Source organism: Falco biarmicus, chromosome 15, assembly GCF_023638135.1.
Source record: "Falco biarmicus isolate bFalBia1 chromosome 15, bFalBia1.pri, whole genome shotgun sequence".
NCBI classification, from domain to species: Eukaryota; Metazoa; Chordata; class Aves; order Falconiformes; family Falconidae; genus Falco; species Falco biarmicus.
Window position 1 is genome coordinate 11919249 of NC_079302.1, and position 208322 is coordinate 12127570.

General features: G+C 40.4%; 1 protein-coding gene across 2 annotated transcripts; it reads right to left on the minus strand.

Moving 5' to 3' along the window:
* Positions 1-1651: 1651 nt before the first annotated feature.
* CHST8 (carbohydrate sulfotransferase 8) lies at positions 1652-187444 on the minus strand. 2 transcript variants are annotated; one of them, XM_056361199.1, is made up of 4 exons: positions 187107-187444; positions 144654-144877; positions 5477-5514; positions 1652-3051 (listed from the first exon to the last, which is right to left on the minus strand). In XM_056361199.1, the coding sequence occupies exons 2-4, from the start codon at positions 144760-144762 to the stop codon at positions 1906-1908; spliced, it is 1293 nt and encodes a 430-aa protein (XP_056217174.1). In that variant the 5' UTR covers positions 144763-144877; positions 187107-187444; the 3' UTR covers positions 1652-1905. The 2 variants fall into 2 exon arrangements, with proteins under 2 accessions (XP_056217174.1, XP_056217173.1); XM_056361198.1 differs by lacking the exon at positions 187107-187444 and adding an exon at positions 186865-187062.
* Positions 187445-208322: the final 20878 nt, after the last annotated feature.

The following is a 208322-nucleotide window of genomic DNA, read 5'->3' on the forward strand; positions in this document are numbered from 1 at the left end:
TTTCTGTTAATGGATACCTTAGTATGTCTAATGCTATTTGCACAGATTTTTTTCTATGTAAGTCGGTAATTACACATGGCTTTGATAGGTGTGCTCTTTACTGTCAGCAATGGTGTTACCCAAATGGGAGAAAGAGCACAAAGGAACTGAGGATTAATGTGCCGTATAGTACATACGATTCTTGTATATGTATTGCTGCTACTCTGTGGATATCCATCTCTCTCAAAAAAACCCCAAACCTGTTTGATCACCCAAAGACTGGACTTTCTCAGTAAGTAGCTCAAATGAAGCTGGGAGGGCAAGTAGAATGGGACCGCTATAATTCAGTACCTGTGTTTTAAAATTTCTAAAAACTACTTCAATCACCATGAAGATAAGCTGTAAACCAAATTGTGTCCAACTTCCTAATGCAAACAATTTTTCTCTGAACAGAATATGAAAGTCTGATGTCAGACATGTGTGAAGTATTTCAGTAAAGCTTTCAATGCAAGGTACTGTAAAACATTTTTTTTCCCTATTAAAATGTAAAAAAAAAATACCAAGAAAGATATTGGATGTTTCTGGGGAAACAGTGCTGCCAATACTTGTGATGCATGAAACTATCTGTATGAGGATCTGAACCTGTAAATGTGAAACTGTTTGAAACAAATGTTTCTTCTTAGGTGTTTGTACAGTGCCAGTTGTGGTGGAATTCTTGGTTGCAAAATACAAACTCTGGAAATACTGGGGAGTTAAAATTTGGTAGTGTGGTAGAGTTTCAGACTTGTTCCAATATGGCCAATTTAAATGTCATTGTTTCAAGGGGTTAAATGGCATGTGAACAAGGATACGGTATATGGAATTAGCGTGAAGATTTACAAAACCAGTGGAAGGTTGAGTATTGGATTCTCACAAGAGATTTCTGCTAGAGATGAAAGAAAGCCTTCTCTTTAAGTACAGAAAATGAACAACTGAAGTAAAACACCTGGAATGTTATTTGTGTGTTAGGTCAGATGTAATTGCTACTGAAATAAACAAGTGCAAATTGTCTGCAGCAAGGAAAAGAACTATCCTGTTGGGCAGGAAGTTGCATTTATTATTCCTTGTTATTATGAAGGAAAGATTTTTTTTTTTTTATATTCCTGGTGACTATGAAGATTAAACCAGAGATTTATGTTAATGCAAAGGATTAAAAGAATCTTAACATTTATAAAGATGCAAATGTTCGCCTGCATTTTATCTTTTTTCAGATGAATGTGCCATAAGGGAAATATTGAGGGGGGAGAACACATCCTCGCTCTGAATTGCAACATCTGGTTTAATACTCCACTCACATGGTCCCTATTAGTTGTTTTCATCAGTGTGGTTTTGAACAGTGTATGATAGACTTTTTCTCCCTAACTATTTTAAGACTCTCGGGGTATAGCCATCTATGACCAACTTCAAATATATAGTGCCTGTTTAGTGTATGGCTTCATGCATTGCAGATTTCAATGAACTGTAAATATTACTCAGTGTATTCTTTTTTTTCTTGCTACTTTGTCACTTTCAGATTTATTTTCTAAGCAGGACTGAGCTTGAAATACTGGCTCCACTGTAGAATGTCCCCAGTTTCAAACTGTTCTCTCAGTGCAAACACAGGCCACACCAGCATGGAAAATTATGTGATTTATTTGGGAGCCCTGACATATTATACATATATGTACATACATTTCATATGGAGAAACTATAGAAAAAAATATGCTTTGAAAAAGGAGGCAATTAAGGTGAAGGTGTAAACATCGCTAGCCATTTATGTTCTGTTTTGGGTTTTTTCCTGCTCTTTGACCAATTGTTTACTAACAGATGAGTATTTATAAACAGAAGCCACCTGGATTTCTTAGGCAAGTCAACTGATATGACCGTGGAAATGTCACAGCTCTCAAATCAATATAAATCTTCAAAAGGTTTTGAGTAGTTAAACATCAAGTAATCCATATAGTAAAAGTCATAGCTTCGTTGCCGTTGAGAAGGAGAAAGCTGTGCAAAATACTGTTGTGTAATTTTAGTGGTAGTTCTTTCTTCATTGGAGTGTCTATCTTTAAACTTGGGGAAAGTTAAATTTTGTGGTGCACCAATTAAGTGCAAGAAAAAGTTTGCATCTTCTTCCATACTTTCAAATTTCCCAACAAAGTCGTAGTCTATTAAACATGGGCTGCAAAGCCTATTGACATGATCCCAGTGGATATCCATACCCACTGGCCTATGTACATCCAGGAGATACTGAATGAACTCTTTAAATTTGACTCCAGAGCCTGTCCTTAATGCTTCTTTGGTGGCATTGACACGGTATCTGGAAATGATGGCTTTTCCAAAAACCGGGTGGTAGTAGTTATTTGGATGTTCAAACTTGTCCCGAAATGCAGATACCAGCTTTTCAAAGGGTTCACGAATAAAAAGCATCTTTGTGTAAGTGTTGAGCCTATGGTAAATTCCTTTGTGATCAAACCCATCCAGTCTTTTTAAATAGTTTCCGTAGTGCACTGTGTTGTGCTGTATATCTTTTGTGGAAGAAGCCAGCCCGTTAAGAACCATAAGCACCCGTTTCCAGTTAGAGCAGCCAGCTTTTGGTACTTCACAGTATAAAACTCTGTATTTGTCTTCTACAAATATTCTAGAAACATGATAAGGAGTGATTATTCTTCTATTATTACTCTTGTATTTAGAACATGTTTCCCTCATAATCCTCTTTCTTTCTCTTTGGATCTGATAGAGACTCTTCCACTTGTTGCTTCTATCCTCAGATTTAAGCGTGGGCAGGTTGAGAATGGAGCTGTTTATGGAGATCAGGATTGGGCTCTTTTTAATTATAAATCTCCTCCTCCGTTTATGGAGCCCAATAGAATTAATTTCTTCACCTTTCTGTTGATCTTTCATTGCAAATGTTATGCTGCTTTGCTTTTTGTCTGTGCTTTGAAGCTTAGTGGGCACACTTTCAGATAGGTGTAATGAATCGCTCTGCTTTACTGTTGCTACTCTGTCTGCAGTATTTTTTCTTAATCTTCTATCCTGGTTATTGCTGGAAACACAGTCCTGATGGGGGGGAAAAATAGATTAAAGGTGTTAGTAAATGAGAGAGTGTCAATCTTAACAGCTTGTACAATTTAGTGGGGATCTTTCATACGCTCTGAGTTCAGCAGATTTGTACAGCAAAATGCATTGCTCCAGGTCCTCAGCACTGTGCCTATGTTGTGGTATGGACTTTTCTCTTGTCATCTGGTTCTGTGCTTACATGAAATTCAAAGGCTGAGATGAGCCTGAACTGGTAAATTCCTGTTCAGATTTGGTTTTAACTGTATTTTAGGTGGTGACTGTACCCAGACTTTGATAGAATAACTTTGTCTGAGATATGTTGTCTTTGAAATTTCCCTAAAATGTATCTGAGTATTTTGAGGACTTCAATTATTCCAGGCTGCTTGTTGTCACATGAATCAGTTTGCCACCCCCACCCCCCAGTAACTTTATCTTTGCAGTGAGGGTAGTTGTGTGGAGAGTGAAGGCTGTCAGGGAAGGGAAGGTTATAATGTTTGCAAAGTGGAGTGAGGGTGTAGAGGGAGCAAGAGTGGAAAGAGGGAAGCAGAAAGGACTGCAGTGAGAAAATGGAGGCTTTGCAGAGAAGTGGGTTTGGTGAGGGCTGTGTGAATGGAGACTCCAAAGGGAGGCTTGAGTGAGGTGAGCCTGGGACCAAAGTAACTGGGACTTGATGGGAAGCAGTAAGGGGTGGGAGTGAAGCAGTGGCAGGGGTTAGGCAAGTGAAAACAGAGTAAGAAAGGTGGGTCTATGGGTAAGGGGTGTCTGGGACCTGCTCTTTCTCATTAGGCAGATCTCACTGGTTAATACTTCTTCTGGCACACAGCCCTGATGTGCTCCATTACTTCCTGCTGAATTAAATCCCAGTCCACATGTCTGTGCCTCTTGGACTACAATTAGGTTTTGAACACTGTTTAACTACAGGTCATCCCTGTTTTGGGAACTCACCTGGGAGCCAAGTGCCATATGAACCACAAGGGAGTATTTCAACAGAGGAGGCAGATGTAGACGCAGTGTGTTTATTGCTTACCCAAAATATTTAATGTTTGTTTAGAGGTTTTACAAATTGTGAGTTTCTGATTTTTCAGTCTTAATTTGCTCCTTACTAGTATTTAAAACTTATTTAAAAATAAGATAGTGGATGAATTTTAAGGTGTACAGTATGAGGATTAGTAGGGTCATGCTCTTTCAAGGTGGCAAATCAAATCTTAATTGTAATGGTGATTTTAAAAGTGTCTGTTGGCTGAAAAAAGTGATGCTCTAAGTAACTTGTACTGTTATGGAGGTTATATCTTGCTACATCCTTTTAAGGGTGAGAGACTTAAAAAGTCTTAAAGAGACTCAGTAGTCATTATGAAAAGCATTGGTGATAAAAGAAGAAAAAAACCAAATTGTATTATTTTGTAGTTGACTTGCTTAAATTGTTAACTTCTATACAAAAGTCCGAACAGATCAGTATTAAGTAGGATTTTTAGAGTACTATGCAAGTTGTTGCAGAACTTTAGGCTTCTAAAATGTTTTGTTCGCTATGGTGGTAGTGGAGGTGGTATGTGATGTGCAGACTGGGAAAACAACTGATAATTTGTCATACAAGACAGTGTGTATTAAGTTGCTGGGAGTGATTGTTGTACTCTGCCCTTACCTAAAGAGGTTGTTTCCAGTAGTCGAAGGTGTATTAAAGTTTTTGTCTATGTAAAATACTAGAAATACTTACCTATATTACCCTTTACAGAGTGGCTGAAATTCAATTGAATAAGAGTAACTAGACTCATGATGTGGCTGACATTTCAAGGTTATCAAATTCAAACTTCCTAGATATGCACACATTTAGTGATAACGATGATAATGAACCTATAGTTTTTGGGAAACTCAAATGCCATGATTTCAATGTCTTCTGTCAGTCTAACTCTTCATCCAGAAGGTCAAGCTGGAGCTGTAGAGATGGAGTGATGTCAATTACATCGCACTGATTTCACCAGGCAATGGCATTTGGGTAACAGCTGTCAGCTGCACAGTTGTTCCTTTGTGTATCTTGCACTTGTCCTTTAACTATGAAAGCACTGCTATTTTGAGTGTGCTAACAGCCACTAGATGGAGGAATTTCACCAGTATTTTTCTTTTAGCCCATTTTTAAGTACCACCGAAGACATTTGTTTGATCGGTATGGTTGCATACAGAATATTAATATATGCAAAGTTTACAGTATCTTTTAGCAATATCCAGTCTAGGAAAAAACTCATAAAACTAAAGTTGCATAGCTTATCAAATTCATATTTTAAAAGGAAAATTTGTACTTCATGGCAAAGCTTTGATGCATCTTTCCTTTTCAGTGCTTCATTTCCAGTCTAGTGGCCTTATCTGAGCCATCTCTATCCATACTGCATACTCAGGATTTGGTACGTTTTCTTTATGTACTGCTGAAACTTACTTTTTTTGATTGCTGGAATCCCATGTTATATTTTATCCCTAAACAAAGAAAGAAATTAAAGTAATTATTTAGAAAAAATAAAAACATTAATTTTTGCTGGACTGGTTAACAGTATGTCCTCTCGGTAACTAAAAAGAAAAGAGGAACAAGTTCAGTTAATGCAACAAGTAGACCAATGATGAATCATACATAATTCATGTATATTTCATAGTTAACAATATCCTAGAAAGGCTTTGTTTAATTTATAGATGTCATAGCAGTTGTAGAATGGTGTGAATGTCTCTACATTCCTTTTACAGATGGGGAAACGGTGATGGAGAAAAGTGATTGCTTAACCTCGGCCAAAAGGCCAGTAGCAGAATAAGAAGCGGCTGGAATTAGTGATCCTAGGTTAGAGCTCTCAAAAAAGGCTGTTCTTTGTGTACTTACCAAAAGCTGTGTCGTTCCTCCCCCCTGCAACTGTGGATAGTATGGTACTTAATCGTAGTAATAGCTTGCATTGAGTACTGCTGTAAAATCACAGCAACACACAGTGGAGTTGCATGTAAGTGAGGTACAGTTTGCAGAGTTATAGAGAGACAGCACAGAACTGTGTTTTGTCAGATCTTCTGACTTCTACAGTGATTTCTGCTTGAAAACATAATAATAAAGATGTGAAAATCCTAGAAGGCAGCTTTAGCACATGTGTAGGATCTCATTACTGTTTCTAACCTCCGCTGAGTATAAGTTAATAATAGAGGAATGTATAATGGAAAACACTTCCTAATGATGAAATTAGTTTGGGGCTTTTCAACTTATAAGACTGCTATCTGTCATCACTGTCACTGTTGCTTGAAAACTTCAGTTGCCTAAGACTTCAGTTTAATAAGTCTGCATTGCATTACAAATCCACAGCCTTTTTGACAAGGACAATTACAGATAAAGGTATTGCAAAGCATTATAAGTGAAAGCGTCGCTGGGATAGCTCAGTCCCATCAGACTAATTTTCATGGTGCTATGAAAGCTCTCAGAAGTACTGTGTGCACATAGTTCATATTGTACTTTATTGCAGTTAAAGTAGACTTACAAGATCAATCATGTTTTGTTGTGTTTTTTTTAAATCGGATCTACAAACTGGTGTTTATAGTCGAATCTAGGTAAAATTGCTATGGTTATTTCTATGCTGTTAGAGCTCATCTAGCAGTGCTCATTACTCTTTTGGCTCATGTTTGAGCTTTAATTCCACTGCAGCAATTTGTAAGCAATAAACAAACTTGAGTTAAGTTGGATAGGGATATTGTGATTCTGTGCCTATTAAAAGCAAAGGGCATATTATTTTTACTTCTTCAGAAGTAAGTTCCAGACATCTCACGGAAGGACTCTTCAGCCTTTTCCTAGCAGCTTCTCAAAAATGTTTAGCTGTAAAATAAACTCAGAAGGTGTATTCTAAAGAGAAACGGAGCTAATCTATAGCATCCTTCTGTGAGTTCTGGAGGATTAAAACTGATACTGTTGCACCAGGCTTTAGGAGATGTTAATTGAGCTGTTGTGCAGTTCTTGGTGGGATCAGTTAAAGAACCACATTTATTCTACGGCTATGTAATATGTTACAGACCAATGAATGTATGGAAACTGCTGTCCATAAAGAACAGCAAAAACTGAGCACCAGTGCTTTGAAAGAATTGGTACTAGAGCATGGGTGATCTGTTTAAACCATGAAAATGTTCTGTTTGTCAGCAGACGTAACCTTCTTTTTTGCTAACCCTAAAGGTATAACTCTAAGCCACTTGAGCTAGATTTGTATTGGCTGCTTGGCCTTTGCTCAAAGGCATCGTTAATACAGCGAGTTGGAGTAGTTGCTTAACTTTCACTTTAGGCTTTCTTGTAGCAAAGCTTGAAATTGAATGTTATTTTCCTTATAAATTCAGAATATTGTTATACTCTTCTTTCTTACAGGCAGAAATCATGTGTGTCAGGTACAGCTTTGAGAAGTTAACGCTGTTAAGAAATTTAGTCTGGTATTGTGGGTTGGTCAATTCTGCTCATTTTATATGGATAACTTTTGGTTCTTGTGTATATGTAATGCAATGCACTTAATTCTTGTAATAATGTTATTACAGACATAGCCACTATTCTGTTCAGTACCTATTTATTATTCTAGAGTATTTTATTTTTGGTCAGTCTTTAAATTGTCTTTAAACTTTAAATTGAGCAGTTCAAGTCACACTTCATCCTCTGTCACAGATCTTGCAGGCTTACTTTGGCTGTCGATACTATCAACATGGATAGGTGAGAATTTATGTATTTGAGTATTGCTCCTACTGTGAGCTAGTTATGCCTACCAGTGTAAGATAGGAGAATGGTTGTGCAGTCCTCCCCAAAAGATATCATGTAATGTTGACAAATCTGCTGCCTTTCTGTGAAAGCGTTTTGAGCTTTCCACAATTGAAAACATAAATAGGTGAGAAAAGACTTGGTCACCTATTGGAAAACTGAGCAAGTATTTTGGACAGAATCGGATGCAAATAGGCATTTGCTGTGTCCAAATTAGAATGTAAAACTTAGGGTTAATTTTCTTTTTTTAGCTGTGGTCTCTTGTCCTGACTTCGATGGGAGCAGTGATAGCTTGTAGCAAAAACACACTCTTTGTGTAATTACCTGTTTAAGTTGCTATGTTTCTGCCAGGAGCAATAATTATTAAAAAAACCCACAAAATTGCAAAAAGCAGCTATGAAACCTGTCTTGTGGTTAATTATGACTAATCATGTTTTTGCAGTAGTGTTTCATAAAGGTAACTTACTTTAGAGATTAATACTTTGCACTGATATGCTGTGCTTTAAAAAAAGATTTAAAATAAATGCTAGTAGGAGATGAGTAACTGTTTAAAAATTATTCTTAATTTACTGGCTTTAAGATGTAATCAGAACAACAATTCATGTTTAATGTAAATGTTTGGTGAAGTGCTTGCCAATCTCTTCAATGTTTTCTGAATTTGTGATTTCTAAAGTTGGCTTTTTAGCTGTCTTTCTCATGATACAGTCTGTCACTTGAGATTTAAAGCTACATAAAAACAAACCCCTCTTAAGTGCAATTAACTCAGCAAAGTTGTATTGCACAGATCTACTATACTAATCAAAATCTAATTGTAATGTCATGCTACATCTTTACTATCAGTGTTACTTACCAGTTCTCAGATGTTATTGCCAAAAAGTAATTTTTTTCCCCCATAAATAAACCACTAGTGTCTGCTGCACCCAGGTGAACTTAGTGATCGTTAAACATTTGGTGCCAGACACAATGATGACCAACATCTCACTACAGTTCAAACAGAGAGAATAGCTGCACGACAGAATCATTCTATCAATTGTACATTATGTCAGTTTTCGTGTTCTTTTCTCTTCCCCTTGTACAACCGTGATTTTTCCAGACCTGAGCTTGGCCTGTGTTTTAGGTCTGCTTTTGTTGTCTTTCATGAAATACTAGCCTTATGCTTCATCTAGTCCCACCATATACTTAAACCCATTGTGAGCTTTTTTTTTAAGTGCTACTAGCAACACAATAAAATGACCTTAATCTTCTCTGTGTAATGCTATCTAGCTTTGCCCCTGCCTTCTCCTCTGTCTCTGCTTCAAGACCTATTTGGTTTGCCTCTGGTGTTTTCCTCTGTTCTGAGACTACACTACAGCTGAATATTTTAAAATAGAAATGATAACTTCAAGTCTGCATCTGTGACTCCACCCTTTAATGGGTTTTTCTGAATGGTGTATACTTGTTTGCATCACCCTAACTGATTTGTGAAATATACTCTGGAAGGGCTGTCGCTTTTATTGCGTGAACATCTGTGTCAAGTGTCCTATTTGTATGCGCTCCAGTCTTAGGTCTTTACTCGATGACAACAACATGTACTTAATAGAGAATGAATAATAGACTAGTAATCAGAATTCTGGTTAGCATTAAACATTTTCAGTTTGAAAAGGATTTTCCCCACTGTACTGGGGTTAACGGTCTTTTTCTGGTGGGGTTTTTTTTATCATTTAAAATGAAGAACTGCCCATTTCTGATCAACTTACTCTGGTGTCTAATTGTTTATGTATTTGAATTATATTACTCATTAAAGAAATGTTTTTAAGATTGCTACCATACCATTGTAAATAATTTTTTTACGCATATAAAAAATGTAGTGTATAAACCTTTTCTTAGAATGTGCTTTTATTTTGAAATTGAGGCCTAATTAATGGATTAAGCTTTTTATGTCTGTATGCTTATTGTATGCTATGTGTATATGCTGCTTGTATCTAAAATATATAGCTTATTTTATTATGGACCCCCCCCCCTCAGAAGTCCCCACCTACCTCATTTTAGTACGGATGAAATTAATGAGGCAGAATAAAGAAGCCTTAGCAAGACTGTAGCACATCTTAAATTGTGCTTCAGGAAAGAAGCAAACCTATACAGTGACTACATAACCGAACCTCTTTGAGTCCCTGGTGAAGCTGCAAGTATGCAGTGTCATATCTCACAGATGAGTAAACTTTTACAGTGAATTTCTTGGTTAAATGATACACTGCTGAGCCCTTGTCAAAGCTAAATGCTCAGTGACAGGACACGCATCATAGTGTTTTACAGACTTGTGAAGTCATATATTTCTGAGATACAGAATGTCTATTTTCACATCTGTTTCACGCTAATTGTTGCAGTGGTAAAGACAGCACAAACAGTTTTTACTCTGTTCTCTGTGAATGAGGGGTTGCATGCAGGCAAACTATAGCCTCTTGCAATTTGACCAAAGAACTTGTCTGTCACTCTTGAAATGAAAGCAGTCAAACGCAGCTTCCATAGCATTTCTCACTTTTGTGGCAGAATAATTATATATATAATGACAAAAATAAATTTATGTATGAATTTTAAGAGTGAATTATTGGGGAACTCATTTGTAATGCAGCTTTTCTGGAAAAAAAATAAATAGGTGTTACTGTAAATATTTTATTCTCATCTCTATTGCTACAGTATGTACCATGTAGTGGGTACATTTTTCCACTTTACATGGCAAAGTGTAGCATGTTATTTGTTACTATTCCAGCTTTTTGCATGTCAGAAGCAGAAGCTGATAACTGCATTTGCCAAACTGACCTGTTTTTTAGGTTGTCACGTGTTGAATTACAAACTCAAATATTGATTGTCTGAAATGCCAATGTTACCCCTCGTCGTGTGAAAAAATTAAATCCAGACTCATACAGTGAGTCTTTAGTAACGTCTAGATTAGAATGTATGTATCCAATTTCTAATTGTGATGTTCAGTTCACCAGATTGCTCAAGTAGTGAGATGTGGTTTATCCACTGAAGACTAAGGTTCTATGGCCCAGATTCTGCTGTACATCTCTGGGTGTATCGGATTCTCACTTACATGCTATCTAGGTAGTTGCATGTGTGTATCCTTAACACACCATGTGTCAGTGGACTGTGGGCTGTAGAAACACTTCCAGCTGGTGTGAAGCTGTCCCAGCAGAGCCTGGGGGCTGAGCTGCTAAGAGAAGGATCCTCCAGCAGGCTTCATTGTAGGGCACATGGGCTGCATGCAATAAAGCTGCAACTCCTTGAAGAACCTCACTGTGAGAGTGACATAATTTTGCCCCTGGTAGGTGGTGTGTGTTCCAGGGGAATCTTGATTTTTATAGCTATGATGGAGAATAAGGACTGTTAACTTGAGAGTAGTTCTTCTATGGTGCTATGTTAGTATTTCTCCAGATGCAATTATTGGCTCCTCTTCAGTGCTTTCTACAATCTCTATTTTTGGCTAACACTTACAGCCTTTTTCTTTTGTGCTTTTCCTGCTCTTAATATTCATGCTTTGTTCTTTCCAATAACTTCTTTCCCTTCACTTTTCTTTCCCTGTATAAAGAATTCTCAGGCTCTGCTCTGACACTGTGATCCAGCACTTCTGAGGGTGTAACAAAAGTTAAGCTTGTAATATTTCCAGAAACAAGAATGTCTGCATTTGATTAACTCCATTTTAATTGATCCTTCTCAATTTGAAACTTACTTGTATTCTATTGCTTTACTGTTGTCTTGCCAGCAATGTTGATGCTGAAAAAAACAAACCACAAAACTCTCATAGGGAAAATCTAGCTGGGATATTTCATACCCTTCAGAGGGATGTTCATTAACAACATCATCTGACAGGATTGCATTTTTATTCTAATAAAAATATACTGCATTTAAAGCAAGATTTATAGAAAAAAAATTATGTATTTCCTCTTTTGAGTGCAGTTAAATAAAATGATGTTTATTTATTTGCTGTGTGAACATTAAACCTTCTTATGTTCTCATGCCTTCCATGGTTCTGGTATCCAGCATCGATCTCCTATTACTCTTTGTCACAAAGAAAATGATTCTGAAGTCCATCTTGCTGATTTAAAGGAGATGGAAACTTAACAGACAGTTTTGATGGTTGTTTCCTTTGAACAGAGGGGGATGGATGGAATGTTTCTGTGGCTATTTCACAGTCTCCAGAGCAGCCCTTTGGAGCTCCAAGTAGTTAAGTATGGCTCTGAGCAAAGAGCTTCTCTTTTCCCTATTTTGAGAAGGCATAAGAAGTTTGCCAGCTACCAAGGGTTAGGGTTTTTAAAATCTCTTTGAGCTGCCTTTCATGTGTGAGTTCTTTTGTAAATCAGATAACTCTGATTTTTTTATTATTTTTTTTTATTCCTGAGTGTTTAGGGTTTTTGTTTCAATCCTACCATTGCCAAGCATGCAGTTCTTAATAGTTTAAATGTAATCTATTCGAGAACTTTGAACTCTGACTTGCGGCTTATTCTTAAGGAGTTGTGGTGAAGTAGAACACTAGCCAAAAGACAGCCATTCACTCTCCTTTTCCCCTCTCCTGTGCTAGTATTGTGCACAAAGTGAATTACTTTGTATTGCTCTTGAGCTTTTCAATCCGAGTCAGTTTCAGAGAGGTGGACATTGAGTCTTAGCGCAACCATTAGCTTCATATTTCTAAACCAGGCAAATCTGCAGTTTCCCCATCCTGTAGGCAATGCAGTACTGTGCTGGATTTGTGTCATGGGGTACTTACAATGGTAGCTGCCTGTGTGCTCTTCAGTTGATTAAAACACTATTACTCTGGCTTTTTGTGGCTGAAATGACTTTCCATCTTAATGAAGCAAGGGAGTCTCTGGACAGAAGTATTGTATATGGGGAAAGCAATGCAGTTCTGAAGGGCATACCCTGGAAATAATTAAAACCATTAGGTTCATCCATCAGTTTGAACAAGAACAAAAAAAAAAAATTAAAATGGGGGAACTGAAGTAGAGATCAGTACACACGTTAAGTGACTTGTAATTTTTGCCCCTTGAGGACTTTAATACTGTCAAAGAACTTGGTGTTCCTGGTCTGTTTGTGGTACTGGTAGCCAATACTGTACATCTAAATCGAGCAAAACTGCAAAAAGTCATCATTCAGAATCACTGCACTTGCTAAATTGTGGCTGCTGCTGTGTTGTCATTGCTTCCTTCTTGATTTCCTGATTAACTGCCTTGTATCCAATACTCTTGACATAATGTCCCTCCTAACATTTTAACTTAGGCCATCCTTCATGCACAGCTTTCTCTGCTTTTTTGGGTAAGGGATTCTTGGAATAAAAGATCACAGATTGGAGCCGGTACCTACCGTTTCTAGACGTGGGTGCCACCTGAGTACAGTGTTCATGTCTACACAGTGTTTCTCAGACAGAATACCCAGGCTATTCTCCTGCTGTTGTTTCCCCCCCACAAAAGCTTTATGCCTCTTGGACAACTTGCCTTACATCTGTTTTCGTGTATGTATTTGTGTGTTGTGTGCTAGTAAGAAATACTAGCTCTTGAAAATTTCATTTATTTTCCATTATCTGAAATGCAACTTCATGTGAGAAATAATTGGTTTTATATGGTTTGCTTTGCAAATTCTTTAATTCATTGGGGTCAAAGCAAGAGAGAAGCAGAAACAGAAATAGCAGCATTTTAGGGGAATAATTTTCTTTTGAATCAAAACCCAATTAAAGTGTTGCTGTGACTTCCTGGTAAGTCCCACCACCTGCGTATCTGCAGTGACTTTGTTTGCTGAGTATTGTTCAAAACTGTGGTGTTAGTCTTGTCCAGAAAGTTGTTAATTTACATTCAGACTTTGTAATGAGGCTTTCTTTCATCTGTCTTCTACTCCATTGTTGAGATCATAAGTTGTTTGAAGAGAAGATTCTTGTATTATTTGGAATCTGGAAACGCTGATACTTCCCTGAATTGCAACATGCTAATAGAACAGGTATATGAACCTTTAAAGAAAGATCACATACTACAGTGTTTTTTCATATGTTCTTATGTTCCAAAATATACCAAATCAATCTCCTTGACTACATACATAATCATGTAACTTACACTTGGTCTGTTTCCTTGATAGCTAATAAAGGAAAGTGAAATGCATGGTACCTTTATCTTGCAAGCTGAATTAAATGAATACAAGAAGCTGTTTGTGAATTTATGAGGAAGGTATCACTACTTGTTTGTTTTGTCTTCTCTTTGGTATTTAGCCATGTTAATTAGAGAGTGCCGTTTTCTGTCTTAATTTGTATTCAATAAGAATTCTATGAGGAAAGCAGAAAAGTCAAGCTTGTGCTATTGCATTCACTATTCTTTTTGTGGATGTATCCCTAGGAATATTGTTAATTAACTTCATCAGCTTTCAGGCACTGTCAGCAGTTACTTGCAATTTCTACCTATTACCCTCAGTTATTCTCCATTCTTATATTTAATATTTGCATATTGCCTTCATAGCATGACTTTGACAAAGACATTACACTTTATTCAAGATTATTAAAAAGTAAAAGTTAAGGTTTAAAATATAGCACTGCATTTATATTTAGTAGCCTGGAGAACTGTTCAGGTAACCAGAAGAGTTTGAATGAATCTCGGGCAAGCACTTGATGTAACTTGTGGCCGTAGTGGAGCATGGGATAGCTAGGCAGAATAGCTCACCTAGAACTCCAGAATGTTTCAAGAAATTGTGGAAGTGGGACACTAAAGCTTCAATGGTCTTTCTGTTGAAGCGAGGACAAAGTAATACAGGTGGAATTCTGGACTGCTTTTGTGTCACTCTGTAGCGGTATTTCTTTGGGAGAGGAAGCACAAATGGAAAGAGAGAAGGCTGCAGGCAAAACTTGAAAGGCAGATCTACGGAGACATGCCTCTGAGTGATAAAGTTCAATGATGTGATAGATTGACCATGTATCAAATGCCACAGATGTGCATCCAAGTGCTGTACATTATAATGTTACAATTGGCTGGAACTGATAGTTCTCATAGTTAATTACTGACAGGTCTTCCTAGTATAAGAGAAATATGTAGCATTAGAAAAAAAAGTTAACACCTGCAACTTGGCTACAAAAACATAGTGCAAAAAGGGTGATAATTGGACAAACTTTGATTCATGACCTGTAAGAAACAAGCAGGAGATAGCAGTTCTGGGAAAGGTGTGAGGAGTTGAGCTCTTTGCCAGGCCTTTTATTCCTGACTAATGAGCAACTGAAGGACAGTGGTGATTTTCTGTTAGCTGTTTCTCACTGGTCTTGTTCTTGTCCTTCGTGGAGGACTTCCTATTTCTTGTTAAGGAGCTCACTTACTCTCTTCCGCCAGCCAGATTTTAGCGACTATTTGGTAGAACAATTTGCTTGCATAAGAATAGCGTCTTGGATTATTTACTTTTGTATCAGTAAGAATGAGGGGGAAATTATTCTTCTCAGGGAAACCTAGTGATAACTGTTTCTGCTAGCCATGTAACACAGTGTGGTACCCAGGATTTGTCCTGAGCTGGAAACCCAGGTGGGAAGAGTCAAGGTGCTAGTCTTGAGTTCTAGCAAGACTGAAACTTTTTAAGGGTAATTGCAGGCCATTTTAAGATATTCTGAAACTTTTGGAAGTCACGAGTTAACTTTTGTGTAAAGCTAGGAAAAATCCATGTAAAGCTAAAAAAAATGGCCATTATGTTTTTTAAATTTATGACGTTTTTTGGAGAACTGTCCTACTTGACTAAATACAGTGAACCTAAGATGCTAGCCAGGAAGATAAATGATGGAATAATCACTGTTAATTCAAGAAATAGCCATGAAGTTGAAAGTGGCAAGGAAGTTATATATCCTGAAATGGCCTGGGAGTAGTACAGATATCTGCACTCTCAAGAGATCATGCTGTGTTACCTTATTTAGTGATCCAGACCTTTGTCTGTTTTTCCAAGTGAACACTGAACTTGATAACAGTCTTTATCTTGGTTCTTCCCAGTTGCTGTATAGTCAGTGGGGATACAGATATTTTTAGGGGTGGACTTGCAATCAAAAGTAAGGGGAAGACAGTCTTCAGTGGTATTTGGTTTGGGAGTTCTGCTGTACTCACGTCATACTTTGCATGGCTTGCATGTAACGAGTGTTCCAAAATAGTGCACTTCTCCTTTTCCAGGCAGAAAGGTTTTAATTTCCCTCCACCAAGCTACTACTGTATTTTTCTACTTTGGACCCCATATTGAGGGTTTTGTCTTTAGCAGTGTGTTGCAGCAAGTGTGTTGTATGGCAGCTGCTCACCTTTACATCCTTGAAAATAGTAACTGTGCTGTATTGGGTCTGGCCAAGCTCCCCAGCAGCGCTCGCAGTGCTGTGCTCACATTGGTAGCTAGGCAGGGGGTGATAACACACCAGTGTTGTGGCTACTGCTGAGCACTGCCCGCACGGCACCAAGGCTGTCTCGCCAACCCCCCCTCACCTGCAGGCTGGGGGTGGGCAAGATCTTGGGAGGGGACACAGCCAGGACAGCTGACCCAGAGTGACCAAAGGCGTATTCCATACCATGCAACATCTGCTTAGATATAAAAACTATAAGAAAGGAAGAGGGGGGCATTTATTGTTTATGATGATTGTCTTCAGGAGTAACCGCTATGTGTACTGAAGCCCTGCTTCCCAGGAAGTGGCTGAACATTGCCTGCTGATGGGAAGTAGATAATAACATCTTTTGTTTTCCTTCACTTCCATGTGCCTGATTTGCTATTGCTTCATTAAACTGCTTTTACCTTGACCCAGAAGTGGGTTTTTTTCCCCCATCTTATTTTTTCCTCCCCTGTTCTGCTGAGGGGGGGAGTAATAGAGTGGCATGGTTGGGCACTTGGCATCCAGCAGAGGTCAACCCACCGCAAGTGCTTTCTCCAAGAAACTGGAGACATGCTCCAAGATGGCTCTAAAATGTACTTAAAACAGAGGGGAGTGAAGCAGACTTACCTCATCCAGAGGTCTCTAGTTTTAATACTGTGGGGTCTCCAGATGTTATAATGTTGTCTCAGGAAACTTAAGAAATAAAAGGTAACCAAGCCAAGTCACAAATTAAGTGAATTGTTCTCAACTCCAGTTTGTAAAAAACCAACATACTGCCGTGTCAAAGCACTTCAAGGCTATGGTGGCAGATGACATGAAACTACATCAACAATCAGACACAGGGAGAGAGGTGCCTATGCCTGACAAGATAATGCCAGCAGGTCAAAGAGGCAGTCAGATTGTCCATGGAGGCCACCAGGTCAATAGGCAACCTCCATCAATAAAGTGGCAGTTTGGTGCTTGTGTTTTCTCCTTGGCTATGTAAATGGCCATGAAAAGTAGTAGTAAGACACCTGGAAAGCTGGACTTAATGTCTGTACAAGTTGTCAAATATCTCCTTACCGTAGTGGAAGGCACACTGCTTGAGGACAACAGGGTTTTTTAAAATGGGAGAGAAGTTCTTTTGTTCCAGTTGAAGGGATGAAGAAACTTTGTTATGAAGAAACTTTGTTAAGGTAGAGTGATGTTTCTTGCTGCCTGAGAAATCTGACTCATTAACCCTAGGCAACAGGAGAAGAAATTCATAGTAACTTGACAAAAGAGTACTAAACAGGAAAAGAGACTGAAAGGTGTTAGACTTCTCCCAGGGAGATTTGAAATGAACAGAGAAACCTATTCAGGATGGAAATGGGAAGAACTCCACATAAACGTGCTTGTGTATTAGATAAGGACTGGTGGTTCTTTTAAGTTGCAGTAGGTCTAAACTGTTTTGTGCAAGACTGTGCTGAAATGGACATGCATTGCTGAGGGAACTAATGCTTCACATGATGTGTGTCTTGCAGGTTCAGGTGCTTATAGAACATGGTTAAGCTTTGGTGAAGCATTGTATCATGTGGGTATTATATGGCAGTTCAGCAGGAGTGAGATTTGGAGGACATTTGCTCTGTTAACTACTGCTCACAACTCTTAACATTAGGAAGTGGGTATCTCAGGATCTGATCCATTTATTTACAGCTTGGTATTGGCATTGGAGGGAGGCCTTTGGTGCCTCTCTCCCTACACATTTCCCAGAAGGACTCTACATTTCCATTCTAGCATTATTTGTCTACCCAAAGTTGACTGCAAATGATTTAGATGGGATGCACAGAGAGCTGCTGCTGAGGTAAATGGCTTTCCCCTATCCACGTGGCTCTTGTGTTAACTTTAGTAGTCACTGCCTCTGCCAGGTCCCTGCATTTTCTTTCCTCTCCCCTGCACAACTTAGAAACATGGGAGCTGACACAGAAGTAAAAGAGAAGCTGCAGCAGTGGTGTGGTGGTATTCCTCAGGTATGTGAATGAGAGAAATAGCTTTCTGTAGGAACTGGTGAATGTTCTCTTCATCTGCACACCTGGATAAGCTACACTGGTCTTCTAAAGGAGTCATTTCTGCTATGGCAGGGGGAAAAGGCAGGCGTTCTCTGGTCACTCTTCCCTGTTTCCTACAGGTACTACTACTTGCTGTGCAGCCCACTGCCTGGGCTGCAAGAACAGAAAGTACTCTTAACATATTTGCCTGCCGCTGACACTCTGATCCATCAGTGGTACCTGAAGAACCCCTCTGCCACTGCTATTTTATGGCCACATCTGCATTTTTCATTCATGCATAATACTTTCTAGTATCCTAATGTAGAATGGTGCATCAGCCCAAGAAGGGGCCATATGAACTGAGAGACTGAATTGTTTGCATTTACCTTGACAACCCAAATTTGGGATACCGTTGCTATGACAATTGAATAATCTGATTTTGTAAGTCAGTGCATACAGTGAATAGGAAATTGGTTGCTGAATATGGTTAGCCAAGATTGTGACTCTTAGCTGATGAAAAGTGTGTGAATGTGTCTGACTTTCATTGAAAGCTTTTCTACGATGATCATTGTTCAGAGCATTTCAATACATATTCGTGGTTCACTCAGTGCATTGCATACAATTATATACAATTCATTCTTTCCATTATGCATTGGCTAAAGGATCTCTGAAGTAATCTGCCACTCTGAATTCAGTCTTCTGAGACAATTATCTTGCATATGGAACTATTTTCTGACAATGAAACACATGACTGACTGGTTGTGTGGCTTACACGTAACACTTTTTTGATGATCTGCTCTAGTGCTGATTAAACCCCAGGATTATAGCAGGAAATTATACACATACAGGACTTTATCTGGCTATTTGTTTCATCTGAAATGCAACTCTTTCACTTCAGATGGAGACGTTTTACGGAGCTACTGAATATCTTGTTGAGTTGTTGTTGAGTATGCATGTGGGTTGTACTCTTGTGTGGGAACACTTAGGTAAGACCTACTTTTGAATCTTGGAGTAGTATATGCAACTCTGCTAGGTAGCCTCTAAGTCTCAATCTTTTGTGTGTTACCTCAGTTTTTTATTAATAAGTATTTTTACCTTTGACAAGTCATTTCCTTTCAGTCCTTATTTCCACTTTTGATGTTATGTTAAACACATTCAGAGTTGTGATTTCATTGTAACTGCTGGTGATTCTTACATTTAAAATGAACAGTGTCCATCAGAAACAGCCTTTTACTATTTACAAATCTGATTTGGTGGTCTTCTCAATGTCTTACAGTCAATCTGTTGGGGGGGGGGGAAATAAAATAATTTCTATTTTTACTCCAGTGGCTTAGTTCTCTACAACTTTATTGCTCATTGTTCAGAAATGAAACACCTAAAACCTCTGAACTCCACTGTCTGAAGATTTGCTAATCAGAGAATCTGAATTGGAAGCGTGGGTTTAAAAAAAAAACAAACAAACCCACAAACCCAACTTTGTTATAACAGGTCCTGTTTAAGCAATAGTTACTTATGACTGTATAGCACTGTCTTTTCAACTATGAAAAATTTGGCATTTACTTCAGTAGGTACAGGATGAGTTTCTCAGTGAGTGAGTAGTAATGCATTATTGATTTTTTTTTTTTTTTTTTTTTTGCATGTGACTGTAAACCACTCTCCTAATCTTTGTACTCATATTGTGTCTTCTTGCTGTTCTTGGTTCCTAAGAAGAATTGGGAAGTTAGTGCTTTTCCACTGAAACCATGTATTTTGGAAAACTACAGTGAGCTTGCAAAAACCCAAGTTTCTTCCTGTTAAATTTTGTTAAAGAAAAAAATATTGGATAAAATTGCCAGTGACATTTTTGGATTCCACAAGAACTTTAATGTAGGCGAATAAATGTTTAAATATACTCACAAAGTTTTGGTCACATTTTTCATCTCATTGTTAGCGTGCCTCAAAAAAAATGAAAACCACCAGGAAGATGTATAGAAAAGAACATCAGTATTTCACACACTCGCTGTTTTCCAACCTTTTCTCCTTGCATAAGAAGGGACAGAATTTTTAAAACTGTCATAATGTCATGTAGGAGAAGTTTTAATTATCCAAAAAGTGAAGATGTCAGAAATGGTAACACATAAGGACTAAGTCAGAAATAAAATTTTGCAGCATCATTTAGAATGGATTTAAATGTCTTATCTATGTTTCCTGATGCAAATCTAGCTTTGCCTTTTGTGGTGTAGTGGATTTTTTTTCTGTTTGTTTGTGGGTTGTTGGTTTTTTTACTGCTTTTATATTTTCTTTTTCATCTTAAAGTATCTAAGTCCTTCTGGCAGGAATCGGTTTTATGCTTTTCATGCAATCTCAGATTCTGTTTTCACAGATGCTCTAAACTTTCTTTGGTGGAGCTGAAATGAACCGAGACTTGCAAAGGCACAGCACATGCAATTTCAGATAGCTTTTCTAGACCTTCTGCTTTACAGGACATAAAGATTCTGTTTATTTTGAGAAAATGCATAGTAGCATGGCCTTGAGTCCCTTCCCATAACTGCTTGTGCATTTGGTTTGTTTGCACAAAAGTGCAGTTCTTCAGTGTATATTCCTTGGAGAATTTGCCATGCCCAGTATGCAGAGGAACTTGACAAACCTGCTTTTTCGTTTGTATGTGGTGCAGGGCTGATAATCTTATAAAAGAAGAGAATATTTTACACTAATAAAAAATCATTAAAATTATAGGAGGCTTGATCTGATTGCAGTTTAATACCTCTTAAATTTGAATCCATAGTTCTATTTTGCTTGTAAACAAATAAGACTCCAGACTATCAGCTGACATAACTGTCCTTCCCCCCCATTAAGGAAGGTGGTAATTACCGAGCTGTTGACAGCAAGTCCTAGAAGAAGCAATGTGAGTGATTTCCTTGGTGACTGTCAAACTCTTTCAGACAAGGCTTTCAAATTACATTCGTAATAACAGAAGTACACTGTGGGAAAGATAGGCAATGTGGTCTTTAGCGAGCTTGTTTCTTGCCGATATACTGAAATGAGCTACCAGCCATTCCAGCTCCATACTGGCATATTAGCTTGGGGAACTCACTGAAAGACTAAGTGATTCATTGCAATCTTTATTTTTACAGAGAAGCAACAATATCCTTAAAGTTTAGATGCAGAACCTCCAGTATAAAGTCTGAACATATTTTTGCAACACTGTGTCCTCAAGAGATCTTTTCTGCAGTGACTGATTTTTGTATTTCATAATGCTGTGTTTCTTAAAAAGAAAATAGATACTGTCTTGAAGAGAATTAATAGAACAAAAATTGTTAAGTAATCTGCTATGAGTAAATAAGCTAAGTACAGGTCAGGCATTTTCAGAGTTTGTTGCTGTGCTAGTTTTGGCTGGGATAGAGGTAATTTTCTCTGCAGTGGCTGGTAAGGGGCTGTGTTTTGGATTTGTGCTGATAATATAGAGATGTCGTCGTGATTGCTGAGCAGTGCTTACGCAGAGCCAAGGCCTTTTCTGCTCCTCACCCCCTCCCCCACCAGCGAGTGGGCTGGGGGTGCATGAGAAGCTGGGAGGGGACACAGCTGGGATGGCTGGCCCCAGCTGACCCAAGGGGTGTCCCACACCGTATGACATTGTGCTGCTCAGCATATGAAGCTGGGGGAAGGAGGCGGCAGGGGGGAACATTTGGAGTGATGGAACCTTGTCTCACCAAGTAACTGTTAAGGTGTGATGGAGCCCTGCTTTGCTGGAGATGGCCGAGCACCTCTCTGCCTGCCGATGATGGGGCGGTAGTGAATGAATTCCTTGTTTGGCTTTGCTTGAGTGTGTGGCTTTTGCTTTACCTGTTAAACTGTCTTTATCTCAACCTGTGAGATTTCTGCCTTTTACTCTTCTGATTCTTTCTCCCATCCTGACGGGGGGGAGTGAGCAAGCGAGCGGATGCATGGTGCTTAATATCACTGGCTGGGGTTAAACCACTACAGTTACTTAATATACACAATACTAATTTTGTGTTTTGCTGATGACGTTTTAAACGGGCTCAATTTTCAACAGTTTGCAAGATGGTAGGTTTCAAAGCTGAGGTTACATAAAATTATGAGTTTAGCATGTTTGACTTGGTCTGTAGGCTTGGATTCATCACTAAACTTCTCTGCCTCGGTCTCCACAGCTGTAAGATAGGAAGAATGTGCCTTCCTCAAGAGGAGTGCATTGCATATTAACTGACCAAATACAAGCAGTTGGTGCTCTGCAAACTTTATAATGGTGATCTCCTCTAATTAAGGATTATATTGCTGATCACAAGCAGTGCTTTTCAACAAAGACTGACACTTTGTTTTTAAACTTCTGCCCAAAAGGTTTCCTTGTCCTATTCTATGCTACCTTCTTTGTCTTCGAATTTCTTCCAAGTTCGATCTGTGTTTATATGTTAATGTTGATGGACATAATCACTGTTGATGCAGACATTTTCCTAATGCTCTTACCATGTGTGCTCCTTTGATGGGATAGATTTTCAAATACCGTTCATTATCCAGTTGCTTGGCCTCACATCCTGTCTCGCATAAATTGTGACAGTGGACTAACTGGTATAGAGAATAGAAATATCCCTTACAAAAGCTATTTGTGTATAAATGAACCACTTGTGTGATTTTTATTGTGGGAGCTTGTAAACTTTATTTTGTTCTATAGAATGTTTCAAACCAATTCAGATGTAGATAAGATACGTAGCTATTAAATCAAAAGGTTTTAATGTTTAGGTTTTTTTAAATACTACTTTCTGGTCACATTCTGAAAATCTGTTTAATACTGTTTAAAATAAGCCTGTTCTGTTAATTTTTAGGGATGATTTCACCTTTGTCAATAAAGTAATGCAAATAAAGTCTTCCCTGTTATGTTAAAGGCTACAGAGATCTAAAAGTAGCTATGTTATCTTTGCTTAAACCATACTCCTCTGTGAGTCCTCCAAAAGGAATTAGTCTGTTTTATTGCTGTACACCAATTTTCCCCATAGAACTGTGCCGCCTCCTTGTTCTCTTTCTTCTCTTTCAACACCCTAAAGGCATCACAATAACCAAAATGAGTATACGCAAACATCTTGAGAGAAGAAGTGTCTATTAGGATTTCTAATGTTTTGAACGTTTTTCTGCCTTCCCTTATCTGCATGTGGCTTTGTTTAAGCAATAAACTTGCAAATAATTAGAAATCCATACAGGGATTTCTCTTGCCTTAAAACTACATGGAGACTGAGGAACCCTAATTCACTTGCTATTGAATTAGAGAATTACTGAATACTAAATTAATACAGGAACCCAGAGTCAAGTGAAGAATCTCATTTGTTTCAATGGGATTTGATTATATTTATCTGTATTTAATGTTTCCTTCAACACAAATGAATGTCCAGCTATTTGTGACATGTAAAATACTGCTACTAGCTCAAAACTATTGAGTACCGATTCCCTTCTTCTATGCATCACTCCTATTGAAATTGAGACAGATAGTAATGAACACATTATATATTTTTATAAGAATATTGCTGTTTTCATTTGAAGTAAAAGTTATTTTAAATAAAAATAATTGTGGTGTTTTAGACAGTAAGTTACAGCGCTAAGAATGCAAATCTTGTTAAACACAATTTAATAAGATCAGAAAATATTTCTAGTTGATTTTCATTGTCCAAATTTGGTGAAAAAAATAGATAAGGTATACCTACTGCAAAAAGCAGAATGTAGGAAATCTGTAATGATTTTCTTCTTTTTTTTTTTAATAGCCAAAGCTGCTATTTGTAGTGTACATGAAAGCCTTTGTTTTTGCTATGTAGTGAAAGCTAAAAACTTCTGTTTTATGTGGCTCACTTCCTAAAAGTAAGGTTGTACAGTAGTACCACCATCTCTCATCAGATTAAGGTGAAACTGCATAACAGCATGGGCATGAAGATGTCAGGCTTGTATTACTTCTGCTCATGGTCCGTTATTTTTCCATTGATCTTTACAAGAATTGCAGAATCTTTTAGGTTGGAAAAGACCTTTAAGACCTGTTAACACAGCAATGTCAAGTCCACCACTAAACCGTCTGCATAAATGCCACGTCTACATGTCTTTTATATACTTTCTATACTTTTTCAAGCCTATAACTCTTCTAAAAAGCATGTCATTAGATAGATATTGAAAAGAGAATGCTGATGATGGCTCTACAAAGCCAATAAAGCTACCTTTATTAGCTTTTATAAAAGTAGTTATTGCTCATAGGGTCTTAGTCTCCGCAGGCAGTGAACCACATTTAGATGTTTAAAATCTATTTCTCACAGGCATCTCCAGAAGCCTTCACCCCTGCACTTACAGTGCTCCACCATTGTGAACATACTACTTCTTGAAGTTTCTGCCCAGTGAAGTCAAAATACAAAGTGTTAAACTTATTTACTTGTTAGGTGTTGCTAGCTAGTAGAAGAGGTCACTGGTAGCTCCTGGGAAAGGAACAAGTTTCTTTCCATTTCCAGTCTTAGAATAGCTAAGACAGTAAACATTAATTTTCATTAAGCACTTTGCTATAAATCTCAGTTTAATATCCATTTCAGATGTTCTAGATAAATCCTTAACCTTTCATTTGTTCCCTCTTGTAATCCTGTATCACTGATGAATCTTGGCAGTGACAAATGGCATTGTTAGACCCTGCAACTACTTCTGTTCATGTTCTTCCCCAGTGTGTTTTCTTTAGAGGGAGGAAGAGGGGAAAGGGACAGGCTGGGAAAGACTGTTGGAATACTAATGCCCATAAATGGCATCCGACTTTTCTTTCTTTTTCTCCTGTTCCTCAAACTCTGAGCCTGTCTGCAAAAACTAGAAGCTGCCCTCTTACTATTTTTTTTTTTTACTGTTTTTATTTTTAACTGGACTGATATAAACTATTTGGTTGTCTTGGTAGTAAATTAAGTAATGTTAGATGATCACTTAGAGATCCACAGCCTTCCAGATCATTTAGTTCCAACAATTATGCATATAAACATGTGAAGTAGGTTGTTTCCTCAGGTAGGAACTACCTTATGTCATTGAGATCACTTGCAACAAGTTTATAGTATTTCTGCAATAATTTGTCTGGTAGCCGGTATGATTGAAAAAGTGACGCACACTTTGTTACAGTAACCAGAAAGTCCAAAAATATGCTCCTTTTTAAAGTTTCTAGACTTCTGTGGCAAAAAAAGCTACTGATTGTCCTACTGAAGAGAGAACTATTGTCCTACCACAAGTGAGATGTCACATAAATAGCTGATTTGTGTTGGACTAGAATGAACTTGAACTCTGAAACCTTTGGATCTGCCCCAACTTTAGCACCACCTGATGGGAAGACTCGCAGACAGGTACAGTAACAGCTCAGATTTATGAATAGTGTTATTCCAGGTGTCAAAGTGTGAAGATAGATGTAATTAAGCAATAACCCTGTCTTCCCAAGGACAAATTAAAAAAAACTTTCTGTACTGCTTTTTCCAGTTAAGATCAAGGTGAAAAAAAGGATTTTGACTCAAGGTTAGAATATAACTTCTAGTGAAATGAAGACACCAGATTAATTTAGGAAGCTTTCGTTTTGGGGAACATTCAGTTTCTCTTATAATGGGATTTCCTGAAATACATATTTTATGACTATCAGAAGTATTAATGCGTAATATGTTTAAAAAATCCCAAACCAACCAGGTCCCACCCACCCCAATCTACTGATGCGATATGAGGTGCTTTAATTTTCTTTGTGTATTTTCTGTTTTGAAGAAAACAGTACAGAAAATTTTAAGAAATGAAGTTAACTGTACACGTCAGCTTGTATGTAATATAACAACTTTGTAGTTAACGCTACTATTAAGCGGTCATGAAACAGTGTAAAACTGTTTTAAAAAATATTTATCTGATAGGAAAACTTTTGTTTGGGATAATGGGAGATACATTTCAAACCCCGAGTTTCATATGGAAAATATGCTTTGTGACTAGTGAGGATCTGTACTGGTAAGGTTTTCTGGCCTGAGCAAGCTGAACACAGCTGTTGGGTTGCACGCTTGCTTGCTGTGTAGTACAACCGGTGGAGCTTAAGACATTGCATCAAACTGTCCTGTGCTAGAGGCTGCAGGGACTCCCAGCTGTTAACGCTTCTGCTGACCTGTAGTAGACCAGCACAGTGACCTTTTTGGTAGCTGTATAACCCCAAGTTAACCTGGGGGTTATGTTAACCCCGTAAGTTTTGAAATGAATGAGAAAGTTGCTCAGGAAAACGGCTGCAGTATCCCAGAACAGGGCAAAGAACAGGCTCAGTCTTCTGAAGAGATCCATGTCTACAGCTCCTGGCACATTGAAAAAAGTTAAGTACATTCAGTACCTTCTAAGACCTGGCTCAGACCCTATATTTTCATGATACTGCCAGCTCAATCTCGTTTCCTGTTATTGGTTTAGTGGGAATAATCTTTGCTTAATATTAATAAAGTTTTGGGGCACCCTTGAGAGCTTGTTAAGAAAGAGCTTGGATTCTCCATCACTATGTGGAATGTAACAATAAGGATAATGCTTTAATTGCATGGTTTTGTTTGTCACAAGAAATAATTAATTCTGTCCTGTCTTTTTGAACAACCGCGAGGATTTTTGTGCTACTTGTTAATATATTTAGATTAGATGCTAAAGTGAAAGCTTAAACATGCTGTCATCTTCAGACGCACTCAGGCAATTAGGGTGCAGCTTGTGTTATTGTTTTATAATTCAAGCCTAGTGAAGTCATAAATTAAGAAGCTCGTTAAATTTTCAATTGCATTAATAGGAAAATTCAACTTACTAAATTCTTTGGTAAGGCCTAATAACAAAACATTGGAAATACATCTTTATTTTTTTCTCTATCTTTGTTAATCCTTGTTGCCCAGACAGCCTTCTCTACTCTTAATATAGGAAAAATAAAGTAATAGGAACAGAAGTTGTAGAAAACAATGTCTCCTACATGGATTTTAACATTGATCCTCCTTGTCACATTTTAAAGCATTTTTTTTAAACTAATTCTTATGGTTGACAGCCTGCCCCATAAATAGCAGCAGGAATCTCAAATAAAGACTGATAACGCTATTTTTTACTTGCCAATGCATGACACAACTTGATGCTCTAGGTTGAGATATTTTTACTGTTTCCTTTTCTAAATAGCTCAGTTTACCCTGCAATTGGAAATTGTAAGTGTGTGTATTTAATGGAGCATGCAAATATGAAACTGCTCGGTGAGCTGTCTGTACTGGTAGGAATGGTTTCATATCCATTAAAATAATAATGACTAGATTCACAGTTGTGATGAATTTCCTTATTTTTTTTTGAGTACCAGCTAACGGTTCAAGCCCAAATTATTTGAAAATTAATGTAGTTAAACCCAGTTATGCTGCAGCTGTTTTTTATTATTATCATTATTCACTGTATGGTAGGATGCTCACTTTGTAACAGTACGAGTACTAGAGAAATTCTTCATTCATCTTGATAGGTGTTGTTTATTTAGTGGTTATCTCAATTACTGCCAAATTGTAGTGAGACAGAGCAATGAAATAACGATGAGGGGACATGAAATGATTTGCACATAGTACCAACTCACTCTACATAAGTATATACACAGAAAGAAAAATATATGGCTCGATAATTTGAAGACTTCATTGTAAATGTGAGTTTTTTCCAAACAGTAGACTAATAAACTTTCTGATGCCTGCTGCCATTCAAAAGAAAATTTTTGAGTGAAAAAGCTATCTTCTAGATCTAGTCATACCTACCAAAATTGTATCTATTGCCTGTTTGCTCAATTAACTGTTCAATCTGGACAAACAAATGACATAGGGCAAAAAGAATCTGCGTTTCATCAGGCAATTTTAGGGCATCTGTTCCTGAACTATGTTCCCCCAGGTGCACAGGTCCAACCTAGTGCTCGTGAATCCAGTGAACTCCTGTGGACTGCAAGGTTTGAAATCACGGACCTATTCAAATTCTCCAGTTGCATCTTGCAGCAGGACATTCAGTAAATGATCTTTTGCCTCAAAAAGATATTTGGTATTTGAAATATTAGCTCTTTTTGCAAGACACCTATCTAACTGCAAGGTCAATTACATTTCTCTTCTTACTTCTGTGAAACCTAGTACTTTCTTTTTGCAGGTGTCGGGGGTGGAAATTGGTACCGGAGCTAAGTGCAGTCTGGCTTGGATGCTGCTGCTCTTGTAACTTTCTTATAATAAGATTTCATGCTAATAATGGTGTAGGGCCAAGTCATAATCTGATGTGTTCCAGAACAGGGGAACGCAAAATATTGCAGGTTGTTGGGAAGGGTGGTACTTCTAGTCATGCTTTTATGAGGTGATTTTCCTCTGTTCTTATGTTACTGTCACTGTCAGTAATGAAGTGAGTTGCCAGGAAAACAGGACCTAAATACCCTCTGAAAACATAGCAAACTAAAATTAATCAGGTTTTTAGGTTTGATACTTCAGGTCTCTAATTTATTAAGCTAAAACTAATGGTACTTTTGGGCCTGATTCATGATGTTTAATTGCTCAAGCTTGTCAATATAGGACATACAGCATTCCTCTTTTTTTATATATATATATTTTTTTTTCCTCTTTTTCTTCCCCCTGCCTCAACATCAAGTCTAGCAGGCTCAGGTCTGTGCCAGTGCACTACAGTCATGCATTGCCTCTAGTCAGGGGTCATGACAGAACCAAAATGCTGGCTCTGGGGAGGCTACCATGTCTTCCTTACCCATTTCAAATATTTTATACAAAGTCAGAAAAACAAAACAAAAAACCTTCAAACCAAAAGCCAAACCACAAACAAAAAGGAACAGGCAACTCATAGCTCCAGTAACGTACGGCCTACTGGAGTACCCAGTTAGATTTCTTTTCCTTGTGTTCTTGTCCAGTTACAAAACCACGGGCCCACAATGGTGTGGATTGCTCTTTGACCTGTGACATTCCTTATTTTCCCTGTTCTTATTGCTGTTTACTTGTGACCTCATCTCTGCTGAGCTCAGCCAGAAGGTAGGTAATAACTCTTCCCTTTCTCTTGTCACCAGATGTTAATTAGTGAATGTGCTAGTTTTGGCTGGGATAGAGGTAATTTTCTCTGCAGTGGCTGGTAAGGGGCTGTGTTTTGGATTTGTGCTGATAATATAGAGATGTCGTCGTGATTGCTGAGCAGTGCGTACGCAGAGCCAAGGCCTTTTCTGCTCCTCACCCCCTCCCCCACCAGTGAGTGGGCTAGGGGTGCATGAGAAGCTGGGAGGGGACACAGCTGGGACGGCTGGCCCCAGCTGACCCAAGGGGTGTCCCACACTGTATGACATTGTGCTGCTCAGCATATGAAGCTGGGGGAAGGAGGCGGCAGGGGGGAACATTTGGAGTGATGGAACCTTGTCTCACCAAGTAACTGTTAAGGTGTGATGGAGCCCTGCTTTGCTGGAGATGGCCGAGCACCTCTCTGCCTGCCGATGTTGGGGAGGTAGTGAATGAATTCCTTGTTTGGCTTTGCTTGAGTGTGTGGCTTTTGCTTTACCTGTTAAACTGTCTTTATCTCAACCTGTGAGATTTCTGCCTTTTACTCTTCTGATTCTTTCTCCCATCCTGACGGGGGGGAGTGAGCAAGCGAGCGGCTGCATGGTGCTTAATCACTGGCTGGGGTTTAAACCACTTCAGTGAAGTTTCCGTTTACTGACTTCCTGATCTTCAGAGGGATGAGAAAGGACTTTTCAAATAGATTCTGACTGGGCTCTAAGGTATTTATTTCCATAGCTAAAGGTTGTTGCACCCTCAGTATAGAGAAGCGTGTCAAATTTAAAATTTACAGTCACGATAATGAAGATATTCACAGTAAGGAAATACTGGTTGGTGAAACTTCAGTAGTTATTCCCCTCTTCCTGAAATGTGGAAGTTTACAAGCAAGTTTCTGTGTAAGGAGGTAATTTGTCGAGTAGATGATACCAGCAATGAAGGGGCTCATTTTTGTTTTGTCTTGAACCAGTATAATTCAGTCTTAGGTGAATTGTCCTTCCTCTTGGCAGCTACAATCCTGTTTGCAGTTCTAGGCTTACAAGTATCACTTATGTTCGCTGTATTTGGAGGTGTATAATAAAGAGCTGAGATACAATGAAGGGTGCCAGGCTCATGCTCACAGGAATAGGATTTCCTATAGAAATGTAAAATTTCTTGTAGAAATGTGATCTGCATTGAAGATTGTTTTCCCGAATCGGTGTCATAATGAAAACAGTTTTGTTTGGTTTGGTTTAAGCATCTATCTTTAAAATTTGTAGCTATAACTGAACAATTTGGTTGAACTACTGGCTCTGTGCAATGGTTTCTTAAAGACTGTTTGTTAGAGCAATGTGTTCTGGCTTTTTGGATTTTTCCTATTGTTAATCAATAATAAGTTTTAATGTACTTTTCCATTTATTTCTTTGAACAACACTGCTGCAATAACGCATATTAGATAATTTCATTAACCTTGGCTTTAGACTTGCACTAAGAATCTCCTTAATTGGGCAAGTGTAGCACAGATGTGAGGCCTATGATTACTGTAGCTATGCCAATCTACTGGCAATGTGTCATTTTTAATGTGACAGCTGTATTCCAGCAATCAAGGGTTACAGCTTCTGGCAGTGTGATGTTCTCATTATGCCATTTCTGCTCTGCAGTAAAATAATTATTTCAAAGCAATCTGCTTCCTTCTCATCCCTAACCTGAGATCAGAAGTCTTCCTGTTTATTGTTTTGTGACTTCTCATCTAACTGTTATCTGCAGCAGCTGGGTTCATGTTTAAAAGTTAGTGTTCTAAGACTGACCTAAAGTGTATTATTTAAAATAAAAAGTGTGTGTGTGTACTTATATGTGTGTGTGTGTATATATATATAAATAAAACTAGCAAATTAAAATCTGTCCCAAAGTACATTTCTCCTTTGAGTAAATGAACTGGGAATACCTAAAAACTGTGGGAGGTTTTTTTTATACTTATGTCATATGCACAAATTATTTTATGAAATTGTCTTTCAGTAATCTATGACATACTAAAATGAATACTTTCTATAGTGACTTCATCTCAGGAATTTTAAAATAAAGGCCGTGCAGTGTCTATCTTGAGAAGTTGCCACAGCACAGGCTTGAACCAATTTGACTGATTTCACTTGAGATATTTTTAAGAGGGATATTTCCGTTGGTTTTTTTTTGTCCTGAAACAGTGAATGTTCTTTGAAGTCCAAGTGGCAAACAATGTGAAAGTGAGTTAAGAGGTGTTATGTTACCACAAAAAATAGGCTCACATTTGCAGAGAGGTCAAAGGCTATCCCTCCATCCCCTTTCCCCCCTTCCCATTTCTGAAATTGCTCTGGGCATCTGAGCAACTGGTAAAGGAGGATGGGTTTTTTTTAGTGTCATAGACCAAAAGATCAAGCTAAATTAAATGGGAAAGTACCATTAAAGAAGCCTGAAACAATTCTGAATTATAACTGTGTGACCAAAAATAGAACCAGCTTTTCTGGGATCTAATGACTGCAGTGGTGATAGCAATTGCAATGGAAATTAGAAAAGCATCTTGTAAAGAGAATCACTTTTCATCAGCACCTTATTTTTAATAAATCAGTGCTGAATTTTAATTTGTAATTCAATTTCCTTAATGCATTCACCTTGTGTAACTGAGAAATCAATATTATTGGATGGATGTATTGTTTTTTGTCTCTCTACTTTAAAGGTCACAACCTGATTCAAGCAACTATAAAAATTAACATTTTTTCAGTAATCTTAGGATAGATAAGATTTCCCTGTAGCCTTAAGAAAAGTATACTAAATGTGCTTTTGGCAGCAGAATAGTTTGATATGTTATTGCTATGTGACAAATCCAATACAGAATCCTTATTAATAATCCTGTTAATGTTTCATCTAATGTGAGGGAAATGGTAAATAAATTGTGGCTTCAACCCACTGCTGAGCTTCCAATTACTATTTTTCTCCCTATCTGCTTGCAATATGTCATTTTTTTAATATGACTGAAACGTTCTAACAATCAAGGGTTAGGATCCTAACAGCATGAAGTCCTCATTACGTGATTTCTGCACTACAGCAAAATAATGATTGTGAAGCAAGCTGTTCTCCATGTAACACTTATAGAATAACTCATAAGACTACCCATTTACCAGCTTCTGGTTATGGATTCAATTACTTTATGCCTCGGGTTTGTGGATGTTGGAATCATGTCATGCATCTGTCTTGAGCTGTGCCATAAAAAGCATTCAAAGTGAATAAATTACAGGTGATGTTCCCCAGAAGCACTCTGAGGTTTTTGCTTTTTCCCATGCCACTGAAGGCCGTGTCTTCTAAAAGTTTAATGAAGGTTTCATAAACCATAAAAAAGCCCACTAGAATGTCATGACCTTCTTTCATTTTCTGATACTGTGCAAAAATCTGTGTTTTCCACAATTAAAAGGGAGAAGAGTATTACACTTGAGAGACAGCATTTAAATGATACGTTATAGTCCCAAATGCATATTACACAGAACTGAAGAGGTAAATAAACAGTATTTCAGATGGCTATGCAGATCTTGTAAAGAGACATTTTATTTTTCCAAACAATACGTCTTTGCCTCCTTCAGTATGCAGTATAAAACTGGCAATGAAGTATTTATGATTTCATCTTCTTATTAGCAAGTGACTCTAGGTACAGCTGCTGTATATAGTTTCTTACGTTAAGCATATATAGCAGGGGAAAGTTCAGGGTGCCTGACTGTACTGCATCTGATCTATAGCCAATTCTTTTTCTTTCTATTACTATACGATAAAATTAAGGCATAATGTAAGGCTGACCAAATGTTTTTTAGAAAAGCTTATTTTTTTAAGAGGAAGGGATCCTTCTGTGTTGACAGTAGAAGAGAACTTGTAAATGGTGAGCAATGGTTGATGGGTGATCTAAAATGATTACCAAGTTTGAAACTCAAACAGCGTACAAACCATACCGCAGTTATAGCTCAATTATTGATTGTGCTTTTATGAGAAATTCAGCATTAGCTATTGTTTGTTTGCTCTCTGGTGCCCTGGAGAATGCAGCGAGATGCTTGCTTGAAAATGGAAATAATGAATTCACTCGAAGCAGGGTCTTGCTCCCTTTCCTCTTTCTTTTTTTTTTTTTTTTTTTTTGTGTCATCCTCCCACCTCCACACACACCCCCCACCCCCCATCTTTCTCAGCTTTACCCAGTAGAATTCCACAGAGAACGAGGTAGTAAGGCTACCAATACTGTCCTAACTCTCCTTAATATCTGGTAGAGCCCTACACGCTGTGTAGCCATACGTTGTGCTCCCAGCTCACACTTTGCCTTGCAGTCCACAGAGCTGATAAACAGTGCTGAGGCAACTATGGTGTCAAATATTTTTCTCTCTCACAAGTACTCTGAAGCAACCTGAGGGAAAATTTTAAGATTATGCTGACATGATGAGAGAGGTTATACGTGGTAAATTCTTCACTGTTTCAGGAATTTGGCAGACTAGCAGGCTGGCAAGTATTCCCTCATGACAGACAGGGAAGCCCTGTGATTCAGGACCGTGCTTGTTGCATGCAGACATGGAGTGCCAAGGTTAGACCACATACATGGACTGCCTTTTGCCCTATAAAATTAGGTTTCCGTACCTCAGAAAATGTTGGGTTTTGCCCAGAGGATGAAATGTATGAACAATTTTTGGATGTAGATACACTGTTCTGATGCATTTTCTGTGTGTGAAATGCGTGCCTGGTGGGTATGAAGTGGGAAATACTACAACACCTGAGGAATTTGTAATCAATATGCACAGCTCTCTTGCTTTTAAGGTTGGCATGAAAAGAACTTGAGTAATGTTAACGGCTTGCTCAGCTCCAGATAGCAAACTACATCTAGGGAGACAGGTGCTCAGGTGTTACACTTGTGATTAGATATTTAGGTGTGGGGTTTTACTAGATATGATAGTGACATTTTTATGATTGTTTTGTTTTCCCTAACTGCTCTATTTTTGTAGTTTTTGAAGTGTTACTTTTCTGACCTTTGTTTGATATCCCTCATTTGCAGGATCACTCAGAGAGCAAAAAGATGCCATTTTATGTATCATTAATTCCTTATAAACATCTCATCCCTTGTTACTGTTCCTTTCAGTGTTTGATTAACAAAAGATTAAGGATTTCAAGTCACATTTCTCTTAAGCCTCCAAAACTTATGGGTGTTAAATAATTTTCTAGCCACGTGGCTAACATCATACATCAGCTGCATGGCTTCTGGCAGCATTAGGGAGGAATATAACGATCATATTATCATTTCATTATGCTAACGATTAATAGACAAACATATATACATGTGTGAGCTAATGGGCAACCTACTCTAGAGGCAATGCCTGCAAAATCATTACCTTCCAATATACTGAAAGTGCCAGTTGTCCACCATGTATTGGTCTAGAGAATGTTTATTACATTAAACATACTGGGTATTCCTATTAATATAAGCTACTTGATTCAGTAGATACCACAGATATCCAGAAGAAGAATATTTAGTGGATGATGCACACGGAGAAACAAGAATCAAAGGGTTCTGAGTGCAAACACTACAGACTGGATGGAATGGGAGAGAAATAGAAGAGGCTGTGTATGAGGCAGTTGGATTTTTTGTGATTAAAGGAATTGGGAGGTACCAAGCTCAGCAGAATGAGTCAGAGAAAGCGTTTAACATCATTTTAACATAACTTCTCATAGGAGAAAGGCTTTAATGTCATCTCTTTTCAAAAGCTTATGGTGTACCATTGTTATAGACATATGCAAGATATATGTTGGAGACTGGATCACTGCACTCCTTTTTTTACCTGCCAAGTCTATCAACTGAATTCTGAATTACTGCGGTGTCTGTACATGTTTCTGAAAGCCCTGCAGTGGCAGGAGGCAAGATTCTTTTTGAGTCAGTGAGGAGTAATTTTCCAAGCAACAAACTCAAATGGTTTCCCTGATAGATGATGGAGTGGCAACGAGTGTTGGCTGCCTGTAGATGCCTGGGGGACCTTGCAGTTGGAAAGGCTGAGATGTGTCTTCTGGCACAAGAATGAGGAATATGGGTGTATAGGTATACAGATGTGGAGAATGTGGCAGAAGTGGAAATTCTCTGAGGAGGTTTGCTGAGGCCTGGGGAACTTAAGGGCATGTTACAGTTGTGGTGACTGTGGAGAATTTTTAGCTAGATCCAATTTTGGGGGCAGAAATGCATGCGTGGGATTGGCCACCCATAACCATCCCAAGAGATTACTTTCCCCTGCTTTTCCTATACTGCTTCCTTGTTGTTACTGCTAGAAACACGACAAAGCAGTTGCTCCCCTTCAACTATGTTTTGCCTTACTAAAGATCTCCTTTGACTCCTAGGTTATTTAAATTCCATTATGAGAAAAAAAAAAGGCAAACAAACCACCACCTACCACTGTTTGTCACTCTCCTGTCATTCCTGCCTATATACTTCTGCAAGAGCATTCTCCAGGCTCAATTGATCTGCACTGCAGATTTGAATCCTACCCTGGGGTGACACTGGCAATGGTGGGGCTTCTTAGTTACTGCTCTGCAACATCTTTTTGGAGGCAGGCTGTTCTTTTGCATAGTGTAGCAGGTGTCTGTAGGAGACTTCCAAGTTGGCAGAGGGAGTTTAGGCTCTGCTTCCTTGACTGGATGGTCAAACACCATCTAACACAGTGCTTTTGTCTTGTAGGGCAAGGGGTTATCAAGCTGAGATGCTTTTCAGCTCTACCATTAGGACTCAAGGGACTCATGGTGGGTTGCTGTGGCTTTTTTCCTTTGTCATTATTGAGGTTGATCTTTTCCCATCCTTTCGCTGTGGTAGCCCCTCACTACTGGAAGGTAAAAGCACAACTTATGTGATATGTTGGATAGTTGTGTAAATGAGTGCAGATGTTAATTTAATAAAGAAAAGTTACTATTTCAGTCGTGGTCCTCAGTCTCTCTTCTGTATCCAAGTCAGTGATTTCCTGTAGGTTTTTACAGTCATCCTATGAAGCTGATACAGAAAAATAACCTTTGCTGTAGAAACCTACAAGCGGGTTTGGGAAAGGATAGCATTCCCTTAAAACTTGATAGGATAGCAATTAATTGCTTTTATTCTTCATTGAGATACTTTTAGTTTCTTACTACAGGAATACAATTCCAAAATATAGGGTATAATATTTGTTTTACTGAAGCCATGATGCTTACTTCATTGGGACCAGATTTTTATATGTAATGTTTAAAACTGGCTGATGTAATAGAACTGGCTATTGTTCTACTGACATAACTAAATGTGAAGAAGACTGACTATATGAGGTACGCCTTGTTGCTGAGCTGAGAATTACAGGTCAAACTACATTGTGCACCTAACTAATAAGTGGAAAAGAAACCAAAAAGTTCAAATAAATGGGCCATTTATCGCAAGATGATCAAAATGCAGAATCGTGAAGCCTAACGTTTACAAAATCCCAGCTTGCTTTAGTAATTCTACATCTTCTAGAAAGAAACCTTGGGATTTCCATTCATACACTTCACTAGAGGTTGGCTCTTCTTATATGTGAAATAGGAAAGGCATTATTAGCAAATAAATCCTGGATGTACTTAAATGGGTGCTTCCTGGATTGACTGTTAAGGACTCTGTTATCTATCATACCCCTAAACTAAATTCTAGCTACCTATGTTACATATCTTTCATGTTGTTGTGTAACACCATGTAGTGTGAAGCATGTGAAGTTTCACAGTGAATATTGCATTTTTGTTGTCATATACTACTAGCTGTTCAACAGTCTCTTTGCATCTTGTAAATACTTATTCACAGTAATTTTTGTTTAAAAAATAATCTTACATTTGGATGCTCATAAGGCTTTAAATTGCATAAAGCTCAAGAGTACTTTGTAGAGCTGTTAGCATAAATATGCAGAAACATTTTTTTGTCAGTAAAGAAATCCAGTGGGCATGTATAGATGTGAGTTTTCTAACTGCAGAAACATTACATGTACCTGCAGAGTAGAAAAGGACTGATCAAGACTTTTGAACTGTTGCCCTTGTGTGTTTTATTCTACAGCTGAACATGTTATTAAACCAATCCAGGCATACCAGGCAACAAGATTTGATGAGACCTATTGAATGCAGAATTTTCACAATGGAACTGCACAAATTTATTTGGCACAAGTATCTCTTTAACTATTAAACTCTGAATAAACGTGTGGCCTCTGTAACATTTGCACCTACATAATGTGATTGATAAACTCGGGAATATTAACCCGAATGCAAAATACAAGAGTGATGTCTCCGCCTGAATCCGGTCTTGGCTTCAGCTTTCATGAATGCTTTGGTGGCAGAATGCAGTTAGTTGCTTCTCAGTGAAGAAGGGTATGTTAATGCTGTACAGGGATCCTGGAGAAGGCGGCTGTCTCGGGTGTAAGCCACAGCTGAGTCACTTTGGGCTTACTGTTAGTTGTAGAAAGGGTTGATAAAGTTCTTACGAAATGGCTACAGCGGAGTAATCCTTTCTGTGATGTTTTGTTCAGAATGGCAAGGGGAAGAAAAAGCACCCCTATTTTTGGAACTTCTTATGTTATATTGTCAGGGAGACTTTTAATTGTTTTTTTGTCATATGGTGCCCTGAATGAAGGCAGAGGGTCAAGCAGTGTTGTGCTGCTTAGAGGATGGAGAAGTGAAGCCTTTGCCTGCTCCACAGATGGGGCAGGCATGTGTCCTAGCAGACAAATATATTTTCCAAATATTTTCCAGGTGGTATTTCTGGTGGTGGCTGGGTTTGTTTTGCCCCTGGGGAAGGGGGGCATGGGATTTTCCAGCTGCCTGCGGTTGATGCCCGCATGGAGATGCAGATGATAGCTGCAGCACCCCAAACAAGATGACAATCCAGCAGCAGTCAGATGCTCAGGCGGGATGAACGTCTCATCTTTGTATGGTTCAGATAATCTTTAGATATGGAATAAATAAAGTAAATTGGGGCAGTGCCCTGGGATTTGGCTGCTGCCTTGTAAGACTGAGGAGTCGCTTTAGGTCTGTGGGTCCCTGAGCTCAGCCAGATCCTTATGGGGCATGTGGCTTCTTGAAAGGAGGAAGGCTTGGCAGGGGGGAGTATTCATTAGGAATAAAATAACCGGGCAGCAGAGGATGCAAAATTGGCCTCAGCTTCCAAGAGGAAGCTTCCAAGAGACTTCTCTGGGTTATCTATATGCATGAAGCAATTTGTGTATCTATAAGCAAAGATGGTTACAGTTCCAATAAATGGGAGATGATTCTGCCTGCCTGCTCTGATGAGACCCCACCTGGAGTACCCAGTGCAGGAAAGATGCGGACCTGTTGGATTCGGTCCAGAGAGGGCCACAAAAGTGACTGGAGGGATGAAACACCTCTCCTATGAGGAAAGGTGGAGGGAGTTGGGGTGGTTCAGCCTGGAGAAGAGAAGGCTGCAGGAAGACCTTATAGCAGCCTTTCAATACTTGAAGGGAAGTGGCTTATAAGGAAATGGGGACAGACTTTTTAGTAGGGCCTGTAGCAATAGAACAAGGGGTAATGGTTTTAAAGGGGGTAGATTCAGCCTAGACAGACTTTCTTCAGATAGAAGGAAGATTTTTTTTTTTTTTTTTTATGGTGAGGGTGGTGAAACACTGGAACAAGTTGCCCAGAGAAGTGGTAGATGCCTCATCCCTGGAAACATTCAAGGTCAGTTCGGATGGGGCTCTGAGCAACCTGACCTAGCTGAAGATGCCCCTGCTCATTGCAGGGGTGTTAGACTAGATGGCCTTTAAAGGGCCCTTCCAACCCAAGCCAGTCTGTGAAAAACAAAAACATCTAAGCCTGAGACAGGCAATGTGAACATTGCAGCAAGTCACATAGGTCCTGAAGAGCCATCCAGTTATCACAGTTCCTGACTGTTCAGTATGAGCAGGCAGGTATATAGAAAGTCTCTTTCAGGTATGTTGTAGACACAAATCTAATCACTAGCGGTGGTCTCTATGTTCTGATGTTAAAGTCGCTCTGTAGTAGCATTTGCTAAAATTTCTCTTGAAATTTTACAGATTCCACCCACCCACCCCAGTTCTCTGGAAAATGTGAAGGTTTTAGTTAAAAATACTTTGTGTTTTAATGTTTGAGCCAAATGCAATGTACATGAACAGTGGAAGGCTGTGGTTTGGATGCGTCACACTGTTAATTTTTGTACCTGGACACACTGCGATGGCTGGAGACAGCAGGATGGCAGATACAGTCTGAGCTGCTATGGAATCGTGGGGGGAAGTGTGTGAGATGTCTGAGGTTTGGCTCTGGTTAGGTATCACAGCTGCACTTGCGACTGGGATTTGTAGCTTTATTTAGATACACTTGTTTTATGGTTTTGTTTCCCTGAAAATTGTTGCGGATTTCCTCAGAAGAATTTTCTCCTTCCCTGGCCTTTGAAGATGCTGCAATGTTGCACCTCGCAGTATTAGTGTAAATTACTTTTCAAGAAAAGTCAGTTTTAGAAGACTTCGATGTTCTGATCTGCAGCATGGGGAAAGGCAAAGAAAACTATCATAAGAGGCTAAATAAAACTAAAATAATGATAAAAATGGAAAAAAACCCAAGTCTTCAAGTTTATGATAAATTTTCTTGGTAAAATAAGCATTACAGTACTTATTTCAGTGACTCCATTTTGTTTCTGGGAATGTAGAAAAATGCCAAAAGCTACCACATCACGGATGACTGTGCAGCTCTGCTAATTGCAACAATACTTTTTCTGCTGTGAGTGCCTGTATGAATCTGAAGCCATTTAAATGATTTCTTTTAGGCCACTGAACCTCCATTTGGCGGTAATAACTTCTTGGTTGCTACAACCCTGTGCTGGATTTGGAGCAGTGACCTGTAGATGAAAGGCTCCGTTTCCTATTTCCAGTCCCCTGAGTTAACCAGTCTTGGCCCGTTTTTCTTCCCTTCTGCAAGCAGCCACTTCTGCCTCTGGAGTTCCTGACTGAAACAGGCAGCAAAGGAATCATTCGGTGGCTCATATTTCCACTTGGGTTCAGTGATCAGGATCACAACAGAATTAAGTGTGTCGAACTGAAAGGGTCTTTTGGCTTTTCTTAAATGTTCTCTGTGATATAAATGTAACAAAAGTAGCCTGTATTCCAATTAAACTTAAACAGCAGTTGTAGCAGGGAGCAACTGCTGTGCACTCACAGGATAAACCAGCTTTCCTACTGGGATCCACAGCACAGTTAAAAAAGGAAAATCTATTTCAGCAACCTCCCATAAAAAGCATATGCATTTCCTTTCTATCTTGCTTAGTTCTTATTATGTAGTTCTTATTTTTCATGGATACTGAATACCTATGACTCCATGTGGGGTCAAAATCCTTATAATTTCGGAGAATCTTAAACAGTAACATCATGTCTGCACCACCTTTTGCAGGCAGATGATGGATAAGCTGGGCTTATCAGCTTTGTTTTAGTTCTATTCCAGATCTCCTGTGGGATGTTGTGTAAGTCATTCCTCCCTGCAAATGGGAATAATGATTCTTTTCCTGTTTGGCTCTTTTTCTGCCTCAGGTGGAAAATCTTTGGGCCAGAGATGGTTTTTTGAGCTGTTTGACCCGTACCTACCACACTGAGTCTTGAACTGGATTCTAGTTGGGAGGACTATCATGGAGCTGGACCAAATCCAGTTCGTTGTCACCATTTTTGTTTCTATTCAAGCCACAGCTGCATCTGAGCCCATGGAATACGACTCATTAATGAATAGAGAATGATCCATTTTGAGTATTTGAGTACATAGAAAAGTCTACAGAGATAAGCCCTCAGTGGAAGACTCACTGTCTACCCACTGGTGGTAGCTCTGTTAGCCGTGTTTTAAGACAAAAGATGTTTTTCACACTTGGCAGAGCAATCCAGAACTGCTATTTCTCCAGAGGTGCATCAACAAAATTCACTTTTCACTGGCCAGCTATGATTACGTGTTACCCTTAATTATGTTTCTTTTTGCCTCTTGCTACTGTACTGTGGGTAGAAATGACCTTAGAAAGGCATATTAAAAACTGACACTGGCTTGTGCGAGGCTTTGACCATTAGTATTGTGGTAGCCAAAAGGCTCAGACAGCCAAATGTACCCTTCTGTGGACTCCAACCGGACCAAAAAGAGAACAGATTTAATTAAAGCTATTATGGAAGTAGCGCTGCATAATGATTTACCCGGAGTGAAAGCCAAAGTCACATTTGTTGGAGATTAATATAACTTCATATGTTTGAAAGTTCCCTATGTTAAATGTAATAACTGAAATTTCATATCTGCAAGCCTAGTTGTTCCAGGCATAAAATGAAAACCAACTCTGTATTTACTCAGGCCATTTCTGTTGTTTGAATCACTTTTATGGATACATGAAAGAAAGTCTGATGAAATGAATTATAGATATAAAAACCAGCAAGAGTACACAATATAAAAAATCTGAAAGGCATGTTAAAGGTAGTCTTGGGAGTTCAGCTTGACAAAAAAAAAAAAAAAAAGTATTTTCTTCTTCTCCCTCCTCTTTTTTCCTGCCTTTTTTTTTTTTTTATTGCCTATTAAATTGAGATGAGGACGAAGAAAGATATTAAAAACTAGTTTTTCTGAATTGGAATAGGAAGGATTGTGAGGCAGCAGGAAGCCCTGTGCATTGCAGAAAGTGGATGGCAATCAATAATAATGCAATTGTAAAGGTACATCATTTTACAAAATACATCAGTGGGACGGTAACCTGGAGGATGTGTATGAAGCTTTGCAATAGGAAGAAAAGTTCTGAAGTATTCATTAGCTAACCCTAATTGCCAGATTATTTTTCCTGAGGCACATGAGTATCACAAGAAATCCACAGAGTTGCAACAGATTAAGAGGAAGCTGCTTAAGTGCCACCTGAGAGAGTGGAATAGTGTAACACACTTTGGAAAATGGACATCTTCTGGTATATATTTTTTTCAGATGTATCATATTTATTAGCTTTACAGGTGGTCTTGTTGGCTGTACCTGAAGTAGTAATGACTCAGAAAATTCTGCCTTCCTGAGAAACGTAGGAAAATAAATGGACATAAAAGCTTTCTAAAGTCTATTTAGAGGAAGAGTCAGTATTATACAATGAAAAACATTTTCATTTGCTGTTGTTACATGTGATGAAGTAAGAAGCAGCAATATCTTTGAATTGTTGATTAAGTTTTGTGCATCTCAAGGTGATTTCTGTTAACTAAGTTTTTCCTCCAAATTTCACATTCTCTTGATAAAATGGCCCATTGTTTAAAAAAACGGATAATTTACATCATCCTTAAACAGAAGGAAAAGGTACCTGAAGATTTTGTATAAGTGTAATTAGGCAGTTATTCTTAATGGAGAATTACTTTATTGATATGTAGCTATGAGTCTCTGTGTTGTATTTTCTGCAAGTAACAGAGAAAAGGGAACAAAGCCAAGATGAGACAAAAAATCTGAAAGCAAACAAGCACTGTAGTATGATTAATGTTTAAAGGAGAGCTGTTGGATAATGGTGTTGAGCTTATTATAAGCACGTCTAAAGAAGTAATTTTTCTCTTTAAAGTATGTATCACCTTGGATTTGAAATTTAATTTGTTTTATTTTTCACTGATATCTTGCTTATTAAACAGAGTGCTCTTTTGAAGGGGAGAAATGCTTGAAACAATATTTTAAGAGTTGATTTATTGAAATACATTTAAATACTGCTGAAAGATACTTATTTTTTTTATTAGAAATGTGTGAATGTTTAGTCAAAAATCCCAAGCTACGTTTCAGATTTAAATTCCCAAAGTAAACTCTTCCTGGTTTGACTGGAAAGAATATAGCCTCCAAAACCAGCTCGTTCTGTCTTTCAGACATGCTGATGCTCATCTTTGAGCAGACGTAAGGATTTCCTAGCAATTTGTCTCAAGTCTGATACTGAGTCCTTTCGTTCCCATAGTTCTTAGTAGTAGTTCTTCAGGTGGCTGTTTTAAAGACCTATTGGATATAGCTGCAGATGTGCTTTGTTATTTCTGGCGTTTGAAGAGGTGAGCTGTTGTACAGAACTTTGTTATACTTGTTTTGACGTAAGCAATTCCTTTAAACACTGTCAGTTATTGATATTTCTAGAGTACTAGGACTTCAAGACCCAATCAGAATGGGAGGAGCCATTCTTTCAGATCTTACTCTCCAAGAGGAAACTTGGAGGCAATGGAAACAACAAAAGTCTGGAAAACATTCACTGTATTACTTTTTGTTCCCAAACTAAAAGAGAAATTAATACATGATAAAGCTTGACAGTGTTTCCAAAGCTTATGTTATTTTGTTTAAGGCTTATATTTTTCGTTGTCTTCTACCGTAACATCTCCAGAAATATTCTGTGAAATAGGAACAGTCAGCTTGCAAATACGTTGTCAGTCCAGTTTCATGGATAGCTATCTGTATAGCGAGAGGTCACAATGGGGTGGAATCAAAAAAGACGTCCCAAGCTGGTTTCCTGTTTCCTTTGAAGTGTAACACATCCTGCAGCTGTCAAAATTACACAATACGTTTTCAGAAAGCAGAGATGATAAGACTGAAATGCTTCTGTTTTTGAGAATTAAAAAACTGTGGATGTCTGGTCACAGGTCACATGTTACTGACTACCTATACTCTTGTTGGGTTCATTTATTAGTAGGAAAAAGTAAACATTTTTTTCAGGTTCAAGTATTAGATTATTTTCATTTGAGGAGTTCATTGCATCTTTTCTAATTATGAATTAAAATGTGCTGGATGTAAAAATGGGATAAAATGCCTTTTGTAAAAGTAACAATACTAGTTTTAATTAATCCAATTTAACATAAGATTTTCTTAGGGATTAGATAGCGTTTTTTTAATAATTTGAGTAATAACAATTGGTTTTACTAAATAAAGTATGATTATTGGTATGCCTTATCTTTCTTTAAACAAATGCTGTATTTCCCTGGTTTAGGAAAAATTACAAGAACAAGGATTACAAAGTCACAAAATTCAAGTGCAAAATTTGGATGCTTCTGGATGTTTGAAATAATTAGAGCTGAAGAGAGGCCTTCGTTCTCAGCGAGTCTGTCATTTTTACAAAATTATGTAAATATTGTATTGGTATAAGCAAGATATTGTTGTAAACTCAGAATGTTTCCTTCCTTAAACTTTTGTACAATTCATCATTTCAGGTTTTTGAAAAGAATAATTATTTTTATTGGGGAGAATCAGAATGTTTTGTTTAAGGCAGAGAAAAACATTTTGAGGTGTACTGATTTTATCTGAAAATTTTCTGGCAAAACAGTAGCAATTTTGCAAAGCATGTGATTTTTCACTAGGTATTATTTTTCCAATGCTTTAGTGAATAATTCATATTGAAATAGGGGGGATGAGCTAGAAAAAGTTTGTATGGCCAGTCTCTGTTGTAGTGACAGTAATTGTGGCGGAATAATTGATGAAATATCATTTAAGTTTCATTCCCCTGCTTCTGCTAGTTGTAAATACATTGTGCTGTAGGCACCACATTCACACTTAATTAAACTGATTAAAAACAAAAATCACTTTGCCTTTATCTTTTCTTTTTTTAAAAAAAAGAATTAAAATACAAACTATATACCTCAGTGTCTTAACATTAAAATAAACTAAAATGTCAGCATTAGCTGTTCAATTCGTTACACAGCTTACGACCTCAGCTCTGTTAAGCGTCTCACAAGCCATCAGTATTTACTGTTCAGTCATTGCTGACTTGCAGCGTTCAGAGTTATGGGTAATATTAACGATTACTAAATTGCAAATTACTTTTCATAGCTAAAACACTATATGTTTTACCTATAAATGTGTAGCCTGTTGTAGAGATTTCAGAGCAGATGAAAGGTTTTCTTAACCTTGTAGCAGATGTGCAAGTGCTTCTAATAACTATTCACAGTGCAAAATAGCTTTGCATAAGATTTATCTTTTACTACCTTTCTTTGCCCGTAGTATAGCAGACTGTATAACTGCATGGGATCATGTTAATGGGCTGGCTGCTGCATACCTGCTCTAACTTTTGTTAGATTTTTAGGTGGAGCAACTTAGACATGAACTTCAATTGATGCCTTCCATTGAAGCTGCTAAGAACTTTAGTTCAGAGGTTATATTTAACCCCCTATCGGATAAGGCTATACCCAGACAAATTCAGTGTATAAAAACAAAGTGCAGATTCAGCAATTCATTTAAGCTGTTAACTTCTAATTGGCTCTAGTTTTCTACTATTTTCTTACCTTTTGTAAGTTTTTGAATTTGTAGGGCTGTGTCAGTACCATCTACCAACAAGCATGCTGAGCTGCATAAAAGTTCAAGTAGTCAAAAGTCAAAAATAGTGGGACTTTCTGTGCAGTTGCCATGCATGGTGCTTGTTGTGACTGCTGAGTCTTGGGTTTCCTATGTTGAGACAACTCTTGAAGATAGGCTCTGTTTTTTTGAATTTAAAAACTTTTTAGTTTTGATAACTGTAAAGCAGTATTTCTGTTCTCTCTTCCCAAGTTATTCCTTTCAAGGAATTTTCCATAGTTCTTTGACATTAAGTCATTTATAATTTTCCTATTCACCAGAGCACTGTAATCTTTACTGTCTATTAACATATAGTCACTGCAAGACAACCCTAGCATATTAGGTCTCCAAAAAAAAAAAAAAAAAAGCCTGCTATTAAATATCTATTACAAGGGTAGACGTCCTTTAATTAAAGCACAGAGGAAAAAGTATTTTGCTAGTATTTAGAAAAATACTCATCATAGTTGACATGTTCTGGTTTTGGAGTCAACAAGAAATGAAAAGAATCCTATTTATTCAAGGTTGCAGAAGAGAGCTTGTTAAAAATCACTGTCTCTGAAGTGCAATGCCAAATGGTTTATACTTTTTAAATGTGTGAAGTTTGAAAGGTAGAATGGGCTGATGTGTTTTGCAGTTCCTCATTAATATGCATTATCATTGAAAAAATAGTTTAGCTTATTCTCTTTTTTATTAGTAAAGCTATAACTGGGTGATCCTTGGGAGGCTGAAAATACCACTTCTGAAACGAATGTCAGAAAATCATACAAATTTAAACTTTTGAGTATCTCTTCTGAGACTGTGTGCTAGTTCTTGCTTTTCTGACACTTAGGCCCCTGTCCCTGTAGTTAATCTTGCAGAAATGTTGGGAATTTTAATGTGCTATGGGTCACGTAAGATTCAAAGTCCATTAATGCAGTTAGAATACAGGCCAGCAGCTGGATTTGGAGACTTCTATTTTACGTTTGTATCTCTTGATTTGTATGGTTTCATGACTGAATCTTCAGACTTGTTAGATGCTAAAACAGCATAGGCAAAGTGTTAGTGCTGGACTAGCTTATCAGTGAACTTGACTGGGAATAATTAGTTCTGGAAGAAGACAATGGAATATCTTGGGAAGATAAAAGGCAAAGGGAGGAGAATTAATAAAGTTATTTTTGAAATTAAGCCTGCTAGATAAAGGCATAATTGTCAGCTAGATACTGCTGAGTAGTTTTGACTGGTGTGATGCTATTGGCATTGGTAGTTGGGTACGCTGGTATTACTGGGGGTTCTAAACGCCTGTAAATTAAAGGCAGCATATCACTGTGGCAGCTTTCCCCTTGCTAGGGCCTTGTTATTGTAATTGTCCCTGGGGGATGCAGCAGTGAACCCAGTCTGTACTGGGGCATTTCTTTTGTAGTGCTGACCTGAGGTAGCTGGAGCCTGTGGTGTCGAGCAGGTGGCAGTGTCCACCGGCAGTGCTGCCTGCCCTTCCCGTCCATGGCCCTGCCAGGGAGGAGGGCAAGGGACCAGGTCAGAGTATGCAAGGAGGGTGCTGTTGGGTGCAGGGCAGAAGCAGAACCTTTGATCTCTGTAAGTATTTTCTATTAAGGATACTGCTGCCAGCTCTCTAGATTCGCATGGACTTGGGCAGCATCAAATACAGACGTGTTCTTTCTTGAAACTATCACTTCCTTGGCACTGACAGGAGACCAGCAAGCATCTCAATGATGGCTGTAGGGCTGTGAAGGAAATCCAATATGTGTTTTTATAACATTTTTATTATTCCGCAGTAGACAGCCACCGCCTTTTACATAAACAGTGGGTGGCAAATTCAGGAGCTGAAGTTCAGCAGTGATGAGATAGCTCATGTAAATTTATTTTGTGTAACTGTTTCCACATTTGTTTGGAAAAATAAGATGTATGTATATTTGAGGTACATGTATAATTTTTTATCCTTCACGCTGTTACTTTGTCATCTTTCATTCTATGTTGGGCAAGGATTTTGTGCTTTTACTTCTAATCAAAACTGCATTATAAATAACTCCACCTACTTAATCTGTCCAGGAGTGAATAAGCAGCATTCTGACATCATTAGACCAACATCATTTGGATTTTAGTGGGAAATACAGATTTTGAAGGTCAGTGATGGAAAAATTAATGTTGGGTTATCTAAAAACTGACAGTACTTTGCAAGTCTGCTTAGAGATCAGAAGTGATGTAATTTCAGCAGGATGGATTAGTTGTCAAAGCTTTGAAAGTATGCAAAAATGTAATTCATCATCGGGTTTTTCAGCTCTGTATATTGCCAGTAGAATTTTGTGAGTGTGTGTGGTATGAATAATTTGCCACCATTCAAATGTATAGGAGGTAAAGAGAATCAAGATTTTGTGTCATGGTACTTCCTTCCATTGTGATCTGACCTACCTGGCCAGTTTCAGTTGCATGTTAGTCCTGTTCTGTCTTTAAAAAAAAAATAAAATCACATTGTTTTTCTTTACCTACCCTATTCCAGGCCTTCCTCTTAAAATATATCCTTGACAACTGTCCCATTTCTCATTGATTGAAAAGAAGGTGGTCATGACTTTCCAACCATACTCTGTCAATTTGGAAATAAAAGATACTGCTCTGTCAAATGTTGAGAGAAATTCTCCTTTTGAAAAAGAAGAAGAAATTGTCTAGCTAGCATTAAACAAAGGCAGGAAGTGAAGCGTTTGTTCATTTTATGAAGTCTGGTGAATTCTGATAATGAATCCTTTTACATATATGATATTGAAGCTTTTCTAATTCCAGGCAGATAAGAAATAAAAGTTACATATTTCAGCTTCAAAGACAAAAGTAACCTTTTATCACCTAATTTAACAATCTTCTTAGTAAAATGTCTTAGAAGAATGCGAAATGTTATTTAAATAATAAAAAAGCACCATCTTTGAATAGCAGGGTTTTTTTAATTGCCATAATCAAAGAAAAAACATTTCCTTGCTTGCTTTAAATAGATCCTCTTAATGACAGGTTTTTCCTTAATGAGGAGGAGAACAAAGGAACAACTCTGTGCATGTTGGTGTGACTTCAGTATGACAAAAGTTCTGACTTTTGACAGCCTGCACTAGGAAAATAGGAAAACTGGAAGTGGTTTAGTTAATGTGTAACTATGAATAGCTAGTTTGCATTTTAAAACATAAACTTCTTTATATTAGCATTTGAAAATATGTTTTAAGTAGAAAAAAAGCCAAAGATATTTTACACTGCAGGTCACATAGTGTCTTAATTCACACTTTTTTTTTGATAAATAATACCAAGTATCTTTTAAAATTGGGCATTCTTGTTTAATAATCTTCTGTGAATTTTGTGAGTGATAAATAGCTTAGAATAATTATACAAGTCAAGGAGTTTTTGGAAAGAACTTGTTCTAATACTAAAACTAGAAGGGGAGACCTCTAACATACCGATTAGTAAATAACAGCAGTTAGTGCTACTTAAATTCATGTGGTCAAGTTAACTGATGTGTGATAATACCTAATAGCAAAGGAGAAGATAATCCTATACTTAATGGTGATCAGAGTTTCTGCAGTTGACTAAACCTCAAAAGAATGTTCTACGTGTGGTTCTTTGCAGAGAGCATTGTTGGTTTTAATAGAAGAGATTAATTTGGTCTTAACATCTAAGCAGTAAGTCAGGTAAAATATGAAAATGTACAGGAGGGGTAGAAATCTGTTTTTAATATTGGATCTTAAAGCGACTTAGTGAGTCCCATTTATTTTCTAAGGAATCGTATTCGTTTTCAGAAATTGCTGGGTTCTGTAAAACTTAGGAGGAGTGAATCCTTCTGCTACGAAGAAAATTGTGGATGCCTTTCTGGTGTGATAATACAGCATAGTTACCCTGCTGCAATGTCTCCCATACCTTAGTGGGGAGTTGCACCTCTGCCAGAGGTGGCTGCTGTGTGCTGGTGGGTGTCTTGGGCTTGAGCCATTGCCAGAACATCTGCCTGTGCCTGCAGACAGCCAGGAAGGGTAACAGGGTAACCCTGGGAGGTGCAGCGGGCTTTCCCAGCTTAATATCACTATTCCTGTTGTGTCTTTCCCCTAAATTTCTTAAATTTAGCCTAAAAGTACACAGATGTTGGATGAGACAAGAAAGGGCACCAAGGTGGAGCTGGCAATGACGGGGCAGCAAGAGGAACTGGGGGGCAAAGCTTGGCTGCTCTGCAGCAATGAATTCAGAAATTGTTGCCCTGCTGAGGAGGTGGGGCACTGGTGTTTTCAGGCAGGAGGGAATGTTTGCACCGCTATAAGCTTTTTGCTATTCTGTCAAATTGTACTTATTTTACAGCCACAGGCTGCTCCAAGAATAATTATAGTTTTTGATTGTGTACTAAGACTGATAATTGTTTGATACCAGTTTAATTGGAGAGGAAATGGCCACTAGCTTTTGAATGGCAGGAATGCATGTAGTTTCTTTTGCTGTCCGTAAAACTATGAATCGCAGAAACATATGGGTAGAATTATGGCTGTTATCTGAAATGTATATGAGATAGAGGGCTGGGGAACGCCTCCCTCCAGTCCACCCCTCCAGTGGCGTCTGCTGGAAAGGTTACTGTACAGAAGCAGTTTTGTAAGAATTTCCTCCCTTCTGCTCACTTTTCTCTCAGAAGCATCTGGTGCAAAAATGAACTAGAATATGAAACTGGATTCATTATTAAAATAAGAGATTATAATTTCCACGTCATTCTCTCTATTACCCACCCCCTACTCTTTGATAGTAATCTAGTCTCATAATGAAATTCATGAGGCTGCAACAACAAAGGAGCTCATAGAACAGGAGCTTGTCAGATGGTATAGATTTGCATACTAATGAAGATTATGATGTTATTAATATTACAAAAAACAAAGTAGTATCCAAATGAGGAATGATAGATCACAATTAAACTCCAAAAATAAATTAAGGAATGTATTCTGCAATACAGCTACATCTTGCAACTGCTGAAGACAGAAGTAAACCCAGTTCTTGTAACTGAATTATTTTGATTTGTGTGTTATTTCAAGAAGGTTAGTAAATGTAGACTTGTAATATGTTTTATGTTCTGTACTTTATTGGAAAAAAGGACTCAAAACTTCAATTATTTTCAAGCTACAAAGGCTGTTCACAAAAAGTACAATGGATGGGAGTTCATAGGACTGAGGTTCAGAAGAACATCATGCCTTTGACTTCCAAGTGTGAAGTTAAGACAGGAGGCTTATCCACCATTGGGTTTTTATTCCTGTCTTTGCTAAAGGATTCTTGACTTAACTTTGGACAACCTTATGACAGTTCCCTTTGCTTGTTTGTTCAGTAATACAGGCTCATAGACTGCACTGAGATCAGGAAAAGAAGGGCAAAGTGAAACTAAAGCTTCAACAACTCACATAGTAGGCTTTCCATCTTCCATGTCTTCTGAACAGTTAAAGGTCTTGGTTTGCTCCAAAAAGAACACTTGGCGTTTGCTAAGTCTTATGTCAAATGACAATTTGAGCAGCAGTTTTCTGGGCTTGATTCCCCTTTATTTCTGCTTTGCATGATAATGATGCCTGTGCAGAGACACACGTGATGCTCTCAGAGCAAGGTAGTGGTGTTTTTAGATCTACTAGAAAGGAATCCTAAAGTGCAGGAGAGTAGACACGCTCACTTCCAGTGGATTTGCTTTTCAGTTAAAATATGGAACTGTGAGGGTTACCTGTGTGCATGCAGCACTATGATTTTCCAGATTATTATTTGCTACAGTTCAGCAAATTGAATGTGTGTGTTTGTGAGGAAGATGAGGAGGGTCAGGTTCTCACAGTATTTGGCTGCCATGAGAAGCTTATTCTGTAGCTCCAAAAACACAAGGAATTAATTCAGCCTCTGTCAGTCAACGGGAGAATTATAAAAAAGCTGGAGTGTCTCATTGCATGGGTGTGATTGAAGATGGTGATGTGTTTGTGAAGATTTCAGCGACTCTTAGGGATCATGATAGAGTTGAGTGAAATTTAGTGTTTGTCCGTGTTTGTGAGCCTAACAAAGCAATTCTTGCTTTTCTGTTACACTGTAACTTATCAGGGTAGTTTTGCCCAAGTTAAAGTAGTCCAAGCCTTAAATCTAAGGCGAGAATGATGCTTTGACAATGAAGCTTGATAAGGACAAATTGCACCCTGCAGACAGTCAGATTGGTGCAGTTTTGACGCAGTCATTGTGGGAGCAGGACTCAGTAGTGTGCACCTAGGAGGCCTGCAAATCACAGGTGCTAAAAAATCCCAGTGTCACACCTTTGCTGCTCTAAAGGGTTTCTGTATGTTTGTGATGTTTCTGAAGGAAAGGTGAGAGACAGGCAGCCGTTTGGTACTCCAGTGCTGGTCAGCCTCTTGCAGAGCTGTAGAATGGAAATACAGGAGCCAAGGAGGGGAGGTGGCAGATGCTGAACATCAGCAGAGGACTCTGCTGTCCAGCTCCACAGCCTGGGGGAACACCCCAGCCCACAGCCAGCTTCCTCAGGCTCTGTGCAGGAAACAAGAATGGGTCCATTATGCAAATATTTCTGTAAAGAGAGCCATGGATTCATGTTCAAATATTTTTAAGTGTCTTTGTTTATAAAATTTTGCCTTAGGCAGATATTTCTTTCACATTTAATTTTAAATAATGGGTTTAATGTGTTTCACATTAGAAGCAGCTTAATTCTTTTTAGGGATTGTGAAATAAGTGGTTTCATAATAGTGTCCTATGTTTAGTAGCCTCTTTAGAGCTTGATAGATTTCCAGTATCTCTTTCCTTTTTCTCATGATAACAAAAGGTTCTCACTTCACTGTTAATGTGGATTAATAAATCTACATTAAATAAAACATGTAGGAAAGTGACAGTTCTGACAGCCAGAATTGTACTCATTTGTGATGTCTTCTTTCAGAGGCATTGATGAGTGAGCAACAGTTCCTCGTAGTACTGCTTTATCTGATCAAAAACATTTTAAATTTGAGAGAACTAATACAGTACAGTGGCCTGGGAAGAGTACTGCTTGTTTAGTCTCTTCCCTGTCAGTGCAGAAGTCTTCTCTAGTGGCTGTTTGTTGGCGTCTGCCTCATCGCAGACAGCAAGATGGATGATGGTACCTGCAGGATAAGCTATGCATGGCAGACACTGGGATATGTACTTCCTGATGAACAACTGCAATTAGGAATTATGTGGATCTTTTAGCAGGGCCTCTGACAGACCCACTCTGCTCTCTTTGGTTGCAAGGAATGCGCATCTCTAAACCTCCTTGCTTTAGCTGTTCTCTTTCCTCAGGCTCCCAGTGTACTTCTCCTTCACAATTTTGCATTAGTGTCTTTGACTGATGAGAGGAACCCCTTGTGAGGTTGTCACAACCTGCATGTTCAATTACTGTGTATCTGAACACAGAGCTGTCAGCTTCCTCCCTAAGCCAGAGTTTACTGTGGAAGCCAGATTGAGCTGATCTGAGCTGGTGGAAGTGAGAAATTACTTCTTATCACAGGCTAAGGCTATTGGGTGGCTCAGTTGTACTGGCCTTGATAGATATTGCAGAGAGGCTGTGCTAACTCCTGGGTTAAGGCACAAAGACACAGGTCAGAGGACTGGGACTAGAACAACGAACTCTAATGGCAGAGGGACCAATCTGTGTAAAAACGTCGTTGCAAGTTTGAGATGGGTTTGTACTTTGTACTTCTCTATTAAACAGTGCTAATCCCTTGATGTGAAACAAATTCAGAGAAATTTCGGGGTTCCTCTTAGCAACCCTTAAACCCTAATTCTTCAGACTTACTCATAAAATACCACTTTGGACTGTCATATATTCTGACTATGAGGTAGAAGACTGTACTTCCATTTCTGACTTTTATTGCTTATGAAGACAATGATAAATAGAAGTTTAATACAGTTTTGACTAAGACTGTAGTTTTCTCTTTGCCTTCCTCAACATTGACAATGATCTAGTGCCTATTTGCCAGTATATGCATTAGTGGCCTTTAGACAAAGCACAGCGGTAGCCTGGTATTTAACAGTGCAATAATTGCATGACAGCATCGTTTAATGGAAGTCTTTGTAAAACTGGAGGCAAAAGAGCTCTTACAGCTTTTACTGTGTTCAATAAGACTTATTTTTAACATCTTTCTCAAGGAACTAGGGACTGTTTTGCAAATGTTATACTTTATTGTTTGTTTTTCTTCAGTGGAGCACAGTGACTATTTAGTATGGGGAGCTAGGGTGTTTAGCAAAGCCACCATGCTCCTTCCTTCCTTCCCTCCTTCAGGTATGGTAACAGCTGTCTGTGCTGTTTCTGTGAGTCTGGTGCTGGGCTGAAATGTTGCTTCGCAGTGTGTTGGTACGGCTCGCTAGTACATTCAGGTACCAAGGGCAGTCTTAGTTGTGGTTTGTGTAGCCCATTAACATTGCTGGGATTTTGATGGTACTGGGGCCGAAGCTTCCTTTCCTTCCCCTCTGTTCCTCCCCTGAAATCATGTTAGTTATGAGGATATTGCTTTATGCAACAGAAATGAATCCATTATCTGGCAGAGAATCAGTTTCTACAAAATATAACTGTTGAGGTCAGAAGCACTTCACTTTCTTCTTCCAAACAGAAATGTCAATACAATGCAATTTTCAGTTCTCTTGAACTGGTGCATAGCTCTGAATGAGTTCATAGCAGGAAGTGCTATAATAGCCTCCATTCACTGTTGTTGCAGCCCACACTGTTTTTCATCCAAGAGACATATGCCATTGACCAGATCAAGGCTCTTGCTTCATCCGTATGAAGTATCTACTCAGAATGAATGCATTTGCCCCGCTAACAGTGAAGTCTGATTTTTCTCTGATGTGTGAGCCTGCTTTGCAGAATTCAGAGACCATTGTTTCTGATTTGACAGAGACAATGAAGAAAACGGATTTCTAGAAATTTCTGCATATCCTTAATTTTTGTGGTAATCTCTAATGAAGGTACTATAGGCCAGGGCAACCTCATTTAACTTGCAGCCTGCTCTACTTTGGGCAAGAGGTTGCACTGGAGACCTCCAGAGGTGCCCTACAACCTGAATTTTTCTGTGATTCTGTGACACTCTTGCATTTTAGCAGGTCATCACATTTCTACTGTGTTCATATTTTGTACTGGTTAATGCTACCTTTCGCAGCTCCACATGTAAGAAACTTTCCTTTCCTTTGGAAGCATTAAGGTCTCTGTTGCACTTTCAGTGATTCCCAAAAGAATTAGAAACAGATTGTATGAATTCTATTTATGAGTATTTTTGAACAGAGCTGTGAGACACGGCTGGGCTTAGGGAGTTGGTGGGTCTTGGTAGGAGCAGGTGAATACAGGAGAGTGTTCTGAAGAAAAATGTAAGTTGAATCCTAGTACTTAAGAGGTGATTGCTCTGAAGCTGTGCTTCCTTACTCATTTCAGTGTGATCATGATTTAAATTACCTGTCTGCTGTTTCTTTTCTGCAAGAATTTTGCCTGTAAGTGGTGCCTAAAGCCATGTTCTGCAGAGCCAAAATTTTGCTATTTGAGGTTCAATTGATTTTTCCCCTTCAGTTTAAAGGGAAAGCTTCAGGACACCAAACATCAATACTGTGACATTGCAGATATGCTGGGCAGCTGATGTTAAATGCATTGCACGTTTGGATCTTTTCCTGTGGCTTTCCCTTTGCTCAGATGCCTTTTGCAATTTCTGAATTCTTTTTCCCATCACAGCCTCATTCCCCTTTTAGTTCTTCTTATTGTATAAAGTCTCTTTTAAAAGAGAGAAAAAAAATTTTTTTTCGAAGGATTTTCTGTACTCGGTATCATTGTTGTGTGTCTGTTTTATGTCTCTCTTGCTTCCTAAAACAATTACCTCATCATTTCAGATCTACTTGTATATTAACAGCTAATCAGCTTTTTACCCTCTGGTCTTCGTGCCCTTCTTCACACAGTTTCTGACACTGTTATCAGCGCGCCTCCCCTATTTTGTTCACTATTTAATTTTTGTATCACTCTGTCCTCTTTCATCTCTCTGTGCCATGCATATTTCAGTGTAGTTTCTCTTCTACCCAATTAATTTTGTTCTATTTCCTCTGCCATTTGAAGAAGCTTCACTGGTGAAATAGTTCACATAATAGAATTCCCTTTCCATGCGCTCAGTCTGTAGCAGTATATAGGCCCGATCACCCACAGAAGTCACTGGCATAACTTAACTGGCAGCAGTGCTGCAGACATTATCCCTAGATAAGGTACAGTGGTGCTGCTTTTGTGCCACTTTCAAACAAGCTCTTTGGGGTAATAACGAGCCGTGTCATCTATTGCCAGCATGGTTAGAGATGAGAAATGAACGGCGTACCCGCTAGCATTTCCTTAAACACCACAGACAGCCTCACAGGGGAAATCTTCAAAGCAGTAACAATATTAAGAAACTGAAGCACGCAACTAACAATATTTTGATAAGAATTTTCCTTTAAAAAGCCTTTGCTTTACTCATGGAAGACTTAATGTGTCTGAAGTATTTGGCTCCATGAAAGAAAAAAGAAGTAACCTCAAGTTTACATGCAAGTTGGCAGAATTTTAACAAATGAGCCTTCAGGTTAGTGCTGGCAGGATAATGCTTTAGTGCTGATAGTCTTCCAACACTTTCTGCAATTTTTATCATCGGTCTGGAGAGGATGGGCAAGTTCTCCTATAATTTACTACAAAGAGATCATAAAACAGAGAAGTCCTGAAGAAAGATCCCCAGTGGTCTTTTAATGTCCTGTACAGCTAAATCCTCTTTTTGAACCTTAACTGAATTTGTCCCTTAACAAAAAGATGGCTAGTTAAAACAGATTAATATCTTCACTGTTTGCATTGCTTTAACTCACAGTTTAAAATACAAACAGTGTAGGCAAGCACAAAAGCCCTGTTTCCGATAGTGATTGTGATTTTTAAGAAGGTTCATTCACAATCAAAATAAGTCACAGGAGCCAATTTTTCTCTTGGGCCTCATGAAAACCAGTAATGAATGACACTAATTTCAGTAAGGGAGACATCATATGTGGATGTTACTCGTAACATTTATCAGTGTTTTTCTGGTGTATGTTCGGTAGTGTAATTCCTGATTTACAGCAGCAGGCCTGCACACAATTCATCTAAAGGCATTTTGTAACTTTGTCATGCGGGGGTTTTTTGCAATAATTGTAAACCTTTTTCACCTGGGAAATAATCTTTATCCTTCTTGTGGTTAAGGCTTTGTGGTTGAGTGTAAACAGAATAATTACCAAAGTGATACATTTCCTTCCCTTAGAGTAGTAGACTCTAAATGGACTCAAAGGACATCAGGGAGTTACATACTGAGGAAAAAAGGATCATGTAGCATACTGCAGTCAGTATGGAGATCTACACATTTTTAGTTCATGTTAAACCTATGAAAGAAGGTGGTGTTTTCAAGTGGAGTTAAAAAACCAAAACCCCACAAAAATGCCCCACCCATTTTGATCCTGTATATTAAGAAGAATTTTTGCTATCTAGATTATCGGATTTCATGTATGTATATTAGCAGTCAAAATGTTGAATTAAATTTTTAAAAGTGCTGAAACGACACTGTGAAACATGCCTTCATCTCCCCAAATCTGAAAAGTAACCACAAACTTCATCTCCTCAGTCTGCAGAGCCCAAAGAGCTCACTAGGTATGTCTCAGCTGTGCTGGGGGGAGGCAATACTTGGCCAATAGTAATGCAACAAAATAAACTTAATGACAAGACTCCTGTTGGCTTCCAAGGAGCAGGATTTAGCTTTGCACTTTCCAAAAATACTGGTGGTTTTGTAGGGTCTGATTTTGTATGAACAGTTGCTGAATATCTGGTTCTTGTGTACCATATATTGTGAGAGGGGGCGAAAAGGAGTTAGATGTCTTCGTAACAGATTTGCTCAAACCTCTAAATCATGAGGTATATAGCTGGGTTTTGTACTTGCATTTGGTGCCTCTTCTTGCAAATTTCTTCTCAGCAAATGTAGGCTAAGTTTAAAAAGTCAGTTCCATGATGTCCATATATAGCTGAAAAGATTATGTGAAATCTGAACTATATGTTAATCTTGCTGGGGTTCAATGCTGTGGCTCCAGAGGGCCTATGCACCAGGTACATGCACAAGAACACACCGAGGCTTAAAATGTGTACTTCCTAGGGACCACTTGGAGGTTGCAAGTACTTGACTACGTGATGTTCCATTCTCATTAGAACTGTTAATTCTAACTAATGTAGGAATTTTTTTCAGATAAGAAGTTTTGGAACCTGGTTTCATCAGTAGTAGAATTCCAGATCTTTTAAGTGTGAGTCTGCAAAACACACTTTTAAGATGAATTTGATTTTTATTTACTTCCTGTTTCCAAGTAAATTCCTGGTCACATACAAGAACTTTATATGTTGCCTTCTGGCAGTCCTTGAAAGAATTTTTTTTTCATAGCAATTAGGCATGCACCACTTTAATTTACAGTTCTTTCTAAGAATAACTAGAAAGCACTTCAATCAACGCATCTTTTGTGTGTGTAAATGACTTGCATGCATTGTGGTGCTTGAAGTTCTGAGAAAATAAATTTGGTTTTGTGTGTCAGAATAGGCAATACAGCAGGATTTTATTGTGATCATAATTTAACATAGTATCCAGCAACAGAACCATAGTTAGGGTATTAGTTCAATATTTGGACTGGTGCACAATTGGAAACATAGGAAGAAATATTATAGGATATATATAGGACCACAGGTGAAAAGACACTCAGTAAAATATTCCTCATTTATTGGTGGAATAGCAAAACCAGTTCACATGCTGTGTTCATGTGTTTTCCTCCTGCTTCAGACAGTATCAGGCTTCCTTTGAATATGATGCAACATCAAAGTGTTAAGAAGCTTATAAAAAGGAAAAAGAGAAGGGAATGTGATTTGAATGAACTCAATATGGGCTTTCTTAGTATACAGAGCAATATATTTTAGCATACAACTAGGCAGACTGTTTTGTACTGGGAATGTTTTTTGTAGTGCCTGTGACCCTATGAACAGCTAAACTGTGATTAGATGCCTTTGCCTATACATTTCCTGAAAGCAGGTCTTCTGAAGTGAGCAATGCATGCTGAGCTAGAAACTCATTTGAAATCCTGACTTGACCAGTTCAGATATGTGCTGAGGAATGATGAAATGATTTTTGTAAAGGCAGATCGGCCTTCCAGAACCCTAGGGAATGATGCCCTTCAGTTCCTGGCAGGATCGTGGCATCCAGTTTTTAAAAGGCACGTACAAAATGGTACTTCGAAGTCAGTATCTAATTGAGTCGTTGTCCTAGTAATTGGTTTGACTTGCATCTTTTTGAAGGCAAAAGCAAGAAGAGTGCTTTTTTTGGTTGGGACTAAACAGAATTTATAATATTGCTATGTTATTAAAGATGGTAGGAGGAGAGTATAATATTAAATGAGAAGGGTGTGATGGGCTACTTTGGAGGCAGAGGCAAGAGTGTGTCAGTCGACTGTGGCACAAGGCGGGAGATAAGAGGAAAAACTGAAAGCTGAATACAAAAGAGCGCTCCTCTCTCCTGCGCACGTATGCAACAATTAGATCAAAGACCACGATAAGCATGAGCTTGATGAAATTTAAAGTTGGCAGCACTGCCTGTTTGGGTAATGAGGTGTCAGTGGAGTGAAGATCACAAAATGTAACTACAAAAGAAGCAAGCCTGCCAGGCATTGTTAAACCTTTGCTTTTGACTGCAGTCTGAAGATTCTCCTGAATCCTTTATGCAATGAAAATTTTAAACAATGTGATTAACCTTAACTATGTCATTAATATAACACTGGATTTGAAACATGCTGTGCAGTCTCGGTTGCACCCTCTCTGTTAATCTGGTATTTGTAATTGATTAGGGTGCATAATAGTAGGCAAAAAGATGCACTTCAATCAACTGGGTACCAGCTTGTACACACAAGAGCACAAGAGACTCCTGCTAGAGAAGCGTTCATAACTTAAACGACACAAAGGAATAGGAGTGAATAGATACAGATTCTAGTTGTTACCTGTTATGCTAAAATTTGAGATTATTAAAACTGAGAAGCTTTGAATAGTTCACAATTCAAACTTTATGTACAATTTAAGCATCAATAGTACTACTATGTTATACATAATCAAGACCGTAACTATCCATAGAATTTAACCAAATGGGCCATTATTAATTCTACTGAAGTTAATGAGTGCTTTTCTACTGATTCAATTTGAATCAGCATTGGATACAAATACTGCTTTAATTTTATGATAACTTATTTAAAAAAACAGAATGCTTTTGTACCTGCTTCCATTCAATAAATGCCTGAGCCATTCTGGGTCAGTAAGAATCTTGCATACTTTATTTAATTCTGGATATTTGCCTGAAGTTACTACACATGGAATTCCTCAAAGCATTTCCTCGATGGCTATTTTCAACAATTCTTAACTGTTGCTTCGAATGAAAACCGCTTATTTTTGTGTCTACTTTCATGTGTTTACCCTGGTAAATACCAGGGTAAATTTATTGCATTATATTTTATTTACTGTATTATAATACAGTAAGCTCTGGGAAGATGCTAACACACTCTTGTGTTACACATCACCATTTGAGAAATCTCAGTGTCTTAGCGGAGGGATCTTCCCCAAATGATATGGTTGGAAAACTGAGGTGTAAATATATGGGCTTTACCTGAAATCACCAATTTGTAACTATGCTTAGCCAGTGGGAGAACCTGACAGTCCTGTCCCCCACTTCTGCAATATACCTCCTAGGCAGTCCTATTCCAGTCTTATTTTACCATTTTATTGCCATAATTCCATTTGTTAGCCAATATACCTCAGATGTTCGAGAAACTTGGGTCTTAAGTCTTACATACTCTATAAAACAAGCCGGTTCTTACTGGATTGAATTATTTCACTAGAAATGTATCTCAAAATCTGGTTAAAAGCTGTGATTTTTATTTTGCATGGTTTCTGCAGCAGGGTGTTACGACTTCATGGAGCTGCATGATGCTACCAACTAGTGTGTTAGAAAAAAAACATGAGGCTGTGAAAGTTATGCAGATCTTGTGATGCAGAGGCTTTCTGCCTGCAAAGTAGGTGATTGTTCTGAGACAAACTGATCACACAGTTTGCCCCATATTTCCTACTATCCCATCTGCCAGTAAATATTATTCAGGCAAAATACTGAAGCTCCTTATTTTTATTTTATCTTTCAAATTTTGACACCTAGAAATTGAACTACTTATTTTAAAATATCCTTCATCATCTTTCACTGAGATTTTGATTAAGTGATGACTGGTTTATCTGAAGTGTTGCCCTTCACAGTAATCTTTGCATGTCAGCATGATGAGTGCAGCTTTATTTGGCTAATGTTATTTTTCAGGCTATCTTTGGTATATTTTTCTCAGAGTTTGCTATGCATTTTTTTCTCCCCTTATTCTTCCTTGTAAGAATTATGCCTAACTTCTAACAGAGTGCTACAGATTTATATAAAACTCATGATAGTATGTGCAAGTTTGTGAAATTAATCTGATCCTCTGGTTTGTACTTTCAAACAGATACTTATCCTTTGCTAAGTAACAGGAGTTTTGTAGCGTTTTAAATGACCCTTTGAAAGGCTTAATTAAGGGATTGAACTTTCATGGAGGGTAAATGATCATTCCTTAACGTTGTGGCTTATTTGTCTTACAGCAGTTTTATCAATAACCTGATCACTTTTTCTTTGTCATCTATTTTTATTTTTCCTTTAGCCTACTGTATTGTGGGGGAATTAACTAAATAATGAAGACAGAGTTATTTTAATTGTCTCCAGTCAGATTTTCAAATTGTCTCATGACCTCTGTATCTGAGTGCCTGTTTGAAACAATTAATTGGTGACAAGTCAGGCAGGGAGGGTGGTGGCAAAACCCAAATTGCAGACACGTTTGTTTTTAATTTAAAGAATCACTTTGCTTCAATGGTCACATTCATCTGCTACCTTAATGTGCAACAAAATATGAACAAACTTAATTATCTAGTTGCAAAATGTTTCAGTATCTAGAAAATGCAGTACTTAAACCTGTGAGGAGGAGACACTTAACTTCCTGATGTTAATGGTCTTTAGAGTATAGCTTGAAATAAAGTATTTACCTCAATATACTAATTGTTCATATATTTATTCTTAGTAATGTCTTGACTATTTTGAGCTATTGATAAAGATTTCATTCATATTTAGATTTTGGTGAAGAAGGATGTGATTGTTGCTGAAGTTCCTTTACTACTGATTGTACAAGATCCTCCTTTTGCAGTCTTCTCTGCTAGTTGACTTTTCTGAATTAATTGATTTAAATGGATTTCTGGTTCTACGTACCCTCAGGTATCCTTATGATAAATCAAAGCTACCTTGAATTTATCTACCTTTTCATATTATACGCTATCTACAGGAAAGCCTGTCAGTACCGAATGTTAAACTGTGTCTGTTTTATGATGTTCATGTAGAATTGTTAGTCCAAACTGCTGAAGAGTTCTCTTCAATTAATGGAGGGAAAAAAAAAAAAGAAAGAAAAGAGGGTGTCTTTAAAGAACAGATATGTTCTCAGAGAAATTAAATACTATCAGGAGCACTTTACATTCCTTGGCAGGTTTGCATGTTGTGCACTTGGGGAAGAAACATGTATTCAGAGTTCTGTGAGGTAAGCAGCCTATTTTAGCCTGGAAAAAGAATAGCAGAAAATAAACAATAATGAGCAAAGTCTGTCTAAACCTCTGCTTCATGCTAATAACCAGAAAAGTGCAGAACTTATGCTGACAATTCAGTCAAAACAGCCAGGTCCTAGGTCATCTGGGGGAACAAAATGCTAGATTTCAATCACTGTTCAAGAGGCTGGATTGCTAAAACTGCTTTGAAGTTCTCTCTTGATGTTCTGTTGAGAGATTGAGAATCAAAACTGCAGAGAAGTTAAGGAAAAGAAGCAATACCTGAAAAAAATAAGTTCATAGGCTTTGAGTTCAGGTGGGTTTTTTTCATGTTTTGCTTTACAAGAATGTTTTAAAAAATAGTCTTCAGTGGTCAAAGAATTGCTGAAACCAGTCTAACTATCCCAAAATGAAAACACAGACTTAGAAGCTAAATTTTGGGCTGCTGATTTTGAATGTGTGTTCCTGATCTCTAGAGTCATGTTAGGAGATGCTATATTTAGAAAATGTCTTTGGTGATCTCACGTTACCCATAGTTCTTAACGCCTAAACCTTTTGTTTATTCTGAAGGTGTTGCAGTTTCTTGTCTGAGCTAGTCTGATTGTCCAATTAAAAGGTGATTTCTTGCTGTTCAATGTGTCTGTTGGTATAATTTTTTTCATCACAATCAGTCATTCACAATGGCAATCAGTTGATTTGAATTTTATAGCACCGGCAGTGTCGTGGCTGTCTCTCTGAGACAAACTTCCCACTAATTCCTCTTCCAGTATGAGAACTCCTATTACCTCCGAATTGCATAGACTTTACTGCAGTATGCATAACACAATAAATCAGGAGCAACAGTTAATGAAATTGTACTGTAAGGTACATAACAATTTTTTAAATAAGGAGTATTTTTAGGTATATAAACTCATTACTGTAATTTCACTTTCCCTATGATATCTCTTCTTTCTAGCCAGGGTAATGATCTGTCTTATCACTAAAGTGCCTCTACTGAATCTTTTGAAATGTCAAAAGAAAGAACTAATATTTACATCAGAATAATAACTACAATTACTTACCCACTTTCCAATTCATTTGGAGTCGATTATTCTTTAGTACTAAGAGAAATAGAGCCTTATTGTAATACTGGAATGAGTTTAATTAATCCTTTTTCACATACAGCAGTCTGATAAATGAAGTTCAGCCCATAATTTAAGAGCTTGGGGAAATAGTATGATATTAAGGGTGCTTGGAGTGATTGACAGTGTAATTTATCATAAAGAGCAGTAGTCTGTCTTACCTTGGAGTTCATTCCAGTTTTGCAATTAATGATTTCAACTGGGGAGAAGATCGTAATTCCAGGAAGACTTTCCAAACAAAAATTTTACGAACTTCTTGGTATCACCTGTCATTTACTACACAGGTGTAACCCTTTATTTTTAAAAAATGACTGATAAAGAATGCAGTGTGTAATACCAAAAGAGGTGCTGAAAAGTTCATAGGAGCTGGAGAATATGATATATTTGTCTAATAGAATTTCCCACAAGCTGGTATCATATTTTCATCAGGAAGGAGAAAGGGTAATTGGATTTAAATGTCAAGATGTTCCTTCTGTAGGTTTGAAGTCACACATCTATTTTCTCAGCTGCAGTTTTTGCTTGTGATTATGAAAACTGTACCCACTTGTCACTGAAGATGACAGTAAAGAATTCTCTAGGAGTGCAGTAAATGCTGAACCGTAACCTAAAGGTTTGACACAAGCAACACAACACCACTGGTACAGACAAGAAATAAATTATTCCATTGGATTTAGTAGATAGTAGGAGAAATAGTGATTTTACTAAGAAGCAACCCAGATAAAGCTAAGAAAGATTAATTCAGCAACAGATTTCTAATTCAGGAGAATACAGACTCATGTGTCCAAGAGGTGAAGGCTGAGTCACCTGCAGGAGCACACTGGCAGATTTGTTTTCCTATACCCCACGTTTTTCTAGATATTTAGAAGCAAATGCAATGAAACGTTCCTAGATCATCACTTATTTCCCTAGATTGGCGCTTGTGGTATGTTTAATATAGTAACAAAAAGTAACAAAAAAGGGGTTTTAATAAATTATATCAAAATGTGCAGATAGCTCCTACTACAATTTCCTCAGCAGCAGTTCTGTTCCATACGTTTGACCCTTACTGCTATACTGAGTAGGTGTGGGCTGACTCCTGCTGAACTAAAAAATAGCTTCAGGAGCACAGTTAATGCTAATAATCATTTGGTAAAATGGGGTAAGAAAGAACTGTCGTCATCTTCCTTCAGTGTCTGTATTCAGAAAGGGTGTCTGGGCTATGCCTTGTTTTTTCAAGAACCTCTGAATTGGAGGAGGACCTAGGGGATTTCTCTCATGTTGCTGAGGTACGAGAACCCCCACAAAGGCCATCTTCTATGAGTGTTTGGTTCCTATTCCTGTTGTGTGTTGTGTTCAGCTGTAAGTGATTAGATGCGTAAAATTACTTTTTGTGAATAAGGACAGCATAATTTCTTATGCACCTGTATGTTCTATTTGTTATAGCTATGCTAAATATACTTAAAATAGACTTGTTTTACAAGAACTGTTCTGAGTATATTTGTTAATTTTTCCCTTTCAGAGATCAGAGAGAGGATGGTAGTAGTGCTTTAGGAAATGCACAGCTCACGGATACTATTTGATACTGAGGTAACTTTTGTGGATCTCTCCGTCTGTGCACTCTTATTTTGAATATGCAGTATCCTTGCGTTCTCTTATTCTGTTCTTTTTTCACCCCAGTTCTGGACTGGTATCTCAAAGATCCAGCAGCATTAAAGACTGGTTTACTTAAGAGTACTTCAGTATGTAAGGTTGTACCTTGGTTTAACAAGGGAAGAGTGCTGAGCATCAGGGAAAGAATTAGGGATCTGTGATTGCCTGTTGGATCAGATCAGGAGAATTCATAATAAGGAGGGATGGAGGCAGGGAAGCCAAATTACCGGTGCAAGATGAGGGAGAAGTCTGATAAAATAAGGGAAAAGAAGCCCTGACCACCAGAATTCAGTATGGCCTTAGCTTGTGTTTTCTAATTGATTTCTAATAAATTTCTACTTATGCTTTATCTTAGAGCTGAAGAGCATTTAGAAGCCTGGTAATGGTGGTGGAGCTCAGAAACCTTGTTCCCCACTGACTGGCGTGCTACATGGCATATTTGTGACAGCTCCCTGGCAGTCAGTTAAATCTCCAGAAGATCTTGTGTGGACCTCAGTTGTCCACTGTCAGAAGAGCTGGGCTTAGAGACTGCATTCGAGCTAAAGACCTCAGCTTTTTTTCAGACACTGGTGACCAGACCCTACAGCATAGTGAGAAGAGACAAAAAACAGTGGTTACTGACACAGAGCAAGTTGATTCTGTGGGGCTTGCTCAGATTTGTGAAAACATAATCCCTATATTGCTGTTCCTAAGTAGTTCCTTCAGCAGAGTACAGGCAAAACATTTATTCTCTCACTGGTTGAAAACTGCTTTTTCCTTAATGAGTGCAGTGCAGGCAATTTTTGTAAAGTGTTCCCACTTCCTGCACGCTTGACAAGTCAATGAAAACAAGGCGGGAGAACGTGAACACCGCTTGGGGTGAGGGCTGATTTGCAAGGCTCCTTGTGGAGAAGAGGAGAGTAAAAGTTTTCATGTTCCACTGATCTTCAGTGCAGCGGGTGACTGACGGGCATCTGGAGAGCATCGCGCTCCTTCCTCCTCTGGCTTACTCTCTAGGTGCTGTAGTGCTCATGTACCAAAGCTGCTCTGTCAGAAAGTCCAATTTGACAGTTAAAAATTTCTTAGTAACTTCAAGTTTCTGAGTTACTTAAAGCAATTCACAAGAGATGCTGGGGTTGGGAAGCAAGAGCTTTCAAATAACCTGCTGCTGTTGATACTGTTTATGATAGTGCTGTCTTATGCTTTTACAGTGCCTTCTCATTCCAGCATCCTTGGTAATGAGATGCATCGCTAAAATTCAGTGGGTGGACAGTAATAATCAGATGATAGATTATGTGTGGCAGGGTAAGTGTGTGGCCATAATTATTACCAAAGACACAAGTGCAAATCCCAGTTCTTACAAATAGCTCTAAATGAGCTTTCTTATCTGTGCATCATAAGCATGGCCTCCTTCAGACAATGGATAATCAGTAAAGTAGATTTTAGTCATTTTTATCTAAGGATGAAAAACTACAATCCTTTTTTTATAGTTTTACCAGTATATGTGGATTGTCACAACTAAATCAAAAAATATGACTTTATTTTTTCATTTTATCATCACTGTGTCTCATCACGTTACAGTCCCATGTATATCATTACTCCCTGGGCTGTTAATTAAATGCTTTTTTTCATACCTACCCTTGAATATCAAATTAAATTGTTGCTTTGATTTTTAATTCCTAGTTGGATGGGAGCTTCAGGGTGTGGTGTTGTATGTTTTGTTTGGGGTTTTTGTTTTGTTTTGTTTTTATTTTGTTTTGTTTTTTTAAATCTATGAATGCCAAGGAAATTAAACCTCTCCTTTTCTACCAGTTTGGACTGACTGGTGTACCTGGCAAGGCTGCTTCTGTACATTGCCAGGTTGTTCAGTACCATATATCTCGTGTACTTCATCCAGTCTCAAGCTATTTTTTAAATTCCACTAGTTATATGCTAGCAATACAAATTTTTGTTGTGCTGTGACTCATCATTGGCCCTATGTAGTCTGATATTGGGACACCTGGTGATGCGATGGAGTTACAGCTTCATCATTATTTCTGTGGTATTTGGTGAAGAGGGAATGTTAGGAGTTAAGGTTTTGAAGAACAGCCAGCCAGTTGAAATTGACTATCTTACACGTTAGGTTTCCTCTGCTGGAAGTGTGCAGTTTGAAGCTAGAGACCCTGGAGCCCTTCCACAGCCCTCACTTGCAGAGAGCTGGGCAGAACTGGAGGAGGCTGTGATCCACCCACCAGACACAGGCACAACCCCCCAGACTATGGATAAAGGATGAGGAAGCCAAAGACATCAGCAGAATTAATCGGACACTATTTTTAAAGCTGCAGGATCTTACTTTTTGTTCTTCCCCCCCCTCCCCCCCATACATACACATTGCAAAAAGGGGCCTGCAGTGCTCAGTGAGGAGGTCCACGAGGTCTCTTTGATGCTGCCTTAATTTCAAAATGTTTTATAAAGGGTCACATGGCAGGCACAGGGGCAAGATGAAACCTAGTATGTATAAAAAGTTTTCCTAGGCTTAAAAAGTTTAGGAACAGCAGTTCTTGAGAGGATGAGGTATACCTCCACAACGCCTGACAGATGTCTGCCTAACCTGTGCCTATAAAGAATGATAGGGTTTCCATAACCTCTCTTAGCCGCCTATTCCATTATGATTACCTTTTGATGTATAGAGATTTTCTCAATAGAAGTCCTTTTCACTGAGAATTAAGCCAATTATGGCTTGTCCTCTCCCAGCAGATACAGAGAATAATTCATCAAACTCCCTCTCACTAAGAGCCTTTTACATTAAAACAATTGATCTCATGTCCTCTTCTGATCCTCTCTTTTACACATGGTGGGGGAAGAAAAAGCATTGGATCTTTGAATTTTCCTCTATTTTTTCCAAAGCATTTTTTAGCATTCTTACTAATTTGCTTGAAACCCCCTGTTCTGATCCGTTTGCTCTGACAGGGTGTACCTAGAAGTCAAACAGATTAATTTCTCTTCAGACTCCAGATCTTTATGATGCCTGTTCCTGGCAATTAGTGACTAAAACAAGAGTCTTATGAGTGTTGTGTGTTTGGTCAGATCTGTGAACATATGATCTCCTTATAGCCACTGTTGAAAACTTCCTTAGCTAAACATAAAAAATCCTGAATTAGGACGATCTTCACTTTTATAACTGATCTTTAAAACAATACCTTACCGTGAACACCCCCCCCCTTATGTTTTTTTCCAAGTTCATTCTCTCTGTTTTATAAAATGTTCAGAGGGAGCAAATGAAATAAGATGAGTACAAGAATGGTGTTGAGGAACAAAGGAAATTCCCCAAAAGTATGTTTATGTGCAGGATCAGTTAGAAAACATTTGCGTTTTCTCTCACAGCTTTTTTCTGCTCTCCACAACGTTCAAGTGCCAGTGGTAGGCTCTATGTCCCATATGGTATGTAGATGTTCTAAGTGATCAGTAATTTATGAAGTTGGTGATTCTTAAATGATTAAATTTTCAACAATGATAGCAGGTTCCTTCTCTGCTCTTGTAGTTATTATTCCTCTGAATAGTTATATATCAACAAATGCTGAAATAAATATTTTAAAACATTTTTTGTAATTGTTATGGCCCACATTTTGACTGACAATCTTTTTATTAACACTGAGGCTGTATAAAGAGCATTCCATTTTTTGCATTTAGGATATTAATCATCTTTAGTGATGATGGTTTGCTGTAATTCCCAAGTGACCGAACTATTCTTTGTACTCTGACATAATTTTTAAATTATGGATATAATGATTTACTTGAAGAGAATCACATTATGTAATGGGGCAGACTGTTACAGCTGTAAAATCCCACCAGATAAGGTGGAAAGTCAGTATGGTAATAAGGTCACTTGGGATTACTGTTTTCTAGAACCAATGTCATTCCCAAACCAAAGGCAAGATTTGGCTTCGTCTTTACGCTTGGCCATAGTTGTAATGTTATGCTGGAAGTGTAGTTTTCAGAATCCTGAAGTGTCAGCATGACTGTGGTTTTGAAAGATGTCTCATAAATGATAAATGTGAAAAAAATAGAGAAGCTTTTGAAGACCTTTGACTTGAAGCCCCGAAAGTTAGAGGAAACATCTTTTTCTGGCGTTGTCCCAGTTCTAGTAAATATTTTAAATAAAAATCTCTAGCTTGCAGAGGCTATCCAGCTTCTAATTTCTGAAGAAATTATTTCAAATATAAATTTAATTGCTGAAGAAAAATGTTACCAATTATATAAAGGAGAGGAAATTGAAATATACCCTATCTTTTATGCAGGAAGGAAATTTACCACGATATTGTGCAATATTTCAATCTGTAAGATCTGCTTTGAAGTAGTGCACGAATGAGTGGGGATAAAGCTGCGTCTAGTTCCAGGCACAGACCTCTGATATGGATGACGTGCTGAGTCAGCAGTAAAGGTTTCTGTCCCTCTGAGCACACTCTGAAGTAGAGCCAGTTTTCTGCAGTGGTGATCTTTCTATTTTCTCAAGCTTCCTATCCACGTTGAAATGATAAACAGAGAAGACAATGTCTTGTGTAAGGCTGTGCCTGAATAAGAGTGAAGTCCCAGTCAGTGGCAAAACCTTGTTGTTGAATTTTTAGGCTGGATGTACAGCTGTCATTGGATTAATCTCACTTTTTTTGTTCCCAGTGAATCCAGGAAATTATGAGTTGGGTTTCTATTGATCAGCCTCTTCTGTCATATAGTCTTAAAACAAACCTTGATTTTTACAGTGCGTATGGAGGATTCCTGCATGGCCTTTCTGTTCTTGTGCAAAGCTGTGCAGTAGTATTTCCCTTGGCTTTGCTCATCTGAGAATTCTTTTTGCAGAAACAGAATGAGCACTGAATTGGGACCAGGAACCAAGTGAATAGAGCTTTATTTTAACAATAACAAAATTAAGTGAATAGTACCTTTAAATTTTTCAGCTACCTGGTTTAATTTTGAGTTTTAGGGTTGCTGTCTGAGTAGTTACGTTGAATTTGTGATTCTGTGTTCTTGCTCATTGCTCTCCTAGCACTGCTGCTTTATTTGCAGTAGCATCAGCCCAGTTTCTCTAATTTGCTTTATTATATTGGCAGTGTCCTTAACCAGTGACAGCCAAGGCAGCATGTTTCTGTTACTGGTTTCTTTTTCTGTAAATTGTAAGAGTTACTACTTCCCCTTTCCTGTTAATGTATCTTTAGTTTATGATAGATGATATCTCTGGGAATACCTTAAGCAGCAGAGGAATCTGGCTTGCAGTGTGTAGCAAACCACAGTTTGTTTGTTTATTGAGTTCATTTTAATCTCTGGATCTGTGATCATAAAGTGCAATGCAGTTATTCCTTTATCTCTAAATTAAGGTAATTGTGGGGGTGGATTTATGGAGAGGTTTCGTTATATCAGATGGAATTCTTGTTTGTTTGTTTTGTTGGATGATTCTGAAAGCTGGAGAACTGTGGATAAAGAAATTAAAACACTTTATTGCTGCGTGTGAGGATCACTAGGATGCCTGATCTCTTCTCAGAAGCAGGATTTGGAAGTCTATGGATGAGTTTGCTTGTTGCAGAAATGTAAGATAATAAAGGTTGAGACTGATTTTTTTTCTGAACTTTGTGAAAACATTATGGTTTACATCCAGCCTCCTTTAGCAATAGTAAATTTACCATTGTGAAACAAAGTAATATTGAGATAATATAATACCAAGATTTTCTTATCAGAGATTTGTATATACCAATTATATATTCTGTTTTCAGCTAAGTCTGTTGTCACCAACTAGATATAAAGCAGAAGATGGGTTGGGTAAGGGAAGATATTTTCCTTTAAAGTTCCATCTAGTATCGGGAGGATTTTGAAATATATTTCCCTCTGCTTCATAGCAAAGTCCCCTTCAGGAAGTGGGCTGGCAGTTGCAAGGTAGCGGTGTTTTCCTATGTTCCCATTTTCAGCTGAGCTGCTGTCACTGCCTTTGGACACACTCTCCATGTCATGGCAATGGTGAATTGAAATTTATTTGCTGAAAGAATCCTTATTGAGGTTTACAGTGCACTAGAGCAGGCAAAAAGTCTGCACAGTCAGTTGCAGTGACAGAGATGAAAAGCAGTAACTTATAAAGCTTTTCTATTTCAATTGCACTTTAGTCGTGTATTTGTACACTTCTCTTCCCAAGTAATATATTTAACAGCCTCTGGAATTTACGATGCATCACAGTGGTGTATCACAAAATTTTGGAAAAGACATAGGTTAAAGCTATCCTTTATCCTGAAGTCGGTGTTACCTCCTTACCACTAGTGAATCTGTGCCATTTTGATTGCTGCTATATTATGTCTGCCAGGGATGACTTGTACCCCTAAGAACTTGTAGTTGTTTTTTTTGGAAAGCATTGAGGTTCAGGATTTGTATCGTATTTATATGCTAATGTTTTAATCAGATGAATTCTCCTTCCTGCATTTTACTTAATAAATGATGACCTTTCTTCTCTGCTCCCTATCTAGTAATATATTTAGATGTTAAGTATAAATCTTAGAAAATGAATTGCTTATGTATGTTTGCCATATGATATAGCTCTCTTTTGGTATGAACGAATGTTTTGTTTAAACAGGAAAACAGATTCCCTAGCATCTTTCTTTTCCTTTTTTTATGTACAGAGTTAGGCAGTTCAGCATGGTTGTTATAATAATATATAGCTAGTATGCTGTATTATGAAGACTCTAAGTACATAATATAGTAGATCTATTATGTGAAAGCATACTTAACTAAAAAAACTCATCTGATGTGGGACTCAGTTTGCAGTCTGTTCAAATATATCCTTCTCTGGTCACTGTGAAAAAGGATGCTTGGTTGAACTAAGATGTGTTTGGTTTTAGTTTGTGTTCCTCCTTATGCTTCCCCGCCCCCCCCCCCCCCCCCCCCAACTTTCAGTAATCCAATAAAAGTTTTTCATGTAGGTGCAGAAGCATGTGCATTGTAATGAACATGTGCATGGACTAAAATTTTAAGTCCACTCTGATTGTGTTATGACATTTTCTGTTAACACTATCTGCTGAATAAAATGACATACTAAATGTATAAATACTCATTCTTCAGGGCAAAAATTACTCCATTACCTTAGATGGATCAGTATGTAGCCCCAAGAGTAAATATTTAGCTCTTCATAGAGAGCCTTTTTAAATCAGGATGGCATTTGTCATGCAAGCCATGTGTTAAAGGACAGGATATTCCTAAGATTTTGCTTTAAGGCATTTGTTAAATATGACACAGGCTGAAGGAGAATTTTCGGTGTATACTGTACAGGTACCTGCGGGGCTGAATGTCCTGGCAGAAAGAAATCATCATCATACCGATAGGCTGGTATAGAATTTGTATCTGATCATTAAGCCAACTATTGATCGCCTGTGTCATTGTAGAAGAAGGCATGTTTGAGATAGATGTAACATTTGCAATAAACACTTTAACGTTGTTACCTATACGCGTGAATATTTTATATTTCAGATGTCTGGTGGTGAGGGTATTGATGTCAGGATTAAAAGACTTGACCCTACTGCTGCCTCCTGGAGAACCCCTACAGATGCTAAAAGTGGTTCTGACATGAAGTTCTGCCGTGAAATGCTTTGAAAATTATGCCAAAGAGGGAAAGAGAATCAGCACAAAGGAACAACATCAAAGCTGTGCATTTTGGATTTTAAGAGTAAAGTGGAGCAGCTGTGAGCAAAAGCTCCTTTAAACAAAGACTGACACAAACCTGTAAAATGACCTTTACCCAGAGCAGTGTGGATGTGATCAGTAAATTCAAGAAAAGCTGAGGTGCTGTATGGTAGCTTAATGAGCTTCATGGAAAGGGCAAGCATGAAATTAGTGACGAATTAGTTTGTTGTAACTTAGGTATTTGTTGTCTTGTTCAGGAAGGATGTTTTCAATTTTTTTCCAGCTTAACAGTTGAGATTAATCAACAGTTTTAAAAATGAAATGCAAGGAGCAGTTTGGAAAAGAGGTAATATCTTTTGTATTCAGCTGAGGCTGTGATACTGGAGGGAGAGAGGTAATGAATGCATGAACAGTCTGAGTGGAAGCTCTGGATGTGTGAAGAAAGGGAAAAAAGTGAGATATATACCTTCAGGAGATACTTTAAGGAGTGGCTAAATCACATCATATGCAGTTATATAGTGGTGGTTCAGCTTTGGAAGGATGAAGTTAAAACTGTTTGATTCATATGGCATATTAGAGATCTCCTATTTATTTTAGCTTTTACTCATCAAAAAGAATCTGTAAAGAGATTCTGTCCAGGGTAAAAAGAAGAACAAGAAAATATTGGTTTAACGTTTTTGACTTTCCCATGAATGTCTTATAACTTCCAAGAAATCTCATTTTTTATAATGTTGGCAGAAAAAAGCTACTTGTTCAAGGGACACTGTAACTAATAATTGTTTGACTGTGGGTGAGTGCACATCCATGCATGTGTAAAGGTAGCTCCTGACCTGAAGGCAGTTGTTTTAATGGGATATGTTGACTAGGTTGGCACTAACAGAGTGGAGCTGTGTAAACATGTCTCTTGCCAAGCCAATTGTGATTAAAGCCCCCAGTAATAGGAATTTCAAATATGGGATTAGAGATTCCAGAATAACTTTAAATTAGAAATAAAGTTGGCAAAGTTGGTGGAAGCACTGTCAACAGCAGCCACCTTCAAAATTACGGGCAAAAACATTATTTTGTAGAGTTTGAAAAACAAATAAGGAGTAGAATTTTTTTTTTTTAAATTTCCTGTAATTTTATGGGTAGCTAAAAAGCCTGCCTGCCAGTTTATAAATAAAACTAGAATGAGAGATAAGCAGCTATTTGGTGATAGTGTGATACCTACGCATGCGTTTTCTCCTTTTTGAAGACACAAAACAATCAATGCAAGTATTGTAATGGATGTGGGGAGCTAACTAAAGAGAAGATTGCAACAGATCCTATTAAAAGGGATATTATCACATGGCAATTACTAATGATGTTCTTCAGAGATCAGTCCTGGCTTAAACCTGCTCATTGTATTGATTAATGATGTGTGTGGAAGAAGCAGACGTGTACTGAAACTTGTGGATGGCATGAGTGGAGTGAGGTGCTGCAAACACTGGAGACTGCAAAATCATGTACAAAATTAATAGCACAAATCTTATTTCTGCCCTTTTAGGGGTCAAACATAACTGTGTGCTATGAGCATAAAACTTTTGGAAGTGTTGGAAGAGGAAGAGGTCTGGTGGGCTGGGGGACGGCTGGAAGTGGCAGCGGGCTGCAGTGTGAGATGGGCAGGTGTGGCTCTGGCAATGCCCAGCTGGGTGCTGTGTAACACCAGCATAAGATGAACTGGCCTGACTTCCAAATGGGACAGTCATGGTGGAAGAGGAAAAATTGTTTTGAAGAGGGAGCTATGGAAAAGACGATATTCCAAATGAGGAGTTTTCTTTGAGATCAAAACCCAAGGGCTTGGTAGGAGTCCTTGGTTTATGTGAGCATATAGTTAGATAGATAGATAGATATAAACGGGATTTGAAAGGAGACCGAATTGCAGTTTGTTTGCAGTAGTGTAAACTATATTAGTACCATACTGCAGAACTCATGTTGATAATCTACAGAGCTGGAAGATTTCCCTTGACTGGTAATTTTGATTTTTCTCCTGCTAAATTAGTTGTTTAAGTGTTTTGAGCTCCACGGCTCTCTGTGTCTTTCAACCAGGGCATCCATTAAACACTTTCCTGAGCTTGGATGCCTTCATCAGGTGGCTGTACCCGTGCAACACTCCTCTTTGTGGGTTTACATTGCTGAATTACCAATACATTTCCTACTTGTTGAAACAGTGCTCCACATTTTTCAGCTCTGAGTCAATCCTGTTCCTTTTTCTTCTAAAGCTCACCCCCTGCCAAAGGTATTTGTTTCTTCTATGCTCATGTGTGCTGCGGCTAAGCTATGATACTCCTCGGTGGGTGTGAAAGTGAGGATTTTTTTATTTCTCACCAGGGTATCAGAGCTGGAAAATCTCACATATTACAGCAAGATATTTCTTTTGTCTGTGTGGTAGAAGGCGTATAATGCTCATTTTCAAAGTCTGTTCTGAGTCTACTTTATGTTAATTTGCCATTGAATTACTATGCCTTGAGCTAGGAGCTTTAGGAAGCACAGACTTCAGTATTAGATAAAAACCTATTCAGTCTACTTTGACATCAGCTCCCCATGCTGCACAATATTCATTTATTTTTAAGCTACAATTTCCTCTGTATTTGTATTAGAGAACAATAGTGTGAATGCACAAAGGAATGTCACAAGCAAGTTAGCGATCAAAGTGGCCACCTACCACACCTTTAAGAAAATAGTAAAGGCTTGATCTGAAAGGTGCTAAAGTTAAAATGATGGAATTGGGCACTGTCGTCGGAAATGCACCTGCATCTGTAATTCCTTCTTTTTCCTTTCAGCCTCAAGTGGCTGAAAATTCTAATCAATTAATTTTATACTGTTACCTTAGGGTACCTATGGTATAACAGAAAGTCTCTAAGAAGTGTGGTATTCTTGTTAGCTTTGTGTGTGGTTGAAAAAAATATCTCAGAAAGTAGGTAGTACATGGTGACTTGGTTAACCATTACCATGTTATAAGATTTTCTGGAGTTAATTTCCCATTATATGAATATTTTTCTCTTCTGTCCTTTTCTTCCACTCAGAAGCTATTAAAAACCCTAATGGAATGGCAATTAACACAGCATATTTGGATTTCCATTGGTTAAAATTTCACTGATGCCATGAAAAGTATTAATTAGGCTCCTGTGGTGGCAGCTTGAGCCATCCGCTGCCACTGTATTGCAGGGGCGTCCCTGGTGTGAGTGCTGCCGACAGGCCTGTCTCTGCTCTCTGGATCTAAGCAGTGAGAAGGACTCTGGCTATTTCTGTGCCCTTTGTCAAGGATGATACAGACTTCTGGTCTCTGCTGCAAGGGAAGCGCTGAAAAAAATCATCACTTTGCTCTTTTAAAACTTGCTTTTCCAAAAAATGCTGCCAAGAACAGCCCGGTGTTTTGAGGATGATAGCTTAGATAACCTTACAGGTCTTATCTTTCTTGAATTTCAAGACATCTTTGATGTTGCGAAATTTCATTAACTGATGTGATAGACTATGCTTTTATATTACTGGTCACCGAATCGGCTTCTGGGCAGCAAAAGAAAACCCACTTTTAGAGCCAGTAGTTCAGGTTTATGCTGCATGCCAGGCTTCACCTGCTTAGGTGCAGGCTTCTAACAAGTCTGAAAATCTCCAGACTTGTTCTCTGGCAATAAAATTTATCAAAAAATGAATGATTAACAGGAAGGTCTCTGGATTGTGAATGTGAAATTTCAGAGGAAAAAAAGGTGTAAGTGAAAACAAATAAACCTCTTTCAGCTTCATGTTCACGTTGACACCTCCAATATTTCCGTAACTGTGGATGCACGTAAGTTTCTACAGGCAGAGGTCAGAGTGTTAAAAGACTGTTGTGTAAACTGCAGCTTTGGTACCATCTGAACCATTTCTAGACCCTGTAGATCCCTGCAGCTGCTAAACGGTTGATGAATATACAAGGTGAAAAGTGTGCAAAATAGTCAAATTGAAATTAAATACAACAGCAAATCTTATTTATTTTCCTGAAGCTGATGAATTTGACAATGTCTGCCGCACATATTTTATTAATGTGTTCAAATACATAGACTGAAAAATAGGTCTGATGAAATGAGATGCATTGTAGATGCCTTTCTCAAATAAGGCTTTTGTACCCACATATGGTATATGCATTCCAACAAATCTAATGGCTCTTTGCTAAAATCGGGTGGTGGGGGAGCATGGCATTCTTTAGTCTCAAAACTGGAAGAAACTAAAAAATTGCAGTTAGTGTCTTCTGAGCTCAGTTTAGCTTCTTCACAAGTAACAAAGATCCAATGCCCTCACTTTAGAACAACATTTGACTTGCTGAACACTCCAGCTAGATTTAATGGGCTTCCCCATAGCATGGTAGCTGGTGCATTAAGGGCATTGCCATCTATAATGTGACTAGGAGGATGCAAAGGAGGAAAGGAGAAATGTGAGATTCTGTTTTTTGCAAGATTATTTCTGGGAAAATTCTGTTTGCACCCAGCATTGCTTGCTTGTCTCCTAAGAAAGTGAAAGTCTTCAAAGACTAGTGTAGCGTGGCATCTGCCTGGAGACAACTCTCAAGAGGTTTGCTTTGGTAAAGCCCCAAAAGAAATAGACTATTCCTAAAGATATATAAAATGGGAGATTTCATTATATTTTGGATTTTGGGAGCCAACTTTGGAGCAACATTTTTTTCAGCTGCTTTGGATCCACGAGTACTCTGACAAGATGTTATGAATGCCACAAGAAAACCTTCAATTAGCATTTGCACCCAGTCAGCCACCAGAGACTCCACACCTTACATTAGTTTTCCTGCATAGGGAACTACTTGTTGATTATTTTTTGTTTGTTTTAAAGGACAGAATATAATTTGAATGTATTTGCTGAATACTTTCTGCCTAAAAAACATAGGATAACAGTTTATAGATTCATAGATCTGTAAAGGGCTAAACCCCTTTACAATCTTATTTGGTTACCATAATAACTGACTTTTATATTCTGTACCATGGTGCTTGAAATATGTGGATGCTGCACTTTGTTACCTCCAGAAATGTCATTTTCTACTGAGGAATTTTCAGGTGATCTCATCTCTTTGCTGCAGGCTTGGCACATGATATTTTCTAATTTTTTTTGAGGTTAAATATAATTGATATTTCCTTGTATGTGCTCGGAGAGGGACCTTGTCAGATATGCAAAGGAAGGGAGGCCAGTAGGGTTGTGGCAAAGTTATGGGTTGGAGCTGGTTTGTATGCGGTTATGGTTGTATCACTGCTATATCCTTAACTGGCTTACCCCAGCCAGCCTCCCTTTCCTCAAGCAGTTTGTGGCCAACACAGGATGCTCTTCATTTAGCAGCTGCTGTACCTGTTGTGGATATTTATTTCTGCCGCCATAGCCATGAACATTTTATTGGTTGCTGTCAGAAAGAGTCTACGCAGTATCCATCCTTGAATAACTTCAGATGTGAGAGCGTTTCCCTAGCATAATACTTACAAGCTAGTGTTTGAGGATATACGATGAACGGAAGTTTTGTGTGTTTTCTATGAGAGCATGAAGCTTTTGGTGTAGAGCGGTCAGTGTAGGAGGGAATGCCATCATGTGAGCCATGGTATTTTGATGACATCCACAGGCAGGCATACATGGCAAGTCTGTCCCTCTAGTGAAACAATGCACGATTACACTGTTGGCTTATTTCAAATAGAAATTGTAACACGTTTTAAAGCAACAGTCTCATAACAAAGTGAACAAAGTTTTGTACCAATGACAGCCGCTGAATATTGCGGTGTCAGCCTTAGGGCTGGGTGGCTCCAGGATCTTGCCTGGTTTATCAGTTTACTTGGAAGTGAGTTCATTACAGTAACAGAGAGTCTCCCATTGCGGATTCAGGTTGTATGTGGAAGTTGTCATGCACGGGATCTAGGTCTACCACAAGAATATCTCATGCTCTCCTTAATATTTGCATAACTCCCAACACCATGCGGCTTAATTAGTTATACCATCTTAAATGATTGAATGGGAATTGAATGCAAATAACATAAAAGGAGGACAGCTTGGTTGATTTCAAGAGTCTCAACTCCCAGGATCTCTTCCTACCTTTTCCAGGAATTTCCTGTGTGATGCAGTTAAGTGTTCACTTCTGTTAACCTCCTTGAAAAGATGAGGTGCAATACTGTGGAAGTGTTGCCTGCCTTAGCATAGGTATCACCTAATATTTTTGTGAATTTTAGGTAGCCAGTGCAGCAGTTTTCCAAAGTCCATGCCAAGGCTCTGTATGTGGTTAACAGAAACCAGTAGATGCTTTCAAAGGCATTCAGAGGTTGTTCTGCTTGTTTTCTCTTGGGGACCAATGCAGCCAGAGAGGCAGCTGGGCTCCTACCCCATCAATGTTTTCCAAGGGCTTTGAACTGTATCAATAGAAACTACTTCAATGCACAAATGCAAGAAGCTAGTAGTAATAGTGCTAGCAGCTACCCTAACACTGTGGACTTGATTTTTAGACGTTCACCAATTATTACTGAAGAAAAGAAAAGTTTGTGCCTCCCTAAAGTTCACATGCCGATAGACAGACTGTGTTCAGCTGGTGTTTAAAGTGTCAGTGCAATGCTAAGGTCTGTCAGACTTCATTTGGAAAGTGCCCGTGGTTTTTGATTAGAGCACAGAGTACTCAGGAAATATGTTGCAGAGTTATTAGAAGGGAGTTATGTTCAGTGTCAGCTCTTGAGCGTAAGGCCAAGTGACAGACTAAAAGCATTCAGAGCAGCTCGTGCTTAATTCCATCTGCCAGTAACAGCTTCTTCATTACAAGGAAAAGGAGGGAAGGAAATAAAAAGAAAGCCTCATATAACACACCTATGCATTTTCAAGCTCGTTTTCTGCCATATATAATTGCAGTTACCAGTTTCCATTTATAATCCAGTAATTCACTTAGTGAATGTAATACCTGTTTTGTTTGAAAGGAGCAGTTGGAATTCTGACGGAAGATTTAATCTTACATGCTTTGGCTCAGTTTTAAAGGGGCATTTTGAAGCCTGATTCTCGTAATGGATTTTGCACCTATGTTTCCAAATAGCTGCATGTGATAATACTTGGGTAAGAGTTGTGTGCAAGAGGAACTCTCAGGAAACACTCTGGGAATAGAGGGTAAGGCAGCAATGCAGTAGGCATTTATTTGGCACTTATTTAGTTGTTTTTCTTGGCAATCTCTGAACTTGTCTGAAATTCTCTCATCCTGCCAATTGCATTTAATGTCCAGTATTTCTGACTGACTGAAGCTGGTAAGAATTGCAAATCTTTGCTTTACTTCTCCATTACTTTTGACACTATAAAACACTATAAAAGTTCAAAGCATTGAATGAGTTCTGACTATACTTTTTTATTCCTCAGAAGTTCATGGAAAATATTGCATTGTTTTAACACAGAGATTGAAATTTAATGTGCTTCTTGCACAGCTTGTGTAGATTCCTGACCTCTGAGATGAGGAAGAGCAGTTTTGCTTCTAGTGTCTGGAGACCAACAGGGCTTTTTCAGCAGATGGGGACTGCCTGTGTGTAGGTTGCCTGCATCACGCTATTCTTGGCACAGTGGTCATTATACGCTGTGAGAAATTCTCTAGAGAAAGTAAATATTGAAACTCCTGGGAAAGTTAAGTCTTGAGGCAAAGGCAACCTCAAGTCAGAAAAAATATGTTTCCAGTAGGAAAAAAATAGCTGTAAATGTGTTAGTTGCAAAGCCAAATAGAGAGGTGCGAATGAATGAAAGAGCTCTAAAAGCTGGCTCACCCACTGTCTGATGATATTGCCATTTTAGAAGTGCACAAAACTAAGTATTTTGGCCCAGATCAAGAAAAATATGATGGTGGAAGTGCAGGTGCACTGGATGAAACAAGTGTAACAGCAGATAAAAATATTCAGTTATTTGTCTACAGGGCAATGTGCAACTAGGGTCTTTGGAGTAATGCAACCAGCTGCCCATGCATTGCTCAGAATCCTTCTGAGGTGAAAAGGGTGATACCGACTAAAGCTGAATGAATGTTTTTTCATCATTGGAATCATGTCGTGTATTGCTAAAGCCATGCTGGATGCTGGGGGAGCACTAGTTGCTGGGGTGGCATGCCACCAGTAAGGGACAAGAAGGGAGCATTGCCATGCTCCCACAGCAGTTCTGGCAGCTCTCGTCGTACATCACCTCTGCTCTGGCAGTGCAGGCGTTGCTACCTCCAGCAATGTAGTCACATATGAACAGAACAGTTTCTCTGCGTGGCTCTACTTTTGCTGGAGTTTGGCACAGGTAGCTCATTGGAACAGCAGAAAAGAAAGGCCAGATCAGATGTTTAAAAATTACATGGAAATACATGGTAAAGTTTCGAAAAACCCAGACCCACCATGCTCCAACAATGTATTTTCTGAACTATTTGCTCAAGCAAGCAGATGCAGTCTGCTAAAGCAGCAGATAATACACGAAATTCCAATTCATAGCAAGGATGGGAATATTACTGTCTCTCCCAGTTAGTGATGGTTTTCCTCCTAGCAAGGGAAGGCTAACATTTTGAACTGAAATGTACCAATTTAATCTTCTTTATTTCATGAAGAATTGTTTTTAATTTTTGTTTTTAGTAAGAACGTATAAAGTAGTCATATGTTACACTTGAAGCGTAAGTTCCAGAAGTTTTGAGTATTACAGGTTTGTTGACTCTGACAGTTTTCATTTTCTGTATGTGACCCAGGAGTATTTAAGAATAAAGAAACTAGTTGTGGTGCATACTGATTCTGGGACTTGGGAGAAAACTTGAAAGTGCTGCCTCTTGGGCAGACTGGACAGAACAAATCTGATTTATAGACTTTTGTTGGATTTCTGAAAGCACTTAAGTAGTTTAAGACCACAGGTACCATTGACTTGAAAGTCAATAAGAGCTTTCTGAGAATCCAGTCCATAGACAGTTATTTTTTAACATGTACATCTTCTGCAGCAAAGGCAAGCAAAAACTGCAGTAACTGACTGCTCGCACCAGATTACATCCTAACCTTCAGCAGGATCTTCTTGCATTAGAATCACTGGAGGTCATGCCTTTAGCAGTCCCTTGGGGCACCAAGGAAAGGTCCATTCCAGCAGGTTTAAAATCTGAAAAGAAAAACTTAATATCTAGACCACAAAAGTTTTGGCACAGGCATGGAGATTTTGGGGAAAATCTATATTGTTTATTCATAGACAGGAGTCATATTGCTTTTTTTGCCTTTGGTTATTTATGTGCTTGCTGTACTACTCTCAAAGATGTAAGTTACCAATAGAACTCTTGAGTTATGATTTTTTTAAAATTTATTTTTTTTTTTGTGAGGGCTTATTTTGTCTGTCTTCAGGCAGCCAATTTAGGTATTCTCATTAGGAAACTAGGCCTTCTGTGTGTTCAAGGAAAAAAGAGCAGGCATATTAGAAGGTATGAATACCTTCCTTTTGTATTCACAGCAAAACACCGGAGCGAAAAACTATAGTCATGGGCCATCTTTTAGTAGTGGAATTACATAGCTCTGTGGGGTTTTTTTCTCCCGAGTAGAGGCTTAGTCAGGGCTAACAAAAACATATTCCTGGGCAATGAGAGTGTTAGAAGGCAAGCTATCCTTTGAATCTGTTGCAGCGGATACAAGGTTTATGATTACATGATGATGATAGAATTTGTACTCATTTCATGTTATACTGACATGGAGACAAAAGACATTTACTTTTCCTGGATGCTTAACTTTTTATTGTGTTTAATTCTTATTGGAACTGTAGCTGGAGTAACTAGTGTGTTTTCTCTCCCTGTGCTGCTTTTCCTTCCCTGCTATCACACTTGAAAAATGAAGAAAGGTGTCACAGCAAGAAAGTGCACCTGCGTTGCAATGCTTTGATGGCTTCTCCATTTCTGCCCCGGAATTCTTATACATGCATTGTAAACACAGACATTTTGGTTTGCATTTTTCTCTCTTTCATAATATTATTTATTTATAACATAAAATAAAAATTAATGAGTCAGGTTTCTCTAGCATACTTCCGGATTACCTGGTGGAATCAGTAGAAAACTCATTGAGGGAAGGCATTTTCCTCCAAACCCATTATAGCCTTTCCAGAAGGGGCTAAAGTTAAGATTGGAAACATGCCTCTTCATTCTCTTTCCTAACAGGAAACCTGATTTTGTTCCCAGTCTAACGAACCCATCTAATCTTCATAATCCTACCAGCTTTCGTTTTTTCTTTTTCTAGTCCTGTAGTGTTTTCTGCTCTTTGCTGAAATGATTATCCAGAGGAGGTAATGAGTTTTGTGGGAACAGGCCAGTCAGACATTCAGGAATGATGACACTTGTGGCAGTTGCAGAGGCACATGGAGAGCTGTGGATGTGGAGAGCACTGCAGAAATACGTGCTGCCATCTCTGAGGGCTCTCCTTAGCATCACATAGATGAGTAACTGCATTCAGTGGTGCTGGAAAGATTAACAGACCTGTGAATGTGGATGCTTTGTTCTGTGGCTCACTAATACCAAATGTGGCAAATGCATATGGTTGTGTATATATCTATATAGGCTCAATATATGCGTGCACGTGTTCTCCAGTAATAATATTCTGCGCTGCTCAAAGAACAAGGAGCACCCAAATGTAAGCGGTCAGTGACATTCTGTATAGGCCCCCATAAATCTGCCCAACTTGGGGAGAATAGTTGGGAGCTGAAGACATACATGGCTGATTTTGAATCGGTGCCTATTTGTGCCTTAATACATTGGAGAGTTTGTTCAGGGACGGTTAGTTCATCCTTGTGAAAACATTAGCCTTCTGTTGCTGCCAAGGTCATTGTCAGCTTCGGTTATCTGGGGCCCTGGGACACATTTCCAAATCAGTGAAGCCCTTGGAAGGTTTACTTCAGTGTGTGTCCTTGTCTCCTATATAGTCATATAATAAATACCTGTTACTATTCTTAACACAAAGCAGATGTATTATTTTGGGCAGTCCTTCAGCAACGTATGAAGTGTTAAGACCGTTATACTGAAGTGACAGCAAATGGATTACTTGGTTTTTCTCTTTTTCCTGAGTATGCTGCATTTGTTTGTAGTCTTTTGCCGCAGAATGATTCGTTGCTAGAATGATATCGCTGGGAAAGTGTGAGTTTGCTGTGCCCCAAGTGCTGGGTCCGTGTAGGGGGTTATCACCCCTCCCTCTAGACCCCATCTCAAAGGGCTGAGAGTCCTGCTTTTACACCAGGTGCCCAGGGTTTCTGTTTGTCAGAAAGGACTGGTTGTCACAGTGTTGCTGGAGCTGGGTTCAGTCTTCATAGTGAGTGAAGACGGTGTGAGTAAGTTTGGCAGGCGGCTCAGGACTGTCTCAGGAGAGTGTGCTGTACATCTGTACTACATCTGCCCTACCTGCAGCATAACTGCTGCTGGCAACTGTGCATCGGGGAGATGTTAAGGCTGCTTATGACCTAGAAGGCTGAATGTCTCCAGCCTTGGCGGTTCAGATTCTTTGCTATTTAATCCAAGTCCAGGCCAGCCTCCTAGAGCCATAATTGAGCCTTAATTATAAAGCATAAAATTAGTGTGCGAGAATTCTCTTTGAGACACCACAGTGGACCCCATTATCTCCCTTAAAGGGAAAGTAATTTGTTCTGTAGAGCTTTGAATATAGCGTGTTTGCATGTGGTAGGAAGAATTCATGGGCAGTTGATAGGCAAAATACAATATCAATTAAAGTAAATTCATAAAATATTCACTGCATTTCATTTTTTGTTTTGATTTTTTAGCCTTTTTAGGGCAGCTTATTTGATAAAAGATTAGAAATGAACAACATTTCATGCCTAATCAACACCTGGTAAAACACCACTTCGCTTCTCAGTACTGACCAAATGTCGCCATTAAGCAGAATATTTGATAACGCTGTCATGCTCAAGCAGCAGCTATTGTCAGTTAGTATAATGAAACAGAATTGCTTTCCTTGAGGAAAACCCAATTAAGAGAATTCCAAATAGCAGTGAGTAGTCTGCTGCACTCCTAATGCTATTGATCATGCAACATGTCCCTTTGATGACTGTTCAAGGCCCTAAATCAGGCCAAAGATTTCTATGAAAATAGCTTCATTTTTCATGTATGTGAACACATATGAAAAACAAAATGTTTTTTTAATTTATTTTTATTGAAACCTCATAGCTGTTCATTCAGACTTTGGGTTCATGTTCCACATACGAAGACCTATAGTGCAAGCTAAAATACGAAGGATTGATATTCAAATACCTGTAACTAATATGAGAGTAATTAAATAGATGTGTACAAATGAGTGCTATACGGTAATTGAATGTGGAAAATATTTACTTTTTCATGTGAATTTTGACACATGAATTGGCATGCCTAAAAGTTTGAAATCAAAGATTATGATCTCTGCTGTAGTTCTGAGTAACAGAAAGAATCAGTTGCACACAACCTTTTAACAACTTTCCTCACCTTCACTGTGGAAACCCCCAGGTTTTTATTACTTTCTAACCCACTTTCTTATTATTTCTAATGTGTTTTGATAGGAGAATGGGAGTGTTGATTATGAGTGGAAAATTGACCTTTTGTTCTGAATTTAAAACACATTTCCATCTTCTGCAAAATTCACAGTTTTCTTATTACCAAAATCAACATTATATGTCAACAATACAAAGGGTGAATGTGATTAACCACCCACTCACTTGGAACAAGTGGTATCTTGATTCATTTAATTTAGAACATCTAAAGCTGTCAGCAGCTTACCATCTGCTAAGGGTACCTGCTGTAGTCTGAAATGCCCTCTTAGCGATATGCAGGTTCGGTTGTATGAGAGAGATCAGGTTTCCTCATTTGGAGAATGTGTTTGTGTAGTTTTCTCTTACATAAAAACTGAGCAACATAAATTGCTTCAAAAGGTGTAAATTAATTGCTCCCCAAATGAAATTTGTAAAGCCTCTGATGTAATTTGTGTCGATACTATAGTAAAAACGGATCATATGGCATCAAAAATTGACTGTGTGTGCCCAAATAAAGATCTTTTCATTATGCAGATAGGTCTGGAAGATGTGTATCCCAGCTGCTTTTTCATTGTTTCTCAAAGTGTTTCTGGATGGGCACCAACTTAAAATGCTAGAAGATGGAAGTCTAAATTTAATATTCTGATTTTTACTTACATATTTGAGTGTTAGCAAGTTTTGCTAACAAAGCATAGTCATTGCAGCTGGGGTGCAGTTCTGATAGAGCAGAAGAGACTTGAGCTGCTCACCTTCTCTAACCTCTGGAGTGGCTGGTTTGAATGGCAGGTGAGGCATGGAAGATGTTGAAGTTTATTTTCTCAGCTGCATCTTTTATGCAGATAAATACTGAATATCGGTTCCAGTTTTGGCAACCTGGCACCTTTTGTGACTGTTGTCATGAAAGCTTTTGAGTTTGCTGTAGCCTAATAGCTATCCTAATTTGCATTCTACTTGAAATTAAAAGCAAGCCTTTCATAAAAGCAGTCTGAATTGGTAAAATCAGTGGCAGTAATGTAACAAATTGTTGAATGCTCATTGGAATGAACTGTGGAGGAAAGGTAGAAATACATTACCCTTAAATTGGAAATAAAACGCCAGAGACCATGTTAAAATTAAAGTAAAACACGAAATATAACCAATAAAATTATGTAACACTGAGTAATGATTTCTAGCCCATCTATTATTTGGCACCAAATGCTGCAGACTAGAAAAGCTGGCAATAAACCCCACGAAAGCTAACAGAAGTCTTTGTGGCTTCAATTTGCTTTGCAGTAGAAGCTGAACGTTTTTGGGGTGTCAAGTATACAGCCACTTACTTGTGTTTTATTTTTTAAAATACCCAGGAGTTTCTCATCTTGCAGTGTTACAGATCTTGGCAGGTTTAAGATTCTTCTTTGTAAACATAGCCAGTGCAGATTCAAGGCATTTTTTCAGAGTAATTTTCAAAAGTTGGCCTGTCTATGACCATGTAGCATCTTGGGAAAGAAGGAAAAAGATTTTGGAAATACTACAGAAAGTCTACGTGGTGTGCTTTCAAAATCGGCTCAGCTTTTTGGGAGTGTAGTGGAAAAGCCTCACATCTATGGCCCTTTAATCCCATTCCCCCAATTCCTCTTTAGCAGTATGTTGTCTGCATTTAGATTAAACGCACACTGATTGGCATTGTCAGTATGGAAAATGCATTTTTGTTTGTTTTCACATCTACCTTTTATTTTGTGTCAAGGGTCAGGAGCTATACTTGTCGTCTAATTCTTCCACTGCTTTGAGCTGTGCATCCGTAAGGAGAGCAGGCGTCAGTGTTTGTGCCTGGTTCTGTAGGGCCAGGCATTTGGGCACGGTTCAGAGGGGTCTTGTGTTCAGAACAGTAACAACTTTTGCCCTGTTTTTCTAGCTTCCAAAATCCTTCCTAAAGGCTGCTTGTTTTCGTCTTTCTTGTGGCTCTTCAGAGTTTTCCCTGCACTGTGAAGTGTCGGTGGCTGGAGAGGGTTGTTGGGAGTGCCCTGGGCGAGAGCCATCGGCAATGCTGGTGCCAGGCTTTTGCATAATGCCCTAGAAAATACTTCACTGGCTCATTAACAAAATATGAAGATGCTAGGTTTAGTTGATTGGAAATTCTCTAGTGTGAAGAAAATGAAGTAATGTAGGGAAAAATACCTGTACCATCCAGGGGATTTGGAAAGAAACTTCTGCAGGTAAAGTCTGAAGTGGTAGGATTCAGTAGATTGGATTTCATGGCTCTGAGCACACTGCTTGGTTGAAGAACAAAAAGTTGTTTCATTTTCCTGTGGCCCAGTTCCCCTATGTAAAATCAGGGCAAATTCAGCTCCTTGGACACACTGTTTGGCTGCCTTGCTGGTTTAGTTTGTGAATTCTCATGTGCTCTGTGTCTGTGCAACAGCCAGCACAAACAGACACCACCCTGCAGCCCCAGGGACCCTGCTCTCTTTACTCTCTTCTTCCTTTTGTAAGAGAAAGAATGAGACATCCTGAACGTATTATATTGGAAAACCACATATACTTGGGTTCTAAATCACATTTGAGTTGGTAAACAGATTGTACAAACGGAGTTTTCCAGGTGAACCCAGCGACTGTATGGTGTGTCACTCTTGGGTTTATGCTTATTTTAGCATATTGATTCCAGCTGAGGGTTGTCTTGCAGTAAAATGAGAGCAAAGCAGGGCTGGTGACTGCCCAGAGTTTTCTGTCTGGAGTGTAGTTCCTTTCATTTTCTGTGGTATCAAAGAGGCTTTTCCCCCTGCCTTTCTGTAGTTCTGCAGTTGCGCCCGTTCAGGTGTGTGTTAGCAGGGCTGTAACGCCGGGGGAGAGGGAGCTGTGGAAGCACAGGAGCTTCTCCCAGGGCTCATCACTCACCTGTGCCAGGCTGTCACTGCTAGTAGCTAACGCTCTTCAGTTCACCCTCCCAGCACTCTCACTGCTTCTTTTCTCCTACCTTAACAAAGCATCGTGTTTGATCAACTGGTAAAAAATATTTCTCTCTTTCAGAGTGCTGTTTGCTTGCTTTAAAAATATATATATATATATAAATTTGATAACAGGTCATAAAATAATTCCTTCAGTAGAAACATTTATCTTTATCCTTATCCTAATGGTAAAAATGTCTGGCTAGGAGATTGAAATCAGTCAAATGATTCATATTACAGGTAAATTTTATCGCTTCCAATGTAGGGAAGAAAGTAATTTCCATTTCTTTTTAGAGCACAGTGAGCCAATTTGCTCTGAGGTTGATCTGTAGGCTAAATTGTGGGGAGTCATGCTGCAGACTGTTTTGATAGAGAAGTGTGTGAGGGGAGAGAGTTAAATGCTTAGCCAAATGCTTAAATTCCTTGTTCTCTCATACCCTCAGTGCTGGATCTGACCCCTTTTTATTTAATCAGTTCTCTGTCTCTCCTGCACCATTTTTATGGCCTATCAAGTCATTAGAAATGGTTTAATCACCGTCTGATCGTAGCTCTCCTCTCCAAGGTCTTTACCAAACTGGTACCCTCAGATATTTGTGTATATGGTGTTGTAGTTTGTATACTGGGCAGTGTTGCTGTTCATACACTTTGCAGTAAAGTGTAAGACGCTTAACATCAAGCTATTTAATGCGAAAAGCTAGCTTCGCTTTTTAATATTTTTTTTTTTAAAATTGCTGTTTTCATTTCTGGAAGTGGCTGGCGTGCCAGGCCTCTACTTTAAGTGTCTAAATTTTTTAGTTCAGGAGCAGTGGGGTACTGGGCTTTACTAAGTAGATCCCCTTTTTTTACAGGTACCTTCACAGCACTCTTTCTTCTGGCTCCTGCTGTCTGAAATTGCTCTTTCCATAACTAGTGCTTTTCAGAGACTGTTTTCATTCCAGCTGGATGTGTTTGCTGACCGTGTCAATTTTTGTTTAAAATGGTCCATATGTGCTGCTTGCAAGGCAACAACTTTGCTTATAGGTCTTAAGTTAAAGTGACAATGTCAAGGCTGGTAAGGCTTAATATCTGACCCTCCTGAAAAAAATAAAAAAACCCCAAACCTCAGAATTCTATTCTGGGTTTTTGTTTGGGGTTTTTTGTTGTTGCTGTTGTTGTGTTTTGTTTTGCTTTGGTTTTTATGCTTTCAATAAACTAAGCTGCCCACTTTATTGGGGGGAAGTGTAGGATAGGGGGAACACAGGAAAATACTCATCAAGGGCACAAGTTACATCAAAGTTACAAAAAGGTCACCAAATTATATGCAAAATAAGAGCAGGATAACATGGCAATGCACAACTAAGGAAAAATAGCGGTTTTTAAAACAGTTAAAAAAATAGAAAGCTGTATGTACGTTATGATGTCTTTATGCTCTTACAACTGCACAAAGCTTTAATAGCAAAAACGAATTTTGTACAAAACTGATTATAGCTTTTTGTAGTATTCCCAAACTTGATCGGTTGAAATGTAAATTCTGTGTGGGCCAGATCATGGTAGAGAAGCTAGACAGTTTTGGAGAAGAATGAAACAAGGCAAGCCTGTTTGCATCAGCTATTTTTGGGGGCAGGAGAGGAGAGAATTTGACTAATACCAAAACCGCTCACTGAATCCTTGTGAATAAAACAGAAATCTGTTGAGTCTGTAATAATCAAAATTGCAGCTCAACTGCTGGATTTTCCTTTTCTGTATGCTAATGAATGATGCTCATATGCTGTATGTCAGCTGCTGTTATTTTCTAATGTGATTCCCCCTGAAAGAAACGGCAATATGCTATGGTTAAAATGCTTACCCAGCTGTTGAGATAACAAAAGGACATCTCACCTTTGGTAAGGTTAAGCAAGTTAAACCTTTTCATCAATTACTCATAAACTTCAGGAACAGGAGAGAATAACAATTTCAGAAATGGTTCTCATACCGTATGACCACTTCTTTATATGTCTAAATCTTTACTGTGCAGTCTGCGCCAAGAATATCTATTTGCATTTAACTTATCAGTATTTTGTAACTAAATCCAGGAATGCTGCTTTTATTTCAGCATACTAGCAAGTTCCCGTACTAGTGATGATAAATGTAAAAAAAAATAATTAAAAAAATATAACTACTAAAAATATTGTCCTTTATTTGAACAAATACCTAGTATTTTGTGGCTTGCTAAATGGAAGAAGTAACCTTTTTTTTAATCTTAGAAGCACAGACTTGTAAATATTCCTCGAGTACCAGACTCTAATCTATATGTCCTTCTTAAGAACACATAAAACAGATTTCTTCAATTCTTGCATTTTTGCTGCCGTTTCATTTATTATGTGGGAATCAATATTCTTCCAAGTATAACTTGCTGATATAAAAATGAATAACACAAGGTACATATTATTTGTAGTAAATAATGACAGGAGCCAGAAATGTTTTGTGTGCCTGTGTTCCAAAATGGTATACTACTTATAATTCAGTACATGAACCTTTTAATTCCGTTTCAATAAATTGCTTATGAGCCCCTTGAAAGCCAGTCCAATTTAATAACATTAGATGACAAGAACTTTCATAAAAATTAACTCCATTATCTTTCCTTATTAGTGAAGGCATGTCAGATATGAAAAAGCCTACTATTGCTCTGTAGGAATATTTTATATTTGTTTTCTTAATTAAGACATTTTTAAAATTAGTTCCTTGTGAAAGTTTACTGGTGACAGTTACTGAAAAGTTATTTAGGCCAGTTTTGTTATATTTCCTTCATTAGTGGAGTAATTTACTGAACTATGAAGACCCTCAACTCCATTCAGGTATTTGCAATTTAACAACTGTTTTTATTTGGGACATTTCAGACTCGTAGCAAGCTCTTTGATCATTTGGATTTTGTCAGTGATTGAAGATCTTTTTCCATCTAAGTGTCTACGTTAAAACTCTTATAGTCATTTATTCTTTCCTTTCTTCCACCAAGGTGCACTAGTGTTGCCAATGGGGAAAACCCTAACGTTGTCTTTTTTTTAAATAATGTGAATAATTAACTTATCATGACAGCTACATTTAAAGAGTCCTTTCTGTCAGTAAATAGGTTTTGTATTTTCACAGGAGACTGAAACAAATATAGGTACCTAATTTTGGAAATTTGCATGCCTTTGGAAGTTGGAGCTGTAGTCTTGGGAGATGAGTTTTCCTTGCCTGAACTCCCTTTTAGCAGCTCCTGTCTATCCTTTTCTTTTGGCCTGCTTTTGCTGGTTGCCATGTCATATCACTATGATAACTAAACATGATTTTGTCTAATATTACAAAAAAAAACCCAAAGCCAAACCACCACAAAACTTCTTTCTTGGGTAATACGCATGTCAAATTTCTCTTTTTCTCTAAATTCTTTTATTTCTCTAAATTCTTTTATTTCTCTTTCCCTTCTTCTCTTGCTGTTGTCAGGGTTCTTCTTTGTCAGAGGGGCTCCACGCTAAGGTGCCATGAGGAAGGAATGAAGCCTGCTGGGAGTAGGCAATGGGAAGCAAGACGTGAGGGCGAGGAGAATGGAGGCTCTCAATCCCACCTAATAATAATAATGGGTTTTGTACCATTAAGCCACACTCTAGAGAAGTGAAAAGCCTTTGTTGTTTTAGATGAGTTTACAAACTCAATTCTTTTTATGACCTCTGCCTTTTTTCCTCCCTGAAAAATGTCCATCAGTCAAAAATTGCAGCCCAACAGATCTTTCAGTCTCTGCTGTCTCTGATCTTCTGAGTTACTATTTGCTTCTACCTCTCTCCTCCTTGAGGTATTGACTTAATACTTATGCATACATCCCTTCAAATACAAATTTGTACATATATAACTTAGCTGTATAATTTAAAAAAGAAATCTTGGACATTTTGGGGCTGTCTACTCCATTTAATCTCATTTTATTTCTAACCACTCCTGGTCCAGCCTTCACTGACATTTATAATAGCCTTTTATTTGTATTGAATACTTTTTCAGTTGACCCAACACAGATAAATATCACCCTATAGGGATCTAAGCAGATATGAATTTTCATGACTCCTTTCATATGTATAAGATTGACAGGGTTGCCTTTCCAAAGAGAAACTATGATTCAATTCCTGAAATTAAGCACCTGCTCTTTAAACTGATTTAAACCAAAGAATGGGTCAATAAGAAAAGAATGAAATTAGTGGACCTTGCTCTTCTGCACTGGAATTAACTTTCCTTCCTGACTGAGTAGAAGAAGATCAGAAGTCAGGGTGCACCAGCATAATGCTCCGTACTTTTTACTGACAGGCAAGGTACTTGTAAGGATTTAATGGAATACCTTAATGCATCATGTTTTGTCAAACTGAATTACATATCATACTCTTGAATGGATTTTAGAATTTAATACCTTAGAAGGGACGTCAAGTTGTTGGTAAATAAAAACGACATACTGTGCTTAAAATTAAAAAAATAAAAATAGTGATGTATAGAAAGCTGAATACACACATTAAGTGAATTTAGGGTAGTGGTTTTTTACTTCCTTCAGGAAAAAGACAGCAATCTATAGTGTAATCTCAAACGATAAGTGCAGGCAATACTCAGCTTTTGTCTTTTTACAGAAATAGAGTATCATTAATACCGTCCATGCCAAAATTTGTCATCAACAGCTGTCCAACCATGTGGAAGAAGAAGCAGTCAGTCTTTCTAAGAATGGTTCCTACAGTTAAGGGACACATAGGACATTCTATAGTTCCTTTGTACTGGTTACAAGTAATTTTTTTTTTTTTTAATTATGACAGACCTTGAGCTGACTATCACTTATTTATAGGTACTGCTATGATGAAAATGAAGGACCTACTACTTGTGCTTGATATAATCTTCACTTTTCCATTGTATTTCAAGGAGAGCTTGTCTGTGCCCTTGAACAGTTGCAAATTCTGTTGTAATGATTGTGTTTTCAAATCTTCTGGACAATGTTTGGTATACTCAGACATCATGATGTATCATCTTACAAGCTCTTGGGGGAATGTAAGGAACAAATTGTGGGGATATGCTTGAGTCTTTATTGACTGATGGGCATCACTGAAGGAGGCATTTCCAGTTGGGTAGACCACAAGACTTTGAAGAGTGTCAAACATCCACTCTCCTCTACCTAAAATTAAAGTTTTTCTCTCTCTTGAACTGGGTTCTGTCATAATATGAAAAATCAGAACCAGGTAATCTGTGGAGCTCGAGAGGCTTGCCTGTCTGTTTTCCGTAGAAGTTGCTCAGCTACAGTGGTGGTAGGGAAATGTAAGAGTGGGTAAATGAATGGCTGTGTACTAACTCTATTTGAAGGGAAAATAGAGAACAATAGGAAACACTCCTTGCATTTGCACATTTGTATCATTTTAAGAGCTGATTGTAACCGAAGTACATTTGAAACAAATGGAGTCAAAATATGATTAATTTAGTTCTCAGTAATGTATTGCTCTTAACACATACCTGTTCAAGCTACTGGATGTTCTTTGTTTCTTGGGAAAAAGGCAAGTAATGAAGGAAGGAGCATCAAGAGGAAAGCTTTCAGTGGGACATACATGTGTACCTCACCTGCTGCCTTGTCATTGCTTTCATGCTTAGCAACCCCACAGAGTTCAGTGGAGTTTGGGGAACTCCATTATGAAGCTGAAATCGGGGAATAAGAAGATTGATCAAAGTATATGTTGAAGCCTAGGAGATGTGAATTGCTGCAGGAAATTTGGGCTAGTTACTTGAGTTCAGATATACTGGATTCCACTGTGGCTCCAAGCATGGAAAATAATACTCAAAAGCTAAATCTGAAATTCAGGACAGGAATTTTACCAAAGCATTGAACCTTTAGCAACAACCGTGGACTTAAGTGGAGCATTCAAACATGAGCATCTTGGAAGATCAGTTTGATTTTAAAGCAACATAAATAAGGATTAAGGTACATGACTTTCCTGTCTCTAAGCTGGGATTCTTGAGTGGCTTTATGAAGCTTAGAATATGTATAGGAATTCTTTTTTTATTTTTTTTAATCATAAGCATATTTCCCTTACGGCATGTTTCCTGTATGATCTCTAGAAACAGTTCTATTTTTAGGTGTGTTATTTAAAATGTGATACTGATGGCACATCTAAACATTGCTAAAAACCTCTCAAAATGCTTTAATAAGACTGATTTTAAAGCATTTTTCTGGCTTAGTTGCAACTAGAAATAACTGAAATAAGAAGCCATTAAGAAGCTAGTCACACTTCTTTAAAATTGATACTAAGCTGTTCATAACACATGGCGAACAAAATAACATTTTTTATTTGTTCATTAGAGAATGTGCCTTAAGGAGAATGGATTTTATTGCAGTAAACTAAAATAGTTATGCACTGAATAAATACATGACAAAACAAGGAGGTAGAAGAAGAATCATAAAGACCTACATATCGTAGAGCGTGAACTGTTGTTCAAACAGTATGACTGCTTAGTTGTTGTCCACATGAGAATCTGAGTAGGAACCTGTACTTACAAATATCTTGATGATGTGGGACTTTTAAGAGAAGAAATGGAAGGACTGGGTTACAAGAAAATGAATATTTGATATGCATTTCAAATTTATCTTCTGTAGTTGTCTTTCCATTCTTTCCTTACTGATGCTTGTTATCAGTAGTAATGCAGACATGACTGCTCAGCACTGACATGCTACTGAACACAAGGTGCATGTCTATTAAGACGGGATATACAAAACAAGACAAGAAGCTTTTTCTGCATGTCTCGGTGTCATTGCAGTGACAATATGACACCATTGTGCACTGCAAGTACTGTGAAGTTTTTAAAGCTGAAATTCAGCTATGTCAAGGTGCTTTACTGAATTCAGATGGCAGGTGCTACTCCCTAATAGCTCCTTCAGTGGACAGTAATCTCTGTGTTCATGTACTCTTCTGTTTCTCTTACTTGGTTAGCCTCTTGCGTTGCCTTTCTTTCCAGCCTCAGGCCCAGTATTTCTTCCAGTCATGTCTTTGTGAAAGTAGGTGATGGCTCAGTCCAACCTGTATGTAGTGTATAAGTCTCTCCTCATCCTCTGATCTTAAGAACATTCAGTAATAGTGACTTACTGTTCACTTTTGTGTGGACATAGGATTATAACACACAAGCCTCAGAAATTTCCCAAAAATGATTTTTATATCCTAGCCAGAACAGGAATGTAAGACTACATTGGCCAAATTAACTGTGTGCTTTGTAGAAACCTTCTATCAGTAGGTAAGGATTTACTGTAGGAGTGTTCTCCATTACAAGTTTGGATATTGTAACATTGGTGACTGATCCTGAAGGTGTTCTCAGAAAGTGAACAGCGCAGTCCAGACCATCCACAGAGCAAAGAAGTTCTGAGCAACCTGCTCTAGTGGAAGATGTCCCTGCTCATGGCAGGGGCTTGGAACTAGATGATCTTTAAGGTCCCTGCCAACCCAACCCGTTCTATGATGTTAGCTCATTCTCCTAAGTGGGTAAAACACATTACATGAGGTACTGTTTGCTCTGCATGAGAATCCTAATCGCTACCCTAATCCTTGCTATGCAGTGGAGTGACCAAATGTAAAGCCCCAGACTATGCTGATTTTTGCTTCTTTCCCCAGGGTCCAAAGGACTCTTACATTTAGATCTCATTACAGGTGTGCACCAAAATCTAGTAAGTTCTTCAAAAGTCTGTAATGTGGAAAGTTGTATTTTATCAGAAGCAATTGCAAAGCAGTAAGACACTTTCATTTCCCTTCCCAGACTCAGAGGTTACACTTTGCATTGACAAAGCATCTACTGCGGTATTTGGTTTCCTTTCAAACGCAGCATAAGTTTAGACCTAGAGCAGGTAGTGACAGCCATTCATACCATGCTGCATCATGTGGGACACGGTGCAGCAACCATCCTGCTGTTTCTTTGCTCTAATAAATGAGGAACCTGTGGGTAAATTACAGCTTGTGGTGCATGATCACGGACATTGTAAGTGGCTGCACTGCAGTTGTCTTAGCAACAGCCACATCCCACAAGCTAAAGAACAGCTTCTTAACTCACAAGCGGATAAAGAGACATTGATGCTTTGTCTCCACATGGAAAAATACATGCACATTGTATTAAGTGTTCTCCTCCCCGTTAGAAATAATTTATAGGGAAAGCCTGTGATAAATAGACATTTTCTCTTTTACGTGACTGGCTTGCATTCTTCCATGTGCTATGGGACACTGTAACCAAGAGGACATGCACACAGTATACCTGCAAAAAGCAAAATGCCCTAATGTTATCTGTCTGAACAGGAACGTGTTCTGTACATATGAAAAAAATCTTCCCAGAAACCTGATGAATTGCCACAGAGAGGGCTTATCAGGATTGGCCTCAGCCACAGAAGCTGATACAAAGGGAAGACACCCCTAACTGTTGCTGGCTTTGAATCAGAGCTGTGTGTATGAAATGAGCTTCTAGAATCCTGTGAGTGAGGACCGTTGAAATGAAATAATTGATATAGGCACCAAAACTTGAATTATTCAGTTGCTTTTCTAATGCATGTTTTGAAATATGTTGATTATGGGAGGCTGGTGGTATGAATTGGGCTTGGAGGCCGTGTAACTGTGCCCGATACAGCTTTGTGATACAGCAATGTCTGTTTGCTGTGCTTTTATCCTGCGCTGAAATGAGAGTGATTACTCTATCATGACTGGATAATTTTCAAAGATTTTACTGGGGATTATTAGTTTTACTGCTCTAATAAACATATAATTAAACAGTGCCTCTGTATTATTGGATCCTAGTCTGCTTTGTATACAGTGGATTTACAGCGTGTCAGTAAATATTGAAACTGATGCAGTAGTTAAGATTTACATAAACCTTCTCTGGGAGGAGGATGAGAGATTTCTACTGAGACTCATCTGACAGTGTGCAGTGGTAGGAAAGTATCTGAATGTGAGGAGAAAACACTGGCTAGTTCATACCTTTCTCCCCCAAGTTGCCTAGTTTTGTTTAAGCTTTCAGCCTTAAATATAGCATAGTCTGCGCTTTGAGGGAGCAGAAGTCGTTCTCAAAGTCTAGGACAGCATTCCCTGACATAAGCCAAGGCAAATGAACATCTAATCTGCAATCTAAAAGATAACCTTGAAGCAGGAGAACATATTTGGGAGCTCTCTTCTTCTGCTAGATTGTTATGGCTCTATTCAATTTGACATGCCCTGAATTGCCAAATGCATTCCACCAAAGGACTTGAGCTGAGATGTTCAAACCTGACATTTGATTAAAACCACAGCATACTTCATTTGGACTGGTGAACCTTTTACAGGAGGGGAGGAAAAAAAAAAAGATCCTAAAAGATATTAAATTATCAATTAAACAAATTGCAGTTTAGGTACCATATTTTATGAATGTTTTGTGAAACTTGCTCATAAAAAAAACCCCAGCTCTTGACAGACCTAATATGTTCAGGTTAGTTTGTTTTAAGTATTAATCAGCCTTGCACAGTGCATACCCTATCAACTTTCTTAACTGGGGAAGACCTCTTCAGTGGTACACTCAGTATGTGCATGTTGCAGTTTCATTTAGATTAGGTGATTATTTAACTTACCACGATGAAAATTTCTTCTGAGAAACGTTAGAAGAATGGGTCCCAGCAATATAGAATGAAGGCAAGCTTTATCAGTGCTTCATTTATCAAACTTGGAATGATTTTCCCATTTGAGACTACTTGGGGGGAATGGCTGAAATGTAACATATTTTGGAGTGAGTAGGATTCAAAGGTGCCACATCGATTCCCACAGGGAACAGCCCTAACCAGGTTGAAGGATACGGAGTAATAGTATCCTTCTATTGATAATCTATCTAATGAGAAAGATAGGAGTAGGGTAGAAGGAAGCTGTTAGCTGTGTGTTTCCAGTGACAACGCTGACAGCAAGCAGCTGTACAATATTTACACCCACCAAATCAGACAGAGTACCCTATGCAGGCTTTCCCTGCTCCTGTGGCTGTAAGCATGGTCCATACCTCGTGCAGGTCCATTGTTTTAAAAACTTAGTTTTATGTGGAGAAAAGACTTACATAAGCATACTATGTGTCTCTGTGTGTTTTCCTGCCTCTAATACCTGTTGAACTCACTAGCCAGCATCAAGTGAAAGGAGCAGAAGGGATTTTAGCAGTCTCAGTCCCACCAGCTTCATGGAAGTGGTGGGCAAGTGAGTAAAAAAGCTCTGTAAATGCCCCCACTAAGGGAAGGTGGTTGCGTGATCTCTCATGCCAGATAGTGTGCAAAAATTTGCAAAGCAAAATGGCTTAATAAATGCCCCAGCTGAGCAGCTCAGTTTTTAGGTTGACACACAAATCTAGGAAATGAGGGTTTCTCTAACCCTGGTGCTTACAAAACTGCTTTTTATATGATCTCTGTTGTTGAAGGCCAATCTGAATGGACCACTACCGAGAGACTGATAGAAGCACCTATTGTGTATTCAAGGAAATTGTATTGCTTTAATGAAAATATTCTCTTCAGAGATTTTTTTTTTTTTTAAATAAGAGATAAGCACTAGGGATCTTTGAATTTACCTTTGGAATCAAATGGTGTCCAGAAAGATATCATTGCGAATATGCAAGGTCTTAACTCTGTTGTCTTAATGATGCCTTAGTGCTGTCACGTGAGTAACGTCACAACTATTTATCAGGCTTTCCAGAATCAAGGATCTAAAATTATATTTTTAATTGGTGGCTGCTAATTATTGCATACAGTTTATTTTCCTTTGGTTTATAGGCTGATAGCCTGTTCGTTATCAGACGTGATACATAAATGAGTCTGGTGGGAGGAAAATGAGAGTTGGAGTAAATATTAAGGAAAATTATACAGCACTTACATTCACGTAATTTTGATTTCTGAATTGTGCTGCAGTAACAACTACCCCAACTAACCAGGCTTTTTCCGAAGGTACTTTGCATTCTCCCTCAAATGTTAACATTAGCATTATAAGATAATTTAACTCTTATTTTTGTCAAATTAAGGTCCTTTAAAAATTATTTTATAGGTAGTGCTTTGCAAAGTCCATGGAACAAATTATGTAATTATTACATTATGCTAAAAATGTGAGTTTTATACTAATTATACTATAGATTCAGTCCCTGGAATTTTGCCATAGTTCCTTCTATAATACTGCTGTCCTGGGAACTGAATCATTTGGCACCTGATTGCACTAATTACTGTTGAACTTTAGAACCTTTAATGCAGTGAAAATTCAAATATTTAACATGCACTGATATTTGCAGGATGAAAAGGTGGAATTTGCACAGAAATATAATATCCAGTTTTTTCTGTAATAATGCCAATAACTTTGCGGTAACTCGCATTAATATTTAGTACAGTAGTAAACATAAGGAGCTGGCATTATTCTGTTATGATTATGGTCAATAATACCTTGGCCTTAGGTGAGTTTTTCAGCTCTTCATTCTTTGCGTAACTTGATATGGGAAGGAAGGAGAAGCAATCAGCTAATGAACCAGTTTATAAATATCCAGTACATGTGCTTGACCTATTTAAAGGATTGCGAAAGGGAGGTTTTTGTAACGTCTAAATACAGGCAACGGTTTCCATCCCTATCAATAGCATAGAGAATTATTTTCTACTCCCTAATTCCTAACAAAAATGAAAGAAAAGCTTCTGATGCTTAATGGCATGTAAAACTATGAACTTCCTAATCAGTGTGGTCTTTTCAAGCATAGTATTTATGTGGGAAATGTATTAGATGTCTTTACAGTAAGTCATTTTGTATTCAGCTGCCATCTCCCATTACACATTTACTTTTATATGTGTGGCTGGGAAGTGTTATTTTGCTTTATGGGCCTCATTTAGGAGAGTATTTTGTTAGAGGCCAAAGCAGACACTTGCTATCAGGAAAAGAAGCAGAGGGGAATTAGGGTTCCTTGATCAGAAGCACAGTGAAAGATGTTCCCAAGTATCTGGTCTGTAACTGGTGGTTTAGGTAAACTTCCTCCGACCCATTTTGTTACTCTTCCCCACATGTCACTGAAACTGCTTTTCTGCTCACGCTTCTGAGTGTCACTTGGTTGTCCAGATCCCCTAATTCTCACTGAAAACAGTCTAAATGCTTTTGTCTAACATGAGCACATCTTCGAATATTAATTCTCTCTAGCACGCATAAATGCCACCTTCCGTGTATTTTGAGTTCTTTGTGAAGTCTCTTATGTATGTTACCCGGGAAGATATCTATCTAAATGGATTTCTGGTTTAATCATCTGGATTAGCTATTTGCAGGAGGCTCAACTGCTATGTTTTTTCCAAACTTTACTTCTGTTTGTACTTGGCATTGTCCTTGTCTTATTAAATAACTGGAATGGTCCCAGATCTTATCTGTATATTGCATGAATAATTTCAGCGGGTCATCATTTTCTGACAAAGCAGCCTGTGTAATTTGTGAAGATTTGCTTGTCACATAAACTCAAACTTGCCTTTTCCCAGAATTGCTGGCATCAGCGGTACCTCTAGGTAAACCCACAAAAACGTTATTTTTTCCTTGTAAAAAAAATCATTTGGTGTATATATACTACCATTGTTGTTTCAAAGACATACCACTTTGAAGCTAGTTCAGGTATTCAGCATGTGTAATAGCTGATCTGTTCTAACGATCCAAGTCTTTGAAATGACTGTTTTGTAGAAAGAATTGCTGATCCCTAGAAATACAAAGGGAGGCCTCCTGAATCTGTGCACGGCTACTGTTCTGCAGCCTCTTTTACTATGGTTCTGTGACTGCTGCTTGACCAGCCAAACGTGGGCTGGATGTGCAGTAGCACACCGCTGTCACTGCGGATTTGGTGGGGGCAGGTAACCTTGCAGAACCTCAGTTGCCCGCTACCAAATGAGAATAATGGCTCTTTTTTACCTCATAGAGGTAAAGGTGGTATCTGGGGGCTTGTGAGGAACTTGGTCATTGTGCTGCGGTGATGAGGATCAGATAGGAAGCGAACTTTCCAGCAGGAATTAGGGAAAAATATTCTTTTATATCCATATGTGGGAAGATGTCCTTAATGTATTCCACTTAGTAATGCCTTCTGCCTCCCTGAACAAGCAATGGTGGTGATCAAAATAAAAACTGGGCGCAAGGCGCCATCAGTCCTTAGCTTGAAACTCTTGAATCTGAGAGTAAATGTGCTATAGCATCTGTGGGGGAGAGGGACGGGGCTGGACAGCATTTAAGGTTCCGAGTACAGCTAAATAAGACCTTACATTGAAGAAAGGTTCTTTACCCAGGCATGTACTGAATAAGTATTTACTTATTGCAACAATCCAAATACATATAAGTAATGGCTTATGCAGCATAGATGCTGCTGACATAGTACTGCTTCTGGAATAAATCTTCAAGAGAAAAGTCAACAGAAAAAAGATGAGATTTAATGAGTGAGCTGTGCCAGATGCATACTGTAAAACTGTTTGCCTACTATGCATATATAGTTTTATCCTAATGACTTCTTCACCAAAAATATTCATAAATATTCTTTTCCCACATTACAAATAAATAGTATGTATTCACATAAAGACTAAGGAAATCAGGCATGAAGAGCCCTTCAGCTGCCAAGGACAGTTTTTTAAATCTTTTTAAAGCAGTTCCTTAAGAAATACTTGTGCTGCTTCACAACAAAAGAAGAGTTAGTTGAAGGCGTAATCAAACAGGTCTCCTGCCCCAGCCTGTGTGTCAGTGAATGCTTCAGGTGAGCCAGGGACCATGGCCTGAAGGGCACCATGAGGCGCTTGCACTCTGACCAGGGGGATCACCACCACTCTACTTAGTGTTTCTTAATCTTGAATTTTTGCAAGGCTTCTGTTTGTAGCAGTAACGATAATGAGAAAAGTGTTAATTCTTAGGTATTTTTAAATGCATCTTAAGGTTCAGATTTAGCCTTTAAGCATGCTAACGACGTATTACTGACTTTTTGCCATTTCCTGACAAACTGGAGGGTCTGTCTATAGTTACTCTTATGCTTGATGCTCTGTCACTTTGTTCTACTTTGGCTTTCCTGAGCTAGGCTAATTGGATGGCTCTGAAGAATGCAGGGAGTGTTTTGGCTTTTGAAAATGTTCTCCTTTTCAGGCTGCTTTCCAGCCTTTTCTCCCCTGCTTAATGACCCATTCAAAAATTTTTTCCAATGAAATTCTTAGACTAGATTTACATAAGATCATTAGAGTATTCCAACTCCTTTACTTTAAAATATTCATGGCAGTCTCACATTGCTGGCTTCACAGAACCAATTTCAGGCAACACTCCCATCAGCTTCACTGAATAAGGATGGCAGGGTAGAGCTTTAATTGTCAAAAGCTCAAAAGCTTCAGCTTTGGTAGCCGTACTCCATGTCAAATACCAATTCAGATAGTGCTTCATTGTGCATTCTGCGCACTCTGTGGAGTTGGGGAGAGGCTGGTTAGATGCTTTTCATTGTCCCCTGTCTTTGAAAACAGATTGCAAGAACTTGTTGACCTAAATCGCAGCCTATGAAAATTTTCTGTGTGTCATCTGTGTGTAAAACTTCACTGCATTTGCAACTAGAAAAGTAAAGCAGTCTTGCATCATTATATTAAAAATCCTGTGCAGATTTGTAACTTGCTGGTCTATTATAATGGTTGCTGGTCTATTATAATACTTGCTTTGGACAATTTTAAAACGCAAGAGATGCTGTCCTGTGACAGGGTGGCTTGATTTGTCCACAAAAATGGTAGGAAATCTTTATATATGAGGTGCCTCTTAGCTTAAGCGGCGGAGTTGTTTTCAGCGTCAGTATAGTATAAACAGTTTCTTAGGGAAGCTGGAGTGGGGACATCATCTCAGTTGGCAGGCTGGCAGGGAGGAGAGCACGCTCGAGCCCTAGTGTTGGAAGGCTCACTCAAGGGTCACAGCAGAAGAGCAGCAGCAGAAGAATTTAAATTCTCTGCTTTTGGCAATAAACTTTGTGTTGAGCTACTGCACTCTACATGGAGAGTCACTGCAGCAGCTGCCTGTAGTAGTAAACATGCTGCAGGCATCCCTGTGGTATAGCACTTAACAACACTGGCCCTCGTTCTTGAAGTGTGTGCCAGCTCAACAACGCATGGGGCCTTCGATTCCCTCTTTCCTCTTCAACCTCTTCCAATGTCTGTGCCCAGTAAGTCCAGATCCAGAAATGTTTTGCTCAGTATTGTCTAGTCCTTCCTATTCTGCTATTCCTGGCTTAATGAACAAACCAAGATGCAAAAAAAAAGTCTCTGGAGAGCAGTGTGATGTAAAATGTCCCACCATCTTAAAAATTTATTACTGAAGCAACTGTGCTTGGATATATTTTTAAAATGGAAATGAATAATTTAAGACTGTTTAAAATATATGAATGTAACTTTAAATTAATCAGGTTTTTGTGTACATTGCTTAGCAAATAAAATATGTCTCAAGGGTTTTTGTTTTGTTAGCAAAGCTCAGCTCCTCTTTCTTTTTTTTTTTTTTTTTTTACCACAGAAGCAACTTTTGAAAAGGCTTTTATTAACATTTCCATAAAACTGAAGCGTGCCCTTCATCCTGCCTCCAAACCCATGCCTTGCAAAGCAAGCAGACACTGTTAGCCATACCAAAGGCAGATGAGAGAAGAAATCTTTCTCCGCGGTTAGCTGAGACAGAGGGGAGGGTGTTCAGTGAGGGCAACGGCAGCCAGCCCTGCTGCCTGCAAGCCAGGCTGTCTGCTGGGGCGTCTGTGAAGCCACTCTGCAGGTAATGCAACTGGGAGAAGGAAGGGAGAGTGGGTAGGTGCCGGAATGGGTAGGTGTGGGCAGCAGCCAAAATGGTCAACTTGAGCTGCACACGTAAGGGAGCAACCGGCTGCAGAACAGGCAGATTTGGAAAAGAGTGCGATATTATTTGTGTATAGTGTTTGTGGCTTTTTCTGTGGAAGTGCACCGTGTGCTCTGCCCTTAGTTGACAAAACCTGTTTTAATGTCTGTGGTAATGGATGATACCTTGGTAAGAGATTGGTCGCTCAAAAGCACGGCTTCTCAAGTTTACTGCTGTCTGGTTTTTAACGTGTGTGAATATTCAGGCCTAATTTGACTTCCAAGGTCCATCGACTGCAGGCTTCTGCTCTCAAACTCATCTGCTGCAACAGTCCCCCTTTTGAGGAAAGAATTAAATACCTGTGAGTCAGAAAGCATGTGGCTGACAGGGATGTGCAAAATTCAGTCTGAACCTCCTGTTGTGTTTAATTTGGTGTGAGGACAGGATTTTAGGTCACCTGTATCTAAAGCGAATGGCACACCTGTCAAGCCATAGTCTTTTCAGCCTTGTTTTCTCCTAGATTTGTCATTTGGGGTGGAACAAAACAAGTGTTTTTTCCAGTGTTTGTCTGTCAGAAGTTAAAACAGCAGCTGACCTACTAACTCCTGTGGTCACAGAGATTAGAAGAAAACTTGGCCAAAGCCTTAACATTGATGTATGATATAAAACCTTGTAACTGATTTATCTTCACTGAAAACTTTTAGGAAGCCTATCTTTACCTCTTCATTTGCTTCATAAATCATTATGGGTTTAAGCGTGTTAACATTTACCGTGCTTTTATTTCTGTGCAGAGCTTGCAAGCTCTGGAGCGTGCGAAGGGAGCCATCAGAGGGAAGGCAGGCAGGAGCTGGCGGGGAGGGCTGGCACTGCAGGGAGCCTAAGGGAAGGACCTGAGCGATGGGAGCGCTGGTATGATGGGCCGCAGGTGCTGGTGGAGGTGTGGAGGGCACAGTCCAGTTTTGTGCCTGTCCCTGGAAATCCTGAGTGTATTGTATCTGTGGTTCCTCTAAACAACTCGTGGTTTTTCTGTATGAGTGAAGAGCAGCAGGATGAAGTTTTATGCTTCTGATAAATTGGTCTGCCTGTTTTCCCTCTCTTTGGATTAAGCAGTGAGATTGCAGTGAGTACAGCTGCTATCAAAGAGAGCCTCATACTGAGAGGTATCTGTTCTATTTTATTCCAGCAGCTCAAAGACTGGGGTATTCTAGTACAACCTTGAACTTCATTTTCCATCTGCCTGGTGTTCAGACTAATTCTCATCATGGTTTTTAAGGACAGCATTCAAGAACCTCCATTTTTACACATTGCAACAGTTCTTGGAAACCAGATCAAACATGTAGGATAGGAAACTGCTCAGATTAAGGGTACCACCAAGGATTTTAAAAGCTAGATTTTATGGTTTTGCCTATATTTGACAGTGATCATGTTTCTGCTCCTACAATTAATTAAAGGTAACAGGGCCTTTAGAAACTAGTTCTGGTAATTCTTGAAGTGCTCTTATTTAGCTGCATATTTTTGATAGCATCTGTTGAATGAGGCTATTGGATCAGATGAGTGCAAGAGCCACTCTAAGTGACAATGTAGGAGAGGTATTTCTGATGCTATCTGCATAAATTCTGCTATTTAGATGAAAGCAAGAATAAACTAATCTGTAGATCACTAGGTAGGAAATATTAATCATGTGACTTGGTTCATGCTGGGACACCCAATCTTCTCTTACTGTTTGCACAGAATCTGACATAATTATTGATTTATTTAGCATTTTATTATTAGCAAATATGTATGTCTAAAAGAAGCTGTTCAAAATTAAAACACAGAATACAAAGGCTTCTATAGATACCATAAGTCAGGCAAATGTTCTTGGCTAACAGAGTGTGCTTGACTGACATTGCATATCTGAAAGGAAACCGTATGGTAGGATTGTGTTTGGTTGGGTTTTTTTTGTTATAAATAAATAAATAAAACCCTTTTAGAACAAATATTTTCTAGTATCAGGCCAGGAGGAACGTTTCCTTGTAAAGCTGGTTAGCTTACACAATGTGCCCTGCACCCTGAAAAATGCACAATCATTTCTTTGTATCAAACTGTGTTTGACAAGTGGAGCAGTAATATTTGGCATAATTTGGTAATTTATCCATTTTAATATTAGAAGTTGCAACTATTCATGGAATTTAAAGAGTTGAGCTATTAGAAGACAAACATCCATCTGGGAGCACAGTGGAAAAAACAAAACACATTTAAAATATTATTTAATATGAATTAATTCTAAGCCAAGTGTGACAAACAACAATTGCCAACATCTCATCCTGTCTTGCAGCACTGACTTGTAAACTATAATCACATCTGTTGTATTAGTATTTGTAATAACTACGCTTGTGATAAACGATCACATCAAATTTTAATAGCTTTCCTAATGTTCACAAGGATGATTGCATAATGAGGTTACCTTCTCTTAAATTTACTGTGTGAAAAATGTTGCATGCAGTATACTAACAAAAGTCAGCTTCCTATCAGAGCAACTTCCCGAACAACTACTTTGTAGCAACAACAGAATAGTGAAGCAGCAAGCAGGAGAAACAAAGCTTCCCAGAAATATCTCCTGTGTGAAGGAGGTAGGGACTGGGAGCATGATGTATTGTAGCATGCTTCAGAGGCAGTAGCTTATTTATTACTTTTTACTACAACTCAGCTTACATGGTATATGTCAAAAGCAAAGTAAAAGACAATAAGAAAATCAAATCAGGAAAATAACAATAAAAGTAATGACTCCTGATCTTCTATATACTCAAATCACTGCTTCTTAAATTGTCAGAAACTTTTTTGCACCATATATATTGTCTCTATAATTAATGCCTGCATTTTGTAAATTAAATCATACCTAAAATATATCATGGGACCAAAGTATCTGAAATAAGTTACTTGAATTTAGTGAATTATTTCATGTATCTTTAACAAAGATAGTAGGAGTTTCTTTCCTGTGAAGCAAGTTTCTACCTGCACTAACACAGAGGTAGGCATTGTACATCAGAGTGTACTGCTGGGTTAAGGGAACGTGGCTGTCACCATATGCTGTCCAGTCTGATGTTCTTATGAGTTTTACATCTGAATAATGCAGGATTCACCTATTCTGTACGTTGTTTGATTTTCTGTAATGTATAAAATTTACAGCCACAATCCCTAAGCCTTTGAAATTTATTTATTTATCTGTGGGCAATTGTAGCCCTTGTCAGAGACTCTCTGATAATCTGAAAAAAGCGCCATTAGAAGTTGTTTTATAGCCAGGCTGGTGACTAGAATGAGAACTTAACTAGCACATTTCCCTACCTAGTACACAAGCTGCTTCAGAGGACCTTGCATTACCCTTGGTGCAGAAAAAATGAACAAGGATAGCTGTGTGTACTCAGTGGATCAGATTCTGATCTCTGTTACAACAGTTTATATCTAGTTATTTATATTGGTCTGAAAGAGATCACGTTCTGGTGGTTTGATCTATGCTATGCAGTATTAGGAGAAGCTGAATTACCCAGTAATTTGGGTCCTACTATTTTTGTCGCAGAGAATCTGTACAAAAGGTGTATTTATAGTCTAGCAATTCCGTTGTGTGTTATTTAGGGGCTGCAGTAATACTATAACAAAGTATAAGAGCCAAGATCAATAGCTGATGCTTGAACCCTGAGATATACCCACTTTATAATCCTAGAAAGGCTTGCTTCTTTATAGTTTTACATACAGAAAAGCCAGCCAAACCAGCACTTGGACTGAAAAAGAATTGCTCAGGTAGAAAGAAAAGGAGATCACCCCGGGTTTCCTGGGCTTCTGAAGCATACTGTAAAATGCTGGGGAAAAGCCAGTGTTACATCTTTCTCTTGTAGTTCAAATATAATATCGAAACATAACATAAAAGATAAGATTGTATTTAGGATATGGATTCTTCAAACATATACCTAGTTCAAGACATAAAAATGGTGTGAAAACAGTTAAGGCAGGAATTAGAGGCTACACTGTGGCAAGGAGGCGTCCTGCAAGGAACAGAGGACCACACAGCGGGGAATTCAGGGCAGCAAAAAAAAAACCAGTGCATGCCTGTTAGCTGCTTGTGGATAGGACCCGGCGTGCCATTTCCATGGCTGTGGGTCTGCCATTCATCCATTGTCCAGAGAACTGCCACATGCTGCACAAAATCTATGCCCTGGCAATTGAGTAAATTAGGCAGGCATATCATTTATCAACCTGCTGATTAAAGCCATTCAGCTGTAATATGTTAGGAGACAAAGGACCCCTCACTCTCTTTAAAGTTTGATTTGTGAATGCGTGTGTGCACATGCAAATTGCAGAGACACACATGGCTTTCACGGTCATGTGTATAATATGTTATAGTAAATTGCGTAGCCTGCCAGAAAGTATGTTTATTGTCAATTTCCCTGAGGCCCCACTCATCTCTTAAGGACTTATTTTGACTTTCCAAACCACTGAACTGCTCTGACTAACCAATCTTATTTAAATTAACCTGACAGATGTGAAAATTTCCTCCTTTTTGCAGCCCCAAACCCAACTCAGTTCTGCAGCAGCGACTTCTTTATACATTTTAAATGCTAGGGAAAAGCCCTGACATCTTAGAATAGTGCAGGCTGGCAAACCTGATGTCCTCAGAGCGATTGGTTTGGCATGCCTGCACTGAGCCTAGTAAAGGACAGCCTTTGGCCAGGCTTGCTCTTTTACCTCTGCTCCAGACCGGCACATGGACAGCCAGGACAGGGGTATTCTCTGTAGACCGACACATCAGAAGGCAGCTGGGGCTGCCAGTTTTGGGACACAATAGAGTAATTTGCAGTTGCTGGTCCTGCTGCTGTAGCTGGTGGGGGGAATGCAGAGGTATCCCAAGGCTGGGATTGCTTTTCAGGTGGGGAGGTCAGATTCCCCTTATGCACTAAGGGGAATACTGGAGGTTTAAAAAAGAGGCTATTGCCATGGAAGCTCTGGGAAGGAGAGGAAGGCACATAGAAATTACCTGAAGGGGGGAAGCAATGGCCTGGTATCAATAGGTTGAAATCTTTGGTGGCTTACATGCTCATTTGACGTGTGCGTCCCTGTGTCAGGGCTTGCCATGGAGAAAAGCAGCATTCTGTTCCTACCAGCCAAGGAAGCTCCTGCTTTTTTTTGTTTGTTTGTTTTTAGCTCAGTGATGCCAAAAATCCCAGAATTAAACTCCGTTGCATTACCTATCAACTGGCTTCTTATTTAAATCTCGCATGCTGCCTGCAGGGTAGCTTGTGGAAGTCACCAGGAGAGTGGCCGTGCCCAGGGTGAGCCCAGCGCTCCAGCCTGTCGCTACGGGAGGGAGGTTGGGCGCTGGTGGAGCCTCCCTGGCCGCGCTGGCAGTGGGCAGCGCCTGTGTTTTGCTGCCAGCTTTCCCTGCAGCGTCTGGGCTGGGGTATCTACAGGTGAGGTAATTATTTTGGTGACAGTTGGGAGTGCTGGCACTGTGCCAGGTGGCTCTGTTTTCTTTGGGAAGGGATGTGGAATGATCAATCAGCACTGAAAGCATTTGTGTACACTTCAGGATTGCTCATTACTTTATTCTGTGTCTCGCATTTTTGGGAGCTTGGTCCTGTTAATTGAGCTACCTCATGCATGTTTATACATGAATCCAGAGTGCCTAAACAAAATACTTAATAGTTCTGCTTTGGCATCCTCCACAGATGGACTGAGGGAGGTTTGTGATGCACATGCATTAGGACTAAAATCAAGAAGACAAAACATGCTCTCAGCAGTATCATCAGTCATTGGATAAGGATTTTATATAATTGACTATCCTGTGAGTTGTCTGATCTGTGTCCTAAGCTTGGACTGACTCTCAGGTCTTCAACTTAGAAATGCAAAGAAATTGTCTTTGGTGGAAGCAGAGTCTATATTTTTTTTTTATGTGAATAGCTTTTAACAAGGACAACAAAAGGCAAATCTCTAACACCAGCACTATTCCTTTACTAGCAAGAATGCCACTTGTTCAGCAGAATATACACCTGATTTCAGCTGTTTAAAAAGACACCAAAAAAGGAGATGTTCACTTGGTAAAATTGCCTCTTCCCCCCCCCCCCCCCCCCCCCCCCCCCCCCCCGCTAATTTTTAAAATCTGCTGGATCATTTATTTTTTGGGGGGAAAAAAATATAAAAAAATCAGTCCAGGTAGACGTTCCTGGCATGGAAAATTTTAAAGAATAGGTTCTAAGTTTAGCAGCTAAAGTACAAGACCTTAAAAGGGAGTGCTGGGTAACTGCAATGACATGCTGCTCATCTTCACTTATTCCTCAGTTTCAGAGAAGACCAGGTGCCAAAAGTTATCTTCATGCAAAATAATCTTATCATAAATAACTGGTTCCAGATGGAGAATTTGTGAACCTAGTTGCTTTATCTACACATATGGTTCAAGAAAAATTTGTCTCAGTATAATCAGAAAATAGTTTTTTAAAAAAAACTTTAAAGCAAAAAAAAATAAAAAAAGGGAAAGAAAAAGATGGCTTTGTGGTAGTGGTATAAAACTAGGATTGTGGGGTTCTTGATCCTATTTTTTTTTTCCCACAGATTTTCTGTACGTAGTGACCAAATGACTTGAGTATCGCTTCCTTCATTGGTAACATGGGGACACTCACAGCATGTTTGGAGGCTTAATTCATATTTGCAAAGTGCTTTGAGACACTTAGATTGAAAGTGCTGTTAATACATAGTACTGATATTAATTATTAAATCATACTTGGGTTCTGTGGATGTCTCACAGCTGGCACCTGCAAACCCAGGGATTTTGGATGGCTAGCCCCTCAAATAAAGCTTGCTTGACAGGACAGGAAGTATTAAAATTGGTTATTTGGCAAGGATGGCCTTCAGAGATGTGTTCATGGACTGAGAACAGATTTTGGCTTAGTGGATGTAGAATCAAACTTCCAAAAGATTCTAGAGATTCGAGATATCACTGCGTAACTGGGGTTGATACACATTAAATCCCTGAGTATACTGCAAAACCGTACTCATGTCGGAGATGTTTTCCTTTGTGTTAGTGCAGTACTGACCTGAGCTGATTTGTTTTAACAGGCATGTCTGTAACCATCATGTAGACAAATCTGTAAGATCTGTATTTCTTTGAAGCCAAATGAACTTAAATACATAATGCATTTTTAAAAAGCCTACTCCTTTTTGTAGATTTTTTTTTTTTTTTTTACAGAGAAGTGTTCGAGTTTTTCTACTCTCAAAAATGTGGGGAAATCTGAACGTGGGTTGTGCTTCTTGTATTAGGTATTGTTGTGTTGGTGTTACATAAGGAGGAAAATTATGTAATGGAGATACATTTTTAAAAGGAGGGTTTCATTTGGATGTATAAGAATATAATTCAGTGTTTCAATATGGCTCATGAGCTTTAATGCAATTGTTAAATTTGAAAAAATCAGTCTTTTTCAACTTTAGTTTTTGTTTCTAGCTACATATTTCAGTAAATGAGAGTAACTGATGAGTTCCGGCAGGTACCATGTGCCTTAGGTTCTTCCTGTGCAAGCTGGAGAGAAGTATTTATTTCACATATATTGTAGAAGCTTAATTCATTTATTTTTGGAGAGTTTTTAAAGCTTTTTGAATAGAAGGGCAAATATTAATATTTTGAAATCATATGGAAGAAAGAACACTTCCAAAAATCTTTTTTCTCTGTAATTTGTGATCTGTTGAAAAACACCTTTCTCCTAAGCAGACAGACGGAAGGTAATGCATCTGTGCTGTTGCAGCCCATCAGTGGGAGCTGAGGCTGATCGGTAGCTTGTGTGATGAGAACCAACATTTTGCATCTGTAGCGCAGTAAGGATATTGAATAAATACTTCGTAGAGAGATATGAAATGTTAACAGTTGCTGCTCAAAGTCTGCTTTGTAGTTTGTATTGCTGGGAATATTTTGCAGTTCAATTTGGTGGAAGTACTGCTAATGGGCAGAAATGTAAACATATTTGTGCAAGGAATTTACGCAGATTTCTTGCTTTTTTTTTTTTTTTCCTTTTTGAAACTGCCCCCTGAGCGACTTTCTGACACCAGAGCCTTCTACCATCTCTAAATGTTGCTGACTGAGAAAACAAACAACACTGTCACATTTGGAAAGTCAAAGCAGAAAAGTGTCTCATTTGTAGAGCTATTCATTTCGATTTTCATCTTGCTGCTGTCACTGAGGATACATGAACAACAGCAGTTGGTATTATCAGGAGACCTAAGCAGACCTGTTTCGTTGGCTGACTTGACAGCTGTTCCGTGAAAGAGATTCATGCTCACAAAATCAAAAAAGTATGAAGACCAGATTTTCTTTTTAACCCTTTTTTGGCTCACTACCCGGGTTATGCTTTAATAAATAACCAAAGGGAAGGATTTGGTTGCTGTGGAAAACAGTAGAGGGATTTAGTTTAGCAAACTACCCCGTATGTGTTATGTAGCACTCCTTAAAGCAGTGTCCCTGACTTTGGATCCTCACAGCCATCTGGGGAAATTAAACTGGGGCCCAATTCCCTTGTTACCACAAGTAGCATATAGCAGGGAAGAGCTTTACATTATTCTCCTGAATGCTCCATTTCTTAGGCAACCCAAATCCTTTTGTTGGGCAGCTCCTTTTCCTTTAAAGTAGCAAATATGCAAATATTTACATTTTTTAAAAACTATATTTCCTTTTAGTTTTCTGCTTGATCCTTTTAACAGAAATTTATTATTTTAACAGATACTATTGCCAGATAGTTGTGTTTTCTAAACAGTAAGGATCTCTTTTGATACTGGTTTTAACGTGGCTGTTTTGAGATTTAGTTCCTAATACAACATCTATCTGCATGTCGACCCCTTGGTACCAATGTGTTTTATGCAGTAGAAGAGTTTGTCTCACAGTTATTTAGATGAGAAGAACTTTAATATCCGTTTGTTTAACACGAGTCAGTACTAATTGCGCTGCACGAACATGCATTGGTGACACTGTTTCATTTAGCTCCTGCTGCAAAATTCTGCAAGTTTATCATATGTTACCATGAGGTGTTGTTACTGTGAATTGTTACAGTGAATGGGAAATAAAAGATTGTGGAAATTAAAGTCAAACCTGATATAAAACTGCTCCATCACAAATGTATATGCCTCACCAATTACACTAGAAGGATGCCAGATTTCAGTAAGTTTTTAGTTAGGGCTGTGAAGTGTGGTTTAAACTACATTGAAGACAGAATGTAAAATAACTGCAATGTGTGAATGAAACTAGTGCAGTTCCTTCCAGTTAGCCCAGCCAGAGTTCCTGGGTATCTTTTTTCCAAGTCTTTTGAAAGGTGCTGTCCCCCTGCTCAGAGGCTGTGGGGCCATGGTTCTGGTCAGGCACAGATGTGCTAAGGTAACTGCTTTGGTCTACAACCATTTCACCATGGTTGTGATTAGTCATTTTCAATGGATCACCCACCTATCTTGGACCCGGTGTCTTGGATTGCCTCTATATAAATCTAATTTAAATATTTAATTTATTATAGATACTCTGTTAAGGCTGTGACATTGAAATTCAGAAAAGCTCTTTGGAGATCATACCCAGAGATTTTGTTAGCTCTTTTGGATTTTCCTGCACTGGGACATGTGTTAACTGTGGCATTTGCCTTTGCAGTTGGATATGAAAACAGGCCTCAGTGTACTTTATCTACCAACACTGAATGTGAGCACAGGCTTTGACGTGTGCGATGAGATCCATCTGTACAGCACAGAAAAGCACAGAACCACTTTACTCACTACTAAAAGCCATGGATGGGACTGCCCTTGTTAATAAATGCTGTTTCCATTAATATGTGTTTACAGGACAAGTCTATTTCAATATGTATTAAACACTTCTCTGGGCAATACATGGCATGTGGATATGTGTGTGGGAAGGTGCAGGTGACACTTGTTTGAAATGGTGCTCATCAGCCTTGATTCCATTGCTCATGAGCCACTGAAGCCATGTTAAATACTGCCCTTTTTTCACAGGACATTTTCTGTGTCTTGTATAGCTGCTCCCAAAAACGTACTGAAACAAGAGCTCAAACTGATTGAATTCTCTAGGTGTGTAATACAGTACTCGGCTGTGTCCTACTTCCACTGTTGTCAGAAGAAAGAGTGGTAAGAAATGACAAAGACCTCTTCTCTCAGACAGGGCTCAGATGCTTTCTTACCCGTTCACAACAATGGAACCTGATTTTTGCAATTAGCTGAATTGCAGCTGAGAGTATTTTTACTCTATATAAGTATGAGCAAGAGTCCTCATCTTTTATTGTTCGTTACCGAGCAAGCACACCGCACAAGTAGTTCCTTCTCATTACAAGCCTTATCCTCTGAACACCTGAAACATTTTGCTTATTAGGTTGTTTAGGACATGCAATGACTTTAAACAGTGAATGGGTGTGTTCGGATGTAGTGTCGTGTAAGACCTAACAATGAGGTTGGAATGGGGATGCAGAAAAGGTGGGAAACAAAACTGCTGGTTGCTTTTAGAAATCTTATCTTTTCAAAGTAAACCGCAGCTTAGTTTGCCTTACAGACTTACAGAAGTCATTCACCTAACTCTTTTTTAAGCGCATAAGCAAAACTAATTACTTCAAACTTAGCATGCATGGAAGCGCTTTGCTAGATTCAGACCTGCAGTCAGACATTATCAATTTTAATTACTAAATGCTATACTTTTTTTATCTAGGTTTAAACACTCATCCCAGTTTTTTCAGCCCAAAGGCTCCTGGGACAGTTTATATATTCATACCTTAACTGACCAAGTATCCATAACGAGTTTTTCACAGCCTGGGAATTTCAGCAGACGGAGGGGACAGTCTGGGTGTACTTGTGCTGCAGCACATTCTTCGTTTTCTAGGCAGTGCTATCTTTTTTTGTCATTTAAACGCAGGCAAGACTATTGGTTATAATTTCTTCTTTGTAAAGAGCCCGTGCATGCATACACCCCATCCAGGTGATACCAACAGTAATTGGCACAGCCTGTGGTTTACACATTGGGTAGAATGAAGCACTTGATTGTCTTACTGAGATTGTAATATTGGGTAGCAATGGAGTCTAGATGTTTTTAAACAAGGCTGTCTCCTCCAACTCCTGTTTTATGAATAAATTATGAGTTAATTAATTATGTGATTTTATCCCCTTTCCTCTTACAAGCACTCCTGCTGAGGTTTTAACATGTGGTTACACAGTGAATTCTAGGTGTTTTAAACAAAGCCACCCCTTCCAACTCCTTACTTTTTCATTAATAAATTATGAGCCACCTAATTATGTTTTTCATACCCTCCCTGAAAACTACTGTGCTAAGTCATTTGTTTAAATACTTGGTAATATGCTTCCTGATTCTGAATAGACAGTTTGATACCAAGCCTCAGAATTTTTGTAATCTACTATAGAATTATAGAATGATTATCAAATTATTATTAGGGAGTAGTACAGATCTATGTCTCTTTCCTTGAGAATATGATTTGCTCAGGAAGAGCTTTCATATTATTTGATTTGCATAGTATGAATTAAGATTTTTAATTCCTTTTATACCTGTTTTGTAGTATTTGTTGCATCACATAATGACTACAGACGCAAGACATTTATTTATTTTTTCTGCTAAAATACATTAATTTCAAAACTTTAGGCATCATATACCATGTGAGATGGTGAACATGAGTATGTATCTATAAGCAGAGACTGAAGAAAGAAAAATAAAAACCTGCTGAAATTGGCTGGGAACAAATTGCAAAAGCTGAAGAAGCAATACTTCATTAGCATTTCTGTAAAATATTTACCTAACCTCTACTGTATATAACAATCTCTACAATATATAACACCTGTAGGATCCACCACTTTGGTTTTCCTCCAGTGAAATAAAACAGTTTTGTGAAATACATGAATTGGAAATTATTTATTTTCTGAATCTTGTTTTCTCATCCCTTGTCCTTTAGTACCACGTAAACACAATCAATTGAAATATGCACTGTAGTCTCTGGTTTAGTGGTGATGCAAATCTGCTCTGTATGAAGCAGAGAGTAGCTGGTGCAAGTATTTCTTGTTTCACTATTCTAGCAGTCGGTTGTCACTGGGGAGGGCTATCAGCTGGCCCTGACCCCCTGCCAAAGGACAAAAATTCCATCTATATTGCTTTGGCTGGTTTCTCAAGATTGGATGTTTCGACACCAGGGGCTGTAGGAGCCAGGGATGAAATGACAGGAGGGAAGGGAAGATGGAGGTGATGTAGTGTCCCCACAGCCCTGCTTGTGGGCAGGGATGCACAGTCTGGATGCTTCGGTGAAGGGGAGAAGCAAGGAGGAGGTGTCCTGCGCCAGTGCTGTTGGCGAACGGGAGGGGTTGGCTCTGGCTTGGTGTTTGCCCTTTCTGGAAGGTTTCCTCTTCTCAGTGATGGCTGGAGAACAGTAGGGCTGGGCAGAAATTATGTTAGCAAAATCATGAAACAGCTCTCCACCATTCTTTTGTTTCAGTTTAGAAGGTGAGTATGAGAATTTGCCTTCTGTATTCTGAGAAAATTGGAATCTTCTCTTTTTTTTTTTTTTTTTTTTTGTGTGTGTGTGTGTGCGTGTGCAGAGAATGGCATGAGTGTAATGCAGTTAGTTGGGGAGGGCAAGCTAGCTAAATGAATCAAGCCATAATTTCAGAAAGGTTGGTGCCTGAAGGTGAAGCCTGGGAGGTTGAGAGTCTGCAAGGCACCTCCAGTGACATTGTTATTTCCCTTGTTTTCTGAGAGAATGTCTAGTAAATTCAAAAGCTGTAACATTAATGCTTGCTGATGGTTTCACCTACTCGTATTCTCAGTCTGTATTGAACAGGAAGGCGGAAAATAATAAAATTAATTTATACCTTAATACCTACATGCACTCTGCTAAATTTGCCAAAATGCAGAAGTTCTTTTCTCAAGGAGTAGGAAAATTAGATAGTTGATATGTTGGCAGGGGAGTATATGCAGCTAACACATTATAGATCTTCCTGAGCCCTTTATTATATCATGAAAAAACAGCAAAGGTTTTGGTTGGGGACCAATGATCTTTCGAGCATATAAAATTTGTCATAAATCCATTTCCAAACTGCTATTCTAATACTTCAGTTCCTAAACAAAGCCCGTGCGTTTTCAAAAGCTAGGACAAAGCAATAGAATCTAATACCCACTTGGTTTATTAAACGTGATTCCCATAAATCCAGAATATTGATATTTAATGATGTTTGATCATTATAAATTTCTCTGTCCTAATGGTAAGAATAGAAATGCATACTAAAAAGCTGAAAATGTGGTCTAGTAGCAACAACAACAAAAAATTTATCACCAAATACTCAGTGCTTTGTTATGTCTCAGTTCTAGGTGTTCATCAGCTGAAATGCAAGTTACTGTTAAAACTTGTAGGATAACAGGGTAATAAATAGAGAGCAGGTGGGAAAAGACATCCTGCGCCTGATGATTACATGTGTTACAGTAGCAATTCAGAGATTACTTTAATAATAGACAAGGCTGCAGCCTGCTGAGCAGATGTATGTCGATACGTCCTTGACCATGCACAGAACATGTCTAAGCATCTTGCTGCAGTTTTGAGCTTCACGCAAGGACAGCTGGCTGCTAAAAATAACTTGAGATAACAAACTAAAATATTAATATGTTGTGGGGTGCGATGATTCCGTGTACACTGAACAGCACTGCCTTGTAAATGATAAATTTCCAGAAGGAGAAGGGAGAATTAATTCTTATATTGCCACGTGGAAATAGCTCAAATACACACTGAAGCTATTTTCAGTGTCCAGACAATTGCATCCTGTATGGCTTTCTGAATGTGAACTGACAGCCTGCTACAGGAAAGTGCAAAGCAATCATTTTGGGGCTCGAGCCAGGCATAGCAATGGAATCATGGCTCCTCCATAGCTGCTCAGTGAAAGAAATGCAGAACGAGCATGTCATTCTATATTGAACAGAAGGGTAAGAGTTTAATGACTGTTCAGGGACCTCAGGCAAGACTTCCATCAGCATAGTTAGCCACTGTTGTTTTCAAAGGAGCCATGAAGTAAACACTAAAGCTGTAAGAATTTACTGTGTGTCTCTTGGCCCATGTGAAGGCTGGCAGCATGCCTACATGTGCTGTTTGTTAAATATAGCAGAAAGCCTTTCTTTTATACCACTTGTGAAATTTATGAAAATCAGTGTCCCTAGTTAAATTAATTCTAGGTTTTTAGAAGGTCTCCTAATGGTACTGACAGACCTGCTGCATTACTGGTAGTTACATCTTCTACCCAAAGTCTTAAGTCAGAGTGACATTGCTGTCATGGGTTAAAAAGTGTGAGGGAGTTCTTCCTTTGGCCTTGAGCACATAGACCAGGAAACAGCTGAGCTTGTCTAGTGCTTCAAATTGCGTATGTGCAAAGATTTAACTGCTGAAACAAAACAAGAAAATAAATCGGTTGGTATTATAGTCTGTGTTGCATTTGGGATCGCTCGTTGATCAAGAGGTTCGGGTATCAAGGATTGCACTTCTGCAGTGAAAAAGCTTACAGCATCCTTGAGGTTCATGGTACCAGCTCAAACCAGCTCCTGAACTCTGCCAGGTGTGAACTCTGTAGACAGGCACAGGCGTGTTAACTTAGAGCAAGAACAAATAAAACCCACAAAGAGGATTGTTTTCATCCTATTTTCATCTGGGGGTGGGTGGGAGAGAAGTATATATTTAGTTGACAAACAAGCTATCTTTGAGCTAATTTCCTGTATGATAGCAATGATTCCTCTTCTAAATAATTTACACTTTCTTTAACAGAGTACAAGCAGTACAAACATTTAATATAAACAGCTCTACTAGTTTATCACTCTTCCAGCATGTGTGCAATGCTGTCTGCAAAACAATATTTTGAGTAGAAGACTTAATTAGCCAAAGCAATCAAGTAGGTAGCTAGCTCCTCAGCTTCCAGCAAGGACTTTAACAGATTTACAGTGGTTGAAGATCTGATCTTACTATCTGTACTATGTCAGGTAAATTTTAAACTAATTCTTCCAAAGTATGTTCAATGGGAATGTCTGTGGCGCTAAAAAGCAGCCCAAAATATGTTCTTGTGTGAACAGCTGTATGAAACAGGCAACTGACTGACAGGGTGTGTGGCTGGATGAGGGTGGGGATGAACTTCTGCGAGGAGAGCGGTAGCTGCAGCGCTGTGTGCCTCACCAGCTGGGCAGGAGTCTTGCATTTCTTAATGACAATTTTGTTCAATCCATTGCTTCCTATGATGTGCCCTCCCAGTGAAAAGTAAATAATTCCTGTCAGAGACAAGCATCAGCAGTACAACTTCAGACCTGAGTCGGCACTACTGTGCTGCTGAGGGGTTTCAGACTGTCCTTTTGCCTGTGCATTTAGCAGCCTGTACTTCCAATTCTGAACTTCAGATGAATTCCATCTTCCAGCTGATCTACCCAGCTATATTCAGGTGGTATTCAGTAGCAGCATAAACATTTTGAATTGATCTGCTTCAGATGTTTTATTTGTTATTTGGCCATTTAATAGCAGAACAAACATGATTATTCCCTGTCTCTTTCACCAATAGCTTTTTCACAAAGCTTGAAGATAGGAAAGTCCTGAAACGTGTTTCTCTTGGATTGTTTAACAGCTCTGGGCTTGATCCTGTAAGCTGTAGGTAGTGAAAAAGCACAGCTAAGCCACTGGTAGGATTAAGGAGCATGCTGTGTTTATCTCAAAGAGCGGTAGTAGAAAGTTGACATTGAAGTCTGGTGTACTACTGGAGTCTGAGGATATTGCTGGCTGCCTAAGTCATTGTGAGCCACTGGGCTGTAGCTGGAGGCACAGTATTTCACCGCAGGTGCTGCTGGCATTGTTGCAGTTGGCCCCCTGACAAGCTGGGTTCCCACTTGCCCTTGAAGTCCAATCCTTGTGCCTTGACAAACCAAGCTTTTTAGGCAGCAACAGGAGAATCTCAAATCCATAAGGACTGGTTCAGTCTGTGCATCCTTCCAGCATCTGTGCTGCCCCTTCCCTGGGGTGCCCACTAATTCTGACGTTCTCGCTTGCCAGCCCACTGCCCTGTGAAGTGCCCGGCACTTTTATCTGTGCTCAAGGCCTGAGCGAGCTGTGCTCCGTGATAGAGCTCAAATTGGCCTCAGGGGAAGGTGGTTTTAATAATAACAATGATGATGATAATCATCATCACCATCCTAACTGTCATATTTTAAACATGATTTTTAAAATTGGCTTAAAAGCATGAGGTTTTTTCAAATCCCTTGCTCCTGCATTCAGGTGATTACGTGAGTAGTTCTCATTTTATTTTTCATTAAATAAGTGTTCCGCCGTCATATTAGCAGAAAAATATTATAGATGACTATAGAAAAAAACTCTCTACTGTGTAAGATTAACAAAATAAATAAAAAGAATTTTAAAATCTTGTAAATTGATACTGTGAGTTCCAATAGCCTTCAAAATGTGGATGCTATAGGTTTTTTTATATCTTCAGCCAGCATTTTTAAATGAAAACACTGAATTAAAAAGAGCTTTGGAAGAGTAGAAGCTGAAATATACAGCAATACCACAAGAGAGAGGGAAGAAACTTTCACAGTGAGGGAGGAAGGGAGAAGTGTAAGTTTTGTTTCTTTGCTTCAGTTTCTCACAGTCCTTAGTCTGTTTACACAGAGATGCTTTTCTGTCCTTGTTATATCACTCTCTAGTATATTAAGTATAAAGCAAATATTCACATTGTGTCACTGATTTGCACGGGAGTAGGCACGTGACTAAGGTTTAGCATGTATGACTGTGTTTGCAAAATCAATGCTTCAGGCAAAGTCTTTCAAAAAGACCCCTGCAATCTGGTGTTAGATAAACATAGATGTGCTGTGGATAAAGCATTTTAGAAGGTATGGAAATGGATTTTTAAACCATATGAAATACACCTCATGGATTCCCCGAAGTCAGGCCTTTGTTGGATAGGAAAATGCAGGAGGCTGACAGGCAATAACCTCCCAGGCAGCTCCTGGTGGGCTGATGCTTTAAAGGTGATGTTGGAATCGCTCATCTAGAGTATATGCAGCAGACTTGTCAGCAGTAGGTAGTGAGGAGCTCCCAGCCCCAGGTGCTTTTGGCAAAAGGTTAAGAAAAAAATGTTATGACAGTAACAGAGCATGTGTCAGAAACTACATTGCTCTTCTGTAAATGAAAGTGAGTGCTGCTGAAAATAGATGGTGCTCTCTGGTATCAGTGCAATGTAGTTTTCATGCACATTTAATCTGGCCATCTTTCATTAAAACCTAGTGCTGAACTGGGTTTGCGGAATACATCTGTTCAGGCTGTGGGCTGCTTGGAAATGAGGAAACCTTTGATGGGACAGGAAATCATGTGCAGTGATGGCTGGTTAGAGCGTCTGGGAGAGGCAGCGGACTAAATTATGTGCTAAGGTACAGCAGTGTGGTCCCACTGGAGTCACGGTTTTAACGTATTTGCTACAATTTTCCTTTCTGTTATAATTTTTCGTTTGTTTAGCTGTATAGATATTACAAACGTAAATGGGCTTGGGAACAAAACCTGAAGAATATCGTAGAATAGTTATTATCAATCCAGAAATGCCATCGTGGAATTTGAAAGGACTGAGAATCCCATGTGAGGAGATCCCAGGCTTCATAAATGTAGGGAATGGTTTTTCTATCCTTCACATTTATGTATCCCTTCTACTGACTTTGTTAAATCCAGGAAAGTAGCAAAAATAAATTCCTTAAATAAAACCTGTAAGTAGTGTGTGAAGATTCCAAGCTGTTTATGAGAAAAAATGACATTATGTGAGCCTTATTTTTGGTTACGTTAACGCCCCTCTATACTTTCTAGCAATTTACATGGACTTTCCCAGGGTACAAATTACAGTGGAAAAGCATAAACGAAAATCAGACTCCATGACGTTAAGCAAACTACACTTGATAGCTGTGTTAACTGATATGGTTTTGTTATGCTTGAACGCCTCCGTTCTCTTTTCTTTTTATTCTGAAGAACACACTGAAGAGGGCACAGGTAGAGAGCATTTTATGCAGCCTAGGTGGGATTTTCTTGCTTGCCTCTCCTCCAAAGGCATTTCTCTTCCTTGAGAAAATAACTACTACTTCACATACATTTTAATTTCATGGATATTCAGAAACAGCACTTACATTACAAACTGTAATCTAAGGAACGAAAGCTGCTGCTCTGCCCTGTCGCTCATGTGGTTCCAGAAAATCAAGAGAAGTGGCAATAATATTAAAAAATCAATGTTGATTAAAACAAAATAGCTGTACATTGGCTGATGTAACTTCAAGCTTTGGAAACCTGAAAGCTGATAAAGCCCAGTGTTTGTAAGTTTAATCTCTTTCTGGAAACTTGATGTCAGGTGTTTGCAATGAACAAAATAATGTATTTTTAAGTAAATATTCTATTATAATGTACCAAAAGAGAAATAAATGAGGTAACTAGGATTAAAACAACTGGAAGCATATTTTCAGTGCTAAACTTACGCTTGTAAAAAGTAAAGTTTTTAAAAGCTTTTAAAGCATAAGCTTTATAAAAAGCATGTATATAGCATGATATGTACTGTCTCAGATGCCATTTTCATTTTTTGATGCTTTTTCTATTAGATTAATAAAGCTGTGTAATTTGGGAGCTATAAGAGAACATACAGCTTCATTTCAGAACAGAATAATCCATGTAGTCAATGCAGTGGTTTATCTCTAAAACCTCTGGAAGGTGAGTTGCCAGATAATAAGTAGTAGAGACTGTGGCATTTTAAGATGCTGCTACCCTTTATCCATTTTGTTTTGTTTGATTGTGTCAGGCATTTCCATGTTAAATCGGTAATCTTGGCTCAAAGCACCTTTACTGGTGGTTTAAGTTAAGGCAAGTCTAAACTAACCCCTAGGCACGGCTGGGCTGAGTCCAGACTGCCATCGCCTTAGTTTTGTTGCATGATTCTTTTGCAGCCAGGAACTGGGCTGGTTCCAGCAGCTAACCTTGGTGAAAAAGTTGCATATCTAGGAGGGTGAAGCAGCTGGAGGAACTGGATTGGACTTGTTATAACCCAGGGGAAAAAAGTTATTTTTCATTTGTAACTGTTCTGTAAACAACTGTCTGACTGCATTGAAAATGAGAATTAATTAAATTTTTTTGGCCGGCCAAAATGTGGGAACAGTGATCCCTGGTAGAGAGGCAGAAGCGTGGATCTCATTGGGATTAACTTCCTAAGATGAACTCCAGTCTTGGCCTCAGATCTATTCTTGCAAAATACATTATTTTCACAGAAGTACATTGAAAATATTTGGTCACTAACAAGCAATCTTAGAATTACGATGTAGGAACAAAGATTTCTAAAACTTTTTCTTATTTTTTAAATTGTAGTTGAGTACATACACATTCCCCCTCCAATTTTTCAAACACATGGATATGTAAACTTTCCTCTATGGCATTTCTATAGTTAGAGTTCTTCAGAGTTATTAAATTAAGTTGTGAATGTCCGTATCTGTAAGCAGCTTTGCTTTTATACCCATGCAGTATTACCTAAGTCCTTAATACTTGAAACAGCCCTACGCACATGATTCCACAGTACTGTATGCCATTGGCATACATGGAATTTGCTAAATGAGAATTATTAGTATTAAAATGGCATTTTCCTAGAACGATTGCTGTGTGTAATTTACTTAAATTCAGAGAAATCTGAGGCTAACCATACTAGGCATGCTGTTACCCTTCTGGTGCCTCGTGAAAAAGTCCCATAGGGTTCCATCCAAGACACTCCTGGTAAAGTCATCCAGAAACATGGATCTGTAATCATGAGAAGTAGTTTAATCCAAGTTCATAAATGTCAGATCTTCCAAATTAATGTGCATGCTGTGGGTTCCACACATTCCCATATGCTTCACTTGTGTGTGCCAGTACCAGAAGGGAATCCATCCTGCATGTTCCTATACATAATGGGTGCCCTTTCCTGCGACACGCACACACAGACATGTGGCATAGAGGTACGTAATGATATTTTGCATGTTTAAATCAGCTTCATGCATTTTAAAAAACATGCTCAGAGCAGAGGCAGTATTTTTTTTTAAAAAATTATAAGATAGTTCCTGTCCATAAATTGTGATTTTGCCCTTAAAAAGAAAAGACATACTGTAAAATCTTATGTGCAAAGTATTACTGCTGCTTGGCCGTGTCATCCAGCCAGTCTCCAGCACACCTCTCCATGTTAACCAGAGGGGAGTTCTGCTTATGAACTGGCACAGTGAAGCTCATAAATTTAAATATATGACTAAAGGCTCTGAAATTTACAACCAGATGGACTATAGTTGGACTCCTAAATCCATAATCCTTCACCTAAATAAGTGTGTGTTCTGGTTTAAAAAAGCGGTTTTGTTCAGTGGGGATTGTTCAGGAGGGGAAGTACTCCAAAAAGGTGTGTATTTATGTATGAAACTATGGTATTTGTATGTAGAAAAATAATGTTGTATTGAATTTTTTGTTGTGGGTTTTGTTGGAGGTTTCAGTGGGGGAAAAAAAAAAGTAGCAAAACTTCTGAGGAACAAAATCTAGTATTTGGTTGTTGAAATCCAGTTACCTTAGAAATGAAATGCTTTTGTTTGTCCAAAAAAGTTTTTAACCACTGGTTTAGAGAATAAAATGGTTTATTTAAATGTTCAAGAATAAGTTTACGGAATGAAATTGGTACTTCAGTGTGCCTCAGGATCCTGTATAGCTCAGCAGACAATACTGCTAACTGAAATAGTTACCCTTCACTCTTCTGCTAATAACAGCCACAGTAATTTAAGCCACTGTATTTATACAAAATAATTACAATGTACATCTTCACAGAGAACCGTTGCATAGTTTCAGTATCAATTTGACAAACGTAATCAGTAAGAATGAAGCTTATTACTGAAACAGCAATAGAATTTTTTGGGTGTTGCTAAACAGCATTGTAATTATAGGGTTGGGATATAAATTGCTCTTGTGTGTGAGAGGAGGTAATGGCTCATGAAAATGCATTAACCTTTCACACCAGGGCATGAGACGATGTGTACTTGCCTCACTCCTGTAGGGTACCAACTTCTTTCTGCAAAGATTCACCTCAATTTCCATAGAAGGGGAAAAGATTGTAAAATCAATAAAATCATTATGGTTGTAGCTAATCTATTTTAAAGAAATACTTGTAAGCAATGTGCATTATTAACACAGTGAGATAGGTCTGTGCTTACAGGCTTTGCTGCCAGTCAGCTTCCAGACACAAATATAACCACACAAACCCTCTGGTCTGCAAAGTGTCTGACAAGTGTTTACATTTTAACATTCATTAGAAGACTCGGTCAAGCAATTAATGCTTGATTAATTGATTATCCCATGGTGACAGTTCATTTTTTGAAATAGCTGCCAACCTGAGCAGGACAGTCAGACCAATGACAGAGACATTGATGGACAAACACTGGACTTACCGAATAGCTGCTAGAGTGACAGACCAGCACCTACGGAGTTTAATCAATGCCTCAAAGACATGGCAACACTATAAATGCTGTTTATTTCTTTTCTGTGCATTTATGAATTGTTAATGCAGTCAATACATATTAGCTTCATTTGCTGTTTGGTTAAAATGCAATTTGAATTTTCCAATTTAGGAGTTGCCTTAATATCAGGTTCTGTATAGTGAAATTTATGAGTCCTTACAGATTTATAAGGTTTTATTGATGGCTAGAAAGCCAAGTGTAATTTCTTATTTTGTTTATTCCAGCATTACAGAATTAGTAAGAGATGACATTGCAGGGCTTATTGAATAAATTCATTTCCTTGGCAGCATGTGGATTTTGAATTTTCTTGAGTTAAGCCAAAAAAAAAGTGGATGCATCAGCAGAAGCTAGTAAATAGCAACTGCACTGCAAGAGGATTTCAAGCTAGAGCAATGCAAGGGAGAAGCTCTAAACCAGAGCAAATTATCCACAGACAGTAAATGTGCTGGAACAGATCATCCCTTGCCTAATGGTACTGAAGTCCATTGAATTACCCAGGAGACAAGTTTGGCTCAATATTAATTTGTAGCAGATGTTTGACTAACTAATTATTTGAAAAAGCTTGAGTGTATTGCGATATAATAACCTAATATTGCAGCATTCCAGAGCCTGTTTTTGTCTTATCCTTGCAGTAGAAACAATAATGCAAAAGTCATGGTGTAAGTTTTCTTGAACGGTCACTTGGTTTTGTGAGTATAAAGCAACAAGAATCCCAAATCATTAAACGATTGCAGCTTACAAGCGAAGTCAGGAACTGACTGATCTGTGTCGTAGCCCATGGGCAGACATTATTTTGAGCCTTGATGAGACAAATATTCAGAGAACTGCTCTTCTCGCATCACCTGCCTCCATTGCTCTCCCTGCTCAGTATCCTCTTTCCTTGCACATTATATATATAGGGTGACAGGGCAGGACCATGCTGATGCAGCAGAGATGGTTCTTTGTTCCTTCTGGATCCCTTGTTACTGGGAAGCTGCCCAGGGAAGCTGCTGTAGCTCACATCTTTCTTGACAGCCCTGCCTAACGACTTGAGCTTGTTCTCCTAAAGTCAGTAAGAGTTGCCACTGAATTCAATTGTAATTTCCACTACCGTTGCTGTTGTCGTGTGAATTCCAAGATTGCTTGGACTGATCCCAGATGGTGATTTCAGAGACCCACTGTAGGGAAGAGTCTTCTCTACACACCTTACTTTTTGCACCACCATGTCACTCATTTCTGCTCTGTTTGCACCCATCGGTTTCTGGTCTGTGTCCTCCCTGAAGTTCTAACCATGCAACCATCATGAGCTGCTCTGGGCATGACCGTGATGCCACAAACAAATGCAAATGAAGAACAAGGAGGGGCATCATGCTGTATGTCTTCTGAATCATGAGTTTGTTTGGGTGTCACAGAAAGAGATTTTTATGAAGAGAAAGTAAAAAGATTGGGCTGCTTTGCCAAAGTAAAAGGAGCTTTGTAAGAAATACAAGTGGTCCTGGGTTAGGGAATAACCTGTCTTTTACTAATGAGAATATTGAAGAAACTATACCTGATAGCAATTTATTCCATAGCAGACTACCTTGAGTTTTCCTCTACATCATATTACACTGTCCATTGCTAAAGACAAGGTATTTTCATGGTTAGATGGGCTGCTGATCTGAGCCACCACGGCAGTTCCTATTCTCCTCTTAACAGAGGCTGCTGTCATTTCAGTGACAATTAGCAGGCAAGTCCTATTACAGGAATAAGATCACCTAATCCTCAACTCTGGTACATGCTATTCACTATGATAGCTGTTTAATTAAAAGGCTTCTGCAGGCTAGAATATTTTGTGCAAAAAAATCCAGAAAATACAGAAATTGTGTTATAAGATCTCACTTAAAAGTGACAGGTTAGACACCTGCTACTTCAAAATTATTACTCCAACCCTTTTAATTGGTATAACTACTTTTCTGTGCTGCTCAGAGTGACTTTTTACAACTTGTGGTAATGTAGGAAAGGTGGCAAGGTCTGAAGTGTCACTAGCAATTTTCCTCTCTGCTGCATTTTTAACTTGTTTACAAAGGTGGAAAGCAACAAAAAGACACTTGGAGAGAGCCCACCAGATACATTATCCACTCGGTGGTTTGATCCTTTTAAACTTGTTCATTAGGTGTAGCAAAGAGAGAGAAACATTGCAGGAGCAATTGCAAGAGACCCTGGTTGCACTCTGAAGTGCATTCAGCCATTAAACAGTCCGCCACCGTGCTCCAAGCTCGGTGCACGCTGAAGAGTGTGGAAGTCACTTGGCAATGAAGAAGTCCTGGTTTTATTTAACGCTAGGTACTGTTTTTTGTCTTATTTTTTTGTTTTTCTAATTGTCTATTTTTCTAATAGGAAAAGGCCTAACTTCAAGAAATATGAAATCTAACCAAAGTAAGATAAGGGCAACCTGTACTTTCAGTTTAGTTGGAGCACAGAACAATTTCCATGAAGGATGATGATCTATATTAGAAGAATCCCTTCCACTCTTGCATCAGCTGTCTTTGGCCACATGTAGTTTGTAAAATAAATCTTGTTCTTGGCTCCCCCGTATATTTAATTAGCTCTTCTTTATATGGCTTTCTAGTCTTCAGTGTTTGAAGTTTTCAAAGTATTTAGCACTAACACAAATCTGCTACCTGTAGAGTTACCAGTTGAAGTTTAATGGTGGGAGATTGAGATCACTTTTGTTGTTGTTGCTTTGGAAAATGCCACCTAACAGTCTACATATAAACCCTGACCATGCAAGCAGAATTTAGCTTTAAAGGCTGCACCATAATGTTGAGTTAGTGTAATGTTACTAAGAATTCTCAATATCAATGCATTTTAAAAATTGTTCATTATAATTTCTATTGCACAGAGCTAGAATAACTGCTGCGAACCTCCCATGATATACATGCTATTTCTGGTCTTTTATTGTACTTAATATTTCACTGGATTAACTTAATTATGAGTTGGGGGTTCAGATTCCTAAAGGTGTGCTCTCTTGGACTGATGCTCTTTCCAGTTACCACAATTAAATCTCAGTTACAATGAAACAAAACAATTAACAATCCTTAAAAAATGAGTGTTATCCTTTTTCACAAAAATCTATTTTTTTTTGTAGCAGCCTACATTACTTATTTCTCTTATTCATCCCGAAGGCCCAGGATACACTTTCTCAGCAGCTCTTTCAATTACAAGTATCAGTATTATTATTCTTTGTCATGTTTTGTATTTTCTTTCCCAAGACTCTAAATCTGTTCCTTTTCTCTTCCGTGTTATCTTTAACATCTTCATAGCAAAAGCGCTGCGAAAGCTATTGGAGAAAGATCAGTCTGTCTGACAACATCATTCTTTGCAGCATGGTAGATTTTGAATAGAGGCTACCAGCTCTGTTATATGGAGTAGCATTCTCTTTAACAAAGGAGGATAAGTATCAGAAGCATCTGGGGAAAACCTCTGATTCAAAGTGCTGCACTGTGAATACAAATTGTAACGTCTACTAAGAAAAAAGCATAGTCTCATCTTTAGTAAGCTGAGTTCAAGTCTATTGAAGTACAGGTGCTGAAGAAACTGATAAATACTTGGGGCAAAATCCAAAGCAAGTCAATGGAAAAGTTCCTAGTGACTTCAGTGGTCTTTGAATCAGGTTTTCTAAAGCTATTTTCAAAGCATTAAGTACGTGAGTCTTCACCTGCATTAGAAGCTAACATAACCATTGAGCAAATTAGCTATTTATGTGTGTGAGTTGGATAAAGCAATCCTACAAAGATCCGTGAGCCCAATGTGCCAAGAGGTTGAAAGCAGAGGTGTCATTGGAACCCACTGAGACTGACCACTGATGCTTTTGGGTGTTGAAGTGGGAAGGCTCTAACTTGCCTGTAGGATGGCTATATACTGCCCCTGTCCAGTCACGCTCACTTCCAGAAGGGCTTGCACACGGTGTCTGGGCAGAGGGACAGTGGCTGAGCCGAACTGCAGCTTAAAGGATGAGGTTGCCATCAGCTGTAGCAGAGGCTTTGTGAATTACTTCTGCATCCTTCTTGGGGGAAGCTGAATTTTAAACCAAAGATGATTCTAAAGCTTTGGATATTTCCCCAGATATATATTTCCCTTTCTGTTGTTTCAGATAAATAAATAAATGTTAGTTAGAAGAAGATATCTGAAAGATGTATGTTTGCAAGGAGGGTTAAATGTGGTAGCCATGAACAGCTGGGCTATATCTAATGTGCTGCTTCTCTGTGTCTGGCCCCTGTAGAATTGTACACAGCACTACCCACTCCTGGTGTGAGGGATAAGCAGGATGGGTAACCACAGTGGGGGAAGAGAAGAGCTACATGAAGAGTCATCCTTAAAAGTTCCCCAAATAAAGACGAAACAAATGTGTGGTTTCCAAAGACATGCTGCTGGATGTTTTTTCCCCTTCTAGCTGAGTGAGGCTGCAAAAAGGGCCATAAAGTGCAGGTGCATTTGCTACTGACCCTGCTTCTGCGCTGGCCCAGTGAGCTAAGGCAACTTTTCAGCTGTGTGGTTATTTCTGTCTGGTGTGTAGCACTCCTGATATTACACACCCAGGAAGGACTGTGTTTTACTTCAATCTCCTTTTGGAGAGATTATTTCGGATTCGTAGTTCAAACCAAATGCATAGCTTTAGGTGCATTACTGATAATTATGCCCTTAAAACAGTAGTTTCAACCTTTTGTTAAGTCTGTGAGCCTCTAAAATTATTCTGTGGACATACGAACCTCCTTATATTGAGGTCTGCTAAGTGTAAGCTTCCTTTTTTTACTTATACCTTTTTTTGGACCTTTTAGTTAGCTTAAAAGCAATCCATGGACTTCCAGGGGTTCACAGACCTCACTGACTTATTGACAGCTACTGCACTGAAGTGATTGTGAAGAGGCAGAAATAGGGATGCCAGAGCTGTGCTCACAGATCAGCTCCACAGTGTTTCCGAGCGTCCAGCATCTGGGCTGTTTTTGCAAAAGTAGAGTTGATGAATGTGTCTGTGAGGGAGATGTACAAGACTGTTTATGCATTGCCTCTAGAATAAAATTTTGCTGGGGAGAAATCCCTGCGTTGCATCTTCAGACTGTAGGTATACAATATTACTAGCTAGAAGCTGTTGAATTTTAAGTGTAAGGTTTGATTCCTGTGGTTTGTACCCACTGTATGGTAACGTTTTGTTATGGGAAACAGTATCTAACAAACCTCTATGTAACATATATGGTGTATCATTTTATTTGCCACGTCCGGCAGAAAAGCAGCTAGAAAAGCAGCTGTCATGATTTTTAATTTTACTGCCTTCAAATAAGCTTTCCAAATGCTAATTTTCTTGTAATGCATTCTTCAGTGATTTTAAATAGGCCAACATAAACAGCATGTAATTTGCAGGTTTGCTTTCTTTTTTGAAGCACCTGAGCTAGACTCTTTTCGTAGTAAAATTGGTATTTAATTTACCACCCATATTATTTTAATCACAGTAACAACTTTCAGTTTGCGTACTGTGTAATATTGCTTTCACATTTTTCAAAACCAGTTTATATCTGGTGAACTTCTGAAAAATTTTGCTTTAGTTTCTGAGGGTTATGTAATTGTCTTGTTAACATGGATCATTTGATTTTATAGCAGATTAAACTGCAGTCTTGATGGTTCATTTTTGCAATATGCTGGGTTGTCAGAAAGGTACAGAGAATTTGAATGGCTATATATCTTATCAAATGCAAGTTTCATTAGCATGTCATGTTAATACTCTCTTCAGTTCAAGAAATTTGTGTGGCACTTAAAAAACTATCAGCTTCTCTATAAAGCTTTGGATAAACATTTTGGAGTTGTTTGTTGGAGGTCATTAGTTTTCCTATGTGCAGGTATGCAGTGATTTGCTTTTGGCTTTTGAAAATAGACACCAATGGGAAGGTGGTTCCTCAAGGAGGGTGCTGCGGTGGTTGGGAGGTTATCCTACAACACAGTTTGTTGTTGGGCTTGGGTGGTTTTTTGGTATACATGTTTTATGAAAAAAAGACATTCTTTGGCAGTAATTATTCTGTAATTAGGACTAGAATGCTTGAGGGATTATATCTTTAACTTGATAAAATCCTCTAACTAAAACTAAGTCACATTTTTTACATCTCACATTTCATATCAGGTAGATCCCCAAAAGACACATTCATTTCTTTTGAACGAAAGCAGAGCTGAGAGCTCAACACAGCAGGAGGGCAAGTTCTATTTAATGCCCAGTCTAGAGGAGGGCAATGGTTTACTTTATAAATATTATGTTGCCTTTGAAATGCTGCTTAAGCAGACAATGTCAACATTTTGAATTGGTAGCTAAACTAAAAAAAAAAAAAAATAGGGAAAAGAATAAACTGAGATTTTATGGTTTTTTTCTGCTGCGATGTTGCTTACCTTTCAGTGTGGGTCATTTTGTTTAATCCAGAAATTTTCATTCTGGTTTGGGATGTGTTTTAACCTTTACTCTTTTTTTCTTTTTCTTTTTTTTTCCCAAGAAATTAAATTTTGTAAAATTTACATTTCAGATATATTCATTTAGAAAGATAATTTTTGGTTGAAATCACACTTTGCAAGTTACCGATTTGAAGAATAGAGAGCATTCGCTGGATGTCTGGTGGAAACCTTGGGAAAGCTTCCCCTGGACTATGAAGAGCATTATCAGATGGCACTGGCCCAGGGTATTGACTGAATATAAGTAGTAGTACCTGTAGATAAGCTTGAATGGTATTTGTTTTAAACTCTGATTTATCTGGGTCGGCCAGTGACACAAGCTATTTGGCGTTTGCAGACACCAATCATGATACAGCCTCGCTGGGTAACATGCTAATGGCAAAATGTTTCGTTAGCTTTTGTGCATTCATTTAAAAAAAACCCAACAAACTGCAGGGTATTAAGTCCAAGAAATGCAAAGAGTAAAACTAGAGAAGCGCTTTTTCCCCTTAGTAGGAATAACCTACAAGATAGATTTGATTTGAAGAAACATCTTGTGCTACCTTCACCTCCTCTGAGAATCCTTCTGCTATCGGCTGGTCTCATCAAGTTATGTTTGACACTGACGCCACGGTGGCCCACTGTGAGGGTGGAGACACTGCCAGCCTGCTTTTATTGCTGCTTTTACACTGAGGGATAAAACCCCTATCATCTTTAGGACCTGATCTTGCCCAGAGAAGTGTGCAATTATTAGACCTGTTGCAGAGAAAAGGAACCAGCTAAATCAATCGGCTTTCTTCAGTGAACTTATTAGGTAGCACCTAGGCCTGCTGGTAAAGGAGAGGGGACATTTCAGCTCCATAAATTAGAATAGCATGGAGAGATAACAAAGCTTGAAAATGTAGTCTGGAACTGTTTCCATACATTTTGCACGCATTGTCTGTCTGACCTGGTCACTCCCTCTCAGTGGCTCGGAGCCACAGTGTGTGCTGCCCGGGGCAAAACGTCCTGGCAATGGCAACGCTGCGCTGAATACCATTTTTTCTTTTCCTTGTGACAGGAACATTATCAGAGAAATGTCTCGTGGATTGTCCCTTTCCTAGTCTAAAAAACCTGCGTGGCCACCCACACCTGGGTTCCCGTTTCCCCATTTTACAGTGCCCTGCAGCTGAGCCCTAGCTGTGGAGGAGATGGACACAGCAACCCAAACGCAGCTATGCATTCAGGAAATCTTTGATTCCTGCCCAAGAACATTTCAGCTTGCTAGATAAAAGAAACAAGAGACAGATTCATGCAACTAAGCTAAGAAAAGGCAGTAGTTACACGCAGCAGACCTAATGAGTGCTGTGTTTCAGGAGCAAAGTCAAAGCTAGGAAACAGAGCTGCCTTTTCCGAAGGTAAGCCTCTAACTCTGGGCACCTTCTCCGCTGAGGCAGGAGATGGTAAATATTTTGCCACTCTCAAGACCAGTGTTGCTGTGCTTGCTTCTGATTCCTGTAAATGACTACAAGAAGGTGGTTTGTCTTGCTAATTAGAGCTGCTCTTGTAGCAAATAGGCTTCTTTTTGAATATTAACAATTTGCCCTTCACTTGAATGTTTTTACAGCATCAGTGGTTGGTTGCTAAAAGGACAGTAACTCAGAAACGTGTAATTGATGAATATTAAAATATACGGAATTCTTGAAATGCTGTCTCGGCAGCATTTCTGAAACATCTTTCATTATAATCAAATGACTATCTGTTTGTGGTGGCATGGAGGGCTCTGATCAAAGTGGCTAAATGCTGTAAAAATGCCGATAAATACACGCACCCTTCTGAACTCAATAGGAGCCGGTGTTTGACTCACTCCCTAATTTGAGTAATTTGAAATCTAATTATCATTAAATGGCAACAAAACTATATAAAGATCGAGGGACAGAAAGATGCCTTTGCTACTCAGGGTAGGGACAGGGCTGGAAGCAGCATGCTTGGATGAGGGAGGTGAAGAAGGATGGCAGTGTGCTGTCTGCCGTGTCCCTGAGAGGCAGTCTGCAGGCAGCTCAGTCCTGCTCCCCAGGCTGTGGCATGCAAGACCTTTAAAAGTGGGAGATTTTTTTCCCCCTTCTCAACAATATAAGTAAATAACCAAACAGAACAGCGAGGCTGATGCTGCAGAAGTTTCTCCCCAAAGCCCCGAAGCAGAGGGGGCAGGAGGTGCCAAGATGACAGCTGTGTGCGGTGAGAGTACCGTTGCTATCTGCTCAAAATCATTCAGGGCAAAAAGGAAAATTTTTGCACTTGGAAGGGGCTGTGGTGATGGCACATGCAAGACTAATGTGAAGGGTAAATCAAGTACAATTCAGCCTTTGAAGTTGAAGGGGAAAAAAGAGTAAAATGTACCCATCTGTGCTGCAGGTCTCCAATTTCTAATCTGTGATTTCATGGAGGAAAGAAAATGTGTCATTGGATTCCTTTTAGGAACTGTGTCCTTGGCTTATTAACAAGCTTTATGTCTTTATGTGTTGTCCAATTTCGGGGGGTGGGGAAGAGCTGCATTTGTGTGTGGGTGGTATTATTTTAGGATATGTCTTAGTTAATTATTATCTACTGAAACATCACCTAGGAGATACTCTTTCTCTGTCATGCAGCTTGGTACTTCATGCAGTAAAAGGTAACTCTTCCGTAGTTCATTAAATTATGTTGTGGTGAACTTGTCTCCACTGAGTCTCAATTAAGAAGTGAAGCCAGTGCCTTTAGAGGAAAAGGCAGAGAACAATCAGAATATATTGAATATGTAATTTGATCTCTGGTAACAAGCAAGAGGAAAAAATATGGTGTGCAAAAGTGTAGACTTTAAGAACATGTTCAGTCTCAAAGATTTGTATATGGAAGTATAATATAATTACATCATTATTTATTAGGAGTATTTAGTGCTTTTGAAAATGTAAGGTGTTCTAAGTTCTTTAACTATTGTAAATTTACTGTAGTAAATACTGATCTTCCTTACTGCTTCCCTTTTATGGATATCTTCATTTTAACACCCCTGGGAACTTCAGTCATACTGATTCTGAGCCCGTTGTCTATTAACATGTTTTATAAAAGTGCAGTAAATTTTCTGTTACATTCTAATTTAATTAAAAATTTTAGTTTGAATATTTTTTTTTTTAAAAATCCTTTTTAAAAATGTTTAAAGTATCTAGCACAAGTAGTCTCTGGATGTTTTTCTACAAAAGCCCTGCAAAGCTCTTCAAATGTGAAGAACAGAAAAGGACGTTATCTCAACTTTTATTTCTTAGACCTCCTTTCCTACCATTCTTTGTGTGCTGCACACATATATATATATTTTTTTTTAATTTCTGTTTCTCTCCCATTCACATGCTTTTCTTTCCTGTTATAATGGTTTAAGGTTTGTTCGTTTTGATTTTCTCCAGCAAAGTATAAATCATCCCAAGAAGCGTTCTGCAGGTAGCGGTGAAATATGCTACTGGAACAGGCAGTGACATGGCTGGTTTAACATGCAGCACTGAACACATCATCAATATATAGGTGTTAAACAATACCTGACTTTGTACATTCTTGAGTAACTTAATTCCCTTCAATAGCATGAGAATGAGCGCCTCATAAATGCAGAATAATTGGAATTTTAATTAGGTAGTGACTTAAGGATGCCTCAGGTTTACAAGGTAATAACATCTCTTGAGCTAAATGAATGGAGGGGCAGGTTTCAATTTAACAGCTTATAAAAAAACAGTTGATTGGTTTCCAGTATTAATTTTGGCTGTTCACAGTGTTTGTGAACTTGGTGGCTGAGGTGCTGATGTTTGTTTTGGGCAAATGAATGGTATCCCAGCCCTGCTTAAGTTCTCACTAAAGTCTTCAGGATGAGTTTTAAAGAATTATAGTGAACTACATTAAAGTCTCAATGACTTCAGAATTGCTTTGCTGTGGCATAAAATTCATGGTATCTACCTGCAGGTTTATACATTTACTTTTGTGACTATTTGAATACGTGTCTTCTCATTTGTTTACAGTGGAGTAGTGAGAGGAATTTGTTTTCTTGTACGAGATAAGCATCATCGTGTTTTTCCTAGCAGCTGCATGCACAATTAGAAGGACCCAATTAAAGCTGCATTCAGTTCACACAGAGAGGCAGTGATTGCTGTCTGTAATTTCTCCTGTGGTCTGACTTATGGGCATTAAGCTGTGCAGAAGTTTATTAACAAATAAACTCAAGTCAAACAAGTGAAAAAAAATAAATGCAACAGCTTGAGAAAAAGAGTCTCCCCTCCCACCCCTCTCAGGTAGCCACTGGGCAAATGACCAGTTTCCTCTGTTTAGGCTTGTGCTTTCTCTCCTCCTGGCCACAAGAGTAAGTATTTGTGTGTCTCCTCTGCTTCTGTGTCAGCCACTCTGCAGCAGATGCAGGCCAGCTGAAGACTCCTGTGAATTCAAGCCTAAAACAGTTCTAAAGCCAAATATACCTTCGTTTGTTCCAAGCATTAGCTGCGCTGTCATTACAGAAAGCTCAGCACTGCCAATCACTGTGCCAAATGGAAGGAGAAAGGTAAATGAATTAGAACAGGGAAGGAACAGGGCATTGGAGCACAGGCACCTTCTTGAAGGATGAGGAGTTTCATTCACAGCCAGCTCTTTTTCCCTTCCTGAGGCTGTTGAGTTCCAACTGCTCTGTAACGGGATTTGATGTCCCCTGATTTCCTCCCAGCCCATGTAACTGTCCCTGTGTACGCCCATACGTACTCAGTGGCACAGCATGTTTCACTTTCACCGTCCAGGGATAGCCGAAGACTGTTAAACACCGGTCTCTTGGCTAATGCACTACAAAGAGCAAAACATCAGACATCCAATCCCTGCAAAGAGTTTTATGAGAAAATGTGTGGTTTCCAACTAAAAAGCAGGAACAGAAGCCCCAGAAGATTCTATTTCTGTAGGTATGAACAGCCAGTGCATAGTGATTCTGAAAAAGAGGGAAAGAACAATTGCACTGATGTGCAGAAGTGGCAACAAAGGAAGGGCCTGGCTGGAGCATTTCCTCCCTTAATCACCACATAGGTCTCCTAAAGTGGCTGAAACCAAGAAGGGACAAAGATGGGACTTAATTTTTACAAGATGCAGAATATTCTGACCCTCAGGCAGCAGAGCACGTCAGGCATGGGAGCAGAGCTAACAGCTGAGCCACTTAGTTGGTATTGAAGTGCATTTCTGCACTGATGCAATGAGCTAGCATCTTGCAGGATAAGGCCTCTACAGAATAAGATTAAAATCAGTTAATCACCCGCATATGTCAAGTGGTGACACATCCCAAACCAGTCGCTTACTTTCAAAAATATATAGATTATTCATTTGAAGAAAATGATAAAGATGTCCACAAGAAGTTGCTGTTGTGTAGGGCCTATACGAGATCAGTTATTTGGCTTTTTATGCTCTCTTGACTGGTGCTAAAGCAGTAAACTGGCAGTTTTGATGCTGATACACAAAGCAAGCCGTAATAGAGAAGAAAGCCACTTTTAATTTCAAGCTCCAATAGAATCATGAAAGGAAAATTAATGTTTACTAAATGAAAAAGGATAATATTGCTGGAGAGAGGAAGTTTTGGTTAAGCTTTTAGGGCAAGGTTAATAACTTTGAGAAATGGAAACATGTATTACAAAACATGTTTAAAATGACATAAACTTTAGAAAATCCAGAAAGCATTTTAAAATTACCTAAGCTCCTCAACGTGGTATCAAGTTTTAAAAATCAAGCAAACTGGATGATAGCTGGCATAAGGAAGAAGGCTTTCTAGTATTGAGACTTTTCTGTGAAAATTTCAGTATAGCCTTATAATTAGAATAAATGTTTTGAGGTGAAATGAAAGCATGCTGATCAACTTTTGCACATTTCTGTAATGCCTCTGCAAATTTCCAGGGGAATCTGAGAAGCATCCAGGTTTGTTCCCTAGGAATATACTTTCATAAAGCTGCCACTCTGAGAGTCTTCTGACATATCACAGTGCGATTCAGTTTTGCCTCTGATATGTTGCCAAGCACCATAAACAAATGCAGCTCTGAGATGGCAGGTCACTTCTTATTTTCCCAGACACAACAAAGAAGTGTCAACCTCTGACAGTTTTTAAAAGTAGGCATTAAAAGAAATATCAAAGCTTTTTTTTTTTTTTTTTTTTTTTTTTTTTAACCAGTCAGTATCTGAGAATGCTTACAGAAAAAGAGAGGATAGGGAAATCTGTGGAAGTGGAAGCTGCGCTATATGAGTGATTTAGAACTACATCACTGTGTTTTTGTGTGGATAAATAGATTTGGGGTTAGGCGACATGAACTTTTTACCATCAAATGAATGGACAGTGGCTCTGGTACAGTCATCTGGTGGGTGGGTGTGCGCACCACTGCAGTGGGATTATAACTGCTGCTAGTCATGCATTGGATTTTGTGATAATTTCAGTTAATATGGTTTGGTCTTGGATTTTTGTTGTAGGATCTAGCAGTCCTTAGGTACCTTGAATCCCCTGCAGAGAACCCCTTTATAATAGGAAATGGAGACATTTAGCAGGTGAATTGCCTGATTTAACACAATACAGCACAATCTGTGAGTAGGACAGGAGCAAACCACAGCAGTTGTGGATCCCAGTTCTGCAGTCTAACACCAAAGTGCTCCGACTCCTGTGGAGCACTTGCTGATGGCTGACAGGAAATACTGGTCCTATAAATGCTGGCCTGCGATGCTATAGCTTGAGAGTTGTATTTGCTTTAATGGGCTTTAGGCTAAGAAATGATATAAAAAGGAAAAAAAAATGGCCTGCTCTCAATACTATTTTGTAAATAAATGCTGCATTTTTCGTGACTGGCAAGGATATGGCAAAGTCATGAAAGCAGGGAAAAAGCGTCGCATGAGACCATCTCTATATATTACTTGTGATAAAAAGCTTATACATGATTGCTTTGAGCACTAGACTGCATTTCTTTTGAACAGGTTTGCACTGGCAGTGTGCTGTAGGGTTTCCTTTGTAACCATCTGTGCAGCGTTTGATCCCCCTATAGCAGTAGACTGATGAAGTCATTGCCGGTGCTTCTTTCCAATGTGAAAAACAACCAGGTTCACATTCATGGTCAGTCTAAACTACACCCATTTCAAGCAACAGAAAAGAGAATATCATACTCGTAAGACCACATTTCCCTTATAAGTGCCTTGCCTCAGCAGACAAGGGAATAGATCTTTTTCTTTTCATCCCAGTAACTGCAGACCATTGGGAACTTGTCTGCACACAGGGAAGTTCTTTGCTGGGAGAAGTTCAGCTAAAGAAGACTCAGAGGATGTGACTGCAGAAGGTTCAGCCACTCTCGAGTCGGTTGGTGGAAGCTACCCCTACACACATATAACAGTATGCCGATTCTGCTTGGAGAGCGTCAGCAAGCCCGCTTGCCTCTGCTACAGTCACCAGATCTTTTGTTCGTGATTTCTGCTGATGCTGTCAGTTGAGAAGCAGATTAAATGGCTTCCAGTTTATAAAGAGAAGTAAGTTGCAAATTGTAGGAAAATTACTTCTGAAATTATATAACAATGCTAGTTCATTTTCGGTCGTATTTATAAGAAGTTTCTAGTGCAACAAACAAGTGGAACGTTGTGCACTAGGACAGTATTATGGAAATGTACAGCAAACACGGAGATGTGCATAGGACTGTAATTTGTGAGTAACAAGGTGTATGTGCTCTGAATAAGTAATTAAGAAAATTTCAGTACGGCTATAATATTGGTATTTGCTCTAAGGCTGCTGCAATATACAGTAAGGTCTCTGCACTGTGGCTGCCTTGTGCCATCAGGTTTGCAATAGCGTTGGCATGCCAGCCCTTCAGACTGCTGTCTCTCCTTCCTCCCTCTCCTCCCCATCACACCCTTAGCAAAGCAGAAAATAAAGAAGATGACAGTATTATGTTAGGAACTGGTAGATGAGGTAAGGACAGCAATAACTGCAGAATCTCAGTCAGATGAGTTTCAGCCTTGGTTATAGTCATTCTTGACTTTTGAATTCTGATACAGTCAGAGTGCAAAGCCAGTTCTATTCCACTCCCTGTTTTTACCCATTTGGAGCTTTCACAACATGCATCCTTTGAGATGTATTTTCCACCTTTTCCCAGTTCCCAGAGGAGCGTGTGTCCATATATATTGATCTTAAAAGTTCTAACTGAAAACTCTTAATGATTTGTGAATTCAGTAACCATATGGCAAAACCCCAATAATTTTTTCTTCATGGACTCATTCACCGTATAGAGAGGAATTTGCTACATGAATATAGGTAGATGTAGAGGAATATTAATAATTCCCTTAGTTTTTATGTGGCAAAATCTCCTATTAGAAAAGTAGATACCAATTTAGAATATCCTTTCTGTTCTGACTAAAGTCCATAGTCAGTACAGCTATAGGCAGAGTGGTACAGCTGCAGATACTATGCCCCTGGTGCAGCTTGGACACAGTGGTCCTGGTATTCATGACCTCACCTGACCACCTGCTTGCTGTTCATGACCACAGTCCTGTCTGCAGCCCAGGGGCTGGCTGGTCTGCAGCTCAGAATTTTGTGTGGCATTTGAAATCCACCTGAGAGCTGTCAGGACATCACTTGCTGATGTTTGTCCATGTTGCTCCCTCTTGTACCACCCAGATGCAGCTCTCACAAAACCAAGTTCTCCATGCTGCCAGTGATCTCATAAATGGGATTGGCCCTGGCCAGGGCTGTAAGGGTGCTCGTTAGCCCTGTCACCTCTTCCACTGTAAAAACCGAGCGAGAGGGCACGTGCCATTATGCTGAAGAAACCTCTTGCTAACCACTGGGCTGGACAGACCCCTTCCCAGCTGCTTTTGTGGTACCAGGACAAACACAGCGGTGGAGTGCCTGCACATTTAGTTACTGTAAAGTTTTTGCATGTTGAATATTCTATCACAGACAGGAGATTTATACATTAAAGAGTCATTAGCAATAGGATGGGCATATGTGTATTAAATTCTTCTTGTGCACCATGTGTAAATGTGCTTCACTTATCCAAAACAAATCCTTTCCTGTGTCTGTTTAAGAATAATGGTGTGGTTACTGCAGAAGCCAAGATTTGTATCATAGAATCACAGAATGGTTTGGGTTGGAAGGGACCTTAAAGACCATCTAGTTCCAGCCCCCCCACCATGGGCAGGGACACCTTCCACTGGAGCAGGTTCCTCAAAGCCCCATCCAGCCTGGCCTTGGACACTGCCAGGGACGGGGCATGCACAGCTCCTCCGGGCAGCCTCTTCCAGTGTCTCACCACCCTCACAGTGAAGAATTTCTTCCTAATATCTAATCCAAATCTACACTCTTTCAGTTCAAAGCCATCCCCCCTTGTCCTAGCACTACGTGCTCTCGTAAAGTGCCCCTCTCCTGCTTTCTTGTCAGCCCCTTTAGGTGCTGGAAGCTGCTCTAAGGTGCCCCCGGAGCCTTCTCTTCCCCAGGCTGAACAACCCCAACTCTCTCAGCCTGTCTGCACAGGAGAGCTGCTCCAGCCCTCCGGTCATCTTTGTGGCCTCCTCTGGACTCGCTCCAACAGGCCCGTGTCCTTCTGATGTTGGGGGCCCCAGAGCTGAACCCAGCACTGCAGGTGGGGTCTCATGAGAGCAGAGCAGAGGGGGACAATCAATCCCCTCCCTCGACCTGCTGACCACGCTTCTCTTGCTGCAGCCCAGGGTGCTGTTGGCTTTCTGGGCTGCAAATGTACGTTGCTGGGCCATGCTGAGCTTCTCCTCAGCCAGCACCCCCAAGCCTGTCTCCTCAGGGCTGCTCTCAGCCCATTCTCCGCCCAGCCTGTGTTGATGGTTGGAACTGCCCCAACCCATGTGCAAGGTTGTGTATACATATCTATAATTATATATATAAGGTATTTCTAATTATACAGGGAGAATGACTAGAAGAGCATTGTGTTTCTATATGGCTTATAACTATCATTCATACCACTTCTCAGCCCACACCCCTGCTTTATCCTGCATTCTCCATGGTAATAGCACTCTTCATAGGTGCTGAGAAAACGACTGTCGTAAGTGAAGTTATTGTCTCTTTAATGACCACAGGAATATCTACTGTATTGAATATATTGGCTTGGGAAATCTGTTTTGCCCACCCTAAATGGCTGTCTGTCTTAAATATATCTGCTCAGTGTGATGTGTGTTATATAAATAAAACTACACAGACAGCGTGTTTGTCAATCAGCAAAAAAGGCTCTACACCTGCTATCCCGGGCACATATACTTTGTAAGCATTGGTTTCCAACAGATAAATGTAATCAAGGTTTATATGCTCACAGAAGCCAACAGGATGGGATTTTTTCACTTGAAAGATCAGAAGAAAATTGTAACTAATGTTGTGGAAAATTACTTTGATATTGCTTTCTCAGTACAGCATCACAATTAGGTAGCAATGTGAAGCATAGGGAAAGAATAAATGAATAGTAACAAATCAACACAAACAGCTACTGTCAGGAGTACTTTGCTCAGTGAAAGTAATGTAAGCATTACTTAAAGTTTTATGGCTGTGGATTTTATACTGGTTTAAGTAGTACATCAAGGTCTCACCATCATGCTTGCTAGGACTAAAACAATCAAGAACAATTTCCGGAACAGACAGATAAAACTAAAGTACCAAAGTAGTTTTATTAATCTTGTTTCATAAGTTGTACTGTCTTAAATTAAAGATGACTGGACATACTAACAATGAAAAATGGCCTTTTGGACAATGCAAAATTCTCCTACGCTGCTTTTCAGTGGAAAATAAACATTACCAACTTTTCTCCAGCCTTTCCGATGAGATTCCAGCATCTGGCAAATATGTTTTACTACATAGTAGCTACACAAGAAATACAAAAGCAAAGGCTAATCCAATAAAACCTTGACATGCAGAGTCTGTTGTCCTAAGTAGCTTAATGATACATGCATTTGTTCAATTCTATTGAGGGGGCAATCAGACAAGCAAATTACAGCAATTTCTGCTCTCCATTAGAAACAGGATTTTTTAAGGAGGAACACTGGACAGACGAAGGGAAGGATCCTTCTCAGCATGCCAGAAATGTCGCTTGTGATTGACAGATTTTCACAGGAGACTGTCTAGAGATGAGACATGCCTACCTCTCTTTTTAATGAAACAAATGGATATTTTTTCCTGTGTCCTTTAAGCTGCCTAATATGTTTTAGTGATAACTGGTATCATTTTCGGAAGCAGTGGATGTGAGGAGTTTCTGAGTCCACTGAGAGTTGAAAGCACTTAACGCACATGAAAAATCAGCCAAACAGAAATAAGAGTAATTGTATTGAGCACCTTTTACTCAAGTGTACAGTCTGGTTCCTATTAACATAAATAGTAATTGAATGTGAGAATCGAGCAATTGATTACACAGCTTTGGCAGTAACAGTGTTGTTCGTGTTTGAGCTATGCAGAACCCTACCCACAGCAATCGACTGTGTTATGGAGTGAGTTTTTCTGCTGGGGGTAGGAGCTCAGTTCAAACTCACTCACTTTCATTTAAATGTGCTTGGGCATCCCCTTCTACAGTTGCATCCGTCTCAAAAATCACTTCACAGTGCACTACAATCAGCAGCTGGTGTTCAAAAGGTTTGTGGCAGAGAGAACAGAGGTACAACCGATCAAGAAGAGGGACCAATAATGAAAAAATGGAGAAGAAATGGCACTTTTTTTGAGACACCACTAGAAATTCCTTCTCTTTCAGGAGCAAAGAATTAACTTTTCAATGTAAAGGTACACATTCGTAGATGTATTAGAGTACTGCCTGCATTTGCTGTCCATATGTCTTTCCCCTCATGCCCAATCTACTGGCCAATTTCAGTTGAATGTGACCAGTACTGCCAGTTTCAATCTGTAAGCTCTTTTGCATCCAAGTATACAAAAATAAATTGCAAAAGCACTGAATAGACTGGTTAATTCTCTGCTTTGCACAACACTGATGATTCATTATTTCTCTAGTTTCAGCTGAGTGGCTGTTTTCAAAATTGGTGTGCAGTTGGACTAAATAATAAAATACAGATTGTTTAGTGACATGGAAATAAGCACTTAATAAACCTGGACACAGAAATTAGCACTTAATGTAATTATTTAAGAGGTCTTTGTGTTAGGGTTCAGCTCCTTTAAAAATGTTAGTAATACTTGAAAGTATACACAATTGTGTTCATTGTACAGTGACGATGTCAATCAAATAGACTTTTTATGAAGCATGTATTTAGTCAAAGGAGAATTTCAGTGCCTGTAAGAGCAAACATAGTGACCAAACCTTGGCGCACAAGGGCATTATTACGAGCTGGAGTGTCTGCACTGGCATTTGTCCAGGCTGTAAACCAGCCTTCATTACAGCCTTAGTCAAAGAAAAAGTGACTGTAAGTAAATCAAGAGATATCATGCTTTCTCATACTTCTTGTGTGCTCCCCCTTTAAAAGGAAACCACTGTTACAGCCCACAGTTTTCTAGTTGTCACACTGATGTGGGCTTTGTGGCTCTTCGCAGTTTAAAGTTAGTAGCGCAGGAAGACGGCATGTGTGTGAAAGAAAGTTATGAAAAGTTGCATGGAAGTTAAGCATGTTAAAGGAATGCATCCCAAAGTATTTTATGTTTCTCGCATGACTCATTTATGCATCCCTTATTTTGCATCTCCATGACACGTTGAATACAATATACGGGCAAAGGTAGATTCAGAGGCATATATTTGCAGAAACTGAACTTTTGGGGAGAGTTCTTATTTTCATATTTATAGTGGTATATCTGCTAGCAGAAGTTGGTCTCAACTTTAGCAGAGAATTAATTCCATGCACCTGGACCCTGTGCACCTTGGCAAAGATCCCTGCATAATCAGTTAATGGGTTCTTGGAACTGTTTTTTAAGCAAGCTCCTCTTTCTTTCTTTCTTTCTTTCTTTCTTTCTTTCTTTCTTTCTTTCTTTTTTCCTTTTTTCTTCCTTTTTTTTTTTTTTTTAAGAAATTGATAATTGATTTTAAAATAGCCTTCATTAAAAAAATCACATGCCTTTGTTGAGACAACCTCTTGAAGACGTAAAACATGTTAAGGGTATAAGTATAAAATGTTGAACATGAAAGAGCAAGTGAGTCAAATAGGAGTGCTAACCTGGTGTCTGCTGATGAACTATTTCTTCTGGATCCTGCAGGTGAATGAAGACAACGAGCCCAGCTGCTCCAAACAGCAAGATGAAGGAGAACATACATGTCAGCCTCATAATTATTGTTCTCAGATCAATCCGATTCTGACCCAGGAAAAGAACTGCACACAATCTTCGGGATGCTCTTCACTCATAGTCTCACCCTCTCATCTGGAAGTCTGGCGTAATACATCTACAAGAGGTAAAAAACCAAACCTCTAAAACTTAACATACAGAGCATTTATTTTTTTCAATGCAGATTAGTAGGTTTAAGTCCTTGATTAGACCAAATAACTAATTTACAGTTAATTGCAGGCATGCAGTCAATTTCTGCCCCATCACTTTGTCTTTAATTATATGTCACTGTGTTTAACATGTTGAAAAAGACAATGTAGAATATCGTTAAAAAGCGCAGTTTGGGAAAAATGGTCATGCCACAGCTGCAATTTGCACAGAAACCCTTCTTAATACTTTGCTTGCTTCAAGTGAAGCATGTGTCACTTTATTTTTCACCGGTTAAACAATATGAAAACCATAAAGTGAGATAATGCGGGGGAAATGATCTCAAGAGCTGCACCTTGCATGTCAAACATGGGGAGAAGAATGAACAACTGGCAGCTGCCTGCTTCACCCTTGATAAAAACAGTCGAACTAAAACTGTGCACCACTGGTCGTCATGCTGCCCACTGGAAAATCTCTGCAGGTGCATTGATTTCCAAGGCAAATCCTGGTCACACTGCTTGGACCTCCCGCTACTGGCTTGCAGAAAACATGAGGAAAGAGAACGTGGGCAGCAAGCCGGCTATCTCTGCAGGAATGATGGGCACGGCTGCCTCTCCATCCCTGGGATCTCCCAGCGAGTTTCTGGGGTCGGTTCTGTGAATTCTCACCGCTCACTCTAACACTTGCCATCATATGCAGTCCCAGTGGAAGGGCAGCAGCCCTAGTCCCAGTTGGGCACACTGTATGTCATTCTAAACCTCTTGCTGAGCACAGCCCTGAGGCAAATACTTCACTTTAAGCCCATGAATAGTCGCCCTGGAACCAATGCTGGGTTTATTTTCTGTTAAAATTGTGGCAAGTATTAACTGTGTATTTTTATTATTTTTTCACCTTAAACATTTCTCACTCATTTAAAAGTAAAACTAAAAGAAAACGTCACAAAGTTTTTCAACGCTAGAAAAGCCAAATCCTTATGGGTCTTTGCACAAGTCCATCTGTGCCTGTTGTGTGCATGTGTATGTAGTATGGATGGACTTTTTGCACATATATTTATTTATATTTTCTTTAAGGTTCAAATACTAACTCTAAAGCCCTAGGTGAGTCAGATTAAGGAAGGACTATTAGCCTTCAAAGCAACTGTGTTATAGTTTGAAACACTGCTGTTATAAGCAAACAATTAGGGAATATGAACCACCCTCTCTCTGGTTCACTACAGAATTTGTTTGCACTACATAGTCAGTGGTTTGAAGAAATGGGTACTTTAACCAAATCCACCTGTGGTAAGGCTGGTACAACACCAAAATCACAGCATTGTTTTGTAAAACTGTCCAGTCAGAGCTTTCTAAGAATTGCATTTGATTACCTAATATAAGCATTTTCCTTTTTGTAACCTATTTACGCTCTCTGCATGCTCATGGGGAGGAGGATGCCTCTGCCCCAGTCTTACAGGACAGGTGTGAGGCAAGTGCCTTGCCCAAGATTGCACAGAAAAACTGTGACGCAGCAGAGCTGAAGGGTCTCCCAGCCCCTAGGCTGGCGTCAGTGGCGCTGCCCTTCTCTGCTGGGAATGCCCTGGCAGCTGGTGGGATAGAGAGCTGGCAAGAAATGTGTAATCATAATTTGAGAGAAAGCAGCTTAAAAACATCCGCTCCCAAATAACAAAGGTTTTATATTTGCTTAATGCTGAGTTTTAAGGTCATTTTTTGCATGAATTATACTCTTGAGCACATAATGCGTTTCTAAAACAATTATTATTAGCTTAAAATGCTAAACCATTTTCCCTGGGTTTGATTTGTTGCAATGTTTTTGTTTGAAGTAGAGGCAGCATCAAGAAAGAAGATCCCTAGCTAGTTTTTAATTAGTGTGAGAAATGCTACAGTAGCAGTTTTTAACAGTTACAATGTTTGCATTATTCCACATCCTATAGGACAACTGTGTTCAGGATCACATAACCTTTTAAGGTAGACATTACAGTGTCTTCGGGACACCTCAAGATGCAACAGTAATGAAAGCTAGATGAAAGCATGTATTGAAAGAAGAAAAGGCCACGTGTACTTGTATAACTCTAAAGAATGCTGCTCATTGCCTGTTGCCGATACACGTTTTACAAGCAGTGAATGCAGAGGGAGTCCAAGAAGGAAAAAGAAAGAGAACCTTTCTTCTCAGCAAAATTATTACCTCTCAACAAAACACAAACTTCACAGATCTTTAAATTATGGGTCTAGGCTTTTTCCCTCCCTATTCTCCTGTAATTATTTTTTCAATCAGTTGACTTTAATTAACGTGTCCTAGGAGAACAAAGCTGGTGAATGGGAATGGCTGTTTTATACATGCTGAGCATGTGCTTCCTGAGCCCTCCCAGGCTGGTCGTTGAGTTACAGGAGCAGAGCAACTCTGAAAGCCTGATAAACATGAACCAAGTATCCTCATTAAGGAAACATTTGAAAATTGTTTACACTCAAATCATGTCATTTTAAAGATGGCTGAGATAAAATAGCTACAAAAAATTGTAGTGGAGCATCAGCTAAGAGTTTCTTCAGGCACTGCTTCCTCAGGTGTGTGGAGAGGGATGCTGTATCTGGGAGCTTTGGATTGATCCATGCCGAGCCCCAGAAGCTGGGAGGCAGAATTTGGATGAACCCATAGCCGTCAACTTACACTTTGGATTTATGGTTGCATACTTTAACTGTGCTCCTACAATGGGCAAGAATATATTTTTATAATTCTTATTAGTATTACTAAGAGTGCAAGAAGATAAGGCTGCAAGCAGCTTCCAATCTAAACTCCATTTTCAACTGCCCTGAACTTACTAAACAGATGGAAAGCGGTTCACTAGAATGTGCAATAATGAAATGAAACATCTAACTTTTAATTTATTCTTCCTTTATACATTCCTGTGGTGGATAAAACTCCTAAAAAACATACAAAAATATGTTTTTCTAAGCTTTCCCATTACCATGTTATGTGAATGCTCTGCCCTTGAAAGCAGCAGAAGTATGTGCATACACAGATAGTAATTAGCACTCAGATAGCACTTTCCAGTTCAAAGACATTCATTAATCACCGTAGTACCCCTATGAGGCTGAGGTGAGGAAGTATTAGCATCGGGTAGGAGAATAGGTGTTGCATCATTAAAACAAGCCCTTTAAGGAAAAAAGTGTACAGTTTTAGGTAAAACCCATCCAAATATGTTTGAGGAAAATATTAGAATATTATAGCAACATTTTCAGGTGCCAAATCTTTTATTTACAAACACAGAAACAGGACTAATTTCCCCTGCTCCCAAGCAGTACTGAAAGACACTGCGAACCAATATGATGGGAAAGATTTATTTAAATCTTTTAACAAGAGTGGCACTGAAAGTAGTGCTTTGTAGGTCTGCAATCACCGCCTGGAAGCCTAATGACTGAATATTTTTACTGTGAGCAATTTGACATTATGATAATAGACCAGTCCAAGAAAGACAGAGAGACAGTTTTCTACCAACATCTCTGTTTGATTCCTCATCTGAGATGGGTCAGCCAGGCTGCACTCAGGGTTGTATCTGATAGCACGTGGCTGCTTGTTCATTCATGAGTTTTGAGGACCTGACATTCTCCCCCTTGTCTGCTAACAAGCCTATGTGAACAATGGCACTGATAAGAACAATCTAAGGGCACGATGTAATTCTTGGGTAGAAACTCAGGGCATTGCCTTTGGTCCATCTAGAACTGGATCTTTACCTAATAGTAGCCACGTTGATGCTTCAAAGGAAAGTAAAAGACAAGCTTGCAGAGCAAGGCAGTAGGGTAACTTGGCCCCAGGAAAAGGTCTGTTGATCTTTAGTTGAGTTCACTTTCTTCTTATGTGGGTAGTGTATCTGAGACTGGCTGCCTCAGGAAGACACGGTGCCAGGGTGTGCAGCTTTCACAGCACTACCAACAGTTGCTTTTCGAGAGCTTGGTCACTCGCAGAGAACCAGAGGGATGGGGGCACAATAGCTACAGCCTCTTGTTTCTCTCTGTTGGCTGCTCACAGACCCTGCAGAGCCCAAACAACCTGACCCTCTGTGCAACTGGGTGCTGGTGTGTTTTCACTCTCCTGGGTAGCTGGTGACCAGCCCAGCTAAATTAGCCTGAAGAGGAAAGGAATTGTGCCAAGATGAGAACAGAAGAGGCTCTTTTCCTATGGAGCCAGAGGAGAGGAAGGACCAAGGAGGGCCAGAGACCCTGTAAGGCTCCTGCCCACTGTGGAGCACCTTTGTACTCTCACTTCTTGGGGCTTCCCTGCAAGGGGCTGATGCAGCTCCCAGTGAAAGAAGGAACACAAACTATTGCCAGCGTCAGGTTTACATTACCATAGACATCAGCAAGTCAACAAAACACACAAGTTCTTTGCAAACATCCACTGATTGCTAAATTGGACAATTACAAATCACCTATGAATGAATGTAAATGCCTAGTTCACATGTATTTGGTAAGCTTCATTTCTCACGCTGTGCTGTGCGAGCTTTAGTTGATAGCAGGCTGCAGGTTCAGAGCGGAGTCAAAGCCCACTGTTTATTCAAAGGAGGGCAGCGGTATGTAGGTATCTGCCTTTTGAAAGCAGAGATTGATGCATTTCCACCAGGCGCTTTGTGTGCTGTTGCATAACCAAGTACTAAGCAGCAGAGATTAGCTTGGGCACGGGGGCTAAGCCATTCTTGGGACGCAAACTGGGATGTCTGCATGGTGCTGTGGAGCTCCCTGTGGAGGCAGGGGTCCGTGCAGCGCTGGCCGGGCTCTCTGTACCGAGAAACGTGGCACTGCATGGGCACAGCCTCAGTGGTGTCTTTTATCTTTGATAAACTGTCCCCAGTTAACAGCATGCATTGATTGGTAGCATTGCCAGTTCAGAGAGAGATGTTTATAAATGAGAAGTATTTTTGAGTCAGTCTTTACCTGATAGAAATGAAAACTACACGTCAAATTTCAGCACTCCTGTAGCTGATCTGGGGAAACTTTTGAACTGTTGGCCACTGGGAGCTGTGATGTTTTTTTGTCTTCTACTGGTTTTGTTTAGTGCATTCTGAAAGGGTGCCATAACGGAGCACTTACTTTATGTGTTATTAAGGTAATTTTAGTTAGACTGTGTAATATAGAGACTGGCATAGTGGCAGCGGGCAATTAGCTGAATAGAAAAAAAAAAAAGAATACTATTACTACAATAATATAAGGAAAAGATTTGCTATTATTACTGAAAAGATCACTTCTAGATACAGTAGCTGTGTTCCTGTGAGTTGTCTGAACAGGCTGCTTCTCATCTCTGAAGCTGAGCCAAGCATGCATTTCCTTGCTTCAAAGCACTCGAAGAGACAAAAGGCCTTCAAACACAGGGCACTAGCTTTTCCCATCACTCAAGTGTCCACTCTCTGCTTTACCCCTGACTTCTAGATCAGGCTTGTCCTGACATTTACAGAAGAAAAAAGGATTTATAAACGTTATTCATATTCACCAGCAAAACTATATTTTTATAGCAGTTTTACAAAGGCAGGCACTCTACTAGAGGTGGAGATATTAAAAGTCATATTATTCTGTAGCTGTCAGCACTTCTTGGAAATAGGAAATGCAAATGAATCCCAAGTATTATGCCCCAAATCCTCTAGCTTCTTTAGCATAGAAAGAAGTAGGAAACTGTTAATCCTGTAGTTGCTTCCGTTCACCAAACATTCATCTTTGGGAGCTGGATTTTCTGTCAGTATATTCTTGCTTGTGTATCAATAAAACAAAAACTTTGATTTTCCCTGAGATTTGGAAAGTGCAATTTGTTTCCAGCTGGTACTTCATATCACAATATTTTGTCTGGCTTCCTTCAACTTCATATGTAATTACGATATTTTATTTAATAAAAAACTGTTTTGAAGAAGAGCGAAATAAGAAATTTTAAGTTGGATCTGTTCAAAATGCCTCGCCCCTGAAATCTCCCCCAAATTCTTTCTGGAAATATCTGGATTTCTATATTTCCTTCGTGTGGGGAAAGGATTAAACCTGCTTTGATGAAATCACCAGTGAAGTTAAAGGTTCCTCTGACTCTCGACAAATCCTTGTAAATCAGAAGTGAAGTACCTGAGGGGAGGGAGGTGGCTCAGCCTTCCCACCTCTCTGTAATACCAGCCTATGTCTGAAGGATGTTGAACCCTTGCCACCAGGTAGCTCCAGTGCGTACGCCCTGTGCTGCGGATGCACAGACCAGTTTGGCAGATTGAATTCAAGAAGAGCAGGCATACCTGCCTTGTGTGATTTTATGCAGCACTGCTTTGAAGCTCTCAGTTTTCCTAAGAACCACTTGCAGAGGCAGGAATTGGTGCTTGGGTGAATGGGACCTACTGACCTGCCTGATGAGCTGGCACTTCATCTTCCCTGCAACTTAACTAGTCTCTTCTGTGTCCCAGCGATCCTGAATGAACGTGCTGAGCTGATCACCAGTGCATCCAGTGCACACCGTCGCTGTTGCAGGAATAAGCAGAACTTACTGCCTTTTAACAGCTCTGTTCTCCAGTCACTGATGTCAGTATGTGCCTTGGCTTTCAGCATCTCCTCCAATTATGCAAAATGGGGATTTCTCGTCATGAAAAGAATCGTGAAAATTACAGGAGCCTCTTTTGTTCACATATACAGGATTCCATATACCACAAAGAGGGGGAAAAGGGGGCTTAGAGGCTTTCTCTTATTCCGGTGGAAACTTGTTTTTGTCAGGTATCAGTGGGTCCAGTCTACTCTGTTATGTATACCAGTTTTGTCCTTTGGATCTGCACACTGCTAGAAGGTATATTAACCCATTTAATATGCCAAAACCTGAATTTTGGCATAACTGCAAAAAGCTATGATATTGTTTTATGTGGCTGAAGTCAGAGTGATAACGTATGACCCCTTTTCCTATTCCAAAGCCCCTGGCAAAGCTTCTAAAGCTGCTTCTCTCATTTCCATCACATGTTGCAATAGCAAGCGGACACTTCTGGTTTCCACTTTCATCTAGAATTTAAGACCAAAAGGGACAGCACTCAGTAAACAACCAAAATAATCCTTTCAAAGTTGAGAAGATTTCTTTCCTATCTTTCTGGGTGCAAATTGTAGCAGGAGTCATGTGTTACTAATCTCCTCAGTACTGCAGCAGGTCCTTAGCAAGTTAATACACACACCTCTCCAAGATCCTCAGGGGTTATAATACTATTCCTAAGCTAAAATATAATCTCTAAAGCAGTTTGCATTTGAAATGAAAAAAAGTTTTCTTTACTTTGTTTCAAATTAACATCTCACAGGAGCTGTACAGTGACAGTGTAAAAATGGTGAATGTCAATAATGAACTTCTCCAGCTCTCTTCCGCACCACAGCAGAAGGCACAGAATTTGCACGGCAGGTCTCACACGCAGGCTGCCTAGCCCTCCCAGGCTCTGCCTGGCAGCAGGATTTGTAGGGATATTGCCCCGCCTACAATATTTCATACAGAAAACAGTGCTGAAGGCAATGAACTCTCTCATAAAATACAGCAGAAAGGTTCTTAGTTTTTCAGGTGCCTACTTGGTTCTAGTTACAGCCTTGTTTGAAATGCTTCCCCCTCCCTCCACTTTTTCAGTCTCTTTTCTATTGAAAGTAACTATCACATTTTCAAAGGGATTTTTAGGTGATTGCACCATCACATGACAGTGGTGGTTGCATACCCCTGAAATAACTCTTCTTTAGTTGTCCTGGAGGTGCTTCATTTGGCTCTTCCACAAGTTTCCTGGCTATTCTGAATAAAACCACCTTTTTTCAGAAGATACTACACATCTGGAATAAGCTGGATTTCCAGAGGTACCAAGCAAGTAATTACTCCAGACATACTCCCTCCTTAACGTCACTATGAAGCAAATGTATGCTGGAGTTTTCTTTTATAACTTAGTTTTTCTCTGCAGTTCTAGATGTGTTGTGGTAAGGCGAAAAAAGATGACAGAAGGTAAAGATTTTATAAGCTGCTTTTATATATATATATATATATATTATTTTGTGTGTGTGTATATATATATAAACTTAAACAATATGTTCCTAGCCATTGGGTAAAAGTTTTATTCACATGCCAAACCTCTTGACATCATGAGATTTTAAATAGTTTTTAGAACAACAATTTTGAGTGGATTTATGTATGTGTGGGGCCCTGTCCTCCAACATTACAGCTTAACTTTGTGCCGTATGTAACACGGTTCATGTAGTACAGTGCAGAGATTCACCATTCCTCAATGTTATTTCTTTTTCTTAAAAGATAAAGTATCTGAAGTGGAGATTCTTTGCCTGGGAGTCATAAGCAAGCAAGAAAACTAGGAAAACTGTGAAATGGTCCCTGTAAGCTAGGTATTAGAAATCTTTGTCAACAAGTGAGGGTGGTTTTAATTCTGCACTTGAGGAAACAAAACAGCAACATTTCTGCTACAGCAGAAAGGAAACAAACTCCTGGCTCCCACTGTGTCTAGTTCCCTGTTGATGCTACTATGGTTACTTCAGGAAGAAGGTAATAGCCCTTGTAACCTTGAAATGGAACACTTGGCGGTGGTAGTGGAGAGGGTTCCTTTATTGACTGAGGCAACTTTTGTAATGATGTACATCTGACTGTTTTCACCTAATACCAACTCTTAATCCTTCTAGCCATGGTGACTAATTTGTTTCTTATTGAAATTTTACAAATGCTTTCTCCCTAATGAAAGATCACCATCTGCTTAGTCAAGGTACTTTTTTTACTTAGACTATGCCTGTATGTCAGAGCTAAGTTATCTCATCTTGTTCTTGATTTCAGCAGTTGAAACACAGCAACTAATTGAAAGGAGATATTCTATAAGTAGATCTGTTTGGAAAACTTTTTTTTTTCCTTCTCTAAAATGCCTCTTAAATTTTCTTTCCAGATGAAAATTTTCCCCCAGGATATATTGCAAAGCAAACTGAAACAAATATTTGCATTTTATGTTGAAATGTAACTGCTAAACAAAAGGAAATAGAATTTTTATTTTTAATTCAGTTATCATGTTACTGCAGTGTATAAAAGGAAGCTGCACGGAGTGCTGAAGGATTAGTCGGCTGGTTGTGCAGAGGCGTAGCAGTGACATTCCACCGCCGGCATAGGCTGGCAGGCCTGAAGCAGGGACTGAGCCCCTGCAGCTCACGAGCCATGTGGGACCAAGGGGAAGAAGATCATCTGCAAGCTGAGGGATCTCCTAGGTGTTTATTAGGGAAGAGAAATATCTGGGGGCTTTGCCATCACTTAAAGAGGAGTGAAACGGTTCTGTGTATGAGGGGAAATACCTGTGGAAGCTGGTGGAGTTGCAGAGAGGCAGAGCTGTGATGTCTCAGGATTTTCCTGGGGATGCCAGCCTAGCATCTGGGGTAGGTGGTGCCTGTTCAAAGGCAGCATGAGGGTATGTTTATCAGCATTATACCAGGGCATTGCTTACACAGGGTAGTGAACATTGGCCCTACCCTTGCATTCCTTGGCTTCTGAAAGTTTTGCATTTTGGCAAGGTCAGCTTTGGGGAAGGGGTACAACACCACCTGCAGCTTCAGCAGAGTCATACTTTGAAAGACAGGTGTGCACAGCTGCCAACAGAGAGCCATGGAGGAGACAGACATCGTCTGTGTTCAGCAATGTGTCTGTTTTGTTAGGTGGTGGTTGCAGTAACTGCAAGACTGGGTGAGAAAGGAGGTGCAAGGCTGTCTGGCAAATGACCCTAGGTAGGTCCCCATTTCCATGGGGGAGCAGGGACACCAATATGATGGTCACTGTATAAGGAACTGAGGTGCACTTCTAGTTCTTCCTTATCTGTATGCTGGCATGCACCAGAATTTCTGATGCTCCGGAAACATGTAGATTTCAAAGCAACTACTCAGCCTTTTAAACAGAAGGTGATTTTCAATGTTGAGCTGTAATGAGAATCCTGAATAGGCATGAACTGTCTTTAAAATCTGTTCTGTAATGCTGGTACAGTGGGAAGTATTACTATTTGGTTTGCTGTTACTCTATTTTTAAGCACCTTTTGTCAGATTTGTAATAAGAACAGATAAGGCAAATAGCTGCTAGGCGTGCGTGTGTGCTCTAAGTATCGGAGATCATTAAATGTCACTGAGAAAGTTCCTGTTGTTACATTGATACTCTATAGGAAGGGATATACTCTATTGACTCGCTGCGTTTGACATCAGACTCAGTTTGTAACTCCATCCCTTCTCAGCTTCTGCATTCGGTGAGGGGAGAGTAGGTGCAGCCTGAAAACTTCTGTCCTTTCCTCCCTCTTCTTGCTGTAATATGGACAGGCATAATGATGCCTGCTCCTGGAGGTGGAAAATTGTCAAAGTATTTGTGACACAGCGGAATCCTTCTGGGGAAGAAAAAGGGTGTTCTGGTATTCTTCTCCCCAGCACCAATGGACTGCTGAGATGCTTCCCAGCACGTTGGTACTGCTGAGTTAACGCTTGGGTAACTGAACAGTGAAGATAATATAAACCAGGGATCTTTTCCTGCCTGGTGTGTTTAGCCCTGTACCATGCAGGGTTATTTGGACGCCGGGGCTGGCTCTCAGGGCTGGCATTATCATCTCATCCCAGTGCCTGTGCCATCGCATCCCTGTGCCTGTGCCGTCTCTCCTGTGGGTTGACACCAATCAAGTTCTGGCTGAGGGCTTGGAGGCTGTTACCTCAAACATGAATATTTGCATTCGTTACTGAAATTGAGGCATTTGCATGCAAAGAACGTGATTGAAGCTTGGAGAAATTATTTTTCGTTATCTGAAGTCCCTCACACTTAATGGCTCTGTAAAAGGTGCAACAGCACTGGGTTTTGACTGTAGATAGTATTGTGTGCGTCTAATCCCACTGTGAGCCGTCCCACCATTGACAAAAATTGCTAAGCCCACGGTGCGTAAATATTTGTATTAAGCTATACAAATTTAAAATCAAGACCTTAAAAATAAAATAGTTACTGACCTTTTAGCTCATTTATAATTAAAACCCATTCTAATGTTGTGCATATAAATAATAGATAGTTGTTTTCACAGATCAATGCCTTCTGCTTTATAAGAAACATTTTTAAGTAAAATTACTGTGCCTTTAAGTTTAATAGGAAAATTTGATGCGTTAGCAACTATGTGTTGATCTCTGTGCATTTTTCAATTGTAAATTGCACTTTAAAAATTCAAACAATTATTAATATTGATTTGGACTAAAACAAGATTGAATTTCAATATATTTCTGGCTCTTTTATGAATTACCCTGCACAGCCAGTGTGATTATGATGAAAGAGTATTTGCACGCTCAATTTCTTTTCAGCAAGAAACCTTGAAGAGTGCTAGTTGTGTTCAGGCTGATAATGATAAATCCATGCATTCAAGGAAAATAAGACTACCTTAAAAATCTCAACTGAAGCATAGTAAATTAACATTTCATCCTATACGTGCAGTTCTTATATCATGCTAGCTGAACTTCTGTTATTAACAAATATTCAGAATTTAGTTAGAATGCAGCTCGTTGCCTGAGCCCTCTGTTTTGGTTGTGCATCGCGTGCAATTATGAAATGATGTCAATCCATCACTGCAATTTCCTGCGACTAAGCAAAGAGACGAATATATTCATGTCCTAGAATGCTCTAAGACACCAATTTATTTAAGTGCCGTTAAACCCATGTGTCTATGCTGCGGCTGGAACAAACATTTCATAGCTCTGTCGGTAAAGGGTTTGGAGCTTTTCTTCTGATCTCAACTATAATCTCAAGGCCTGTTTGTTAATTGCTTACTCAGGTTACCCCAGCATCTCCCTAGATGCCTTGCCTCAGGGACAGCCCTTCCCTGGCTGTGGCCAGCAGGGTCACTCCAGAGGAGTGCCCTAATTATGGCACCGATGGGGGGTAGCAAGGGGTCTCCCGAGAGCCCTGCGATACGTGGACAGAATTGTCTGGAAAACAGAAACCCTTTCTCCTGGGGAAGAGAGGTGTATTGAATCAGGTCAAAATGTCAAAGTGAGATTTTTGTAGAAACGGATTTTCAGAAAAATGTAATTTATTGGGCCCTTAAGTGGCGTTTTCATTGTGCTTAGCTGCTAACCGCTCAGACAGCTGTGCAGGAAACCTGACAACTGCCAAGGGTCTCCTAGGCACGCAGGGGGCTCTAATTCTTCCCACTTCACCCTCTTCCTCGCCCGTCACGCCGTCCACGTGCCAGGAGGGCAGCTAGCTGGGGACTGCTCACTTCCAGCAGCCTGCCTGCAAAGCAGCTGTTAAACTCACTTTTTGCTGAAAGTGGAACTAAGGAGTGCGTAGCAGGCAGCAGCCAGGCGAGCCTTCATTTTGATTCTCCCAGGGAAGAATATATTTGTCTGAACTTTCTTTTTCCACATAGAAAACTTTGGTTCTGTGAAAAGGCCATTTTCTCACTGAAAATCCTTCTGCTGGAGAATTCCCCAACCGGCTCTTTTTCTGGAACTTACTCCTACATAGACTGAAAATAACCCAAATTTGGTGACTTTCCAGTCATGTTACAAAAGCTAATGTTTTGCTAGAGGCCCTGGAGATGGCTGAGTTGTGCTACTTATACTAAGAAAGGGGTGGTACCCAGCTAGTGAGCGTCTGCAGGACTGGGTTGCATGTTGCTGGCCCTTAATTCAATCACATGTAATGAATGATTAACAATATTAAGGCACTTAACCTTGAATAGCACTGTAATTATTTTGATTATGAAATAAAATCCAGAAAGCATTTATGACATTTACTATATTTAAACCTCATCATTTTGGAGAGCATCATTCAAGAATTTTCAACACTTGAAATCATTAAAACTGAAAAATGAAATGACGCGTGTTTTTTTCTTTACCTGACACAGGTGCTCACTAGTGTAGTTGCTCCCTTCTATGGGTACAGAAGTAGGTGAGTAACAGCAAGCGCCCTTGTGTTCCTTCATTTCACACCTAATCTTGTTTCACCATTTTATGCTCAGATGCCCATAAATGTAGAGTCACTTCTCTGTTACTTCACATTGTAATAGCATTGTGGTTTTGATAACAGCAAGTCAATTTTCTTTGCCAAAATGGCTTTTTAACAAAACGCTACCTTTCAGAAAATGTATTCTTTGGTCATAATTCTGTGATATAAGAGGTGCTTTCCTTGACAAAGTTAAGTTCTGTGTCCTATATTGCCAAAACTAATACTGTGAATTTTACTGTAATTTAATAATATGTACATGTTGCATGATGTATAGCATTTTGATACAAAATAGTCTTAAGGACTCCAGCCTTCAGGAAAAAACCTGAAGCGGTGTCAGTTCGGTGCAGTAAATTCAATCCATAACCCCTCTCAGCAGAGAGAAGTCCGTTTTCGAAGAAGGAGGGATATTCTTCCTGTTAATTTTTCCTTAGGTTGATCCAGCTCCTGCCCAGTCACTACATATTCTTTAGCTAGACTAATTTTGGATACACAACAGCTTTTGTGCCTTTCCAATCTCAACAACCGTGGCCAACAGAGCTAACTGCGTTGCCTGACAACACGTTCAGTGTACCAGCTACTGGGCATTCCCCGCCCCGTGTCTGGTTAAACTGGAGAGAGCATGCCAGCGGTCAGGTGGTGGGGCTCTGCTGCACTGGAAGGATGCACTGCTAATAACGATACATCCTAGTTTTACTGTGTTGGATTTTGCAAGGAATTCCTTTCATTGTCCTGGTTTTAGGTAGTGAATTTTAGCATTCTTGGTGTCTCCTAGGGGATGTTGCCTGACACCCTAAGCTGGTATCAAAAGTCTCACTGAAAGCAGCTTCTGGGTCCTTAGTGCCTTTCCTTCCAGACTAATGCCTCTACTCATCCTAGCAAGAGAAATATTCAGAGCCTGAAATCTACCTTTTGGTCCTGGATGTTCTTCTGCCTCATCAGATGATAGCTCATGGTTGTGTGACCACAACAGAGGGAAAACAGTGTAGGATTTGAGGAAAATATATTTTCTTAAAGTCAAACCAGGCTGCACATTATTTCTATCCCACTCGCAATTAGCAGCGTGTGGGCTGACCACTAGCAATAAGTTTGTGGTTAGAACCAAAACGTAGCTGTGCTGCTCTGGGTGTCACTTGTTGCTGTGAAAGTTTAACAAAGCCATTAGAGGAGCTTCTGTGGTTCCAGATAGCAATGTCTGAGCTTTGCAGCCCTCTTCAGGGCTAACAATGACTGGAGTTTGTGTACATTCACCAAGGTCAGAATTACAGCTTTGCCTGTACATTGACTTGCTGTGTGTGCCTGAGAGTCGCTGCACCACAGTGTTAGATCCCCAGAATATCCAGGTATAACGGAGGGGTTAAGTGCACCATTTTAGACTTCATTCCAGACTTTCCCAGCTCCCAGCCAGCCCCCTCCGTTACTTTTTTTTTTTTTAATTGTTAATATTTTTCATTCTTTTTTTTTACAGATTAATTTTGCATCCCTTTTCAGTAGCATCATGGCTGTATTATTAAATGTTGCATTGCCACACCGGGGGGATTTGAGACCTCTTCAAACCATTAGCTCTGGTTTAAACACACTTCCAGCACACACTATGTGAAGAAAGCACTAAAGAGCTTCTTTCCCACATAAGTATATTGTAATTGCAATATCATAATTGTGTTCCAAATATTATTAGAGATCAGTAAAACAGTATGAATTAAGAACATCAAGACTGACATAAGTAAACTGTGCATCTGATGCTAATGGTTGTGATGTATCTGTGTTTTAGAGACCTACTGAAACATAAAAAAAAGCTATTTTGACTTGAATCATTAGTAGTAGCTTCTTTGCTGCCTCCATTTATCTATCTCTCCCCCTTGCCTCACCCTTTTTTTCCTACACTGCCTATCTGTAATGAGCAACTTTCTGTTAAAGTGTTTTAATGTCAAAGACATTAAAGTGATAACCCAGGGGACTTGGGAGGCAATGCAGACAAACAGCAATGGTAGGCAGAGGGTAGCAGCTGTGTGGTGGAGGAATTTTCAAGCTGAGTGTATACGAGCTATTTCTAAACTGTTCTGAAAAGCACCCTTATTGTCATACTTACTTATCTGTAGAGGGATTCGGGCGTTCTTAAGAAAAGAATTAGGAGACTTATCAATCGGGAATATAAACAAACTCCCAAAGTGAAGACCTGTCTGAGGTGGTGAAATGGTTGAGCCACGTCGGCAGCATCACCTGACCCTCGCTCCCACAGCTCTTCCCCATGTAGCAGCAGGAAAGGGCAAAGCTGGGCAAACGGATCCCTTACTGTCCCTTATCATACTGTGGCTTGTATGATACCCTTGACCGACTGCTTACCACTGACTAAAACAGTAAGTCCTGACCTTCAGCACTCCCTCTTCCCTTCACGCTGAAAACCACTGTGAGACTCAATCAATCTTATCAGAGAAGAAATACTCAAGATAGCAAATGAGGTGCTGAAGCAAATGGTAGCACAGTGTTAAGTAGTGCATGATCCTTTCTGAATGGCTTCTTTTTGCTTGGCTGAGATGCCTGAGAGTTACTGGAGACAGCATCTTGCAGAATGAGAGAGGAAAAGAATTAGCAACTGTTTTCCTCCTACCTTGTGCTCCTGACTGTGGATTTGCTCCCCTTCAAAATGTTATGACTAATGCATAAAGCATTGCTCCTCTCCAGACACTCAACTTTTCACTAGCTTGGGACTTAAAAAAAAAGCCATGAATCTGTCTTTGCCTGTAGGTCTCCAGGCGTGTAACCTTTGCGGTATATGCCATGCTGGCATTCGTTGCCTAGACTGCGCTGTGTTTATCAGCCTCGCTTACTTGCTGTGAGTATTGCAGTCTCTAAGATCCTTCTGTATTTACTCTTTGCCAGCCTCCCCCATAACTACAAAACTAAATGGGAACTGGAGCTCTTGGAGAAACAGCCCAAAAGGGCCTAGGTGGTATTTTGTGCTGAATTTCTCTCCTTGGACCTTCGTATATCATCGGTGTGTCTTTCAAGATACCTCTGGGGTTTCGAAACTAATTTTCCATCATCATTAGCGAGAAACTTATCCTCGTGCTTCCTTTCATTAACGTCTAATACATGAATGGAAGAAGTGCTGTATATGCACACTCTTTTTAACTTGATGATGCCATATGCAAAAAATTAAATGAGGCACAGAAGCAATGGTTAAAAATTCTGCTAAACTTCCTCATTAAACTCAGCAATTATCTACAAGAAGAGAGACATCTCAGCCCTCTCCCTCCACACCCATGATAAAATCTCCACATCTTGCAGCTGTTCAATTTTTGCCTGGGAGGAGAAAAATCACATTTAATTGCCGTCAAGGGTGAGGACAGCATGGTGGGTGCATAGACGGTGACATTCAGTTTGTATCTGTCAGTGAGGTGGCTGTGACTTTGCATGTGATCTGTTTGGATATTGTATGCAAGGTCACGACTCTATGCAAAATCGGTGGAAACATTAATTGAGTTCCAGCTATGTCATGTGCTACTGTGCAAAAAAAATGATTCATGAAGCTCCGGGGCCATGATTTGCTGTTTGGTGGCAGTACCACTCAAGCAGTTAATACTGCTAGCCCTCTGGTCCTGCCTGCTGCATTACATTGGCATAATGTCTTTGGGCTGGGTAGTGAAGTGAACTGAGGAAACTGAGAAACAGTCCATCAAGAAAGAATGGCACTGAAAGAAAGTCGTATTTGTGGAGATAAATATATTTTCAAAGCACTAAATCAGATTAAACCCCTCCGTGTTCTGTTCTTGCAGTACAGTTTATCTATTTAGTCACCTGCACCATCCCTGTCACTGTAATAGCTGAGATTTTCACAATCTATAGGTGTGAAAACAGCGTTGTTGCTCGCATTTTACAGATGAGACGCTGAGGCAGAGAAATCTGAAGAACTTGCCTTAGGGAAATGGGGAATCTGTGGACAAGAAGAGGCTGAGTTTGGACCTTCCACAGCTCAGGTTAATATCCCAGCTACTGAATCCTCCTCCTTTGCCTTAGTTACTGGAGAATAATGAAAAAGGTAAAATGTTTCTTTTTTATGTAAGAGGAAAATTGACTATGCAAATCTGAAAACGGGAATAGATTTTTTTAAACTTACAACCAGAAGGTGTGTAAATCTGCCAAGAACTTCAGTTAAGCAACTGTTTCACACTAGCTAGGATGTAGGTTAGTCGTTTCAGCAAACATACAGATAATTAACAGAAATTCCTTTTGTTCTAGCTGACAACATAAAAGCAGTGAAAGAAAGGGAAGAAATCACTGGGGAGTAGCATGGTGTCTTGCAAGGTTTCCAGTGCAATACACACAGGATTACACTGATGAGCTTTTCTAGTGCTAATGAAGGGGTGTCAGACTGGCAACACCAAAACCTGATGCATTTGCTGAAAAGGAATAATATGAAGAGTAGCTGAAATTCCTTTTTCCAGACACCACTGAATAGTTGTAAAGGGAAAGCCAGGTATATTTAGTCTGTCCTTCTCTTTCAGCAGTGGTACAGCCTGCTGCACGGGCAAGTGGTGACTGAGAGGTGGGCAAGCGAGCAGGTTCTTAGGTGTTGCCAAGGCTGTGGCACAGCAAAACAGTTTGCCTGTAGGGATAAGCTGGATATGTGCAATGTATAGCATTATATTGTTATTACATATTTTGTGCAAATATAGCACATAATAATTACGTATTATGTGCAATATATAGCAAAGATATCACTGTCATCCCTCTGCAGTGTCCCTGCAGGTCTGAATGTGTGCAGAGAGGGTCTCTGTTCAGTGACAACTGTAAGATGAAGGGAGTTACCACCTTCCAAGCTCCTCTTTTCCTCACCCCCTCCAACAGCTGCTAACAGATCACTGAAGCACTGTATTAATTTATTGCAATAGCGAATCCTGTGATTAGCAAGATATGAATTAATGAGGCATCTCCTAGAAAGTAGGAAGTACCTTAACCCAGCTTTGGCCATGGTCACGCTGCATTGCATTTTGTTCTTAGTAATTTTCCTTAAAAGCCAAAACTTACATAACAAGTTCTGTAACAGAACAAACAGTGACCAAGTTCCCCAGTCAGGCCTGTGAGGCGCTCAGCAACTTTTTAAAATGAGTTCCTGATAGGTGTTTCATGAAGAGCAAGGTTAGCGCTGCAGGATAAATGCAGTTCTGAAGTTTCTGGAGCGGGCTGGGAGGTAGACGCAAAGTGTGTTTAACAGGCACCAGCAACAATCAGAAAACCACCATTGGCAAAAGAGCCTGCTGAGGTGTCTGTTGCTGCAGCCTTGTTTGCCAACTAAGTTGTCTGTAAACTCTGCCATCATTAAAATTCTCCACGGTGATAACAGCACTTTCCCTGGAACATTTTGTTGAAGCTTGCAAATGGAATTATCTGCTATGACTGCTCTTTTGAGCAGTGTAAATCTTCAACAACAGTCCTAAATAAACCTGTGATATACAGTGCATGGAACACCTATTTTTATAAATATCTCTGCAGAGGAACACTAGAGGTAGGAAGAATAAATTACAAGAAAAAAAATGGCATTTTAAAATGTGCTGTAACCCTGTTTGGTACTAGTCTCTCTTGGCACTGTTCTACATTAACTTAGCACCAGCCCCTGGAAAGGCAAAGGTCACAGCTTCTATTTACATAACAAAAAGTTTCTAAATAAAAAACATTAAAGAAGTGACAGGAAGCAAGGGGGGAGGGGAGCGGGGGGGCTGAAGTAGAAAAAAGTAGTATGAACAAGAAATAATAGTTTAGCCTCTGTGGCCAGAAAGATATCAGCATTGGAAAGAATATGCCATTTTAACAGAGATACATAAACACTGTCACCTGAATATAGTACAAATACTGGACTCCCCGCTGGGGAAATCATATCTCATTTCAGTTGAGGGACACCAAGTTCCTCTCTGTTGCCTTGTAAGTGCTCGGTACTTCACCATGCACGGGACAACTGTGTTTTTGCTTTAGGCTATGACTGCTCCTCAGAGATCTGAAACGACTTCCCTGAATTTGGGTGTAATCCCAGTCATAAAGTACTTCTTTGTCTAATCCTAAACTACTATTGCATGTAAATGTCCATAGCTGAATTTAGTGCCTGGAAAGCGAAGGAAATGTTTAGCACTGGCCCTTTGAGTACCCTCTATCTTATAGTTTACAGCCCAGCCTCACATCAGTGAACTCTGGGCTGTTTAGAAAGGACCAGAAAACTTTGCCATATCCCACCACTATAACTCAAAATTGCATCCACTTCATCTTGCAGCACATAGAGGAGCAGGGAGCCAGTGTTTCTGTCCCGCTTCACCCCAGCCCAGCCCTTCTCATCCTAACTCTGCTCCTTTTGGTAAGTTTTAGGATGGAAGAATCTATACTCAAAAGAAAAAGTAGGGTAATGATGGTCCAGGTGTCTTATTATACAGCAGGTAACAAATATAGTAGGTCTTATCTGGAAGGAACAGTCACACTGTACTGTCCAAAGGAGATTCATAACTATAGCCTGGTATAGAGGTTATGATGCTGCTATACTGAGTTAGCCAATATGCCATGTTATGCTCTGCTGTTGTACCTTTAAATAACACTGAGCAGGTATGATAGATCCAGTCATGTGCTATGGAGCTGGTATCATTTTCTACCTGTCTGGAAGATGACTTTTGTCACCCTGGCAATATAACTCCTATGCAGCTGCTGTGACTGCTAGATGTGCTGCTGGCAAAGGAAAACGCAGCTTTTTAGGCATTGGCCATGGTGAAGAATGATGGGGAAGAAATACAGAATTCATTTTCAGGATCACCTTCTACTCACAGCAAATGAGAAGTACATATGGATGTTTTCATTTTTCACACTATACTGCTGTCCCACGTGGCCCAGGCTTTGTAACTACTGTCAACTCAACAGTCAGTTGGTATTCATTACACCAGAACCAGAGCAAGGAATTTCTAAAGACCTTAAGGAAAGCATATTTGGTTTCTCATGATCGAGAGAAACTTTGGAAAAATCCCAAGCGTGGAAAAAAAATGGGATAAGAATTTTTGACTTTCAATGAGCCATATCTGCACATACACATTTCCTGTGTTACCATATTTCAGATGGACTTTGGAAACTGATGAGAAGTGAACACCACCCACCCTTTCCCAGAGATGTAGTAGAGCCCTGCTTCTCTTTTCTAATTCAGGGCTATGGTAATAATAATTGCAATATACTATCAGTTAAATTACCCTTCCCAGAGGCAGTGCTCCAGCCTGCTCCTGTGGGTACCGGGGAAAATGCTGCCTGTGAGAGAACAGGTGAAGCAGATTCTGGCCCACTCCATCCTCGCAAGCCCCAGCTGATATAGATATCGCTCTTACCAAGACCATTCAAAGTCTTTGCAAGAAGCAGCGTGAAGTTGCTTTTTTGCTGTGCCTCCTCTGTTGCTAGTCCCTCTTGCTTGCTTGCTGAGGCTGTAAGGCAGAGACAGCAGCAGGGAGAGTGGGAAGAGGACATGCCTGGTGCTGCTGTCTGGCACCACAAAAGGGCCAGTTCATCTGGGAGGGGAGGGGATGGGAAGGGAAGGGAAGGGAGGGGTGAGTAGGCTGCTGGCCGGTGGATGTATGATGCAGGAGTGTTATGGAGAAGAGCAGCTGGAGACCACATTAACAGCAAAAGGATAGAAGTAGAAGGCTGAGATTGCAAAAGGGAAATGAGCCCTAGGTAGGGGAGTAGTGCCTGGATAGCGAAGCTAGTGAGGGAAGAAACAAAGAGACGAGTGGGACTCGCAGAACAGAAGATACTCCAGTGGTGTGAAAGCAAGAGGAGGGAAAGTGGACTTTGTATCCTGACTGCATCCCACCTGGGTAAATCACATTCTGCCTCTTTTTTTTTTTTTTTTTTTCTCTTCTTCTCTCTGTGTTGTGTGTAATGACTGATATGACAGTCTCTGCTCCCTGCCTGTGCCGCTCCTGAGTGCTCTGCGTTGCCAGGCTATTGCCATACAATGCCTCAAAGGTCATGCCTTCCTGGGATAGATGATGCGATCTCTGCTAGCAGGCACACTGCCCTCTTTGGTTTGGAAAACATTTTGGAATCTTTTGGGCTGAAAGATGCAACACCGATGTATTATCCTCTTGCTAAAAGGATATACCCGAGAAAGAATCAATAGCGTAGCCCAAACACATTGCTCCTCACATGGGAGGCTCTTGGATCCTGCCCAGTGTTTGTAAAGCATGTGTAAATTAATGAGCATATTCATTATTAATAATGACACAAGCATATGAAAACCTTTTAAATAAATACTTGAAAGAGTACTAAGCCTGCTACCAGAATGAAGTCTAAGGGTTCTCAGCAGCAAAATGCAGTAGAAGATTGTGGCTGAAAGGAACAGATGTTCAAAATGAATGCTTTGGTGTGTTGAACTAAAATATAATTCAAACACAAACAGAAGACATATAGACTGGCTTTCAGTAGCGCAACCCCCTGAAATACCTATACAAGTAACCTTGTTTTGGATCAGCAAGGCTTATTCTATTTATTAAATCAATATGTGTAAAGCCTGTAGACCATTTTAGTTATCAACCTTTTCCAAATGAATATCCCAAGCATTTCTAATCACAACCATCCGATTTCCATTATTTTGACCTCCTCCTCCTTTGGCTGGATCAATAATGTCTGATGTAATAATTTATCAACATATACTGGGAAAATTATTGATTCTACTTGTACACATTAGCCGGGAGAAAAATATGTCAGGCTCCCCCTTCCGTCTAAATGCCTTTCTAGGTTTAAATTAAGCTGCATTTGGTACTTGTGTGAAGGATATTAGCACTGTATGTAAACCAGATCACTGTAGCTGAAATGGATGTTTTACTTGCCCCAGTTCCCCTGATACTTTTATGGCACCCATCGCTGCAATATCTGTTTTTCATACTCTAATTGCTTTGTGAAATCCCTCGCTCCTCTGTGCATTCGTGCAGCGTACTGCAACGCAGTCTGACACTTTTCATCCTGCCTCTTGGGGAGGCTGAACTTAAGGGCAGCTGGAGATTTTATTTAGTTGAGACATGTACTATATAGGTAGAAAGCTTTCATGTAAATCCTGGATGTTCACAAAAGGATCAAAAGCTTACATGTGTAATATGTTATGGTATATGGGGTAGGATTAATATTTGGCCGTGATATGTTTTAGGTGTGAGGTTTATTGGTGAAAGTAATATTTGAAGAAAGACAGTGAAGAAAAGCTGTATGTTATGTATGTTACAGTACGCTATATTTTCTAATGGTACTGTGCCCGAGAACTATCAATTGCAATTCATCTACAAAAATCAAACACGTGGAAATCTAGCTAATTTTATTCTTAATAGCTTTGTGCTAATACACCTTTGGGGGAAGGAAGATCAAAATACTAAAGGTGCTGAGTCATTAAGTGGAATGAAACCACTAGAATCATCCCTTCCTCCAGCAGCTATAATCTGTCATCAGATTAGTTACCTAATGCCTATGTTGTAATGGCCAACTGTAGTTTCTTTTTCATATCCTTTTGTTTCAGATGAAGTGACTTAAAAATTGCAAATGTTTCTCCCCTTAGATGCGAGAGCATAAATCATGAGTAATACTGAGCTCTCTGCCTCATATTGATTTTTGTGAACTAAGCCAGATGGGTTCAGATATGAGCATGATCTAATATTCCCCTTAGCTTGATTTATAGATTTCTTTGTGCATTACCTGACCATAAATGAGTCTTGCATTATTTCTTGTGTGCCTGTCAAATTAAAGAAAAATATTCTTGTTGACCTTTAAACCTGGGAGAAAAAAATGAGTCGGAGACATTTTACTGCATGTATTACAGTGATCTTAGTGCTTACATGCCAATTAAGAGTGTGTGATTATGAAAGAGGCCTAGTAATTTGTGTTGTGTGTAATGATTTCATTTTCTTGTAAAGCACACAGTAGATATACAGACAGTAGCATAAGCTACATTGAAAATAACCCTGGAAGACAGAAAAGGAGGAGAACAATTTGGCAGAATTCATTCTTTAATTTACAAAAACAAGCACTGATTGCAAGAACTGAAATATTTTGCTGGAAGAAAATAATGTCCTTTAAAATGTAGGCACAGGAAGCAAAAATGCAGAAATGACTCTCACGTAAGGTGTTAATGCTGTTAAAGGGAATGAGCATCACAATGCGTTTGCTGACCTCAGAGACCTCTTCTGGGAGCAAAATAAGTTTAATATGTATGAAAAATAATGAGCAATGTATCATGAACCTATTATTAAGGCACAACCCTGGGTTCAGGACTTTTAACCAGACTCTGGTGGGAGACACTAAGTTTTGCCTGAGGAAAAAGCTCATGCTTAAACTGAAGGGACCGACTTCAACAATCCAGCACCTCCTCCCACAGTTTTCAAAGTGTTTCTATAGCCTAATGAGCCTATTAGCTCCTCTGTGTTTATTTGTAATTAATGCTCAGAGCTATCAAATCTAGGTGTTAAAAAAGAAAATATTTCCATCTTGGCCATTCTTCAGTTTTTTGACCAGGTGAAGTATGGTAAACACGCTCTGAAACTGCTCAGCAGACCAAATCCCTGTCATACTGCCATTCAGGCTGTATCTCTGTTCTGTATCAGGAGATGACATTTTCAGGAAGAACAAGATTTCAGCTTCTGTCCTCTAAGAAAACACTCTTCTAATGAGTCTTTCCATGCTATGTGGGCATGCCACAAAACCTGGCTGGTAGCCCTGGCTCAAGGAACAGGCAGACCTGTTTGTGTTCTTGGCGCTCTCTCCCAGATACCGCTCCCCCCCTCCCTGCCCCAATGTGTCTGTATCACAAGAAAAATCCCTTCTTAGGTTTTTGTCCATCTCAGGAATGTTTAGACTCACCAACCTGTACCTACATTTGGAAACAGGGGTTCGGGAAGATTAATGTTCCTTTCCAGTCTCTTGTTAAGACCATTGAACTGTTGAGTACCCCATTTCCTAGCTTATGATGTTTGTTATTTTATTCCTCAATGGCTCTGCTGTGGCAAGAAACCTCCTTTTTCTTAACACTTCCAATTGGCCAAAGCCTGAAGTGCAGCCAGTGTTTTACATCTGTCCAGGGATGCACCTAAACAGTGTATCTGTTTTGGGGGCTAGTATATTCATGAAAGAGGGTCATAACTATAGATTTTCTCTGGTTTGGATGCTTTATTTTAATTCCAGTGGCTGATCGCATTTGTTTATTTTTATTACAGTAAGCTTCCAGTCCCAGAGAATGGGATCGGTGGTGCTAAAGACACTTTTATTATATATGAGACTTCAAGAGATAGTCTTTGCCCTGAGGAGCTCACAATAAAAATAAGCAGGCAGATAGAGAGATAAAAGACATGATTCAGCATCGGATGTAATTTGCTGTATGAAGCTGATCCAATTGTATTTGAAGGATTTATTTTACAGATGAAGAAACTTAGGCGCAATGAAATGAAGTGACTTGCAGAAAATACCACTGAAGTCTATGGAAAAGGAGGAACTAAAACTCTGGATTGCCCCATAGCTCCCGGGACAGCCCTTCTCTTTGAAGCGGGGGGAACTACTTATGCGCTACATGAACACAACTACACATGCTGTACATCCCAATCTGTAGAAATTATACAGCCCTACACTGTTATGCCATGCAGCATATTTTTTTTATCCTTCTGCTGTGCATAAGCCTGGCACTATCTCTTCTTTCTTCTGTGAGTAGTTCTTACTCAGAGATACTTTTTGACTTCTAGCACAAATAGTGCTCTGAAGAGATATGTTTACTGCATAAAGACATAGAAAATACACGTAAATTCCCTATTCTGGTCAGTATATTTATATGAAAAGTATTGTGGCAATATATCAAAATGCAGTGATTGCCATTCGCCTTCCCATGGTGATTTATAATTGTGGATTTACATCTGGCTAAAAGGCACTGTTCAGACTGTCTAGCTTGCATGGTAATAACAGCAAGCTCTCCTCTATTTCCTTTTAGTATGGCAGTAGAGACTGAGAGCCCCTTCACTGTAAACAATTCAATGAACACACAAAATGAGAGTTAAAACCTTCTGCAAAATACAAAAATAATAAAGCATGATCAGTGAGACCCTAAATCATAATGACAATGTTATCCAGTGTCAGCTAGAGACACTCACTGACTACAATGGAGTTTTAAGTGAAGCATTTTTTGTGTCTGGTAAACAAAAAAAACAAAAAAAAAAGAGGCAAGGAAATAACATTCAAGATATTCTTCATAGAATTGAGGGGCTAACAGCAGAAAAAAACTATTCACTCATACCATGGAGTTTTATTTCACGGAAAAAAATAGAATGCTGTAGGATTGAGATGTCTGGTTCCCTTTAACAACATTTTTCCTTCTGGGCAGTATAAACATCCACAAGTCACCTTCATATTTATAAATTATAAACATAATTATCTTTGGTTCCCTTTGTTGAACCCACTCAGGCTTCTTTTTTCTTCAGACACCTAGAAAAGCATATATATGAGGCTGAGAGCTGGTAGCTTGCTGTTGGTAAGAGCTGGACAAGGGTATTCGCATTTAAAAAGTAAAACAGACTGACCTGTAAGACCTTTACCATGTCATGAACAGGATCTTAATAACAGACTGTTTGGCGGAGGAGTTTTTGGCTGGCACCAGTTCAGCTTTCTTCCTGTCCTGAGATGGGTAACGGGCAGCCTGGGAACATGCTTCAGGCTTGAGGCAGTCCCCAGGCTTCCAGGGAAGGGCAATGCTGTAACCCATGCATTTCCTCTGAACTCCCCTCTCCCTACTTTAGCATTTCTAGAGCTGCATGGACAGTACACAAGTCCTAAGAATTTGCTCCAGACTGAAATACATCTCAGAAAGGCTGAAGTTAAGGAAAGAAAGCCGTAATTTACCTCTTAAGCTCATCCAGGTATTCAACACCTGAGCCATCTTTGCAATCTGCGATACCCTTCAGGTATCTATCTATGCTCTACAGATTGTCTGTACAGAAGAGAAATGCTGCTATTTTGCTGGACACACACTGCCCCTTATAAAAGCCAAGTTGAGCTCTTTGGTAGTATCCATCACTACAGTCAAAGTGTTAAATCCTTCTCCTTGTCCAGTGGTTTATTCCATAATAGAAACATAGATAGTAGTGACACAGAAAATCACTTGGGTCATCTAGTTTATCCTTTGCTGGGGGAAAGATTGTTTCTTGCATTTGTCGTCTTTGCAGATGATACCTCACCCAAAATTACCACCTGACCTAAACTCTGCCAGAGAAGTGGAATATTCCTAAGATCAACCATGCTCGGGTGCCTGGTTTATTGTTTGTGTAGCAGCAGAGAATGCGATCAGGGTACAGCTTACAAGATGAAAAGGGAGGAAGAACTGTAAACCTTCCTCCTGTCCAGGGATACCGGCTCAGGGAAAATGCTGAGGGAAGGAACAGGAGAGAACAGAGCATTATGTGACTGTGAACAGTGCTGTTGTAAGGGGGTGGTAGTCTGTGAAGGTCATTGGGAATGACTGGAAAAGGAATAAATGCAGTAGTGGTATCTAGGAGAATCCTAAAGGACTCCTCCCCTATTCAAGGGTATTTGCTGCTAAAGGACTGTTTTCTTCCCTATCTCTTTTTCCTGTAAGATTCAGGAAAGAAGTCATACTACAGCGTTGATCTCTTTTCTTCCTAAAGTTGTAAAGAGGATTATGCCCCACAAGGCTCTGTACAACAGCTGGAAGGTACAGTTGCCCCTTAGCACCAGACCCTCTAAGACGTGATTTTGTGATGTCAGCAATGGTTTTTCAGGGCTTCATGTGTGCCTTTATACCAGAAGTTGTGATTTAATTTCCAGCAGGTGTTTGCTTTTGTAACGTTTGAGGTGACTTGAGGACAAGACCTAGGGCAGTGAGAGGGAAAAGCAAGGCTTTGCTATGCTTTGATCGATCCAGGGTCCTGGCTGCAGGAGCCTCATGAAATACCCCGTCCCTGCCACTGGGAATTGCTGCAAACTGTTCCCATCTTCCTTGGTCTCCTTGAAAGGAGACGGTCATGGCTGGGCAGCCTCCTGTTCTCCACGAATCCCTTGGGGTATGGATGGCAGGTCTCTTTTTAGCTTGTCTGGCTCCTTCCCACACCTACATTGAAGTCTCAGCTCTTGCTCTCAAATTTACACCTTCCTCTTGCATGCTTTTCCCCCCTTTGCCTCACCAGAACCTCTGGACAACCCAGATCCCTCTTTCCTTGCCTTTAGCATTTGCACATTGTGCTGTAATTGCCTGATTTTATTTGCACATTGTGCTGTCATTGCCTGATTTTATTTTGTGTATTTTGGCAGTTATTGTGGTGTCTGGCAGGGTATACAGGACTGACTACGCTGAGAGCAAGGTCCAGTGACAGATCAGGGAAAGCAAAACCAATTAATGGATCAGTGTCTTACCATGGACCCGACCGTGTGTTCCTCAGACTCCCCCTGCCCTGCTTCACCCCCTGCCTTTCATGAGCTCGCCCCTCCTGCTCCGTAAGCAAAGAGCACAGTGTGCCCCCTGGGTCTGGGACTAAGTTTCACACTGGGGGTCCAGGCTGTGCTTCTGCTCCACTTGCCCAGACTAAGCCCACCCTGTCATCCGCTGAAGGGTCAAAAGACCTTTGTGTTCCTACTGCATGAAGAACTGGGCTGGGCTGGCCAATCTTTTAAACAGTAAATTAAGAAAAAAGTTGGCATTTTGGTCCAAACAGGGTGAAGGTAGAGAGAAAAGGTTCTTGTTCTTGGGGACAGACAGGAAATACTGCTTCTCAAATTTGTTTATTTTACTTATGTTTCATCACAGGATTTTAACTTCCCTTTCTGAATGCTATCAGCGCACAGGGACAAAAAACATGGTATTTTGGTACACTGTTGTATTTAGAACAGCCACAAAAAATTAGAATCCAAATCTTATCCAACATATCATATGATTACGTGGCAGACCTGCATAGCTGGAGATCCTCTGTGCCGTGCTCAGCCCTTGACAGAGCTCTCACAGGCAATGTGAGTGATGAGCACCTATTTACGAACTGACAAATTTGTGTGGATCAATGATTATTAAAAAGAAAATGTCATTAAAGAGGACAGTTCAGTGCAGTATCATCCAGGACCTGTCAATGTCTCTGCTGGGAAAATGAAAATAAAGTCATCTTACAATGCATATTTCAAACATTTTGCATTTAGTAATGAACTACAAGAAGCAGCAGCAGCAGCCTATTTCCAGCGTGCATTTTGGTGTCCGTTAAAAACACTGATTCTCTGAAAGGCAGGAGATTATAATTTCTTGTAATTCTTCCTAAACCTTGCTGGGATCTTTTATTTACACAGTATTTGTAAATTGAACTGCATGTTCTTTTTTTAAAATGTGGGTAGCAACTGACTAAACATCTTTCAAATTACTCTAAACTTAAAAAACCCAACCACAAATGTTTTACTTTGATACTTGTAAGCAAAAAAAGATATATCAATTGGAAATATTTTTTATTTTGAAGATTTCTGTTTCAGTGATAATAATGAAACACTTGTATTTTGGACATACCTGAAGCAGTTCCTTCCCCCGCTAATTTTGGTTCAACCTCTGAACAGAAAAATGATTCAGAGTTTAATTCTCACAGATATGAGACCTGCAGATGTTGGTTGTCCACTTTGTATTGTGGACATATATGACATATATGAAGCCTGTCATGGCTCTGCCAAAACAGAGTGAGGTGAAGTGCTAGTAAGATGGACGATATTGCTAAGAATAAATATTTATACAGTATGAAAATAGGAGATCTTTTAGGAGGTTTTTCATGTCCTTTATGACAGCAGTGCTCATAAGCATTGCTATTATTAGTTATTGGAGGTTTGGGGTTTTTTCAATAAACTGAGGTAGAACTAAGAATTGGTTATTTTAAACACAGTAATATTATTACAGGTAATTTTTTTCCTCATAATTTTTCAGAACTGAGATCCTAATTGCAAATCCAGTACAAGCCCAGGACAAGAAGAGACAGTTGTTTCAAACAATAAAGAACTTAGTAAAAACAAGGGATGGGTACAGAGTGATGGGGAAGCACAAGGAAGAAGCTGGAGAAGTACTGGTTAGTTTGATAGATTATTCTGTCTTACAAGGGACATCATTAGTGTCCAGTTCTAGACAGGCATCAGACCGAGCAGGAGATGTGCAGAAATCTAATCCTGGGCACATCCACAGAGCCACACATGCTACAGTGTAGGAAGTTTTTTCCATCTTCCAGTACTTCGACTTTGCTTAATATGGCATATTTTTACAAATTTAGGTTCAAACTTCTCCCTTCATCTCAACCTTCCTGTTGCTCTGGGGGAGCTGTAATTCTTCCCTCTTACAAAGGTCTCACTCCCAGGCATGGTCTCCTTTTCCACGATGTGATACAACCTTTTCCTGAGGCTTTTTACATTTGTCATTTGTAGATTTGTTATAAACTTTAGAAAAAGCAGCAAGCAGAAGAGAGGCAGTGCTGCATGGTGGAGCCCAGCGGCGGGCCGAGCCGGGGGGTTTGCTGAGGACAGCTCAGGGCAGGGTGGGCTGGGACCTGCACTGCCTGTGGGGCACGCAGCTGATGAGCTGAGCCGAGAGCTTACTAGGGGAGATAGGTCAGTACAGCCAAATCACAGTACCTAGGTTAGGTAAAAACTATCTACATGGAGCACTTCTACTTCCCCCAAACTGAATTTCCTTCCCCAGAATTTAGTATTTCGTTACAAGTTTTAAAATTGAGGTTATTTAATCTTAAAAGAAACCAAAATTACAATTTTCCGTAGGACAGAAATTACTGTTTGACTCGAAGCAGAGAAGACCATGCTAAATGGAGAAACTGCATGGCTGGGGGCAGACACCTGATTTTACTTTCCAGAATGGCAGAGAGGTCCTTACACAGGGTGCAGGCATCATCCTGAGGACAGCCCTTCCTCCCATGCGCACAGCTGCCCTGTGCAGAAGGCTACTCCTAACGCTGGCAAGGTTTTTGCAGCAAACAAAAATTGACCTTAGGAGTCTTTACGGTCAGTTGTCTTCTTTAGCCTTGTCTTCTGTTGATACCTTGGCAGCAAAAGGGAGAGTTATGTGGTATATCTTCATTTGCAAAATTAAATTTGGAGAGGAGAGAGATAATTTCATAAAGTAAACCAATATAAACAAAAATAGCCCCTCTGGGTAAGAAAGTACAGCTGACTGGGGGAAGCGCATGTGTATCAATATGAATAACAGCCATGTGAAACCATGATGCTGTGTATTTCTGGTAACCAACCTTCAAAAGAAGAAAATGAAAACAAAGGAGGGCAATGATACCTGGATTAGAGAACATAACGTGTGAAGAGGCTGAGAAAGCTAAATTCATAGAGTCCAGTGAAAGAGATGGCTCAGGGGGAACATGATCACAGTCTATAAATACCTTCAAGGTAACAATAGAAATGAAGGGAGGGAATTATTCACAGTCTCAGAAAATTGTAGGCCAGGGAGCAATGGCCTGAAGCTAAGAAAGAAAAAGTTTAGGTGAGATATTAAGAGGGGGGAAAAGAAGCCCTGACAAAAGAAAGCGAAAGGGCAGTTTAATAGCTGGACAGGGAAAGTGCCCAGTGTAGCATAACTGCCAGGTTTATGCAACTAGTGAGATGGCACATCACTGGAAGAAAGAGAGAGACGCTTTAATCAGACACACGCAAGAGCCAGATCAGATTGAAAGAGTACTTCGTGGTCTCACAGGCTGTGCTCCAGGTAATGTCATCTAGCACTACATGAACTACAAGGCAGAGCTGTTTCTTTGAACTAGCCCAGCTGCTTCCTCTGTTGCTTGCTCTTACATATTTCCTTTATCCATCATGCACCCCCTGCTTCCTATCCAAACACAGATGAATTCCGTGTTGTCCCCTCTTACTGAGTCTGGCTTTCTATCCCGCTGACAGAGGAGTCAGAAGAACAGCAGGAAGAAGGAGCGGTTGTAACTAAGGCAAGTCCAGCCAAGAGGGCTGCTGGTAATGATGGATTATAGAAGGAAATATCAAAGTCACTTAAGGATGAAGAGCTGGAGGTTTGCATGAACAACACCAATAATCATATAAAAAATTCTCTGCAAAACTGAAAAGTTGGAAGAAACCCCTGCCTCTGCTCGGAGCACCTCAAGCAAACTCTGATGGTCTCCATTAAAAGAATGAGGAGATTTCCAGGGCTGAGTGGGACTGTTTGAAGACAAGGCTTTTCCTGGAGGAATTGAGTGAGTAGGACCCTATGAGCTCTGGTGGTGGCTCCCCACTGCCCAAGATCTCCCTGCTACTTCTTTTTGCCCTAGAATGCAAGGGAACGGGGTCAGCCAGGTCTGAGACAGGCTGATACTAATTCTCTAACACATGAGAGAAAGGTGTTTCCAACGTGTGCCTAGCACACTTCGTAAGGTGTGCTAATAATAAATGACAGCAAGTTCACAGTCCAGAAGACACCCTGGAGGCGGGGTCCTGTCACTCGGAGGAGTGTGGGAGGAAGCAGGAGGGCTGCTGCTACCCGTGGGTGTGGGGTCCTGCTGCAAGATGATACACGGTTATCACAGAGCTGGCCGCTGGTTGGCATCTAGTCAAACTCCCAGGTACACAGCAACCGGTACCCAGGGTGGTTTACGGCACGCTGACAGAGCCACTGCCAGAATAAATACTCAGTGTATAGCACAGAAACCTCTTATATAGAAACCTTTCATAAATGCTGCCTGTTGCCCTTTCCCGTCAGGGAACCACAGCAAAGATATCTGTACACAGAGCACTGTGGCCGTCTAAGGGCCTTTCCACAAATCTCACTTGGCATTGCCCCTAACTTGCCAGAGAAGAGACGTCTTTTTGCATGACACCCCTGTCTTGGTGCTTTCTTTACAATGAAGCACACATGGAGCATCACTGCACGGCTGCTCGGTGGCTGCCACCCGTGCTTGCGGGACTGGGGGAAAACAAGAGGCGGCAGCACATCGTACAAAAGCAGACGGGTTACACTAAATGTGAGCCTGCTGCATCTTTACTGCGAGGCCAGAAGAAGCACTGGTGTAGGGACGTAGTATCTGAAACAATTTTGTACCATTTAAATAGTTTCATTTTAGTTGTGGTGTTAGTGAAACAGAAAAGCCTAATGAATCTCTGCTGAAGTTCTCCAGTTGAGAGCCACCACTTTTTAGATTGATCCAGAAAGATGATGAATGTTTTACCAGAGCTATCTTAGTGATGAGCATCTTGCAGAGGGAGTTTCTTGGTTTTGTTGGTTTCTTGTTTACAAAGAACTACTTAATGTAATAATTCTCAGATAATAGAAGAAGTGTTTTCAAAAGAGATCTATGTTAAGTCAGGGGTATGACCAGGTTACAGAGCAGGTTCATTTATGGTAAATGCCAATCACTAAAAAGATCAGACACAACACTCTGAAAATCAAAACCGATGAAGTTTCAGTTTTCTTTGGTTTTAAAGGTAAATCTGTATCATTTGCTGTACTGAAAATCCCTGACAATTACCGGTGAAATAACAGATCTAAAAGACTTTTAAAATCATGATTTTAAAAGTCACCCTTCTTTATTTTAAAAGAATTCCCCATCCTAAGAAATCCAGATATGTACATGCAAATAAGTATTTCCAGAAGGTACGTCCTTGGAAAGTCTGGAAAGAATAAAGTCACAAGAGAGCTGCGTGGGTCTGTTGTACCTTCCTCAAAGTTGCTTTCCTTCAATAACTTTGTTGAAACAATCCACAGTTACATACATAAGCTCAAACGATCGTATTTCTGAATAGCTATTTTAACTGAAGGGAACTACAGTCATTCTGAAGACATATCTCTGTTACAATTTATAATGAATGTAATCTTCAAGGGGTAATAACTTCTCTCAATTACACAATTTTTCTGTTAAAAATGGCATGTTAGAATCTGGGTTGTCAGCTCCTCTTGCTATGGACACACATTTCTCAGTAAAGCATCTTAGGCACCCCCAGTATGCTATCAATAAGATCAGTAATAATGTTAAAACTTTTTTTTTTTTAATTGCATGTTAACATAATCTTTCAAGTTATTTTTCCAATATAAATACATAGGGACAACAGCTGTTTGGAGATCTCCAATTAGAGCTTTTTGTGGCTGTCTCTACAGAAAATGCCTTTGGCTAATATAATTTAAACCTCTTCTGTAAATGCGTTTCATGCTTTGAAGTTAGCTAATAATTTCTGTCATTTAAGAACAATGTTCCATGATTTGGTCCTATTAGTAAAAGTGAGAAAATGAGCACTCCCCTTGGCTCCCTGCTCCCCACCTGCCTGTGTGCCGGAGCGCTGGTGATCTGCTGCCCTGGATTTACCGAGAGCTGCCCTGCTGCTGCCATGTCTTGGGTGGGAAGGTGCCGAGGGCTCCGGGCCGGCATTTTTACAGAGTGCCGGTAGCTGGGGGAACTTCAGAGTTAGGTCCCAAGGTCACAGCCAGAATAGGGAAGGAGAACTATAAATTACGAAGCGCTGGACTGCAGCCAAGCCCATGGGAAGCTGCATTTAGCATATCATTCTCTAAGCAGCAGGATGAAACCTTAACTCCCTTTTCAGACAGAATTTGAATGGAATTTGTTATAAGAACACTGATTGAAATATCACCAACTGACTTTCCATGACAACTCAGAAATGGGTTGCAATCGTGGGGGGATCCTCTTCCAACCGGCCCAAAATAATGATGAGGATGATGATAGAGCCCTATCTAATATTTATGAAAACCAGATGAATTTCTGTGCTAGCAACATGCTGATATTATAGCAGAGACCTCAGATAAACTCTTGACATTAACCTAAGCTCAAGTTTCTCCCAGTGTAAACCAAAGGTTGAAACAACAAGCTGATTCTAGTATTCTGAAGTAAAAATGCTGCAGTGGAGGTTAATAGCAATGTAGTTAGAACAATACAGCGCAGGTAAGTGTGACGATTTATTACTCGCAGATACTACATACAGACTGCCATCGGTGCTGTAGACCTTCTGTGTAAGGTGCAGAACTAGAAGAGCTTTACGTGAGCTATAGGCACCTTGGGCAGTGGCCCCCATGTATGTTACGTGCATATGCAGTATCTAATGCTGTGGGGATATGCTGAGTCCTCCAGAAGTTGTAGCATACACAATATGGGCAGTGCTATTCAAAAGCATTAAAACAATATAGCTTTTATGAGAAAAGGATGAATTAATTATTTTAAGGATGCAAAAGTTACTTTAGATTTTAAATGTTGAAAAAATAGAAAAAAGAAATGATCCATGTAAATTATTTGTATCGTAAACGTAAAATCTCTGCCTCTGGCTGTTGCACTGTTAACTCTGAGACCTATATTTAAAGATGTGAGATAATGTTATTGTCAGTCTCGGTGGGAAAAGGGGAAGCTTGAAAGCAAATCCCCTCCCCCCTTGTCTGCAAAGGAGGAATACTGGCATTAAGTGCTGAGACAGCTGCCATCCTTCCATCTTGGCACTAAGCTAGGTGATGGAAAGTGGTGAAGAGATGCTGGAGAGTCTGGGGCGGGCTTGGGGAGGCAGACGAGAGTCGTAGTTTATTGGGCAGCAGCTTCGTCAGATGGACCATAGAGCCAGAACTAGGAGGTTTTTGCTATTCTATATCAGTTATTCTATAACTGATTCTTTAAAACACTCAGAGCTTTGCAGCCAGGGAAGGGACTATTATTAGCAAGAAACACTAACACTGTGATCTGAATAGCTGTTGTGAAGAAAAGTCAGAAAAGTAATAAATTGGCTTCCATAGCTGCAGAGTTGGGTTTTTTGGATGCAAATGTGATAAAGTATACTTTCAGGGAAAGCTAGAAAAAAATGTCTTGAGTATTTGTTAAAATCTTAGAGATGGCAGGGAAGGAACTTTCCCTCGAACTAGCAGATGTAGAAGTCTGTGTTGGATAGCCCAGGTTCTGGAGTGGAAGATGCAAGGATGAAATAACAGTTGGGCACTCTCCGCCTTACACCCCAGTGCTGTGATAACCTCCGGATGAACAAGTTTCAGTCAGGGCAGATTAGGACAGGATTATCTCTTCTTTTACTTGAGAAACCAGGCAAATACATTTCTGCTGCAAGAAAGGGCAGGCTGCATTCTGTAAGTACTGCTTTCTCTGAGCCTTTGGTATCTGCTAAAATGAAGAAAATAACTGCTTTTCTGAACTGCAACACAAAGAGAAGATTCACGGCATCCTCCTGTGTATGTGCCTGCAGATTCATATGTTTTATCGACCAGGATGCTACTTTTACAATTTCTTCCTTTATTTCATAGATCTTTTCACAAATAGATTTTGTGATCCCTAAGAAATGAGATATCCAAAGGTTCACAAAGCAACAATCTGTGTGGTTTTTTTGCCAAGTGAAAGAGCAACATAGTTTTTATCCCTTCTTATGCACTAGTCTAACTTCTGATTCACCCGTTAGATTTCTGAATTTATTTTACTAATTCAGCTCATACTGCTTTATATGCTTTAAGCAGATCAAGCAGCTCATGCAAGAAAGTTAAAGTATATTAAATAATTACTGATATAACATCTTTCATTAAAGAACTTAAAAGCAACAGAAAAATTAATTGATCTTTGAGCTAAGTAGTATCCCCGTTGCTGGGTACAAAAATGAAAGCATATTAAATCAAATATTCAAACATAGGTGCCTAAAGTTACTCATCTAAGTATACATGTCACCAGCTTCAAAACTACTGCTTTGAATCTCCCAGCTCAGAAGGGGGTAATTTTTGCATTTGAGGGTCACGCTGAACAGAATGAGAAACCAACATTTCTCAAACCATTTCTATGCAGGTATTAAAGGGACCCAGATTTAAAAACCAGGATCTTCTGCGGCTTTGGCTCAAAGTGGCAACTGTTAAAAAACAAAGCGACTTTCATTTAGCTCCTGGCTATAAGTGGATGTCAGATTGCAGGCATTCAGGTTCAAAAACCGCTCAGAAAGTTGATGTAACTGATCCCGCCACCTTTCCCAACATAGGTAATTACTGCTCTCTCAACGAGTGTCATTTACTGACATGAGCTGACTTTCATGAGGTTGGTTACTGTAAGAATGGAGGTTGGCAGGTCAGGCCCTAGGAGGTTTTGTCGTGGTCGTGCTGCTCTTTGGCAGCACTGAAGACAGAAGTCAGCCTCTCTGCCTGCCTTCTGCGCCGGCACAACCTCCAGCCCCTTCTCCAGGAGCCAGGACTTGCACCTCCGAGTGAGTGAGGCTTCTTTCTGATGAAAAGTGAAAGACGGTTTATGGACGCTATGATACACATTTCAAATTAAGTATTTTAAGGGAGGTGCAATAATTGTCAGGTCTGCATATTTAATGGACCTTGAGCTGTAAACATGCTCCAAAAATACCTAGTTAATATCAGTTTGACAGTGAATTGGCACAGCACTGAGCTCCGATGCATCAAATTAGCATCGATCCGCAAAATGTTACTGGAAGGTTTCTTAAATCTGCCAAGTTTTAAAATCAATTCAGAAGAGGGCCCCTCTCCCCACCCTCCCTTTTTTGAAGTCCTTTCTAGTTCCCTACTAGTAGTCTAAGGGCATTCCTTCAGAAATGCTTTAGAAATGTTAATTCTTTTCAAACTTTGTTTTCCCATTCAAGAGCGATCAATTCCTCTTAGGGTGTTTCTTTGGTGTGCAATTTAAAATCCTCTCCCGCTCACTCTGGGTCAGAGGAGCAGAGCTGTGACCACGCAGTGGCCAGCCGAGGTTCAGCTGGGCTCTGTGCAAATGATGCGCAGTTGATATTCTGGGATGCAGGTGCTCCGCCGCCTCCAGCGGATGGCTAATAACTTCCAGGTGGGATCTGAAGGAACTGGCACTGCCCCATCACATTCCTCTATGGCTTCTGTCCTGGCAGCTTCAACAGCTTCCCCTCTCCCTGTGTGATGTTAATACAGCTGCGCTTAGTGGACCTGGCTATGCTGGAACACCCTCAATAAACAGAGGAAAGCTGGCAGGCTCTGCTCTCTGAAGGGTTCATGACTCCGCCGCAGTTTCAGCTCCGTCTGCCAGTGCCGGGGTTTGTTAACCTTCCTGGCAGCCTGCAAAGCCACGCTGCTCTGGGGCATGCTGCCGGGGGGCTGGCGGAGGCTGGGCAGCAGTCTGCCACGAAGGGGAAAGGGTTCGAAGGAGGCTTATGCTGCTGGAGGAGGAAATCTGCCGGGCAGCCTCGTCCTGGTTGGTATTAGCTCACTTTGCTTCCATTTTGCTCTATGGATTTTCAATAACTATGATAGAAGAGCATACATTCAAACAAAATAATTAAGACATAATAGTGACATTTTTCTCCAGAATTTTTATCTTTGTCTAAGCAGGGGTACAAATGGTAGGGTAAGGTTCCAATATCTGTTAACACAGCTTTCCTTGAAAACACACTGTAACAGCTATTGAAATGTTTTGCCAGCAAGAGTCATGTAACAGCACCTGTGAGAGAGGCTGTGACATTGGTTTTTATCCCCTGAAAGAATGGAAATTGGGTGGCTTTCAGAAGAAAGCCATTGAATGAGCTGCTTAATGTTCGGTTACTATTCGGGATGCATGCTGTGGCATGGTTACCGTGAGGCGGCACGTGCCAGCGCCTAATGGCTCCAAAAGCAGTATTGCCAGCCCTGGAAGGTTGTCCCCAGCATGGCAGGGAGTGTGCTGCAACAGTGTCCCCACCTTGCTCCAACCTTTTTCAGGCGTCCTCCTGCTCTGCTTTTCACCCGTGGGCTCGTGCTGTGAGGAGGGGGCCCTGCCATCCCCTGAGTTGCTCTTCTCGCAGCATGTGCTCCACCGCTGAAGCCACAGCTCCGGGTTTCAGTGGTGGCGCTGGGAGTAGAGACCGTGCCTGCAGAACGTCTCCCTGTGGAGTGGCTGCTCCAGTTCCTGTTGGACTGCTGTGGTTGCACCTCTCTGAGACGTAAAACTCCCGGAAACATCCATGGGACCTTGTTTGTTGTGGCTGTCCCCACCAACTCCCACTCTGCACCGTAAACAGGAGGCGGCTGAAGGTGTTGCTCCAGTGGTTCAGCTGAAGTCAAGGAGAAATGTCGGCTGCTGCGTGATGACTAAGGCTCACATGCTTATTACTTCTATCAGTTAGAGCTCTTAATCACTTTGTGCTGTTTCATCCTATAACATGAATTCACTTCAAGCTGTGAAATTCACCATTTTTGCCATGACTAATTTGTGAAATCTGCCACCTTCTTTCGTGGTTCGCTTTGTGCCCTAGTTAGGCATCATCTGTCTGATTAGGGAAATCTGCGATTTGTTCCTTGCAGTTGAGCCATGACAATTTCATTCCACTCCTTTCTCCTCTTTGCACTCAACTGGGATTTCATCGTCACTTTTGCCTTCTGATGCAGTGGGGACAGAGTGGTGTGGAAACCGTCTTTGCCGGGGTTTGCACACAGTGAGTCCTGGCTTTCCTCCTCTATGTGGTGTGTGAGTAGGGCTCAGTCTTGCATCGGTGGCCCTCAGCCTAAGGCTTTAACCCTGGCTTTCGATAAAGCCACTTAGGTCTAGTATATTATGTTTACCATCTCACTACGTTTCTCCCAGCCTGGTTGCTACAATATTTTGGAAATCATTTCCCACCTGCCTTGCCAGTGCCTTCTTTCATGATACATTCATCTGTTACTCTTTATATTGAACAGTGCTGGCATTACTAAATGCTATAAATGTACCCAGTATAACATAAAAATACACAAGCAGCTGACTGGTCTTGCCTACAAGAAATACTATTAATCTTTCATATTTTTCACACGCTCTGGGCAAGATCCAGAGGGTGTTCAAGGAACATCTTGTAACTGAATCAGGTCCTAAATTCTGATTTTCTCCCTGATTGGTTAATGCCTAAAAATATTTTCCCACACTCTTAATGTCTTAATTGTTTCTTGAAGATGTTGCCAGCTCATCCATCGTTTTACCCATAATTTACATCCTCTTACAAACCCAGTGAAATATTATTTTAGTGTTTCTGTCGCTGAAATACAGTGATAAATGGTTTTCTTTTAAGATCAGTGGGAACAGTGTAATGGATGTGCAGGACAGCTTATTGACTTGCTCTTGCCAAAATACAGTCCTGCCATGAAGTTCAGAAGGATCACAAGCTGCCCTGGATACTCCTCATGCTTCAACTCATCCTTTTTAATGTTAAAGCTTATGGGTTTGTGCTACACAGAGTTTTACGAGATAATGATAGGAGAGCAAAGGAAACCTTCCCTCCTAGCTCTGCTCCTTTTCACCATAACTTTCCATCTCACTCTTTCTGTACTCTGCCTTTTTTTTTTACCAGTTTCACTCAGTCTGTGTTAATCACCTCCCTGTCTGAAGCACAATCATGTAAATTAGATCAGCAGCACCATTTCAATTGACAGATAAATAAACGGACAAATCTCTGAGAAACTCTGGCTGTAGTTAACCCTTCCTCAGAAGTCCAGAGGAGGAGGTTCATGAACGCCCTAAAGTGTACTTTGTCCAGCTATCGGGGATGATCCTGCTTCTGCTCATACAATTGACAAATGTATTTGAATGACTCGGAGCAGGATTGTGGTTGGTGCTCAGCACCCCACGCTCCTCTGAATCTGCTGCTTTCAGCACAGGAGTCTTGCAGCCGTACTAGCCCAAGCTATTTACTTAGCACCACTGTGGACTAATCAGATGGCAATAAAAGCTTTTACTGTGCCATCCTGTTTGTGATCAGCAGAAACATAAAAAGCATGTTAGCAAATTGATTTTTTGGCATTAATTGTGAGCAAAGAGCATTATACTGAGTACAGATAGGGTGGGTTTTTTCAGGCAGAAAAATTCTATTTTAGTATTTTAAAAGTGATTCTGGAAGATGCTGAGCTAAGCCCAATGGACATACTTTTCAAATGCCATAAGGCAAAGAGTAGTTACTGAATCTCCTCAGTCTTATTAGCTTACATAAACATAAAAATTTGAATAATGTTTAAAAAGCTAAATTCTCCAGATAATCCATAATCAGTAAGTGTTCATTACTGAGATGTAGCAAATATGCATGAGATTTCCCTGGTGACATTTTGGTTACATGATTTAAAAGGTGTAGAAAACTCTCCTCCGTGTGGGGCCCAGCAGAAACTTCCGCAGGCTCCAAAGGTCGCTCGGCGGCAGCTTGGACCTTCCTGGTCCCCTTCAGGAATGAGCAGGAGGAAATCGGAATTCACTGTCTCATTTTACAGCTCTGGTGATTTATAAATAAATCATCCCCACACGATGATTGATGTCTCCATATAAATAATTAAGTCTTGACCTTATGTTATGACACCTGCTAAATTTTTTGGCACTTGAAACCAACGCTGAGGAGAGATCCGTGACACCGGATAAATAAAGGTGGGACAAGATTTGAGGGGGAGGGAGAGGCAGCTTTCTGTTTACTCTCATTTTGTTTTGTTTGATTCCATCAGCTAATTGGGATGATGATTATTAATCTCCGTTGCCATCTACTCTATGGATTTAATTCCTGCCTGTGATTGCTGTCGGAAAGTTTGCTCCATTAGGAGCAGACTTTGATTAGATTTCCAGTAGACGCAGTTTCCCAGAGCTCCCCCAAATCGCGGTGTGACCTAGCCCAGGCACTTTATACCCATTTTTGTTTGCTGTTTACTTGGCTTGGTGGCAGAGCTCCAGCAGCCCGGGTGACACTGTCATTCTGCTCAACCAGGCTAGGTAGCAGGTGTCAGCAAAAGTTTAATTTGGAAGCTCATGAATTCAAAAGGAGAGCTTAACGGTTATCCCCAACACAGAGAGCTGTTCTGGCCTGCTCCTGGAAAAGAGAAAATCCCGGGGACATGAAAGGAATTGATGAGACGCCAGGCACCTGACAAAATGAAATCTTCTCGGGCTAAACTGGTGATCGCTTTTTCATCAAATGATGAGCATCATTAATAAACAAAATGGACTTAGCGACTGCATTCATGATTTTCACTTCGGAGACCATTCAGGTTTACCATCCATCCTCCCTGGCTGGTACTGGTAGATACAGCCTATTCTCTGAGGAGCTGCAACTTTTAAATCTTGCAGTAAAGGACAAGCATTTCAGGGTAAGTGTCCAACGCAAAAAAAAAAAAAAAAAAAAAAGAGCAACTCTGGGTGTTTTTAAACCTCTTTGCCCGCACACAACGCAAGTCGGCTACAGAGGGAAAGCAGCGCTGTGATGCCGTGATAAGGAGGGGCTCGCCGAACCCCTCAGAAAGCTTAAAAACCCGACCAGGCAGCCAGGCGCGGGCCGGGGGGCACAGCACCCCGTGCAGACACCCCCGTACGGAGCTGCCCTTCGTTGTCTGTTGCCGCGGTCCGGGTACGTGCGCTCCTCGGGCCCGAGGTGCGGGGGCAGTGCGAGGTCCGGGCTGGCCGTGCCACCGGGCAGGGCGCGGGGTGCGGGGCTTACCGCGGCCGGAGGCTACAGCGAGCCCCCGGCGCCCCGCGGACCGGCTCCAGCCACGGGAAAGTGCCTTAACACCGCGCAGCCCGAGCCCCCGGGAACGGGGTTTCCAGCCCGGGGAGGTGCCGGCATTTAGCAACTAGTTTGCTTCGGATCCTGGCACCGGCGTTACCGAAGCCCGGGGCAGAGCCGCACCCGCGGCTCCATCCCTCACCCGCACCGGGCCGCCGGCTCCGTCCCTCACCCGCACCGGGCCGCCGGCTCCGTCCCTCACCCGCACCGGGACGCCGGCTCCGTCCCTCACCCGCAGCCGGGCCACCGGCGCCCCGCGGAGCCCCGTGTCCGAGGGGCCGGGCCGGCCCCACCCGACGCGCCGCAGCCCCGGGCACCCCCGCGCCGCACCTGCCCCTCCAGCCCGCCGGTACCGGCGCCGCCGGCCGGGGGCAGCCCCGCGGGGAGGGGTCGCGCCGCCGCGGGGACGGACGCGGGACGAGGGGCCCCAGCGCGGCGCCGCCGCAAGTTTGGGCACTTTCCCGAAGTGGTGCGGGGAAAAGTTGGGGAGCGGCCGGGCGGGGCGGGGGGTACCGGCGGGGCGCGGCCCGGCCCGGGGACGGGGGACTCGCCACTGACCTGCGCCGCGGCCGCGCCGCCTCGCCGCGCTCAGCGCATCCTCCGCGCCGCGCCCGCCCGCCGCCGCTCTGCGCGCCGCAGCCGCGGCTCCGCGCCGGCGATCCTCGGCGGGGAGGGGGGAGCGGAGCGGGACAGCCCGCCCGGAGGAGGCAGAGGCCGCCGCCCCCTCCCCGCCTCCGCGCCCCCCCGCGCCGCCGCGCCCCGGCCGCCTCCGCGCCCCCGCCCCGCGCCCCGCTGCGCACCTCCGGGAGCAGGTGCGGCGGCCTCCGGCGGGGAGCGCGGCCCGGCCCTGCTGCGCCCTCGGCGCATCGTCCCTCGCCGCCGCACGGGGAGAGCGCGGGCGGTGCCGGTGCCGGTGCCGGTGCCGGTGGTGGTGGCTGTGCCGGTGCCGGTGCAGCCGCTGCCGCCTTTCCAGGGGTGCCGTTCGCTTCTCAAGTTTGACACGTTGTGGCGGCGCCGGCCGCCCCCCCGGCCGCCTTCAAGGCTGCTGAATTATGCATTGTCTGAAGGGCAAATGCCGGCGTGCGGAACGGGGGCTGCCGAGAGGAGCGTGGCTGTGTGTCGCCGTGTGTCGCCGTGTGTGTGAGCGCACAGGCGCGCACACGGCTCCTGCTGGGGAGCGGCGCCGGGAGCTTGTGCCTGGGCGTCTGCCCGAGGCATTGCAGCCCCCGGGGGGGCAGCGGCGGCGGGGGGGGTCCCAGGCAGGGCGCTGGGGGAAGCCCTGCGGTCCTGCTGCCGGCTCTGTGGGGAGGAACGGGGCAGGGAGGTTCCTGTCATCCCCTCGGTGTGGGTACGAGCATCCCGCCGGGCATGTCCTCCTCCGGTCTGCAATTTAACAGCGGTGTGGGAAGGAGGTGTATTTTGAGACCAGCTGGGAAGATCGGTCGGTGTCGCGCACTTAGTTCCCAGAGAAGGTGGTTGTGAGCACAGACCCCAAGGGGAGGAACAGTAGAAGTAGTTGGAGGAGAACTGAAGTGGTGATGGTGCCCTCAAACAATAAATCACAGCAGGTGTGCTGTGGCCGGGGCACAGCAGGGACCAAGGTGCCTTCTCAAGAGCCTGGGATGTGAACTGTGGAGTAACTGCACAGAAGGTGCCGCTTGCACTCTTTGCTGGCTATTTCCCACCCTAAAATACCGAGAGGACTTTCCCGCACAACTGTGCAGTGGAACAAACAGTCTACTAAGAGCAAAACCAGGTCATGTCAAGGGTCCCCAAGAATGGGCTCTGTGGCATGCCTGGATATTGCTAGGTGTAATGAAGTGGCCACTGGAAGAAATTAAGGAACATCAGAGCTAGACAAAACAGTAGCCTCAGAGCCCGTGTATCAAGGGGGGTACGCTGTGCTCTGCACCCCCTCCTCAGCTTGGAGAGCGGTGGGTCCCAGGAGCTGCCCATTCTGCCAGGGACTCGTGGAGCTGAGCGCTGGCAGCCCGGAGGGAGCGGCGGCGGGGCTTGCCGACAGACAGAGCCAGCCGTGTTACGTTGGTGTACCCTCCATCCATCCTTAATAAGGCATTGTGAGCATGCAGTATTAAATGTGTGCCAAGATGGATCGTATCTACAACCCTCTGAATAGTTCCAGGTGTGTCTTATAAATAAACTATGACATTTATCCTTTGACTCGATTAACAGGAATACATTATACTTAGTCTGCTCCCTAGCAATCAATTGTTGCAACTAAGTAGGTGTTATTTATTAAAGTATTGATTAGGGACCCAATCCCGTGGTCTTTAGGCAAGCCAGTTCTTTGCTGATGAATGGAATATTTGATTGAGAGTTTTGAGATCAGACTGTATATAATTCTTTTGTCACAGGGAAAAAAAGTGCATGTGGTACAGCTTTCCGGGGGAGATGCATTCATACCACTTGGAGTTCAAAAGAAGAATAACACACATTCCTTACATGAAAACTGCAATCATTGCTTTACTTGAGTGCCTTCTGTCATTTTCTTTGTGATGCAGTGTGCATAGGCTTTAACAGCAAAAATAAATAAGTCTAACTGGGGAAAGTGCATTGAGTTACATACTATAGATGTAAAACATTCCTTGATGTCTGTTGCTATGGCAGGTGACTGGGGACAATACTGTCCTCTGAGGGCCAACTCCTGTTCGTGCGGCGTAAGGAAACTTTCCTGCTATATCATGGTGGCTGCTTTCGCAAGCAGGGTGAGCAGAGTGTGGCTCTGTGTTCTTTTTTCAGGTTGTGTTATGAAAAATGCTTTCAATGAATGACCTTGAAAACAAAGCCCAGATAAGGGCCCTGGCATTAGGTCCAGTTACAGTGAGTTCTCTGTCTCCCTCCCTGCAGGACTCACAATTACGTTTTTCTTCAATTTCGTCTCCATTACTTGCAAAACATTCTTGGAAATTTGAAAAATAAGGTATTTCAAAACAATGATTTCTGGGATTTATTTTTGTATTTGGGAGGATTTATTTTTACTTTTTTCCCTCTCTGTCTCCAATGGAACAGAAGGCAATGTGAATCCCTTTTGTTTACCTCTTTGTTTCTGCTCCCGACTGCTTAATAACATGAGCAGATATGCTTATGGCTCTGCCTGTAGTCTGGTGCTAGATAGTGACTATTGCAAAGTTAGGAGGAAGAGCAACAATCAAAAAGCTTTGGTTTTGAGAGGGTAGAATGAAATAAGAGGACAGAATGGGAAAAAATATATATATAAGAAAAGAATATACTTGGTAAATGCGTATGCTTTAACAATAAGGAATTTTTATTTGGGTATTTGTATGAAATGAGATTTCTAATTATGTTGAGATTAAAACATGCTAAAGCAAATGCAATATTTACTGAAGGGGATCTTTTGCATTATTAGTTGTACGGACTCATACACTCAGAGTGCAAAGAAATATCCCAGCCTATAATCTAGTATTGTTGTTGTGATCTAGTGATACTAGTACCATGCTTGCAATCAGGATTGCTGGTTATGTACATTACAAATTGTCACTTAGAATCCTAGATATAATCTCACTTCTTTCAAAATTGGAAGGAATTGTTTACCTTTGTTTAGTCATAAGCAAATGCAACTCATCTTTGCAGAATGTTTGCTATGGAAGGCTGGAAAACATTTGGGGGAGTACGAAATTAATTGTAAAGATGGTTTTGGTGCTTAGACACATGCAAAATATTTCTGGTGGAAAGGACTGGAAGTTATTTATCTCAGTGATCTGGAGCCTGATATTTATACCAATGCTATCTGAATCCTTTAGAAAAAAGGTTATTTCCCCCATCCTGCCAATTATTTGGAGGAAAAAAAGAAGTTAAAATTTTTAAAATTTTATATTATAGGAAAATTCATCTTGTATTCCGTCTTTATTCATGTCTCAGAAAATAGCACAGAGAAAAATGAAGAGAACATATGGTGTCTTCTATCAGTCAGTCATCATTACTGCTTCTTCACACTATGTCATCACCCCACAAATAGCAAATGAGTGTGAATTTCTCCCTGCTGAAAGAGAAAAGAGAAAACTGGTTAGTGCAGCCAAGTAAAAAAATAAATTAATAAATATCACAGTAGCATAAACGGGAAGATTATATAAAATATTAAAGACAGAGAATGCAGAGGGAAAACCCCCTAAACTGTCAAACAATAGTATCAAACCTGCAAACGTTGAGCTGGAGCAGAACTCATGTATTTCTCTTGATTTGATAACCAAGCTTGAAATATTGATGGGACACAGTCTCTCTTGCCCATTCTTTATGAATGATTCTGTGCTATTTGAGGTGCTCAAACAGACAGTACTCAAATAAGAACTGCGAGGAATGTAATGTAATAGTTTGTCTCTGGGGCATCCATAAAATCCTGAATTTCCTTTTTAAGCAGACATCTAGGAAAAATATAATTTTATTTAATTCCCCAATGTTCCTATTACACTTCTAGTGTAAAGGTTGCAATTCAAATCCTTACCTGCAAAGCCTCTCTGCCATTCTTAAACTCTCTTGCAAAGAAATATATGACAAAGCAGCCTTGGCAATAGCTGCCATAGGAACTTAATAAACCCCAACACTGGAAACATCCATCCCAGCTTTGGAAGGGATATTTCAAAATCAACCTCCTATAGAAGCAGCAAAAGCAGTTGAGGTTTGGGGGGGGGGGGGGGGGCGGGGAAAGATGTGTATGTGTATACATTTGTCTGCAACCTGGTAGATTTCCTGAGATCAGGCAAAACCTCAGGACAGAGTATTCATTTTTTCCTTCCACCTTTCTCCCCTCCCCTTCCCTCCAGTGTTGCTGAAATACCGCAGAGACCCAAAGGCAGACCCTGTGAATAAAGCTCCTGGAGTGGTACATCCAGAGTAGTGCAACAAAGCAGCAAATTAAGAGCCTCATAGGAAATTCTAAAGCAAATCTAGGCCAGATTGTCTCCCAGATCTCTAATCCTTCATTCCCTTTGGATCCTTCCATCAAAAAGCAGCTCATAAGGGGATGCTAATGCACCTGGAATTGAGCCCCATATGTAAACTACAAGGGGAAGCAAGCTCATTTGTAAGCTCCTTTCGTTTTGATGCCCATCTGAACTGGGTACGTAAAGGATGTCTGGTAAAACTATGGTTCAGACAGCTGCCTGGAACCATGTAGACACTTGGACTTGAGTTAAATGTCTTCTATGACCAGTCTAGTATAGCCATACCTGACTGTGGAAGCAGAGCTTTCCTCTGAAGATGGTTTTCTAAAAATTGCTTACATTGCAGCCAGCCAGAGAGGGTGAGCTCAGCAGGCTGGGGAATGGGGCAGTGTCAGCTAGGGTCATGGAAAAGCACAATGGTGGGCAATGCTCGGGATAGAAGAAAGCAGAATAAAAGTGAATTTTCTGGGAGTTAACAAAGAATAAGAAAGTATGAAATGATTCCGTGCACCCTGCCCCTGGAGCAATGCTTCTGCGTGGGTAGTATCTGGAAGGTAGAAGTGGCAAGGTTTGTATGGAGAAGTAGTATCTTTATCAGACCAAGGAATATCAATGGGACAAATTGTTGGGTACACAAACCATTCTTTGGGAGAAAAATAAAAACCTCCAGAAAAATTATAGAAACCTCAAAAGACAGAGTTGGAAGAGATGTATTAGATCATATGGTTCATCCTTTGGTAGCAGTAGCAAATTGTCCCCTAGAGACAGAGGACATCAGTTATTTCATAAAATATAGCCAAAAGGCCCAGAAGGAGCAATGTGGTTTAGACAGGGAAGCCTGAGAAGCGTTTGATTTAGTCTTAAGTGAGAACAGCAAGACCTACCAGGCTCAGAACCCAAAAACTGCCCTTGAAAGTACTCTTTGGAAACCCGGCTGACAATCTGGAGTAACCAGGAGCTGTTTTTGTCCTCATTACACTGAGTAGGTGCTGGAAGAGATTCTTTCAGTAGGACATACCAAGATGTATGTTGAGATACTCCCCACACAACATACAAGGGCGCAGGTGTTTGGAGTATTTTACTGCTCCTGTTTTGTTCATCCTAGAGGAGTGTGGTTGAGATGGAGTGGTTGCCCATGGCCCTTTGAAGGATGGAACTTGGAGGGCTTGGTTCTGCCAGGTCATGTTGCTCTCTAAGATGTAATTTGTTGTGAGTAAAACAATGTGCTGTGCTAACTTTGGTTCTCCGCTAGAGATGTACTCAGGTCCCATCCAGTTCTGGCATTTGAGGCTTGGGCTCTCTTGGAATGGTTTGGCTTTCCTGGACGGATTCACTTTGTCATTTCCAGAGACAGTAAAACTCAGGGACAGAATTCATATGCACCTCCTGTGCAGCTCCTTATTGTCCGGGTTTGGGCAAGAAATGGAACCTTGATCTATCAGTATAGAGATGGACTTCGCTGTGCAGCGTTTGGGATGACCCTGAGCCTGTTTTTCCAAGTGGATGAGTGGAATGAATCATACTGGAAAGATGAATTGGAGAAAAATATGCTTAATGCTGGCCAGCAAAACTGATCCTGGTGGGATCACTCCATCACTGAAGAAATGTGTCATAGCCCTTTCATAGGTGACATAAACAAGTTCCTTTTTAGGCTGCCAGGAACAGGGGCAGATCTCCTGACACTTGCATTCATTCTTCTGGAGTTTATGTGCTTTGTAAGTTGCTGGTATGACTCAGCAGAGAGGGAGCACAGTGCAGGCATGTAAGCCTGCTCCTGAGGAAGAACTGTTCTGAGGACCATCCAAAACAAAATAACTACAAAGTGTAACAAACAACGCTTTTCCTAGCCTCAGGTTAGACCTGGCTCCTGCTCCCCTACCATGGACCTCCTCTCCCTTCAGCCTCTCCTGCCTTCTGCTCCTTTACCCTAGGACGCACGCCTCTGCATCGTCCATCCCCCACACACATTGCCCAAATAAAACCACTTCTGACCACATCTCCCTTCCACGTCTTTTTTTCCTTCACTGCTGCTGTCTTTTCCCTCTCATGTTACTACTACCAGTTCTACATTTCCCCCCCCTCCCCAACATATAATGTAAAGAATAGATTTTGCGCATGGTTCTTGTGGAGGGGGGCTGAGCCTGCAGAGAAAGCTGGTGTTCCTTGTTCTTCCTTCTACTGTTCTTTTGCATCTGTCATGCTGTTTTCAATAAACAATTAAATTAAGTACATGTATTTAAGTCAACTGGGATTTCACCTAGTCTGCTTGCTTAAATATCGCTCCTGTGAAATGGGAATGCCTTGCTCTGGAACTGCTATGTTAGACATGGTTTCATTATATGATATTTTATCTTGTTTCTCCTGTACTTTCACTGACTGAAATACAGAGAGGAGAAAAAAAATGGGGTAAAGGGGATGCCGTAGGTTTAGGACTGGCTTTGCATAACCTCATTGGTTGGGGTTTGTTTGCAAACCCAAGGGTGCTTGAGATTCAGGTCACTTCTCTCAATCCCCCTGCAGTGGTAGGCGTGTGTGTGAATGCATCAGAGAGGAGAGATAAATGACTCACATTATGATCCATCTTTATTTCAAATAGTACTCCGTAAAAGGGAGAGGGTGGCTTTTGTGTTGCAAAAACCCTGTTGATTTAATTTTTATTTCGCAGAGCCGGGCGTGGCTTGGGCAGTGGTACTATCTATCTTAACACGCAGAAAGTGAGGGCAGCACAGATGTGTGATTTTTAGTTTGGCCAACTTCTCTGAGGAAAGCTAGCAGATCAGTTTAGAAAAAAAAAAAAAAGTAAACTATCTTTGGCCTGTAGATTTTTTCTTGTTTCTTCCCTCTCGGTTTTCATTTCTGAACAGGCATTGTCATCTCGTCTCATTAGAGGTAACAGAATCTGAAGGGTAAGACGGCAAAAATCCTGGCTATTGACACATGTGATGCAAACTAGCTCTTATTTCCTTTGTAAATCGGGGATTGTGGAATATTGTAGCAGATGTCAACTGGGGAAAGTCTGCTGTTGTCCTTTAAAAATCAGCTGCTGCCTAGGTGCACTGGCTTTCTGTAGAGCTAAAGCAGTGATGCTTCCAGAATCAGGCTTCCAGTCTTCCCTGAATTTTGAATCACAAAAGCAACTCCAAGGTCACTTCCTGGAATACCTTTGGATTTTCATCACTTTGGGCCATCTGGACTAGATGAGCAAGGTGATATCAGTGAACTCCTTTGTGAACAACTATCCATATGACAAAGGGAAGGATGCCTTTACACAGCGCAAAAAGGGGAGGCAAAAGCTCAGGGTGGAATCAGGATTTCAGTTTTATTTTGAACCAAGCAACGTAACCTTTAAATTCACAAAGCATTGTCAGCTCTTATAATCCTTTATTAGTCTGCTTGGTTTTGATTTCTGTTTGTATTTTTAATATCTAGGGAAAGACAGATTTTGGCACCCTTTAGTCTGAACGCTGTCAACTGTCACTGTAGCAATAAGGTGAGTAAGAATTACTTGTGTGAGCAAGATATAATTGACTGGGCACTTACAGAGAAGAAAAAAGGAGGAAAAAGAAAAAGGAGTACCTTTAGCTTGATTCAAGCATTCTGTCCATTCTGGAAATAAAGGAAGAGAGAACACAAGCTGCTGCATTTGTGTGATTGCACTAAAACAGCAGCTTGTGTTTACATTTTAACTTTCCATGACGAGGCTGCTGGCTGCATGGCTGGAAGCACAGATTTGGGATGTGGCGAGTACATGTTTTGTGGGCCCTGTTATGGTGCCCCAACCAACCTTTTTACACTTTTACTCTTTTACACATGAGTGTCAGCTTCCGAGGCAAAGGCTTATGGCACTGGGGATTTCATTTTGTCTTTGTAAGTCTCTCCAGAAAAGGAGAACATGCAGAAATAAAAGAGACACAAAGGTTTGCTCTCGTGCTCTCGAGCTGATTTTCCTCGTACAGTGAAAGTGGTCAGCAACTCTGTGCTTCTGTTAATTCAGTGCTGCATTGAAATTCTCCGTAATATCATCTAGGGCCGGACTCTGCCCTCACATTCACTTTGGATGGTTTCTTAGTATGTCAAACATCTCGTTAGCCTCCCAGTGTGATATGGTAAAGCACAAAGCAATATTTTATGGCGTGGCAGACCTGAAGCACCAATTGCAATGTAAATGCTCTCCCTCTTGTATCTAATTCATTCGCACTGGTCCCTAATACAAGTGATCCTCTGGATCGCTTCCCCAAATACGGATGGCAAACCCACATCTGTATGCTGGAGATGCCGATGGCTTTTCTTTTCTAGTAATTCCTTTTCTAGCTACGAAGCTCCCCTCCTTCCCCTCCCCGCTCCCTAGATTTTTGAAAAGACCAAATGAAGACTTGACTCTAGGTTGTCACTCTGCAAATCAAGCTGTTTTCTAATCAACCAAACACTCAATTATTTGCCCTTCTGTACCTTAAAAAGCAATGATAGAGATTACTGATAGGAACTCCATGATAATATGTCAGCCCTTTTTCATTAAGCATGCCAGCTTGCGTTGTAACCTTGCTGCTGCTGCCAGAATACAGTAAACTTTTTGTTTGATCCCACAGGGTCCTTGAAGTTTATTTCATTACAGAGTATAATATCTCCTAATGGAAGCTAGGTAATAGACATACCAAGAACTAGCAAACAGGAGATTTTGTGTCAAAAGAGAATTCAATTTTAATTAATCTTTTCAGAGTAATTCAATTGAGTCTTCAGAAGGAATCTATTTCTGCTTTTCCCCACAGTTTCCTGCACCGATTCTGCATATTTTAAATCTGTAATTCAGTAGTCAGAGAGTACATCTAAGTAGAAAGCAAAAGATACATGTTAGACCGCATCTTGGGAGATTTGCTTGTATGCAAGGACTGGATCTTTTCCTCTTAACTACCGTGTTTTGGAGGCAGCAGGAAGATCTTAATGTTTTTTCCCGTGTCTCATTCTCCCTCCTACCCTCCTGCAGTGTGTGTACAGGTATATGTGTAGCTATGTGTATGTACGTATATGAACACATATATAAATATTCCATTATTTTTCATTGGCAAGAAGACTTTACTTTTCTGGCTTTTAATTTAAATGTGAGAGGCCCATTTCTTTGTTACTTCCTCTGTATCCATTTAGCAGTGCAAGAAAGAGTTATGTGTCAGCATGTATAGGTGCAGTATACGTGTGTTTAGTCTCTCTCTGTGTCTACAACCTCCCAAGCCTGATGTAATAATTCATACATGGGTGACAGGCACTTTAGAAATTATTCTCTGTAAAATGGAAAGAAAATAACACAGAATGTATAAACTTGTAGTATTATCTCCTTCTAGCTAGTTCTCCACCCTCTGAACAAATACTTTTTACATTTTTATTCTTATCATCTTTAGGGCTGAAAAAATCATCTCTTGGCATCACTCTTGATTTTTCTGACATGGCTTTCAATTAAAGCACTTTTATTTCACTGATGATGTTGTATTGATTATGATGGGACTGCATGTCACCCAGATGCACTCTGCTAGGGAGGGTCTGTCCTGAAAGGATATGGGTAGAAGGTAGGTTAGGATTCACTTGCTTGAGGTGTAAAAAGCACAAAGTCATATGATGTCAGAGTAGTAGCTATTTACTGACACCCACTTTGTGCAGAAGTATCTAAGGTTTACCATGAAAGCGAGGGACCGGTCGGCCAGGTGTGTGCAGGAAGGCACATTCCGTCTGTGGGGCGGCGCGTGGCTCTAAGCAGAAAGCCGAGAGCTGAACCACTCCCGCTCCCTCTCTCATTCGTGCCGTAGCCTGTAATAGAAAATAAATTAACATACTCATTTTAATCTTAGGCAAGGAAGAGTGGAATATTGCTTATCTGGCAATACAGGGTGTCCATATCATCTCTGGAAGAATGGGGAACATGCAGGTGAATAGAGACACCTCTGCAGAGCCGGAGCCTGGTGAAGGGTGTGTGGAAGAGCTGTTGAAGTGAGAGGAGCTGCGTGCTCTGGAATCAGGCAATAAATTCCCAATTTATTTTCTATTTAATTTTCTCCTTGGATTTATTTAAAACTGTTTTGATAACGGGAGGCTTCTGGATCTGGGAATTTAGCACAGGGAGGGGAGAACACTAAGATTACGTATTGCTGTTTCTGTAGGTATATATAGTATTGCTTTTGTGGTGTAGCGCAACTTGAATTCAGATGCACTGCTTCCCCTCGCCACGGTAGGTAATACATCTAGCCAGAAAGCTTCAGTGGGGTAGGGCAGGAAGAAAAAAGAGAAGCAAAGAGGTGAAGGAAAAAGGGAGAAAAGAAAAATGGATCCATAGAAAAATGAGAAAAAAGCAGTAAAGAGGGTAAGAGTGGTGAGCAAGAACAAAGGGATAGAGCCTATGTTAGAAAAAGGAAGGGAAAACATGAAGTGGCTTGAGGATGCTGAGAAAACTCATCCTTCCAAAAAATGAGACTCTTTGGGAACCAGAGCAAGACATGGTGCTAGAGCATTGCCTTATGGGCTGAGCAACGGCAGGAGTGAGAAGGAAAGCCTAAAAGGAAATTGAAGGGGGAAAAGAGAGTGCTTTTGAAAGCAGGTACAGCTGGTATCAAAAGGGAGGTGGTGCTGCTTTCTGCTGGGGTGCAAAGGTGCTCATCGTTCTTTTGCTGAAGGTTGTGACTGATACAAATGCGAGGCTGGATCTACCACAAGAACTCCCCATTTTCAAAGAAATACGTTAAAAGAACTTGACTACTTTGTACTTATGGGCTATTTATTTGACATGCTGTAGAAACTTGCTTTTCATTAAGTGAAAAGAGAAAGTGAATCTGAGCTAATAGCCTAATTTATAAAAGAAAGCATCTTTTCCTCAGCATGCTTAATGAGGGAGTCGAGCTAAAGCAGAGAAGGCGGCAGAAGGCAGCCCCACATGTCTGGCACGGGAAAGCAGTGGCCACTGGGCCAGCAAATAGTTAGACCCAGCAGCTATTAGCATTTATTTAGGGGCACTTTTGAAATCTGTTTGAAATCACGTGCCTGCAGAAACAGGGGCTGCTGGCACTGAAACGCCAGAACGTGGTTAGCTGTCCTCCCAGCGGCAATGGGTTTTGGGAAGACCCTCCCTGCAGCCCCTGCACGGGCAAGAAGACATGAAACTAACACATAGTACACTGTAACGCTAACAAAGAGCCTCTTTGTGTGGGTCTTCTCACCAGCAGGTGTCTGTAATTCGATTTATCGAGGACTCTGACTTCCTCACCTAGGGCTCCTCTTAGCCCAGGTGAACCAGACTGCCCTGCCCACGTCATCCAGTATCCACGCTGCCACGCGGTGTGGTAGGCTTACCCGGGGAGTGGGTAACGGATGAGCAGAGCTAACGACTACACAGAGTGAGAAGGATGTGTTGTGGTGTAGAGCAAATGGCTGGAGTTGTCGTTTTTGTCTGCACTAAGAGCTGTGTCTCTTCAAAAACAAAACAAGATCAACAAGGGCAAGGATTCTGTGTTCAGCTGGTTTAATTCCTGTGGGAATACTGGGACTGAGAGAAACGGGTAAAAATACTAAAACCTAGAAATGTTCATGGCTGATTCTTGAGAAATGTGCTTAGAAAATATGATTAATAACAAGGAACCCAAAGGAAAAACCCAGCAGTGTTCAGAGCTCTCCATGCCAGGCTGCAAATAGAAGCCCTCTTTTTCTTGAATCAAAGTGCAGGAGAAATATGAGGAAAATTTGTTTAGGTTTTGTGCCATTGTATGGTATGGCTGGCATCTCATCAGCTACCTGTTAAGGAACAATGTTAGTTACAGCATCCTATTTACTGCCATCCTTTTTTATTTGAGCATGTGTAATTTAAAGTCATTTGAAGAACTAGCAGTGAAACAAACTGTCTGAAATGCACAAGGTTATTTCCTTAAAATCTGGGCTTTAATGACGTGCAAAAAGGGACTTGCTTAATTTCCCCCAGGCAGTCTTTGATTTTGCGTAGTTCCTTTGAGCCCAGCCTCATATAAAGTTGACTTGGGAAGGCAATGGGCATCACATTTCCGAAGGGGGAGAGGGGCCAAGTCTACTTCTGCATACAGCAGGGACGGTGGGGTGGCAGCAGCACTGCCTTTGGCCCTGTAAGTGAAGAAACCTGTTTCTGAAGATGCTGTGTTTACCAAGCAGGGCCAAAATGAAGAGCCATGTCAGCCCTTTAATTTCTGCAGAATAAACTGTGGAGAGTTTTCCCTTCTCCCCCCTCCCCATCTCACAAGCACTTGGCTTAAAATTAGCTCTGACTCACTTGCCAGATTGCTGGTAGGTAGTTCAGAGCTAACACCTCTGCTGGGGGGAGAGGCTGGCGCTGTTTGACAAGCCTTTCTCCGAGTGCAGTGCACGCAGCCTGGCACAGAGTTGGGACGTAGATGCGCTGGGATCTTCCCTCTCGCTGCCATGGACTTTGCCTGGGGTGTCATGCCTGTTTTAAAAACCTCTGGGTGGTTTTCTTGTGTTTCTTGTCAGTGTGAGTCACCAGCCTCATGCCTTGGGTTGCCTGCCTAAGCTGTGAACTGCAACAATTAAACCAAATTGCTGATTTGTGCAAAATGCCCTGGTCTCTCCATCTGACGCGAGGTTTAGTGACACACAGCTGTCCCAGGTGGACTTTCCGAGAAGATGAGCAATCTCCTAATGCACTTCCCATCCAGCATCCTGCTCTGCAGCTGCGCGGGTCGTATGGCCAAGAGGCATCTGAATGTCACCGGTAGAGGAAATGTGTCAGGTGCAATCATCTGTACTGCCTTTACCAAATGCAATGGTAAGATCAAAGGTCTAAAGCTCCAGTGAATAGAACAAAACAACAGATAAAAGGTCTAAAATAAAATGTTCTAACTCAGAGCTCGCAGATGGGCTCATCCTTGTCCCTACTTCAAGACTAGCTCTTGCTAGCACTTGCTCCCTTTATTGCCTTCATTCTTCAGCTGGCTTTGCTGTGGGGGTTCAGTAACGTTCCTTATGTTTAGGGGGTATGAAATCAATAATTAAAATCCTCACCTCTGTAATTTGCCCTGTATTGACACAGCCTGATAGCTTCCCTGCTGAAGGCACTGCCGGCTCTCCAGTGCAGACATGGCTGGCAGAGATGGGGCTCTTGGCTGGGAATGTAAAGCTACTCATTCTGGTGAACCTAAAACTTTGAATTAACTCTTCTGAAATTGAACCCAGACCTCCCTGAAGACATCCCAGCAGCCCCAAGGGTGCCATTAGGCTGTAAGTTCTCCAGGGCATGGGCCGTCTCATCCCGTGGAGCTGTGTCTTGCCCAATAACCCGGGCCCTACACACAACTCTAGGAGATGTTGCAGCATGTGCAGTATGTAACCGCAATAAGTGACATGATAACGTCATTCAGGCAATCGTATCACTGAAAGCTATTCCCACGCCGACCACCTCAGCCATTTTGCTGTAAAGATCTTCCAAAAATGACAGTGGGAAATAGGAAAAGGTTTTTATTTTTGTTGGGTTTTGCTTTTGATAGTCTTCAGAACAATGGAAGTTATTTTTACTCAAGCTGTCAGGGGAAAAATATCACACTGAGGCAGAGGCTGAGCTCAAGACAACTCAGGTGGAGCAGGAGCTGAAAGAGCGGCTCCCCACCTGCAAGCGCCTGCTGGGGCTCTTGCCTCCACCGGCTGGCTGCTCCGGCCAGGTTTTGTCCGGGAGCTGGGGATGCCTGACCAGAAGAGGGCTGGGATACCTGGACATCAGGAGGCAGGGGGAAGAGACAAGAGGAACCTGGACGAAGCGGTGCTCCATCAGAGTCTAGTCCGTGGCACCTGGGAGCAGAAGGTGAGCATTTCTTCTTTCATGCCTCTGTACAAGGGGGAGCAGTGTGGCACCATTGAAAGCTGTGGCCTTGCTAAGGAGCAGCGTGTTCTGCTATTGCTGCCCCAGCCAACAGATAGTGAATAAGGTTCAGCTGAGGCTGAGCCTCTGGGGATCAAACCCACTGCAGGAATGAGGAGAGCCAAAACTTCTGTTATAAAAGCAAAAGGAAAGAAAATGATGTGAGAACAGATACTTGCATGATCTTGCATTTTGGAAAGTCCAAAGGGATGGTAAAGCTGCTGAGAAAAAAGCTTTGGCCTGGTTCTGCATCTTTCTTCTAGGCAACCAGGCAGCGTGCATGGAAGCCTGCTTTGAAGCACATTTCAAATGGAATTGTCATCGCTAATATTCGGTAATTGCCGTATCTTGTCCCTGTATTATACTGCATTCACAGGCAGACAGTATTTTACTGAAAGCATAGCAAAATGCAGCCCTGATTCAATGCAGCCTCACGTGTGTTATGGATGGGGAAGGGAGGGATGGCGAGTGGCAGTGCGGCACCCCGTGAGCCAGCCAGAGCGGGGCCGTGTCCTCAGGGCTCCCTGTGCCACCTGCGGCCACGCGGCGACTCCTCGCCCCGCTCACAGGCTCGTGTTTGGTGGCTCCTGCTTGGAGTCAGGTGTTCTCTGCCCGACATGTGAAATAATTGAATCAAGTACACCTGGCGTGCTAACAGCTCACCTGGGTCTCGAGAGAAAGTACAGCCTTTTGCACTAATATAGCAGGCGGTGCCGGGAGGAGGGTGACGTGCTGGAAGGTGGTTGTAGCTGTTGGTAGCAATGGGGGTTGCCCAGGATCTGAGAGCTTCATTAAAAGCTGATGTGTTTTATGTTTTGTCCACCCGTATCTATATTTTACTAAAAACATGACATGTGAAATGTAGATTAGGATACTTCGAAACCACCTGGTTCCAGGAGCATTGACTTAGACGTGAACACCTGAATTTCGTCAGGTTTGAGGATACATTCCTGAGCAAAGACAGGCTGCCCAGCCACTGAAGGAAGTTAAACACAAGGGAGAAATAATTTCTGTGTTCAACTGCTGCTAAATGACAGATACTTAACAAAGCACATTTCTAAACAAACATCTTCAATATTTTTCTAGCCGTATTTTACAGCTATGGCTCTTGAGACTGGTTCTAGTCTGAGGGACAGGCATGACAAAATTCCTTGGTAAAAAAACACAAGAAACTTTGGGGTTTGAAATAATTCTGTGAATGTCTGCCCACGCCCCTCTCCATCTCCCCCATCCTGTGCCATTCCCCCACCTGTACCCTTATCCATCATTGCTCTGGCCAGCCAGAGGGAAGCAGCATCTTGGAGAGCAAAGATGTGTCTTCCCCAGTGCCTGCAGACTGTGCATTAGTGCTCTGTGTAGGAACAGGCAAATTGAGACCTTGATGGGGAAGGATAAATACACCAGAACAGTCAGCAGTGCAAAAGGTACCCTATAAATGGCATGCCTTAGATGAAGGTAGCTACAGCGTGCCAGCAGAGATGCAGTGGCCATATCCTGCTCCGAGTGGGACCCAGCAAGCCAGGATTAACTTCATGGAAGTTAACAGATGCTCCAGAATTGCATCAGCAAAGCCGCAGATGGAACTGGGTTTTCTGAAATGTTTGAAGGAGAGTACACGTCTCCTGGCAGAGCAAGCGCGGTCGGATGTAGCCCAGGAGCGGCAGGGCTGGGTGCCATTTTACTCTTTTTTGTTTTTTAATAACTCCAGGTTTTAGCACTTCCACTTATTATTGCAGTGGCTGACAGGGGACCTACGGGAAAATCCAGTTTTATTGAAACTGAAAAGGTCAGTTTTGTTGAGCGTTTCCATGGTGATAATAATAAATTAAATATATTCAGAGTTTTCAAGCTACTCAGATCCATGGGTTGGGCTGACCAGCTGGAAGATTTTCCCACAAGCTATTTTAATAGTGTCTTGTTGCACGGCTTTTATGTGTGGGGTTGGCTTGAGGTTTTTTTTCTCTTTGTTAAGCCAGATTCTTCAGTCTTTATAGTGCTGTCCATGGACAGACCCCTGGCAGGAAGCCTCAGGAACGGGTCCGAAGCCCACTGGGAAGGCAGCTTTTCAGTATCGCTATTTCAGTGTTGATTGTCCCGCTAATAGGTGCTTTGAGCAAATATTCCTCCGTTTGCCTCTGGCAAATGCCACCTGGGACTCAGCGATTTCCCCACTGACATCAGTGAGGTCTTTGCTTTGTGTTCAGTGCGGGTTGGGTTAGTCTGTAACAGGATACATTTTATTAGGGCTTAGATTGATTTTGGTCAATTGGTCAGGCAAATACAATCTCTCTTTCGTGCCTGGAGCATTGGATGGTATTTGCAGCTACTGCCAATTTGGTAAGGAGAGGTACAGTCACCCTTCTCTGGGGTGCTACACATTGAAACGTCCCCTTTTTTGTCTGCAGACCTGCAGGAAATCCCTGCCCCAGCAAAGGCATGCTGGAGCCCAGGAGGCTTCTCTCTGTGCAGTGACTCCTAGGATGGAGCAGCTGACACATTTCTTGTTCAGTGCTTGTAACTAAATGCCCAGTCCTGCTCTATGAATTTTCAAATGATTTCTCATCAGTCTCACGTACTTTCTATATTTCTTTTCCCTTCTGCTTGTTACTAAGGTGCCATAGGCATAAAACTAAGGTCTTCCCTTTTAAAAAGTTCATCTGCTCCTACCACTCGCTGCTAATTAGTTCTTTCTTCCCATAACTTTGATAAAGTGCTCTCAGTAACCAGGTATGGTGGCATCTCCTACAGGGTTTCTTAACTTCTGCACTGTGCAGCGCTGTTGATGTGGAAGCCCTTTGCATGATCGCATAGATGGGGGTCCTGTCACCTCCCCTGGCTATTCTGTAGACATCATCATATGTGTGAATTATTGAAAAGGTGTAGAGCAGAGATGGCACTGAGGTGGCACTGGGGAGAGCTCTGCTTCACAGTTAGGTTGTCACCTTTATCCCAACCTCTGATGTCAGGGAAGTCAGGGCTGTGATTCCCATGTGGTACTACCAAAGTTCTGTGTATCTCATGCTGGATTTCAGCCTAGAGGCTGCCTGAGTGCACGACGGCTGGGCTGGCTACGGCCTGGTGGGCTGCTGTCACTGGTGGCTCGTCCCCATGGGCAACCTTGGACAGCAGTGGAGCAGTGTGAGATGGCTGCCAGCCATCCTGCTAGCCAGCTCCAGTGGATGTGGGGCGCAGAGAGCAGGGGAGAGCGTGTCAGTGGGTGATGCCCTGCAAAGACCAAAACCGAGCTGATTTTGTTTTATAACTTACTTTGCATGGATGTTTGTACCTTGAGAGAATCTCTGCGTAGGTGAGCCAGTGCCAAGGAATCAGACATGAGCTACGCGACTGCGCCCTGGCACTGTGCTCATTGCTCATGTATTTTGGGTGCTGCCCACACTGGCCCCGTGGGCGTGGGGAAGCTGTGAGCTACAGACCCCTCTCGTCCCAGCACCGCCGGCTGAGCCCAGCCAGTTTATACAGGCAGCAGGCCCTTGCGGAGGCAATTGTCATGTTAATACAAGATCTGCCTGGGTTTTATAATCAGTGCCCTTTGCTCCCTCCTACCCCAGACTCCTCTTTTCATCATGGCTTCTCCTGCTCTGGTTGCTGCTTACCCCTGTGCAACCTTTTTACCACTCAAGCAGCTTTTCTCTTGGAATCAAGAAGCTGGGAATGGCTGAACCTTGTATTTTACTTGCAAGACACAACTGTATGTAAATTAAGGGCATTAGCTTTGGCTGGGTTTTTTCTTTCTTTCTCTCCCCTTGCCCACCACCCCACCACACCCCAGTAACAATATGTATAACATGGTAATCTTTGTGTAATATCCTCACAGTTTTTATAGCTCCCTGTTTCCCTATACCCTTATACCTGCCAGTTTCTCTATGCATACACCATATGGCAGTGTGTAGTTGGTGGGAGGTTGGGTAATGCTCCTCATCTTACCTACCTTTCCACTCTCCACCACAGCTGCCGGTTCGTGCAGAGTGCTCTCTCCGGTGGGTATTTCCCACACTGCACATGCATTAAAAATTCCTGACCTAATAGCTTTTAGCTATTATAGCTGACTTCAGAGGCGTTCTTCATTCTATACAGCTAAGAGCTGTTTCAGTTTGCATTCAACGTGACATAAATTGAAGACTGAAGACCTGGAAAACAAGTAGATTGCAAACGTTGGTTACCCACTGCCACTTCGAGTTTGTGTTCACGCTGTGCTGCACTCACATGTACACGTACTTGCTTACTTACTCACTAGGTTTTGTTTTTTATTTCTTAGGGCAGACAGTTTTGCTATTAAAATCTGCAGAAGTTCTTGTTTTCAAAAGCAGGTGAGCACGGCAAGTTACTGTGTGTGACTGTTCTTCTCCATTTCCCAGTGACAGAAGTTTAAATGCAGCCAGCAAACTCAGAAGAGACCAAACATCTTTGTGATCAAAATGATGACCTAGCAAAGGAGCTGATTTAGTCTTGGTTTCTTCGGGAATATGGTGAACTCCATAGAATTACTCATTTACTACACAAATGAACTAAAATGGGTCCTTGCCCCTTTCTCCCACCACATAAATCCCATCCTCTGTGAGAATATTACTATGATGTATGGTATTGTAGGAAGCAATTACTGAGATGGAAAGAAGAAGAAATACTCAAAAATTATTACTACCAGTCATTATTGACTTTACAGCTGAACTGGAGGGCCTGCTTTTACTTGGGAACTGCCCATGCTAATGGAAAGACAACACAGCCCAGTCTGGGGAGGGAAGGAGAGGAATTATCCCCATTGCGAGGGTAAAGATGTGAGTAACAGGGACCTTGAGGAAGTTACTCAGGATGAAGCAAGGAATTTGTGGCAGAGCTGGAGCTCACTGCAGAGTCCCAGCGCAGCAGTGCCTTATCTGAAAGATCATCTTTCCTCTTATTAATAATGAATATGATCTTTCAAATAAGGTTTTATGTATGTTTAAATTTAATAGCTCATCCTTCAGGAAAGGCTCAATCCTGCTAGGTACTACATCCAATTTGGGCTGGTTTAGATCTGTTGGGAGCTGAGGATGCTCCTCTCTTCCTGAACCAAGCCCTTAGTGAAGCTGATGCTATTGACGGATTACCATTTATAGCTCTTTATTGCTTACTGTAGGTTTATTGCAAACTCCTTTCCTGCTTAGTTCTCCTTCCCTCTCTCAGAGCAAACATAATGTACAGCCCATGTAAATATAAAACATTAAGCAATTACTGGGTTATTTCAGATGCAGGGCTAATAATACATCATTTCTGAAAACGACAGCTTCAGATGTAGGGCATGTTGTACCAGTCGTCTCGTATGATACTCACTGGAAAGTGAGCTCAGCCATTACTGTTGTATCCCTGAGTTATTACTCACTCACCCCAGGAAACAAAGGGGAGTCCCGGAGGTTAATGTGGTTAGTAAAGCAATTTGAGAAAGCTGAGCTTGTATCTGCTTACACAGTGTACAGAAGATATTTAAACAGCAGACTTCCATCTCCTGCTCCTGTCTGCCGACTCCTACATCACTGTCTTGCTTTTGTAATGACTGCCAGTCTTCTGCTGAAATAAGAAACGGTGGATGTGAGAATTTGCTGTGTATGAGGTCCCTCAGGCAAATTGCCTGGCACCAATTTTAAGAGGCTAGATGGGGATCTTGCTGAAAATGAAGACTTCTGAAGTCGTGTGGCTTTTGTGCCCCTTCTGTCATGCTCTGCCCTGGGATACAGCCTGGAAGCAGCCTGAGCAGTGCGAGGAGGGAGGAGGGCTGCAGTCTGGGCAGCACTGCATTTCTGAAGGGGACGAGGGACAGGGATGTGGCCCCAGCCCTGGGAGGCCACATCCCACTGCTTCTCCCCTGCCGCCTTGGTGCTCTGTGTCTGGGTAAATGGGGAAGAAACGCCATTGCCTCTCCTCCCGGGGGCAGGAATATTGCCCCGGCCTTGTCTGTGGGGAGAGAGGGGCTTGCAGTCCTCTTAGTCTGATGCAGAGAGCCGCTCCAGAACCCTCCCTGGGGCTCGGTGGTGCGTTGGCACGAACACACCAGCAATACCAAGCAGTAGCATATCTGCATCTCTCCCGCTGCCTGCGAGCTCACGTGAAAACGCTGGGGCGTTGGAGGCCCGTGCAGTGTCAGTCTGTGTGTGATTAGCGCTGCCATAAAGTGGGTCGCTGCTGCCAGCTGAGGCACGGGGTGCTCTAGCTGGCTTCCCTTGGCAATGCATACAATGTGTTTGAGGGTGTTAAATTTTTTAATAAGTGCCAAAGGCACGCTGGTAGGGCAGGCTCTGCGAAGTTTGTGCTGCCCGCGTTACGCCTGTTCAGTGGGTAAACAGCAGAATGAATCTGTCAGTCCAGTGCCTCCACCAGCACTGAAGTCCCTAAAAAAGATGTTTTTAAAGAAAAGTACAGATGCATCGCGTTTCCTTGGAGTACACCGTTGGGGAAAAAAAAAAAAAAAAAAGCTAGGATGTGCTCAGAAAACCCACTTGCTACTATTTATAGGCTTCTTTGCTCCACCAAATAATCCGTCTCCCGAATTTCTGAAGTTCATTTGGTAAAATCTTAGAATCAATGCACTGCGGGTCCTCACTGTGTAGCAGGCTCAGAGTGACTCAGCGACAGCACGCTAACCTCTGAGCTTTGCAAATTACTATGCTCTGCACTATTATTTCTGCTTTAATAGATTTTGTTTTGAATAGACACATGGCTGTTTCCAATCAGGAGCAGCTCCTTGACGAGCCCCGAAGGCTCGCTCTGTGGCGCGGAGCCGTGGTCTGGTGCCTGGCCTTTGCAGGGGGGGGCTGGCCGGCTCCACGGATGCCAGCCTCGGATGGCAGCGCTGTTTTTTCCTTTAGCAGTGATAAATGAGTTTTTACTGATGGATTTTTGGCTGGCCTTTTCCAGGCATTTGGCTTGCAGCTGAGCTAGTTGTCATAGCAGTAATGGGACTGCCTATGATCCCAATAAGGGGTCAGTGTGCTGACGGATTATCTTGCCCTTTCCTTTTTTACTTGAAATGTGAAAAATGTCCTGCTTATATTTTCTTGAAAAATACCTGATCCAAAGTTCTGGTTTGGGACCCTTGGTATATGGGGGTGCTTAGGTGGGAAGGGTTGGTATGGCAGAAATGCAAACCATAGGAGTGGGCTGTGATTTTAATCTTTGAACCTTGTTAAATTTGGAGTACTGGAGGGTGCATCTTCGGTGCAGTGTCCATATTTAATTTC

What these genes read in the sequence shown, in the direction of transcription:
- CHST8 (XM_056361199.1), bottom strand. Translation starts at nt 144,762, where the DNA reads ATGAGGCTGACATGTATGTTCTCCTTCATCTTGCTGTTTGGAGCAGCT. An exon ending in AGTTCATCAGCAGACACCAG is followed by an intron (nt 5,515 to 144,653) that starts GTTAGCACTCCT and finishes TTCTTTGTTTAG; the next exon opens with GGATAAAATATAACATGGGA. An exon ending in GATTCCAGCAATCAAAAAAA is followed by an intron (nt 3,052 to 5,476) that starts GTAAGTTTCAGC and finishes CCCCCCCATCAG; the next exon opens with GACTGTGTTTCCAGCAATAA.